This window comes from Lontra canadensis, unplaced genomic scaffold, assembly GCF_010015895.1.
Source record: "Lontra canadensis isolate GAN:19392208 unplaced genomic scaffold, GSC_riverotter_1.0 scaffold43, whole genome shotgun sequence".
Lineage (NCBI taxonomy): Eukaryota > Metazoa > Chordata > Mammalia > Carnivora > Mustelidae > Lontra > Lontra canadensis.
Window position 1 is genome coordinate 12,725,871 of NW_022631037.1, and position 271,632 is coordinate 12,997,502.

Here is a 271,632-nt window from a genome sequence, read left to right on the forward strand (position 1 = left end):
GCTTCCCTTCTTGCCAGGAGCACGAGAACGCGCTATGTTCCCACCAGCGTCTGCACAATCAGGCCAATGTGTACTGAGACGTGCTGTGGCTGGGTTTAATAATGCACTGAATAATGGGAGCCCTTCTCCATCCCTGGACTTAGAGTTCCAAAAACATGTGCCCCAAAGAGCCACAGATGCCCAAACCCGCCCCACCTCCCAGCAGGCTGCAGGGCTCGCCTTGGCTTTGGTTCAGCTCAGGCACGACACGCGGTCAAGTGCAGCCGTGGAGCAAATTATTATTAGTTCACTGGCCTCCCAGTTTTTCAGTCCCGGGCTTGCAGGATTACCAGCCATTGTTTTCCATTATCCCGATCTCCTGCATCCATGGCTTTGAGTCTGCCAGCACCTGGCTTGGGTTCCCTCACCTTTACTAATCCCAGAGCTCTTCAAGCTCCTGCTTTGGTTAGAGTCCTCCCACACCCCAACCAACAATTACACTTAGGAGCTCTATCAACATGGAGAATGTGGTCCAGGAGAGGGAAAGGGGATGATTAATAGGGGCTTAGGGAGCGGTCCTGGGGATGGATCTTAGGGCACCCAGTACCAAAAGGGAGAACAGACAGGGATGCATACTGAGAATTCAAAGGAACAAGGGAGACTATCTCCACTGGGGGATGGGGAGCAGGCTGTAAGTGTCCTCACGTTTGTTTTTTTTTTAAAGATTTAATTTATTTATTTGACAGAGATCACAAGTAGGCAGAGAGGCAGGCAGAGAGAGAGAGGAGGAAGCAGGCTCCCTGCTGAGCACAGAGCACGATGCGGGACTCCATTCCAGGATCCTGAGATCATGACCTGAGGCGAAGGCAGAGGCTTAACCCACTGAGCCACCCAGGCACCCCTCACTTTTTTTTTTTTTAATGTAGGTTCTACACTCAATGTGGGGCTTAAACTCAAGGTCCCCAGAGATCAAGAGTCACATGCTCTACAGACAACCAGCCAGGTGGCCCCTCACTTTTTTTTCTATGTTCGTGTTTTTTTTTTTATTATTCATTCAACTTTAAGTGCCTATTATGTATCAAGCAGGAGAAGTTGGGAACTTCTCAGAAATGACCATCAACATATCATTTCTGAAATTTCTTTTCTTGTCTTTTAGTTTTTATTTTTTATTGAAGTATTTTTTTGATTGTAAGTGTCCTCACTTTTAAATAGCCTGGTTTAGGGGTGCCTGGATGGCTCAGTGGGTTAAAGCCTCTGCCTTCAGCTCAGGTCATGATCCCAGGGTCCTGGGATCAAACCCCACATCGTGCTCTCTGCTCAGCAGGAAGCCTGCTTCCTCCTCTCTCGCTGCCTACTTCTCTGCCTACTTGTGATCTCTGTCTGTCAAATAAATAAAATAAAATCTTTAAAAATAAATAAATAAATAAATAGCCCTGTATCTCAAGGTGCCTGGGTGGCTCAGTTAAGTGTCTGACTTCAGCCCAGGTCATGATCTCAGGGTCCTGGGGTGGGCTCCTTGTTCAGTGGGGAGTCTGCTTGTCCCTTTGTCCCTCCCCCCACCCCATGTGCGTGCGTGCACACGTGCACGCGTGCACGCGTGCATACACACCTACTCTCTCTCTCTCTCTCTCAATCTCAAATAAATAAATAAAATCTTGAAAAAATAAAAATAAAAAAAATTAAAAGCCTGGAATCTCATTTCTGTCTCTCTCTCATCACTAGGGATTCCCTTGAAGCCCTGAGGCTGATATGCTTTGGTCAGTTGCTCCCAGGAACTGGGTGGTGGCAGGGATGGGAAAGGGGAAGGGAGGCAGGACCCCAGGGCACCCCCCTCCACTGTCCTCCTTATCCTTACCTGGGTGCTGTTGAGATCACACAGGTGTGTGTTGGAGTACCAGCCTGGCCCACTGGCACACTGATTGATGTCCACGTTCTGAAGGTCTATGTCCATCTGCACCTGCCCCCTAGGGCAGTGAGTTGGCAGTTAGGGGTGCAGCGAAGGGTGCCAAGGTGGTCATGTGTCCTCAGGCCCCAGACCAGGGAGCATTGCAAGCTTTGCAAACTTTAGCAGAGCAGTTGCAGTGTGCAAGGACAGAGGGCACACCTGCATTCCATTTCTCCAGTGCTATTCATCCTCACTGTTTCTGTGGGCAACAGTCTTCTTCCCTGTAGGTTGTTCCCCGACATCCCTCAGCTTTTCAACATCCTAGCATTTCCTATTTCTATCAGTGGGTAGACGGAGGGGGCATGTCAAGACATGTGGAAGCTGGGGCTCTGATGATCTGTCTGAAGGGGATTTTCACACATCTCTACTGCATGTATGCACACACACACACACACACACACACATACACACACACGCACAGGCCCTGAACTCAGCTATTAACCACCCCCTCACTCTGCCCAAACCAGATCTGAATTGATCACAGCATAGGAACTATGGAATGGAGCTGCCTGCCCCAGAGCTCCCAAACTCTGCTCTGGGCTGAGTGGGGAGAGCTGGCTAGAGGCCAGGACGCTGGCTGGCAGGAGGGAAAGCCTGTTGGGAGCAATGAATAGGGACACAGAGCTGGAAAAACAATTTGATTGTTGCGTGCCTTGCAGTTCTGTGCCCATTTGCTGCCTCCTCCCCACCAGGGTTCCCAATCACCTCTTTATTCCAGTTGAAGGAGGAGGTCAGTCATTTGAAGAGTACCAGTCAGGACAAGCAGGACTGGAACCCACTTGATGTGAGAATATAGCCACTGGGAGTGACCCTGGGGAACTGGCCAACTCCTAGACGGAAGGGCAATGAATGGTTCCCAAGCTTCCCCCCCAAGAACTTTTCTTCCCTTGGAGAAGCCTCCTTTTATAGTTCTAGATTGCTTAAGAGCAGCAGGTAGGACTCTTGGAATGCCCATGAGACTACTCGTGCATGGCCTATCACTGTCATCCACACTAAGCCTGCTCCTGCCTTCTCCCCATTCCCCAGACCTGGGGGCAGACCTGTGCCCAGCTGTACACACACATATGTCTATACCTACGTACAAGTGGGTTGATTCATACGCACTGTGTACACTCACACCTGTATGTGCTAACAGACAGTTACAGATTCCCAGAGTCAACTGCAAATAGCTGAACGCAAATAGGCACATCTGTGCCCCCCCAGATACATATGTGTGTGCCAAATGGCCCACGCACAGCTGGCTGGACTCGGGGCCCCCACCCCCATGTACCCACAAATGTGTCAAAGACTGCGCAAACCCACTTACCTGACCTCTGGGCTGAGGTCTGGCTGGAGACCATAGAAGGTGGCAGAGAGTGTGACAAGCCAGCCAGGACGGAGCCGGCCCTCCTGGCACTCCAGGAAGGGAGGTGAGAGCTTCACATGCCTCATGTCCCCCACATAGCCATCCCCCTGTGGCCACTTGGGGCTGCCGAGGCTCCCAAGGTCATTGGTCAGCACTCGCTTCTGTAGGGCAGAGGTGTCCGGGGCCCTGGTTGGGCTCTCCTCCTGAACTCTGCTCCCAGACAAGTCCTGAAGGAGGGTCTCCTCCCCCATCCGTGTGGCCTGTAGGGCCAGAGGCAGGTGGCTGGCCCCTGGCGGAGGGTCAAAGGTCAGAAAAGCCCGGTACGCCCTTGGGTCCCCCTCGGCCACGCTGCGGACCAGTGCCTGGTACCACTCTACATCTTCCTCCACACTGGACTCGCGGATGTCGTTGGCCTGCAGCAGCATATTGAGGAAATTAGCGGCCTGGGCAAGGGTGCCCGCTGCCCTCCATAGGACTGGGGGGAGCCCTGGGCTGGCTTCTGCACCCTGCGCTTCGTAGCGTTCACTGCAATTAGCCCCCGACAGCTGTCGGGTGTCTCCAGAGTAGAGAAAAGCCAGGGCTGCCTCGGCTCCCTCTCGGGGCACCCACAGGGGCCCAGACCCCGGTTGGAAATGGGAGGACAGAGGTGGCCCAGAGCGGTGGGGCCGTGGACCCCCCAGAGCCCAGCTGCAGAGGAAACAGCAGCCCAGCAGTCCCCACACAGGGTGGAGCATGACCCCTGCTCTGGGGCCCATCCTCAGGGCAGCTCTCCGGTCCCTAGGGGTCCAGGCTGCCTGGGTGATCTAGGGGCTCATGAGAGCCCAGGCTGAGGCTGGCTGGCTCCACGCCTCCTATCCTCGCTTTCTCTCTTCCTCTCTCCCTCTCTCTCTCACACTGTGCGTCTTGCCTGTTTTTCCTTCTCTCTAACGTCATCAGCTGGCTTCTGGATGTAGGCATGAGGGCTCTGCCCCTCCTCTCTCAGTGTGACCCCCCATTGCAAACCCTCTTAATCCTGGCACCACCCCTCTTCCCTCCTCCTCTCATCCAGCATCTAGGCTCCCTTCCCCCACTGGGCACCCCACATCAGCTCCAGAGAGAGATGAACGGGAGGGGAGAGAATGAGACCAGACCAGTCGCACTCTCCCTCCCTCCCTCCCTCTGCCCTTTGCTCCATTAGGAGAGATGGGCAAATCCAGGATGGGGCGCCATAGCAACCGCAGATGAGCTTGTGCCCCTCTCTCCTCCCCTCTGCTCCACTCAGCCTCCTGCAGCAATAGCGACAGCATGATAAAGGGCCAAGCTGCAGCTCCTGGCAGGCAGCTCTGGCTGCCTGTACCCCTCTGACACGGTGCTGCTGAACTTGAATTTGAGATTGGGGGTGGTGAGGGCGGGGAAGAGAGCCTAATATAACCACAGCCAATCTCTGAACAAACTGTGGCAGTTCATCAAGAGCTTCTTGTGTGCTTTATCTCAACGGATCTTCCCCACAAGTATGTATGGGAGGTCAGTATTATCCCCATTTCACAGATGCAAACGCTGAGGCTCAGAGACTCACCTGAGATCACATAGCTCACTTTAAGTTGAGACTCAAGCCCAGAGCCTGACTCCCCACACTGGCCCCCATCAAACTCCCATGACCCTGTTATTCAAGACTAGTTACCAAAGAGTGAATTGAGGCCCAGAGAGTTTAAAAGCTCCCCACCCCCTGCAAGGATCACACTGTCATTCATGACCTCCAGCAGGTCTTCACCTTCCACTCAGGGGAGCCTCTCTTCTCCAGCACCACAGAGGTAACAACCACAGCCAATAGAGTGTATATACGTATGTGTGTTTGCGTGTACACACGGGCACTTGTGTGTAATGAGGACAGGGAGAAAAGAGTGAACAAAGTTTTGCTTCATTTTGTCATCCTAAATCCTGTCTTCCTTTATTGAGTTAGTACTGCCTTGGATCCAGAGGGTGTGGATTCTTTCTTTTTCTTTTTCTTTCTTTCTTTTTTTTTTTTTTTTAAATATTCCATTTATCACTGGAGACAGAGAGAGAGGGAGGTACAAGAGGCAGGTCAGGGCAGAGGCACAGGGAGAAGCAGACTCCCTGCCAAGCAGGGAGCCTGACACAGGGGTCGATCCCAGGACTTGATCCCGGGAACCCAGGATGACAACCCAAGCCGAAGGCAGATGCTTAAGTGACTTAGCCACCCAGGAGCCCCAGAAGGGTATGGATTCATGCAGGTAGCCATAGAACAAAGCTCCAGCCTTCCTCTCCTGCCATCTTCCATCACTCTTGTGCTCTCCACTCTCCCACTCCCAGAGATCTGGCCCCACATACACAAGCTGTCTCTTGGCTTCTTTCTCTCTCGCTCTGCCCACTCCCTTAAACCTTTGATGTCCCAGAGCACTGAGTGTATGCAGGAAGGGATGGGTGATGATTTTAGAAACTCCTTTTCCTTTACTGGTGGGCTCTGCAAACAGTTCTGCATTGGATCCTAAGTGAGAACGTCAGAGCGGGAGGGAGAGGAGGGGCTTGAGGGCAGCCGCCCAGCAGAACGCCTATGATGGCAGAATTGGAAGGGCCTCTAGCCCAGACCTTTTTCCGATAGAGAAGGAAAATGAGACTAAAGCTGCGGGTGGGCATCGTTGACCTTCTCAAAGCCATGAAGCTGCTTGTGAGTGGAGTCAGACCTGTAGGACGCATGCATAGCTCTCTCCTCAGCCTTTGTGATTCCCTGTGCTAAGAGAGAGGGATGGAGGGGAAAAGACACCATTCCAAGCTCTGGGTCTTACTGGTTACTGTTAGTGGAGGGTCACGAACACACTGTATGAAGACATAATAATAATAATCGTTTTGATCCCCCAAGAAGCTTTTCATAACAATAACTACTAACATTTGTGTCGTGTTTTTGCATTTCTGTGTAAGCTTTCATTTAACCCCCACAAAAGCCCCTGGGCTTTTTAAAAAATTTAATTAATTAATTAATTAATTAATTTTATTTATTTTATTTTTATTATTAGTGAACTATTTTTGCCAATAAAACACAGGTTCAAAGATACTAGATTACTTGCTCTTGGTCGTCCATCCAGGAAATGGCGTGAGTAGGACTCAGAGTAGCTGGAGAGCTCTAGAGGGGCAGGGATGGTCCCTGTCTCCCTCATCACTGCAGCCCCGAGACTTGGCCCACCACTGAACGACTAAGTGACCTCAGGAGCAGCTTCAGTTATCTGGGTTTCTCTTCCATAACCTTTGAAACTAGGGTCCTACCACTTCAGGGACCACCTAGATGGGCCTCAGTGGAAGAGAGATGTGTAGACACAAGACCCATTCAACAAATACACACGAATTCAATTCATATAAAGATAACACTTCCTTTGCTTGAAGCTGAATTTTCAATGCTTTTTCCCAGGACCTGGGCTCTAGGCCTGGACATTTAAGGAAGTGGAGAAAGGCAGTATTCCTTGCCCTGCCTTAGAAAGAGCTTGGGGTGCCTGGGTGGCTCAGTCATTAAGCGTCTCCTTCAGTTCAGGTCATGATCCCAGTGTCTTGTCAAACCCTGGGTTGGGCTCCCTGCTCAGCAGGAAGCCTGCTTCTCCCTCTCCTTCTCCCTCTGCTTGTGTTCCCTCTCAGGCTGTCTCTCTGACAAATAAAATAAATAAATAAATGAATAAATGAATGAATGAATGAATAGACATAAATAAACAAACAAACAAACAAACAAATAAATAAATAAATAAAAATGAAGAGCTTGGATGTGTTGCCCTATGTCTCTGTGTGCTCTGGTGCTGGGGTGGTACCCTAGATGGGGACTCACCAGGTGTGGACAGAGCTTCCCTCTCAGGCCAAGAAAGTAGCTGGACAGCAGAGGGCGCTGCAGAGCTACAGACTTTGTATTCATAGGCTAATTAATCTGTTCTGGGGCCAGGGAGGTTTTCCAGAGACAGCCAGGGATCTTGAGTGGTCGTCTTAAGCCTCTGGAGTTCTGTGATCCTATAGCAATTTCTCTTCTTTTCTCCAGAAATCTGAGTGACACCTGCCAGGGAGCTGAAGGAGAGTGGGTGGTTTTGAATTCCACTGTACCTTCTGGAATTGTGTGACCTTAGGTAAATAGCTCTCTGAGCTACAGTTTCTTCATGGGCAAGGAAAAATGGTTTGTTGTGCAGAATTAGACGTGAATTTGTATCAGGAGCCCCTTGCAAAGCATGAGGTTGAACAATTATCCCACGCTTCTATTTCAGTGGTCCACTCTGTGGCAGAAAGCGTCTGTGGCACGGGAAGAGTCCATAATGGGTGAAAAACAGATCTGGCTCCTGCCCTTGCGGAGTTTACAGCCCAGTAGGGAAGACAAGATTTTAATCAAATAGCCCCACGGAGAGATGAAAAATCACAGCTATGTCGGAAGTGTGACAAAGGAACGGTCTGGAAGATGGGTGGGGAGGAAGTAAGGACCCAGGCAGGGAGAGTTCCCTGAGGTAGTGAAGAGTGAGTTCAACCTGGGGGTTTATAGGAGTTTACTAAGCTAAAAGAGAAGGGAAATAAACCTTTCAAGAAAAGGGAATAGCTTATGTAATGGCCATATGTGTATGAGTCTCACACAGGGCTAGCAGAACTGCAGGGGAGAGAGAACAAACTGAAGGCTGGTGGGAGATGAGGCCAGACAGAAGCAGGGGTCAGATCACACAGGACCCCATAGACCTCCTTAAGGAGTTTTCTCTTCAGCCAAAGAACGATGGGAAACTACGGAGGGATATAATCACCGGTTACAGACAAATTTCCATGTTATTTTTTAATGTTAATTTTAGTCTTAAGTAATCTCTACACAGAAGGCGGGGCTTGAACTCACGACCCTGTGATCAAGAGTCACATGCTTGGGGCCCCTGGGTGGTTTAGTGGGTTAAGCCTCTGCCTTTGGCTCGGGTCATGGTCTCAAGAGTCCTGGGATCGAGCCCCACATCAGGCTCTCTTCTCAGCCTGCTTCCCCGCTCTCTCTGCCTGCCTCTCTGCCTACTTGTGATCTCTCTCTGTCAAATAAATAAATAGAATCTTAAAAAAAAAAATTTAAAAAAGAGTCGCATGCTTTTTGGACTGAGCCAGACACGCGCCCTGAAAAATTTCTGTTTTAAAAAGCTCTGTCTGGGGGTGGCTGGGTGGCTCAGTCGGTTAAGCAGCTGTTTTAGGCTCAGGTCATGATCCCAGGGTCCTCGGATCGAGCTCCGCATCGGGCTCCCTGCTCAGCGGAGAGCCCACTTCTCCCTCTCCCTCTGTCTGCTGCTCTGCCTACTTGTGCTCTCTCTCTGTCAAATAAATAAAATCTTAAAAAAAAACAAAAACACAAAACCTCTCTCTGGCTCCGGGATGCATACCCTCTTCACTCCAATGCACCCTCAGGTACAAAGTTGCTAAGTTCTGCTGGCTTATCCTTCCTCCTATCTGTTGCATCCCTCGACATCTCTCTGGGGACAATTTCAATGGTTTCCTAACTGATCTCAGATATAGCAGGCTATCTCCACTCCAGTCGTTTCCCTCCCCTCCAGTCTATGATCCTCTACACAGCAAGCTTTCTCTAATTTGAGCTTTATAGCACGTCTGTAAGTAAGTGAAGCAGCCATCCTGATTCCGATTTTGCAGATGAGAAAACTGAGGTATGAAGGTGTTGTGGAGCTGGTTCATACAGGACTGTGAAATCCAACTGTTAAAATTTCAGGAATTCTGTAAGCCAGTTGTGAAACACAGCCACTATTCAAAATTAAATTATGTACACTTATAATTAAATGATGTTTAAAACATAGGTAATAAAATTTTCAAAACTCATCACTTTCTAATAATTTTACTATTACTATTTACCTATGTTCCTGGGGTTGTTATTCTATCTGCACGATGAAACTATTACATAAGGGTACCCTACTGTTCATCTCTTTCTAACTCTGTGTTCAGTAACTCTGTGTTCTGAAGATTGAAATCAGGCATGGTGGGAGTATTTACACGATGGATATCAGCAAATGCTACAAATCAGGCCCTTGATTTATTGTTTTGTTGATTATCTATATTTTAAAAAGTGATAAAGGAAAAATTAGTAATTCAGATTTAAATTTAATGTGTTCTGCCTGTAGCCATTACACCATGAATAGCACAAAAATTAAGGAAACATTCTTTTTTTTTAAGATTTTATTCATTTATTTGAGAGAGAGAGAGGGAGGGAGGGAGAGAGAGGACCCATGTGGGGGAGGGGGCAGGAGAGGGATAGGGAGAAACAGACTACCTGCCTAGCAAAGAGCCCCAAGGTGGGCTCCCTCCCAGGACCTGGGGATCATCACCTGAGCCGAAAGCAGACGCTTAACCGACTGAGCCACCCAGGCGCCCCCCAAATTAAGGAAAATTTCTTTCAGTATTTGAAAACCGTTTTGATTCAGGAAGCAAGTCACTCCCATAATTGACAGTTAAGACTGTCTTTATTTTTTTCACTTTCCTCTTACACTGACATTGAGGAAAACATCAACCAACATTCATGCTGCAATTCCTGGATTAATTGAAACCTTAGGTTGGCTACCCACACGAGTTTGACCAAAACCAATGAAAGGATTCTTGAGAATCAATTGGTTATATAGGATTTGCAACTGTATACTATTGTTATCATTTGTAAATTGTGTGCTATACATCCAATGTAAACATCAGTAAAATTCATGAAAAACTTATGTACCCATATATATATATATATATATATATATATATATGCATACAATGCCCCCTGCCCCCAGAGAGCCAGCTGTCCAACATTCACCAGCACACCGCTGGCTCTAGAACACACATTATTCATGTGTCATTCCACAGACTTTTACTGGATGCCAGCGGGGATACGGTTAGTCAATGAAGAAATGACTTGGCCAAGGTCACACATCGAAGGCGGCACAGGCGGGACAACATCACAGATACTCCCCCAAGACCAGGCGCTCTCGGCCAGGACCAAACCAGGCTTTTCAGGGCCGCTCCCCACCGCTCCGGGGAGGGGCGGCTTCGGCCTCAGCGCCCGGGAAGTGAAAAGCGAGGGCCGGGGCAGGGGACCAACCGCCAGGCGAGAAGCAGCCCACCGCCAATAGCGGCCCAAGCTGCACTACACGTCACGCTCCGCGGAGGCCAGCGCGAGCACGCCCCGGGGAGGGGGCGTGGTTACGGCCTCCCGGAAGTGACGCCATCCGGGGGCGGTCCTCGGCGGCGGCGGCGGCGGCGGCACGCGCGGCCTGGGCTCGCGCTGGGCTCCGCGCGCCCTCCGCCCCCCTCTATGAGGCAGAGGCCGCGGCGGCCGTTAGCGCTGTCGCTCCGGGGGCCGCGGCGGGCGGGGCTCCGGCGGGGCCCGGCCTAGTCCCCACCCCAGCCCGGCTCCCAGCCGCCCGCCCTCCCCCTCCCTCTCCCCGATGCAGGGGGCCGAGCTCCGGGACGGCGAGGCGGCGGCGGCCGCCGCTTCGTACCGCGTCCTGAGCCGCCTGCTCGGCTATGGAGAGGCGGTCCCCGAGCCAGGCCCGCCGCCGCCGCCCCCGGGCCATGGTCCCCCGCCGCCACCCTTCCTCGCGCGGCCCGGCCCGCGGGGCTCCCGGCCGCCGCAGCTGATGGTGTTCCGCAACGTGGGTCGGCCGCCGGAGGAGGAGGACGCGGAGGCGGCCCCGGAGCCGGGACCCTCGGAACTGCTGTGTCCCCGGCACCGCTGTGCCCTGGACCCCAAGGCCCTGCCGCCGGGGTTGGCGCTCGAGCGGACCTGGGGCCCGGCGGCTGGACTGGAGGCGCAGTTGGCGGCTCTGGGGCTCGGGCAGCCGGCGGGGCCGGGGGTCAAGACGGTCGGTGGGGGTTGCTGCCCGTGCCCGTGCCCGTGTCCCCCGCAGCCGCCCCCTCCGCAGCCCCAGCCGCCTGCTGCCGCCCCGCAGGCCGGGGAGGACCCCACGGAAACGAGCGACGCGCTGTTGGTCCTGGAGGGCTTGGAGTCGGAGGCCGAGAGCCTGGAGACGAACAGCTGCTCGGAAGAGGAGCTCAGCAGCCCGGGCCGCGGAGGAGGGGGTGGCCGGCTTCTGCTGCAGCCCCCGGGTCCCGAATTACCCCCGGTGCCCTTCCCGATGCAGGACTTGGTCCCCCCAGGGCGCTTGGGTAGAGGGGAGCCGCAGCAACCGCCCCCGCCCCCGCCTCCTCCCGGGCCCCTCCGGCCACTGGCGGGCCCTTCTCGGAAGGGCTCCCTCAAAATCCGCCTCAGTCGCCTCTTTCGCACGAAGAGCTGCAACGGCGGCTCCGGCGGCGGGGATGGGGCCGGCAAGAGGCCTTCTGGAGAGCTGGCTGCTTCTGCTGCGAGCCTGACAGACATGGGAGGCTCTGCGGGCCGGGAGCTGGACGCGGGGAGGTGAGACTGGCCGGGGGCGCTGACTGACAGAACTTCCTTTTCTTCTTTCATATCCCTTTTATTCTGCTGCGAACATGATTCTGACAATTCTTAGGATGTGCTTTTCATAAGGATGCATAGAGACGTAGGCCTAAAGGTGGTGACTTCGCCCATTAGGTCAGATCTATTTGGGGGAACAGTTTTCACTCTTAGTTCAGTCCGGTGACATTTCTCAGCTGGTTAGCAGCCCCCTAGTTGGGAGAGGATTTGAAACCATCCTCCCACCCCCACCCTGGTCTGGCTTTTATAAAGTTTTCCAAGGTGTCGGTCTACCATTACTTCTGGTAAGGAGGTTGCAGGAAATGTTTGGTCTTAGGAGCAAAAAGTTGGTCCTGTAACCATTTTGCTTATTATTCTCTGTGTGTTCCCCACCCCTTTCATGCTCATGCCTACAAATTATGTGACACACTTGTGCGGCTGTAGGCTAGCAATTGTTTGGGCATCTCTATTCAAAATGTTAATGTTTTCCTGGTTGGTTTCTTAGATAAACCTGGTATCTCAAGCCTGTGCTGACCACCGACTCTGAGAATAGAAAATAGTTTGCTCTCAAGCCGGTGTGAGTGTTCTAAGTGTGAGGTATAGACATGGGTGCGGGGGTTCTAGGCCAGTTGATGAAAATTCCAAACTTAGAGGTCATTTTTTTTTTTTTTCTCTGCGTTTCTGAAGGGTGGACGGCACTCTGGCATGCAGTGTTAGGTCTGTATACTAGTTTAAAAGCTGTCAACGTTTGTGTCAAGAAGTGAGACTTCCCTTGCGGTAACTGCCTTGGTGGTTTGCACTGCCAAATGGGTTCTAAACAAAGATTGGAATTGGTTTTGGGGCCGCTCATATGATGGATTCTTGAGACACACTGGCAACCACAGCCCAAGGCTGAAGAATGGGTAGACCAATAGATTTGAGAACTTTACTGTGTACCAGAATCACGTGGGGAGCTTTGGGAAGAGATCAGTGTGTCTGAGGGCCCAAGAGTTTGAATTTCTACAAAGCTTCCCACATGACCCAGAAGTGTGACCTCCACGGGGAACCACTCATCCTTGGACTTCTCCTTTCAGGGGAGTTTGCGTGCTCCCAAGAGGAAAAGTATGGAGTCAGTTTTGACTTTGCTGCCCTTTCTGAACAGTTGGGCCAGAATATCATCTTGGGGATCAGACCCAACCCAAATTCCCTGAAGAAGTCAGTAGGTTGCTGTGTGTTGCCCCCTCAAGTAGACCTATGTTTCTGCCTTCGCTTTCCAAGTGAACTTACGCTGGGAGCTCAGGTCTTAAAAACTGTGTGGCTTCCTTTTGTTGTACACTCTGCATTCGATGCTCCACTTCCCAGTATAGAGGAAATGTTCATCAGAGGAGGGGGAGGGCAGGATTGAAGCTGTGGGTAATGACATAGGATAGACTGCTAATTTTCTTGTGGTCCATCTTGCCTTTGTTCCATATTGACCAGGACTTGGTCTAAGATTCCAGAGATGCCAAATATGAGGTGTGGCGTGAAATTAGTTGCTACGTCTAATAGATTAGGAAGAGGAAAAGGCATATAACATTATACGGTTTTTTGCCTTTGGAAGCAGAATTTAATGGTCATTGGCGGCTCTGTTACCAACCCTCACACTAAGCACAATACAGATTTCTGCTGCAGAGCAAATTGGGATGTAGCTCTGCAAAGAAGCTTAGTTCAGGGCACTGGAGAATTACATTTTTTGGTCCAAGGGCTTTCTCTGATGAATTGGAGAAGAGCTAGGTATTTGTGTATGAACGTTTGGTTGGGAGGCAGCATGTTGCACAGAGAACGTGAACACCTAGGTTCTGCTTACAACTCCAGCGTCTGTGGAATGTAGCCAATTTTGTCTTCTTCATGCTTCCTCTTTTTTTTTTTTCCGTCTGTAAAATGGGAGTGATTCTTGTCTTGTTCCTGTCCTTGTAGAAATAGAGTGAAGACAAGAGAAATTGAGATGGAATATTTTGTGTTCTTGGAAGAGAAGTAATAAGATTGAACTGGTATTTCTTTTTTAATGCTTAGGATTTGGTACTGCTAGATTTGCTTGTTAGCTTTTCCACAGCTTACGATGTGCCAGTCTTGTTGGCAGCCTCGCAGCTGTGAGAAACTTGGTAAGTCTGGCCAGGGTAGTTGTGATTTCTATGGATCTGCACCTCCTAAGTGCACCCCGTTGGGAGGAAGGATGAGTTTGGAATTTTAGGTTGTTCTCTTGTTTTGATTGGTAGGGGCCTGGAGGCTGTGAGAAATGTCAGTCTTTTGCCAGAAGGTAGATGCCTCCTGCCTTATTGTTGTTTGGAATTAATTACGGGTCTCTGCAGTCTTCGCTGTGTAATTTGGGGCTTTTCAGTAACCTCTGGGTATGGTTCTCTCTGCCCTTCTCCACATCTACCTTTCCCACAGTTATCACTGGAAAGTACCTCCTGCTGTCATATTATAAGGCTTAATAGTTTCTGTGTTTTAGCATGAAGCAAACCTTTACTTCCTTTCAGATGCTTTAGAGTCTGGGAAATGGACTTGCCTGGATATACCAAGTCTTAAGTCTTGTGTGTGATAGCTTAGAGAACCCTTTCCAAGTGAAGGAAGAAGTGGGCCACCGACTAATCAGGTTTCTCTTCTGGAGAACTGGGCTAGGCCTTGTAACACACATATGTTGGAATTCAAAGAGCTGGGCTTGATGCCTGTGGGCCTCGGTGTGATATAGAATTGCTATTTCAGGAAAACCAGTGAAGTTCCCTTGTCTTTTTAACATATGTTGAGCTGATTGTCTTCCTTTGTGTTTGCTGAGAAATGGCATTTGATCTAACCTTTTAAAATCATCACATAATACACACATGGTCGGAAATGAGCACCTTGTTCATTTCTCAAGGTTTGTTTTTTCAGAGTTAACAGTTGAGATTATTCCTGGCAGTCTTCGTAATTGTGAGGTGGGAAAATGGAGAATAGTTCTGTAGTGGTTTCCTATCTATTTGTTTGGAAAAAAGATAGAATTCTGGAAAGAGGGAGGCTGCCTTGGCATTAGTCTGGGGCCCTGCTGTCATGGACAGACCCGGCAGACATGAGAGAGCCTTTTCTGTTTCCTCGGGTCTTTAGGTCTAAGGGAGTGTTTTTGAGAATAGTCTGACGTGGTGAGAGCAAGATGATTCTATGGTGTGTGCTGAGGAATTTCTGACTGTGGGCTTGGGCTTTGGGTCCATACTCCATGGATCTTTTTAACTCTTATGCCACAGAGTGGTTGTGGTTGGCATCTTTTGGAGTGAGCAACCTAAGTTCAGAAATCTTTGTCCATTGAGCCTGTGTCTTTCACTCCTTCACATTTTTCCTGCTAAAATCATTCCAAGGTTTTAGACCTTGGACCACGTCTCTTGGCTTTTCCCCGGAAGTTCCCACCATAGGTTCTTCAGTTGGTGTATGGTGGAGTTTTGGATCTGACCTTGCTGCACAGATGTCTGTGTATTGGAACTACAAATGAACACATGGTTTTTGTGCCTGCAGCACATGAACAGACACTGGCTCATGACGTGTTGAAATGGCACGGGCTGGCTGACTTGGCACTGTGTGCTGTAGCAGGCGCAGAGGTAAATTGTGGCCATCAAACCTGGCGTTTGGACATCCGAGTTTGGGAATTACTGTAGAAAAGGACATGTTTAAGTCTTAGGACATCAGTAGATGGAGTTTATGGACAAGGGAGAGTGAGGACATCATTATTTCGTGGTTTATATTTTAGGTTTCAAGGAATTTGAAAAGTGGCCAATGGTTTTATCAATGTGTTGACGGCCCGTCTAGTCTAATGCTTGTAACCCATTTTCTCCCACGGATCTGTTGCCGTCCAGTCGGTAATTTGCAGAGTGGAAGTGGACAGAGGCATTCTCTTTGTCATCTGTAGCACAAGCAGTGTGTAGCTGACACAAAGGACTGCTAGCCGCAAAGAAGACCTTTGCCTCAGGTCTTCTGCTGCTCCTGTCCTTTTCTGCCATGTGAGATACAGCCCACCAGATCCTCCCACACCCTACCGCTCAAGTCTTTCTACTGCTAAGATGCAAGTGGCCTACTGGCAGAATTAAAATGACTTAACTCTGCACCCTAATGCTTGTCAGGGTGATCAGGGTGATCTGGGGAGGATAAAATAACATGGGAATGTAGTATGGAAGGGTTATTTAAAAATGTTACTGGAGCTGAATCATTCATGTTGCTTTCCCAAAACAGCCCATCCAGCTTAGATGGGCTTTTATCATTTTAAATGCTTCAGATCTACAAAAGGAGATACATAAAGTGTATGTACTATAATAATAATGAATTGCATACTTGGGTACCCACCACTAAGCTTAGCAAGTAGAATGTTATTAGTATCTTTGAAGACCCCTGTGTGTTGCTTCCTGATTACATCTCTTCCCTCCCCCACGAACCACCATCCTCAATTTTATGTTAATCGTTCCCTTGCTTTGTTTTTTATAGTTGTCTGGATTGGTCTTTTCATGAATGACTGCCATTAGAATGCTCTCAGGATCCTTGAGACAGAAACTGCTTAGGATTTTTAGTTAGCGTCTACCCGAAGAGGGAAGGAAGCACTTGTTTTTATTATTAGCCTATCAGCCCCCTAGACCTTCTACCTCTTCAAGCTTCCCGCCCCAAGGCCCCCTTATTTGCCAAAAAAAGCCATCCCAGGGCTCTCAAATGGCTCTGCCCATGTTCAGATTCTGATGTATTTCTTTCTCCAGATCCTAGAAACTATGATTTTCTTCTGCAAAATGCCGGGGGTGGGGGAGAAGATGAGCCGCAGTGAGAAGGCCCCCGCAAGATGTGTGCATTTGGGTACTGCCGTTCTTCAGTGCTTGGCACTGAAGAGACTCGTCCCCAGCATGGGCAGATGGCAGAGTAATGCAGCTTCCTTTGAAAAGAGGCAAACGGCCAAGTGGCTGAGGTGTGAACCCTTTGAGAGGCCAGTGCTTTGGGTTTCTGCTTGCTGGGTTTCATGTTGTACCCACAAGTTATCAAATAAAAATCAGCTTGGAAGCCCTTCAGTCTTAAAGTTCATGTCCAGCAGAATTAACTTTCCATCCCAGCCCTCTAGAGGGTTGGAACTAGGCTGCAGACTGTCACAGGCAACTTATATAAACAGAGGACTCTGTGGTTGTGTCTTGTTTTGACACGGCCATGTCTCTCCTGTGTGTACCTCGGGTGGGGCAGGCATAGGCGGCGCTATCGTTAGATGAGAAGTCTCAGTGTGGAAGAAGTCGCAGAGGGAGCGTAAGGTAGGAATCCAGCATCTTGGCTGTTTCTGAGTAAGGTCTTCACAATATGGTTTTGAAATTTTGTTTGAAGGGAGTCTTGAGAAGCTTAGACATCTGTGTTAAAACAAATGTGTAAAGATCTTCCAAAGTCAAAATAATGTAAATAGGGTTTCATTTTGGATTTTCTATGCAGCTTCTCTGTTGGTGCATTTGAAGTTTTATTTGGTCCTTGGGTGAGAGTAATTTTGGAAGTTGAGCCGGGTATAAGACCTAGAGTCAGGCACTCAATTCGTGGGGTTTTTTTTCTTTTCTTTTTGTAAGTCTGGTTTGTTGAGGCATAATTTATGACCACCTAAAATTCCCCCTTTTTTTTTTTTAGGTGTCTAGCTCTATTAATTTTGGCAAGCCTATACAGTCATATAAGCTCTGCCATAGTCCAGATATAGCATATTTTTATCACTTCTGCAAATTCTTTACCTTGTAGTCAATTTAGTCATCCTGAGGTAAGGTTTTTGAACTTAGCACATTTCTGGCCAGAAAGTCTTTGTCAGAGTCTTTTGGATTTCTTTCATTTCTCACTGAAAAGCCAGTTGCAATTGGTACAAAGTGAAGTTACCTGTGGTGTATCTTTTCACGGGAGATCTGGGTTTTCCAGCTGGCTCCCTGGAGCAGCATGGGGAGAGCTGTGTGACTGGCCGCTCAGAGAGGGGAAGGGCCATTTTCTTTGGGAGCCAGGCAGAGCCCTTAACCTGAGGGAGTCCCCCAAGTAAGCTGATAGCTTTGCCCTATGGCTCGGGGGCATTTGTATAGAAATCGGGGATCTTAGTGGTTTAACATTGCTTGTGCTTCTTGTGCCATTCTCAAGTCCAGATCTATTCCCTGGTTCCCTTTGGGACCTTCTGCGCCTTGGGGCAGGGCCGTAGGGAAAGCGTTTGCTCCAAAATGGCACCTGCTCAGGTCAAGAGCCATTGTCTTGGCTCCATTATGAAAATCAGCCTTGCATCTGTCTACCTTCCTCTAGAAATGGACTTGCTAATTACCACTCAAGGTGTTTTACTCTTCCATTATGCTGGGTGTGGAGAGATCTAAAGGGATTTCTCATTGCTTTGTAGGCTGAACTTCAGAGCGAAATTTATTTAAGAAATTGCCTGAATTATTTCATTCTCCCCCTTTACATTTTAGGCTTTATTACAGAAGTGTTGTTGACAGTGACTGGGATTTGTTTGGTTTTTCAGTGTATCTAGACTTGAGTGTCGTAGTGACGCATATGTGCTCATCCCCCATCCTCCCTTACATTTTCTGTGTGCTCTCTCACCCCCTAGGAAACCCAGGTTGACAAGAACTCAAAGTGCCTTTTCTCCGGTCTCCTTCAGCCCCCTGTTCACAGGTAAGGGTGACAGCTCTCTTTTTCTTCTGACCTCTGAAAGCGGGAGGGTTCTAAGACCTGTCAGGGGGCGCTTACAGATGCCCCACAGAGCAAGCTTCTGGTGGGCCTGCAGTCACTTCCTTCATTCCATGTCCGCTGGGGTTGGGGAGAGGCTATTTTTATGGTGTGGAATGTGTTCTTGACTTTGGAGGCTTTCTAGTTGGAGGTAGAGACTACTTGCTGGTAATTAGGTGGCATGGCAGGTACGCAGTGCTCCGTTCAGGTTTACCGATATAAATTAAAAGTAGGAATTACAAATTTATAGGCTAATAGTGCATAAAGGACTCTCTAGAAGTCATATAGTTCCTCTTCCTGCTTTCAGGGGAGTTCGTGGATGATCTAATCAACATGATCTGCGATCATCTGGTCTATTTTTAAAGACTCTGGGCAAAGGGTATTACGTGAACTCTTGGCTTACCCATTTGGGGGCCAGGAGTTCTTGCAGCTGTTGAAGTTCTTCGTTGTGTCTAATTTAAGTCTTTCCTCTTGCAGGAGGGAACACAGTTGCTCAAGTAGGGAAAGCAGTCGAATGTACTTTGGGTGACTGCCTTCTCCTTAATGGGGAGCTTGTTCAGATAGGGAGCCTTTTCCTTATGTCAGTCCTATATGGAGCTTCTGCTTGAGTAAGCGCCAGAGGAGGTCTTTAGCACACGGCATCTGGTCTCAGGCACAGAGTACTCCTCATTGTTAGTGGCCCAGCCAAAAAATCAGAACTTCAGACTCCTTTGAAGATTATGTCCCTCGAAAAGATGACTGGAAGGATTATGAGTTAGGAATGGACATATCCAGAAGACGTTCAGCAAGCTTGTGGGACCCCTGTTACCACATGGACTGCCATGAGGTGTCCGAACAACTGAGCTGGTGTCTGTAATAGCACAGGTGGAGAGGGAGGCCTCTGTTCTTACCCGAAGTCCAGAATTAAAGAATCCTGTCCTGTGGCAGCATGTCTTTCTCCTTAATCATTGTTTCCTCTAAAGTAAGGAACGCTCACCCACATTTGTACTTTCGGGTTTGATGTTCCTGTTTCAGACAGCCTTAGCTCTTTTGAATTACATCTTTTTTTTTTTTTTTTTTTGTAATTACATGTTTTATTTGAGTGCTATACCTAGGGGTGCCTGGCTGGCTTAGTTGGTTAAGCGTCTGCCTTCAGCTCATGTCATGATCTCAGGGTCCTGAGTTCAAGCCCTACATTGAGCTCCCTGTGCCGCTGGGAGTCTGTTGCTGCTCCTCCCTCTGCCCCTACTCCCATTCATGCTTTCTCTTGCAAATAAATAAATAAATAAATAAATAAAATCTTAAAAAATAAGTGCTATACCTATTGTCCAGACCTCTGACCCTTCAGGAAACGCACTTGTCTGGGCTCATGGCGTTGCTCTGGGCTGCTAGGCTCTCAGTTACTAAGCTATGTGATGAGTCTGGGTCCAGCTTCCCAGAGCTGCTGATGACTTTTAGCAGAGCTTTTTTTCTCTTTTTCTCTGTTACTCCCTTCTTCCCTGCCTCCCCCACTCTCTCTCTTTTGTTGCTTGTTTGTTTGTTTCTTTTTCTTTCAGTAGGCTCTATGCCCTATGGGGCTTGCACTCATGACCCTGAGATCAAGAGCCACATGCTCTACTGACTAGGCCAGCCAGGGTGCCCCTTGCGGAACTCTTCTGCTTACCTTAATCAGTGCTCCAGACCTTTGTAAAAAACTGTGTATTAGATTCTGAAAGCCCAGCTCTTGGCCTTTTAGAGATACTGGTTACCTCATTTTCTTAACTGGGAAATAATAAAATTCTAGCCAAGGGGCTAATTCAGCCTCCTGAATGAGAAAAAGTTGATGGAAATAACACCTTAAGGGCCAAATTAGAGAAATCTTGAGAGTCTTCTCCCTGTGGGTCAGACCTACCAAAACTTGTCTGTCAACCTTTATTATAAAATACCCTTTACCCTCTGGTGACTGAAGTAGAGAGAGGGTAGATGGGCTTGGATGGCAAGATGGAGGGTATAAGGCAGAGAACGGAACTGCATGATAGGCTCTAAGTAGAAGAAACCATGTGCCATCCCCCATCAGGCTCCTCTGGAGCTTGCCTGATTTGGCTGACTGTGGAAGTGGTTCATTAGTAGGATTGTAAATGCACCTTTGGCCTTTGTAGTCTCAGCTCTTAGGAATTAGTTGATATGCGAAATGGTTGCTTCTCTTGTGAGCGAATATTCTGGAAAATCTAGATGTAGAAAGCCATTGGGGAAGAAGTTGAGGCTCACCTTGAGACCTTTATCTGCATTCAGGTTACCATGCAGTTCTTACATTTTTCTGGCACTTACTTTCCATGTCCATTTGGACTTGCAAGCTGCTTACCTTCCTCCCTAAGGCAGAAATTGGTACACCTGTCTGTAAACATACATGGTGTGGGTTCCATTTGAATAAAGACCTCTTGTGAAGGTTACATAGTGAGTGGCACAACCACAATTAGTTGGCCTTTCCACTGTCAATCCCGTGTTTCTATCCTAAAGAATCTTTGACCTTTAACAGGACCAAGAAATGATAGAATTTAAAACTGACTTTCCCAGGTATTTGGGGGTGACTCCAGCTCTGGGAAGCATTAGGATTTGAGGTTTTTGAGAGCCGGGGGAACCTCTAGCCTCCTTTGCTCGCTTTCCTTTGCTTTTGGCCTCAGCTGCGGGCAAGGTGCTTCCATAACATGCTTGGTCCGTGAATCCCTCAGGTGAAACCGTGTCGCTTGTGGACGTGGACATCTCTCAGCGGGGCCTGACCTCTCCACACCCTCCAACTCCCCCTCCTCCTCCGAGAAGAAGCCTCAGCCTCCTAGGTATAGTCTCTGCCCCTCTCTGCTGGCTTGCCCTAGTGGGAGGGGGTGAGCTATAGGGACCTGTTGTTCTTTTCCAGGAGCCAACAAGCTCCTGGGTTTCTAGTAATGACCCAATTATTCCCTGTTCCTTTCTCAGCACCCTTGTCATCTCCTTAAGCAGTTAAATGGGTCTCTTACCTGCATGCTGTAACATTTACTGTCCATCTGTTGATCAGCGCTGGATCTACAGCTAGTAGACTGCTTTTGGAACATCCCTATGTTTCTGCTTTCAACAAAGGACACCAGATTAAGATGCTTGTTGCCCTCTGTGCAGAAAGACAGGGGGAAGGTCAGGCCATCTTGCTCCAGAGGGCAGCCTGATGATCCTTCTCCCTCGCCTCTGCTTCACCTCACTCACCTGTGCTCATATTTCTGAACCTCTTGCTTCTGTTCTCTCTTCTAGATGATATCAGTGGGACGCTGCCTACATCTGTCCTTGTGGCTCCGATGGGGTCTTCCCTGCAGTCTTTCCCCCTACCTCCGCCTCCTCCACCCCATGCCCCAGGTTAGCTTAGTATAGAGGCAAGCTTTGTAAAGGTTGGGAGTACAAAGTGATAGACTGTTGATGGATGGGAGAGGTCTATTTATGGAAATAATCGGACTTACGAGAACACTTAAATCTTATCCCCTTGGCTGGGCCAGAACTCCTTGGAATTGAGGCCAAGAACTGGTTTTTCTAACCCATTTTCCCTGTGGAGGTGAATCTGACTTTTGTTAGGGATAAAAGACTATTGAATTTTTCACCTCTTTGCTGCTGAGACTGCTTTGCAATCTGAGTAGATACCATTTAGGAGACAGCCTTAATTTCCAAATGGTGAGAACGTTTAAAGTTTTCAAGGTTCTCTGGTGTTTCTAAGCTTTCCGTATTTACTGCAGCCTTGTAAATAAGTACCCAGCATTTAGTAGCCCACACCTGCTTTGCCAGCCTCCAGTACCCAAGGAGTAAAATGAATGAAATCGGCATTCTTTCCTACTTGCCTGGCAAAATCGTGCCCCTTCCTGGGCAAGTAAGCGAGTCACTATTTCCAAGGCTGCTTTACCGGCGCTTCACCTCGAGGTGGGAGAAGCTGGAATCGCTCTAGGCTGGTGAAGCCCCTGACGTAGTCACCTTAGTCAGGTTAGTGAGCAGCTCCCCCACCCCGCTCTTGGGGTCAGACGCCCCCACCCATCTTTCACAGCTTACACGAGCCCACACAGCTTTTTGTTACAGTCCATCCAGCTCTTTCCCACTGCTTTGGCTTCCACCCTTTCCAGCTTAGCTTCTGATGCCTTGCCCCTCTTCAGTTAGCATCTCTGTTTTGGGGGGTAGGGAGGGTCTGCTCGCGGTTGGGAGCCAGGAGGGTGAACACGTGACTGCCCCCCTCTCGCCCAGCAGATGCGTTTCCCCGGACGGCTCCCATCCGAGCAGCTGAATCCCTGCACAGCCAGCCCCCCCAGCATCTCCAGTGTCCCCTCTACCGGCCCGACTCAAGCAGCTTTGCCGCCAGCCTTCGAGAGTTGGAGAAGGTAGGCGGTGCCTGGAGACTGGCAGCTGGCCTCCTCTCCCACTCTACTTCTTCTGTCCTGGGCTCCCCTTTTCTTATTTTTAGAGGAAGAGTAGTTCTCTTGCCTCTGTGTTTACAGTGCCAAAGCAGTATGCTGCGATGATCAATTCCATAAGGGACGTTGGAAAATCGAATCACGGAGAAAAACATTTGAATGTGGTGAAGAACGGTCGTGGAGAACTGTTTACATAGTGGAAGCTGACTTTGACAGATTAACTGACCCAGTTCCCTCTTCTTTTCCTTGTAGGCCTTGGTAATGGGATTGTAGGCTTATTCTTCCGTTACTTTGGAGGGCTAAAAGAATGAGTCTGCTGTTGGTGGCTAATGGTTAAGACACTGTTAGCAGCCCTTACCTAGTGAAATGTTTTGGAAGTGGTGGGAGGGTGGGGATTCTCCTGCAGTAAAATAGATTGTGCTGAAAACATACCCGTTTCCCCCATGCTGTGAAGTACTTGACCACTTCCTGTCTTTGATAGTGTGGTTGGTACTGGGGACCAATGAATTGGGAAGATGCAGAGATGAAGTTGAAAGGGAAGCCAGACGGCTCTTTCCTGGTACGAGACAGCTCTGACCCTCGCTACATCCTGAGCCTCAGTTTCCGGTCACAGGGTATCACCCACCACACAAGAATGGAGCACTACAGAGGTAAGAGGTGCTGCCGTTTGGGGAGAGCCTTCTTCCCCCTTTGCTGGTCACTACTCCTGCTGTCTGGCCTTGTGTGGGAAGGTTTTATGGAAGTGGAACTACGGATTGGGAGGAAAATCTCATCATGCTCCATTGAATGTTGTTATGGGTGCTGGTTTCAGCCCTAGAGTGAATGTTGGCTGGGGTAGGGAGGAAGGTAACGATTCTCTTGGAAAATACTCTGAGCATTTCTCTGCAAAAGAGGAGAGCCTGAACAAGATTGTCAAACAGAGCAAAGCCCGTAGAACTCTCTTGATAGAAGGAAGAAATAACCTAGGACCATTCCACAAATTCTCCCAGCCTCTGTTCATAGTTAGAATTAACGAATGATGTCGCTTCAACTTTCACCTCTATGTAGGTAATTGCTGTAGCTGTAGCTAATAAAGAAAACATAATTAGACTTAACGTCGAGAGAGACTTCTGTTATAATCCTATACACAAAGAGGAGAATTTAGTGTTTACCCTGTGACCGTCCTGTAGTGAATTTCTTTGCCTGAGAGTCACATCAGCTCCTCCTCCCAGACGGCATGGTGATAATTTCTTCAGGTCACCTGTGTGGTCTCTTAGGAAATAGCCATCAAAACTCAGAGACTTTGTGGGATCAACATGCTTTAGACTATCTGCCTTTCTCCCTAGGGGTCTCTCCTCCTCTGTGCTCAGCTGGTGCTGAATGCTGCAGTCACCTCTAGGAGCGGATTTATTCAACCCCGCTGTCTGGATTGACTTTACGTCGTGGCGTTCTGTGTTTGACGTGGGCCAGAAACTCATGCGGTCAGCAGTGGCCGGGCTGGTTCCTACATCCTTTGTCCGAATAACTCCCTGTGTCACAAACTTGAAAAGTGGAGAGAACTTAGGGGAGTTTCAGGGATCAGCCTCCAACAAGCTGTGTTAGCTGCTCTTGCAGGCTTTTCTTGGCCCCCGCTGTGTCTTTTCTGCTCTCCGCCGTGTTGTGCTGTATTTATTTGGTTTGCTTCTCATGTGAGGCAGGAAGTGGCATGTTAGGCCAGCATAGCTCTGTCCATGGTTTCCTCCGTCCCCACCCTTGCCTTAAAGGTGCACGAAGAGAGAGGCCCATCAGTCCACAGATCTGAGAATTAGTTAGATGGCTGTTGCCTGCTCTCCTGCTATTTCCAAAGGCCAAAATCATACCAGCAGAAAAATACCCTGCAAAGTAAAGCATTTCAGAATGAGGTATTTTTATAAGTCTATGAAAATGATGAATGGCTCGGCCATGAGACAGGAAATGCCTGACCTCTAAGGTCCCTGATAGGCGAGAGGCCAGTAAGGAGAGAACCTTCACATGGTGCTCCCGTTACTTTTTGTTCAAAGGGGCTTTTCTTCCTTGAATAAATGGAATTTTTAATGGAAGCCTTGTGGGTCTTTAAGTTGCCAGTTTGCAATGGAGCATTTGTCTTCATCTTTTTAAGTGATACTGTAAGAGTAGCTAGAGAGACTCAGAACTGTAGTTCTCTTGGATTCCGTCCCTTTTGTGGGTGATTCCTTTGCACTTAGTGCTTGAGTTTTGGGTTTGTTTTTAGTCACGGGAGTTCATATTCCCTATTGCTTTTGGGTTTGGGGTGGGATCTTTTCAACATACCAGGGGAGGGGGTAGCTTTGGAAGTTAAAGAAGAAAAGACTAGAATTTGGTGTTTTGTGCCTAACACATGAATGAGATTTGCAAAACTACTCTTCCTTTCTTGGTTGACTATTCTATGAATGCTTGAGCACAGACCTTCCTGAGGGGATGGCATTTCAATCGGCTTTTTCTGTGGCAGTCTTTTTTAATGGTCTGTGATTTAAGGATTAGTATTTATACTAATGTCTTATTAAAGAGGATTTCTTTCTTTCCATTCATTGTGGAGCAGAGGGGAACAGGTGGCTTCAGGGACCTGTGTCTGACTGCTTGCCCACAAATGACCCTCCCAGAATTGCAAATTGTTAAAATGTTCAAGTAAGCTTCCCAGATGCTTTAAAAGTAAGTTTTTACATCTTTATCTCTCCCTAATTTTCCATGGCAGGAACTTTCAGTCTGTGGTGTCACCCCAAGTTTGAGGATCGTTGTCAGTCGGTGGTGGAATTCATCAAGAGAGCCATCATGCACTCCAAGAATGGGAAGTTCCTCTATTTCCTGAGATCCAGGGTTCCAGGTGAGGCTAGAGTTACATTATGTAGCTTCCTTGGGCATCATGCAGTGTCGTATCAACATGTGTCCCCCTGCCTCCCGGAAAGAGCTACACTTCCTTGATGTTGTTTTTCCTGGCTCTTATGGCAGCCGCTCTTCCTGGAGTCCAGTGTTTAAGTCCCTGCTCCTGAGCATTAATCCTTTGACATACTGAGAAGGAATCTGCTTCTCAGACCACACGGATGAGAATATTTAACATGTGAATATTTAACATTCAGAGGTGTCCCCTGTCCCTGATCTAGGCATCTCACGCTTCCATGTGAAGCAGAGAGGCGAGAACTTGCTCAGGCTGTTTCTACGGGAACAGGGCAGGTAAAAGAGTATATTCACTAGAAAGGCCATGGTGAGTGGCAGAGAGGCTGAATTCAGTGGCCGTCTACTGTGGATTTTGTCTGTTCGTACGACACTCGTTATTAAAGACTAGGTAGTTCTTGTGTCTTTTATCTCTGCCAGCGACAAATATAAAGACATCTCTCCATTTGGGAGCATTGGGTAGTTCCCATCCCCCGTCCTTATTGGTGTGGTTATATAGCCTTTCTGCCCACAAAGTAGGGAGCTGTCTGTATCATCTCTACGGAGGGTAGAGAAGGGGTGGTTTGGAGGAGTCTGTCTGCTTTTCTAAGGTTGGGGAAAAGCAAAATGACAAGCATATTAATTGAGGGATTTGTAAGATACAAACAGAACTTAAAATGAGAACTTCATGCATTCCCAGTGAATCAAATTAAGATTCTTAAACAAACTGTGTGCCAAGAAATTGCTCTAAAAAGAAGTTCCAGGGGAGCCCCAGGCAGAACATCAGTAACAGAATTGAGCCAGGTTACAGGAATGTGTTTTATAATCTTGGTGATTTAAATAAAGCATGACAGGGTGAGAACTGTATTAATTCTCACTTCATTTCGTATTTGCCTCAGTGCCGTCAACATAGTTGGATCTTGTGCAGTTGACTTGGTTAAAGGGAAAAATTAGAATCCTTTCTTACAGGAATTGACTAGTAATTTTTAAAATTTGTGGGTTTTGGAGGTTATTTATTTAAGAAACACTTATTCTGTAACTCAGTATCAAAAATAAGCCACATTTCTACCTTTAGAGATCTCATAGCCTCAAAGAGAGCACAGGTAGGAAGAAAAAGGCAAGAGCACATGTAGAACTCAGTAAAAGGCATGGCGGTTGGTGGTGGATGATTGACAAGGTCTGGGGAAGCAGCTCTGTTTATGGGTGAACCAGGGAGATCGTCTCAGAGGATTCTGGAATCTGGAGCATGTAACTACCTGTAGAGTATTTGAGAGACTTTGCAGAGTCCTAGACACTGCTGTAGCTCATTTCATTCTACAGATGTGCCCTGTTTGCAGAAATTTTAACCAAGATTCTTAACATTGGTAAGGGCTCGAAATTGTAGCGGTTGCTACTATTGATTGACTGTGTATCCTGTGCCAGTTACTTTGTCAGGTTCTAACAGCTCGCATTTCTTACAACAACCCAAAGTTAGCTAATAGATTGGTCTGTTGATAGATAAGACCGTTTTCATCTGCCAGTGAAGAAACTGAGGCTGAGAGGCTCCAACGGGAGGTCCCTTAGCCGATCAGGGCTCAAGTCAGAGTTCCAACCCAGGCTCAACGGACTCCAAAGCCTGTGCTTTATCTGCTGCCAGTCTGTTACTGGGGAAAACTAACAGCAAGCAAATTGAAACCTGAGTTCGCGGAGATTTGTGGAGACTGCATAAGGAAGTCAGCAGTGTGTTTATTAGTGGAGGATGTCTTTTGAGGACCTGTGAGGAATGCTCCAGAGAGGATATCTGTTTGCACTTAAAACTGTAATCAAGCTGAGAAGGCAAAGCAGAGTTCGTATTTGCTCCCACACCATAAGTGACCTCTCTTTGAAGGATTGAGGCAAAAGCAAAGCCAGTATTCTCCTTTACCATTGTTTGTTGTCCTCTGCTTGTCGTAAAAGTCGAGGCATTCTGGGAGGTTGATTCTGTGAGGGACTTGGCGTGAAGAAGAGGTAGTGATTAGCATTTGGGTTGAGCGTTCTCAGCCTGCACCAGTCAGTGGATTCTAAAAGGAGCCTGTTTGTTGAGACTTCGGGATGATGATAACCCAATGCCTACAAGGGCAGGTGTTAGTTCATTTAACCCTTACAAAATCCTTTAAAGGGATACTACAGTCTCTCTTCTTTTCTTTCCTTTCTTTCTTTCTTTCTTTTTTTTGATACAGATTAAGAAACTGAGGTACAGTGGGGGTACCGGGGTGGCTCAGTCGCTTAAATGTCCTTCTCTTGATCTCAGCTCAGATCTTGATCTCAGGGTTGTGAGTTCAGGTCTCACACTGGGTTCCATGCTGGGCCTGAAACCTGCTTAAAACACACACACACCAACACCAGCAACAGCAGCAACTGAGGTACAGGGAGTTGCAGAGGCAGGGTTCAAAGTCAGGTTTTCTTTCCGGCTCAGCACTAGGGCGGGGTGCACTAACAGGGCCTGCAGGCTGGTGTTAAAAGAGATGCCAGGGATCATGGGAATCATAAAACTAGGACTAACAGAAAAGTTCTGGATGGTGGCGAATCAGAAGCAGAAGGAAGGAAATGAATTGAAATAAATGGAGTAAGTGGCATCAAGGGAGGGACCCTTAGTAAAAATAAAAATGATGGCCCCTAATCTTGGTTTCTGCTTTATCTCTTTTTAATAGAGGAGCATGGTCGAAACAAAACTGAGGTCACTGTCTGCATCTCAGTCTGGTCCACCAGGCAGCAGTCTCAGAAAGAGACTGTGATTGGATTAGCACAGAACCCTTGATGCTGTTTGAGCCAAAATTCAAAAGTGAATCTGTCTCTCTTAGTTGGGAGGACCTTTATCATCTGTGAAGTGCATAAAGAGAAAAAACTTTTTTTTAAGCTTTCATTTTATTTTATGTTTTATTTTATTAATTTATTCGACAAAGAGAGAGATCACAAGCAGACAGAGCAGCGGGCAGAGAGGGGGAAGCAGGCTCCCCGCCGAGCAGAGAGCCCGATGCAGGGCTCGGTTGCAGGACCGTAAGATCATGACCTGAGCTGAAGACAGAGGCTCAACCCACTGAGCCACCCAGGTGCCCTAAGATTTTATTTTTAAGTAAGCTCTACATTCAACATGGGGCTCAAACTCACAACCCTGAGATTAGGAGTTGCACGCTAATCTGAGCCAGCCAGGCACCCCAATACCTTTTGTTTTTTCATCGCACTTTGAATTGCACAACATTAAGGAAATTGGTCTCTCTCATAACCATCATTAATCTGATAATTATTTGTTCAGTGACAGGTTTTCCCTGTGTCCCAGGGTTTCTTAATTCTGCACTATTGACATTTTGGCCCGGAAAATTCTGGTCTTCAGGGAACAGTTTGGTTTGGCAGAATGACCTGTGTGTGGGAATGCTCAGACTTGGGAAGAGATTTGTCACCCCTAACCTGGTGTTTGTTGGGGAGAGAAAAAACAGTGAAGTGGCCAGAAACTGGATTGGTGCCCAGGAACCCTGGTATGAACGACCAGAGGAAGGTTCCTGGTGGTCACGGTCCACCTCACCCTTTCCCTTTCTGCTGTCCTGGTGTGTGTCTCACATTTATTTCCATTTCTAACCTCTTCTGCTAACATGCTCTGGATGTGAGAGCTCCAGCTGTTTGCTTCGTTTGGGGCAAACAGTAAGTGGTCAGGCTGACCCCAGGGAATATCAGAGAATTAACAGGTTTCAAATTGCTATTTGTGAACCCAAGGCTAAAAATAACACAATTAAATAGGCAAGTATATATGGTCATTAAAATTCAAGTAGGCAAACAATCAGATAATTTTATGCTACTTATTATCCTGATCTCTTTAAGCACAGGTCTGATAGTACTGTGTCTTTGGGAATAAATAATTAGATACATAAATTACCTTTGTTTTTGAAACATCATGTTGAATTTAGCATTATTACAACCCGCCCCGCAAATGCTTTCTGTTTGTCATAGTTTAGTTACTCAAGTTTAATTTACTAAAAAATATTTTTTAAACATAGGAGAGAGAGGGTAAATTCAGAGGCCTTTGAACCCAATACCATTTTAAAACCACTTGAGTTTAAATATATTGAAGAGAGAAATCCATGTGTGATGTATGTGTGTGTGTATGTGAGCAGAGAGGACCATTCATGAGGGTGGAAGAGGGCTACAGTGCTTCAAAGGATAAGCCCCAGAATTGAAGGGATAGGAGCAAGGAGAGGCCTGAGAGAGACTGGTCATGAATCAAAGTGCTGGAGCTGTCATGGACAGCGCCCTCGTCAGACAGCAGAGGGGCAGATGCTCTGGGGAGACGCCTGAAGAACCCTCCTTTGAGGTTCTGTGGGCTCAGCTCTTCCTCAGACAGAGCGGATGCTCATGGCAGGCCGGCTTTGTGGGTTCTGTGCTGCGATCAAGTTCTTTGAGTCCAGTAGGCCTCAGTTTCTTCATATGTGAAATGGGGATAATTGTGATACCTGCCTCAAAGTATAGTTCTGAAGACTGAATGACTTAAATGTGTTAAAGTCAATCCTACTTGCTTAGTAACAGTGTAATACGTATTTTGACTTTTTTCTTTTTTAGAAAGTCTGTTATCAGTGACCATGCCAAGGCTCTGGGAGACAACCTGCAAGCTTTAATTTTTTTTCTTCTCACCCCTTCAAACAAAATTTTAAAATGTTTGAAATTAAACTCCTGAAACAGTAGATATGTTATTTTCCAACAAGTTGTGTCCTCAGAATTTCTTTTGATAGGACAGCGGCCGAGAAGAGAACTCTTTCAGAGATTTTGCAGCTCAGATTCTTTCTGAGAGCAGTTTGCTTATTTACCTTCTGTAGCCCCTTTGTTTATTGAAACCAGAATATTCTTTGTTCCCCTGGACCAGTTTCAGTGTCCCTGCCATTGTGGATGTCTCCGTTCTGTGGCACTGACCCCTGGGTGGGGCTGGAATTTCGCAGCACCGAGCCTGCTGATGCTGATGAAAGCAGGGGGTGGGGCTCCCGTCGGGCCTGGTTGGCATCAGGCAGCGGGCACTTTGGCACTGAGTGGTACTAATTCCAGCTTCCCCAAGCTACCATCGTTGGTTTTCTTTTAAAAGCATCATCTTTTTTTTTTTTTTTTTTTTTTCCCTGTTCCTGGATCCAGCCCAAAATTTCAGGAGCACAAGGGGCGGGAGGAGGCGAATGGGGGGTTGAAGTAAATGGCAGGAGTGATGGGCTTGTAGCCTTGATCCCAGCCATTGCCTTCTGCTTAGCAGCCTCTTAGTTGGAATTGGCTGGGGACCCCTCTGAGAAGCGTTTCTGAGTTCTTCCTCAGGATGCTGTTAGATGTTCCATCGAAGTATCCCCCCTTCCCAGCAGGGGTACGTTGATTCCTGCTCTTGACGGAGAGCCTCAGGCCTGGGATTGGCCACGTGGCTCCAAGTAAAGTCTTTAGCTTGGCGGTTTTCACTGGGCTGTTCTGAAGAGCGAGACTCTCAGCTGTGAAGAGTGATGCTGGGGGGCCCTTGGCAGAAGAAGATTGAGTCCCTTGAGTGAAATACAGGGGTAATGCTTCAGCAAATGGAAATCAGTTCTTTGTGGAAGGGAGCTTTTGCACCCTACAGAACGCACATGAGAACTATAAAGAAGCCTATTTTCCCTTCCCTGGATTTGCTTCATAAGCGGATTGTAGTTAGCAGCGTTGTTCCTTCTGAATATGTCTTGGTTTTCATTCTTGAAGGACTACCACCAACTCCAGTCCAGCTGCTCTACCCTGTGTCTAGATTCAGCAATGTCAAATCCCTCCAGCACCTTTGCAGATTCCGAATCCGACAGCTCGTCCGGATAGATCACATCCCAGATCTCCCACTGCCTAAGTACAACGGGGTCTTGTGGGTCGGGGCAGGGATGGAGGTGTAGTTAGAAATGTGAATGAGGCCTGCCCGCTGATGGCACAGGCAGAGCCTGGTGCCCTTCACAGGCATCCTCCTCTCACTTCTCTTGTGTCTTAGCACCTAACTCTAGAAGCGTCACATGGCAGCTAGAAGGGAGGAAGGGGTGTGTGTGTGTGAGCCTCCCTTCTGCAGTCTCTACAAAGAGTGGAATGGAGGTGGTAAGAGGGAGGGAGACAGACCTATAACAAGTGAGAATGTGGCACGTTTCTTAGGTCGGCCGAGGTTTTTTCGTGTATTCCCGGCCATATAGGGGTTGAAGAAGAAGGAGGGCTTGAACAGAGGGGGTCTTTTGCTTATGGTCTTTGCAAATAACACTTCATGTGTATTCCTCTTTTGTTTTTCATAGACCTCTGATCTCTTATATCCGAAAGTTCTACTACTATGATCCTCAGGAAGAGGTGTACCTGTCTCTAAAGGAAGCGCAGCTCATTTCCAAACAGAAGCAAGAGGTCGAACCCTCCACGTAGCAAGGGGCCCCCTGCTGATGGCCACCAAGGGTATGAGCTCACTGCCTCACTGTCCAGCCGAGTCTCTTCCCGGCCAGTTACTGTCGTGCACTGGGCCTCACCTCCCTCCCCCACACCCCGTGCATATACTCCTGATCCAGGCATCTGCCCAGAAAGTCACAAAGTCTGATAATGGGGGTCCCCCAGGAGGCACATACATCAAATGGGAGAAGAGCAGATAGACACGAGGGACTTAAAATGTATTTGCCAAGCAACGTGCAAGCTAACCACCAAATATAAACAAGGAGGAGGACACAGAAATGTAGCTAAGTGTGCAGCCTTCTCTCATACTTTATCTACCTGCTGTTGCACAAATGACATGGAAAACAGGAAACCAAAGGGAAGGATAATGTCATCAAAGAGAACACAAACGTGCCTTTCATCGCAACAGCATGCACTTCAGTGAGAACTTCCAGGTCCAGTGGTTTGGAATGTGAGGGTGAGGAAAACAAGCTGTCTTTTCTAGTGAGGGTTCCACCTGGACCACTGAAGAGTAAACGATCAAAAAGATTAAGTGAATTATCTAAGGGATCCATTTATCGAAGAGGCTCTTCTCCCGTCACTACTTTAACTGAATTCTACTCATTAATTTCCCCATAAAATATCTTGGAATACTGGTTTGTGCAGATTGATTCTAATTAGTCTTTTAAACTGCCTTCGTGGAGGCACTGAAAGGTAGAGGTGAGTAGGGAACAAAATTGCCAGAGAGTCATGAGTTTGGTGCTTTGGGTTACCTGTGAGATCTCACATTCTCATGACCCGCCAGGGGCGGTGACCCCATCTACTCTTCGTGTAGGCTGTCCTCCTTGCGCACTGAGTACGTCTGCTTCCTCTCCAACCTTCTTTGTTCCCCAGCGCCATCTCCCACACGAAACAAACTAGGGGAGAAACCCACAGTGAGACGGTCTGAGGATGAAGGGAATCTTCATCTCCCTACGCTCTCTGCTCTCTTCGTAACTGGAGAGCGTGATAACTGGCATTTATGCCCCCATGGGTTTTCCTGGGCCGTGGCTAAGGTGAACCCAGCTGTGTGCCTCCCCTCTTAGCTCTAGAAGTCCCTGATTCTATTCTATGTGGGGGAAAGCGCTCGAGATGGGCTAACAAAGATTAACAAGGAGAGAAAGAATGAAAGAAGAGAGATCAAGAAATCCTAACTCTGGGACACTGCAGAGCTTTAACTTAGAGCATCCTGGACTGGGTGTATGTCTTGTCATATCTTCGATTATATGCAAGTTGTATCCCCTCGGAAGCAACTCCTAAAACATCCAAATGTTCTGACGGCTGGGGGTTTTCTCTGTTTGGCAGCTTGGCTGCAGTTAGGATGGGAAGGTAGGAAGGAGCTAGGGAGGCGCGCTGACACACACCGCTGTGGAGGGATCAGGACCCACTAGTTAGAGCCCCGCTGTGGGTGTTGTGCCTCAAGAGGACCCCTCCCCAGTAGCACTGTCAGAGGTGGGCTCGGCGCAGGGGTTGGGGGGCGGCGCTCCCAGCTTCAGCAGGTAAGGAGTAAATGACTAACACGGAGCCGAGACGTTTCGGGGTGAGAGGGGCTTGCTAGCTGAAAGAAGTGTGAAGCGGGGGTGGTTAGACTTAGCCTGTGTGGCTCTGGGGGTAGGACAAGGGCCATGATGGATGTAAGGTGTAAGGAGTTCGACTTTAGTCCCACTTCAGAAGAACTGTTTTGCCAGACAGGTCCAAAAGCGGAGTGGGTTTCCACAGGCCTTGGTGAGCTCCCTACGGGGCTCTGCCTTCAGCTCTGTGTACTTGTTAAGTCCCCAGTGTGGACTGGGAAGAGCGTGCTGGGCGAGGTGGTCTATGGCCCTGACCTCGCGGAGCTGCCGTTCTCATGAGGAGAGACAGACAGGAAGCATGTAAAGAAGTGAACAGGCTAATTGCAGTTGACCGTCTGTTACGAGGAATAAAACCTGGTGGAATTTAGTGATTAGTGGTGGGATAGTGGTACTCAAGTTTGGGTGATGAGGGTAGGCCCCTGTGAGGAGATGTCATTTCTGAAAATCTCAGCTGATCATCTGAATATCAAGGCAGAGCGTTCTGGGCAAGGGGGTCCAGTGAGTATAAAGGCCCTGAGATGGGAAGGGATTTGATCCGATGAGGGATAGGCCAGGGGTAGCCAACTGTCTTGAGTGTGGGGGAGGGGCGGTCATGTATTGGCAAAGGGTTGAACTGAATGAACTCTCAGGTTGTCTTTGGTGTGTGTGACACCAGGATTGTTGTCTGTGGCAAAGAATAAGCATCTTGCTGTCCTCACTCCTCATGTAGACTTTAGGGCCCCTTGAAAAAAAGGGAAGTGACGCTCATGAAGGGAGAATCTTTTATGTTGTAGAATTTGGCCCTTATGACTTCCTGTCGGCCAGGCTGATGTTAATTTGGGAATTCTGAGTGGGCCACTTGGTCTGTGCGTGCTCTTACCTGGGGAGTTTCATGTTGGAGGGCTTGGAGTCTGCAGACAGAGCGGTAGGTGGGACGATGCCCTTCTTAAATCAGAAACCACATTGGCCTTTGTGACTGTGTCAGTCCTCTTCAGTAGCCGGAAGCAGCAGAGACCTGTGGCTGTTCCCAGCTGGGCTCACCAGGGGTTACTCCAGTTTTGTTCAAGATTTTATTTAGGGGCAGCTTGGGGTCTCAGACAATTACTGTCTGCCTTCAGCTCAGGTCACGATCCCAGAGTCCTGGGATCCAGCCCTATCCCACGTCAGGCTCCGTACTCAGCAGGAAGTCTGCCTCTCTCTCTCCTTCTGCCCACCCCCTACTTGTGCTCCCTCTCTCTCAAATAAATAAAATCTAAAAAAAAAAAAAAAAAAGATTTTATTAGAGAGAGAGCGAGCGGGGGAGGGGGAGGGGAGAGAATCTTAAGCTGACTCTGCGCTCAGTTCAGTCTCTCCAGCCTCAGACTATGATCCGAGCTCAAGTCGAGTCAGACGCTCGGGCACCTGGGTGACTCAGCTGATTGGGTGTCTCCCTTCAGCTCGGTCATGATCTTGGAGTCCCAGGATCGAGCCGGTGTCCGGCTCCCTGCTCAGTGGGGGGCCTGCTGCCCCCCACCTCTCACTCTTGCTCTCTCTCAAATAAAATCTTAAAAAGAAAAAGAAAAGAGATGCTCAACCAATTGAGCTACCCAGGCACCTCTTTTTTCTTTCTTTTTTAGTCCCTGGAGCAGGTGAGCCTCAGGAAAAGAGTAGGGGGAAAAAGTGGGTGGAACATTAAGGGGCAAGGAAAATAGAAGTGAGGCGATAGGACAGAATACATTTGTCAGTTATTTTAGGACCTTTTTTTGGCGTCCAAGTCATGGGCTATTCAGGTCCCCCAGCAAGTGCTGTTGTTACATCCTGAGCCCTCCCCACGGTTTGTGGAAGCCTTTGGCTATCCAGAGTTCTCCTTTGGGGCTGTACTTTTCCACCTCCCGAGGCTGGGCTCTTCTTCATTTGCTTCCACTCCATTGAGCCGCTCTCATTTTTTTCCTTTTTTCACCTAGGCATTTGGTTGCCAAGCTCCAGTTTTGAAGAACCAAATGAAGCTACTGTGGAAGGGGGAGTGAGGAGAAACGAGGGAGTTGGAAGGGCTGAGATCCTCCGTGCGAAGACTTTGGTCCCCCTCGCAGCCCTGGGGCTTGGAAGAAGCACACGACCACACTCTGTGCGCGGGGCTCCACCTCGTCACGCCCAGCCCCTGCGCTACCCTGGAGCTGGACGAGCTCCTCGGAAAACTGGAAGAAGTCTCAACACTGTTCCTTTTTTAGATGTTTTGTTTTGGATATTTGCATTTCTCGGTATGGAAAACTTCCTTTAAAGGCAGCTGGGGTCTGTGCCCATTGGACTGGAAGTGGTGCCAAGGGTGAGCCAGGTCCGAGGGAGGGGAGGGGAGGGAGGGGATTGCCAGTGACGGTCATTCAGCCAGTGCCAAAGGCGGAGTGTGAGTGTTCACCGTTGACCTTGAAGAAGGGAAGAGAAGGAGTCAGAAGTGCAAATCGAGTTGGGAGTTTCTGAGGGATGAGGATCCTCTTCTGTTTGAGCATGGGTAGCTTCAGTGGGAGCAGGGAAGAAGCGAGGGTGGGTAGTCTCGAATAGAAGATTGCTGAAGAAGAACTGGCAGAGGGCCTCTGGGGGGAAAGCAGGGATGCCTCACATCCTTTTCCTTTAAAGTTTAGGAACCTGGTTTCAGAGTCACCTCTCATAGAAGCTGTGTTAGTTTTGTCATACTGAATTCCTCAGTTTTGTGACCTCAAGTCAGTCCCGTTCTTCCTCCACCCTCCTCCCCTCCCCTTGAGATAACTGTACATTTCACTCTGATCATGGTAGCATCATTCCTGTTGCTTCTGCCAGCTGCCAAGGCAATAGAGCAATCGACTTCCTCATCACCTGAGCGGTTGAGAGCCCTAATCATGAGCTGCTAAAGTTAATGGAGCATGCTTCCAGATTCTTAATGGCAGACTGTACCCATGACTTAGGAGTCAGTGTTACTTACCTCCATATGTCTCTCAGCGAGTGAGAGGGAATATGGAGAATGGGGAGAAACGAAGCTCTCGTGCTAGCGCTCTTCCGAGAAGCTCTCCAGTGTCTCAGCCTTAATGGAGTGTCTTTGGATCAGAGAGGAGGAGAGCATTGGATCTCGTGTTTTTAGGTTTATCCCTGTTGTCCCACTTCTGGGATGGGAGGTAGCAAGGGCTTTTTTATTTTCCTGTTTTTTCTAGCAACCTAAACATTTTCCCGAGTCTGATCCTGTTTGCCTCCCCCTTCATTGGGAAGTCTGTCTGGTGCTGATTTGGGAGTTGTCCACCTTCCAGACAGAAATGGAGGAGTGGAGTGGGGGGGTGAAGCTCCGCTGTGTTTCATGGTTGTTGAGTTTTTCTGAAGTGGGCCGTTGTCAAGTCATACGATATTATGAGTTTGCTTTTCTGTAGAGTTACTCTGGGGAGAGGTTTGCTGTTAAGATGTGAAGATTGAGCTGTTTGCGTGTTTACTGCTCTTTTTCGTACATGTTCCATTAGCCTGCCTGGTTCCCCTGGGTTTATATCTGCCTCGTTTCATGAGATAAATGATATCTTCAGGTTTGTGGTTTCCTGATGGTTTGGGGTGAGGCCCCAGTGTCTTGGTAATTTATAGGACTGCCTCATCTGGAAGCGCTGGCCTTCTGCCTTATGTCTTGCATAGAATGACCAGTCTTCCTCCTTATAGTGGGACAGGAAGGAAATGTGCATTGTTTTCTGTCTGGAAAGAGGGGGTCACAAAATGAGCTTCGTGGCATAAACATAGCCCACCTCTGATTTGTCATGAGGCACCTCTTTTCTGCTTGGGTCCAGTGGGAGTGTCACCAACCAGTGAAGACAGTGGTCCCGGAAATTGGCTGAACCTGTGAGTCTTGCTTCTTGAGGGTGCGGATGAACTTGCCGTCTTGCAGAAAGTGCCCCCCAACTCGAGAGCCCGCAGTCTGCGATCCATCGGGATCCTTGAGTAGCTGACGTGCTGCTCTTTGGGTTTTTTGGGGCTTTTTTCTTTTAGACATTTCAGCCACCCATACTTTAAAAAAGATTCTTTTTTTATAGTGTGTTTTAATGCATTTCCCTGGCTCTGGGTTAGATACTGTGGGAAACACAAGAGGGGAAAGACACCATATCTGGCCTAAGGGAGCTTTTAAGTGACTGCCCCACGTGCAGCAGCTGCAGAATGACTCTGTGTGGCAGCAAGAACCAAGGGCTATCTTTAAAGAAATTCAGCTGGGTAAGATCAGGACAGACCATATGGTCTGGGAGAGCTCTGTGGCAGTGAGGCCTTCGGGTCCTAGGCGAGGGTAAGACAGACAGGAAAAACACACAACAGAAACATGGAAACAGCAATCTGCAGGGTGTTCTGAACAGGACACAGCCCCAGCTTAGGCGACAGTGTCAGTCACTCCTTTCTCAGGGCCTGTGGTTTCGATGGAAACTTCTAGTCATCAGGCAAGTCTCAGTGCTGAGGGCTTGTGATGGTGAAGTGGAATCCAAAGCCAGAAGTTGGCTGGTTCCTGCCCGTGGCCAGGGGCCTCACTGCTCTCAGTGTAGTCCAGGGAGGGAGGCAGAGCCCTTGTACCCCTTGTGGTACCAGGGGTTTCCACTGGACAATTCCTGCAATCAGGTCCAGAACCAAACCAGCTGAGGAGGCATGATCCAAGCTCACCACCATCCTTCTTTCTCCTTCTGGGAGAGCGTAGTATGCACATGTGTCCGTGATTTGTGTGTGTGCTAGTCATGGCCCAGGCTATAGCCTAGACCTTCCTCAGTAGATCAAGACAGTTACACAGGGAGAGATAGGCTGCATTGGGAGGTGAGGGGAGGAAGAGGCGGGAGTGGGGCAGCTGGCTATGCGGCCTGCCTGGTCAGAGAGGGAACAGGAGTGGCTGCTCTGTCGCCAGCACTCCCCTTCATCTTTCCAGGCTGGGCCCACTCCTCCTTTGCCAGTTCTGTGTCGTGCTAATCAAAATGCAGTCCACAACTCGTTCCTTTTTGCTTGTTGTATTTTAAAGTCACAAACTGGAAAAGGTTCTCACCTCCAGGGACCCATCATCGATTTCACAACCCACAATTAATGGGTCCTTGCCTGTGTGACCCTTACTTGTTCGTGATTGATCTACTGTAACCTTCCTCAGGACAGGTGTGAACCACTGTGAGCTAAGTGACAACTACTGCTACAATTTGCTGTTGCTTGAAATTCAAGTGCTATGGCAGGAGCACAGAATAAGGAGGGTGGGGCTTTGCTCTGAGGACTGGGTAAGTGGGTAACTGCTGGGAGTTTGGGACCGTTGGCGATGGCTTTGGCCCGGTGGCAAGCCTGTGCCTAGATTAGTGAATGTGAGCCACGGCCCACAGCATGCAGGCTTCTGAGAGGAGAGGCTCGGTGGGGAGCTCGCCATTAGGGTTTCTACTCCTCTCCTCCCTCTCCCCAGGGGCTGATGGTGTCAGCCTCCCTAAGGTTGGGAGTGCCGCAGAGATGGCTGCAAACCCGCCTACAGTGCACAATCCAGGAAGAACTGGGGAGCCGGGAGGGGGCTGAGTGCTCACATGTCCGGGTATGAGAGCCAAAAGTAGAGCTGGATGCCCCGGGGTGCCTGCCTTTTTTGCCCTCACCCTAGGCCCCCAAAAGGGCAAGACTGCTTGAAGCCCTCAGGTCCCAGCAGGAAACGGGGCTAGGTGAGACTTTTCCCTTAGGTTAGACCCTTTCCCTGCCCTGCTTCCTTTGCCTTGGCTTTGAGCCCTGGAAATGGAGGGCGAGGTGCTGGGATCTAGCTCTCTGGCTGCAGGAAGGAGCTCTGAAAGTCAGTGTGTGTGCGTGTGTGTGTGTGTGTGTCCGCATGTGTGTCTTCATTTGCAGGGGTCTTGCTACCAGTTGGGGTGTTGAAAGCCTCTCCATTGTGGGGAGACCTGCCATTTGTTTTCCACTTTAAAGAGAATGACATGCCCCCTGTCCCTAAGGGAGGAGCTTTTGAGTTAGACATTTTCCCTATGGGAATCCTCTTGGTTTGGTTTGTTGTGGGGGGGGTGGGGGTGGATAACTGATTTTTAGCTCTAATTGTCAACACAGCTGTTCTTACACTGAATTTGTGCTATTGCATACATGTAGCCATCTTTCTTTTCACTGCAGCAGTGTTTATCAGTAGTTCAAAATGATTTATTTGCTCCTGGGGAGTAAAATCTTTTTTATTAAAAAAGAAAAAGAAAAAAAAAAGGAGAAAGAAAGCAAAGTGTGGCTCCCTCCCCCCATGATAGCTGGAGGATTAGTGAGCCTCAATGCTCAAGAAGGCAAAGTTGAGTCTGCCAGTCCCTGTGACTTATCCTGTTTTGACATCGGAGCCTTCGTGCTCAGCACAAAAGGACAGGAGGCCTTGAGAAGATGGAGAGCAAAGCCTTGGAAGGAGTGAGGTGGGGTTTGGACCATAGAGATGGAGGCACTGGGGGACTCAGGTGCTGCAGTTATAGAAAAACAGAGTAAGGAATTGTATTTAAGATACTGATTCTCTAATCTGCCAGGGAAAGACCTTTCTTTGCATACAGATTCCATACTGTCATTGTCGTTTTCATCGCTTCTTGACCTTCCTGGTAGGTGCCAGCCCAGTTTCTTCCTGCTTCCCATGCTGTCCTCTGTCCTCCCATCCTTTCCCACTCCCATCTACCTCTAGGAAGCCAGTCCTGCACACTGAGTCTGTGACTTGCCTTCACGCTCATTTCATCTCGGTTAGAGGGTCCCTGGAACTGCTCCCTGCCTCCCGCCTCCCCCGCCCGCCCCCGAAGTGCCAAGAGGTGCGAAGGGGCAGGTAAAAAGCAGCCAGCCGTGGTGGGAGGACGTGAATGTCTGGTTGCAGCCGGACTGCAATCTTTGCTCCTGGAGAGAGGGTGTGAAGAGAACCAAGGACTCTGTTGATCAGAACCCAGGAGCTCATCCATTGCCCCGCCCGGCTCAGGTGGGGCGGGCAGGCTGGTCTGGCTCCTCCATCCCTAGTGCTCCCTTGAACGGGAACCTGCCCTCTCACCGTTCCGCCCAGCACCTTTTCCAAGGGACAAGCATGATCCCGGCACCGCTCCGTGGGCAGGCCGGTTATTGGGATGCCCAGACTGGTACTGCCTGTGGCACGGCCACTGCTGTACATTTTTTGGTTGTTTTTAAGAAACTCTGTGAAGAGGGGTGTCGTTCTGGGCTCAGGGTGGCTGCCAGCCCTTCACCAGAAGGGGAGCCGCACCCCTGCAACCACTTCTGTCCTCATGCGCCGCCCCATCCCGCCCTCCTCCAAGCCAAAGCGTGGCCTGGCTTTTGTCTTCCCGTTTCGTTTTCCTCCTCTCTTCCCCCTTTTTGTGCTTAATTTATTAAAATAGTTGCTGTATAATTTATTTTCATAAACTATAAAAAATTACTAAATGGTTAAAATAGACTTGCAGGCCAATCTTAAATGGGGTGGGAGGGTCTGCGGGTGGGGTGGGAGAAGGGAAAGATGTTTTGATATAAACAAAACAAATGCACTTTGGGTGTGTTTTGGTATTTTTCTGGGGATAGATGGGTGGGTGTTGGGCTGTCCCTGTAGATTAGTTCCAGAACCGGGTGTTTGTATATACTGTATTAATAGGCATGTGTGACTCTTAAAAAGGGACGTTAGTAGCTGCTGCAGGTCCTGTTTGGAAACCCCTTGTACAACTCCCAGTTTTTTGTAAGTGTCAGTGCGGGAGACATTGGACTCTTGTGTTTGTATCTCCTTTTTATGATTGCTGTACTGACCCATGTCTTTTTGGGGAGGGGTGAAAAGAGATTTGAAATAAAAATGTTTAGAAATTACTTCAGGTGGTTTGGGTTCATGTTTGTCAGTCCTTCTCTCGTCTCCTTGACTCCTCACATCACCACCAGCCCCGTAGAGTCAGAGGACCCACCCCTGGCGACTGGGGCATCTCTGTGATGGGAACCAAGCCGGGTGCCTCCAGAACTGGTCTTGTCAGAATTAGAGATGTTGGAAAGTTCCCCAGGCCCATGGCCATTGCTCAATGCTGCTTTCTCCTTCCCCGGGAAGTGCAGGAGAATTCCAGTGCCCGTGGCACTTTTTGGGTTGGTGAGCCACGGGGTGGGGCTGTGGCTAGGCAGAGTGCACGTGTCCCTGCAGCAGTCAGTCCCCACGTTTCCCTGGACCAGCAGGCAAGGTTTCTCATGAGTTTAACCGGCATCTTTCCTGTCTTGCTAAGCCCAGTCCCTCTTGAACCATCCTCTTTGGAGAGAAAAGGAACAGAGTGTTTCTCTGACAACCGTGTGTACTCGGAGCCACTGGAAACTCCCTTCTTCACTTCCCCACCTAAGCCTCTCCAAGTCCCCTACTTAGGGGGCCACTGTACCACCTTGGCACATTGCGGGGCATTTCCTGCAATTTCTCTGCATCCTCAGAGCAGCAAGCATGCTCCGTGAGCTAAAACCCAGTTTGAGGGAGTTGTGTTTTCATAGGACTGGTGGAAAGAGCTGCCCCAGGGGAGTCTAGGAAGCCCCACTTGCCTGAGTCACGAGTCCCTGGCCCTTGTTAGGGTGAGACAGTGTGTCAGTTCTGTAACAGGGTGAATTTCTTTTTTTTTTTTTTCTTTTAAGATTTTATTTGACAGACAGAAATCACAAGTAGGCAGAGAGGCAGGCAGAGAGAGAGGAAGGGAAGCAGGCTCCCTGCTGAGCAGAGAGTCCGATGAGAGGCTCGATCCCAGAACCCTGGGATCATGACCTGAGCAGAAGACAGAAGCTTTAACCCACTGAGCTACCCAGGTGCCCCGACAGGGTGAATTTCTGATGGAAGTTTTCTTCCCTTTTCGAAGGGAAGTTGGGCCAAGCTACGGAGGGTGAACAACACTACGAGGGAAAATGCTTAACCCAGAACCAGCAGTTCAAACGCCCTCGTGGCCACCATCTGCACACAGTTGTCAGTCGTAAGGACCCTAAGGACCCTCGGCTCACACCATCAGTCAATAGTGTTAGTGCGTGGGGTACCTGGGTGGCTCAGTGGGTTAAGCCTCTGCATTCGGCTCAGGTCATGATCCCAGGGTCCTGGGATGGAGCCTCGCATCGGACTCTCTGCTCAGCAGGGAGCCTGCTTCCCTTCCTCTCTCTCTGCCTGCCTCTCTGCCTACTTGTGATCTCCCCCTCTCTGTCAAATAAATAAAATCTTTTTTAAAAAATTAATTAATTAAAACAAAGTGTTAGTGTGCATTGCTTCAAAGCAGAGGTGCAGATTTTCGTAATTTCAGATGATCATCGAGCGTCGTTCATAGTTGAGATGACTTAACTTGTGAGGCTCGTTAGGAAAGACCGCTACGGGAGCCTCTGACTTGGGTGATTGAGCTCAGAGAACGAGAGGCATTCTTTTGGTAACAGTAAACCCCAAATAAGTAAATCGAACGGCCCCCTGCCCTCCTCTTTGCCCCCAACACCTGACGCCACCTACGTCACCCACTGTGTTCCTCAGCCATTCTCTTCAGCCATTACTTTGATTCTGTCCCCAAACCTGTTCCCTGTCACATAGCAGGTGGTGCCCCTCCCCCCTCCGTCCTGGCGTGTGTCCCCAAGGGTGAGGATGAGCGTGAGGGTGAGCAGGGAGAAGGGAGTTTTCAGTCTCTCTGGGTTCCCTCCCGCCTCGCCTCTACCGTGAGCGTCCTGTGTCTCATGGTTCGAGGGTCTGTCGGTGCCACTTGGATTCTGGAGAACAACCCTTTCATCTGGCGCTCAGCCAAAGGCTCGGGCTTTGACTCCAGCTCTGAAGAGGCATGAGCTAAGTCACTGCTGGCCTCTCGTGGAGCCCTGTCCGAGAAATTTTTTCAGGAGGAGTTTTGACCAGGCTAATCCTATGCACTGATCCCTGTTCACGCTTTGACTTCGTCTGGCCTCCGTTGCCATGTCCTAATTTAGACGTCCCCCTTTTCACACCTGGGCAATTCCAGCAACTTCCCAGTTGGTCTTTTTGCATCTTGTCTCCTCTCTCCAGTCCTTCTAAAAAGTCCTTCCCAAGAAAAGATGTGCTCAAGTCCCTTCCTTAGTTGATGACTCATCCTAGAGCAGAAAATCTTCCCTTCTCAACTTGGCACCCAACTGTTTCTCCTTCGCCTGCCACACAGACTGCACTCTGGTCGTGACACACGCAGTGTCCCCCGAGGACAGCATCCCTTCTCCTGCCACTCCGCCTTCCCTCATGCTGGGGGACCCTTACCTGTCACTCTTTCCACCTGGAAACTACTCCTTCAAGGGTTTGCTCCGGGACCATCTCTGGAATTGTCACCAGCCACTTGTGGCCCAAACCAATCCTCCCTCCTTGGCCATCTGTTTGTTGATGCATCTGCCTGCTTGCTCATCCCAACCTCTGGTCTGGGAGGGACAGAGCCCAGGTCCTGCTCCGTTCTCTCCCTGCCCCTGGGGCTGGCCCAGTTGAGCACACTCACCAAGGTGGTGGTGGTGGTGGTTGAGGAAAGGGGACATCAGCCGCCCTCCCGGGAGTGCTGCTTGCTCTCCCAGCCCAGCCAGCCTTGAGCCTGGATTTTCACCTTTCACACAAGGCAGCTTCCGTAGGGGGTTCTTAACTACTAAATGTCAGTTCTCTTCAGAATTTCTCAAGGAATTGGAGTTTGAGTGGTTGAAGTAAGAGTGTGAATGATGTAACATGATTGTAACGCAAGGTAGCCCAAAGGTGGGGTGTAGACCGCTTCCTCCTGCAACCAACAGTGTCACAGCACCAGGGCTGTTCTCTGGTGGAACGTGCTCCCCATGTAGGGTCAGCAGGCTTCGTCCAGCCACCCGGAGTTACATGGAACCATCTACCGTCCCTGGTGAATTCTCCCCCAACAGAAAATCTGCATTTATTTATTTTTTAAAAGATTTTATTTATTTATTTGACAGACAGAGATCACAAGCAGGCAGAGAGGCAGGCAGAGAGAGAGGGGGAAGCAGGATCCCTGCTGAGCAGAGAGCCCGATGCGATGCGGGGCTCCATCCCAGGACCCTGGGATCATGACCTGAGCCGAAGGCAGAAGCTTTAACCCACTGAGCCACCCAGGCGCCCCGAAAGTATGCCTTTAAAAAGCTCAGCTCAGGGGCGCCTGGGTGGCTCAGTGGGTTAAAGCCTCTGCCTTTGGCTCAGGTCATGATCTCAGGGTCCTGGGATGGAGCCCCGCATCGGGCTCTGCTCTGCGGGGAGCCTGCTTCCCTCTCTCTCTGCCTGCCGCTCTGCCTACTTGTGATCTCTCTCTGTCAAAGAAATAAATAAAATCTTTAAAAAAAAAAATCTTTAAAAAAAAATAAAAATAAAAAATAAAAAGCTCAGCTCAGGGGTGCCTGGGTGGCTCGGTTGGTTAAGCTTCTGCCTTCAGCTCAGATCATGATCCCAGGGTCCTGGGATTGCCTGCTTCTCCCTCTTACTCTGCCCCCCTGCTCCCCCTCTCTGTGTCAAGTAAATAAAATCTTTAAAAAAGAAAGATAAAGGCTCAGGCACCCTTCTTCCTATCCTGGGCTTTGGGTCTCATCCCGCATGGTGTCACAGCCTGGCTTCCCCCACCCACCCCGCCCACTTCTGAGAACTTGGTTTTTGTTTCTGGGCCTTCATTCTGCAAATCCATGGGTGATGAGACAGGTGGAGAACAGGCGAGCAAGGATACCTAGCTTTTTACGGGGAGGGAAAACTAAGCGTGGGCAGGTCACCGCTGAGCCTGGGCGCAGTTTGGAAGGTTTGAAATGGGACGGGACAGTCTGGCTGCAGCCATCCTGTGTGGGAGATTGGTAGTTAAAATTTCCTGAAGTTTCTCTGCATGTTGGGTGTCATCCCCTGGCGCCCCTTCCCTGCAGCAGCCACCCTCCGCCATGCCCTTGTGTCAGTGATGAATAGGGCCATAGGGATCCATCTCCTTTTGTTCTGGATGGAGGGCTCTTTCCCTGAATGGACACCATATGCAGAAGGCTGTACAAGCCCAGCTTTAGACATGAGCTCTTATTGCTTGTGGGCAGTGGGTTCTGTGTCTTGTTCATCTGCTCTGTCCCCCGCCCCCAACCCCCGGGGCTGTGCCAGCCCACTGACAGGTGCCCCCTGGATGTTGGCAAAGGCAGCCAGGCCAGCCCTGGAGGCAGCCCTGGGGTTAGGTCCTTTGAGCTGGAATCACCTTCGCTGCTGAATGGGGGTGACTGGGACTGGGGGGTGGACTCGACACCGGGATGGAGATTCACATGGGAAGCAATGTGGGCAGGGAGCGAACCCAGAATGCCTTGTTCAGTCTGTGGAAGAGGCGCCAGGGGAGTGTGCGGGGGCTCTCAGCCAGAGCAAGTGTTGGTGAGCCTGACTCACTCAGGCAAAGTGTTGGTGTTTGTTTTTTTTTTTTTTAAGATTTATTTATTCATTTTAGAGGGAGGGAGAGAGAGAGAGAGCAGGAAGGAGGAGCAGAAGGAGAGGGAGAGAGAGTCCCAAGCTAACTCCAAGCTAAGCTAAGCGCTGAGCCCGTCGTGGGGCTCGATCTGATGACCCAGAGATCACAACTTGAGCAGAAACTAAAAGTAGGTCGCTTCACAGACTGAGCCACCCAGGGGGCCCAGGCAAACTTTTTTAAACTCACCCTGAGACTAGGACACGCTTCTGGAATCTCAAGGGGCCAGGTTTGGGGGGTGGTGGGGATTGGGTAAGAAGCGGGGATGGAAGGTCTCAAATGCATTTGACGGGTCCTTTGTCCCCTCTCCATGCCGACACCCCCTTGTTCCCACGCTCCGGGAGGACCCCGCCCAGCCCTTGTAGACCTGTCGGAACACCAGCTCCCCCACTTGCGAGTCGTGTGATCTCGGACCATCTATTTATGCTTTCTTAGTGTGTCTCCTCTTGTGAAGAGGGAGAGTATTTTTACTTACCCCATGAGTGAGTAAATGAGATAATGCATGTAAAATGCCTGGTACTTCTTCAGCACTCAATAAATAGCCACAGGCACTAATTATTATCATTATTAGTGGCATTTTGAAGAGAGGGACTGAGAGCTTTTTGCCTTCTCTAAAGCAAAAGGAAAAATGGAAAGATTTCAGGGCTGTCACCAGAGGTTGCAGCGAGGGGTGGGCTGCAGGGAGGAGGGGGGACGGTTTCGGGAGGATAAGGCTGGGCAGGCAGGTGGAGGGGGGGCCGTGGGTGATGGGAACAGGTGGCACCGGGTGCGTTCTTAGGCTTTTCCTGCCACCTAGCGGCGCCTCTGGGCTATGCCACCCAGCTGTCCCCTCGGGTCTGGCTGGGCGGCAGTGGGGCGAGGCTGGGTTTAACATCCCAGAGCGCAGAACCTCCAGTCCTCTTCTGCTGCCTCCATTTAGTGCCCTGTCCCCTCGGAGACCCTGGCCTGGGCACATCCTCCACATGGTCCTAGCTTGTGGAACAAGACTCCTTTCTCCAAGTGCAGGGATGGGGGAAGGCTTTGTTCTCTTGGCTCCCGGGCAGAATGAGGAGCTGGGGCAGACACCCCAGGAGCTGGCAGAGACCTCCCCCAGGCTCCACCCTGTTCCCCGCTGGCTTGATGGCCAGCCCAGGGGAACGCCAGGCCTCCTCCAGACCCATCTTGGTGTCTGTGTCGGGTTTTATTGAATTCTCTAAAGATGTGCAACCCTGAGCAGAGCCTGGGTCAGGGTTCTCCTGAGCTTTCCCATCCCACCTTCTCCAGAGAATTTTGCCTTTGTCTCTGGGATGAGAGGAGGGGGACAGAGAGCTGCAGCCTGAGCACCCCTCCACCCCCACGTGAAGGACCGGGTGGGGGGGCCTCTGAGCCAGCTCCGCCTCTGGGGCTTGTCATCTCCCTCCCCTAGGGGAGGCGCCAGCCCCTCCAAGGAGGCTGCCTGGAATGATATCCTCCTTGCATCATGTCTAGCTCCTGCTTCAAAGGCAGCTGTGCCTGTTTGGTGAGGGGTCTGACCTTGGTGAGGGGTTTTAGGAGGAGTCCGGGAGCTACATGCTGGGCTGGGGATCTGGAGCCGCGCTTCCATAGGCCCCCTGCATCTGCCACCCCCCACACCCTCCATGCCCACTTTTCCTCTCAGGGCCTGGTTAGAGCCTCAGCTGCAACGGGGCCAGAATTGCATCATTCTTGGCTTTGTTCACAGAGCAGCAGGTGGAGGAGCGGCTCGCAGTCCATGCCCCCCCCTTCCTGCTCATCTCCTTCCACTCCCTCCTGGGTAACCCTTCTCCTTCCTCCCTTCTCAGACTCACGACACCCCCACCCTAGGAGTAGCCTGCCTTAACCGTGGCTCTCAGATCCCTTTCCCCCTTCTCCTGCTCCCCAGGGAGCCCATGAGGCTCCAAGGGGAAGGGAAGGAGGCTAGGGAGGGGTGGCTGGGGGGGGTAGGGGGCGGAGCAGAAATCAGCATCACAGGGAAACTGCCCTCCTCATTTCTGTTCCCCACCCAGTGGGAGGCAGATGCCACCCCCAAAGAAACATCTGGTTGTAGCCAGGGTATGGTCTCCCAGAATTTGGGAACAAGGTTAAAAACTGTCACCTGATACACGAAACCTAATAAATAATCAACATAAGGTGAATGAACTCAGCTCTTTGTAGAAAGCACTCAAATTTCATTGATGGTTTATGTGTCTGTCAGTGGGCCCAGAATGTTATACTCCCACCCCAATCTCCCACCAACCCTGTGAGGTGGTGCTGTTATCACTCTTGGCTTATGGATGAGGAAGCTCGGAGCTCAGACGTGAATGCACCACCCAGCTACGGAATGGCAAACATGGGACTTGAATCTTGGCCAGTCTCCTCCCGGTGGGGCTCAAAGCTTCTCAAAGAGATGGTTGGAAAGTTTGGTGCTGACCAGGCTGGGACTTCCCCCCGCCCCCTCCCCGCCCAAAAGGAGATTTTTGCCCAAGACACTTTTTTTTTTTTTTAAAGATTTTATTTATTTATTTGATAGAGAGAGACGCAGAGAGGGAATACAAGCAGTGGGAGAGGGAGAAGCAGGCTTCCCACTGAGCAGGGAGCCTGATACGGGGCTTGATCCCAGGACCCTCGGGTCATGACCTGAGCCAAAGGCAGATGCTTAACAATGGAGCCACCTGGGTGCCCCTGCCCAAGACACTTATTAAGAGACAAGACAAATGTCCTTTTAATCTTATGAAGGAGATTCAATAAGATATATGTCAAGTGACCTGGGCTGGGCCCTGCCCCCCTCTACTGCTGCCCCTCTACGGTAAGGCTGTGGCTGAAGGTTCTGGGCCACATGGGGAGGAGCAATAAGAAATAAAGAGCCAGGGGCGCCTGGGTGGCTCAGTGGGTTAAGCCGCTGCCTTCTGCTCAGGTCATGATCTCAGGGTCCTGGGATCGAGCCCCGCATTGGGCTCTCTGCTCAGCAGGGAGCCTGTTTCCTCCTCTCTCTCTGCCTGCCTCTCTGCCTGCCTGTGATCTCTCTCTCTGTCAAATAAATAAATAAAATCTTAAAAAAAAAAAAAAAAAGGGAAAACTTAAAAAAAAAAAAAAAAAGAAAGAAAGAAAGAGCCAGAGCCTGTCGAGGCCCTGGGCAGCCAGGGAAAAGGGAGGACTGGGAGGCTGCACACGTGGATCTTGCAGTCCTCACAGGGACCCTCTGCTTATGGGGCTTCCTGAATAACTTCTGGGTTTAGCATTCTAGCCACTGTGACTTTGGCTAGTAGGAGTCTATTTGTTAGGGCCCGCTCAGCATCTCTGGGGACAGGCAGTTCTCAGCCTTGCAAAGCCCAAGCCCAGACTTTAGGTCTAGCCAGGCAGCAGCTGTTCCAGAAGCCCATCGTGGGTGGCTGCTGCCGCCACAGCCGCCACCTCCTCCTTGTTTTCACTTCCCAGTGGCTGCTTCATTCCTGAAAGAAAATCAGTGGGAAACAACTAGGAAGAATGGAGCTTGCCTTCACAGCCTAGGGCCCAGCTCCACCAGGACCTGGGAGAGGTGGGGTCATGGTCTGGGGTACATGCATGCTGGCCATTAGCACTCTTACCAGTCTCTTGTCTCTTTAGCCCAGGACAGGCTCCCTCTGAAGAGACAAAGGGCCCCATTGACCCCCTAGCCTTGTGACCTCACCCAAATCTGTCCCTCCCCTCCCCAGGCAGCCAGCAGGGCGCTCACTCATTTGGGTAGCAGACAGCGGCCACAAGGCCGCTGAGAGGGCATGGCAGGGGAGCCAAGAGAGGGGGCAGCCAGCAGGGCAGGGAAGACTGGGAGTGTGTGGTGAGTCCCCGCCAGACCCCTGAAGAGATGGGTGGCCCAGGATGACGGGCTGCCAGGACTCCTGGCTGTAGTTCCAGGAGCAAACAGCAAATACCCCACAGGGCCAAAGCGTGGGAGGACTAGGGGAGTCCAACCTCAGCCCTAAGCCAGGCTGCCCCTGAGCTCAGGGCCTCCCCGGCCTGCATTCCTGCCTCCCTCCCCCCAGTATGTCCCCCACACCCAGCCTATAAAGCCCCCTTTGTCTGGGCCCACTGAGGATCTTAACTCACCCCATCTGAGCTTCCCGCCCTCTGCCCCCTCACCCTCTGGTGCCCAACAAAGAGTCCAGGGTGCAGTGGGAGTGGGTAAACCCCCCTTCATGCCAGCCTGGGGACTGGCCGGGGGGGGGGGTAGGGAGTTGAGGCAGCCAGCCCCTGCCCACCAACGCTCTCACCCTGCTTCCAGCCTCAGGGCAGGTTAGTGCCCAGCCCTGTCTGCTCTGGACTCCTCACTCCTGGGCAGCACGCCGGCCTCTCACATGCCTGCTCATGTGACATCGCCCTCAGTGCGGCCCTATCCAGTCAGGGGCAGGACAGAGGGGCAGTGGGCCATCAGGAGCCACCTCTGATGGGGGGGGGGGGTGTCAGTGGGGGAAGTGGTCTCTTTGACACCTCTTTGGTCTTTTCCAGAGTGGGTGGCTGCCCTGCCACCAGTCAGGTGCCTGGCTGGCATTGGGGGCTTCAGAGGACCCTTCTGTGGCAGTGAGCCCGAGTTCAGCCCCTCCTCCCGCTTGGCATATGCCTGGGGCAGGGCACCCAGTAGGCGACAGGAATCTCTGTCTCTGGTCCCCACACCCAGCCGAGGACTTCAGAACACATTTGAATAGAGGCTGGATCCTGACAGGAGGGATGAGGCCTCCCCACCATCTCCTGTCCTCACAAGGTCACAGGATCCAGACCCCTGCTCACCGGCAGTGGGGGGCGGGGGGTAGTGGAGGGGGCAGTGCCGTGTCCGCCTGTGTCCCAGACTCTGTGGGTGTCTCTGATCTGCTCTCAGGAACCCCGGAGGAGGGGCATCAGCCTGGGAGACAGTGGTCTGGGCCACAGGGTCAGCTCTGTCACCAGGCTGCCGGGTGACCTCCGGCAAACCCTTCTGTGGCCCCTGTAACATGAGGGGTGGGGCCCTTCTAAGTCCTAAATCTCGGACATGAAGTGAGGGGCTTCCCTGGGAGAGTGTCCTCTCTGGAAGAACGACGTCCCCGGGACAGGGAGAACCAGGTGTGCTGGCAGGGATGAGCCCCTGGATGTGAGCGGGGGTGGGGTGGGGGTGGGGGTGGTGTGTGTGTGTGTGTGTGTGTGTGTGTGTGTGTGTGTGTGTGTGTGTCCAAATGCGCGCGGGGGCGCGCGCGCCGGTGTGAGCGCGGCGCCTCCACCCGCGGGTGGGAGGGGGCGGGGCGGGGCGGGGGCGGGGCCTGCGGGGCGGGGCGGGGGTCTGGGCGGCTGACAACCCGCGCTCCTCGCGCTGGGCGGTCGCCCGGCTGCAGCACCGACAGGGCGCATGGAAGGGCCGCCGCCCCCCGCGCCCCCCGGGGCCGGCGCGGCGAGGACGGCGTAGCGGGCATTAGCATGGAGCAGGTCAGCCGGTGCGGGGCGCGGGGGCGCGTCTGGGAGGGCAGGGCGGGGGCCGTAAGCACCGGGTGAGGGTGGGCGCGCCGCGGGGGAGGGGGGCTGGGGCGCTAAGGCTCCGAGTCCGGCGGGAGCTTGGGACGAGGGATGAGGCTAGTGTGACACTGAGCTGGTGGGTACACACACGCACGCACACACAGGGAGGCGCGCACAGAGGGCGCGCACGCTGCTTCTCTCCCCACCCAGGAAAGCACCCTCATTTAGAAGCCCCCCTCCGCACGCGGGAAGGTCTCAGCCCTTGCTAGGATCCTAGGCTTGAGGGGGCTGCAGGCCCTGCGGAATGGAGTGACAGGAGACGGAGGGAGCTCTCCCACGCCAACTACCGCCGACCCCCTAGCGAGACCTCACAGCGACAGGACACAACCGTCTCCCTCCCCCATCTACACATGGAGGGTCTTCTCCCAGCCAGGCACCCCCCCACCCGGTTACAGCAGCTGCAGCAGCTGCTGCCACCATTTCATGGCAGTGAAAAGATGGGGTGGGCTGGGCAGCTTCTCCATATGCCCCCCAAAGGCAGACCTGCAGCCCCAGCCAGGCCCCGGGGTCTTTCATTTACACAATCGCCATCAGAAAGGGGCAGGGGTGAAGCCTCCCTAGGGCTAGAGAAGCCTCACCCCCTCCAGGGTGTGCAGCAAATGGAGAAGGGGGGTCAGTCCCCTTAGGTGAGTGAGGGGGGCCTCTACTTGGACGGGCAGTTGGGCTCCTGCTCTAAGAGAGGCAGCAGCCTGGGCGGGAGTGAGGGCGCTGCTCTTGAGATTGTCTTACTCCCTTCATAATCCTGACTTGGTAGGAGGTCTTGGGGTGGGGTCTGGAGTGGTGGGATTTTCTGTTCTTGGGTGTGCCTTTAAGTGCTGGGCTTATCCGCACTCCTGGGCTCTTTGGGGCTGCTCTGCCTGAAGCAGTGGCCTGGGGCCCTGGGCTCTGAGACCTCTCCCCTTCAGACTGAGTGCAGACCCCCTACCTTTGGCAGAGGGGTTCTTGGGTTGTCTGTGGTGGTGATGAGGAGGGGCGGGAGGCTGGGTAGGGGTAAGGAGTCAGGGGTGGGGGTGAGCCTAAGTTCTGGGGAGGCGAGAATGCTCTGGACATCTTCCCCTGGGGGCTGCGTGGGCTGTGTGGGGAGGATCTGTGGGCTGGTCTAGTCTCTAGGCCTGTTTGGGATCTTCACTGTTAATTTAAATGGCCAGTGGCAGAACCAGGCCTGGCAGGGAGAAGGGGACTCCATTCGTCATTATCTGCTGTTGCTGTCCTCCACTCTGAGTATCAACAAGTGGGGGCTGGGGGAACAGTCCTAAATGCCACTGAATTGCTTACATTAAAACAGTGCATTTTACGTTATGCGAATTTCACCTCAATAAACAAAAAAAGGGGGGGTTGGGCTAGGGACCATTGCTACTTTCTGCCTAGGAAGTAGCTCACTGGGAGGGCAGCTCAGCCTGAATTGCTCCTAAAAGCAGCCCTCTGTTGCCCCCCCATCAGCCTTCTAGACCTCTTCTAGGGGTCAGCTGTTTCCCCTTTCCCAGAGGACAGACTCTGGCTCCCCTGTGCCCTGGCATTGCGGAGGGGAGGAAAGAGAGGAGAGAGTAGGACATTGGGCGGCACCCATCAAAGGGACACTGGGAAGTCTTGGATATCTGTCCTCTCTCTGGGCCGCTATGAAATCCCTGCTAGTGGTGTTGAACGGCGGCTGTTGCGGTCCTTTCTAGGTGTCCCAGGACATCTCTGCCAAGCAGCACAGCAGTCAGCCTGTCCGCTGGACTGTGAGTCACGCCCCCCCCAATCCCCAGATGGGGATGCTGATGTTAATGTCTGAAGGCAGCCCCAGCCCTGCCGGCTCCGTGGGTGTCACCGGCTTTCTGGAGGAGCCGGAAGCATGGTGTGTATGGGGCGCTTCTGAAATCGGAGCTTCTTTCACCACACCAGGGGAAGCTCCTATTTTAAGTTTCCCATGTGCCGAGCCCTCTTGTAAAGCGAAGGATCCTTTTATAGTACGAGAACCGCCCCAATGTGTCTGTGTGGTATGCGTGGATTTTGGCATGTAGGGTCTCTTAAAAGGGAGCATGCCTGGAATCTCACAGGGGGGGAGTGCCCAGATGGAGGGGCTTGCCCCCTGTGGTCAGTGCCCTGCCCCTCTTTTCTTCCCATCTAACTCCCCTCTCCCTCCTAGGCCTGGCTCAGAGCCAGACAGAGGAGAGGGAGCAGCTGCTGGGGATTTCCAGAGCTTCCAGGGGGAGGTGGGAGCTACCCCTCCCCTTCCCCTCCCCACTCCTCCCCTTCTCTTCCTTCCCTCCATGTTTCCCTCCTCTCTCTTTTCCTCCTCTCCTCTGCCCCTCCACGTCTCCTTGAAGGACACAATGGAGACAGAGAGGAGAGTGGGTCATGGCCCGCCTGTGTGCAAGTCTTCCGTAGAGCTGGGCAGGCTCTGGGGGCCTGTGGCAAAAGCAGGACTGCAGGCCAGCTGCTGGAAGAATTTAAATGCCCTCACATAGAACCTCAGAATTTAGCCTCCTGGATCTGGGAAGACACTACCGGGCCTAGCTACTCCTAGAGATCCTGCTTCATAGAGCGGAGGCTTGGCATCAGACTTGACCAAGTTACTGAAATTTCGGACCTTGTTTCCTCGTTTATACAGTGGGGCTAATAATAACACCTACCCTACAGGGTGGTCATTGGGTGTAGACAAAATCGTGTCTGTAAAAAGCCTGGCACACAGTAGGCACTCAACTCATTTGAACACATCTTGGCGATGGGTCAGGTGACATCATGGTCCTTGGAAGTCATCTGCTAGCCTTCTACACACAGTCCAGGCCACGGGACTGGTGTCACGCCCCAGTGTCACACAGCTGGGAGCCTGCAAGGGCGGGGACCCCAGCCCAAGGCCTCTTCCTTGTCCCCGCATCGCGACAAACACGGTTCCTCTAAGGGGTCGCTGGTGGAGAATGGCAGGACTGGGCATCTCTTACCCATTCCCTGCCCTGACACCAGGGTTTTACTGGGTGTGGCTTGTTTGCCCGGCTGCCAGCCCGGAGAAGCCACAGCCCCTTGCTTCCACCCCTGAGCCAGCTGTCCAGAGGTTGCTGGCCTGGGTTCCCAGCTGTTTGGTCGGTTACCAATGGCCCTTGGCCCCAGCCAGGCTAGAGGCTCTGTAGGTTCCCTGCCTGAGGGGTGTTTGGGTGGGATTCCTGAGGGACCTGGTGGCAGGGAGGAGGGTGGGGATTGGCGTCTTCTTGAGTGGCCTGTTGCCCTACCCTTACACCATTAAAGATGCTCAGCGAGGTCTGCTCTGTGGGATATCCAGGGCTTCTGCCAGAACCTGGGCACACCCCCCTGCACCTCCTACCCCCCAGCTCTCAGCTTTGGGCCTCCTTCCTCTGCCACTTGCCCTGTGACAGCCTTCAAGGTCTTGGCCACACACCCAGCCTCCCGGGACCCCTGCCTTCTGCCCTCATTATGGGAGGCCCTCTTGTTTTCCTCAGTGCACTGCTTGTACCACACTGCAGCCCTGACCTAGCCATCCTCTGCTGTTTCTTGCTCTCCCTGGAATCTGAGCCCAAAGAAGGCAGGCCCATTGACGGTCCCCACCACCAGACACGGCAGTTTGCATGTAATCAGGGCTTAATAAATATCTTTTGCCTTGAATGAATTGGGCCCGCACCTGCTTTAGAGGTGAGCATTTAGGTGGGGGTGGGTTGCTTTCAGGGGACAAGCAGAGGACAAGCTGGGGGCGGGAAAGCCAGAGTCACAGGAACAAGCCTCTCCTCTGCGATCCCCTCTAGTCCTGCCCTCCCGCCCTTCTCCACCAGGGGGTGCTCCTCCCCCTTCGGTGGAAGGACGGATGCTGTTGTCCAGGGTCACCACCCAGGCCCACAGTTCCAATAACCCCCTTCCACCCACTGTTTCTCCTTTTCAGCTCCTGGGGTGCTTTGAATCCATGATCAAGTGTGAGCCCCCAGTGGGGAGGCAGGCAGAGAGGGTCTTACTGTTCTCATATTACAGAGGATGAAACAGGAGCAGAGCATGTCCTTTTCTTCAAAGACATACAATGACTAGGTGGACAGGAGGGGAAACTGACCCCAGGCCTTTGGACTCTGGAGTCAGTGCTCCTTGATGACACCATGCAACTCCTAGCTGGGTCCTGGGCCAGGCCTGATCCTGGCTGTGGACGGCTCTGGTCGGAGGACCCCTCCCTGACTGCCCCCCAACTCTTGCCCTAGCTGGAGTTGGGGAACACAGAGCCTAGAGCTTTGCAGCTTCTTCCTTCGCTCAACTCATCACCCCTCCATCTCTCTCATGCCCAAGTCTCTCCCAGGGCTCCCCTGTGCTGCTAACTTCCTTTTTTTTTTTTTTTTTTAAAGATTTTATTTATTTGTCAGAGAGAGAGAGCGTGAGAGAGCACAGGCAGAGTGACAGTCAGAGGGAGAAGTAGGCTCCCTGGTGAGCAAGGAGCCCGATGCAGGACTCAACCCCAGGACGCTGGGATCATGACCTGAGCTGAAGGCAGCCGCTTAACCAACTGAGCCACCCAGGTGTCCCTGCTGCTAACTCTTAACAGGCCTGCCTCTACTCCCTCATCCCCTTGCTCTTCCTCACTGTGAAATCTGGCCTCTGCCTCCACCGGTCCTCTCTTTGCCCAAGGTGCCCTCTCTGCCCAACACAGTGCCACTTCCTCGGTTCAGGAACGCCCTGGGTCTACTGATGACTTCCAAAGCTGTATCTCTAGTTTAGGCCTCTCTTCGGAGAGACAGACCCAGAGTTTAAGGTGCTGGTCACTTTTCCACTTGGCAACACAGCCTGTGGGTTAAGTGTGTGGACTCCGGAGCCCAAATGCCCAGATTCAAATTCTGGGTGGACTTGGGTGAGGTACTCAAGCTCTCTGGGCCTCAGTTTCCTTATCCATAAAATGAGGATTATAATATCTATTTCAAAGCTCCTTTGTGAGGCTGAATTGGAATAACACATACAAAGGATGCACAGTGCCTGGCATGCCCCCTCTCCCTGAGAACACTCCAGATTTTTCCATCTCCTTCCCGCAACACCCAGCTGGTCACCAAGTCGTGCGGGCCTCTGATGTTTCTTGCCCCTGTCCTCATTCAGGGTCTCCCCCGACCATCTCCCCGCCAGCCACATCTCCTTGCTGCCCCCACCCCCCTGTCTTTCCTGCTATGTGGCCCATCTCTTCTTAAATCCCTGGCCCCAGCCAGGCTGGAATCTAAGTGCCTCAGGCCCAGTCACTCCATCGGCATATCCCCCGCCCACATTTCCTTCCTCATCCCTCCATGCTTCCTGCCCACATATGTACCCTCCTTACCCTCTTCTTGGCTCCAGCCACATCACTAGAATCTGTTTTCTCCCGCCTTTGCCTATGATAGTCCTTTTCCCTGGAGTGCTTTTAACCCCCATTCCTCATCCCCCCCACCTCACCATGAAGCCCAAAAAGCTCAAGGCCCCCTCATCCTGGAAGCTTTCCTCTGCTCCTTTTTGGAGATCTCACTACAGAGTCAGGATTGGTAAGACCAGGACTCCCACAAGGGAAGGAGCTAGGTCTTATCTCCGTATCCCCAGGGGCAACCTTCAGTCCCCCAACCCCTCATATATATTAAGATTCCCAATAAGCATTTGTGAACGGAGAGGAAGGTGACTGGGCTGGGGGAGGAGCTTAGAAAGAGGAGAAGTATAAGGAGGGTCCTCAGTGAGGGACCCCCCCCCACCCATGCTGGCCTCTACTTCCAGGAACCCCAGAGAAAGCGTGTGCCAGGCATGGAGTGGATTTGGGGGTGGGTGGTGGGACCTGGGAGTGGGACCCATTGAGCCTGAGGGAAAGGACAGGAGGAAGAACGGCTGGAGAAGATCGATGGGAGAGGGCCAGGACAGAATGGGGGTGCAGGTCAAGGTGCAGGAAGAGGTGGGAAGGGCAGCTGGGTGGGGGAAGAGCGCACTTTCTGGGAAGTGGGAGAGGGTGGGGGAGGTGAGCGCGGTGCATTGTGGAGGGAGGAATTCATCTGCGGGCGGGTGTGAGCTCATTTCCTCTCACTGCCTCCCGCTGTGTCTGAGGGCATCAGGCTCTGGAAAAAGTGAGCCAGGGGCACCCCAGTGGTCACCACCCTCCTCCGCTCCCCCCACAGCCACAGTTCAGTCTGGACCCCAGGTGCCACTGCTTCCCCCTTACAGAGACAGCCCGTTTGTTCTGAGAGGGGAGGACCCCTGAGCCAGCATGGCAGCATCGGACCCCTGGAGCTACAGGACAGAGGGAGGGAGAAACAGGAACCTTCTTGAAAACCAAGCAAGACAATACAGGCAGTATGATGCGTTACAGTTAGATAGCAGGAAGGACTTCTTAGAAGGGCCAGGGGCAGGGGGTAGGGTGTGGGGTGGGGACAATTCCATCTGCACGCGACCTTGATGAGGAGAGGTGGGGAAGGAAGAGGAGTCATAAAGGGCCCTTCCATCATTATGAGAGCATCCCTTTTCCAAGGACTGCCAGGGAACTGAGAAGAAATTAAATAAAACATAAGATTTAAAAACAAGTTGGTATGTTCTTCCTCCGGCTCACAGGATTAGGGACGGCCTAGTGGGTGTCTGGGCCCCTCTTAGCCGCTCCAAGACCTGAGTCCTGGCCCTGGGGAGACTTGGAGCTGGCGAGGTAGGCAGGCTTTATGAGGTCTCCTTGCCCAGAGGACGTGGGTGATTCCCATGGGCAGAGTCAGCCTTCCACTTTCGTTGCCTGCTTTATCCCATTCCCATTTGTATCTACCTGTGGCCTCTGCCTTCTTTTCTTCATAATCTGAGTGAAGGAATATGGGAGACCTTTAAATCTGCAAGAAGGCATGGGAAAGAGGTAAGCTGAGGCTGTAGGAAATACAGGAAGTAAGAAGGATGTCAGACAGCAGAAGGGACTTTTCGGCAGAAATGAGGGACTGAGGGACCAACTCTTCCCAGAACATCAGGTAATGGCCTGGAGGGGTCCTGCTTAGGGGCAAGGAAATAAAGAACTGGCTCAGAACCCCAGGGGCTCTTGGGGCCCACCTTGGAATGAAGCCCCAAAGGAAGGTTGTGGGGAGCTTGTGACTGTGAGGCCTGGGGCCATCTCTGCCCTCACTGTTGTCCATGGCAGAGCAGATCTATGGGCTGGTCCAGAAGCCTGAATCCCAGGCTGGCTGGCTGGGTGTCTGAAGGGCTGGGGGACCCACCAGCCTCTTTCTTCCAGTCTCCATTTCTCTGCCTCCTTGGGGTCCTGGACTGAGACTCTTGCCTGGGAAGAAGGCCCTAGATAGAGGGGTTAGAGCCCCTGAAGCTCCCACCTGCCCCCACCCTTGTCTGTCCTTATCTCCATGAGTCTCTGGACAGAAGGCTCCCTAAGCCTTTTTTCTGTCTCTCCCTCTCTTCAATCCTGGGTCTCTATCTTTGTCTCTGACTTTCTTCTCCTGCACTCTGCACTGTCTCTATCTTGTCTCTGCCTCTGTGATGCTTTCTGTGTCTCTCAGCCTTTGTTTCTGACCACTTCTGTCTGATTGTGTTTCTCTCTGCTTCCCTCTCCCTTCCTTCCTCCATCCCTCTCTCTCCCTGTGCTAGCTCTGGGTTTGGTGCCCTTGTCCTCTTTCCTCCCCAAGCCAGGATCACCATCCATTTGGGCCGGTTCCCGGGAAGCCAGCCCAAATTTTCTCCCTGAGACTACCTCTCTTCCCCAGGCTGCTCTGTCTTCTAGCTCCGCTGCCGGCGCAAAGCCCTGCCTGAGCCCCCTTTATCTGTCAGCTGCTCTGGGGAGAGGCGGCGGGTGCGCCCCGTCGGGAGCGCAGGGGGCGGAGCGAAGGGGCTGGCCCCCGGGGGGGACACTCCGCGCTCGGCCCCGCCCCCTCCGGCCCCGCCCCTCCCGGGTCCCGGCCTGCGCCCCCAGCAGTGCCCCGGCAGCAGAGCCGCCGCTGCCGCCCGATGAATGGAGTCGCCTTCTGCCTGGTCGGGATCCCGCCCCGCCCGGAGCCCCGGCCCCCTCAGGTGAGGTCGCTGGGCCAGGGGAGGGGGGCGGATCCCGGCGCTTCAGGGGAGCTGCCGCCGCAGGGTCAGGGTCGCGGCTCCCCCGCTCGGCGGGCACGACCTGGGGCGCACGCCGCTGGCACCGCGGGCACGGCTGCAGGGAACCTGGGCTGGTGGCGGGCCGTGGGAGGGGGCCGGAGCGAGAAGTGCCCCGGGTAGGGGGGTGGGAAGGGGGAAGGCAGGCAGAGGACCGGGACGCGTACGGGGCTGCCAGGGCAGAGGGCACCGACCAGGGCGGCGGTGCCAGGCCCCCCGCGGCCGGGTAGCGGGGGCGGGAGGCCCGCGCCTTTTGTCCGGCTTTTTCAGGCGGGGCGTCTGCCGCCGTTTCCTCTGCCCGAGTTTTCGTTTTCCGTTGGCGAGGCCCCGGCACAGCTGGAGGGAGAGGGAGTGGGGGAGGGGGTTCCCGGAGCGGGATGTCCTTGGCCACTGCGGCCGGACACCCCCCTCCCCGCGCCACACTCGCCCCCTGCCGGGCCTGACGGCACGATGAGCTTCAGGGAGCGGGTCTGCTGCTCCACTGGCTCCTGGGAGAAGACAAACGGGCCCTGGGACCCCATGGTCCCGAAGGCTCAGCTGCGCTCCCTTCCGCCCCCTCGGGCTGGCTGTGGGTGGGTCTGGGTGCGGGGTGCCAGGGGCATTACTCAGCGCTGGGCTGCTTTGCTTGGGTTCTTTCATCTGCCAGCTGTTGAAGCTGGGGAGGGGCCAGTAAGGACCTCGGGGCCCCTTTGGAGCCAGCCCCCTACCTCCAAGCCTGGTTGACCGGTGCTGGAGTACCCCAACACTGCACCACCCTCCTTCCAAGTTCAAGGGTTGGACGCTGTCTGGCCAGTCCTTTCCCAGGTTGGAAAAGAAGTTGCCTCGGGGTCCAGGTTGCGGTCAAGGTCTGGGCTGAGGCCTCTTCCTCTTCTGACAAGGCTGGAGGACTTAGTGATGCTCTTCCTCAGCTGCCTCCCCCTCTCCCTCCATCCCATGCTGGAGCTGGGGTCTGGTGCTCTGCAAACTCTTTGAGACTGGTGTGTTTCTCAGAAGCTGGACGTATGCTCAGTTCTCCCTCAGCCTGGAGCATTCTCTCTTCCCAGAGTCTCCCTGCGCCTTTCAGCCAAAGTGTTTCCTAATTACAAACTTGAAATTCAGGATGGACAGGGGGTGGGGGTGGAGGTCATTAAGCCTGAGTCCCATGGATTCACAACCCCCCCCAACCACACATACTTCATCTCCACCCCCCCACCTTATCCACTCCCACCCCAGGCCCAGCTGGGGGTGGATAGGGTTTGATTCCATGGGGTTCAACCCCCTCTGCCAGGTCAATAGCCTTATTCCCAAAAGTGGCTGCTCTTGCTGAGATGTGCTCATTGGCCTGCGATTTGACTCTCCATTACATAACCAGTCATTTCGCCTCCAAACACAACCCAAAGGCCCCCAGCCCCAGCCTCGTCCACTTGCTCCCAAGGTGGTTGGGTCCACCCCTATGTGGCTGGAAACTCCTGTTCCAGCATGAGGCCTTGCCTTCCCCTTGGGAATGATAAGAGCAATAAATCTCTTTTACCTTCAGTGCTGGATTTCAGGACCTCAAAAGCCCTGTGGGTGGGCAGGGTGGGTATTTGGGTCTGAGACCACACAGCAATATTGCCAGGGATGGAACCTGGGTATCCTGATGAGATCTGGGCATAAGGCGAAGCTTTGGGGAAGGGGATGCTGTTAGGAAGGTGGCTTTGGGACACCATGGGCAGTGGGGCAGGCTTTCAAGGATCCCAGCCCAAGCAGAGAAGGACTGGACCCAGGGAGCAGGCCTTGTGCTGCGCTGCCTGCATAGGGACCTCTCTGCCCCCTTATCAGACTTGCCCTGAGCCCGTGGGGAAGGGATGCAGGAGGCCCCTCTGGTCGCCCAGTGGTGCAGCGGTTTGCTGGGGATGGGAGTGGGATGAGGGATGGTGCTGGTTGCAGAACAGGGCAGGAGTGGGCAGGCGCATGCGTCCTTCATCCTTCATTGTAGGGATACTTAGAGGGGCTGCCTGGTATGTAAGGTTAAAAGAGACTATAAAGCAGGAGAATGGACTAAGTGATAGTAGGAGGGACTGTAGTTATCAGTAGGGAGAGGCTTTTGAGCGGCAGCATCCCAGCCTGGCCGGGAACATTCCACAAGGAAGTTCTCTCCAGGATAGTAGGGTAGGTAGATCCCCGTGACACCAGATTCCAAGCAGAGGAATCTGGAGAGATTCATAAGGGATGCAAATATATTCAAATAGATGCATACATTAGTGCCTGGAAAAAATATATATGTGTTTTTAAGGAGGTGGGAATTGCTTTACTAATACACCTGATAGTTAAGATGTAGGTAGCAATGACTCTGGGCCAGGATTTATAAAAAAGTACTTCCTTTAGGGGCACCTGGGTGGCTCAGTGGGTTAAAGCCTCTGCCTTCAGCTCAGGTCATGATCTCAGGGTCCTGGGATCAAGCCCCGAATCAGGCTCTCTGCTCAGCAGGGAGCCTGCTTCCTCCTCTCTCTGCCTGCTTCTCTGCCTACTTGTGATCTCCGCCTGTCAAATAAATAAATAAAATCTTTTAAAAAAATTACTTCCTTTAATCCTCACACCACCACTGTGATGTGGTGCTGTTACTGTCCCCATGTAAATGTTGAGACCACCAAGGCGTGGAGAGCTAATAGCTTGGCTCGAATCATATCACTAACAAGTGGCAGAATCTAGGAAGGAAGGTGGCACTCTGGCTAGAGACTCCAAGCTCTTATCCTTCCATCCTGTTTTTTGAGCTTTCCCTGGTCCCATTGTCACTCCTGCCTTGATCAGGGTCCATCTCACAGCTACAGCTCAAGAGCAAGTGAATCTCTTGCTGGCCTGGAGCCTGGCTGCTTGTAGTCAGGCTGGGGCAGGGCAGAGGGCTGGAGACCTCAGGCGGCCATCCGGTGTTGGTGGAACCAGCTCACTGACTCCCCCAGCATGCCCACCCCACCCCACCCCAGGCCTGCCCATAGCCCTTGGACTATGGCTCAGTTCATTGGTGTTTCCCTCCCAAAGGGGCATCAGCCCTGCTCTGTTGACTACAGGGGTTCAAAGGTGAGATATTGGCTTGGTCAGGGATTTGGACAAAGCCCGGTTTTAATGATCCTGCTCTCCCTCCCTCCCCAGAGACAGCCATGAATAGGGCCTGTGGGAGCTGGCTCTGCCTTTCCCCAGCACCCCCACCCCCTTCAAACAACCCGCCTTTAGATCCAGGCCCCCCTATTTCATGCGATGTGCCAGCTCTTCAGCTGGGCTGTGCCAGTCAGTACCAGGAGAGCATCTCTTCCCCCCTGCCTCAGTGGGACAGCAGGCTGATATGCCCTACGGACCACACTTAGGGCGAGTTGGAAGCTTGGTGAGAGTGGGATTGTTACCTGTCAGAATGCGTCAGGACTGGAGGGGTCATCATGTTGAACTCCTTCATGCTATAATGGGGAAACTGAGGCCAGGCAGTACCTAAGGTCAGGTGGCCCATGAATGGAGGACATGAACCCGGGTGTCCTGATTTCCAGGCTCCCAGGTCTTGCTTTTCTCCACATGGTTCTGTCCATGATGCGCCCCGCCCCCTGCCACCACCACCACCCAGCCCCCCGCCCGGTGCCGGGTTCTGGGACTGGGCCTTGGGACAGAGGGGAGGAGCAGGGATGAGAGGACAATGTGCCCCGTTCTTCTCTGTGTCCCCAGTGGCCAGCACAGCGCCTGGCACAGGGCGGTTCTCCATAAATGTTTGTGGAGGCCGGGGAGCAGCCCTGCCCCTGGCCTCCCAGAGTGCCCTGTGCCCGGCTCTCCCCCTGGCATTGTGACAGTTAGTCTGCACATTAGTCCCCTCCATCATCTTGGAGTTATTTGAGGATAAGGAAAGTAATAAAAGGAGCTACTTCCGTAGTGCTTCCCACTAGGTAGGAAGTTACCATATCATGGTCCCATTTCACTGATGAAGAAACTGACACAAAGAGATTCTGTGGCTTCGTAAGGTCACACAGCGAGTTGTAAGTGGCAGAGCTGAGGGATGGACTGGGCCCTTCACCTCATTCCCAGCAGCCCCAAAGGTGTGGTGTTTGTCTTGGTGTCCACAAGGCCAGCCATGCAGCCAGTACTCAGAGAACGTTTGTTGACTGGCTGGTTGACAGAATATGGAGAAACCACAGATTCCTGTAATCTAACCCTTTGGAAGCAGCTGGAGTTGGAGTCTTGGGAAGGCAGCCTAGAGGCACAGCATTTTGTTATCTGTTGCGGGAGTGCCTGATCTAAACCCAGACAGGAAAGGGAAGCTCACACCCTCCTTGTTGCCCCAGAATTTTAAGGATATGGTGCTGAGCAATGGGCACATGGGAAAAGACTACAGGCAGGATTAATGAGTCTTGTTACTTTTTCATCTCTCTGGCCCTGAGATCTTCAGCCCAATGCATCACCTTGGATTGGTGGAAGGATCTGCCACCTTCAGCTAGAGGGTAGACAGTGTCGGGTTCAAGGCAGAGCTTGTCGTGGCCACCCAGGCACCTTTCCTCCATGGGATGTTGTGGAATTTCTGGCCACCTCCAGTCCTAAACCGTAGGCCCAGGGTCATCTCCTCCACCCTCCTCCAACCCATGTGCCCCTGGACAGGGGACCTGTTTCCCTCTGACTACCCCTCTGCTCCCCACTTGCTGGTCTGAAATCACATCAGTTATCTGCCATGGCTAGGCCACATGTTATCTGCAGACAAAGGCTGGCGGGGAGCTCTCTAAGGAGAAAGAAGACTCAGTGTGGAGGAGTCCTTCTAATACACAGGCAGCCGTGACAGGTGAGAGGCCTGGGCCTGGCGTGGCCTGTTGGCACGTTGGGGGGCAGGTTGGTTGGGCCCTTGCCCTCAGCCTGCTGCAGTCCACATTTCAGCTCCTCGCCTTTCTCACTGTGTGATGTGGCCTTCCTGACCAAGTTCTTTGTTTTTAGCCTCCGTTTTCTTACCCCTGAAATAATCTCATTGGGAGGATGAAACAAGGTGATAGAGGAAAAGTGGCTGACATCTGGTATTCTCCACTGTTAGTAGCAACAATTGTTAAACAGATGAGAGTCAATGGATGGAAATGAGAATGACCTTCTTAGGGCACAATAAGAAGTCAGAGCCAATGAGCTGCTCCTGGAGATAATGAGGCTCCTTATCAGTGGAGGTGAATAGGCACAAGCTGGGGTAGAAAGAATTCAGGCATTGGGTGAAGGGTTGAAATAGAAACTTTAAGCTCCCTGCTTTGGGATCAGTACTCTGTGGTAGGAAGTTAGGGGAGCAGGTGAGAGCTGGTTCTTGTTGCAGGGTACTGGGGAGTGGGGGGGCAGAGCCCCAGCCTCCTGGGAACACGAGAGGTAAACTGCTGTGACTGGAGGGTGCTGGGAGGCTCCTCTAAGGAGAGGGAGTCCTGGGAGGCTGCCTGGAGGAGGTGTGCAAGGGTAGCTGTGGTTCTGAAGGGTGGGAGAAGAAGGCCGCCATTGTAGGCCTGGGCAGGCTTGGTGTTTGAGGTCAGGGAGGCCCCTAGGCTGCCAGTCCTGAAGTCCGCTCCAAAGCTCCTGGCTACCCAATGGGGTATGGTGGTGGCGGAGGGGGACCTGCTGGCTCCCTGTCCTCCCACGTCTAAGCTTCTTCTTGAGGGGCCAGGCCTGCTCCTAGTGGCAAAGAACTGTGGCTTGTAAAGAGCGGAACTGGGGAAAGAAAGACTTCTTATGTCCAGTGCCTTTGGGGGCGTCTGGGGGTCGAGGGAACAGTGGGGCCTTTGTGCCCAGCCTCCGGGAATCTGGCCGAGGAGGAGCCGTCCCTGGGTCTGGCTGGGCCCTCAGCAGGCTGGTCCTCTTTGAAGTGACCCTTTCAAAGCTCAGCCTGAATCCCTGGGAGGGGAGACCGCTCAGGGCGGGGCTTAGGGATGACCAAGACCGTCAAGCCAAGCATGGAAAGGACCCAGTGCCTGCCTCTTTGAGAAGGCAGGCTGGCAGGAGGGGTGTGGGCTGGAGGAATGTGGCCAGGCTGCGGCGGGGCGGGGGCATGTGGGAGCCATTTAGGAGGACAGCACTCCAGGGGTCTTGGACCCCAAGTGTGGGTTAATATAGGGAAGGACAGAGTTCACCTTGGCATTGTGCCTGCTTTCTGTCAGTCCCCAGATTGATTACTGTCTGATTCTGGGCTCCTAAGTCCACAGCTGTGTCTTCCTTTTTAACTTCCTCAGGGAGCATGAGAACACCCCTTGGAAAGAATCTGTTGCCAGCACAGGACTTAGAGCCCCTGGGAGGAGGGACAGGGGCAGTCTGGCCTATTGGAGATTTTCCTGCTCCTGAGAACCCCCCAGAAGGCTGGAGTGGAGACCCCCACCCTCTACCAGTTTCCTTCATTCTCAATGTGGAGGAAACTCTGTATTGTTCTCTAAGAGAAAGGGAGGGAGGGAGAGGGGGCATCTTGGAAAATTTCAACTGGAGGGATCTTAAAGCCCCCCCCCACCACCAACCTGGCCACCTGGCCCCTGCCTCCACATTTGACTCATGGCAGAGCTGAGGCCTAGAGAAAGGCCAAGGCCAAAGTGAGGAGGCAGAGGGGGAGGGACAGTCTGAAGTGGGAGGAAGATGGAGGATGGAAGCCAGGTGGGAACAGGGTTCAGGCGGCTGAGTTGTATGTAATCCCAGGGTAATGGAGAAGTTCCCAGAGTCTCTTCAGCTCGGCTCTGCTGTGATTCCGTGAAAGGAGGCTGTTGGTGAAATTTTTTGGGCTGAGCAGTGGACAGTGGCACCTTGACAGCCCAAGGTGAGAGCCCTACCCCACCCTGAGGTTCTTTTCCAGTTCATGGCCCCACGCCCTGATCTCTGGGCATCATGGCACCCTCTGTACTCGAGAAGATTCTTCTAAATCTCCTTTTCCTCTTCTGAGGGTGTGGCCCCTGGTTCCTCCCCAAGAGAGGGGGGAGGAGGGAGCTGAGCACCCCAGGCCCTGATGGGGGGCTGTGGGCGGTTCTGGTACTCTCCTGTATCTTGCACTGGCATCTGCAGAGCTGAGCCTTCATTAACTCTAATGAATCCTTGGCACCATGCCCTCCCTCTGGCCTGAAGCTTCTGGTAGGGGTGAGGGGACAGCTGGATTGAACCTAGAGCCCAGGAGGTGGAGGGGTGTCTGCAAGAGGGGAATGGGAGGCAGGAAATGGGGGCCAAGCAGCAAGGCTGAGACTGCTGTGGGGAAGAAAAAACAGCCCCCCTTCCTTCCCCTCTGGGACCTTTTCCTCCCAGATGCTTAGGTCCCCACCATGCTGGCTGAAGGGTTAGCTTCGAGACTGGGTGTGGCCTGGGACAGTGAGGATATTCCCAGGCTTGGCCTATACATAGAGTGTCTCTCCGCTCCCTAATGTCATGGGGGTGGGGCAGGAGAAGGACCTGACTCCAGGAATTGGAAAATCAGGCAGCGGCCAGATCTTAATGCAAACCGACCTTCTTTCATCTGGTGGCCATTTCCTATGTAGGGTCTGCGTTCGCAGCTCTCTCTGTGGGTCTTGGGATCCGGATGAGTATATGACACAGCCCTGCCCTCAAGGGGTTCATTGTCTGCTTTTCCTGCCACCCGAAAGTTTCACGAAGATTTCATAACCGTGTTATGTTTGTTTTTATACTGTCTGCAAGTCCAGAACATTCTTTGCTGCCCCTCGCCCAAATTATTAACATAAACGTGGCCTGGCCTAACTGGGGAGTCAGACAGAAGCAGGCACAGGGGAATGTCTTCACTGCGACATCATCTGAGTGTGAATGTGGTCACAAAGGTAGGAAGAAGGGTTTCATGATGAAAAGAGTGTTGGAGGGTAGAATTCCCACAGGGGTTTGTAAAAAACCAGTTGGTGATAAGATTAATTGCCTTTATCTCATCTCCTGTTTCCAAACCTATTGTTAGGTTGAAGATTCTTTTAGGAAATTCCTTTTGATCATTTTCAAGCGCCATCATGCGGAGTTTGTATATTTACAGATCCTAGAGCTGAGACTCCGAGAGGGGTAGACAACTTCGCCGAAGGCCAGCTATCATCTGCATTTAAATCTGCAACTTTCTGAATCCTAAGCCTGGCTTGCGGCTTGAGATCTCTGCTACATTCCTCCACAAGAAAAAGCCTGGAGGATACCCATCCCACTCTGGGAAGGTGGACCCTTCCCCTTGCCCCGCCTTGAAATCCAAGGAGGGGTTGATAGATATGGGCAAATCCTGCTGCCTCTTCTATAGATGCTCCAGCTCTGAGGGAAGAAGGCTCCACTGAGGCTTGCCAAGGCCTGATAGGATGTCTGGGGGGTGCGGGTTGTGGGGGAGAGAGAGTGGCATTCCAGACAGAAAGATCCAGCATGAGTAAAGGCAAGAAGGTGTGAAATAGCCTGGCCTCTTTTGGCATCAATGAGTGCAAGACCGAGAGTAGAGATGAGATTGTCAAGGCCAAGGAACTGCGAATTCTACCCCTCCCTGCTACCATCATGGCAGACCCCTCATGCCATACGAATGAGCTTGACTTGCTGCCATAAATACTTTGGAGGTGTGGAAGGGTGTCAGGCAGTGGAGGCAGCAGACCAAGTGAGAGATGATGAGGGCTGAAACTGAAGGTAGGGGGAGAGGACAGGATAGGAGTGGGACTTACCACCCTCTTCCCCTTTCTAGAAACTTGACATACCATCTCTTCTCCTTGTCTGATAAACCCTTCCCTGCCTTCTCTGTTTTTTAAACTCCTATTCATCCTTCAATGCCCAGCTCGGATATTCTCTGTAAGCCCCCAACCCTAACCCCATTTCCTCAAATATATGGGAACTTCCTCCTCTGGGCAGTGGATCTTAAGCCTCACGAGCATGGGGGCTTAGTGTTGTTCCCTGCTTTATCTGCAGCTTCTAGACCAGGACTTGCTGATTGGATGTGCTGACTGATGAGCAAACATTCCCGTAGCACTTGGTATCCATTGTGAGAACAATATAATAACAGGAATGTTGGTGACAACTAACATTTATTTTTTTAAAGATTTTATTTGTTTATTTGAGAGAGAGAGAGAGAGAACACGAGCAGGGGTAGGGAGAGGGAGAAGCAGACTCCCCACTGAGCAGGGAGCCCAACTCAGGGCTTCATCCCACGATGCCAGGATCATGATCTGAGTTGAAGGCAGATACTTAACCTACTGAGCCACCCAGGGGTCCCACAACTAACATTTATTGAGCATTTTGGTGACAGACACTGCTGTGCCAAGCATTTTGCATACACTATCTCTTTAATTTGGCACAACCCCATAGGAATAGATTATTTCTGTTTTATAATTGTAGAAATCTCAGGTTAGTAACTAGTCCAAGGACACACAGCTAAGAGGTGGACAAGTTGGGGGTTCAAACCCAGATTCCTGGGGCTCCTGGGTGGCTCAGTGGGTTGAGCCACTGCCTTCGGCTCAGGTCATGATCTGAGGGTCCTGGGATCAAGCCCTGCATCGGGTTCTCTGCTCATCGGAGAGCCTGCTTCCCCCATCCCCCTCTGCCTGCCTCTCTGCCTACTTGTGATCTCTGTCAAATAAATAAAAATTTTAAAAATATTTAAAAAAAAATCCAACCCAGATTCCTCTGAATCCTATTTGGGAATGTTTATTTATTTATTTATTTGAGAGAGAGAGCACAGAGGGGGAGTGAGAGGGATAAGCCGATTCCCTGCTGAGCAGAGAGCCCATGGAGGGCTCGATCCCAGGACCCTGAGACCACAGCCCGAGCAGAAGGCAGACACCCAACTGCCTGAGCCACCCAGGTGCCCCTGTTTAGGAAGGTTTAGACACTATACTTTACAACCACTTTGTTGCATGCCTGTCTCTTCATAAAATCAGGGATTGTTTCATTAATTTAAAACAATCCTTTGTGGACTACTGAGCTCAGATTTGTTCAGCAATTCAGATGTGTCAAGCACTCAACAAGTCCTCTCAGGGGCCCCATTGACAACTGAGAAGGCAGAGGCTTGGAGAGGGAAGCCACCTGACTGGGGTCACAGAGCTGGGAGCTGATCTGAGTTCTCTTTGACTCCTCACTCTTGGTGACACCTACTCACTCAGTAGTTCCAGAATGGGACTGGGGGCTGGGCTCTGAGGTTGACTGACTCCTTCGGGGACACACAAGGGGCAGGGCTAGGCCAGGGACGTAGTCTCCTGCCCCGAGGCCAGTGTGCTCCCTCACTGAGGAGCAGAGGGAGTCCCGAGGCAGGCCTGAGGGCCTTGTAATTTCCCAAGTGCCAGACATCTGTCAGACAGGTGAGCTCCAACGGGGCGGAGCTGGCCTGGCGCTGGGGTGGGAGGGTCGGTGTCTTAAGGCGGCAGAGTCTTACAGGGCCTTGACGGAAGAGGGTGAGAGGCCTCCACTGGGGTCAGGGCATCAGTGGGATATCAGCCATAGGGTGACCCTAAAGACCTCCAGCCGCCGGGGTGGGAGCCGGTGTGAGCCGGGACCGGGCTTCGGCGCTGGTTCCCAGACCTGCCGAGACCAGCCAATCGGATAAGCGTGCTGCGCTCTGTTTGCATTGCTATTTGCATGACCACGCCCCTTCGCCCCCCGCCGCTTGGCTTCAGCTCCCCTGAGCGCCTCCCAGGCCCCCGCCGTGTTTCTGGCCCCTGATGCAGGGCTGGCGTGGGCGGGCTGGGGTTGGGGCTGGGGGCTGCGGGGCTGGCTGGGCCGACCTGGGCTGCCAGCCTGGCCGCACTATTCATAGCTCCGGCTGGAGTAGTTCGCATACTTGGCGTTTCTCACGTCTGGGTGGCCTGAGGCTGCCGCCTTTCCGCACTCCTCCCTCCCTGCTCTCCTCTCCTTACCTCCTCACCCCCTCCTTTCCCGGCCTCTTCCCCGGCTCCTGCCCCTTCGACCTCTCTGTCAGTCTTCAGAAATCTAGAGGTGGCCCAGCCCACAGAAAGAAACTGAGGCCCAGAGAGTGGGCGTGTCTTTCGACGTGGCCTCCAGGGAGAAACTGGTAGTAATGAGGCGTGTAATGAGGTGGCTAAGAGCCTGGGCTCTGCCCTCAGACGGACCTGGGCTTGAGTCAGAGCTGCCACTAGCTGCGGGACCCTGGCAAGTTCTTGAGCTTGTGGTCGGGGGAAGTTTTTCAGAAACAGTCAAGCTGAGATCTGGAGAAGATCTTGGGTTAAGAGAAGATAGGGGTGGGAGAGAGGGATCTGTGGATGTGGAGGGCCAGCCCTGCCTGGGTGGACAAGGGCCTGGCCAGCTGGGTTTGGGGGACAGAGGACACTGAAAGAGGATTGGAGCAGCTTCCCTCTTTTCCCCACCTCTTACTCCCTTATTCCAGTACCCCCACTTTCAGGATCCCGTTCCCACTGAGGAAGGTGTGGGGTACAAAAAGATGGCCAAAGATCTGAAGCAGCCGCTGCCCCAGATAGTCTCCTCCTGGAGACAGTGTTCTGGCCAATGTGGACTCTCTCTGAAGAGAGGCTCATTTATCCCTTCCCATTCGGAAACATTGCCATGCACAGTCATAAATATATACACACTAACTCAAGAGTGATACAGGAATCTGACCTAGTCTGGGGTCCAGGGGAGGTGTCTCTGGGGAAGTGACTTTTTTGCTGAGAACTACAGGGTGGATAGGAATTAATTAGGGTGTGGTTTGGTGAGGCAGGGAGGGAGCTTGGCAAGAGAGAACAGCATTCCAGAAAGAGCATGTGCAAAGGGCCTGAAGCTGGAACCTAAAGGCACTGGAAGTAGACCAGGGTAGCAGAATACAGAGGGAGGGGGTGTAGTGTACATGGAACTTGGAGACCCATCCCACAGGGCCTGGTGGTCACAACTTTAAAACAATGAGTCTGAACCAGAGGAATGGTGGCAGCTTGGAAGAGAGTGGTGAACATGGTTAACTGGTGAAGGAGACATTTTGGAAGCAAGGTCCTCTGATGGGTAGGATGTGGGGCTTTCTAGGCCATAAAACCTCCCACTTGTTGATTCCCAGAATGCTTTCCCAGTAACTTTGTCAGGCCAGTATCCCTGAAGAAGTAAGAAAGCCTAGGGACCTAGAGGCAGAAAAGGGCTAGGACCAGTACCAATGGCAAGTGTGATATTCTCTCCATAGCAGCCTTCATGCTGGGACATGATCTCTCTCTCACTAGCCCCATGTCTCCCATCGCTCAGTGCCCTGGCTCCAATCATTCCCTACCTAGTACCAGATAGGATGGGGGCTCTGAGCGGCCGGGGTGGCAAGTGGGTGTGTGTCACACTTGTCCCAAGAGGCTGCTCTGCTGTTCAATGAGGGAAGGCATGCGTAGAGTGCCTGGCATATAGTAAAGGTTCGATCTTAATTACTGCTGTGACATTTACCATGTCCCAGATTCAGGGCCAGGCAAGCAGGGGAGGGGTAGGATCTGGGGTTGGGGGACCAAAGCGATGCCATCTGTCTTCTGACCGCGGAGTCCAGCCCCAAAACCATCACGGCTGCCTTGAGGACAGGAGCCAAGTGAGGTGGTTTGTCCCTGCAGAGCTACCATCCCCTGCACCCTTCCAGCTGCCTCTGAGGCATCCTGGGCTGGATTAGGGAGAGGTTCAGCTCCAAGACTGGGTGAAGGGATGACCTGGACGGGTTAGGCAGGGCCTGGGGTGAGGGGGTGGGTGGTTTCAGGGGTGGGGCTGAGAGCCTCTCCCTGCCAGGGAGCCCCAAGTACCCTGGGGGAGACTTTCGGAATCTGCCGAGACCTGCCCTGGGAGGGGATGTGGTCTCAGCTTGACTAGGACGAGCTCTCCCCTGAAAGAAACCAGTGGGTGCACCTGTTGTCTCTGCCCAGGTGCTTGGACAATGGGAAGAACTTCCGGAGAGGATTGTGTGGGGCCAAAGGGAGAGTCAGTCCCAGAGCTCTCCTCCAGTGTAGGTCCAGTGTGGAGGAGCAGAACGGATAGCATTTTGGAGCAGAGTCTTTGCCTTCTGCCTTCAGGAATGACTGCCCTGAATATGACCCAGTCTGCAAAGGGGCTCTGGCCTCTCTCCAGTACCCCTTGACCAAAGGAAACCCTCCCTAAGGTCTCACGGTCACTCTGTCCTTCTGCAGGGAGCCCTGCTCTTCTGTACGAGACCGGGAGGGGTGATCCCAGGGCGTGGCAGGGGGCTGAGGGCCATGGAGAAGGCAGTGGGGAGAGGTGGGTGGAGGGATGAGGGCACCCCGCCCACTCGGGGCTGTGAAGGAAGATAAGTGTGCCGGACCTGGGCCAGCAGGGGGCTCTGCTGCATGTGGGACCTGCCTGCATCTCTGACAAGAACACGCACCCTTCAGTGGGTAGGGATGTTTTTCTTGGAGTGTTTGCAAGAGAAAGCATTTGAGAATAGGGACATATCTCGGTGTTACACCCTTGCGCACGCACACGTGTGTGTGTGTGTGTGTGTGTGTGTTATAGGTGGTGTGTAAGCTGGGAACAGACGTGTGTGCTGAGGCGGGGAGGCCTCAGGGGGCGGGAACCCCACAGTCCTCACAGCTTTTGCTAGGGAAACTCTTCCAAGGTTGTGACGCCTTAAGGTGATGTGACATCCCGAGAGTTGGGGTATCCATGGGTCCATCCATGCCAAGGACTTACTGGGTGCAAGGGTCAGACTCCCCTGGCATCCCAAGAGCTCCTATTCGGGAAGTACTAGGGCCCCAAAGGTGACAATAGGGACTCTGAGAAGGCATAACGGAGAGGGTTGGGAGGGCAAGGTCGTCCGGACAGGAGGTTGCCAGCTATCCTGGGCAAACTCTGTGGGCAGGGCCTGCTCTTTGGCCCCCCAGGGAGACCTGTTCATTTGTCCCACCTTCTTTCAACATCCTTCAGATGGGAGTTTCAATAGGACTTCGTCCTTTCTTTTTATTGTGGTAAAACACACGTACTATGCAATTGACCATTTCCAGTGGACAGTTCAGGGGCATTAAGCACATTCCCATTGTTGCGCAACCCTCACCCTCACCGCCGTCCATCTCTCGAACTTTGCCATCTTCTGAAACCGAAACTCTGTGCCCATTAAACAGTCCCTAACTTTCCCCTTTCCCTTGGCAGCCCCCGTTCTGTCTTCTGCCTCCTGGCATCCAGGTAGCTCGTCTAAGCAGAATCATGTAACGTCTGTCCTTCTGTTCCCACCTTATTTCACTAAACGTAACGTCTTCCAGGTTCATCCATGTTGTGATTTCCTTCCTTTTTAGGACCAAATAAATTGTCTCGTATGGATTTACCGCGTCCTGTTTACCCGTTCACGCACCAGTGGGTGTTTGGATGGTTTCCACCTTTTGGCTGTTGCAGATATTGCCGTCATGGATGTGGGTGTACGCATACTGCTTTGAGTCCCCGTTGCCGCTTCTTTTGGAGACATAGCCAGAATTGCTCCGTCTATGGTAATTCTGTGTAATTTTAGGAGGACCAAGCCATACTGTTTTCCCACAGCAATGGCACCATTTTGCATTCCACCAGCAAAGCATATGCAGGTTCCAATTTCTCCACATCCTCCCCAGGAAAAACTCATTTTTGAGAGCCTGTGGTGTACGAAGCATTCTAGTAGTATGAATCCACTTCTGAGAAGTTGTCCTTAGGAAGCTCTCAGGCTAATGAGGGAGACTTGGGACATACCCTTGAGCAGCCTCCAATCTGAGGGGAAAGACCCAGGCTGTGACCTCTGGGAGACCCTGGACAGATATGGGATGAAAACACAAAACACAACAATGAAACCCTGTCTGTTCTCAGGGAGCTCCCAGTCTGATGGAGGAGGCATAGCTTCTTCCCTCTGGGGAGTCCCACGTGGGCCCAGACACCAGAATGGATACATGGAGGGTGAGCCCTGAGACAGTCAAGGGCCGCTGAGTGGAGTAAATCAGGGGGTGGAGAGGGCTTGCGGTGGGCCCTGTCCCACGCCAGCCTGTGGTTGCCTGGGCAATGGCCCTCCTGTTTACTTTGTGGCTGATTCCAGACTCACCCTTTTCTGCAAGTGCTCATTTCCCACCAGAAGGAAAGATGCTCTTTAGTCTCCCCTCTCTCTGCTGTCCCTGAGGAGGGGACTGGTTCTCCTGCTGGGTGGAGGCCCTGCCAGCCTGGCACCTTGGCCGTGTCCCTTGCCTGCCGGGGTCGCATGTTGCCTCCTTCCCCACTCCCAAAGGGCCGAAGTTCTGCTAGGGCAGTGGGGCCTTCTGCTGATGCCTCCCTGCCTGGGGGGCGCTGGGGCATGTGGGAGCCTGTAAGGGGCTGGCAGTGGGAGGGGGAGAGGAAGCCCAGGTGAAGGGGTTCACCCGGGTCTGTGCAGACCTCCCTGAGTGTCTGCACATGTCGCTGGGCCCTTGCGTACACGTGGCTGGGTTGTCTGCCTGTCTGACTGTGAGTGTGGCTGGTGCGAGTGTGAATATCCAAAAGACAATCAAAACAGTTTGCACTGCCTTGGAGGGCATTACGCTAAGTGAAGCTAGTTAAACAGAGAGAGACACGTATTGTCTGGTCTCACTTATATGTGGAGTCTAAAAACAAAGACAACAAAAACCAAACTCAAAGATACAGAGAGCAGATTGTTGGTTACTAGAGGCAGGGGCTTGAGGTGGGCAAAATGGGTGAAGGGTGTCCAAAGGTACAAATTTGGGGTGCCAGGGTGGCTCAGTGGGTTAAGCCTCTGCCTTCAGCTCAGGTCATGATCCCAGAGTCCTGGGATCAGGTTCCAGGATGGGAATCCCTGCTCAGCGGGGAGTCTGCTTCTCCCTCTGCCCCTCCGCCTCCCGCCTTTCTCGTGCTCTCTCTTGAAAAAAAAACAAATAAATAAATATCTTAAAAAAAAAAAGTACAGGGGCGCCTGGGTGGCTCAGTGGGTTAAGCCTCTGCCTTCAGCTCAGGTCATGATCTCAGGGTCCTGGGATCGAGCCCCACATTTGGCTCTCTGCTCAGCAGGGAGCCTGCTTCCTCCTCTCTCTCTCTCTGCCTGCCTCTCTGCCTACTTGTAATCTCTGTCTGTGAAATAAATAAATAAAAATCTTAAAAAATAAATAAATTGTTATTTTAAAAAAAGTACAAACTTCCAGTTATAAAATAAATAAGTCACAGGGATATAATATAGGGCATGATGACTCTAGTTAATAATGCGGAATTGCATATTTGGAAGTTGCTAAGAGAGTAAGATCTTCAAAGTTCTTAACCAACTGATCCACCCAGGTGCCCTAAGATCTTAAAAGTTCTTATCACAAGAAAGAAACTTCTATTACTATGTGCGGTGATGGGTGTTAAGTAGACTTACTGTGGTGATCATTTTGCTATATATACAAATAGTGAATCATTAGTTTGCACACCTGAAACTAATATGTGTCTCAATTATACCTCAATAAAGAAAATGTTTAAAAGGAAAAAAAAAACACAGCCCAAACCAGCTTGCATTTCTTGAACCCCTACTATGTGCTTAGACCTGTGCTAAGGACTTTCTTTAAATTACTTTGTTTTCCCAACAACCTATGAGGTTGGCAAGGAGTGTCATTCCCATTTTACCGGTGAGGATCAGAGGCTCAAAGAAGTGAAATAACTTGCCCAAGGTCTCACAGCCAGGGAGCGGTAGAGATCCGACTCAGACCTGGAGGTCCAGGACTCCAGAAGTCTCCAGAGCCTGTATGCTGGTCCCTGAGCCTCTGGAATAACTGGGGATTCTGGCTGCTGGGGTCGTGTCCATCCCTCCTTGAGATGGCAGTGGGACTTCTGGGAGGGCAAGGGCTTCCTCCTCCTTTTCCTCCTCCCGCCTTCCTCGGCTCTGGCCCAGTTTGAGGGTAGGAGAGGAGCGTATAGCAAATACCCCAACTCAGGGCAAGCCTGGCTCTGGATGGGGAGAGCATGGGGTCTGGAGAGACCCTTTGGACCACCCTCTGCCCCATAGGCTGGACCGAGTGAGGTCCCCAGGCTCTCAGTGACGCAGGGTTATGGCACACCGAGCTTGCTGAAGACGCAGGCTTGCTGGGCCGGCTCATCAGCTTGGCCTGTTAGGGCATGCCAGGACTGCTTACAAGCAGTGCTGGGAACCAGGCCTCTGAATGGGGCAAAGGGGTGGAGGAGGACAGGGGGAGGCTGCCTTTGAGCAGGGAGACTGGGGCAGGGGTCAGAGGCCCAGGCGTGGGCTGGGCTGGCATGCCTTGGGTATCACATTGCCGGCATGCCTGGGATGGACGGGGACTGGCGGTGGATTTGCTCTGTCTCTGTGTGAGACTGTGGGGTGGTTATAGAGGTGAATATATGGGACCTGTCAGAGAGTCATAAATGGGGGAGATTCTCTCCAGGTAGGGGCACTGTTTGTCCTGCGTTTTGGGGATCTACATCTGAGAGGAGGCACTAATAAGGCGAGAAAGAAAAGCAGGCAAAGTGACCCTGATCCCCTCTCTCTCACTTCCTGAACCACAGGCCTTTAGTGCTATGCTTCTCTCTCTTTTCTTTTTTTTTTTTTAACATCCAATGTGAAGCCTAACAAACCTACAACCTACGACCTTGAGATCAAGACCTGAGCTGAGATCAAGAGTCAGACACCTAACCAACTGAGCCACGCAGGCACCCCTATTTCTCCTCTTCTTACATGCCTTGACCCTTGGGCCCCAGAATGCTCTCCTCTTTCCCAGTTCCTGCTTGTCAGGCTGGCCTTACAGTCTTCTTCTGTAGCACAGGCCACCTCTTCTTGGTGGTCTAACCCTGAAGGCCCCTGACCTTGCCCTCAAGCAAACCGCCCCCTCATAGAGAGATGCAGCTCTGACACAAGGACTCTCTTGGTATTTGGGGGTCTCCCTTGGTGGGGATGACGACAGCTGACTCGGGCCCGGATCTGGAACTTGGGGGCTCCTAAAGGTTTCAGGGGCTGGGATGCCAGTAGAACTATGAGCACCCTGCAATCAAGGTGTGTACTTATTCTCCAAGGTGTCCCAGCCCTTGGCCAGGCTCCTGGCCCACAGCAGGCACTCAAGACATGTTTGTCGAATGGATAAACAAGAGGGGGAGTAGGAAGAGATCTGAGTTAGTCTGGGATCAGGGTTCAGCTTAGTAAAAGTGACATCTTGAGCCAGGCACTTGCCCTCTTTGAGCCTCAGTTTCTGCATCTGAAGAATGGTGGAACACAATCCCTGAATAGCCAATTTCGGGACGCTGCATGAAATCCAGTGAAAGAGCCTTCAAACAGTAAAGAATGATGATCTCATTTGGAGAGAAGACTGGACGCCCTCCCCTTGGAGGCGCAGCCCCCGAGAGCCCTATCCCAGGGACCCTCAGCAAGGTGAAGTTGAATGGATTTTGCAAGCTGGTCAAACTAGAGGATGATGGGAGGGACTGCTCAGCGGGGTAATTCCTGATTTGGGGGGAGGAAGCTGGGGAGGGTGCAGGGGAGGAGGACTCACACCAGGCAGGAAGGCTTGGAATAGAATCTCAGCACCGCCTGGTATTTCCCAGCCCTGGGCCCCATCCCCCCCCACTCTGGGACCCACCCCACATTCCTTTCCCAGAGGAAATGGGGGAGGGGGCTGAGAGGCTCCCCAGACCTGTAGAATCATCTATTCAAGCTCTGTACAACCTTCCAGGCCCTACTGTGTGCACCCCCTTCCTGACACGCCTGCGGAGGCAGCTGGGCAGAGGGGGCAGGGTGGGGAAAGGGCACGTTTGGGTTGGAAGAGACGGGGACCCCCTTGCTGCCCAGCCAGGTTAGAGGGCAGGAAGTGGACATCATATATGGTTTATAATTTCCTAGGTCTCTGAACACAGGAACCCTGTGCTGCTCTGCCTCGCCCCTCCCTGGAGCCCTCAGAAACCTCAGCAGTTTCGAGGGAAGTGGATTCCTGATAGACCCACAGCAGCACCTGTTGGCCGTGAGAGGCTCCATGGGGCATGAGGGGGGAGAGTAACCCCATTTCCTCAGAATCAGGGACTGGGCTTGAGGCAAGAAGAGAGGAAGTCAGGCAGCTGGAAGGACCTACTGGCTGCTTACTGGGAGAGCAGGCCGGACTCTGAAGGAGGACATCCCTGAGACTCTTGCCCTCAATTGGGGCCACAGTGTGTGTGACAGGGCTAAGGACAGCGTGTGGTGGGGCTCCCAGCTGGTCTCTGAAGGCCTGACCTTGGTGGGGGAGCAGACAGGGAGGCACAGGACTGACAAGGGCAGGAGTGGTCCTGACCCAGTATCCTTGGTTTTCCAGTGATGGTGGGGGGGGGGGGCAGGGAGGCTGCTAATGGAAATGCCAGGTCAATGCTCCCCCTGACTGCGGTTCTTTCCCACTCTGCCCCTAAGCCCTCCTGACTCAGCGCCCGTGGCAGCCTTGCTCTTCCCGTCTGGCTTCCGCCAGGGTGGGGGTGGGGGTCCAGCTCCTGCACAGGGGGCCCAGCAAGCGGCAAACAGGAAACAGGAGAACAAAACCCGCTCCCTGGCCCCCACTCGCCTGCCTCACCCTCACCCTTCCTCCTCCCTTCCTCCTCCCTCCCTCGCTCCTGCCCAGCCCAGCAGTCCTCTAGTTTGCCTCCCTCCTCTCCTGCTCCTCCATCTCCCTCCCCACCCCCTCCCACCCCATCCACCGTGATCCACCACCATGGCTGTCCAGCAGAGGACACAGGTGTTGGGATGGGGACGGGCAGGGGGAGGTACCCCTTCTGCGGGGCCCTCCCTTTGGTGGTTGCCACTCAAGGGCCCAGCCCTTTGGCTCTTCCTCCCAGAACTCCTAGATAAGGGAGCAGGGTTGGGCTGGAGGTGCTCTCCTACCGCCACTGCCCTTCCCTGGCTGCCGGCTAGAATTTAGGTGTAAGATCCAAAGTTGGAGTGAGGGGCCCTGGGCTTGGAGTTCCTCGCTTGCCATAACAAGCTAAGTGCTCTTGGGCCTCCATTGCTTTCCCGGAATACGGGGTCATAGCCCGGGGCCTGGGCCACAGTGAGTGGCTATGGTGAAAAGCACCCTGGGAACCATCCAGTAAGACAGACATAGTGGCAAATATGCACCTACTAGCCAAGGCCTCTGCTGGCCCCACCCGGGAAGGGGCCTGGGGAGAGAGAGCCAGGAAGGGGAGGCAAGCAGGGTCTGCCATCAACATGGGCTTCCTGTCTGACTCACAAGCTGGGGTGGGGGGTTGGCGAGCTAGGCGCCCATTGTCAACCTGGCCGTGGCCCCTCTGGGTGGAACTAATGGGCAGGGGGTCCTGGGGAAGAGGGTTGCTCGCAATCCCCTACCAGCAGTCGTGGGGACCCCACCCGCAGCTTTAGGGGCTATCCTAAGTCTGGTGTGGGGTGTTAGGAGAGTCAGTCTGCTCTCAGTGCTGGGCACTGTGTGTGTGTGTATGTGTGTGTGTGTGTGATCAGAGGGGTACAGCATCTATGCATGGAATGTGTGTCACTGGGTGATGTGTGCATGTCATCTAGCTGCTTTCATGGGGGTCTCGTGGGGTGTGTGGCGAGTGTATGGGTGGGTATGGGGGTGGGGAGGCATCTGGTGTGCTTTTAGGAACACAGTGGGTATGTTTGCAAATGTGTGTGGGGGGGTATGGGGGGCATATTTGCATGGGAAGGTGTCCCCCCACAATACATATGTGAGGGGAACAGTGTGTTTATGTGGGGTCTGTGGATGGAGGGAGAGTGAGAGTATGTGTGTGGATGGGAGAGTAGCGGCTGTATAGGTGTGTGTGTGTGTGTTGTGTGGGTCTGTACGGGGTGGGTAGGTGTGCGTGTACATGTGTGCCCCAGTGAAGGTGTTTCTTGGGCACGTGAAGTTGGATGCGCGCGTGTCCTGCTGAGTACAACTCTGCGTGCGTGTGGGCCGGGGCACCGTGTGAGCTTCCGTCGTGCGGGAGGGTGAGGGTGTGTGTGTACGTGTGTGCCCGTGGCCGGGGTGTGCGGCTGCGCGGGGGCGCTGTGTAGTGCCTCCCGCGTGTGTGTGGGTGTGTGTGAGTGTGTGGCATCGGGGCGGCCGCGCACAGGGGCCGCCCCGGAGGGGGAGGCGTCTGCCGGGCGCGACTCGCCGGCGTGTCCGGACTCAGGCGCCTTCTGCGGCCCGGGGAGGCGCGGGAGGCGCGGAGCTGTGCAGCCGTCCTGCCGCCGTCCGCGCGGGCCGCCCATCCCCTCGGGGCCCCTGGGTCTCGGACCCGCGGCTCCGGGGGGCGGGCGGGGACCCCCGGGGCCCGCCCGCCACCCGGGGGGCCGAGGACGCCGCCGGCCGGGCGCCGTGGAGCCCCCAGGGTCCCCCGCGCTGCGCGCCCGGCTCCGGAAGCCCGGCCCGCGGCGCCGGCGCCGTGGGGCCGGGGCGGCGGCCGGGCCCTAGGGCCCCCGCCGGCTGCCGCGCTCGTGGGCAGCGCCGTGTGGCGCGTGGAGCGGGCGGGGGCCCGGGGCTGGCGCTGGGAGCGAGCCGTCGGCGTGGACTGCAGCGCCCCGGAGCCGCGCTGTCTCTGGTTGCCCTGCCTCGCCCACAGCGATCTCCCCGCGCGGGGGCCGCGCAGTGCCAGGGTGAGCGCCACGGGGCTGCGGGACGAGGGGGGCAGAGAGTTGGACTGGGGCCTCGTCCCGGTGGGTGGGGGGTGCAATCGGGCCACCAGCTTCTTGGGCTCTTTGACCTGACCGGCATTCTGGGACGGAGGCCCCGGAGTGGGGAGGGAGTGAGGAGCTGGAGAGATGTGGGCGAGCGTGGCAGGTTGTGGCTGGGAGCTTCTCCGGGGGTGCTGGATGTGCACCTCCCAGTCTGGGGGGCGGCCTCCAGTGGCTCAAGCTTCTGGGTTTACACGCAGTGGAAGGATGGAAGGGACCAGGGTTGTTGGAAGAGATGCTGGGGCACAGAGTCCTGAGGAGTTTGCTGGGCAGGAACCCTGAGTCAGAGGCAGGCAACGGTGTTAGTAAGTGGAGTAGAGGGCATCGTTTGGCCATCTCCCCGTTAGGGGCGGTGGGCACAGGGCACAGGAGGGCTTCCTAGTGGGCAGAGGAGTAATGAGTGATCTCAGGGAGAGGACTGACAGGCATGGAGATAGGGGGTGGGGACAGTGTGTCTACTGTCCGGGATCAACCAGGCTGGTAGGGCGTGAGTCACAGTGGGCATCGTGCCCAGCATGAAGGCTGTGCTCCCGCAATGACCTCTTTATGCTACTAGCGGGGAGGAGCAGGACTCCTGGGTTCTGGTTCCTGGTGTTGCTAACCTACCATGTGTCCTCTGTCTCACTTGTGGCCCTGGGGCCATCTGCCCTCTTCCCACCATCAGCTGGCATTTCTGGATGTCTCTATCTGGACCAGGAGAGTGGTAACCAGTGATGTCCCCGTGTCCCCCCGAGTCTCTCTCTCTCCACATCCCCTTGTCTCTGTGCCTCCCCCAGAGAGGCAGAAGTAGGGATGTGTGTGAGCTGAACCCCTTCCCCATCTAGTCGCCTTTCTATTCCCAATGTTGACTCCTTCTCTGTTTCTGTGTCTACCCCCTCACTCCCTGTCAAGATGGGAGCCAGACCCGGTGTTGTCCCAGGTCAGAGGGGAGGAGAGGAAATGTGTGCATCATAGCATGAAGGATTGAGGTTAAATCCAAGGAAGAACTTCCCACAGGGGCACCTCCAGATCTAGCTGTTGATGGGAGTTGTGTGCTCTTCAGGCAGGGGTGTAGTGGCTATGATGGGGGGATTCCCACATGGACATTCTCAGGAGCTGGGTGGAAGGGATGGGGGAAGGGAGACTGGGAGGAAGGAAAAGAGGAAAGGGAGAGGCAGAGACAAGGGAGGGGGTGCCAATGGGGCTTGGGCCAAGAAGGGACCTGAGAGGAGAAGGCCTGCCCCCTGATCTGGGTTACAGCAAGGCTCCCAGAGAGGGGCACCCCCAGGCCACTGGCTGCTCAGGGCAGGATGTGTGCTGGAGGAGGGGTGGGGGGCGTGCGGGGACCTGTCCCAGCCAGTTCTCGTCACTGGGGCAGCTGGTGGCTTAAACCTTAATCCAGGACACCGGCAAAACAATGGGCCCTGCAAACAGCCTCATCTCTGAGCCTGGGGGGAGAGGTGTGCAGGGTAGGTAGCTAACACTGGGGAGGAGCAGGGGCTTCTGGTAGGAACAGGCAGGGAGGGTCCCCCAGGCCCTCTTCTCTCCCCCATCAGTTCCTTGCCAAGTCAGCAGAGATAGGAAATCCTGGGGATTTCAGACCTCAGCAGAATTCCCAGAGAATTTTCTCTTCTGGACTCTTCAGACCCCCCCATGGGGGGTGTGGGGCTTGGTGGAACTTGGGCGGGGGGGGGCTCTAGCTACAAGTGGAAGGAGCCAAGGGTCCATCTCCAGGCCTCCTGCCCCATGCCGGAATCCATGGAATGCCACCGCTGCCCGGACTGGGGAGCACCGCCGGGACTGGGGAGTTCTTTTGCTTGGACCTCTCAGGGGAATGAGTGCTCACAACCTCATCTGACAAGCTTTGTAAATGGATATGATTGGAATGATTGCCCTGGCCTGGAGTCTCGCTCAGGCCCCCGTACCTTCCACCTGGCCATGTTCTCTGGGACTACGTGAAGCAAGCCTCCCACCTCTGTCATGTTTTTCTTTCATCTTCTGAGACCTGACAATCCACCCGCTCTCCCAAGCCTGTGTAACTGCGGTCCCACTTTCCACCCCGCACAGAAGTCCCTAGTGAGAATGTCTGAGTGGCTCAGTTGGTTAAGCGTCTGCCTTCCGCTCTGGTTGTGATCCCAGAGTCTTGGGATCGAGTCCCACATTGGGAGAGCCTGGTTCTCTGTCTCCCATTCCCCATTCTCATACTCTCTCTCTCTCTCTCAAACAAACTCTGAAAGAAAAAAAGAAAGAAGGAAAGGAAGGAAGGAAGGAAGGAAGGAAGGAAAAAAGAAGTCCCTAGCAAAAGGGCTGGGCCCATCTGCTTTCCACCAGAAGTGTGAACAGGCTGGGGCAGGGATACATGAAGGAGTGTCTTAGTATCCGTTCATTGGAGTAGCAAATTTGAACTTTCTTTAGCTGTTATACTGGGGTGGGGGGTAGAGAAAGGGACTTACTGGGGAGCGGGGGAGGGAAGTTCTCACCCACTAAGCCCACGGGCTCTTTCCCTCTCCACCCAGTTGCCTTTGTTCCCCTGAGGACTCCTGCCTGGTGCTGGTGCTGGGAGGAGTTGGGGGTTGAGGACTGTTGAGGGTGGGGGTAAAAGGGTTTCTTGCCCTCTGAGGTTTGGATGAGGGCCCTCAGATAGGTTAGGATGCCTGCAGTTGGGGGTTAAAAGCCCCAAGGGAGGCATCCTGGCTTTTCACCGTCTTCTCCACCTTGCCGTCCACCGCCCTGGTCACATGTCTGTCTGACACCCTTCTGTCACCCACCTTCCCTCTCTGCGTCTGAGCAGAGAATCTGAAGAGAGAGCCCTCTCTCAGGGGGTGTCTGTGCTCTTGTCCCTTCTGCTCCAGAAGCAGACCTGTGTGCCCCCAAACCGTGGTCTTCAGACACCCTCTGCCAGGTCATCTTGGGGAATCCCAAGGATTGCATCTGGTCAGCCAGAGGGCAGTGGAGGGCCTCCCCCACCCCCAACCTGGTTCCCCTCTTCGATCCCATGAATAGCCAGGCCTCTGGCTGAGCTCCAGAGCCTCAGGAAGTCCCTTTGGTTGTCTGGGGTCTGGGCTGCTCCCTCGTGGCTCTAGTCCCCCACCTGCTGTCGCTGCTGCTCCTGAAGGATACATGTTTGCGCTCCCTTCTGTCCGCACACGTGCGTGTCTGTGTGTCTGCAGCATATGCCGGGGGCCTCTGTCTGTATGTATGTGCTGTGCAAGACCCTGATTGTGTGCGACTGGGTGTGCACATGTTTGTCTAATGTAAGTGTGTGTGTGTGTGTCTGCTCCTCTGTGTGTCCGTCCTTGTGCACCTTTGCACAAGAGTGTGCTTCTCTGGGTGTGTGCTGTTCTCACTGCAGGAGTGCGTGCTGACGTGTGTGTGCATGTGTGCATGTGTGTAAGATGGCGCAGCAGGCAGCAGTGAGCGTGGACGGCAGCAGGCACTTCCCCAGCAAGCAGTCTGTGTGTGCACTTCCTGGAGCATAGTAGGTGCTCAGTAAACATTTGCCAAACTGACCTGAATGAGAATGTGTTTGGCTGGGGAGACTTGTTTCCCTGGAGGCAAAGGCAACCTGTGGGGATGGAGGGGAGAGAAAGAAAGAAGCAGCTTTGGGCTGGGGAGGGTGGGAGAGGAAAGAAGGGAGTAAGGAGGAGGGGGAGGAGGGGAGCAGGGGAGGGGGCCTGGAACCCTCCAGGGCCCACGCCCCCCTACCAGCTGTCCCCCATCCCTCCTCCTGGCTGCGGGAGGCAGTGTGCAGACTCAGGGACGTGGGCCGCATGGCCACTCAACCCTGTCTCCCTATGCTCCCACAGCTGCCACTGGGCCCGAGAGATGGGTGCTCCCTGGGGCACCCCCTCCCCTGGCAGGGGCCGCGGACACTGCTGCTGCACAAAAGTCTCCAGGATGGCTTTGGCTTCACCCTCCGCCACTTCATCGTGTACCCACCCGAGTCAGCCGTGCACTGCAGCCTGAAGGTACCCCCACCTGGTCCCGCCACCTGGCCCCACCTGAGGAAGCCTTAATGGGGGGAGGGGAGATCCCTTTGCCCTGCCCCCTCCATGGCCCTTCTTCTGTGGCCTGGAGGGAAGGAGGGTCCCCCCCCAGAGAGGCAGGGACAGCCCTGGCTGGGTCATTTGCATTGTGGGAGTGTGGACCAGCTCCCTAACTGCTCTGGGTTTGGTCTTCCCAAGAGAAGGGGCTGGTGGATGGTTCTGGGCGAGCCAGGATGCTCATGCCCACCACCAGACTCTTGGCCCTTGGAAGGTGAACAACCTTCTATCTTCTCTGAAAGATGGAGTTCCAGGGACTCTGTGTTCTCTTTGGCTGCTTCTGAGCTGGGTTCATGGTCCCCCTCCCTGGCCCAAGCTCTTGGGGAGTCTGTCTCCACACACCTCTGGCACTCCTGGAGTGTCCCCGTCCGCTCTGGTCTGGGCTCTGTGCTCTGGAGAGTAGCAGGCTGCGCAGAGGGTGCCCTGGGTTCTAATCCCGCTGCAGCTCCTACCTCACTGTGGACCTTGAGAGGGTCTCCCTCTCCTCCGGGCTCCATTTCTCCTCCCACTTGACCCCCAAGAGCCATTCTGGCCCTCATCTAAATGTCAGGTTCTCTGAGTCCAGGAACTGGGGCTGCAGCATGGGCTGAGCGGGGGAGGGCCTCCCTGCCTGGGAAGCAGGCGCTCAGGGGAGGCAGGTGAGGGGGCCCCAGGCAGGAACCAGGGCTCCCCAGGAAGGCCCTGCTCCCTCTCCAACCTGTCTCCCAGCAGGGGAGGAAACAGATTTATTTTGGAGTCAGTGAACCCTATTCTCCTCTTCCCTCTGGGCTGGGACCAGCTGTTGGGGACTGTCCCTTGGGGAGCTCAGTCTCACCTGCCTGAGAGCCAAGGCCTTGCCTGTGTCTGTGAACTTTCATGACTTGGTGTGTACAGCCGGGTGCACATCTGTTGGTCGTGCGCATGTGCGTTTGTTCGTCTGTATCCACGGATATCTGTAAATATGCATCTCGTGTACACGGCCCCGTGTGCCCTCATCTGTGTGTGAATCTGGAAGCCCCTGCCTAAAAGATTCCCACTGGCTGCAGCTGTGCTTAAGAGTGTAAGCCGAGGGTGATAGTATATAAGAGGGAGGGGCACAGGCCTCCTTGATGCCCAAGGGCCCCAGCCTCAAAGGTTCCTAGGACCTCCAGTCTTTCCTTTCCTTCTTCCCTAGCATGTCCCCCTGCCACCTTCTCTTGGGAGACCCAGCTGAGGGGTGAGTGGGACAGATGCAGCCTGAGTGGTCGAGACTGGGTGGTAGGCCTGTGTCAGAGAGACCTCGCGCATGTGGGGTGCTGGAAGACCGCAGGCAGGGCCAGCCAGGGACAGGCTCCATCCAATTTCCAGATCTGCCCAGGGCTGGGAGCCCTCAGGGAGCTCAGCGGTCCAAATGCATCTGTCTGCCCCTGCCACCAGCTCACAGTGCTGTCAGCTCACATCAGCAGGCAGGCACGCTCCATGTGGGGAGCGGCAGGGCCCAGTCACCTTCGTGTCCCTGCTGGGGTGCCGGAGAGTCCTGGGTTTCAGCCCTGCTTCTGCTACAGCCTCTGAGTGACCCTGGACAACTCATGCCCTGTCATCTGCGTGGATGGATGGATGGTCTGTGGAGAGTGGTAGATCCGATGACGCCCAGCATCTCATCCAGCTCTAGTGTGCTGTCCGGTGGCCCTGTCCTGTCTCCCTGGCCTTCTCTCCTTCCCTCATTTCTGTTTCCTCCCCAAATCCATTCTCTCCCTCTCGCTACTAGGCTGATCCCAGGGGCCTCCCTCGTGGGTCTCCTGGACTCCATTTCTTAGCCCCGCTAGATGCTAGAATCTTCTTCCCTAACTGGTATTTCACATCCACTCTCTCCCACCCAGGAACCTTCACTGGCTCCCTCTTTCTCTCCTTTCAACCCCGAACACTTTTGTCTGACTTCTGGCACTTGCTGGTGTCGCTTTCTTCCTCCCTCAGCTCAGCTGATCCAGTCCCACAAATGCTTGCTTCTTTCTGCGGCCCAGCACCTGCCTGCATGGGCTCCTCCACTCCCCACAGTGCTCTCTCCCCTCCCTCCTCAGACTTGCCTTAAAATCCCTTCCCCTAGAGGGGTGCTAATCAGGCCTTCCCTTCCATTCTCTAAGAGCTGATAGCCACCGTTTGCACTTGTCCTCCCTGCTTATCTGTGCGGGCCTGGATCCTCTCTGTGGGTTGTTAGCCTGTTTGGAACTGCCTCCATTGGGCTTTGAGCTCCCCAGGGGTAGGGGTCATGGGTCCCCCATTGGATTGGGGGCTTTCAGATGGCTGAGATACAAGGCTGTGGGATCAGCAGTCACAAGAGAGGGTTTGTGTTACTGGGGAACATTCCCTGGGACTTGATGTCCCTACTGACACCCCCCCTCCCGGGGGTGCTGGGCTAGTTGCGGGAAGATAAGAGGGAGGCTGCGGGTGGGGGAGCTTGAGGGTCCCGCCCAGGCGGAGCCGCTGAGGGCTGGATGGAGGGCCCACACCCACCTCTCTGTCCCCTGCAGGAGGAAGAGAATGGAGGACGAGGAGGAGGAGGAGGAGGAGGAGGAGGAGGTAAGGAGTGGTGGGGGCAGTGGTGGGGGCAGGTCCTAGGGCTGGGGCTGTGGCCTGTCCTCCAGCTTCTGTTTCTCCGCTCTCTACCCAAAGTCAGCCAGAATTTTGCTGTCCACCTGCCCCCCCCACAAATGTTGTTCCAGTCTTTGCTCTTTCCTGTGTCCACTCTGGATATCTTCTCTCTCTCTCTCTCTCTCTCTCTCTCTATCCTTCTTTTCTTCTCTCGATTTCTCTCCCTCTGGGCCTGCATTCCACACTGGGAGTTGGGGGTGCTCTGGGGAGCCAGTGGCTTTCTAAGACCTGGCCCTTGGCCCCTGGCCCCTGGGAGTTACTCTCAGGCTAGAATGAGGCACAGACAAGGGCTGTAGAGCCCAGGAGCCGGCGGTAGGTGCAGCTGACCAATGGCTGTCCTCAGGGGTAAAGACACTGGGCTTCTGGTGGGTGTAAGGGGACCCCTAAGGTCTTTATCTTTTCCCATGTGGGCCTGACTCCCCTAGCTGTCACCCTTGCTAGCCACAAGGTCCCCGTTCCGCCACCCAAGGTATTCAAGACGGGCATCCTTCTTTCTCTGCCACTGGGGCTTCTGTGGGGCAGCCATGGTGACAAAGTCTCCCTGAGTCCCCATCGCGGAGGCCCGTAGGGATGAGGGCAAGAGCCAGCTGACCTAGAACAGACCCATTCCTCTGATGGAGACAGCAGCAGAGGATAATTGCTGGGGTGTAATGTGTTGTCCAGAGGGGGTGAGCGTCCTTCTCGGGAGCTGGAGGGCTCTGCTTAGAGCGCTTCCCTGGGGAAGGGGTACAAGGGAGGTGTGGGCATCGCGTGTCTGAGCTACAGGGCTGTTCTGCGGCTGTCCATGGGTCTGTGGGTGTGGACGTTCTGCCCCGCTGGCCAGGGAGCTCCAGGAGGGCAAGGCCCACGTCTGTCTGTCCATCTGTCCGTCCTTATTAGTCTGCTTTCTGGCACAGTGCTGGGGCGCGAGGGGCATTTAAGGAATGACCCTGTGTGTCTGTGTAGGTTTTCCTCCATGTGGGTTTTTGTTCTTCCAGAGGTGTGTCCTCTGGTCTCCCCCCACCACCCACCCATGCATCTCCATCTCTGTGAACGTACAGGTCCACATCTGTGTCCGTGTGGGTGTGATCCTTCTGAATGTGTGTCCCCTGTGTGTGTAGCTGCGCATGGGTGTGACCTGCAGCAGCTCCCCCCCCCCAGCTAACCTGGCTGATGCCCACCAGGACCCTCCTCCCGGCACCACCGCCTGGAGCCCATGGATACCATCTTTGTCAAGAATGTGAAGGATGACGGCCCTGCCCACAGAGCAGGCCTGCGCACAGGTGAGCTGTCTGGATTTCCCAGTTTCTTATACATCCCTGGGCCTCTTCTCCCTACCCTCCAGTCAGGATGGGATTCTCAGATCCAGGCCCCCCCTTGGCCTGCTCACACTGCGACCGTGCCCCTCTTCTCCAGGAGACCGGCTGGTGAAGGTGAACGGGGAGAGCGTCATTGGGAAGACCTACTCCCAGGTCATAGCTCTGATCCAGAATAGGTGAGCGCCCCCTGCCTCCCTTCTCCTGTAATAGCTCCCAGCCCGCTACGGGAGTCCCTGCATCCCATCGCCTTGACCCCCTGCCAGGGGGTGGGGGGGGTGTCCTGGCGACCAGGATCCCTGTTCTCCCAGACCCTGTTGCCTCCGCCTGGCCTGACTCCCTGCCCTGTCTCTGTAGCGATGATACTCTGGAGCTCTCCATCATGCCCAAGGACGAGGACATCCTCCAGCTGGTGAGTCCAGTCCTGCTGTCTGAGGTGGAGGGCCCCTGGGGCCTGGGGGCACAATACGTCCCTTCTCTTTGGGCCTCCCTTGTACATTGGACCTTTTGGGAGGCAGATTACAGTTTCGGGGGCAGCCCCAGCCTGGCATTGCCCAATCAGGGCTGCCAGGCCCATCCCGGGGCTGGGACTGGTTGTTGCTTCATTCAGGGCTGCTGTCTGTGCTGGGGGAGGGGGGAGGCGCTGGCCTTGGCAGGCCAGATTCCTGCCAGGGTATCTGAAAGGAGGGTGGCCCAGCAGGCCCTGCCAGACTGGCACGTTCTCATCGGCTCCCAGGAGCCTGTTCTCCACACCGCTTCCCTGCCTGGCCCCGTGTGAACTTGTCTCCTATAGCTGTGTCCCCACACACATGCACACACACACACACACACACACACACACACCCCACTCCACCTTTGAGTGCTGCTGTTCGCACAACACACCACACACCACTCACTGCACACACACAATACGCTAGATACACAGCCACACAACACAAACACCACGGTGCCCACCCTTCATCCCGCTCCCCATGCGCACTCACACACTGCCCCAGGCCCGTGCGGCACCACACCCACGGCCACAACCGCACACCTCCTCAAGCCTCCCAGGACACAAACGTCACACCAGCACAACACACTTCGGGGTGTCACAGCATGTGTACCCCAACTTACCACCACATGAACACTCTCTGACATCACAGAGGCTTGCCATGGTCACAGCATGTGTGCTCACAGACACCACAGCCTGTTCAAGCCTGGTTTGCCAGCCCCGTCACCCAAACTGACACTCTTGGGGTGCACAGGCCAAGTGCCCTCCCCCTGAGCACTTCAGCAACACCCAGAACCCTGCCCTGGGCTGCCACACACAGAGCAGACGCCCAGACTGCATGCAGGGTACCCTGCACTAATGTGTGTCCCTGTCTGCACACATACACACACACACACACACACACACACACACACACACACACACACAGGCCGTCTCTCTGGGCACCCTGACCCCAGTCCTGGCCCAGAGCCCAGGCCAGTCCTCTCTGCCCAGTGTCCAGTTTCCTGATCTCATGGGCCTAAGCCAGATGCCAGCTTGCTTGCCCCCAAGGTCACTGACCCCTAGGGGAAGGCCGAGGGCCAAACCCAGAAGGCCCTGGGAGCCGCCAGGCTGGCCTCGGCCCTGGATGTGCTCGCATAATCCCTGTAATCACAGTGCCATACTTGGCACCATGCCCCTCTGGGAACCTCTACCCTCTGACCTGGATTGCCCCCTGTCCTTCCTGGGTAGGGGGAGGTAAGTCTGGAAGCCCAGAGAGGTGGATGGCTCCCCACAAGTCTCAAAGGCCCTGCGGGTACACTTGCCCCAGGCTGAGCCCTGCGGGAGTGACAGGGAAGGATCTAGGGCTCCCCAGGATCTCTCCCTGCCAGGGCAGAGGAGGGCTGGGGTGGGGAGAGGGGCCGCCTTGAGCTGTGTTAGCGAGAAGTTCGAGTTCAGGCGGGCAGGCAGCCCCAGATGTCAGCATCTGGGGCCCTCTGCCGGCCCCCCACCCCATCCTAGGCCAGCCAGAGGGTGGGGCCCAGGCATTCCTGTGGTTGGGAGCCAAGGCTGGAGGCCAATGGGGCCGCGGCAGCTGCTGACGCCACCGCCGACGCAGCGCGGCCCCTCCACACCCATCTTCCCCTCCCTCCTCCTCCTCCCGCCGGCCGGAGAGGGAGAGAGAGAGAGAGAGAGCCAGTGGGGGCTGAGGGTGGCCGCAGGGAGGGCAGACTGGGGGGGGGGGGGAACGGAGGCTGGGCTAACGCCCAGGTCGGTGGGGGTTAGCCCCAGCAGTGGGGAGGGCGGAGGCTGGCCGAGATGCTGCCGCCACCGCCCTGATGCGGGGAGCCCGGGGAGCCGGCAGGATGGCAGGAGGGAGAGGTACGTGAGTGTCCCTGGCTGGTGTGTGGGTCTGAAGGGGGCTGAGTGTGTGTGGGGGGGTGTGGTCTAACTTGTCCTCATCACATGATGTGTGTGCCTGGGACCGGAGATAGAGTTATTTGTTGTGTCTATGTCTCATTGTGTTTCGCTCTGTGTGTGTGTCGTTGGGTGTGTATTTTCCGGTATCTCCTTGTGGTGTGGCACACGCATGCGGGCGCCCGTGTGTGTGTCTGTGTGTTTCACGCTCCCAGCCTTTGATACTTCACGCCGCGATAGCCCCCTCCACATCGCCCCCCCCGCCCCTGCCCCCCGCACCCATCAAGGGCCAGGCTAGGCCAGGGCCACAAGGCCGCTGTCCCTTTGGGCTGCCTCCTTTTTTGGCTGGGCCTGGGCGCGGGCCCTGTCCCTCCTCAGCAATGCAGCGTCAGCCTCAGCTCCCAGTGCCAGATTCCAGGCCTGGGGTGGCAGAAGGTGGCCCAAGGCCCCTTCGGCAGTCTGGCCCCTCCCCCAAGCCTGGCCCAGAGTGAGCAAGAGGTGGGCAAGTTTCTCCTCACTCTGCTGGCCCAGGAGCCAGGCCCCAGCTCCCTGTCCAGGTGATGGAGGGACAGCCGGGCTTTCCCAGCCCCCGACCATCCCCAGCCCACCCCACTGTGGACACACCCCTTAGTCGGTTTCCCTCTTGTCTCCGGCCACCTTGGCTGGTCTCTGATGGGGTTTTCCAGCTCTGCCACAGAGGGACCGTGGGCACTGTTGGATGTAAGGAAGCAGGGAGGTGGCTGAGGCCAGCATGGGGGGAGGACCCCAGAAAACAGATGTTGGAATGTTTGTGGCTAAAGGCAGTCCTTGTCATAAGTCTTAGAGAAATCCTGGCTATTTCTCCAGTGAGAGAGAGAGAGAGACTCTGTGTGTGTGTATGTGTGTGAGAGACTCTCAAAGGCCTCTAATTTCTTTGTTCTCTCCCTCCCTTCCCCCCGACTGTCTTTGGAGCATGCCCTCCCTCTCCCACCCACTCAGGGCTTCGTCCTTTCCCTCAGCCCCCTTCTCTGGGGTCCTGACCTCTCAGGGCTACTATAGTTCTGCCCTGTGGGACTCATCCCACCCTGTTCACTTGCCTCTGTGTCCCCTGCCAGGCCTACTCCCAGGATGCCTACCTGAAGGGGAACGAGCCGTATTCCGGAGAGGCCCGGAGCATCCCAGAGCCGCCCCCCATCTGCTACCATCGCAAGACTTACGCCCCGCCAGCCCGGGTCGCCGCCTGGGCCACTATGGTGCCTGAGCCCCTCTCAGCGCCGCCTAGTGACCCCCGGAGTCCTGCTGCCTGGAGTGACCCGGGGCCCCGTGTCCCTTCTGCCACCCGCACCCATCTGGACAACCCTTCCTTGGGGATGAGCCAGCCCCGCCCCAGCCCTGGTGCCTTCCCCCGCCTCCCCTCGGAGCCCCGGACGCCCCGTGCCTTCCCCGAGCCTGGCGGCCGGGTGCCCCCCAGCAGACTGGAATGCCAGCAGGCCTTGTCACACTGGCTGTCAAACCAGGTACCCCGCAGGGCGGGGGAGAGACGGTGCCCTGCCATGCCCCCCCGGGCCCGCAGTGCCTCCCAGGACCGGTTGGAGGACGTGACTGCCCACCGCCCATGGCCCTGCTCCACCTCCCAGGGTGCCTTGAGCCAGCTGGGTCAGGAAGGCTGGCACCGGGCTCGCTCTGATGACTACCTGAGCCGGGCCACCCGCTCCGCCGAGGCACTAGGGCCAGGAGCACTGGTGTCACCCCGTTTTGAGCGCTGTGGCTGGGCGTCCCAGCGTCCATCGGCCCGCACCTCTGCCTGCTCCTCCAGGGACCTTCCCGCGCCCCAGGCCCAGCCTCCTCCTGGCCTCCAAGGCCTGGACGACATCGGGTACATTGGATACCGGAGCTACAGTCCATCATTCCAGCGCCGGACTGGCCTCCTACACGCACTGTCTTTCCGGGACTCACCCTTTGGGGGGCTGCCCACCTTCAGCTTGGCTCAGTCCCCAGCATCGTTCCCACCAGAGGCCTCCGAACCGCCCAGGGTTGTCCGCCCAGAACCCAGCACCCGGGCCCTGGAGCCTCCCACCGAGGATCGTCGTGACGAGGTGATCCTGAGGCAGAAGCCTCCCACAGGCCGCAAGGTCCAGCTGCCCCCTGCAAGACAGATGAACCTTGGGTTTGGTGAAGAGTCCCCAGAGCCAGAGACCAGTGGGCGAGTAGAACGCCTGGGCAGGAAGGTGGCCCCTTTGGCCACCACTGAAGATTCTCTGGCTTCCATTCCCTTCATTGGTGAGTGATGGTGCAGGTGGCTGTCTTGGGAGACTTGGTTGTCTGTGCCGGGCTGTACCCCACCCACCTGTCATCATGGGCAGAACTCTGGGTTGAGTGCTGATGGGACCAGTCTGTTTCTCTGTCTGTCCATCCATCCATCCATCCATCCATCCATCCTTCTGTGCTCTCTTGAATCCTTCTGTCATCCTTTCTTCTGTTCATTTGTCCTCCAGCCATCTTTCCTCCCTCCCTCCCATTCTTCCTTCCCGCCCCCTTCTCTTTAGCTCTCTGTTTTTACTTCCTCCTGTCTTTCCTTCCTTCTCTCTCTCCCTCCCTTTTGTCTGCCCACCTACCCACCCACCAGCTCGCCCACCCATTCATCAGTTTGCTTCTTTCCTGCTCCCTTTCTCCTCCCTCCCTTTGTTTGTTCATTCATTTCTCCCTTCCATCCCTCCATCCTTTCTTTATTCTACCCTTCCTTTGTTCCTTTCACTCTTCATTCCTTCCATCCACCCTCCATCCAACAAATACTTCTGTCAGGTACCGTGCGAGGTTCTGTGCTTTCCTGGAGTGTGTGGTCCCACGGCAGGGACAGGTGATCAGATGATGGGACAAGAACAAACCCATGGTGTGTGTGTGTGTGTGTGTGTGTGTGTGTGTGTGTGTGTGTGTGTGTGTGATGGGAGTATAGCAAGCTCTAGGAGACAGAGAAGAGCGCCATGGCCTAGATTGGGGCGTGGTCGCCAAGGAGAGAATCTTGGAGAAAGGAGATTAAGGCTGAGACTTGAAGGATGAGAAGGAGTTAGTCAGGGGGGAACGTTCTGGGCGAGAATAGACTGTGCCAAGATCCTGAAGTGAGAGAGGCCAGGTGCCCTTCCAGGTCATCAGAACAGGGCCAGAAGGGTCATGTCAGTCCCTGGGGAATTTGGACTTTATCCTTAGAGCAGAGGGGACGCTGAAGGTTTGCTGCCTGGGGAACAGATGTTGGATAAGGGAGAGGCAAGAGTGGAGAGGCCAGCTGATTCCCAGGTTTCTGGCCTCACTAGAGGGTTGTGCCTCACCTCCATATCGGGAATGAAAGTGGGGCTGGAACCACTCTATTGTCCAGGAGGATGCAGGATGGGTTGGATCTAGGGGCTTGAGAGAAAGACCAGACGCAAGATCATGAGACTGGGAGCCAGGAGCTGAGAGATGGTCCCTGGAGCTGAGAGTGCTGAGCTCATGCTGTGTGAGCTCACAGGAGTGAGGGAGAAGAGGGAGAGGAGACCTAGCCCTAGCTGGCCTTTGGTCTGAGCAGGCAGACACAGCCTTAGTAAAGTTCCTGGTCTGGGGCAAGAGGTAAAGCCTTTATTTTCAAACTACTCCCAGTCTGAGGGAGAAACATAGCACCTGTCTTCAAGGAGCCTCCAACTGATGAAGGGAGACCATGTTTATCCTTAAGAGACTCCTAGTCTAGGAGCCCAGTCTAGGGAGGGTGGCTCAGTCTCCGGCCTGGGTCACAGCTCAGTGTAAAGAACCACCCCACCTGGGAGGCAGGGGCTGAGCTCACAGTCTGAGGGTGTGGGGGGAGCCCTTGGCCACGGGCATATTGCTAGCAGGGCCTTGGAGGGCTTGAGCACTGGGGATGTGGGCTGGGCCTGGAGGTGAAGCTGGGGATGGGGCGGGCAGGTTCAGCTTTGAGCCACCTTTACCCACCACTCCCTCTGCTTGCAGATGAACCCACCAGCCCCAGCATTGACCTCCAAGCCAAGCATGTTCCCGCCTCCGCCGTGGTCTCCAGCGCCATGAATTCAGCCCCTGTCCTGGGCACCAGCCCCTCCTCCCCAACCTTCACCTTTGCCCTTGGCCGCCATTACTCCCAGGACTGCAGTGAGTGCTCCCTGAACCCCAGCCCTGTCCTCTCCCTCGCTGTCTGGTCCTTGGGGCGGGTGGGGGTGGTCTCTGCTAGGCTACCGCTACCTCATGTCTGGCATCTTCCTGCTGGCTTCTGCTACCCCCGGGGTCCCCTGGGCAGAGTCGCCTCCTGGCCCAGCCCAGACGGGAGGGCTACGGGAGCCCCCCACCCCACCATCCTGCTGACCCTGTGGCCCACCGTGGGCGGCTTTGCAGGCAGCATCAAGGCCGGCCGCCGCACCTCCTACCTGCTCGCCATCACCACAGAGCGCTCCAAGTCCTGCGACGACGGGCTCAACACCTTCCGGGAGGAGAGCAGGGCTCTGAGGTGAGGACGGGCCGCGGCCATCCCACCTGGGAGTCAGCACCGCCACCCCCTCTGGGGGTCCCCTACACACCAGGGCGATGAGCTTCCTCCCTGGAAGGCTCCAGAGCCTTTGGATTTAGGGGGGAAAGTCCTAGCTGTGCCCCCCACATCCCTCACACTCTGTTCTCACACGCAGGCGCCTGCCAAACCGAGTCCCCAGCCTGCGGATGCTGCGAAGCTTCTTCACTGATGGGGTGAGTGGTGAGGGCACGCGCAGGCGACAGTGCTGGGGTGCTGGGGAGTGACAGCTGCCTCAGCCGCAGAGCCCAGTGACCAGACATGGTCTCCTCCAGCTCCCGTCTCCCCTTCCCCATCTGGGCCTGATGCCCCTGATATGGCGTCCGTCATCACTTAGAGACACCCACGCCCTCCCACGTGAGGCTGTGGCCCTTGCAACTCCCCCGTCTGGAACACCCTTTCCACACACTCCCCTCCATAGCCCCGTGACTCACTTGGTTACTTTCTTCAGGTTTTTCCGAGCTTTTCTGAGAGTTTAGCCTTCATCCCTGTCATGTCATGCCTCCCTCCAGCTCCTAGGTTTTTCTCCTCAGCGGTCCTCCGGTGACACGGTTTATGCATCCGTCCCCTTTCTTGCCTGGGTCCCAGCTAGAATGTAAGCTCCGCGAGGACAGGGATCTCACTTGGCCTCCTTGCTCCCTGTGGGGACCTAAAGCTGCCTGTACCAGGTGGCATCAGGCATTATGTGTGTGGCATCTTCAGGGGACAGGGGACATGGGCAAGGAGGGGGACCCAGGATTGAGAGCAAAGGGCAGGCTGGAGTTCCCAGGCTCCGCACCTGGGGATGAGCGGGGGCTCAGTTCTGAGATGGCCCTCCCTCTTTGTGATTAGGGACAGACTGGAAGAACCATTTGATTTCAAACCCTCGGGATCTGGGATCTTCCGTTCATTTGACACCTTGAGGCCATTGTCACCTGGTTTACTCCTTATCACTTCCTCTGCTTACTTAACTCTCCCTTGACCTGTCACTTCTGTTGCTGGAGTCATGTTGACACTATCACTTCCTCTGTTTAACTCCTTGTGGACATGACTACCTGCTCCGTGAACTCAGCCTCTGTTGATGTTTCTACTTCCTGTTTATTTAACTCCATGTCGACACAATCACTTCCTCTGTTTCCTTAGTTTCTTCGAGTCTATAAAATGATGGGAGGCTCCAGATTGGCTTTTCTAGCGTGGGGAGGCATGGGGTCGGCAGGTCATGGCGTTTCCTCCTTTCTGGCTTCCTCAGCGCATGTGTCCCATGACCTCAGTGCAGTGGACCAGAGAGGGCAAGCAGGGCCCCTGAGGCCACACAGCACGGCAGCCTGCAGGGCTGCGCCAGGCCCATGGGGCTCCTGGCATGCTGGCACCGTGGGAGCCCCCCTAAGTTGCCTTCCGTTGTCTCGCTGCAGTCCTTGGATAGCTGGGGCACTTCAGAAGACGCAGATGCTCCTTCCAAGCGCCACTCGACCTCTGACCTCTCGGACGTCACCTTCAGCGACATCAGGAGAGAAGGCTGGTTGTATTATAAGCAGGTCCTCACCAAGAAGGGGAAGGTAAGGTGCTTGCTGGGATGAGATGGAGGTGGACTGAAGCTGTCTCCGGCAGAACTCTCCAGCTTCTGCACCCACCCCACAGCCTCTGGAGCCAGAGAGGGCCAGTCAAGTCTGTAGTGTGAGGGGTGGAGATTAGAGGTCAGGACGAACTTCCTGGGGGACCTAAAGAACTCATGAACAGGAGGTTAATCAGAGAGATGGGCTCTGTGGTGCAAGGGGTCTGGTCAGCATGCCTGAAATTCGGACAGAACCATGCCACAGTGAGCCTTGGTTAGCGGACCACCCCAAAGATGGACACGGGGGCTCAGGGAAAGGAAGGGAGCAAGGCCAGGGCGATTCTCTTAGGGGAGCTGAGGCCCCCAAAGAAGGCAGAAGTCAGCCTTTGCAGGGGTCTTGCAGGACAAGGAGCGATTTTAGTCTCTATCCTGAGGGCCACTGAAAGCTCCGGGGCCCCTTTGATTTGGCTTCCTGGGGAGGGTAATGAATTAGAGAGGGGCCGAGCCGAGGCAAGAAGACCATGTAAGAGCCACTGCAGCAATCCAGGTGAGCGATGAACATGGCTGGGCCCGAGGGTGGCAGGGGGAGACAAACAGGATCCTGATGGGAGAGGGCGGGGCCCCGGGGTCCCTGGGGTGGGAAGGCCATTCCAGGCCGGGTTGTGGCAGAGGAGGAAGGAGGAGACGCAGCCCAGGCAGAAGTGAGCAGAGTGATTAGCATAAAGCTGGGCTTGGCCCTTGACAGCATCATGCCTTGCTGGGGGCAGCTGGGATGACTCAGCTGTCTATGACTCAGTTTCCTCATCTGTAAATAGAGCTAAAAACAACCCTAGCACACACACCCCCATTGCCGAGGATTAAACGAGTTAACCTGAGCAAAAGTGTACCCAGGCCCTGGCCCAGGGAGCTCGTTTTCTGCTGTGGTTGGAATTTTCCATCCTGCCTTCTAGGGGTCTTGTACCTGGGGAAGTCATACAGACTTGGAGTTCCTGCCCGGCCACTCATGGCCAGCATCAGGCTTTGGGCAGCCCCTGTAACCTCTGTGCCTCACTTTTCCAATCTGTAAGATAGGGACATTCTGGGTTATTCTGCACCCTGGGCTGGTGTGAGGGGAAGTGAGCCGGGTAGGCCAGGAGGGGCAGGCATTCAGCACTGCCCTTGTCCAGTCCGTGGTAATGACGGAGTTCGCAGTAAGCTCCTGATTTGCGGTCAAGGTTCTGGGTATTTCATGGAGAGGGGGCCAGGCCGGTCCTGCCCTGCTGGGGCTGAGGATGAGCCAAGAAAGCACATGGTGCATAATAGTTGCCAGTGTTTGACTGTTAGAGGGGAGGAGTGGAGCGGAGTGGCGTGTAGGAGGTGACCCCAGTCTTGGAGGGCTGCAGGAAGGTGTCCAGGAGGCTGTGACGTGAAGGGTATGTGAGAATCCACAAAGCAGGGAGGGAGGGGAGTGCTTGGACAGTGGAGACACTCTCCTGGATGGTCGGTGGCAGGGGAGCAGAGCGGAGGGTGTGCTAGGTGGCTGCGAGCCAGGCTGAGAGGGGGAAGTCGAGGTGGGGAGTCTGGCGCCTGCTTGCAGGACCTCACCCCCGCCATGGCAAGCCTTTGCAGGGGTTCCAATGGGGGTGGGAGGTATGTGAGCCTAGGAGGCAAGGGTCATGCCCGCGACAGGAGAAGACAATGGCTTTGCTGTTGTCCAGGTGAGCGAGAGTGGGGGCCCTGACCAAGGTCCTGGCATGGGGCTGACGGGGAGGGACAATTTGGAGAGGTTGCAGAAGGGATGGCCTGGGCTTGCTGATGGCCAAGAGGAGAGAGAGGATAGAGGAGGCAGCTGATGGCTATGGGGGTGATGGGGCCTTCTCCTGAGCCCCAGGGCCCTAGAGGGGCGGGTTTGGTGAGGGGTTGCCTAGGAGGGAAGCAGGGACCAGCTGTGTGGGCTGACGAAGGGGAGCCAGGGTGGACAAACCCTTCCAGCCCAAAGTTGGAGCCCCTTGGAGGGCCTGGGGAGAACGACTGACTCCTGGCCGCTAGGTAGCCTGGCCCCCAGCTCTGGATGGCCCCTGGCAGGCCCGGCACAGTGTCTCCCGGGCAGGGAGGGGAGTGGGCCCCTTCCTGCTCACTGATCAGTTCTAGAGGACAGGGCCTTCCACTCCTGGCTCGGCCATGACCTGTTTCCCTTGTCCCCTTGCTGCTGTGACCTGGGAGTTAGGGGAGGGGTCTTCAAGTCTGCTGCAGGCCATTTGTCTGGGGTACCGATGGCCAGCTGGCTGTTGTCTGCTCTAGCAAATCCAGCATCTTTTGGGTGACCTCCATCCAGCCCCCAGCCTCTTTCAGAGGCCATTCTGTGGGGCCAGGGGGAACGGGTGTCACCAGTCCCTGCAGACACAGACCTAGCACATGAGCTGGACATAACCTTGGAGATCCGCTAGTACACTTTTCATTTTACCAATAGGGAACCCTGATGCCAAGAGAGGGGACTTGACTTGTCCAAGGTCACCCAGCTTGTTTGGTCTCAAAGGGGCCCCTTGCCACCACCTCACTCTGATATAAAAAAAAAAAAAAAAAATCCCCTGGAGGGCCATGCCTCTCCTGCTCTGATGATCCTGTCTGGGACCAGCAGCTCTGTGGTGGTGGGCAGGGCTCGTGGCCAGATGGGGCTGTGTTACTGCCATGGAAACTCCTCACCTGGTTTGTTCAGAGGGCAGAGGCCCGTGGTGGGTGAAGAGGAGTGGGTAGACCAGCAGCCCAAGGAAGGGAGGAGCCCTCGGTCCAATGGGGGGAGATGGAGCCCCTGCCTTCAGCGTGCTCCGAGGACGATTAATTCATTTATTCAGTGAATTTTGGGGAGCTCTTACCCTGCGCCTGTGGGCGCTCTAGGCTCTTGGATGTGGATGCGAGAGGAGAGACAACAAGCTCCCCGCCCCCAGGAGCTTACCGCTTATTGGAGAGATCCACATCCGGCGTAATGGGAAGTTGTAGTAAGCACCCCGGGAAAATGAACTGGGTCAGGTGATGGCCTTTATGTTTGCAGGTAACAGGGAGCAGCCTTTAGAAAAACAGGGTCTGTGAACGCCTCTCGGAGGAGGTGATATGCATGACATTTGAGTTCAGACCTAATGGGCAAGAGGGAGGCCACACAGAGAATCGAGAAAAGAGGCTCCAGGCAGAAGGAACAGCGTGATCAAGGGCCCCTAGAAAGGAAGCGTTTGGCCTGTTCACTAGAGAAGGCCCCTGTGTCCTGACACAGTGGGAAAGAAGCCGGTGGAGAAGTCAAGTTCGGAGAGGGAGGGACACATCACGGAAATTCTTAGATTTGATTGCAGTGGGTGGCAGGAGCCCAGGATAGGGTGCTGAGCAGGGGAGAGGGATCTCATTCGCATTTCCGAATGGTGGCTGCAGGGACGCCTGGGGGCCTCCTTTGGTTAAGCATCTATCTGCCTTTGGCTCAGGTCATGATCTTGGGGTCCTAGGATGGAGCCCCGTGTTGGGCTCCCTGCTCAGTGGGGAGTCTGCTTCTCCCTCCAACCATCCCCGCTCTCATGTTCTCTCATTCTCTATCTCAAATAAGTAAATAAAATCTTAAAACAAAAAAATGACAGCTGCAGGGGCGCCTGTCTGGCTCAGGTAGTCAAGTGTGTAACTCTTGGTCTGAGGGTCATGGGTTCAAGCCCCATGTTGGCTGGAGAGTGGATTATAGGAGGCAAGGGTGGGGACTAGGAAGGTTTGTGTAGTTGTGCAGGTAAGAGGGGTTGGTGGTGTGGACAAGGTGGTATAGGTAGCAGGGAAGATGGAGACAGGTGGTATTTCGGAAGCAGAGCATCTGTGCCCTTCTGATAGATTGGATGTCAAGGGTGAGGAAAAGGGAGGGGTCAAGGGCAACTCCCAGGTTTCTGGGCATCTGGGTGGATTTACTGAGTTGGAGAAGTTGGGGGAGGTGTGCTGTGGAGAGTAAGTTTGATGACAAAAAGCAAGTGGCCCATGGGGAGCAGGTAGTATGCAGAGCACCTAGGGGACAGCAAGTGGGGACACTGAGCAGGGAGGTGCAAGGCTGTGGCAGGGGGAGGAGGGATGCCAGACCAGGGATACATTTGGGGATTTGGGAATCACCATCAGCAGACAGACAGGATTTAAAGCCACAGGCATGGATGACATCATGGGAAAGGCGTGCAGGGGCAGGGGAACCCAAGAGAAAGTTCTGGAGACCCCCCTCTTTAGGGCAGCTTCTCAGCCTCAACTCTGGTGACATGGGGGTCGGATGATTCTTAGTTGTGGAGGGCTATCTTGGACATCGGGGGGGGGGGGGTGATCAGCAGTGTCCTTGGCTTCTCACCACTGGATGTCATAGGACTTCCCCAGGTGTGACAACTGAAAATGTCTCCAGACAGATGTCCCCTGGGCACCATTTGCCCCTGTCAAGAACTGTTGGTGAGAGGATGTTGGGGGGAAGGAAACCAGTGGAGGAGACTGAGAAGGAGTCATTGAAATTGGGAGGAAAAACTGGGACCCTGGGCGAAGCAGAGGCAGGGGCTGGGGATGAGACCTGAGTTGGCTGGCAGTGGGCACTGATGGGGTCCCGGATGACAAGAGAGGGTTTAGAGAAGGAAGGAGCAGCAGGCCAGGCCACATGTCTCAGAGGGGTTAAGGAAAGGGCGGGGGAGGACAGAGAAGCTGCCACTGGCTTCAGCAACACGGGGGGCCCAGGCAGCCAGGATACTGAGTAGAGCCTTGAGCCAGAGGCGGAAGAGCTGGGAGAGCAGGTGCCCATGGATGACTCTTGACCTGTTTGGCTGTGCAGGGGCAGTGTGTGGACTAGGAAAGGTTTACAAGGATTTTACCTAAGGTGGACCCCGCTGTGCGGCAGGCTTCTGTGGGGCACTGTGGGGGCCCCGATGCCCCTGATGCTACTGTTGAAAGATGCTAGTATTGAAAGGAAGGTTGGGGACCCTCTGGAGGTGGGGGTTGCATTGAAAATGATGGGTGGGGCTGTCCAGGCAGGGAAGGGGCTGGGCAGGAGGGGGGTGTGCTGGGGGCTGGGACACCACCTCTGTGGCTGCCGGCAGCTCTCCTCTGGGACCCTCTTCCTGGCCCCTCCTCCTTGGGCTTTGCGGGGGGGGGGGGGGGGGGCTGACCGGGCCTCTCACACCCTCCCCCCTTCCGTCTCTCCCCCTCCCCCTCTCCCTGTCTCTCCCTGCAGAAAGCGGGCGGCGGCCTGCGCCAGTGGAAGCGGGTGTACGCCGCGCTGCGGGCGCGCTCCCTCTCGCTGAGCAAGGAGCGGCGGGAGCCCGGGCCGGCGGCGGCGGGGGCGGCGGCGGCCGTCGCAGGTGAGGACGAGGCGGCGCCCGTCTGCATCGGCTCCTGCCTGGTGGACATCTCCTACAGCGAGACCAAGAGGAGGCACGTGTTCCGGCTGACCACCGCTGACTTCTGTGAATATCTCTTTCAGGCTGAGGACCGGGATGACATGCTGGGCTGGATCAGAGCGATCCGAGAGAACAGCAGGGCCGAGGGCGAGGTGAGAGCCCGGCCGCCCATCCTAGGCCAGGGATGGCAAGAAGGGGGGGCGCCCAGGGCCGCCCCTCACCTGCCAGTGTACCTTGTTAAACTCTCTGAGCCTCAGTTCCCTAGTCCATGAAGTGGGCTAACAGGAGCACACCTGGCAGCTCCACCCCCCGCCCAGGCTTTGGTGTGAACAGAACATGCAGACCGCGGCTCCCAGAGCACCTGGCATCCTCCGGGTTCCCTGGCTGGCAGGAACCATAATAACTGGAGGACTGACACTAATTATTATTATTATTATTATCATTATTAATTATTATTACCGCCTTGGGCGGGCTCTGGCACAGAGAGGTCAGCTCCAGGCCAACCTCTGGTGGGGGTTCAGGAGGCAGGGGTTTCTTCTGGAGGATATTACAGAAGGAGGTGCCCCTGGGCCAGCGGCTGGCACTGCTGACAGGGCTAGCCTGTCAGCAGGGCATGAACACATTGACCTTGGGAGGAGGCCAAGGGGATTGGCCTTTGGCAGCAGGCTGCACTGGTTGAGCCAAATGGCTTTGGCCTGCATTTCAGGGTAATTTTAAAATGGCGCCCCCTCCTGGGCGGCTGCGGCCACACACTAGGAGCCTGGGCCTGGGTGTCGGCGCCCCCTCGCCCTCTTGGCCAGGTGCCCACACCCCGGTGCCCCAGCACACTGGCACAAAGTGATATGGGGGGTCTGAGCTCAGGCTGCTCATTGCCTGAGGATGGAGGGCCTGGGCCCTGGGCCATGTGTGCTCCTGCTGGGGCCATGGGGAGAGACGCCCTAGTACAGAGCCCCTGGCCCACAGACCTGCTCTCCCTGAGGGGAGACCTGTCTTTTTGCTGAACCAGGCTCTGCTCTCCTCAGAACATTACCTTTCCTCACTGTAGGGAGGCAAGTCCTTGGAACTTATGGCCCCTGCTCGGGGGAGCCTGGCTGGGCTGTCCCCCAGCAGGACCTAGTCAAGGGGTCCCAAGTGACCTTCCTTATTGCAGTAGCTCCTGTCATGGCGCACCTTCTCTGTGCCTTGCCAGGAATGCTATCAGTGCCACCTGCATTATTTTGTACCCCAGCCCTGAGGTTTCCCTATTATCTCTTCCGCTGCTATGAAAGAGACTGAGGCTCAGAGAGGCTAGTGGGTTACTCTAGGTCACACAGCTGGTGAGGGGGTGCTCGGGAGTCCAGCTCTGCTCTTTCTCGCTCTAGGGTGTGAGCCCTCCAGCTGGCAGGTGGAGGAGAGAGGGGAGGCGAAGTGGAGGCAGGGGGCCAGGGATGAGACCGGAGTCGGCCGGCTGTGGACACTGATGGGGTCTACTTTTTCTTTGCTCTCCTCCAGGACCCCGGCTGTGCCAACCAAGCTCTGATCAGCAAGAAGCTTAATGATTATCGCAAAGTAAGGTGAGGCCCGGCTCTCCTAGGCAGTACTGGCTGGGGGCAGGGGCACTTGGGACAGAGGCCATCCTCCCAGCCTACCACTAGGCCCGAGGGCAGCCCTCGAGTCCCCCTTTGCTGGGGGCACACAAGATGCTGGGGGCCTTGAGGCCATTGTTTCAGGGCTGGGGAGGGGGTCTGGAGCAGCAGGAGGCCAGGGCACGTGGCATGTCAGGGCACCCCAGATGAAGACTTCTCCTCTCCCCCTTTTCCTACACAGCCATAGCTCTGGGCCCAAAGCTGATTCCTCCCCCAAAATCTCTCGTGGCCTGGGGGGCCTCAAGTCTGAGTTCCTCAAACAGAGTACTGCACGTGGCCTCAGGACTCAGGACCAGCCTGCAGGGAGCAAGGGTAGGAAGGTGGCTGCTGAGGGCGTGATGTGTGTGCGTGCATGTGAGACAGTGGGGGTCAGCCCTGCGTGTGTGTGGGAGCTGTGGGCTTGTGTGTGTGTGTGTGTGTGTGTGTGTGTTGGGTTATGTGCGTGCCTGTGGGTATGTGCCTGGGAGGGTCTGGGGGCTTTCAGAGTCTCAGGGTTGGAAGGGCCTGGAACCTGATTTCCTTCCATGACATCCCAGCTGGGTAGCCTCCAAGTGTCTGCTTGTGTCCCTTCAGGAGCAGGAGGCCCATCTTCTCTGGAAGCATCCTTTTCCATCTTTATACACTTTAGGCTGTGAGGAAGTTCTTTCTTTGGCTGTACCAGAATCTATGGCTCCTACCTTGTTGTTTTAACCCTGGAGACCACATAGAAATCCTTACAGTACTCTGAGACCTGTGTCCTCAGGAAAACACACCCTCATCTCTTGGGCTTTCTCTCAGGATATAATTTCCCATCAGCCCTCAGCATTCCAGTTGCTTCTCTAATGGAGCCCCCCTATGTCCAAACATGGGTGAGTGTGTGTGACCATGTGTGGTTTCTGCCCCTCCCCAGACCCCCAGCTCACCCTGGCTTTGTCTGCCTTCCCCCACCCCAGATGACAGTGCCGCCCCTCCCAAAACCCCCTGGGGCATCAACATTATCAAGAAGAACAAGAAGGCAGCCCCTAGGGCATTTGGGGTCCGGCTAGAGGAATGCCAGCCGGCCATAGAGAACCAGGTGAGTCTCCACCACACTCTAGAGTGAGCAGCGAATGGGGGAGCCCAGGGTACCTAGGACCAGAGCTGAGGGAGGTGCAAACCAGCTCTCCATCTCACAGACACAGCGGTTGGAAGGCTGGGGAAGTGCCCAGGGAGGAGACAGCAGAGCTAAGGCAGAGCCCAGAATCCCCAGGCCCGCAGCTGGTGCTCCTCGTCACACCTCGGCGAGGCTCTGGTGTTCTGTTTAACCCCTAGACTGGAGAGGACTGGAGGCTGTGAGGGCCTATGTCGCCCCACTCTCCTACCCTGCACAAGGCTCTCAGCAGCAGCTCTGGCCTTGCTCTGCTCCCGCCTTGGCCTTCCCACCTCTTCCAGCCCACTGGTGGGGAGTTCTACCCTTGGCCTTCTTAACATGCTTGCCCTGCCTGTGTCTCCAGCGGGTCCCCCTGATCGTGGCCGCATGCTGTCGCATTGTGGAGGCACGGGGACTGGAGTCCACAGGCATTTACCGGGTGCCAGGCAACAATGCGGTGGTGTCCAGCTTGCAGGAGCAGCTCAACCGTGGGCCTGGCGACATCAACCTGCAGGATGAGGTGGGCACCAGAGGAGGGGGGCAAGGCGGTGTGTGTGTGTCTCTCTGGTGTTTGTTGGACCCTGTGATGTGCCTGGCAGTAGGCCAGGGCCCCGAGACAGGCGAGGCGGGACCTGTCCTGGCAAGCTAGTCCTGGGGATGGGCATCACCCTGGCCAAAGCTGGATAGATGGACCCAGTCACGGACAGGAAGCCCTTGACGGCAATCTTTTCTGGGACTTTAAGGATGAATAGCGATCACTAAATGCCAGTGAAAGCCGGGTAGGGCCATCCCAGGCTGGGGGAATGGCTGGGGCAAAGGCGTGGGCTCTGAGAGGTCGCCAGCAGCCAACTCACCTTCTCTGCAAAGGGCCAGGTGGCAAATGCTCTAGGTGTTGGTTACCACTTGGTCTCTTCCTCCTCCTCCTTCTCTTTCTTCACAGCCCTTTAAACATGGAAAAGCCCTTCTTAGCTTCAGGGCCATACAAACCAGGCCACAGGCTGGACTGGAGCCCTGGGCTGTGGTCTGCAGACCCCTGGCGGAGAGGGGGAGCATGTGGTATTTTCTGGAGCAGCCAGCACTTCGGGGAGGTGGAGGGCTGGTCAGGGGAGACAGAGGCAGCAGGGGAAGGAATCTTACAGCCTGACTTAAGGGCTCCCTATAAGTTATATGTCAGTTACAGCTCAGTGAAGCTGGAAAAAAGCCAGAAATGTATTCCAATGTGAACAAGAAAAATAACAAAAGTATTTGCAGCAGGGCCAGTGTTTCTCAAATTGTGTTCCCCAGAGGAGCTGTGGGGGGCATGGAGCAGGTCAGGAGCCCCCATCCTGGCTTGAACTAGAGTAATCTGCTTTGTTCTGTCTTTTTCTTAATGTCCGTTATTTTCATATTGGATTTTCATGTTTGACAAAAGGGGCTCTGCTGAGATAGATGTTTGGGAAGACCACGGATCTGGGCAGTGAAGTCCCGTGAGTCCCATATTGTGAAGTTTTTGTGATACGGGACAGTCTTCCTGCCCTTGGGGAGGAAATGGGGAGACATGCCATGTGGGATAGGAGGCAAAAGAAAAGGCTGATCTCACCAGGGATCAGATTGTGTGATGAGGAAGGAGAAGACGCTGAGGGCTGGAGCAGGCAGGAAACTTGAGTGTTGGAATCTTTAAAGGATGAAAGTGAAGGGGGCAGGTGGACCAGAAGGCCATCCCGGCTGGGAATGATGACATTTTCCAAAACCCCAGAGAAGGGCCTGGGTGTTGGGAGAGAATGGACCCACCTCTTTCCTCCTTCCTGGACTTGGCAGGGGGGAGGGGAGGCGCAGGACAGGAGGCAGAGGGCTTTTGATGGCTCCAGTGAATCCTTTGTCCTTGATTCGGTGGACAACAGGGAGCCAAAAGTGGGGTCTGCTCTAGCTTATGCCTGATGGATATGAATGAGGGAGGCCCAGAGCAGGGCGTCTGCAGGAGAAGTTGCTGATATGTGCGAAGTGCCAGGGGCCAGGAGGACACGGTGGTCCCAGGGGAATAGGGAGGATGGGAGCAGCTCTAGGAACTGGCCACATGGGAGGGAGGAAGGGGGCGCTGGGAAGAGCCAACATTCGCGCTGGGGGCTGATGTATGTCTCTGGCAGAAACTGGGGAGTAGGGTCGGAGAAGGAGGAGGAGTCAGGGTGGGGTCCCCCAGATTTGGGGTGATGGCCAAGAGTTGGCTGGACAATGGGTGTGGTTGGGGCGCAAAGCTGGATGGTGGAGGGAGCTGCCGGATGGGCAGAGGTGGGCGGTAGGAGGGAAGGGCTAGGCTCCACATGGTTCAGAGGAGAGGGTGTCAGCGAGGCCGGGGCTGAGGGGTGGATACATGCACGTTGGAGGGGTCCCGAAGCCGTGGGTTTGGCAGCTGGTAGATGAGAAGAGCCCTGCCTCAGGGATAGAAGGTGACAGGGCAGGTAGGCAGAAGCCGTACCGGGTAGGGGCGTGTATGCACTGAAGCACATTTGCTGGGCCTTAGCCGGCGAGAGGCATGGCCAGAGCTGGCGGGCAGCCGGCCCAAGGCAGGGCCCAGAGTGTGTTGGGTGGGTGGTTTTGTCTCAGACATCAGTCTTGTCCTTTGTTGTCAGACTGCTGAAAGTTAAGTGTTTGATTTTGTTTTTTAAATTTTTAAAAAAGACCTTATTTATTTATTAGAGAGAGAGAGAGAGAAAGGGAAGGCATGAACAGAGGAGAGGGGTTGAGGGAGCAACAGACTCCCTGCTGAGCAAGGAGCCTGATGTGGGGCTCAATCCTAGGACCCTGGGATCATGACCTGAGCTGAAGGCAGATGCTTAACGACTAAGCCACCCAGGTGCTCTGGAGGGGAAGTGTTATGGTCAGGGTACCTGTAACTCCTCCTGAGCCTGAGGGGAGGTACTGTTTGTGGGATGGTGTGGCATTAAGCTGTGGACCCATTGTACAGAGCGTGCATATTGTGGAGCTGGGTGTCTTTGTGGAGAGCCTCACCTTGTTTTCTGGGCCAGAGTTACTCTGAGTAGTTCCTGGCAAGGCTGGTACCCTTGACTTACGCAGGGCAGTGGTGCCCCCTGGTGGTCGAAGGCCCAAAGACCCAGCCATGCTTCTTTATTTCTTGCATTTGACAACCTATTTCTTTAGAACAGGGTTTCTCAATCTTGACACTTCCGGCAGAATAGTTTTTGGTCGTGGGACGTTGTCGTGGGCATCACAGAAAGTTTAAGAGCACCCCAGACTCTATCCGCTGGATGCCAGTGGCAACCCCTCTCCCCCACTCGCTGAAACCAAAGTGATTCTAGAGTATCACCAAATGTCCCGGGGGCGTGATTTCTGCTGCTGGGGAGAACTACTGTCTTAGACCATTGAAGTGCTTGGGCTGATTGAGCTCACCGCGTGGCAGGAGCACAGTGGGGGATAGGACAGACAGGATCCCTGCTCCTCATGACGCTGCAGTCCCATCAGGCAGATAGGCAGGGACAAAGAGACGAATGCATACGACAGTGACAAAGTGTAGGAAGTGTCATGGAGGAAACAAAGGGCTGCTGCACAAGTGACAGGGTGGTGGCAGTGGTGGCTGTGTTAGCTGGCACTGTCAGGGAAGGCCTTCCAGAGGCGGTGACATTTGGGCAGGGTGAGGAGCCAGGACTGTGAAGGCAGGGAGGAAAGTTCTAGTGGAAGGAATCGTCAAGTACAAAAGGCGATTTTGTACTTGACGAGGGCAGGCGAGGGCAACTGCTATGTTATGGATAAGGGGGTGGGGTGTCCAAGGATGACTTTCTGCTAAATGGGGAGCCCTGGGAGGCAGGAGGGTATGCTAGTAGGCCCAAAGAGGTCCAATCACCAAGGAGGTTTTGCTCACTTCTGTCCCACAGTGGTGGCACCAAAGAAGGTAGCTGGTACTTTCTACGGGTAGGCAAATGTTGGAGCCTGCTGGGCTTGCTGGAGCAGGGAGGGGCTGGGGCGGTCGGTCAAGGGGCCAGGACCCAGCTGGGGACTGTTCTGCCACCACCCCCCCAATGAGTCTTCTTAGCCCGAGATCTCTGGTCTGGGTGGAGCTGCAAGTGTACCCCAGGGATGGCCTGGGCTGGGGCTGGGCTGGGCTGGACTGGACTCTGGGGCTGGACTAGCATGGAGGCATGGGCACCCCACTGGGCCTGCCTGGGGCCTGACGTCTTTGCCCTCTCCCCAGCGCTGGCAAGACCTCAATGTGATCAGCAGCCTGCTCAAGTCCTTCTTCCGGAAGCTGCCCGAGCCTCTTTTCACCGACGGTGAGTAGCAGGTGGCGTTTGAGGATGGAAGGAGGAGGGACGCCTATCCGTGCTGCACTCCAATCACTTTTTCAGTTGGATTTGTTGGTTTCACTCTTCGGGTTTTTGTTTTCATGCAAGAGAAACACATGCTTGTCACAGTCTTGGTATAGATACAAGTAAAGAAAGCGCCAAGGGCCCTGTCCTCAGAGGTTATTTTCTAGCACTTTCTGAGGACTGGCTACATGCCAAGCCCAGCTCCTTCCAACAACTCCACCAGGTACCATTATCTCCACTGGACAGATGAGGAAACGAAGAGGAAGAGATTTGCCCAAGGTCACACAGGTTGTACATGTCAGAGCCAGCATCCGGCCCCAGGCACACTCCAGAGCCCAGGCTCTCAACCATTTGCTGAGCTGCTTATTGATGGTCTGTCAGGTCTGTCGTGTTTCCTCCCAGACTGTCTTACACACACGACGGAGACATACATGCAGTGATAGGGTTGGGAACTGGGTGAGTTCGCTGGTGCATTGACAAATATGGAACACCTGGCTCTCCAGGGGAAAAAGCCTTGATTCTTAGTGTTTTTTCAGTCACCAGAGTACAAATCTTCCCACCATGGCTTATTTTAAGTTCCTGATAGGCTGCTGTCCTTAACAAAAGGAGGCTTCAGGGGTGCCTGGGTGGCTCAGTGGGTTAAGCCTCTGCCTTTGGCTCAGGTCATGGTCTCAGGTTCCTGGGATCGAGCCCCATATCAGGCTCTCTGCTTGGCAGGCAGCCTGCTTCCCTCTCTCTCTCTGCCTGCCTCTCTGACTACTTGTGATCTTTCTCTGTCAAATAAATAAATAAAATCTTTTTAAAAAAATCCCAAAACAAAAGGAGGCTTCTAATTTTGCGATTCATTCTTGCCTGTACAAAGACCTCTACCTCATTCTTCTTTTAAATCAACCACATAGTTGTTCATAGTCTGAATAGATTATAATTTGCCTAATCACTTCCCTAGGGATGGATATTTAGGTTGCATTCAGATTTTTGCTCTTACAAAAATGGTTGCAAAGACTTTCCTGAAATGTGTCCCTGCACACCTGGATCGGTGTCCTCAAGGTAGATTCCTAGACATAGGATTTCTAGGTCAAAGTCCTGGTTGGCATTTTTGGAAGCTAATGTCAAGTTGCTCTCTGAGAAGAAAGCCCTACTTCACACTCTTGCCAACAGCTTAGGAGAGAATTTGCCTCCATGCAACCCCATCAACCCTGGATGTTATCAATAGTTTACAATTTTTGTTAATTGGAAGAGAAATGTCATCTCATTACTGTTTTCATTTTCGTTTCTTTCATTACTAGAGAAATCCACTATCTTTTCATTAGTTTATTGGACTTTTCTGTTTCTTCTCATTTCCTGTTCAGACCGTGCGCCCATTTTCCTGTTGGGTTGTCTTTTTCTGGTACTGATTTGTAGGACACAAGCTCTGTATTAACCCTTTGTTAGGCTTTGCAGATGTTTGCTCCTGGTCTGTCATTTGCCTATTAACTTTGCATTGTAAGGAATTGGAAACAATTATTTTAAGTGTAGTCAAAGCTGTTGGTCTTTAACAGATTCTACATCTCATGTTTAGGAAGGCTTCACAATTGTGGAGACATTTTCTAGTTTTTTCTCAATATTTTAATGACTTTTACATTTGGCTCTGAATGCAGTTAAATTTGTTTGCATACTATGTGAGCTGGAAGTTGATTTTTGTTCCTCCAACAAGATAACTCATTGTCCTAGGGATGTTTATTGATACCTCCCTTCTTCCTCCACTGATTTGAAATACTGCTTTTGTCACGTAGTAAACATCCACGAGGCCTCTTCTCCTCCTCTCTGTGTCCTCATCCTTGGTCAGCTCTCCCTGTGAGTCCCACACAGCTCTAAGCAGTGCTGGGTTTTAAGTACGTTTCAGTATCTCAGAGGGTACGTCCCCCCTCGTCATTTTTCCTTTACAAGTTGTCCTCAGCTATCCTTATGCATTTACTCATCAGATGGATTTTAGAATAAACTTACCATGTTCCATTTTTTTAAAGCTCCCCTTGGTCTTCTTCTGGGGACCTCTTGACCCAGGTGGGGTGGGCGTCTGGAGGCTAAAAGGGCCCTCCCTCTTTCTAGGTAACCTTTTCTTCTGACCTTGTGGTGTCTTTGTCCCAGACGCTGGGGCAAGGACCCCTCTTCCAGTATCAACATGCAGCTCGGGTCTTACTGCTTCCCAAACACACACACCTGGGCTAGCCCAGGTCAGGTACACGCCTGAGTGTCGCTGTCGTGGATTTGGTTACGTGGACATGAGGCCACGGAGCTCCCCCCGAACTGAAACAGTCTGGGCCTCCTCAGCTTCGAAGCAGCACCCCCTGAGAGTTGGAAAAGGGACTGCCTCCTGCCTCTCTAAATAGTCTTCACTGTGTTCTAGACAAATACAACGACTTCATCGAGGCCAATCGCATCGAAGACTCAAGAGAGCGGCTGAAGAGGCTCCGGAAGCTGGTAAGAGGGCAGGGACACCCTTAGGCAACGGGCAGACTAGGCTGGGGGAGCACCACTGCCCTGCGAGGCCCGGAGTCCAGTGCCGCCAGTTCCTTCTGTGATCTTGGAGAGGCCCTTCTCCCCTCTGGGCCTCAGTTTCTCCATCTCTCCAACAGGGGTGGTTAGAGGGTGGTTTCTAAACCCCCGAGATACAGCAGTGGGAACCCTTGTGGGGTATGATGGAAGATGGGGAGGGTCTCACAGCCCCGTGTCCCTTCTTGCTCTCACCCAGATCCGGGATCTCCCAGGACACTACTATGAAACACTCAAATTCCTCGTGGGGCATCTGAAGACCATTGCTGACCACTCGGAGAAAAACAAGGTGGGGGGACGCTGGCACGAAATGTGGGGGAAGGAAACATAGAGGGTCCTCTCAGCATACTCTAAGCTCCTCCAGGTCAGATAATCCCAAAGCCCTCTGGGCATGCCCTCCTCCTTAAAGGGCATTTTGTCCCCACCCAACTCCTCTGGGGTTCTCCCCGGGAGAACAATCTCCTGAGTTTCTGAGGGTCTCCCAGAGGCAGAGAGCCACAGTCCCACTGTGTCTGATGGAAATCAGTCCTTGGATCTAGCTCGAATCCCTTGCATTGCATTTTCCATGCATTGCATTGCATTTTCCTTTTCTTTCTTTCTTTTTTTTTTTTTTAAAGACTTTATTTTAAGTAATCTCTACACCCAATGTGGGGCTCGAGCTCACAACCCCGGGATCATGAGTCACACGCTCTACAGACTGAGCCAGCCAGGCGCCCCGCATTGCATCTTTATAATCAAGCCTCTATATCTTCTGGTTCTGCAGCAGGGAGAATGAATGGAACTATAGGAACTCTCCCAGTTTTAAAATACCCTTAGAACCTCCAGCAGGCCCTTATTCCGGGATCTCTCACTGTTAGCACAGTGTGGGTGAACAGGTTGGGCACTGCCCTTGGCTGCCAGGCCTAGGGATGAGTAAGGCTGAAATCTGGCCTGTGCTCTACTTACCAGGCATCTCCATGCCCAACAAGGAGGAGTCTATCCCCTAAGCCAGGCATAGCCCAGGATGTGTTTGGGCCTTGGGAGTGAGGGGCCCACAGTGAGGGATGCCTGGGGGACTGGAGGTCAGAGCTCAGGGGGGTGTGAACGTGGACCTGCTCTCCTCCCCTGCCCAGATGGAGCCCAGGAACCTGGCCCTGGTCTTCGGACCAACGCTGGTGAGGACGTCTGAGGACAACATGGCGGACATGGTGACCCACATGCCGGACCGCTATAAGATCGTGGAGACGCTGATCCAGCACGTAAGCAGCCATCTTGATCCCGCGCGCCTTGTGGGTAGGACGGGCAGCATAAGCAAGTGCTTCTGGAATGGCAAATGCCCTTCAGAAGCGATGGGCTGCGTTTCCAGACCAAACAGGAATGGAGCCTAGAATCCTTCTTTCAAGGATGTTTCGTCCCTGAGCTTCCAAGATACATGTGAGGGTCAGAGGGCAGAGGAAGGTCAGGGAAGATGCTGCTGGGTTGGAGAGCCACTGGGTGAGTGCAGGGGCACCTTTGGAAGATGGCCTTCAGGAGAACTGTCCTGGCAGAAACAGGCAGACAGGTGGACAGGTGTAGGGGGTGGGGGCAGAGCTCTGCTTTGCCGGCCCCACTGCAGCTTCGGGGAGCAAAGGGTGATGCCCAGCAGAAGGGAGGGGAATGGGGCAGGGCAGAGCAAGGGGTGAGGCCAGATCCTGCGCTTGTGCTCCCCTATGTTTTGGGCTGGTCTCCTCCTTTCTCATGGCTGCCTGGAGGCACCCCAGCCCCCATCTCTAAGGATTCTGGTTAACGGTCTTTGATGGGACGAGAACCTAGAACAGCCAGCAGGGGGCGCAGGAGGCCTTGGTCCTCCAGAGCCAAACCCAGAACAGCACCGCCCCCTTCTGGGGCATTCAGGGATTTTTTTTTTTTTAATCAATTATAGATTTTGCATTTTTAAATTTCCCTACTTCCCGTAGATGGAGCAGACCCCCTCCTACCAGGAGAAATAAGATTGGCAGCTGGCCAGGGCAACGGGGTCCTTGGCCTTTGCAATGTCACAGATGCTTTAGGGAAGGGAAACCAGGTCATGCTACTTCCATCTTACAGATGAGGAAGCTGGTGCTCAGAGAGGCAAAATGACTTGCTCAAAGCCACACAGCTAATAAATGACAGCCCCAGGATTGTAGGCCAGCTTTGTGTGACCAAGGTTTGTGCTTCCCTCTGCCCCTACTGGGGGGTCAGACTCCTGGGTTCATACTAGAGCTGACTTGGCTGGCCAAATGAGGTGGGGCGGTAGACCTTGGTCCTGCTGACTGGCCCTGCCTGCTTATTTCCTTTCTTTACTGGGTGGTCAGGGCTCTGAGCCTCAGGAGGGAACATGGAAGCCTGTTCTCAGGCTAACACTGGGACACCAGTCCGGGAGCCCGCTCCAGAGCTGTGAGGGAAGCCAGGGCCGAGGGGCGGGGCAGGGATCCTCATGTGGCCTCGGTCTGGGATGGCTTATCTCCCTTGGAAAAGTTCAGCTCCCCAGCCCAACAGGTAGCCCCTGGAGCCCCCGTGAGTGTGTGCTTTGGGCCAGGGCCAGTGCGGAAGAGAGGGAGACTGGCCCCACGGTTCCTAGGGAAGCCCCCGGAAGCCCAAGGCCTGTGGTCAGCTGGTGCCAGGAATAGCACTCCCTGGGAGAAAGGAGTCCCAAAGTGTGTCCATTTACCTCCCCTACACCCCCAAGAGGGGGTCCCCCAGTCAATGGTAGCCCCTCCTTTGGGCAGGGTTGCCAGAGGAGGAACACATCTATCTCCTTCGCAGTCATCTTCCCAGCGTTCAGCCTCATGCCTGGCAACATAGTAAACACTCAGGGTTTGTTGAGCGAATGAATGAATGGGTTGCTTTTGAGGTCCTACCCTTCTGGACTTTCGCACTCAGGGATTCGTTCCCGGGCCCTCCTGGAACTGGGGCCTCTCCGTTCTCTGCCTCCTTGGCACTTGGACATAATCAGCCTGGACAGTTGTCAAGGGAATGAGCTCCCCTCCCCAACCCCGAGTACCCTGGAGTCTACCCAGCCAAGTTTTCCAGTGTCTCTCTGGTCCAGAGCCAGCGTAGTTATGAGTGCAGGCCGGATGGGACTTTCGGCAGGGAGCACTCCAGCTCTGGCCCTGAGCCTGTGGCCAGTCAGTGGGTGGTTGAATGTCGCGGGAGACATGACCTCCTGCTGGGTTTCAGGCCGCAGCCGTCACCTGCCCTCCCTACTGGGGGCTCCTGTCCCCCGTGAAACTCTTGGACAGCAGCACTGGAAGGGGCCGGAAGGCACCGAGCCCCATCCTTGTGTGGCACAGCGGGCAGAAATGGGTGCAGAGAGAGGCACCGACATGCCCGGGGTCACACAGCATGATCGTGGTGGAGTGGTGGTGCACAGACCCAGGGGGTCACCTTCCCAGTGGCAAGTCACCAGCCAACCCATGGCATTGTTCACGAAGCCACCTGAAACCCAAACAAAGACAATGTTGAAGCATTTGTTCCTTGATTCACCCAAAAAATGTGATGATCCCTCCTGCACACTAGCTCCCACCTCCGCACTAATGACCTTGGGAACCAGATCATTCTTTGTGGGGGGCTGTCCTTTGCATTGGAGGATGGTTAGCAACATCTCTGGCTAGATGCCAGGAGCACCTGTCTGGTTGTGACAAATGCAAATGTCTGTGTTTGCCACATGTCCCCCGGGGGGCCAGGGGCCCAACTCACCCTGGCTGAGAGGCAGGGCCGGAGGGCTCTGGTTCTGGGGCCAGCCGGCCGAGTTCGCCTCTGCCTCTGCTCCTTGCCTGCTGTGCGACCTTGAACGAGTGACTGACTCTCTCGTCTGCAGAGCAGAGAGAGCGGTCGTGCTTACCTCACGAAGTAGTCAGGAGGCTTCTATGAGTTAATAGCTGTAAAGACCCCGGATGCCCCCTAGCAGCTAGGACTCGGTGTGTGGGTTCAAGATCGCCATGCTTGACCTCACGGGTATTACTCCACGCCTGAGCCCCGCACACCTGCTGGGACCAAGGGGATGGAATCCAGGCCCTGCTCCGAAGGAGCGTTGCCCAGGGAAGATGATATTCGTTTTCTGGGCTATGGCCAGGGAAGCCCCATGGGAGGACCGGACCCTGCCCCAGGTATGGGGCTGGGACCATGGTGGGGTCGCCCTGCAGTGTCTTCAATGGCCTCAAGGAATTTAGCCAGGCAGGGACAGGAGAACGCATGGCAGGCAGAGGGAACTGGGTGTGCACCAGCTGGCGGGCATTCTTCCAGAGAACTCTGGGCTGCCTGGAAGCCTCCTTCATACCTCTGGGTTCCCACGGCACTTTCGGGCACCCACAAATGCTGGCTTCTCAGGGCTCCTTCTACTCAGCCCATCCCTGGGGACCGCACCTTTTTGTAATTTCAGCTAATGTCTATTATACACTAATAGTATGTTGTACTGAGCGCTTTACGTACAGTGTTTCATTATTTTTAAAAAATTTGAATGGGGGACTGCCTGGGTGGCTCAGTCAGTTAAGCGTCTGCCTACGGCTCAGGTCATGATCTCAGCGAGAAATCTGTTTCTCCCTCTCCCTCTTGTGCTTCTCCCCCTGCTTGTGTGCTCTCTCTCTCTCTGTCAAATAAATAAATACAATCTTAAAAAATTAAATGGACAGGGTTGCTTGGGTGAATGTCCAACTCTTGATTTCGGCTCAGGTCATGATCTCAGGGTCATGATGGAGCATGATGTTGGGCTGCACACTGGGTGTGGAATCTGCTTGACATTCTCTCCCTCCCTGTCCCTCTGCCCGGCCCCTCTCCTCCTCACAACCCGTGTGCGCACATGCTCTCTCTCTCTCTCTCTCAAGACATTTATTTTTAATGGAGTTATAATTGACATGTGCTATTATATTAGCTTCAGGCGTACAACATAATAATTCGACATTTGTATATATTGTGAAATGATCAGCACTGTTAAGTCTAGTTACCACCCATCACCATGCGTAGTTACAGTTGTTTTTCCTGTGATGAGAATTTTTTTTAAAGATTTATTTATTTATTTATTTTAGAGGGAGAAAGTGAGAGAGAGCGGGGGGCGGGGCAGAGGGAGAGGGAGAGAGAATCTCAAGCAGATTCCCCGCTGAGCACAGGGCCTGACATGGGGCTCGATTCCAGGACACCGGGCTCATGACCTGAGCAGAAATCAAGAGTCAGACACTTCACAGACTGAGCCACCCAGGCATCCCTTGTGATGAGAACATCTAAGATTTATTCCCTTAGTAACTTCCAAATAGACAAGACGGTGATATCAACTATAGTCATCATGCTCTGTTACATCCTTATGACTTATCTATTTTGTAATTGGAAGTTTGTACCTTCTGACCCCCTTCACCTCCTTGGTCCTCCCCCTGCCAACTCCTGGCAACCACCTACCTGTTCTATCTGCCTCTGAGCTTGGATTTTGTGTGTCTGTTTGTTTTAGATTCCATGTATAAGTGAGAGCATATGGTGTTTGACTTTCTCGGTCTGACTTACTTAATTTAGTGTAGTGCCCTTGAGGTCTGCCCCGTGGTCACAAAGGGCAAGATTTCCTTCCTTTTATGGCTGAGGAGTATTCCATTTTATAGGCATACCACATTTTCTTTATCCATTTTTCCACCCATAGACACTTAGGTCAATTCCATATCTTGGCTATTGTAATAATGAGCTGCAGTGAACATCAGGGTGCAGGTATCTTTTCTTGTTGGTGTTTTGTTTTTTTTCCCCTTCAGATAAATACCCAGAAGTGGAATCCTTGGATCATAGGGCAGTTCTATTTTTAACTTTTTGAGGAGCCTCCATACTGGTTTCCAGAGTGGCTGCACCATTTTACATTCCCACCAAGAGAGTGTGAGGGTTCCCTCCCTGACCACGTCCTTGCCAACAGTTGGTATTTCTAGTTTTGTTTTTTTTTTTTATAGTAGGCATGTGGGATTTCATGTTAATTCTCACCACAATTGTAGAAGTAGATAGTCCTATTATGCCCATTTTGCAGATAAGGAAATAGACTCAGAGAGGTCATTTACCTGAGGTGAACTTGAGCCTGAGACAACTGATTTTAGATTTTGTGTTATTCTTTTTAAAGATTTTATTGATTTATTTATTTGAGAGACAGAGAACATGTTTGTGTGCGCACATGTGTGAGGGGGAGGGGCAGAGGGAGAGAGAGAAGCAGACTCTCCATTGAGGAGGGAGCCCAATGCAGGGCTTGATCCTAGGACCTGAGCTGAAGGCAGGTTAATGCTTAACAGACTGAGCTACTCATGCTCCCCTAGATCTTGCCTGATTTCTTATTTTCTCTTCTCTTTCTTATTTCTCTTCTGTGCCACTTATTTGGGTTAATAATATGCCTGATTTCGATGAATAACTGAGGTCCATGGCACACAGTCATTATCAACCTGCAAGTCTCCTTGTTCTGCCCTTCATTCCTACCCACTCTGCTGCCCCATAGTGACCCACTCTAATAGGTTAATATGTGTCCTTCCAAACCACTTCTTTATGTTTATTTTATTTATTTTTAAACCAACAGTATTTTTAAAAAGACTTTATTTATTTATTTGATAGTAAGAGAGACAGTGAAAGAAGGAATACAAGCAGGGGTAGTGGGAGAGGGAGAAGCAGGCTTCTTGCTGAGCAGGGAGCCCAATGCAGAGCTCCATCCCAGGACCCTGAGATCATGACCTGAACCCAAGGCAGAGGCTTAACCTACTGAGTCACTCAGACTCCCTAAACAGTATTTTTTTTTTAAGTAATCTCTCTGCCCAACATGGGGCTTGAACTCACAACCCCAAGATCAAGAGTTGCACGCTCTACCAACTGAGCCAGCCAGGAACCCCAAATATTCTGCGTGTTTTAATTTCCAACCAGTGAGTTTAGCTCCTTTGCTTGATTCTAATCTCTGTTACTGTTAGGGCTTAGCTCAGCTATCTTAAGTGTCATTTTCTGTTTACCCCATTTTCATTTTATTTCTCTTCAGTCTGTCCTACCTTGCTTTGGATGAATTGATTTTTATTTTCCTGATGGGAAAATTATGCAATTTATAAAGCCCGTCCTGTGTTTGATCACACAATTATAACAGCCCATACTTATGTTTCCTTTTCACTGACCCATTTCTAAAGCTCATGAATATCCATTGTCTTCCTTCCACCACATCTAAAAGCCAAGTACCTTTGTGTACTCTCCCCTGTCACTGGTTTCTCCCTCTGTGTCCAAAATCCATCGCATCCTGGAGATACTTTGTTTGTATATGTGCATGAGTGTCCTTTCTTGGATCGACAATGGGCTTTTCTATGCTACTATCCATCCTTCTCAGAGCTTGTTGCTCCAACCTGGAGTCATTTCTTTACGTGCTCATGTACACAATTAAGAGAGTCTTTGTGTGGTAATCATTTTGATGTCTTAGAATAGCTGTAGTTCATGCTCAAAGTGAGAGTTTAGCAGGGTATAAAAATCTAGGTTCCAAATTCCTACATTCATAGTCCAGCGATACAGCGAAAATATTATCTTCTTGGGTCTGCTGCAGCCAAAAGTTCTAGTTTACAGCTGACACTTGCTCATTTGCAAGCAGTCTATTTTTGTTTTTCAGAAAACTTTTAAGGTTTCATCTTCAAGATTCTCAAATTTCACAAAATATATATTTAAGAGTGGGATTTTTAGTTTATTGTCTATGTTGTTTGGCATTTATGCAAAAACACTTGCCTGCCTGCCCCTCAGGGAACCTCCTAACATGTCCCTCCAGACAATTCTCTTTCCTGGTGGGAGGAGGGGATGCGGCCCCTGGGCAGTGTGGTGCACAGGGTTGGGGAGAGGTACACAGCCCTGGCAGCCATGACTGACCTTCTCCCTGCAGTGGCCCCAGCTGGCACTAGATGGCGCCTCTGCCCCCCACTGTACTTGGGAGCCAGCCGCAGGGATGTGCCCTGCACAGTGTCTAGTGACAGCTGGCCCCAAATCTCTCCCTGAGCCGGCCCTCTATCAATCTCAACCCCCCTCCCAGTCCAGGCTGCGTTTCCCTCCCACACTGGGGTCCAGCCTTTTCTCTCCCCCAGGGTTTCTCATAGTCTGTGGAGTTGGGTCCTGGGGTTCATCACTCTCCCTTGAGAACTTCTAGTAACCAGGCAAGAATTAGGTTGTTGAAAAGAGGAGAGACCCTCACCTTGGTGCCCTCTCTCGCCCTGCTCCCTCTGACATCTCAGTGGGGTCCTCTGGACTGTGCAGTTTGGGGACCCACGTCTCTGTCTTCCCTCAACACCTTTCCACATTGAGTTCACTTCCTTTTGTCTCCTCTGCAGTCAGACTGGTTCTTCAGCGATGATGAGGACAAGGGAGAGAGAGTAAGTGATGCGGGGGGAGGGGTGGGTCTGGTCTGAGGTGGGCCCTCATCCCAGGCTGGGGGCCAGGAGAGGGCAGACAGCAAGACTCAAGCAGGTCAAGGTCCCTGTCCTTGGGGCTTCCCAGTCTGGTGGAGGAAACATTGACCCTCTCTTCAGGAGCCTCTAATCTAATGGGAGACACAGTCCCTGCTTTCATGAGCCCCGGGTCTGAGGGGGGAGATATAAGCCTTACCCTAAGGAAACTGAGTCCAATAGCAAAGGTAAACCCTACCTTTCCATCTTACGTGGAAGATACAGGTCTTAGGAAGGTCCAGTCTGACGGGAGAGACACAGCTCCTGCCTTCAGCTGAGAGAGCAGCACCAGCCTTTGGGGGTTCAATCAAGGTGTTGGAGAAGGCACAAAATAGCCTAGTGGGGGACATGTAGGACCTGCCCTCAAGAGTGCCTGGCAGATGAGAGAGATACCTGCTGCCCTGGTGAGCCCCAGTCTGATGGAGGAGTCACTGTCCCGCCTTCAAGTTACCCCAGGTTGCAGGACCACAGTCCAGCCATATGAGGGCATGCTGGCTGACCCTTCTCCTGTTTGCAGACTCCTGTGGATGACAAGGAGCCTCAGTCAGTGCCCAACATTGAGTACCTCCTGCCTAACATTGGCAGGACAGTGCCCCCTGGAGACCCAGGTTCAGGTGAGTGCAGGGGCTCGGGGAGGAGGGGCCGGGGGTGGACTCTGCATTCTCCAGGGTCCCAGATGCCTAGCTTCCCTGCTCTGCCCTAGCAGGGCCCTTTCCTGCCCCCGTCCCCTGGAGACTGGGCTGTGGCAGGGCCATCTACGCTCCAGGGAGGTGCGGCTTGCCTGTGCGCCCGCCTCCATGTCTGCTCAGCTGCCCCCGGGGCTGGGTAGGGGCTTTGTTTGCCCTCCTTCACTGGTTTCCTTCCTGAGCTTTTTATTTCTCTGGGGCTGTGTCCTTCCGGGCATGTTCCTCTTTTTAATTTTTCTTCCTTTTCTCCTTGCACCCCTCCACCCTCCTCTCTCTTCTCCCTGTGCTCTCCTCCCGCCCCTGGACCCTGCCCCCCCTTCTCTCCTTCCCCTCCTCCAGCGGACCTGTTGGAGATTTAAAGGGTACAGTGTGGCATTGCGGCCTCGGTCACTAACAGTGGCGGGTGATTATAAGAAGGCTGGGCAGGCCCGAGGGGCAGGCAGAAAGGTCCCAGACTGTGAACACATCGACGTGACATACCAGCTCCCCACGCTTGTTAACAGCTTACCCCCGCCCTAACCCTCCCGGCTGAAGGCCCCTTCTCAGGAGGAAGGAGGCGTTTGTTGGAGGCAGATCCTATCCCCTTGCGGGGAAGTCTGAGCACCACAGGTTGCCCCCCACATTCCCCAGGCTCTGGCCTTCTCTCTGTGCCGAGCCTGGCTACCTCGGGTTGTCCAGAGGGGGAGTCTTAGCTGGAAAGGGGACCCAGCCTGTCTAGACACAGGGGATGTCGCCCCCCGAGAAGCCCCTCTATAGCCACAGCTCCTGCCTCAGTTGCCTCCCAGGGCTGGCTCTTCCTGTGTCTAAAACCAGAACCCCTGGTCACTCAGCCCCTATGTCCTGTTTCTGGGCGCTGAGCCTTGTAGCAGAGCAGCCCCACGCAGTCCCTCCTTGGCTTAAGGCACTAACTTGTCCCGCCCCATGGGTGGGTCCCCCTTCGTATTTTGACGGCTCCTGGCTCTGACAGAGGCATTGCACAGCACCCCTAGTTCCCAGAGGCAGGCTGAGGAGGGAGCCAGAGGACAAGGTGGGTGGGGGTGGCAGAGAGGAGCCCCCCGTTTCTTCTAATCACCTGCTGCCGCACCCCTGCCCTGTGTGTCTCACTGTGTGGTCGGTCGTCTGCTCTTCTCACTGTGTGCAGGGGAGGGCTGGGGAGGAGGGCTCACTTGCTTGCCAGAGAGTGTGGATTAACCGTGCCTGCCCACTGCCCCATCAGACCCCGGGAGGTCCTTAGATCAGCCTGGAGAAGACCCTGCCAGGACTGGTTTCTGGTTCCTTCTCTACCCCAGTGATATTAAGGGAGGGGGACCCAAGACCCATGGATGTAACAGTTTCACTCTTCTTCGTAGCTCTGATAATTAACAGGGGCCTTGCCCCATCAGAGCAGCCTGAGATGGAGCCTGGAGCTGGAACCCAGCAAGGCCCTAAGCACCAGCCCACTCTAGCTCCTGTGTCCCGCCCCCCTGCTGCCTGCCCCTGTACCCCATCCCACACGGGGTCCGCCGTCTTCCTCCTGTCCTGGAGTCGGGGTGGGTGGAGGTGGATGTAGGTCCCACCTGTCTGTGCACTGTGTGGTCTCCATTTCTCCAGAGCATCTGTGACTTGCCGTGTTTCATTGTGGTTTCTGTGGATTGCGTCTGGTATTTGGTATTTTCTCTCCAATGCTTCAGAGTAACAGGGACAGGAGGGGCGGGGAGAAGAACTAGGCCCAACGAAAAGTCCCCCCTCCCACCCCTTGCCCCTGACCCTGGCCAGTGAGAGTCTGGGGACTGGCAGCCTGATGTCACTTCCTGCCTCAAAGGGAAGTGGTGATTGACATCATTAGCCGCTCCATACCTGTCCCCACAGGAAATGACATCAGAAGCCCATCACACTCCCAGGACCCGGGGAGATCTCAGGTGTCTGAACTCCCCGGTTTCTGAAGCCTCTGAGGAGAGGGAGTTGTGTTCACGAGACAGCCTCCTCCTGCCCCAATTTAACTTTCATTTTTCTTTCTCGCTCTCCCCAATAGATTCCACCACCTGCAGTTCAGCCAAGTCCAAGGTGAGTGCCAAGGCCATTCCGAAGGCTCTATCCCTGTCCAGGCCAGCCCGCTCTTTGCTTCTGGTCGAGGGAAGGGGGAGAAGTGCTTATGGCCCCTGAGGAATGTTGCTGGTCCCTGGGAAGGCAGGTGGGAAGGACTGTGTGTACGAGGTCAGTGGAGAAGCTGCCGACCTTGGCAGTGCTGCGGGAGGTGTCTGGGGGAAGAGAAGGCTCTGGCTTGGGAGTTAGGCGGCCGGGGGTGGGGCGGGGGCAGGCAGTGCGCCCAGGGGTCAGAAGCACAGCAGTCCTGGGTCTGAGTCCTGGCTCCAGCGTTCCGTAGCTTCGGGACATCAGGCAAGTTGCTTAACTTCTTTGTGACCCTCACTTCCTCACCTATAAATGAGGCCTGGTATTTATCCCCATAAATGGGGATATGGGAACCAGCAGATATGTCTGCTACAAGTAACTAGGTTTTTTGGAGAGCCCAAAGCAAGCAGAAGGAAGGAAATAATAAAGACAAGAGCATCAATCAATGAAATTGGAAACAGTTGAGAAAAATTGATGAACCCAAAGCTGATTCTCCGAACCAGTCCTCACAGTCAGCTAGTCCTGCCTACTCCAGAGCCCGGCCTCTGACACAGAGCCCGTGAGGCCAGCACGGCTGTCCAGCTGTTAGAGTAGAGCTGGATAGCCAAGGGGGTTGTCTTAGCGTGGGCTGCCGTGACAAATGCCACATATGGGGTGGCTTATAAAACAGACATCTCTTTTGTCACAGTTCTTAAGGCTAGATGTCTAAGATCAAGGTGTCAGCATGGTCAGTTTCTGCTGCAAGCTCTCTTCCTGTCTTGTGGTTGGCCGCTTTCTCACTGTGTCCTCACAGAGCAGAGAGAAAGCAATCGCACATGCTCCGTGGCGTCTCTTTGTGTCACAGTACTAATGCTGCCATCAGGGTGTGACTGCCTTCCCTCCCAAAGGCCCTGTCTCCAAATACACTAGGGGTCGGGGCTCACTTCGGCAGATGGAGTCAGGGAGAGGGACACAATTCTGTCCGCAGTAGTGGGTGAAATCACTAAACTTTGGTGATCAAACCAGACTCATTTTGGTCTGGGTCTCTAAGCACTGGCCAGGTCCCAGTGAGCCCAGTGTGCCCGACACCAAGCAGGTGCTCATTACATATCAGATGAATGTACTAGGTTGCGGGGGAGCCTGGGGGGCCCAGTTGGTTAAGCGTCCAACTCTTGATTTCGGCTCAGGGAAATTCTTGATTTCGTGATCTCGGGGTCATAAGATAGAGCCACATGGTGGGCTCTGCGCTGGGCATAGAACCCGTTTGGGGGTCTCTCTCCCTCTGCCCTGCTTGCATGCTCTCTCGCTCTCTCAAACAAACAAAAAAGAAAGAAAGAGAAAAAGAAGAATGGGGCGCCTGGGTGGCTCAGTGGGTTAAAGCCTCTGCCTTCAGCTCAGGTCATGATCTCAGGGTCCTGGGATCGAGGCCCGCATCGGGCTCTCTGCTCAGCAGGGAGCCTGCTTCCCCCCTCTCTCTCTGCCTGCCTCTCTGCCTGCTTGTGATCTCTCTGTCAAATAAATAAATAAAATCTTTAAAAAAAAAAAAAAAAAAAAAAAGAAGAATGTCCTGGACAGAAAGAAAGAAGGCTGCTTTAGTCTAGGACAGAGGTCCCTGCAGCCTCTCCACAGAACTTCTGACTGCACACCTGTGGGGCACTCACCCCGTCAGAAAACTGTGTAATGGGGAGCAAGTTCATTACCGTGACCCGAACCCAGCTCCATGTTACTTCCACCCATTTGCTCCTGCTCGCCTCCTGGCTTCCCAGGGCTGACCTCTTGACCTTTCTGTACGTGTCCTGACCTCTGCCTTCCTGGAAGGGACCATTGCGACCTCACTGCTTCTACAGCTAGCAGGGAGAGAGGATATTTGATCGGGTGGTCCTAGTGGCCTCTCAAGTCACTCTGAGAGCATCGGCCAGTCGAAGTGGCACTGACCACCCTGTGCCTCGGGGTGATCACATCGTGCTGCCCCAAGGCCCAGCTCCAGGGATTGCCTTCGGGAGCCCTGTTGATGGCCACGGCCAGGGAGCCCCGTGCCTCTGAATCCTGACTGCCTGGCACGTTTTGGCTTTCTCAGAACCAGCTGATGTGAGAGAGAGCACGTAGGTGGCGGGGGGGGGGGGGCGCCACGCAAGGCATCTCTGGGTCTCCATTCAGTATTACGCTGTGGCTGAAGTGGGCGGTGGCTTTGGAGGAGGGAGTCACCGAGCAGGCCATTCCAGCCCAGCAGGGGGAGCAATTCCAGCCTCTGCGTCCGCAGGGCCACCTGTGTCAAAGGGACTGCCTTCATCCCTTTGTCCCTTCACTTGACATTTACTGAACGCCTGCTATGGGCCAGGCATGGCGCTAGGGGTCAGGGATGCAAACAGAAATACGCCACAGACCTTGCTCTCAAGGAACTCAGAGTTTGATGCAGATGATGTGGAAACAGGTCCATCCTGATGGGAGAAGAGCAGGTGCAGCTGTGTTTTCAAAGGACAAGGCGAGGGCTGCGAGGTGGCCGCATGGAGGACTTAGAGCTCACCCGGCAAGTAGGGGGGGCTGGGGGGCAGCGGCTAAGGGCTGCCAGTGTTAAAATGCAGGGGGGTCTGGCAGGTGGGCATCGCCCAAGTGAAGGCTGTGTTGGGGTTGGGGTTGGGTTAGGGAAGGCCCTAGGCTGGGAAAGTTGGGACCAGATTGTGAAGGGCCTTGTGTCTGGGCTTCATTCTGGTGGGGGTGAAGGGGCCCTGCAGAGTGTGGTGGTGACCAGACTCCCACCTAGTCTTAGAAGGGCTGATTGCTCTAGAGGATGAGGGACAGGGGTAAGGGAAGGGTAGAGGCGGGGAGTCCTATAAGGAGAGGGCAGAAAGGTCCAGAGAAGGCAGAGTGAGGGCCTGGAAAGAGGATGGTGAGGATGGGCTGGCTTTGGGAGTCACTTTGGGAGGATCGAGAAGAAGCAGGGGAGAGGCAGGAGGCAGAGAATCCCCTCAAGGTGGGGAACATGAATGCAGGTGGCTTGGGGTCGGGGGTAGGGAGCATAGTTCAGTTGGGGAGAGGAGAGTTTCGGGTGCCTGCAGACACTTTGCTGGAGACGAATTTGCCGTTGGAAGAAGAGTTCTGGGGTTCAAGGGATAGTTGGGTGTTGGCCAGTGACGGGCAGCATGGGATCTGCTGGGGCACCACGGAAGGCTAGGACCAGAAAACACCCACAGGACTTAGCGAGAACGGGCAGGAAGTTGCCCAGTGTGGGGTTGGGAATCACTGTTTTGGAGCAAATTCGTGTGGCCACTCCTGGCAGCAGAGCTGGTGGTTGGATTGATGTGGGGCTGCGGGTTGTGGGTGGCACACTGATGGACTGGCTGAAATGCCAGCCCGTGGGCTGCCGTTGGGAAAGGGAAGTGAACTTAGGTGCATTGCCCTGGAGAGGCCCGTACATACAGAGTAGGTGCAAAGGCAGGTTTCCCAAGTGGGAGTGAGTGGCGGTGGAGGGGGTGGAAGCTGCGGTCAGAGGGAGGTGCCCGCCAGGGTCTGGGGATGATCACCCAGGACAGTCTCTGTGAAATGGGTTCAAACTGTCAAGTGTATTCCCTCTCGAGAGGCTATTATCACCAGAGCCGCGTCCACAAGGATTTCTCTAGCGCTGGGCATGGGGAACAGAGTGGAAGGTGGGCGGAGGTGAGGGACCGGCTCCCAGCTCACAGGAAAGAGCGGAGAGTCTGGACTGAAGCCAGAGCGGGTGCCGAGGGTTGGCCGGCTCCCGAGTGGGTAGTGACGCTGCTGCCGGCACTGCCGTCTGGGGAGAACGGTCCCGAGGCCGCCGAGGGAGGGAGCGCGGGGCCGGACCCCGGTGCGGGGGCGCCTCCTGCATTCTGACCTGTCTCCCGCGCAGGGCTCGTGGGCCCCCAAGAAGGAGCCGTACGCCCGGGAGATGCTGGCGATCTCCTTCATCTCGGCAGTCAACCGCAAGCGGAAGAAACGGCGGGAGGCGCGGGGGCTGGGCAGCAGCACCGACGACGACTCGGAGCAGGAAGTGCACAAGCCCGAGGCGCCGGCGCCGGGGCCGCGGGACCAGCGGGAGGGACCGCTGCCGGGCGCCGCCGACGCCGCCGCCGCCCCCGAGGCCCCCGGCCGCCTCAGCCCCCCCGCGGCGCCGGACGAGCGGCCGGCCGCGGACACGCGCTCCATCGTCTCGGGCTACTCCACCCTGTCCACCATGGACCGCAGCGTGTGCTCGGGCGCCGGGGGCCGGCGGCCGGGCGCGGGGGACGAGGCGGACGATGAGCGCAGCGAGCTGAGCCACGTGGAGACGGACACGGAGGCCGGCGCGGGGCCCGGGGGGCGCCCGGCGCGCCGGCCGTCCTTCAGCTCGCACCGCCTCATGCCCTGCGACACGCTGGCGCGCCGCCGCCTGGCCCGAGGCCGCCCGGATGGCGAGGGCGCGGGCGGGGACGCGAGCGCGGGGCGCGGCGGGGTGCGCGCCGCGGAGCCGCCGGGCTCGGCCTCGTCCAGCAGCCAGGAGTCGCTGCGCCCCCCGGCGGCCGCGGCGATGGCGGCGCTGAGCTCGCGGCCGTCGCGCATCGAGGCGCTTCGGCTGCGCCTCCGCGGCACTGCCGACGACATGCTGGCCGTGCGGTTGAGGCGACCGCTGTCGCCCGAGACGCGGCGGCGCCGGAGCAGCTGGCGGCGCCACACGGTGGTGGTGCAGAGCCCGCTGACCGACCTCAACTTCAACGAGTGGAAGGAACTGGGCGGCGGCGGCGGTCCCTCGGAGCCCGCTGGCCCTCGGGCACACAACGACAACAAGGACTCAGGCCTCAGCAGCCTGGAGTCCACCAAGGCGCGGGCCCCGTCGTCCGCGGCCTCGCTGCCGCCCGGGGACCCGGGGGCCCTGCAGAGCCAGCCCTCGCGCCGCTCGGCCGCCTCGCGCCTCCATCAGTGTCTGTGACCAGCCCCCCCCCCCCGCTCGGTTCCCCTCCCCCAGTCTTCTCTGGCTTGCGCCTCTTCTTTCGTCCCCCCACCCCACCCCGCTGCGTCTGGCGCTGCAGGCCGCGTCTGTCTAGTTTGTGTGCGGGGATCGGTAGGAGGTGGGCCGGCTAGAAGGCCTGGCCGAGCGAGGCGGGGGCGGGAGGGGACACTGGAGGGGACAGGCTGCTGGGGGCTCGGTGACAGAGTGGGCTCTTCTGGGCCCTTCTGTGTCTGCACCTAGAGACCCCTGTTGGCCATGGGATGCGGATAGGGAACCGCCAAGTCTCAGACTAAAGGAAAGACGCGGGGTGATGCTGGCTCTCGGCTCCTTTCCTCTGCCCCTGCCGTTAGCTCCTAGCTCCTTGCTGAGGGAAGGGAGTGTATATCTGTCCGGGGAGAGGAGATGGAGGGTGTCCACGGGGGAGGGAGAGCCTGTGTGGCAGTGCGCTAGTCACCGTCAGAAGGTGTTTTGGTAGCAACTTCTGCCACTCCTTCGTTCCCCCACCGGCCACACCACACGCATCACAGCGGGGCTCCCTACCTTTGCTGCCTCGGGGATCCTGCCCTCTGCTGTTTGTCAGAGCCGAGGAAGGAAGTCAGGGCCACTCCACAGAGGCAGGACTGAGACTCTTCCCAGGCTTACTCCCCTTACCAACTTTTTGCCAACCTGGAAACCACCCTCACTAAGTGTGTTGACCATGGGGAGCTAGCTGCCAGTGCCCCCCCCCCAACCTCCCTTGCCTGCCTTGTCCTTCTTCCAGATGTGCCTGCTTCTTCCACAACTCAGGCACACAGACCCCACCTTCTTCCCTGGAGGGGGCGTAGGAAACATCCCTGGTGTCTCATTCCCTCTCTTTCTCTCATTCTCCTTCCCTCCCTTTTTCTCACACACCACACACACATACACACCACACACACACACTGATTTATGGGATCTGAGCTGGGCTGTTCCTTCAGGATGGGCGGGACCCAGCCCCCTCTTCTCCCCACACTCTGTAAATAGACCTCAGACCACCAGGCCTCCCCACACATGCCCTCACTTATTCCAGGGAGCCCGGGCGGGGTTGTGAACCCCATTGCCACGTCTGTCGGTCCTCTTGTTTTATGCAAAGATTTGCTGTAAAGTAGATTTCTCTCTCCTCCCTCCCTCATCCTTTTATTGTAAATATTGTCTCTAAATGTGTAACATATTATAAAGAATTTATAAGGATTTTTAAAGATGTTTTGCTCATTTAAAAAAGTGTTGTAACAGTGTTGGATAAGCCTCTGCCCCCACGTACGCATGTCTCCTTTCACTGTGTCCTTGACACACCTCTCTAGGCGACAACTAAGATTTCCTGCTTCTGAAAAGTCCTGTCTTAAAAGTATAGTCTCTATCTTGGAAATAAATGGCCTTCCTTGAGGCACGAATCAGCTGTGTGGCTTGTTTCGGAAAGGAAGGGGGACGGAGGGAAGGGCAGGAGTGGGGCTGTGTTGGGGAAGGGGGATGGGGCTGGAATGGGGGCACCTATGCCTCCTGCTGGCTCTGTGGGTATCCTTGGGGACTCGTATGAGCAATGACATGGGAGCAAAATACAAGCCCGAAGGGTGGCTGACGGTCATTGCTGCAAGAGGTTTCCATGTGCTTTCTGGATTCCTCCAAAGGCAGGGTAGATGCCCACCATCCTCTTTCTCAAGACCTTCAGAATGGTCCAGAGCTACTGCCCAGCAGACAGGAAGCTTGGGCAAGACCCAGGGCACTGATAGGCCCATCCTGACCCCGGGCATCACTCCAGGCCCAGGCAATATCCAAGGAGAACAAGAGTGGGTTTTACCCATTGCCTTACCCCACACGTGTAAGTTTACAACATGGGATGGGCTTCCTTCAATGTCGTGGTGCTAGAGGTGCCTCTGCCAACTTCCAGGCTGCCTCTGATGAGCGTAGTATCCTGTAGGAAGAGCAGGTGACTTTCATTCAGGAGAATCTAGGGGAGAGCCCTGAAGCTGGGTAGAGCAGAGCTCAGGCACTGAATCCTCCTTCCTTTCTCTACCCTCCCCCACCTCCAGGTTGTTTTTGTTTGGCAAATGAGCTCCACACACTGTTATCTCCATTTTATGTAGCAGGAAACTGAGGCACAGAGAAGTGACTGGACCTGTGCAAGTTCACACAGCTAATAAGCTGGTGGAGCCAGGATAAGTCTAAGCCCCCCATTGGGCCACCTTCGCCGGGCTCTAGTGGGCTTTGGTAGTAGGTTTTGCTCTCCAAAAACAAAGAGAAATGAAGACATCTCCAGGAAAGAAAAACAGTTTGTCATTAGCAGGCTTGCCCCAGGAGAAATACTCTCGGGGTCTTGAGGTCAAGCGTCACATTGGGCATGGAGCCTACTTTAAAATAAAATGAAATTTCAAGCCCATACTTTAAAAAAAAAAAGGCAACTGCATAAAGCAATGTTTATAAAACTGTGTCGACAGGCTTACAACCTGTACAGATGAGATCTGTATGACAGTTAATTGTATGAAGGTGCGGGGAGGAAATGGAGCTAGACTGAAGCAAAATTTTTATACACTATTAAAATTAACTCAGTATTGTTTATTTTTTTAAGTTTATTTATTTATTTATCTTAGTAATCACTCTACCCAATGTGTGACTCGAACCCATGACCCTGAGATCAAGAGTCGCACATTCTTCAGGTTCTGAATGAACCACCCAGGCAAACTCCAAACTATAAAACTACATCGTGTTAAGTGAAGATGCTGCTAATTGTAATGCCCAGGGGAAACCCAAGAAGATAATTCAAAAAAAACACTGTAAACGAAACAGGGAACCAAAAAGATGCACTAGGGGCACCTGGGTGGCTCAGTCAGTTTAACAGCTGCCTTCAGCTTAGGTCATGATTTCAGGGTTCTGGGATCGAGTCCCGCGTGAGGCTTCCTGCTCAGCAGGAAGCCTGCTTCTCCCTCTCCCTCTGTGCTCTCTCGCGCTCTCTCTCAAGTAAATAAATAAAATATTAAAAAAAAAAAAAAAAGAGGGGCGCCTGGGTGGCTCAGTGGGTTAAGACTCTGCCTTCAGCTCACTCAGGTCATGATCCCAGGGTCCTGGGATCGAGCCCCGCATAGGGCTCTCTGCTCAGCAGGGAGCCTGATTCCCTTCCTCTCTCTGTGCCTGCCTCTCCCTACTTGTGATCTCTGTCAAATAAAATAAATAAAATCTTAATAAATAAATAAATAAATAAACTTAAAAAAATTAGTACAGAAGAAATGTTTGGAAGTTCATAAATATGTAGAAATAGAAAACTTCCCTCCTAAATAATCGGTGGGTCAAAGAAGAAACCACAGGGGAAATTAGAAATATCTTAAAATGAACAAAAGCCAAAACACAACATGTGTAAGTACATGGGATGTAGCCAAAACTGCGTTTCAAGGGAAACTTATAGCTCTCAATGTCTGTATTAGAAAAGAAGAAAGATTTCAAGTCAGTAACCTAAACTTTCATCCTAAGATACTAGAAAGAGAAGAGCGAACTAAACGCAAAGCAAGCCGAAAGAAAGACATCATAAAGATAAGCGTGGAAATAAATGAAATAGAAAATAGGAAAAAATGGAGAAAATCAATAAGACTACAAGCTGATGCTTAGAAAAGGTCATCAAAATTGACAAATATCTAGCTAGACTGGCCAAGAAGAAAAGAGACAGCTAAATCTTTTCCAAGAAGCAACTTCTGGTTTTATTAATTTTATAATTTTTAAATTAATCTCCTTCATTTTTCTATTTTTGTGTCTCATTAAGGAAATGCAAATTATAGCCACAGTGAGATACCACTTCACACCCACTAGGAAAGCTTAAGTCAAGAGAATAGAACGCAGCATGTGTTGGTAAGGACGTGGAGAAATAGGGACGCTGGTGAGAATGTAAACTAGCACAGTTGCTGTAGAAGATAGTTCATCAGTTCTTCGGAATATTAAACCTAGAATTACCATAGGACCTGGCAATGCCATGCCTGGGTATATCCCCAAGAGAAACGAAAAAATACATCCACAGGGAAACTGGAACATGAATGTCTATAGCAGTATTATTCAAAATAACCAAAAGGTAGAAACAAGACAATTGTCCATCAATAGATAAAGAGATAAATAAATCATGTCCATAAATAGATAAAGAGATAAATAAAATCAAGAGATAAATAAATCATGATAAAGAGATAAATAAAGAGATAAATCAATGGATAAAGAGAGAAATAAATCAAATATATACTATGAAATGCTGTACTGTTTGTTCCATGAAAGGAACAAAGTACTGGTACATGTTACAACTTAGATAACTTGAAAAAATTATACTAAGAGAAGAAAGGTCACAATTCCACAATTTCTTTTGTATGATATATATCCAGAGTGAACAAACCCATAGGGACAGATTAGAGGTTACTAGGGAATGGGGAATGGTGGGGAATGGGAGAGACTGCTTAATGGCTATGGAGTGTTTTATGGGGTGATTAAAAAAGTTTGGAAACGAGAGAGCTGGTGGTTGGACAACATTGTGGATATGCTAAAGACCACTGAATCGTACATTTAAAAAAGTTAATTGTATGTGATGTGAATTTAGTCTCTTTTAAATTTAAGTTAAGGATACTCATAAATATGATTGTATTAGAAATCGAGGTAAATACTAAATTTGGAATAATTTTGGAAGATTTTTTAAAAAGACTTATTTATCTATTGAGAGAAAGAGTGCGAGCGGTGGGGCAGGGGCAAAGGGAGAGAAAGACAAGCGGACATCCCAGAGTGGGGAGCCTGATCCTAGGACCCTGAAATCATGACCTGAGCCAAAATCAAGAGTTGGACACTTAAGCATCTGACTGAGCCACCCAGGTACCCCAGATTTTTTGTTTATCTTAAGAAAAGAAAATCTTGGTGGGAATGTAAGCTGGTGCAGTTACAATGGAAAACAGTAGGGATGTTTCTCAAAGAATTTGAAATAGAAATACCATATGACCCAGTAATTCCACTTCTGGGTATTTATCCCAAGGAAATGAAAACACCGACTTGGAAAATTACATGCACCCAATGCCTATCGCAACAATTCCAATCTCAAAGAATATGTGGTGTTATGTATACAATGGAATATTATTCGACAATGGAAAGGAATGAAATCTTGCCATTTGCAACAACATGGATGGATGTCCAGGGCGTTAAGTGAAATAAGTGAGACAGAGAAAGACAAATATCATATGACTGCACTTATATGTGGAATCTCAACCACAAAAAAAACCCGGCCAAACAAACAAAAAATAAGCTCATAGATATAGAGCACAGATTGGTGGTTGCCAAAGGTGGGGGATCGGGGGTGGGTAAAATGGGTAGAGGGGTCAAAAGTTACAAAATTTCAATTACAAAATAAATAAGTCATCGGGATCACGCAGGGCATGATAACCATAGTTAATAATATTGTGTTGCATCTTTGAAAGTTGCTAAGAGTAGATCCTGTAAAGCTATAATCCTATGAAAACGATTCTGTGACTACGTATTGTGAAAGATGTTAACTAGTGACAGATGTTAATTACTGTGGCAACCATTTCACCACGGACACAAGTGTGGACTCGTGTTGCCCATCTGAGACTAAAACAATGGATGTCAATTACACCTCAATCAAAAAAAAAAAAAAAGAAAAGAATCCTATTTATAATAGCATCAAAATTAAGGAAACACCTAGGAATAAACAACAAAAGTGTCAAGCTTGTAGACAGAGAACTATAAAACATTGCTGAAAGAGATTAAAGATCTAAATAAATGGAAAGATAACCATGTTTCAGAGGACCTAACGTTTTTAAGATGACAATATTTCTTAACTTGAACTAACTACAGATTCAGCACAATTCCTTTTAAAATCTGATTTTTTGTCTTTTTGGAAAAAACTGACAGCTTATCAAAAAATTCCTGTGGAAACACAAGGAACCTGGAACAGCCAAACAGTTTTGAAGAAGGAAACAGAATTGCAAGCTTGCATTTTTCAAACCTACGACCAGTCAAAACAGAGCAGTGCTGGTATAAGGACAGACACTTATTTCATACGAAACGTTTCTCTCTTTTTTTAAAGATTTTATTTCCTTTTTTTTTTTTAAGATTTTTTAAATTTATTTGTTTGACAGGGAGAGATCACAAGTAGGCAGAGAGGCAGGCAGGCAGAGAGAGGGGAAAGCAGACTCCCTGCTGAGCAGAGAGCCAGATGTGAGGTTTGATCCCAGGACCCTGAGATCATGACCTGAGCTGAAGGCAGAGTCTTTAACCCACTGAGCCACCCAGGTGCCCTAAGATTTTATTTGTAAGTAATCTCTACACTCAATGTGGGGCTCGAGCTTTACAACCCCGAGATCAAGAGTCCCATGCTCCACCCACAGCCAGATGAGAGCCCCACATGAGAAACGTTTCTTTGGGAAAACTCCTAATCTCTTTGAGTCAAACTAAGAGGAATGGGGATATTTCCTTGCCGTTCTGGCATGGGCAGGTAGAAGGACCATGAGAGTGGCCTGAGCTAAGGCAGAGAATCTGGGGATTTTCAGTTAAATTTCTGGGACGGTGACCAGGGGTAGGGGATGGAGCTTTCCACCAGGTGTCATTATGGGTAGTGTCCATCATTCAGTCCACGTCAGTGAGTGTCAAGGGAGCCTGTCATCTGCTAATGGGCACAATGGCCCGAGCCCAAGGTCCTGCACCAAGGATTGGAAACTCTGGAATTCTTAAGTCGCTCCGAGACCCAAGAAGAAAATGCCGAGGACTCAACAGATGTGCAGACAGCCAGGGAGAAGATGAGGGCTTCCCAGGTTTCTGTCGGTAAAGCATTCTCTTTTCTCTTCCCAATGAGGATCAGACTCAGAGGCCAGCCGGTCAGGTCCCTGTTTGCCCAGTCAGCCTTGCCCATCCGTCAAATGGAGCTATGATCCCCACAGGCCACGCTGTCAGGGGTAAAGAGACACTTAGTGGAAGTGAGCGGTATCATGAAGCATTAAGGAAGCACAGCTACGGGAAGGGTTAAGTCTTGGGTTTGAATTCTGACTCCATCACATCATACCTACAAAGGCGCTGAGACTCAGTTTCCCCTCCCTCGGCCAGAGGATTGTTAGCTAGAGTAAGCCAGGGAGGCATCGCTGCCCCTGTCCATGACTGATGGCTCTGCGCTCACTCGTCCCCCTCGCCCCCCATCTTTTCTCCGCAGCGCAGTCAGAGGGAACTTCTGGAATAGTGTCCGGACACATCACTCTCTTACTTGAAACTCTCCAATCGCCTTCCACGGCTCTGGGGGAAATTCCATCTTGTCTACCACATCCCGCAAGATGGGGCTCCTAGGACGGGGTTTCTGCCCACCACTCTGGCCTCATGGCCTGCACCCCTTCCCCTCCTTGCTCTATGTGGGTTTCATCCATCTTCCAGGACGCACCTCAGGGCATTCTGCCTGCGCCCCTCAGCCATTAGCTGCCATGCAGCCACTCGAATGTGACCTCGGGGCTGGTCACCCTGAGTGGTCCACATGACTATCACAGCCTGCTTCCCTGGGTGCTGTTCGCTGTCGGTCACGATTCTGCTGAGGTATCCGGGTCATGTGTTGGCTGGCTGCCCCTCAAAAATGCTAAGACTCAGGCCCAGGGAGATCAAGTGGACATTTTGTCGGCAAGCAGACAGTCGGTCGACATTTGAAGGGTGTGCCAAGGGCCTGGCGTGATTCCTGGCATGCACTTGATCGTCTCATTTGTTACTTGATCTTGAACTGTCAGTGAATGGGGTGATTCTAGGAGATGAAGGGGGTTTTGGCCACTTTCCCAGCTTTCTGGGAATAGGATACAAGAGAGAAGGCAAGACCTGCCCAACTTTTAAAAAGGACATAAGGGATGAAGTCTGGCTGTTGGACCGTCTGAAGGGCTCCTCAGCAGGGAGGGGGATTGAGCTGCCCATGGAGTTCCCATTCCTCCCACACGGTGAGCCGTCCTCAACCTCTAGTCTCCAAAGAGGCTACTGGCCTTTAGGGGAAGACAGTGACGGGGACTTCTGTGGGTTCTGGAATAGTGTTGCTCTAGGACAGTGTCATCACCTCATGGTTAGGGTAAATCTCCTGTCAGGGGTCTTCCAGTTTTGGAGGACACCATGGGGTGAGAGGGGCTGGCAGGCCTTTGAGGAGAAAGCAGAAATGCAGCATGATTAGGACTGAAACTACATCTGTGGACAAGCATTTTTCAGACTGTGGGTTTTGACACATTAGAAGGTCAAGAAGTCAATTTAGTGGGTTGCGACCAAAGTGTTTAGAATTCAGCAGGAAATAGCAGAGAGTATTGTATATAGTAAGCGCCCTTTCACTAAATGTGTATTTCTTACATATCTGTGTGAGTGAATGTAAGACTTTATTTATTTGACAGAGATCACAAGTAGATAGAGAGGTGGGGGAAGCAGTCTCCCTGCTGAGCAGAAAGCCCGATGCGGGTCTCAATCCCAAGACCCTAAGATCATGACCTGAGGAGAAGGCAGAGGCTTAACCCACTGAGCCACCCAGGCGCCCGTGTGTGAATTTTTTTTTTTTTTTGAAAAATTGGAAAGCTGCTGCTCTTGAAGAATGGGTGACATCATGAAGGGTCATCCCTCTGGAAGGGCAGGAGGCCAAGACCCAACCCAGGGAGGTAATCAGACTCTCCTTGGTTCTGGGGGTTAAAGCACTGGGTTTGGGTTCAGGCAGAGCTGGATTCAAGTCCTGACTCTGCATCTTAGTAATTGTAGGACACTGGACCTGTGAGCAACGCTGGCAGCTACCTCACTGATGCCAGCCGTCACTGGGGTTGGGGGGGGCACGGCGGGGAGTTGGCATCCCACAGTTAGCGGTGTTTCTCTCCAGGGTCTGGGATGATGTGGCTTCTCTTAGGTCCTTGGGGTAGCAGCAGCCAGATGGGCTCCTGTTCCCACCCCTCCTCTCTCAGGCCCTGCCCAGGAAGCTGCCTGCGGGTTACAAGCCTGAGATTCGCATCTCCGCCCCATCCATCCCCGCCCCTTCCATGGTGCCGGTGAGAAATAACGAGACAGCAGCCTGTAGAAAGGAGATCCAGGAGAGGAAAAAGAAAGAAGTTTTATTTAAGCCCCAAACACTCGGCTAGAAAAACTGGAAAGGAAAGAGAGTGGAGAAGTGAGAAGAAAAAGGACATTAAAAAAGAGAGACAGAAAACACAGCAACCCTTTTCCATTTAGAAATTGTCAAGTTACACTGACAGAGGTCACAGAATATCCACAGAAGCCATCACTGCTACACCAACACAGGCCCTACGGGGTGGACGGGGCGGGGAGCGGAGGCGGGGCTCAGCCCCAGGGGGACCCCACCAGGGCCCCCTCTCAGAGCCTTGGGCCCGGAGGCTCCTGGGGAAACAGCATATTGTGGAAGGGGCGGGAGAGGAACCCCCCATGCGAGTAACACAGCACAGTGGGCAAGGGCGGGGGGACCAGGTACAGGGATCCCCCCGACGTCTTAGTTTTCTCTTGGTCAAGCACACACTGATGGACGGAGCAGCGAGGCGCATGCAGCTGGGGGGGGGGGGGGGGGGGGCGGGGGGGGGGGGGGGGGGGGCGGAGGCAGTGACGTGCTGCGGGCTTTGCGAGGGCCGGGGGCTTGGGAGGGGCGCCAAAGCGAGGGTTGCAGGGTTGATGGAACACACACGCAGGCACTCCCACACGCCTGGGTCTACACAACTGTGCACACGCACACGCCCACACATACAGATCGCATGCACCTCCACGTACAGTCCTCTGTCGGCGCATATGTGGCCCGCACGCATACAAGCCACGCGCAGCCACGCATGTCTGCACACACACACACGCACACTACACACCTTCTCATGCACCAGCATGCAGGTGGGCGCGTGCTGAAGCCCCAGCAGGGAACATGCACCGAATGCGCACGCCTCCCCGCACACACGTGTCTTAGGTCACACCTGTGCACACACACGCTTCCCTGTGTGCACGGGCAAGTGAGCGCGCGCGCACACACACACACACACACACACACGCTGCGCGCGGCTGCACACAAACGCCTCTCAGCCCAGAAATGGGCAGAAACCAAAGGGAAAGAAAGATGCAAGTCCCACTGGGCGCTCCGTGAGCAGGTGGAGTGGGGCCCACGGCTCCCTCCGTCTGCCCCTCGTGGACGGACACCTCCTCCTCCCCCCACAAAGGGACATTCAACTCAGGACAAAGACGGTGGGGCACACATTCAGGTCACAGGGGCTCCGGGTGGGGGCAAGCGAAAAGTAGCAAGCAAAGAGTAATGGAGTGGAGGAAGGAGGGGGCACCACTCCCCCCGCCCCTCCCAGTCGGGGGGTCTCTGTACAGCCAAATCAAACCAAACCATTTCACTGGACCACGGAAGCCAGGCCGATGTGCCCATCCTCCAGCCCCCCTCCCCCGCCAAAACAGCGGCCAGGGAGGGAGCGCCGCGGTTTTCTTTTTTTTTTTCTTTTTTAAATATTTATATATATTTATATTACGTATATTATATATATATATAATATGTAAATATATTTTTAAAACAATATAAAATGTTAAGACACTTCACTTAAATGTAAAGAGTTGCCTGCAATTAAAAGTAATTGCATCATTGATGAGGTCCTTTTTTTTTTTTTTTCCTATTTTCCAAGGGTTTGTTTTTTTTTTTTTTTCCAGGAGGGAATTTTTTTTTCCTCTTCTTTTGTTATTTTTCAAAAAGGCCTGCTTGCCTTTGTACAAAAATGATCCAAAGCTAGAAAACAAGGATGAACCAACGAAAATGAAACAAAACAAAAAGAAAATGAAGAAACACAACCCCAGTCTCCCTTCCCTCCCCAGCCCTCAATGGCTCCCCAGGCTCTCCCCAGACGCTGACCTTCCAGCCAGGCCCCAGGGACTAGGAGGGTCTGCCCCTTCAATGGCTCCTTCTTTCTGTGCTTATGCAGGGAGATTACTCCCCAGCCCTCCCCTGTGCTTACCCAGCTTTGTGCTCCAAATAGGAATCCTGCTCCCCAGGGGCCCTGCTCTATCTGCCACCTCATCCCCCACCCACATAACCCCCCTCCCCACCTGCTGGCCCCTCATTGTGCCCTCTTGGGGGCCTGGGTTTGAGAATCAAAATTTGTTCTTCATCCCCTTCTCAGGACCTTCTCAAAAGCCTCAGCCTCTGCAAGGCAGTTTTCCACAGGCCAGGTCTAGGGTAGCTGGCTGCCTGGTCAGGCCTCAGGGACCGTCAGGGATCTCACTGGGGGTCACCAGTACCCCATTTAAAATTCATCTCACCCCCTTACCTGAATACCCTCAAATTTCAAAGAGGATGGTTAAAGGTCAAGTTGCGTGACCTTTGGGTCAGAGCTGCCCTCACTGCCCCCCCCATCAGCCCCTCTCTATCCCCCCCACTTCCCTTACCACCAGACCCTTCCCACCCTCCAGGCCCCCAAATCTAGTTTTCTAGGCCCTTCATTCTTGCCCACCCTACCCCCATTAAATAAGTTAATGTCATTTAAAGTGCTAAATTAGGAAACCAAAAGTACCAAATAGCCCTCCTCGGGGCTGCCCTCTTTTAGGGCAGTGACCCCAGGGTCAGGCTGGCCGCCCAACCCGCCGCCGTCCACAACCCACCATCCAGAAGGGCCCGCTCCTTGCTCGGCACAGGCCTGGCGGCTCCTCACCACAAGAAGGGAGTCCCAGGAAGCCAACTCCTTTCCAGGACACACAGATTCAAAGGCCTCACGCCTGCCCCCAGCCGCCCCCCTCTCCAAACCCTGGCCTCCTTCCGCAGCCCATCCATCTTGACTCCAGGCCCACAGAGGCATGAGCAGCAGGGAGCAGAGCAACAGAGTTCAGTCACGGCGAGGTTGGGCCGCTCCAGGCCCAGAGTCTCCCTGCCAGGCCGATAGCGAGGTTGTTCCAACGTCCAGAGTTTTCTCCAGGAAGGTTTCCGAGGAAGGGGAGGGGGTGTCTCACCGCTCCAAGTCTCCGTGGCTCAGAGTTTGTTCGGAGTGCTCTCAGGAAAGAACCTTAGGGTTCAGGGGCCTTAGGATGGATGTGGGAGGAAGCATGGGTGAAGAGAAAAGGGAAGGAGGATGACAGGAGATGGACCATTTTGGAACAGGAAAACAAGGGAAGGTGGTGTGTTTTGGTTTTTAGTTTTACTGTTTTGCTTTAAAAAAAAATAATTAAAAGTGAATCATTTAAAAAAACCAAAAACACCAACAAGAGATGGGTGTAGAGAGCTGAGGAGGGCCACACCTGTGGCAAACCCTTCAGAGGACCCAGAGAATAGGGTAGGGGTAGGGTAGAGATGAAGGGAAGAAGAGCAGGGAGAGAAATGGCAGGGGTTGGGGGGGGCAGGCTGAGGTGGAGGTGGGAGGGGGCTTCTAGAAGGAGATGGAAGAATTCCTCGCCCCAAAGGAAGTCAATACAGGGATAGAGGTTCTGGAAGCCGAGGGCTTTTCTGAGACTGGGCTTGAGGTCTCATTTGACCCGCTCATCTCTTTAGACGGTTTAGTGGCCTGGAACAAAAACAGGGGTCAGGGGTCAGAGAGAGGCTGGGAGATTCTTCATGCTGGCCCCTGGCTAAAGTTTTAATGAAAAACCTCCACAAACCCAAGAGAAAATTAACTGCAAAAGGAAGAGGCCACAGGGGCATCTGGAGAGAGGTATCCCCTGAGATGGGGAGGAGGAGGCCACAGTGGGGGGGTGCAGAATGGGGTGGGGGGAGGGTATTGGGTTGGACCCAAAGGCTTAGGGACAGGGCTTACTGACAGGAAAGAGAGCAGGTGGAGGAAAGAGACCAGAGAAGCACAGGGAAGGCCACACCCAGGAAAAGTGGACAGGGAGATGGGAGTGGGGAGGATGAGGGAGGAAGAAGTGAGAGGTTAGCTGCCTCAGGGGTGCGGGGCGTAGAGTGGTCCCAGCTGGGAACAGGTGGGCTCTTAGTCTCAATTGGCCAGAAGCCCAGCCAGGGCCTCTTCTGACCTCTACAGGAGGCTGATCCTAAGCAGGAGGTCTTATAGGGACAATGTGGGGCAAGTTGGTGTTCCCAGGGGAGCACTTCTCTAAAGAACGCCCCCAACCCCATTCCACCCCCAAGCTGGAGGAAAAGGCACTCACTGCATCCAGCCTTTGGCCCAAGGCAGGAAGCCCAACTGCATCCCCTACAAGGGTTCTCCCAGCTTTCAGCTGCTCCTTGTGGGTTGTGGGTAATGGTGGGTAATGAGGGAGGTCACTCCATGATGCACCCCGCCCTCTCCCAGCAGCTCTGCTAGTTAGAAATTAAGCCTCGCCTCCTCCCACCCCTAGCTGACTCTCTGTGGCTAGACAGGTTCTGGATGTCTCCATGGGTCCAGAGTGACCTGCATCACCTTGAGAGGAGGGGATATCACAAATGCAGATTCCAGGGCCCTGCTTCCGAATCTCTCTCTGGCTCAGGCTCCGGAATCTGCATTTCGGGCAGGCACCCTAGGTGACCTTGCTGCACCCTTCACTTTGAGTGCCACTGGGATGGGGCTACACAGATGGGGTTTCTCTCTGTCCTATTCACTGTTCCCCCCTCCTCCCCTCCCCACCTTGCATAGCTACTAGTGGGATAACCAACGGATGGGTCTTGATAAAGAAAAGAAAGGAAGGAAGGGGGAGGGCTGGAAACTGCCCTGATGCCCATCTCGCCACCTCCCGCAGCAGCTTTGGTCTGGGCAGGGTAGCCCCACATCCCACCACCCAGTTAGCCCCCCGCTGCTGGGTGGGCTCTATCACAGTGGGGAAGGCACATGGTGCCTCCTCCAGCAGCCAGCAAGGCAACAAGGAGACCTCAGGCAGCCTGACCAGCTGACCATGAACTCGCCCTTGCTGTTGATGGCCCCCATGCCGTCTTCCACGCGGACAGTAATTCATCTGGGTTGCACTCCTCACGCCTTCAGTGCAGTCTACCTTTTCCCTTTATGAAAATTAAGGCAAGAATTTCCCCGTTTGGGTCTTGTAACCCTTTCCCTTTCCTGTAGCTGTTTATTTAGACTCACAGAGGCTCCAGGGCCACACCCACAAGATCCTAGGATTCACTGGGTCCTTTCCCCAAGGGGCCTGTGCCAGGCCTGGCTCCTGGTCTCGGGGGGTTCCAGTACTGGGACCCAGGGACAGCCTCACGCCTTCTTTCTCCCACTTCCGGTCACTAGGTCACTAGCCCTGAGCTCGGGGCCTGCCCCTCCTCTCCCAGCCTTTCCCATTCAGAGTTCTTGATCCCAAAGGCAGGCGGGGAGGCCCCTGCTTGTCTCCTCACATCTCACAGCGTCCCAAGCTGATTCCCTCCTGGCCGTCCTCTTTGTTCTTGACCCATCTCTCTAGTTAAAAGCTTTTTCTCTTCCTCCCTTTTAGCTTTTGTCAAGAGGCCTGGTCTATTCTGAGCTTTGGTCTTTGGAACGCCTGCCTTCCAGCCTGTGCCACCACCTGACTCCTGCATTCGCTTGGGTGACACGTCCTCACCCAGGCGATGGCCCCTTTCTCCCCCAGCCAGCGCAAGGCCTTTCCACAGGAGCCGCGGCAGTGGTCAGTGGCCTGCGCAGACACGCACCCCTGCTCCTTCACGGAGACCTGGAAGGCTTGGGGCTGCTCTGCGAGCACCTGTTTGCCCTCTCAGCTGCCTTCCCTCCCCGGAGACCAGCCGAGGTGACACAGAAGGCACCCCTCCGGAAGCGGAGGGAGCACATGCCCGTCGCACCCCGTGCCCTGTCCCTGGCTGCGGAGGTTCTCTGGTAACACAGCTCCTGTCACTTCACCTCACCCACCAGCCCTGTCCCGCCACTCCCAACTACATCTGGAGAAGCAGGATGCTGTCACCTGCAACTTCCAGCCAGGGGAGACTGGGAAGGTTAGCGGGACCTAGCTGGCTGAGCCCCGCCCCCCTTCCCTTCCTGCAGGTCAGCGTCTGGTAGGTGCTCGGCGCCCCTCCACGCTGTAACACAGATCTCCACACAGGCACAGGTCACCTTGTTGAGGCAGACCCTGCTGGCGCCTATTCCAGGCCATTCCCAGTGCCGCTTCCTCCGCTGCCCGCAAGCCCTCCTTCCAGAGGAAATCCTGCCTGAATTAAGCCCTGGTCTATCAGGAGCGGTCGGCCTTTCCCCAGCCCAAGGAGGGTAGGTCCCGAGCAATTCACCCAATTCGAGCAATTCCGTTCTTGCCAGTGACCGATTCAGGAACGGCAATGGGAAGACAGGGAAGGGATTAGAGATTTCTGGGAAAGGTTCTCCTGCTCGTGACCCGGTTTGTGGGCCTGGGACCCCCCAGGGGAATGAAGGCAGCCATGCCGGGGGGCGGGCAGGATGACGGGACAGCAGGACCCTCTGAGGAAATGCCCCAGGGGTGCAACAGATTTGCTAGCCACAGTAGAAGAGGAGGGATCCATGGTTTCCCATCTGTAGGCCCTGATGCTGGCCCCCCTGGGAATCTGGCCACTATCCTTCCCCTGGATCTCAAGCATGACCTCCATGGGCTTTCTCAATGATTTCCCCTGATGTCTCTGTAGTATACAGCACTGTTGCAGCCGCATCTCGGAACCCTCCCCCCCACCACCGCCCCCATTTTTGGTGTCTCTGGTCCCGGCACTTTTATTCTCCTTCCCCTAGTCCTGGTCAAAGGCAGCTCTGAGCCCCAAGTATTAGAACCCCGTGGTGAGAGAACGGCCTCTGCCCAGCCCTCAGCTCTGACAAGTGTACAAACGGACAATGACGGGGACTGTCCTTCATAAGGCCCTTGGGGGCTTTCCCAGTTCCTTCCCACACCTGGTATGATGTGACCTCAGAAACCTGCTGCTGGGGGGCCTGGGTGGCTCAGTGGGTTAAAGCCTCTGCCTTCGGCTCAGGTCCTGATCCCAGGGTCCTGGGATGGAGCCCTGCATCAGGCTCTCTGCTCGGCGGGGAGCCTGCTTCCCCCTCTCTGCCTGCCTCTCTGCCTACTTGTGATCTCTCTCTGTCAAATAAATAAATAAAATCTTAAAAAAAAAAAAGAAAAAGAAAAAAAGAAACCTGCTGCTGTGTTCTTGTCTCCATTTTATAGATGAGGGAAGAGCCAGCAGAAGGCAGAGGACTTCGACCAAGTTCACAGCCTGAGCTAATAGGGAGCATGGTCCAGGCCCGGAGGACAGAGGGCCAGGTGTCCCAGAGTGGCTGGAGCAAACTGAGAGTGTGGGGCACCAGGAGAACCAGGATGAAGGAACCCAGGATGGTCACGGAAGTGCCCTGGGAAGCAGGGGTAGGATTTCTGATTTTCTCAGCTGGCAGGGAGCAGTGGGCCTGGGTTCGAAGTTGGGGGAATGACATCATCAAAATCTGCAATTTACACACACCTGTCCCCAGCCCCCAGGTCTGGGAAAATACATTAGAGGTGACAGAAGTGACAGGGAGACCCTAGAAGGACATGCATTTAGGTAATGAGGCCTAGGATGATTTTTATCCCGGCTTCTTTAAGAAATGTCCATGGGGAACATCTATTACTTTGTTGGGGAGAAGGTGCTTGGTAATGAAAGACTAACAGAAAGGGAAAGCGAGAGGCAAGGACAGGCCTGTGGCCCTGGGGGTGAGACAGCTGAGTACCTACAGTAGGTGGTGAGGGAGACTCCCCAGTGTGGGAGGATGCCCCGGGGGGGTGGGTGACATTTTCTCAGGGGCAGGCTTGCACTCAGAACAGAGCCCCGGGCAGGGACAGATGGCACCTGGTGCCCCAGGAGAGGAGTGTGTGGTACGAAAAGCAAAGAGGCCCAAGAGGAAGCAGGGCCCAGCGAGGCAAGGAGGTGTGCAGAGGACAGACACCCAGCGAGGAGTCAGGGGGTCAGGGTGAGGGCTGGCCACGGAGGAGAGGAATGGAGGGCCTACACAGCACCCCTGTGAACATGTGTGTGTGCAAGTGTGTGTGGGAGGGCAGCTGCGAGGGGCGGGGAGGGCTAGCCCGATACCGGGAGGGAAGAGGGAAGGCCGAGTGGGCTGGGGACTGAAAAGAGGGGAGGGCATGGAGGCCACAGAGGTGACAGAGGTGACAGAAGAGCCGGAGAGAGGCTCTGGGTGCCCCAGGCTGGGGAGTCCAGGGGGAGAGATGGCAGAGCAGTTACAGCTAGGGAGGCCGAAGGCAAGGTGTGTGTGTGTTGTGGGGGATCAGGTAGTATGGACGCCAATCCTGCTGCATGACCATAGCTAAAGCCTCAGTTTCCCCCTCTACTGTGTGGGGATCAGAAGGACCTTCCTCAGAGTGGTGTGGAGAACGGGGAACGTATGTGTCTGCTCAGGGAGCACCCCACGCGCAGCAGCTGCTGTTCTGGACACGAAGGACGGACACAGGACGAGGGGAACTCAGGCACTGTGCAGGCAGGATGAGGAGCTGGGGGTGCAATTTGCACGGTGTTTCTGGGGACCCATGAGGAAATTGGTGGGCCAGCAGGGAGCTGGGGAGGAGAGCTGGTCAGGGGTGGGTGGGGCCAGGATGGCCCATCTCCACTGGTCCCTCCAGGGAACCAGCAGCCCAGGGCTGTCACAGGGCCATGGGGTGGGAAGGGCTTTGTGATTCCCCCGGTCCTGTCCTGGTTCTGATGCCACCTTGCTGTGTGCCCTCGGGAAGCCCCTTTCCTTCTCTGAGCTGTCCCCTCATCTGTAAAGAAAGGAGCCTGACTTGCCATCACTAATCTCCTGCCTTGGAGCCTAGAACCTTCTTCAGGTCACAGCATCTGGACATTTCACGGTACCCACTCCCACCCCAGCACCCACGACAGGCCTGGCACGTAGGAGCTGCTAAGAAACACTTACTGAAGCAAATGAGTGCACGAAGTTCTCTCTTGGTATCTAGGCCCAGGGACCACCCCGGACTTTCTGACCAGGCCACACAGTGGATCACAGGACAGAATCACTCAAGGGTGAGGTTGTCCATTCTACACTTGCCCCAAGCCGGTTGACTACATCTGACAGAGGGCACAGAACCCCTGCCTCCCCACCGGGGGGCCATGGTACTTCTCCCTCTCCCTGTTGAGAACAGTGGAAGCCACCAAAGCCCAAACACTGAAAAGCAGATGCAAAATTGGTTTCTCCCTCAGGTGGGAGATAGCCTGAGAGCCAAGAGGGAGGACTGAAGATAGTAGGGTGCCCTCGCCCCCCGCCACAGTTCCCCTTCCACCCCATGGCAGGGACCTGAGAGCCAGGGAGAGGAAGCAGAGCAGAGGCAGGAAGACAAAGGGACATCGAAGCCTCCTCCCATACCCCAGGCCAGGGTGGGACGAGTCTGCTGCCTCCCCCTCTTCCAGGAGCGGCTGGGGAGAGGGCCTTCTCCACCAGGTGAGGGTCTCCCAAAAGGGGAGTGGCCTGATTGAAAATATATATTCTAAACAAGATGCAGGGTGCTGAGGGTTAGCAGGAGGAGGGAAAAGATGGCCCAGGGCTCCAGTGGGGCCGTCCCAGCAGGGAGGAGGTCTCTGGGCAGCTGGCATGGGGGTGGACACAGGAGTGCCGACAAGGAGCCGCTGGGCCACAGCCCACACAGCCGGAGCACACCATCCCACAGGGGAAGGGGAGGGGCCAGGAGGGGCCGAGCCCCGCCCGCCCCCACGGGGCCATGCCTACCTGCTGCTGAGCCTGGATCCTCATGTACTCCGCCCTCTGCTTGCCGTGCTTGCCCTTGTCCGGGCTGCCCGCCTGGCCCTGCACTGCCTTCAGCCGAGAGGCCCCCGGAGTCACCACCTTCATGGGCGGCACGCTGCCACCACCGCTCTGCAGGAAAAGGAACAGGGTGGGGGTTGGACGTGGGATCACACAGGAATCCTAGGCCCTGGGTGGGGGTATCTGGGGCTTGGACCGCCTGGGTGGGTCCTTTGAGACCTGGAGACCCTCAGACCTCCCTGCCTCCATATCCCTGGCCAGGACGCAGGTCCACTCTCTGAGGCCAGGGTTCAGGCCTCCCTGCAGAAGAGGGGGCAGGGACCCCCAGCCACGTTCCCAGCAGCTCCCCAGCCAGAGCTCTTTGGTGGTTTCCTTGAGCAGCCCAGGGCAGCAGACACCCTCCTGAGGGAGCCACTTCTGAAGTGAGAGTCACTGCCATCACTCCTCTTCCTGGCAAGGGACCCTTTTCTGGGTGTCCCAGAGCAAGACTGAGATTTGCAGGGGGATCTCTGTGATGGCAGACGGGGTGGGACCCACATCTTCCTCTGAAAGGGAGGATGGGGGGGGAAGTCTCACTAGAGATGGACAAGTCCAGCAACTCTGAACCATCCCAGGTACCACCCTACCCAGGATGACGCTGGGGGTTCAGAGGCGCAGACAGAGAAACAACAGAGGCACAGAGAGTCTGACAGGAGAGGGGGAAGGGAACGTGGGGATGGAAAAGGAGGAGAGAACTTTATTTGTTGGTTTATAGATACAGAGCAGAGGGGAGAGGACCTGGTCCCTGCCAGGGTTGCTTGGGCCGATCCTTGGGTAGGCCGGCTTCCCAGCCTCCCGGGGCTCTGCCTGCAAATCCCACCTGGCGCAGGGCTCCCAGGAGGCTGGCGGGAACTGAGAAAAGGCCAGTGGGAGGAGGGGGCTGGCGTGATGCTCCTGCAGCCCCCCACTCCCTCCAGCTCTGAGGATCAAGAGATCAGAGCATGAAGGCAGGAGGAGAGGCTAGGGGAGGAGGCAGCCACCTGGGGACTGGGTGGCAGGGGTGGGGGGCTGCCGGGGGGCCCCACGGCGAGGGCAGTGCCCATCTGGCTCAGGGCGGCTTCTAGCTCCCGGAGAGTCTCCTCCAGGCTGTCCATCCGCTGGGTGGGGGCGCCTCTCACTGTGCAGCCTAGACCTGCAGCAGGCTGGCCCCTGGGCTCCCCACTGCCGGCTTGGGCATCCTGTCTGGTGTCCTTGGGGGTCTTCTCAGGCTGGGTGTCAGCAGTAGAGAGCTCCTGAGTCCCGTCAAGGGCTGGTCCCCAAGGGCAGGGAGCCCCAGCTCCTCCTTCCACTGGGCTGCAGCTCTCTATCCCCCATCTCTTCAGAGCTGTCCCTTCCTTCTCATGTGGCAAGGGGCTCCTGGGCTGGGAAGCCTTGGCCACAACCTCTGGCAGGGCCCGGGCACCATTGCAGCCTCTCCCGCTGCCAGCCAGGGTCCGGGGGCGCGGGGTGGGAGTTGTCCTGGGACCAGCTTCCTCAGGCCTGGCCTCTGGTGGGGAGGGAGGGTTGGGGGTACACTCTGTCAAGATGATCCGGGGGACACAAAAGGCCCTGGGGCTTGGGGCAGCCTGCGGGGAGAAGAGAGATGAGGGAGAGTCTGATTCCTGCAGACCGAACGCCCTGAGCTGGGATGGGAAGTTAGACGCGGGTGAGCCCAGCCCCTTCCTGCACCAATGGAGAAACCGAGGCAAGGGAGGGCGGTGACTGAGTTTACTCAGCAAATCAGAGACAAAGCTGGGACTAGAACTCAGGGCTCTTCCTACCCCACACACCGGGCCCCCACTTTCTGGCAGAGACGCTGGTTTCCCCAGAAGCACAGACACCGGTCTGCCTCTCACTGCCCGTGTTAAACTCTGGGAGCAGGCCCACGGGCACTGCCAGGAGTCTGGCCACCTGTGCAAGGAGGTGACAATAGCGTGGAGGTGGTGGAGAACTCAGTGTGCTCACGTGTGCGTGGGCTTAGAACAGCGCCCGGCCCATTGTGAGCACGCGACCGATATTAGCTCTTTGTCAAATGGACCTGAGCAGTCTCTGGCCTCAGAGGCTGGGGCTGTTGTGCTCTTCTCAGGCCAGAGAGATCCAGCCCCTCAGCCCCTACTTCTGGAGCTTTCCCAAGGACTTCACAGCCACAAGGGGCAGGGCTTATGTCCCTCGGCTGCACACACACTGTGCAAAGCCAGAGGACTGCTTCTGTGTGAGCAAACCCTGCTCCGGCTTTGGGGAGGTGGGGGGCCACTCACTACCCCCCAACTTGAGTGAATTCTGGTCTCATTCAGACCAGCAGAGCCCTGTGCCAGGCACCATCATATCTGTCTTCATCTTGAGTCCTTACTATAACCCACGACACGGCAAGCGCTCCTATAGTCTCCACTTGACAGATGAGGAGATCAAGGGTGGGTGTCACGTGATTCTCCCAAGGTCACTTACCCACAACTAGCTAGTGGCAGAGCCAGGATTTGAACCCAGGCAGTCTGACTCCAAGCCCAGTGCTCTTTCCACTAGAAGAGCCATGAGGGGATATTCTGGGGGGGCAGCAGGACCTCCAGCCCCCCCTCCCAAGGCACCCCACCCAGCCCTACCACCTGCTTACCTGGATGGAAGTGGAGGGTGCAGACTGGGAAAGCAGAGAGGCGACCCACGCCTGCCCGGCTCCACGGCCCGATGGCATCTCAGGATGTAGAGGGTAAGCTGACCCAAAAGGCTGGCAGAGGGGCTCTGCCCACTGGACCCCCTCAGGACTGGCTCCCAGAGGCCAGACAGAGGCAGGGGCTCGGTGCAGTGGGCCAAACTGCCAAGGGCACAGCCAGTCCAGGGGGCACCCCCTGCGCACCACTCATCCCCAGACGGCTCCTTAGACTGCTCTATGCCCATCCTTCGCCCAGCAAACGGTGCTGTCCACCTATCTGCTCCCCCAGCCAAGGAGTCAAAGCACTACAAGCCTCAAGCCAGACCAGAAATGAGGTGGCAGCCAGCACAGAGCTCACAGTGGGCTAAAGAGAACCAGCCAAGGTGGTGAGCACGCGTATGGTGGAGGCTGCCCTCCTCAGAGCAGAGGCTCTCCTGTCCCAAACTGCATGGGAAGAGGGAGAGATTTCCAGACCACCACCCCCAGATCCCCCTCCCTGAGTGCAGTCCCCTCAGGGTGCAGACAGCAGGTCCAACCCAACATTCCCAAGAAGAGATAAGGAGAAAATAAGTGCAGCAGGACAGCAGCAAGGACTGAAGTTAAAGAGAAGGAAGAACTTCCCAACACTGAAAGAAAGAACCAGCAGCCAAGGAAGGGCATGACTTTCTTCTACTCCAAGTTCCCTGACCATTGGGGCCATGGGAGAGAAGAGGGCTGTAAATTAGACTTTGGGGTGTCCTGGCCCCCAGCGCAAGGCATACGTTCTAGCAGGAGAGCCCCACCAGGCCCTGGGGGTGGAGGAGGGCGTTGGGGAGAGCAGGGACTAGACAAGGGCTCAGGACGAAGTCAGATTTTGAGTTGGACCTAAAGTCATGTAGTGAGCAGGATCCAAGCTCCAATTTTGGACCAAGACAAAACCCAGGCTCTGGGTCAGACGTAAACTCTGGCTGCAGCTTCGAACAAAATACCCAACTTAGAATCGAGCCTGTAAGAAAAATGCAGCCGGGGCAGGTGGGGGGGGGATGGTTGCTGCTGGGTATCAGACTGCTAGATCTGTGGAGAGGGCAGGAAAGTTCTGCATCTGTCCTTGGAGCTGGGGAGGGGTGAGTCCAGGCAGGGGAGGCTGTGGCGGTGGCAGGACTCGGGGAGGTGACTGGCGTGTTAGCAGGTTAGCATGAGAGGTGAGGAGAGGAAGGTGTGGAGGCACAGGCAGAAGAGAGCCGTGAGAGGTGGGGGGCAGCCCGTTACCTTCCATGTGGGGCCCTGGGCTGAGCCCCCAGGGGGCCCCAGGTCCTGGGGTGCCAGCAAGGTGGGGATCGGCTGGCGGCGGGGCGTGGGGGGAAGGGAAGACACTGAGCTTCTCTCAAACACCTGGGGAGCAGAAGGTGGGGGCAGGTTTGGAGAAGGGGGCACAGGGAGGACAGGGCTGCTGGCCCATGGCCCGCAGGGAGGGATCGCAGCCTTACTCCTTGGCCCCTCACCGTGCTCACTGGCCACTCTCCCCTCCGTCTTGTCTCCTCCTCCGGAGGCCTAGGTGGTCAGGATCTCCAGCCCCTTGGGGAGGGGGGCTGAGAACACTTGAGTATGGGTGACTTACAGCACGGGGCGGGGGGCTCAAGGGACTTGGGGATCAGGGTGTTAAAGCACTCTGTTCTCAGAACATTCAGGGATGGGTGTGCCAGAGCCTAGGAGGTCTCAGGGCTGTTGTGGGGGTCTCGGAGACTGCAATAAAAAACACTCAACCCTGCAGAGAGGGACTTTAGACCCCTCCCCCCATTTTACAGTGGCAGAGAAATCGAGGCAAGGACAGGTTCCTGCACAGGCCAGCCCTCAGCAGGAGCCCAGGAGCCCAGTCATCCCCTCCCCACACCCTCCCCGGGGTCAGCTTGGTGGAGAAAGGGACGGGCCTGGCTGAGGACTGGGGGACCAGGCAAGCCCCTGACCCACCTCTAGCTCCGCGATGATACGGTCCTCATCGTCCTCATCTTTGATGGCAGAGGCCATGATGGGCGGCGTGGAGGCGGGGCGGGCCACCTCGGACACGGTTCGGCGCAGCTTCACCTGGGGCTTCTGCACCTCCAGCTCCTCGGACTCCGCCTTCTGCAAGACCCAGGCCTTCCCGTCAAGGCAAGGCTCCGCCCCCCTCCAGCACCAGCTCACCTCCTAGGCCCCATCAGGGCCAGACCACTTCCTGCCCCAGCTCCTCATTGGCCCTCCCAGGTGGCCCCCTTTCCAGGGCGAAGCCCAAGCTGGAGGCAGAGTCGCCCTTGACCGCCAGCCCCCTTCTTTCCTTCCGTCCCAGAGGGTCTTCACAGGTCACCACGGGTATCCCACCGCTCAAGGTGAGGTCGGTACCTTGATGAAGGCTGAGTCCTTTTTGCTGGTGACCACCACCTCTCCCGTGCGGGTGGTGGTGAGGCCGTGGGAGGAAGGGAAGCTCCGGCGGGGCGGGGGCGGCGGGGGCGACTTGGAGGGCTTCTCCGTGCGGTACCGAGGCACTGTCAGCTCATCTGTGGGCAGCCAAGGGGCTGGGCATCAGGGGACCCTTAATCTTGGAGTCCGGGCACCCAGGGGGGGAACCCTGCTTCCTCCTCCAGGCAGGAAGGGAGGGGAAGTCTCGGGAAGAAGACACGGGCCCCTCCTCCTTCTCTCTCACCTCCCCACAGGCCGGGCACCCCTCTTAGTGTACTCAAAGTGCGGTCCACCGGGCCACGGATGAGCTGACCAGCAGCCCCAGCAGCACCTGGGAGCTTATTAGAAATGCAGAAGCTCAGGCCTCCCCATGGCTGCAGAACCAGAATCCACATTCTGACGGATCTTTGGTGATTTCATGCACACATCCACGTTTGAGAAGCGTGCCCAAATACATCCCTTTCTCCCCTGCCCTTCAGCTGCGGCTCCGCACCTGTCTTCCTCTCTTCTCCAGCAAGAGATGGGAGGTTACACTTGTGAGGGTCTGACGCCACCCAACCAGGCTCTCCCTGCCCGTTTCCTTGGGTGAGGGGGGGGGTGCAGTTTCCAGGGCAACCTACAGAAAAGTCACTCAAACCCCACACTCCTCTGCCTTAGAGACCCCATGGCTCCCCATGACCTCAAACCATGTCCATGCTCTTTGGCCCAGCACCTTCCACGACTGCCAACCTTTCAGTCTCTGCTTGCTCCTTCCTGGCCGGAACCCCGCTCAGCAACACTGGACTCACCCCTCCAGGCATTCACACACACCCTTCCCTCTCCCTGAAATGCCTTCTCTCACTGGCCAGGGAAAGGCCTACTTGTTTTCAAGACGCCCAGGGGAAGTGCCGTGCAGTGGGAAGCCCTCCCTGCCCTCCCGGGGCATCCTGTGCCCGACTCCTGCAGTTAGCACCTGAATCCTGTGTCTGGTTCACACGCTGAGTGGGGCCCAGGACAGATTCCTTGACTACGCTGAGCCCTAAGTGTCCTCATCTGTGAAATGGGAATAATTACTGTAGCCGCCCCTGGGGCTGCTGCAGAAGTATCAGGATTACTATATAGAAAGCATCTGGGGGCGCCTGCGTGGCTCAGTGGGTTAAAGCCTCTGCCTTCAGCTCAGGTCATGATCTCAGGGTCCTGGGATCAAGCCCCACATCGGGCTCTCTGCTCGGTGGGGAGCTTGCTCCCACCCCCGCCCCGCCTCCGCCTGCTTGTGATGTCTGTCTGTCAAATAAATAAATAAATAAATTTAAAAAAAGAAAGAAAGCAAGCATCGGGGATGGTTCCTGTCACATAATACATGCTTGATAAGCAAAAATGCTAGTAGTACACCCCTTCTAAATTTTAAGCTCCTTGAAAACAAGCAGTGTCTTTTCTCCTTATTGCCAGCACCCAGTAGGTGCTTGACAAATACAGAGAACAGGAATAAATAAATAAAGGAATGATGACTGTTATTTCTGGTCAGATTTCTGCCTCCCCTGTGTGCTCACAGCTTGGGGTTGGGGTGGGGCGGGGCACAAAATCCACGTCTACGAGGACCAGCACCACTCTGGTCTCCGTGCCGCCTGGGTCAGAGAACACGCTTGGTCACAACGTGCAGGCGGTGACTCTAGGCCCAGATTCGCTCCTCCTCCCTGTGTGGGCCTCTCAGCCACAGTCAGGGTGGTGAGAAGATCCCCAGATGGAGTCCAGCTCCGCCCTGTCCTCTGGGTCTCCCTACAGTGGCTAAGGGTCAGATGGCTGAGGTCCCAGCACCTCCCCTCTCTGGTCGTCTGACTCCAGAGATTCTCACACCTGGGTGCCTCCCCCAACAACCTGAGAGTTCCTGAAGATGGGGCTCCCCTCCCCTGAGCTCTTCACCAGTCCCCTACCCACCCCCATACCTGAGCCCCTCCTTCCACTGGGCTCTGTCCGAGGGGCTGCCTTTTGGCCGTGGGGGACCTTCGGGGGCTTGTGGTCAGGGGTGGGGGCCAGGCCTGGGTGGGCCTTGCTCGCACAGTCCAGGTCAGGGATGGCCTTCAGCAGCTCTGCCTGGGTCTCCTCCAGCAGCCGGTTGATGTCCTTGGCGCTGTACTGGGTCAGGGCGGCCCGTTTCTCCTCCCAGTCCCGCTCGGCAGCCTGGAGAGGAGAAGCGGGAGTCAGCCCTGAAGCAGGGGCTCCAGTCCCTTCCCCCAGCCACACACGCCAGGAAGGGAGAAGGAAGTTTGGTCCAGCCCCCAGGGGACACTCAGACTTCTTGAGCATCCTATGCTTTCCCTGTCAGTCCGAATGCCACCACCATTATATACTACTCTCTTGATAATACTTAGCCCTGTTTTGGAACATTGTATTCTGTTTCATTGACCACATAGTCTATTCTTAGACCTACACCACACTGCCTTGATTGTTATCATTTTATAAAATGTTTTTCTGTCTGGCAGAACTCACGCCATCATCAATGTGTCTCTCAGACTTCCTCCTCCCCCAGGAAAGAGTACCCACTTGTTGGCACCTCCATCTCGGACGGCGGGAAGAATGTGTGGGCCGAGCTCATGCACCCCACCCCGGTCCCGGCCCTCACACCTCAACAGACACGGCCTTGTCCACACTTCTCTTGCCAGCAGCATCCAGGCTTTTGGTGGGGTTGCCCCCCTTGGGCGTAGGAGGGGCTCCCTCGGCTGGCCCACTCAGCTCATGGAGGTTCAGTGGAGGACTGGGGGGTGGCATTTCGAAGTCCAAGCTCTTGTTGAAGTCTGCCTCAGCGGTCACCTTCTTGGGGGACTGATTCAGGAGACTGTTGGGGGGTGGCCACACACCCTCGTCCACTTGCCTGGGGTAGGGAGAGTTGGGAGTCGCTGTGAGGCCCGCGGCTGGTGGCCCCATGCAAGGGAAGCCTGGCCTGGGGGAGGCAGGGTGTGAGGAGGGCCCTGGGATCTCGCAGGCCCACTGAAGGGGCCTGGGGAGGAGTGAGCACATCCAGCATAAGGGAGAGCTGAGCCTACACCATGCCAGGGTCGCAGGTCAGAGTGGAGGTACAGATCCATTGGTAAGTCAGTGACCTCTAGAGGAGTCAGGGTAAGGGGTTGGGCTGATCTAGCGAACTGCGCCCGGGCGTGTGACCTCCTGAGAAATGGAAAGTCGGAGATAGGTCAGAGAGGGAAAGACCTGCGGATCTGGGCCAGCATATCCGTGACCCCACGACAGCGCTTGAGAAGCCCGTCCAGGCGCTGTGGCTCCTCCTTCAGGAATTTCACGGCCTCCACCTCCACACGCAGCACCACCCGCATCTTGCTCTGCAGGCCTGGGAAGTGAGCTGGGGGGACCAGAAGGAGTGAGCTGGGGAGAGAGCAGCTCCAAGGACAGGGAGGAGGGGCCGCAGGGAGGGCAGGCCTGGGAGTGGGGGTGGGGTGGCAGCAGGGACTCCTGTCCGGGACCACAGGCGGCACTCTCATGTCCTCGCCTCTGGGCTCACCCTTGAGCTCGGTCAGCGTCTCCCCGAGCTGCTTCAGCACCAGTGCCTTCTCCTCCAGCTCTGGGCCCGGCACCAGCCGGTGGTTGTGGGATACATCCCGCTGGATCTTCTCCACTGATTTCTCCAGGTCACTGCAACCAGAGAGAGACCCTCTGAGCCCCTCTGGCCCCAGCCCAGCACCCTGAAATTGACCAAATGGCAAGAAAGCAGGCCACCAGCCAGATCAAAATTCAAAGCCATCCACCAGGCTACGTGCCCAAACAAAATCAGAAATGCCAAACCCCAAAGATGAGACTTCAGATGAGTTCCCGAATACGTGTCCTGGGTACACCCCCCCCCCTGCTCCCTTTCCCCCCCCCCCCCCCCCCGCTCCCTCAGCACCGTTCAAGTTCTGGTCTTTAGCAACTTTCTCTCCCAATAACTTGAATCCTCTGGTTCTCATTCTGCCAAGGAAGCAGCAGCGACCCTAGCGGCCTTTCTGAGAACTGCAGGCATCTGCACGTGCTATGAGCTCTCCTCTTGAAGCGGGGCATGGACGGGTCCGGCTACCTTCTCTCAAATATCCAGACACTCAGCTTCTTTCCTTGAGGACAAAACTGCTTTCAACTGTCAGAGGGTTTATGCTGAGCTTGTGCCGTTTTAAACTCCACGTCTTTCTAAAATGTAAGTCACACCAAGTCATTCCCCATTGTTGAACCCTATGTAGATCCCCTCATCCTGAGGCTAAACTCCAAGCAAAGAAGGGCATGAGGGGAGTAGGTGAAAAGTAGGCTCTCCAGTTAGACAGATCCAAATTCCAATATCAGCTCTGCCCCTCCCAGAAGAGAGATCTTGAACAATTTACATACTATGTCCGGACTGCAACCTCCTTGTGCAAAAAATGGAGATGGAAGAGTTATCACCTCTAGGGGCAATTGTGAAGATTAAATGAGCTAATGCTGGGGCACCTGGGTGGCTCAGGTGGTTAAGCAGTTAAGCATCTGCCTTTGGCTCAGGTCATGGTCCCAGGCATCAGGCTCCCTACTCAGCAGGGAGCCTGCTTCTCCCTCTCCTTCTGCCCCTGCTCATGCTCTCTCTCTCACACACACACAAATAAATAAACAAAATCCTTAAAAATTAAATAAATGAGCCAATGAAGATGAGAAAAGGGTGGCAAAGGGCCAATCCCTGGGGGCTTCTCTTAATTTCCCTCCAGCCATATCCCCTGTCCTCATCCAGCTTGCTTCTGTTTAGAACCGTCCACAACTTCTCCAAGGTCCTTGTATGTGCTGCCCTCTCTGGGCCTTTATAATGCCATTTCCTCTGCCTAGAACACTCCATTCAAACACACACACTCACACACAGGCACACATACATGCACACGTGTGACTAAGACCCACTCCTCCCTCCGGTCTCAATGGGAACTGCTCCCCCACTCCCTACACTTGAGGTTGGGGGTCTGCTTCCTGCCTCACAAACCCTCAGAGCTCTTGCAAGCTGGGCTGTGTAGCTCCTGGCAGGCAGGGACCGTGTCTTCTGGATTCATCTCCAAGCGCCAGCCTCTGGCCTGGTGCCTGGAGCAGAGTAAATGTCTGGTAAATAATTCTGGAATGAATGGGTAAGTGAAAGAAGGAACTGCTGCCCAGGTAGGTCATCTCAGTTCTGTGACGTGAGTCACTGACATTTCTGACCCACATGCAAGACTTTACACACATCCTTGTCACATCCCATCTGCTGGATTTCAGCTCAACAACCCAGGTGGGAACAACTTTTGAATCATAGTTCTACCACCCGACAGATTTGCTCCCCCTCAAAGCGCTGTGTCACTAGCAAATCTTATCAGCATGCCTATACATCTTCATCCAATTAGTGGATGAAAAGACAGACCACACTGGAGCAAGGACAAGATCCCGTGACTCAGCACTGCCAGCTGAAGCACTCTCTTGTGCTGAGTGCTTACTGTATGCCAGGTGCCATGGGCAGCCTTCCACCTTCATTACGTTATTTAATCCTCACCAAAAATCCTGGGCATGGAAGACATTATTACCTCCGGTTTACACACAGACAGGAGTTCAAACACCAGACTACATTTCCCAGCCTCCCTGCACTTAGAAAAGGCCATGGCTCAGGTCCAGCCAATGAGATGGGAGTTGAAGGGGGACATGCTGCCTCCAGGCTGTCCCATAAAAGCTTCCCACATAAGCTCCTCCATGCTCCTTTCCCCTTCCTATGGGGTGAAAGGCAATGACCCTGTGAACGATCTCGGAAGGCCCATATTGAAGACGGCCAAACCTCTGGGTCCCTGAAGGACTCCATGGAAGAGGTCATTCCACTAACCCACCCAGTAGTGGTCCATGAGAAAAAAAAGATGTGTCCATTACTTTTGAACCATTATAGAATTTTTTATAGCAGTTACCCTAACACAATTATCTTTTGTATTTAAAAAAAAGGGGGGGCTCAGGGAGATGAAGTGGGTTGTTGAAGGTTATACAACTATTTTGTGGCAAAGCAGAATCTTACTCATGTTGACTTATGCCATTGGATCATGCCATACCCATTCCTGTCCCTGCTCCGCCAGGCGGGAAAGAACCACTGATCTTCCCTGCTGTGTGTGTGGGACGGGCTGGCTCAGGGTGTGCCTGTTTTGTAAAATGGTCACTCCCTAACATTGCTCTGTGGGGGAAGAGACCCTCATTTAAAGGAGGACTCAGGTAAGCTATCAGGAGGACACAACACTGCAACTCCCGGGCAGAAGTTGCGAGGTCCTCCTCAGGCTCAATTAGCACTTCGATTTTCTGATCATGAAACCTGCCAAAGTTTTGGGAGGGCTGATTTGGACAAGTTCTACAAATGAGCCCCAGACTGGTCTACGTCTAGACACCATTAGCAGAAAGTGGCTGGGCTTTCCCTGCCCCAGGTTCAGTCCTGGAGGGGTGGAGAGCACCAGGTCAGGACAGAACCAGCTCTATAATTCCTGGGGCTTAATAAAAAATGAATTTTGCCCCTAGTTAAAAAGTTATTAAGAATTTCAAGATGACAACAGTAGAGGATGGGGCCATGAGGAGTGTGGGGCCCTGTGTAGCTGTGCAGTTAGCGGGCCGACAAAGCCCATGCTGGCTTAGTCCAAGTTAGGCTCCAGAGGCCAGAAGGTCTCAAGTCAGCAGAGGGTACCCCTCAGGGTAATGTCTAGACAGAGCTCAAGTGCTTGGCTACAAAAACAGGTTAGAGAGCCACATTGAATGAAGCACGGAATTGGCCCTACCTTCCAGCAAGATGCCGGGGCAAGAGGAAGGAACGGTGCAAAGCAGAGTAAGCACAATCCTGTAGGCGCTACAGCTAGAGTAAGGGTAAGGACAGGTCTGCTGGTCAACCTAGTGTCCAGGGATGCTATAGGAGCTGGCAGGGAGGGCTCTCATAGCCAAGCCAGAGCCACCTCAGGGCTGATGTCCCCCGAAAAAGGCAAGAAGCCCCTTCAAAGTTCACGGAGAATCCTTCCCGAAGCAATGGATCAGCCCCCAAGCTCTCACAAGTGAGCAGCTTGAACAAGGGATTTGATAACAGGACAGAGGGTAGGGAGTCTGTGTGCTCCCAGAGAACTGAGGCCCACAAGAGGCAGCGGACTAGACGCTCCAATGACAGAAGCTTAAATCTGTCCTTTCATCTTTTCTGCCTCTGTACTTTTATATTTTCTTTTATTTTCCTTTAATGTCTCAGTAAAGTTCCCTTTAAAAATCTCAACCCAGGGGTGCCTGGGTGGCTCAGTGGGTTAAGCCGCTGCCTTCGGCTCAGGTCATGATCTTAGGGTCCTGGGATCGAGCCCCGCATCGGGCTCTCTGCTCAGTAGGGAGCCTGCTTCCCTTCCTCTCTCTTTGCCTGCCTCTCTGCCTACTTGTGATCTCTCTGTCAGATAAATAAAATCTTAAAAAAAAAAAAAAATCTCAACCCAGCTCCCCTGTGCCAAAGGAAAAGCATAGGCAAGGAGAGGACAGAAAAGTTGGGTAAATGGAATTCTCTGGGTGGGGTGGAGGGTGAGAGCTGCCAGTCTACTTGGAGATCTGACTGAGGTTGTCACTAAGCTTTCACACCTGAAATGATGGGATGGCTGCCGCCAGCTTATTTCCAAATGAGACTGGCCCTGACTTCATCTCAGCCACAAGGGGTCATGGGAACCTCAAAGTACACAGGCTGTGTGGGCTCAAGACTGAGAAGTAGGGACCCTTCTCTAGGAGCCCCTTGCAAGCCGGGCTCCTCTGAGAAGCCTCTCCTGGCTCCCCAAGTCACTGGCCGGTAGAACCCAAGCAAGTTCTTTCCCTGGAAAGAACCGCAAAAATCTCAATACTGGGGACAGATAAGGGAGCTGAGACGCAGAGGAGGGCAGAAACTGCCCATATAACATGGTCTCTCGATGCTGGAGCTAGATCTCGGGTCCCTTTGTGCCCTGGGCCACCAAGAGTGAGGCCAGAGAAAGGAGCAGATCCCAGTGACTGACAAGAGAAGGCTGCTGTGGGGTGGGGGGTGCTCACTCAGTGGATGGACAGCAAAAGGCAGCTTCTCCCTTCCACAGTGCCAGACAATGGGATCTTGGCCAGACAGCCATTTGCTAAATTTGGATCAGAGGACTGTCTCCTGTTAACCCTTCCAAGTCTAAGCATTTGGGAGCTGGGTGTTCTCCATTCCTCACTCTCTCTGAAAAAGCAAGAGCCTTGTTTCAGCAGCACCAGGACGGAAGAAAGGTTTCCCTTGGCAATGCCTGGTCTCAGAGATCAGGGAACTGGAGTAGTGGCAGTCGCGGCTACCCAAGGGTCACTCTGTACAGGTCATAGGGCAGAAGGAAAGCAGAGAGAGGACAGAGTGGAATCCTGCAGCTGCCACATGAAAGTAAGGTCTCAGGTCAGGGAGAAGCCAGACTGTGGACAGTGAGGAAGCAAAAACATAGCAAAAGCAGGGCATCAAGCCAGGAAAAAAAAAAAAAAAGAAAGAAAAAAAGAAAGAAAGCGAAGAAATCAGGAATTGTGCCAGATGGTCAAAGGTTTGTGGGTCACAGAGAAATCAAGCCAGAGGAGAAGGAAATCAGGCTTCAGACCAAACCAACGTCACCTGTGATTCAGAAGAAGGGAGCTGCGCCTCCCAGGGAAACCAGGTTGCCGCCCAGGCCGCACCCCCAGCCCTCCCCCCTCCCCAAGCCTCACTTGAGCTGCTGGGTAATGAGCTCCTCGTCGTTGAGATAGCGCAGCCGCTCCTCCTCCACCAGGGTGCGCTGCCGCTGCAGCGGGTCCTCCTGCCGCCGCGCCGCCTCCGACACGCGCATGCTCAGCTCCGCCTCCGTGCCCTTCAGCAGCGCGCGCAGCGACTCCAGGTTTTGTAGCTGCGGGACGCAGAGGGACCGATGGACAGGGGTGGGAGGGGATGGAAGTGCTCAGCAGGGGAAGAGCTGGGGGAGGCGGGCAGAGGAGAGCCCGATGCTGGGCGGGCTCCACAGAAAAAGTGGCCGCTGCGCCGTGGCCGTGAGCAGCAGTGAAAGGGCGGGACGGGGGAAGCAGAGGCCCAGGGCTAAATTCCGGGGAAGAATAGAGGCAGAAAGAGGGCGGCACGGGGACAGTGGAGGGAGAAGTGCTAGCTACACTGGGGCATGCAGAACGTGCGGCTGCGTGGCTGTGGCCGTGAGCAGCAGCGAAGGGCTGTGGTGGAAGGGGGCGGAGGACAAGGTTGCGGGCTGGGGAAATACAGAGGCAGGAGAACCGGGTGGGCATGTTTGGGGGCAGGAGGTAGCCGAATGGAGGGCCGTGCTGACCGTGCGGCTGCATGGCTGTGGCTTCATCAAAGACTCGAGCTCTGGGATTTGATAGAGCTTCCGTGGCTGGCCAAGATTAACTTAACGCTCGAACCCAGTTCTAAGGTCGAGTTGGGGCAATGACGCGGGTGGGTGAGATCTTACCCGCTGCCCAGATGGCAACTCTCTGCCCCCTCTCCAGCCTGTCTCTGCTCATTAGTCTCACCTGACGGGCCCCAAGGCCCACTCGAGGAGCGGGCACAGCGATGCCAGGCTCCTGACTGGTGGGACCATCTGCCAGGCGGGGCAGAGCGGGGAAGACTGTGCGGACTGGGGAAGGGGTAGCGGAGGGGATCTACGCGGAGGGCTTCCGCCAGAGAGGGGAGGGGAGAAAGAATGCTGGGCAGGAAGGAATTGGGACTGCCCTGAGGGATACTGACAGGTGGAGGGGGCTCAGTGGGGTGGACTGGGGCTCCAGGAGAACGTGATTATTCAGGGAAGGGGAAGGAGAGAGCAGTGAGGGGAACTAGGGCGAGCGGTGATTCAGCGAGCGAGCGGGAGCTCAAGGCAGGGTAATGGGAGAAAGGGTTCGCAGAAGGCCTTGGTGAACCGCAAGGGATTCCGATGAGGGCGTAGGGGATGGGACGAGACTTGTGGAGAGGGCGTTCGGCGCGAGTGGGTGGGGTCTATCGGGGAGGGGCTTGAAGGGATTGGGCATGGGGACGAGGCGCCAGTACCTGGAGCTTTCGCAATTGCTGAAGTTGGCTACGCAGGTCACTGGTGCTGTTCTGCAGGCCACGCAAGTGCAGCTGCATCTGCAAACGGCTGATGGCCGTGGGCTGCCCCGCAGGAGTGCTGCCGGCTGAGGGCGGGGGAGCGCCGGACACTGGGGTGGCCCCGCTGCTCCGGCTGCCGGACCCGCAGGCTGCAGACAGGGACCACGAGGATGGGAGAAAGGCAACAAACCTTGAGCCTGCAAGGGGCCAGGACAAGGTCCTTCCCACCCGTGATCCTCACAGTAGCCAGAGAAGCACGTGGCTCTGACTCCCTGCCCCAGTTTGTGGGTCAGCCCTTCTGTGGGGAGCAAAGCACCAGGGCAAAGCCATCTTGGGCTAAGGTCACTGCTCATTGATCCACTGAAGCCCAGGGATGTAGCTGATGGTTTAATTCCCACTTTGCTGATTAGGAATCTGAAGCTCAGAGAGGGCAAGTACCTGTGGGGGAGGGGCAAGGGGCCACTCACGTGCTGAGGGGGTGCCTGCTCCATTGGAGCCTTCAATCTTCTCACTGTGGCACAGGGAAAAGATGGCCATCAGAGGGTCCAGGCTGACCCCAGACCGTCAAAGCTGAGTGAGACTTTAATGTAATCTCCTCCAGTCCCCTGATGTCAGGATGGAGTCCCAGAGAAGGAAAAGGGCTCACCCAGAGTCACACACTGAGACATTGGCAGAGCTGGGCTCAGCACTGCTGCTGCTGCCTACTTTCCCTTCCTCTTGCTCCAGCCATAAGCCCTGGCAATGGTGCTGAAAGAAGAACCTTACCTAGGGGTCTCAGGCTCCGAGCCTCGTAGTAGGGCGCTCTGTACCAGGCCTGTGAGGCTGGCAATCTGCTTCTCCATGGCCTCCATGCGCTCCCTGGGGAGGATGGTGGCTTTGAGCAACTCCTTCTCTGGGCTTGGGGTCCCTCTTGCCCAGCCCCTCATTCTTAAGATTGATAATTAGAGGAAATACTATTCCCTCCCCAGCCACCAGCATACAGACAATTCAAAGGGCCCCCACCCAACATTGTTAAGGCCCCTTACCATCTGACTGTCACGCCTCCTCTTGCCAGCCCCATCTCTCATTACTGGCTCCCTAATGGGCCCCACCCAGGCCTCTCTGTGCCTCTGCACATGTTCCCCCTTCCTGGGCATGCCCTCCTCCTGACCTCTTCCTGAAGCCATTCCAGAGCCCCAGCAGCTTTAAAGAGTCCCTCCTCCCACACCACCTATACACCCTCCCAAGGGAAGTGCAAGTATTTTTTAGTGTGTCACCCCCACCAGACAAGGCAGGAACCAGGTTTGCCCAATTCAGCATCCACAGTGCCCAGTGCCGTGCCTGGCACACAGCCACAAGACAGCTGTGTGAATGTGAATTGCTTCTGCTCATCTCTCAGCAGCACTGCCTGAGGACAGAAGGGATAGGTCAATGCTCTGGGTACCCCCTCCAGCCCTGCACCCTTAGGATGGAGCTGAATAATGCGTAAGGGTTCCCCAGCTTGGAGGCTACCTAAGGGAATGTGCCTCTCTCCCCGTCCCTATTTCTTAGCAGCATCCCCTCCCCAGTGGACTTCAGCCAACAGTGTGCTGGACAGCTCTTATGGCTGCAAACTAAGCAGGAAAAGCACTAGAAAGCTGTTTAGCCTCAATTTTAGTTGGGGAAACTGAGGTTCAGGGAACAGATGCAAACCCAGGTTTCCAGAGACCTTGTCTGGGGCCCTTTTATCTAACCCCCAGGTCTTGCAGAAGGAAGGAAAATGGCCTGTTCATCTCTCCAGTACCTTCCCGGCCACATCCAAATTATTCCAAGACTCCTCTGGGTCTACAAAGGACTCTGGGGCCTCACAGTCCAGGACACAATCCTGCCACAGACTCTGCTGTGTCCCTTCTCTCCATCCCACCCCCCAAGAGCCCTGAGGCCTCCTGAGCGTCCCTCACCTGGTCTCCGTGTCCTTGGCTGGCACGGGCGGCCCAAACCCAACCAGCGGGCGCTCCCCAGGCCCAGGGAAGAGCTCTGGAGGGGGAGCTCCGGCTGTCGAGGAGCCCCCGGTGCTGCGTGTCTTGCCTCCTGGGCTCTCTGCGAAGACCGACGAGGAGCCCGAGTCTTTGCGGAAAGACTGGCGCACTGGCGAGCCGCGGCTGGGCGGCCCGGAGTAGGGGCTGTGTGGAGGCTGGGGGCCTCCGGGGGGTGCCGCCACATCGGCCAGCTTCTGTGGCGACGAGGGCGGCAGGCGAAAGCCATAGCCGTCTCCGTAGAGCGGACCACCGCCCGCCGCCTTGTACAGCGAGTCCTCCAGGTCGGACTGCAGCGCGGCGGCCGAATAGGTGCTGAGCGAGCGCACCGAGCCGCGCTTGTAGAGTCCGCTGGCCCCCGGGTAGGCGAACGGGTCACCGGCAGCCGCGGCCAGGCTCAGACGGCCCTCGTGGAGCAACCCGTAGGGGTCGGCGTAGAGGCCCTCGCCCTTCACCAGCACCATGCCGCCCGCCTTGCCTGCCAGGTCCTCGTCTGGCTTCACATCGCGCCGCTCCAGGATGGCGCTGGGGCTGGGGCTGACGCCCTGGGAGGCTGGGGCACCCCCCAGCCGCTCGGCCGCGTGGTGCACCGGACTCCCAGCGTAGGAGGGCGGGCGCCCCCCGGCGTAGGAGAGGCGCGAGCGCGACGGCGAGCCCGACTGCAGCCCTGAGGGGAGTCCGGACGGGAGCCCCGACGGCAGCCCCGACGGCAGCCCCGACGGCAGGCCCGGGGGCGGAGAGCTGGACGCCAGGTGCGGCGCCGGCGACAGGTTGTTGAGACGCCGTGTGGGCGATGACTCCCTTGAAGCATACACCATCTCTCTCTGTGCAGAAGACAGTCCCAGAACCCCACGGGGCTGGTCACAAAGGGGATCCCTTGCACCTTGCTTTTGGAGACAGCATCTTTCCCCCTGACGCTTAAGAAGTTCCTTCTGTTCTCTGCCCTCCTTTGTTCCTGCTGTATTGGGGCCCCCTTCCCATCAGGGCTCCCAGCATAGAGGAAGAAGTGGCAGATGGAGAGGAACTAGAGGAGCAACCTGCGGCCCACCCTCTGGTGAGGGTTGGGGAAGCAAGAAGGGAAACACTGGTTCCTGACAGAGGCCCCTACAATACCTAGAGGCCTCTTGGAAAAATCCCGAATGGAGAGGATGGAGCTTGGCTGATGAGGGGAAGGACCCTCATGTCCACAATTAGTGGAAGCCACCCTCTGCCTCAGCCTCTATGTTCCCTTCTCCAAAAATTGGCCCTGGTCTCTATTGACAAGTAACTAGACTCTGTACTCCTGGACCCCATCTGCCCAGCTTCCCCAGTGCCCTGGGGTTCCCCAGCCATACCCGGAGGTCCCCGTTGGTAAGGTGTGAGCCAGGGAAAGCGGCGTAAAGAGGCTCCTTCCTATAGATCTTGATAATACTTCGGTCCTGGATGTCCCTGGGGGGAGATGCAATGGGTCACCATCCCTCAGCCCCGCGATAAAGAGGGGTATCTTCTACAGGAAGAGGGTTGGCAAGAGGGGCCAAGAGCCCCAACCTCTTCCTAACTTCTTGCTCAGTGCCTCGGACTGCCTGCCACCAACACACACTCCACAGCCTCCACCCCGTCCATGTCCTCTGCCTCGTGCGCCCTTGGCAGGTTAGCTTAAGCCAAAAATGAGCCAGCAGGGGTAGATGATTTCGAGGGGAGGGAGTGGGATGACGGAGGAGGAAGGAGAGGAGAAGGGCTGAGACAGGGGAGGGAGAGACCCACGGAGTTGAGCGCCGCCCCCCAGAGGAGGAGCCTGGAGAAGCCCACCCCTCCCCCGGGGCCACGCCCACCGGACGTCCTCCAGCTCGTAGAAGACGTTGCGAGCCTCGTCTTTGATGAGGATGGCGGTGTTGGGCGACTTGAGCATGCCCATGGTGAGCTTCTGCGGGAACATGTGCGCGATGAGCGCGTGCAGCGTGTCCAGGCTGCTGACCTCGTGCGTGATGTGCACGCGCCGAGTCTCCTCCCCGAACTGCAGGAACAGCACCCCTGCGAAGGACATGCCACCTTCGCTGTTAGAGCCGCCGCCACCACGCCGGCTGGGAGAGCGAGGGGGGCCTTCGGGAGCCGCGCTGCTCCTGCAGAGGCAGGGTCTCAGGCCCGACGCGGGCCCAGAGTGCAGGTGCACCCATGCACTCCTCATGCTGCCGTCCCCGCAAGGCGCCTCCTCAACCCCAGGCAGGTGGGAGCCTGGCCGAGGGAATGGAACTGGGAGCAGAAGCAGGTACGGCAGAAAGGAGGGAGCCCTTGATTAGAAGGATGAAGGAAAGGGGGGCTGTTGAAAGGGGTGAGGGAGAGAGGAGGCTGGGAGAGAAAAGGACAGGGCAGGGGCTGCTGAGGGAGGGAAGGGGTGGGAGAGAAGCTGAGGAGGGAGAGGCCCCAAGGAGCGGAGACTGCCGAGGGGCAGGGAGGTGGGAATGCGGCGCAGGGAGCCAGGGGGTTTGGTTAAGGAGAGCTGGAGTAGTGAAGGGGGTGAAGAGGGTTCTAGGGTGAGCAGAGCATAGGGAGGAGCCAGTGGCTGGGAGGAGGGTGGGCGGGGCTAGCGGTACCTGGCGAGCGCAGCTTGGTCTGGCTGGCGGAGCGGGAGAGGGGCAGGCTCTGTCGGAAGCGGTTCATCCTACTGAAGCCCAGGGGCAGCTCCGCCTCCGACATGGTCTCCAGCGACTCAGCCGAGGCGTATGACAGCTTGGCTGCCTGGTCTGCCAGCCCGGGCTGGGCTCCCTGAGTGTGGCGCGAGCTGCGGGTCTGCAGGGGCAGGGGTCAAACATGAGCCCCTTTGCTCTGCCATTTCCCCCATCCAGGCCCAGGAAGCCCCTGCCAGCCAGTGACACACACAAGGGTCTCCTGCATTCCAGACTCGCTGTGTGGCTACAGGAGAGTTCCCCAACCCCTTAGGGCCTTGGCCTCCCTGGGACACCCAGCAGGTAACGAGTGGGCAAAGGGCTCAGGCACCCTGGGAAGTCAGACAAGAAACCATCTGAGCGGGAGCCAGGGCACGCCTGCTATTTTAAGCTTCCAGAGAACAACACCACCACAAATTTGTCACTGAGGTGAGCAGCAGAATCGTTGAGCAAATTGGGGCATTAGTTCCAGACATTAATTAAGCGGCGGGTGTGTGAGCGGCGGATTTATCCTTCGTGGAGTTCAGAGGGTTGGGTGGGGGCAGGAAGCAGGGCCCAGGGAGGAAGCAAAGAGAACTAGGGGCCCCAGGATCCCAGCTCTGGGAGGTATGGGCCCTCAGAGAGGAGCACGGTGTCCTTGACTTAGGATGCCTGGGAGAATCATCCCAAAGCAGTTTCAAACAGACTCTGCCTACTACATGCAATGCACATGCTAAGCCTGATATGATCCACATAAACACAGAGCATATGTGCCTGACCTCAGCCCCTCCCTGCAAGGCACATGCTGCCACCCAGCCAACCATCCTGTCTTGTCTTCTAGAAAGGCCTCCCCCCGCCCCGTACCCAGCATGGCAGCCCCTTCATGTGGCCCTGAAGCTACAGCTGAGGGTGGTATCCGGCTGGGGCTAGGGAAGGGTATCACCCAGTGACTGTCCCCTGTCCCAGGGACACCCTGATCACTCTCTCCTTGAGGGAGGGGTCGCTATGATTTTGGTTACACTTTATGAACTACTTTTGGCTGAAGACTGGGGCTGTCACCCAGGGCCATGGTTCCTGCCATTCTGCCCCAGCCCCTTCCCTTAATCCCAGGTACTGTCAGCAACTCTTTTACTCAAGGGAGAAGATAATAAGTCAGATCTGTGTTATGGAAATTCCATGTTATGTACGACAGATACATGTATGGATTATATATAAATATGTTATCAAGAAAAAAAAATCCTGTCGCCCAGCCATACTTTTCTATAAAATAAGTTGCCTGTTTTTAACAACAAATCACTCAAAACTATTAACCTTGGTTAAGTTGGGGGTTGAGACAGCGTTTTCTGTTTTATACATTTCTCTGCTGGGTGAATTTTGCACAATCAGCATATGTCACTTTTATAGTTAAAAAAATAAAAAGTATCTCTATAAAGGAGTCATTTGTTCTCCTCTGCTCCCTCATTCCCCAAATCCTGATTAGCCCCTAATTAATCTCCATCTTCATTCTAACTCAATTTAATGTTCCAATTGGGTTAGCACTCTGGAAAAGAGAGAGCGTCTTCCGCTGATGGGCAATGTGCCCAGCTGTCCCCAGTGTGGTCTCAAAGGCTTGGGGATGCAGAAGGTCAGGTTTGGAGGCCTCAGGGGGTGTCCAGTCTCAAGTACAATGCCTTGACCAGTGAGGGGGTTTGGGTCTGGGGAGGAAGGAGGCAGTGTAGGAATGAGGCCCACATGGGGGTGCCTGTGCCCAGACTTTGGACCCTGGAGCTCAACTCTAGGCTGATCACCAGTGCCAGCCTCTGTCACCTTCAGCCCTGGAGCAGTGTGGGGAACCAGGTCTGGTGTGGTGGTCAATGAGGTTGCCAGGCAACCGGAAGGCCAGCGGTTGCCAGGCTGATGTGGATGAAGAGCTACAGAATTCTGGCAGAATGAGGCAGCTAGCCAGGAACGAAGATGGTGGCCACGGTGCCAGGGGACACAAGTGAGGTGCCAGGAAGAAGATGGAACAGGGACCAGAAGGGTGTGGGGGCAGGGAGCCTTGGGGCTGCTGACTGCAGAGAAGGTAAGACCCTGTCCAGGCCACCCCAGAGAGAAGAGATGCCCACATTCCCTGTCCCCTGCTTGTTCCACTCTCCATCCTGGCCCTCTGCGCACCTTGCCATTCTCACAGCCTTTGTAGAAAACCCTCTTGAGAAGAAAGAAAGCCCATTAGCACTTCTCTTCAGTGCTGGGCTGAGTCAACAGAGAAAAGTGAGACACCTAGGACTTCTGTCTACGAGCAAGATGGCAAGAGAATAAAACAGTAATTCAAGCAGAGCTCTCCAAAGCTAGGAAGAAGCTGCTGGGGAGGCAGGGCGCACCTGGCATGGGAGGAATTCCAGCAAGGAGCCTACGACTCCCGCCAGAGATCAGGCAGAGGGAACTTTGAGTGGGGACAGTCAGGGGAGGATCTGAGGTCCCCAAAGGCTGTCTGTAGAATGGGACAGAATCACTTGGGAGCTTTTGAAAAACATTCTTTTCAGGGCCCCACACTCACTGAATCCAAATCTCTGGGGATTGGGGCCTGGGGTTCAAGATTTCTGACAATTTCCCAAGGTGATTCTGATTTGGGAATCAAGTCAGTGTCTGTGATTCTAACACAGTCTGAAGGAGACTGCGGGGTAAGGCTTGCCATGAGCCCGGTGCTGTATTTAGGACGTGCAGTATCTCATCTCTTCTATGTTTACAACAACTCTGTGAGGCAGACATTGTTGTTCCATTTTACAGAGAAGAAACTGAGGCCCAGGGGATCATGCCATTTACCCCAGATCCCCCAGCGAGTTAGCAGCAGATTTGGAATTAATTCACCACCAGGCTCTTGGGCCCATGCACTGAACTGTTACATCCTATTGCTTCCTCCAAAAATGTTGTGTGCCTGACATCCTGAGTCTATGATTCCTTAATTTCTCTGATGCAAGGACTTCTCTCTGGGCACATGCTCGCAGATAAGATGCTTGGAGCAGGATGAGACCTTGGGAGCTGGGAATGGATGCCTCCCACCCCCATCACAAAGCCTGGGAGTTGGAGGGCCAGAGACTCTGGGACACAAGCGGGAGCCTAATTTGGTTCTGTTCTGGGCCTGGGTGCCAGAGACGGCGGAGGAGGCATTTGAGGGTGCTTCCCCAGGACTCAGCTGGATGTCCTTGGACGGGGCAGAGAGCTCCGCAGCTGTGGATTGTCCAAACTGTCCTGGGAAGTCAGGCAGGCACTCATCCTTGAGCTTAGCCCTCCACTTGGGCAGAGGGTTTGGAGTTCAGGGCTGTGAGTCTCTTGCCTGGCACTGACTGGCTCCCCGCAGTGCCAAGTAGGAAAGGGATGAGGGGCCGAGCAGAGTCATAAGACCTCCCTGGAAGATGAAGGCTGAATCCAGAGAAGAGGCCCTCAACCAGATCATGGGGATCAGGTCCCTGTCTCAGAGCCAGCAGCCTCTCGGCATTGTGGGGGGTGTAATTGTCAGGCAGCCTCCCTCATTCCCAAATGCACCCCCCGCCCCGCAGTGTGGGAAAGGCTCACTAAGTACTCCCAGCCCAGATCCCCAGCAGGGGTGGCCCAAACTCCCACTCTGGATCCCACGAACCCCTGGCAGGCGAGCTCAGACTCTCAAAGCAGCAGCCACAGCCTGCAGCCCCAAAGCCCGCCGCCCCCACTGGAAGGTCCCGTGCAGACGCACACCCCTGGGCAAAGCGTGTGCAGGGAGGGCCCAGGGCAGGAGAGCACATGCACTTGTCACGGAAGCAGAGGCACACGCACTGACCTTGAAACTCCAGTAGTTTGGCTGCTGATGGAAATAAGAGAAGACATGGTTATGCGGGGGGCTGTGCGGGGAGAGCAGGGGCGAAGGTGGATTAGAGACCCTCTGAGCTCAGCCTTGGGACCACGGCCCTCTGCCCTCCCAGGAACAGGAAAGAAGCAGTGCCTCGTACACCCCGTTCTCTACCGAGTCCCGGGCCAGCCCTGGGCAGGCTCCAGACTTGCTGGCAGGGACAAGGGAGAGCCCTTCCAGATGTCCACAAGCCACGCATCCTAGTCACGTAACTCAGAGAATCACAGGTAGGAAAGGTGCCGAAGACCATGACATAGGGAACTCAGGAGACACCAGCAGAGATGAACTGGAGCTGTGGGGTCAGAGAAGGGGCATCTGGTGGTGACGGGCCAGGGGAAACTTCCCGGAAGAGGTGACATTTGAGCTGGGTCCTGAAAAATGAGCTGCTAGAGATTGGGAAGAAAGGCATGTTGAGCAGAGGGATGGTATGGGCAAATGCCCTGGGGCAAGTGGGTAGAGAGTGTGTTGAGGGAATAGTCACTGGTCCAATCTGGCTAGGGTACAGGGTCTGGGAAAATAGCAGAGTGGGCCACAAAGAGGGGCTGGGGGCAGCTGGGTGGGCTGCAGGGGACAGGCAGAAAGCATCTGAGTGAAGCACAGTGGGGTCAGATCTGGAGTCCAGGGGGTGCTGGTAGGGCAGGGAGTGGAAGAGGGAGGCTGGCGGCCAAGGCCAGGACAGGAGGTCTGTGTACCGCAATGGCCCAGCATTACAGAGCAAAGGGGACAGGTACCAGTCACTTCACAGTGCTGGGCAATGAATGGGGAGCCAGCATAAGCAAGAGGAGCTGTAGGGACTAGGAGTGTGGGAAATGTCCTAGAGCCAGCTAGAGAGAGAGGAAGACTTCCTGTCGTCCTAGAGTAGGTGACGTTAGGTGCCTCCTCGTTCACCATAACCTAGAGTTACCCTGTCTTCCCTAGAGGCCAGAAGGCCCTTGCAGATGGCTAAGGACAAGGAAGGGAGCCCAGAGGCTGGGCTGGTTCTTGGCAAAGCTGTAGGCACCCTGCTGACCGGTGCCAGTCTCAGCAGGAAGACAGAGGCTGCAGATGGCCTGGCACTGGGGTGCCTGGCACAAGCAGACAGAATGCCCAGGCTTCAGAGCCACTGGCAGAGAAGAGGGATCCTGAGGGTCCCTGACAGGGGAAGGACATCACAGAGGGGTGTCCTGGGCCACTTGAATGCTTTTGTGGCAGAGAGGAGTTGGACAGGGGTGGAGTCGAGGGGCCCTGCTGGGATGGAGGGTTTACCTGAGTTAGACCTGTAGGGTGGGGGTGATGCCAGGCTTGGGGTGGGGTGGAGAGGTTCACTTACCAGCACCATCCCCATCTGAGCCTCAATTCCCACCTCTCCCCCACCCCCCTGCACTAGCATTGGCTTCAAGAGACACAAAAGATAGTCACATGCCAGGCAAGGGAAGGGGGCAGCAACATCTGTGCCCCGACCAGTGCCTAGAACCATCTCTGGATACATGCCACCCCCATGGGTGTCAGGGGATGCCCACGGGGGCTGAGGGGAGGGCAGGCAAGAGGCTGGAGTCGCAGGCTCTCGCCACAGCTGCCTGTGGCCTTGGGAAGGGGAGGGGTAGCAGAGGGAGTGGACACACCTGGGGCAGACAGAGCCAGGCAGAGGGCACAGAAGGTTTATGCTGACAGTCCTGTCGGCAGGCCCGGCAGTGATGGACGGCTCTGCAGAGAAGGCCGCTGTCCCTTACCTACTATCACCATTATACCGTGTACACACTGCCCCCCCCCAACCAGTGCCCGGGGAACACACAGGCCCCACGCCAAGCCGAGCACAGACTCTCAGACATCCTCAGATAAGGACACGGCCGGAGGTACTGCCCAGAGCAACCAAGACACACTCACAAAGGGACACAAGCACTTGGGAGAGAAGCCCTCCATGGTCAGAAACCACCCCGGAAGCTCAGAGATGAGATTTTCATACAGTGAGCTGCCCTGCTCGTGCACAAACATGCACCGTCCCCGGCCCCTGACTTGTTCACATACACTCCAACTCCGCTCACAGAAACACGGGTACCATTCACACCCCTGCCAGCCTCCCCCAGAGTCACAGAAATGCAGAGACGTGGATACCATTCACACATATGTACACACACACACACACACACACACACATCCAGCTGCAGGAACACACAAAACAGTACCCACACAGTATACACACAGAGAGAAAGTCTCATCCCTCCTCCCCTCCACTAGCCGGGTCACAGTGCCTCTGGCCATCTCAGCGACAGCGACTGTCCAATGCCAATGATACCCCAGACATCAGGCGTTAGGTAGGTTCACTCCTGATTCAAGAGGCAGAAGATCCCCCACCCACACCCAGCCCCCAGGATCAACACATAGGACTCAGCATATGCGGACGGCTGAAGCCACCTTGGGCCTCTTGGGGCCTGGTCACAGTCACACTAGCTGTGCCCTGAGCCTGGGCCTGCCTCAGACTCCTGATGCTGGGCGGTCAGCCCAGGACAGGACGAGTCACTAGCTGGAGACAGGGGAGAGGACTGGGTAGCCTCAGGGCCACAGGAAAGCCAGGCACCCTCCCCTAGAGGGTAACAGTGGGAGAGTCGTGGCATTTGTGCTTGGCAAAGTGGGGTGAACCTGAGATCAGACTTCGGAGACTTTGGGCTCAGGCCCATAGAGCACACTGAGTAGATCCTAGCACCCTCTGCCTCTCTGGAAAGCGGGAGGAAAGATTCCCACCAGGAATGAGACACATAGTCTCCTGGCAACTCAGTGTCCTTGTGAGGGAGGCACGGGGGGTGGGGGAGACAGTGGGGAGAAGTCATTAGGAATATCGTCCAGCCTCTGTCTCTGTCTCTTTCCAGGGGACAGCCTGGGCTCACTGAGAGCAGAGGGCTCCTCCCGGTTTGCTAAGATGAGATTGTCCCCATCCAACCTCCTCACCCTTGACCCCGTGGTCTGTTCCTCCTGTGTACCTACCGCAACGCCTGGGTATGTAGTAGGCCCTCAACAAATATTTGATCGTGAACCGATGTGAAGGACATAGGACCAGCCCACAGGAGGAGGGGGTTTGTCTCTAAATACTTTTGTCTGGATCCGGTCCTGCCATCTCCTGGCACCCAGCACTGCTCAGCCTTCTGGGCCTTTTCCCTGGGAGTTTCCCAGCACCAGGAACCCCCTGGAAGGAGGGGAAAGGGCAAGAAGGGCCCAAGAGAGGTTTGGCCCCTGACTCCCTGCCCCAAACACCTCCAGTACCTCCCCATACTCAAAGAGGGGTCTCCCCTTCCCAGAGGACTGTGGGAAGGTAGAAAAAAAGGTTTGAATGGGAGAGCCCTTGCCAAGGGTAATCACTTGTAGGAAAGAGTCTTCCAGGAGCAGAGGGCAAAATGAGGTGTTCTAAAGGATTTGATGTGGAAGCCAACCATTCACTCTCTAGGGGCCAGGCTTTCAGAAATGAGGGAGGGGGAGCTTCTCGGGAGACCCAAGAAAGCAAGGCCAGGGAGTCCTCAAACTCCCTGGTGAGAAAAGGAAATAGCTTCTTGCCTCCTCGGGCTGAGGAGTTAACCCCCGCCCTTCCCCACCCTAAGTGCCCTTAGTGGGGTTCTCCCCGCCCCCTGCAGCTGATCCTTTTCTCCCAGGGGCGAGCCCTGGGAGGGGCGGGGCCGTGCCCCCCCCCCCCCCCGGGAATCGCAGCGCAGTCCACCGAGTCTCTCCCCTCCTTCGGGCAGACGTCCCCAGTAGGCTAGGTGAATGGCGTGACCCCTCCTTGACCCCGAGCCCCGACGACGCATCCTCCAGGGAGGGAGGACAACCGAATGGGTCGCCCCTCCGGGTCCTGAAGCCCCTAGCTCCGCATGCACGGGCGCACACACCCACCTCTCAACTCCTGTGAACACACGTCCACGTAAACAGCCGCCCCCTAGGCTGGGGCTACCTAACGTGCCCCCGCGTGGACCGCCTCCCACCTCGACGCACACGCGTGACCCTCCCCCCGGGGGTGTCCAGCAACACCCTCCCCTCCTACCCTTCCCCAATGCAGAGAGTGTAGTGGGAAGGGGGGCTCTGTGGGATCCGCGCGGCCCCGGGGGCAAGGGCGCACCCCAGGAAGGTCATGACTTTCCGAGATTGGGGGAGGGGGCGCCCGCCGCATTGAGGGGGGGCAGCCCACGCGGAAGGCGGCGAACGCGGTGGGGGAGGGGAGGGGGCGTTTCTCGGGGACTGGGAACCGCAACGGCCTGCACGCCTCCCACCCCCGGACCGCCCCCCGGAGCCGCGGAGCTGGCCCCGTCTCTGTGCCCCGCGGGCCGCGGAACCCCAGGCGGCAGCCCCGGCCCCCGCAGCCGCTCCTCCTTACCTGCGGCCACAGGTGTATGCGCGGGGCCCCCAGCCCCGGGTCCCGAGTCGGGCGGGGGAGGGAGGGCGGCCCCCTACTCCCACCCGCCCGGGCTCTCCCCTCCCCCGGCCGCCTCCGCAGCCGCCGCTGCCGGTGCCCTTTACTGCAATGCGAGAGCCGCCGCCGCCGCCGAGCCGGCCCGGGCCCCGGTCGCCCCGGTAACCGCGACTCCACCTGGAGCTGCGCGGCGCGCCGCCGAGCACATCCTCTCTCCGGCCCCCTCCCCCGGCGCGGCCCCGTCGGCGCGGCCCCGCCGCGGATCGGCGAGGCTGGTGGCTGCGTCGCCGCGGTCACCCGATACGCCGGCCCGCCGCCCGGGACTCGGGTTGCAGAAGGAGGGAGGGAGGTTAGGCAGCCTGGTGGAAGCGGGGGAGGGGCTGCGGCTTGGAGTCTAGCCTCTGATCCTCTCCCAGGGTCCTCTTCAGCCTCCCACTCCCAGAGGTCTGGCCTAGGGTTGGGGGGAGGAAAATGGCTTGTCTCCCGACCTGTGACCCTCCGAGATCATAGCCTCTCCCCATCAGGGTCTCAGGGGGCACCGCTGCCCTACTCAGCTCTCCTGTGACTCAATTCCCAGCCAAGTCTGGGAGGCCTAGGACGCCTGAGCTTCCCTGGTAGCCTCTGATCCTGCTCTGCTGTGCAACTCTGACATTTGCTGACCCTCTCTGATCCTGCGCTTTACATAAAGGAGCCTCAGACTCAGCCATGGAGAAGTGTGATAAGCACCAAGCAGCAAGTGATGACAAGAGCCTATGAATGGCCACTTTCCTCTGAATCACAAAGCCCTGGGGTCAGGGTCTCCTCAAACCTGTATGGAATTTCCTCCATCAGAGCAAATCCCGGATGCAGACAGGCCTAGAGCCCCATGACCTGGGACAACTGAGCTCACCAAGCTCATCCTCCCTTTTATCCGTCACCCTAACTATGTCTAGTGCCAAGACAGGTCATCTGGAGAGAGCCTCCGTCTGCCCCAGGCACACCACACCTGCTGCCCCGTCACCATCCCTGTCCCAGACCCCTTTTGGTTTCCACATGCACTTGGCCACTCAAGACAAGTCTGTCCCATTTGCCATCCAGCCCTGGGGGGCAGACACATCTTTGCTCCCCAAGGTGCCGTCAAGATGGAGCTGAAAGCCAGGAAGGGAAGTGGGCGGAATGCCCTGTGGGTGATGCCAAGCATGCCAGTCTGCTGCCAGACTCGAGTTACACTCCACTAAAACATCCGTGCTCTGGAGCCTTGTCCTCTCCTAGGGTGTCATGTCTTTCCTTCTAAATCTTAAAAAAGTCTGTCCTTGCCGCCTGTCCCCACGGGCAGCAGGGTGTATGAGGCAGTGAAGCTGGTACCCATGCCACCCCTTGGGTTCCCCATTTCTCCCATCTCCTCTGCCTCCTACAGCTGAGCACCCTCAAGCCAAGGCCACCCTCAGGGTGCCCCCCCCCGCCACCGGCTGCAATCATACTCTCTGGTCCTTCCTCCCTGTTGGGGCCCCCGATGCCTTTTTTTCTCCCATGACAATGTCCAGGCCTGAGCTGTGAGTCCAAGCCTTGCCTAAGTGTGCCCCTCTCTCAGCTGAGATCTGTCTTCCCACTAGTGGAAACTGAGGCTTGGTGAGGAATCAGGGAACAAATTCAGAACAAATGGCTAGATGCCAAAGTCCTCTTAAAAACTGGAAACTAATTGGGGCACCTGGGCAGCTCAGTGGGTTAAACCCTCTGCCTTCAGCTCAGGTCATGATCTCAGGGTCCTGGGATCGAGCCCCGCATCCATCGGGGCTCTCTGCTCAGCAGGGAGCCTGCTTCCTCCTCTTTCTGCCTACTTGTGATCTCTGTCTCTGTCAAATAAATAAAATCTTAAAAAAAAAAATTGGAAACTGAGCCTTGAACCTACCAAGAAGGGTGACAGACATTGTGAAGAACTTCCTGATGGTAAGACCTGAGGGGAAGGCTGGGTCTCTCAGAGATGGAAAGGTAGTGGGGGGGGCGGAATATGGGAGTGAAGTGGTCTGTGGCAGGGGGCAGGTGGGAACAGAGTACAGAGCATAAGAGTCTCCTGAAAACCGATGGGATGAGGGGTGGAAGAGGTACTCCAGTTTAAAGGAGAAAAGAAAAAAAAAAGGAGAAAAGAATCCAAAAAAATTTTTTTCAAAACCTGAGTATTCCCCCTCAAAAAAATCCCTTCCCCAAAGCCAAACCTTTGGGGAGGTAGTGGTGGGAATTAGACAATCAAGGGAGAGTACAAGTCATAGGAGTCTCCTGAAATGGGGGGCTCCTGTATAAGAGAAAGGGATGCAAAATTAAAATCCTAGATATCCCCCCTCCAAAAAAAAAGTCTTCCTCAAAGCCAAACTCCGCCAGGGGTTTGGGGGGCATGGGGGCAGTGGGTGACTCACCTGGGCCGGCTGGCCAGCCCCGGAGGGGGCGGAGTCGCCATGGAGGTGGGAGCAGAGGGAGCTGAGGAGGCACACGGGGTCCACGGTCCAGCCGCCAACCTGTGTGTGCGAAGGGGGGGACACCCCATTAGGGGGAGCGGGCAGGAGCCGCTGGGAGACTGTGATGGGGAGAGGAGGGACATTCCTGGGGCAAGCTTTGGCACAGAGCTCACACCCAGAGGGACCTTGCAACACTGGCTAGTCCCTTCCCGAGCCTGGATCTCTTAACTAGAGCCCGTGATCTGTTTCTGAATGTTCCTCTTCTGTCCGACTGGGGCTCCCTGAGCCCCGGAAAAGGCCCCCTTCCATCAGATCCTCCTGAATTCCTTTTCTTCACTTCTTGACTGCCTCTCTATACACTCGGCCAGGGAGCCAATCTTCGCCTGTCTGCTCCTCCGACTCCTTATTACCTCCACACCGAAGAGTCACCGCCTACTTCACAGAGATGGGGAACCATTCCGCAGGGGTCCTCATCCCCACGGGCCTCTGTTCTGACAGCACCTCGTTCTTTCCTGCCATCTCCCACCCCAGGGCCACACCACACCTAAGGCTTGAAACCCATCACCTTCTGATTTTCCCCATGGCCCTCTCCCGACTCAACATCCCCAAATTCATTCATCTTCATTCATTCCACAGCCATTCACCCCGCCGGCCCTACCCTTAGGTGCCCAGTCCTCCCCGGTCAGGGAACCGGCTGTAGGTCCTACCCACTCACACTCTACCGGAGGGAATGAATGAGTCAATGAACAAAGGAATGAATTTGTGAGCGAGTTGCTGTTCTCATACTCATCTAGGTACTTGCTGAGTGCCTATCTGTGCCAGCGACCATGCCGGACACGTCTGAGACCCTCCAATGCACCCACACCTTCCCTCTCAGGCCCACTGCCCCTGGAGGCCATCACACCTGCTGTCTTCACCTTTTTATGGCCAAACATCCCAGGCCGATCTGAGCCCCAGGTCGTGCTCATTCGCCACCTCCAGTCTCCTCAACCCCTGAAACCAGCCATTACCTTGCCATACCATGAGAGATGAGGGGTGCCTTCTGGACCCACAGATCCCAGACAGTCCCAATGGCTGTTTCTCTCTCTCTCCCCCCTCACTCCCCTCCCCACCAACTTCGGAAGTGCAAGTGGTCCTCCTCCTGGGCCTTTCTCCTCTTCCTCATGATGGAGAGAATGTTCCTGGCTCCTCTTTGCCACTGTTGTAGCCCTCTCCCCTCTCAGACTCCATTCCGCCCTGGCAGCCACACTTATGCCCTGGGTCCCACTGCCATTCTGCCACAATCCGCATGCTCAGTCTCCTCCTGACCCTGTTGTTGTCCCTTCAGAGTCCTGGGCTATACACATGGCATGCCTAATGGACATCCCAGCGAACATTCTCCCTGCTCTGCAAACTCCCCTCCCATATTCCTGTGTCCCATCCTCCAAATGTTTCCTCCCCACCCCCTATTTCTCCCCAAGACACCGATATCTCCCTGCTGCCCAGGTTTTCTTTGGCTCCTCGGTCCAGGCAGCAAACAAGCCTTGCTCAGTCTTCCCTCCAATCTCCAATCCCTTTCCCTTTGTCCTCCCTAACCCACTCTCTTATCCCTCTCCTCCCCTGCCTCCAGCCCCCCATTGCTCCCTCCTATTCACCATCCAGAAACAACCACAGCCCTCCTAGCTGCCACCATCTGACCCCACTTTTCCAGTCTGTCCCCACATCTCCCAATACCTCCCACCCTGAGCCTTCAGCACCAGCCAGGTGGGCCTCTGTACCCAGCCCCAAACCGACTCGGGGTCACCTGGGTCACATGAGTCTCAGTGTCACCAACTCATGCTCACCTCCCATCTTCCCAGCTTCTAAAACAGCATTCTCTTCCTTGATGCCTGTTCAGACCCTTTTCATCCTTCTAAGCCTGGTTTAGGTTCCTCTTCCTCCAGGAAGCTTTCCCTGACCAGGCTTGCCTACCTGGTCTCCCCCTCTCTAAACCTTCTCCCAACTGACTGTGCCCCTCCTACTTAAGCGTAACCATTCTTTCACGGGCTCCAGATCACAAATGCCCCTGCTCCCTCCTCCCAAGCCAGAGCACAGAGAGGGAACCCACGGAGAGGGGCTTCCTGAGGGTGAGGGCCATATGTCCATCTACAACTCTCCCTTATTCCAATCAGAACTCTGCTCCCAGGAGGACTCAGAAGCTGGGAAAAGGCAAAAGCAAGACAGAACTGGAGGTGACATGGGGCAGGGAGGTGCACCAATGTGTCCTTGTTCCCTGTTGTGACAATGGGAGTTGGGACACTCTTCCCCTTTCCCAGCCACATCCAGCAGCACCTGGAAAGGGGTATGGAGCAAGACAAGTGTGGGACACCCCCAGGCCCGACTGAAATAGTGTGGATGGGATGTACCACCCTCCCCTCCTCCGCTTCTCCTGGAGAGAGCAAGGCCTGGGTCTCCGCAGCCATCAAGGCATCTGCCAATGTGGGACTGTAGGCAGAAGGCTTGTCCCAAGAAAGAACTTTCCTACAGACAAAGTCATACATGGATAGAGAGGTGCATCCAGGAACCCAAGGATCTGGGAGAGGTTTACAAGGGAAGCTTCCCACCCCAGATAGGAGGAGGCAGGCCCAGGTCCAGAAGCAGGCACCCTGACTCCTCTATAGCCTTTCTGATGGCAGAAGAGAAACCAAGGCAGCCTCTAGCTCAAAGTCACACAGTGAGTCTTGGGGATAAGGGAGGAGGAGACATGGAGGGAGGAGACAAGGCAAAAGGCCCCAGGAGTTCTGGGCTCTGTTTTTACAGCGGCTGGGGGCACAGCAGATCCAGCCTACTGAGGCTCCCAAGGTGGCCAGTCACAGAGGTGTCCCCCCCGGGGTGGTCTCAACTCCAGGCGGGATGGATTTTCAGGCTCCGAAGAGCCAGTCCCCAGGACTGTCCCCTCCCCCTCCCCACCACTTCTTTGGCCGCCGAGACAAACTTCCCACGCCTCAGCCCAGTCCCACGCCCCTCTGCCTCTCTGCTCCAGCCAGTGCTCCCAACTGCGGGACTGCACACAGAGGTCTGCAGGCTGAACCCCCATCCGCTTCCTCCCCAGGCTCCAGAAAAGGCCCTCCACCCTCTTTCCCGCTCTCTCCTCTGATGCCGCACCGAATCAGAGCCCCGGGGGCAGGGGAGCACGGGGCCAGACCCCTCCCCGGCCCACAGCGGGCCCCCCACTCACCTGCTCGCGCATCCTGTCGGGCTGACCCCGCAGGGCCAGGGCGTGCTGGGGGTACTTGTTCTTCAGGTGGTCCATGAAGGCATCGCGCTTGCGGTCGGCATCCGCCTTCTGGAGGCCGCTGAGCGCCTCCAGGCTCTGGGCTGCGATCACCGTGTGCCGCCGCTCCGACGTGTGCACCAGCCCCACGTTGGAGAAGCGCCGGCCCCCGCCGCCCGCGCCGCTCCCGCCCCCCAGGGTCCGGTACTCCCGCGGGTACTCGGCATCGTCCGCAGACAGCATGGGGGGGCTGCTCCGCTCCGGATCTGCGAGAGGGGATAGGGGGCACGGCGGGGTCACGGGACGCCCGGCGCCTGGGGCTGCCCAGCCCTCACCGGGTTGGGGCCTTGTCACTGCGGGGAGGGGCAGGCCTAAGGCGGGGCAAGAGGCTCGGGGGCTGAGACCAGAACGGGGCTGCTCCCACCCCCTGACTAGGGGACCGAAGGGGGAGGGCTCCAAGGAAGTTGGGGGGCAAGGGCGGGACGGCTTGGGTGCTCTTCTTTGGGTGGGTTTGGAAAGGTAAGGACTGCAGGTGAGCAGCTGTTTTTTGAGGCCAAGGAGAGGCTGGAACCAGGGTTCTTGAACACCTGGAGCCTTTCCTTCATCCCTTTCCTCCTTCCACAGCTGGTGTGAACAGGTTAGGGAAGGGGCGTTTCCTTTAAGTGGTTCCTGAAAGATGTGGGAAGGAGCCTGCCCAGTCTTCCTTTCATGAGCATCCTCTAAGAAGAGGGGTGTGTGTGTGTTGTGGGGCCGGTGGGGGGGGGCGGGGGAGAGACCCTAACTTCCTCCTTCAGACTAGCATGCCCAGGACACACTCGTCCTAAAGGCTGGGGATTGGCTTGGAAAAGGATCAGGACTAGGATACTGGGGGCAGGAGTAATGATGGCAAGAGATGGAGGCCCAGGGTCTGGGGCATGGGACCCTCTCTTTCCCTCCCTCCCCGGAGACAGACAGATAGACAGACAGGGGAGACTGGGCACAGAGAGGACAGGGAGAGAGAGATGGGTTTGGGACAAACTCAAAGGAGAAAGAAAGCAGACAGAACAGCTCAAGCCCTTCCCCTGGAGCCCTCCCCTCCCCTGGCCCTCCCTCCCCTCAGTCTCCCTTCCCAACACACACACACACATGCACACAAGTTCAAGACCTTTAAGGGACGCACAGGGGACAAAGGACAGTACAGAAGCAGAAAAAAAGAGAAGGCCGGGGGTTGAGGTCCCCACACGGAATTCTGAATCCTTTTCCCATATGGCCACCATCCCTGAGCTCCTGGTCCTACCCTGCTCCACTCCTGGCCGAGACTTGCTGTCTCCCACCTTCTAGCCTCGAAGATGACTTTTCATAGCCCAGAAGGGCACAGTGCTTCCAGAATGACACCCGTACCAGGTGCCAAGGGGCTCCCGACTGGGAGGCAAACGCAGTCTCCCAGGAATACCCCAGCCCCATCATCCACCAGTCTCCAGGCCACGCCCCCCACATATAGCCTAGATCCAGGGCTGTCAGGCACTGCTGCAGACACAGGGGCTGACTCTCGGGGCCAGTTGGGGCAAAGAAGAGGAGGCTAGGGATTCCAGGACCCAGCCATGTTCCATCCAGATGCCACGCCCCACTGGCCCCCTTCCTCCACACAGCCACTGCGCACCTCAGGAGGAAAGAAGAGATTCAACCACATTTCAGGAAAAGCCATCCCTCACCCAACACGAACACACATACCCACACTCCTCCCGAGGCTGTGGCTGAGGCATGTAGATCTGGGGGACAGAACCTTTGAGGACCTAACTCCTGCCACCAAAACTAAGGGAAGAAGGGCTTCCACAGACAGAAGCTTCCATGGCTTTCAAAGGCCTGATTGACTGCCATCAACATGGCCATCAACACCCCTTGGGGTGGGGGAGTATCACTGTGGCCCCATTTCAGAGATGGGGCTGCCGAGGTGAGAGAAGTCCGGGGACATGCCCAAAGCCACAGTGAGTGGTAGAGGCTAGATCTGGCTCCCACACCTATTGGCTTGCCCTCATCCCCTCCCACCACACTTTCTCAACAACATCTATTGACAGAACAATGGCAACGCCTCGGGGCACTAGGTGCTCGTCTTTGTTCATCTGCTCCCTCCCCAGCCTGACACTGGGTCTGGGGTCCCTACTGTCCTCCCTCCCTAGGCATCTGTCCCTCTCACTGCAGTCACCCCCTCTGGCACGCTCCTCAAAGTGAGGTCCAGATACACAAGACCTTAGGAGGAACACGGTTTCACAGTTTAATACTTATGCCTTTATTTTCATAAAGATTAGGAAAACCCCACAGACCCAACCCAACCATTGATTTCATGGATCTCATTCCTCGGGACAGTAAAGAGAGAAGCTTTCCTTTTAAGTAAACTTAAAAAGTTTCAAAGAGAGTTAAGGAAAAACATTTTGAGCTAATATGGTGCAGCGAGTCCCTGATCTGGAGGAAATCCTCGGAGATGGCCCTTGCTTGAGTGGGGCTAGAACCCAGGGACAATCTTCATGAAGGCCTAGTCCCTGTCCTTGAGAAGCTTGGCGGCAGTCTGGAGTCCCAGGGAATGTGGCCGGAAAGGAGTTCCCTGAATAATCATCCAGGAGAAGAAGAAGCCGGGATGGGGGTATCTAGGCACTGGAGAAATAGCCCCAACCAGAGTCAGGGGGCTGCCTCCCATGACCCTTAACCTCTCTCTTCCACTTACCCTCAGCTCCTGTGGACATTTGCACTGAGCAGGAGGAAAACTTCCATGGCCATAGCCCTCTCTTTGCCCAGGCAGGGGCAGATTCTGCCCACAGGCCTTGCTGCTGGAACCCCAGGCTTAGAGTCTGGCCCCAGCCCCGCCTGAGCCATAGGGACCTCCCTCATTGTGTGCAACAACCAGACTCACAGTGCCCTCTAAGGGCTCTGGACACACACACGTGCAGAGGACAGGTCTCCGGTTCTTATGTCCCCTCACCCCTGCCCTTCTGCCTTCTGGGACCCAGAAGAGCTGCTCACCCCCATCCTTACCCTCCATGCCTACACCTCACCTCCTTCCCTGGCTCTTAATGGAACATCTCAGCAAGTTTGGGCTGGGGCAAACAGAGACCAGCAGGGACTGAGGGAGGTGCGGGGGTCACACTGGTTAAAGGGGCAAGGCAGAACTGGCAAGGAGGTGTCCCGGCTGCTAGAGCGGGCCGTGCGTGGAGCGGGAGCAGCTGCGGGCTGCAGACACGCTTTCTCAGCCCTGTTTATGACTGCAGTCCCATGAATCTCACTGTGGGCAGTGGCGGGGGGTGGGGGGCTACCAGCATCTTGAATGGAGAGTAGAACCAAGACTGTCCCTGCCTTCTTGAGGTCAGGGCTCAGCCCTCACTGACGGAGGGAGGAGTCAGGGGTGAGGCAGGAGCCAGATTCTGGAGGTGGCAGAGAGAGGGGCAGGCAGGGGCAGGAGAGACAATCTGCTAACTCTGAGGGGCGGTGGGAAGGAAGGGCTTGGATCCGCAAAGCTCTAGCATCTCTTTAAGAACCTTCAAGTTCCTCAGCTTTATTTAACAAAGACAAACTAGCTAGGGGAAGGGGGGCAGGGGAAGAGGGGAGGCTCCTGCTCTGTGCTTGTCTCACTCCTTTCTGTAGGGCCCCAGGGGACTGGGATGACAGACCTGGGCTTCTGGGCTGTGGGGCCTTCCTGTTACCCTTAGGAGAAGGAGGCCCATGGCACTCAGAGGACTCGGGCAAGAGCTTCTCTCATGAGTCACAGGTACTCAAGGTCAAGGAGGAAAAGAACCCCAGGCCAGAGACACCCTGGGTTTCAAGTCAGCTCCTTCCCTGCAGGACCCTGGATTAGGCATTCATTTCATTACTCTTCCCTCTCGGAACCTGAGGGCACTAATCTGTAAAATGGGGATGTCCCCCTCTAAACCCTGCCCCTGTCTTACCCCAAGATGATGGAGGAGAGAGTGTGTTGTTTTGAATTAAAGGCATTCCTGGCACATGGGCTCCTGGATCCCAGCCGAACAGCCTTCCCAGTCTGTGCCTGCTCCTGTTACCACTTAGTCCCCAGAGCAGCCCTGACCCTCCCCAGACTGAGCAGCCCAGTGCAAAGGGCCAGAGATCAATTCCAATCCAGCTAGCAGGAGGTTCTGGGCCCCCCCAGGCACTGAGCAGACCAATGCTTCCCGTTCAGTGGCAGGGGGTGGTGAGGGCTCCGGATGGGCAGGGGTCTTGATGGGGTGGACAGATGGGACAGAGAGGCCTTGAGGGGGTAAGTGGAGTTGGGGGAATTGAAGGACCGTGAGCTGCAAAGGAAGGGCAGGGGTTCTCTGAGGGAAGGGGAAGGGAGGCCTTGAAGGAGGAATCGAGCTGGGGTACACTGGGGAAGGGAGGTTGGAGCTGAAGGCCCCTGGGGGATGGAGGCTGGGGGAGCCAGAAAGAGAAGCTGGGATCAGGGGGGTTGGCACCAGATGTGCGAGGCTGATCATAATTGTTGAGTAGGAGATCCAAACCCCAGAGAAGATGACCGAGACTGGTGCAATCCAGCTCAGAATAAAGGGAAGGGAAAGTGGGGAAGGGGGCGGTCTGCCATCCTCAGCTCAGCCTTTCTAGCTTGGGCCAGGGGGAAGGGACACATACGTGCCTGAGGCTCTGGTGACAGGTGGGGGTGGGCGCCCCCCAGTGGCCGGCCAAGGATAAAAGCGCAGGCGCTTGGGAAACCGCGACATTGTTTGCTCCGCCAGTTCCAAATTCCACCTTTATTTATGAGCCTGATTTATTTTTATCCTCCTCTGCATTCTTTTACATGAGATCACTGGAACTCATGATAAAAATGAAGATCCCCAAGTTTCAGTGACACCATCTCATTAGCCACCAAAGCCCACCCCCACCTCGTGTCTTTACCCCAGATGTCACCACTCTGTCCTCTGGCTGCCACTGGGCAACATTCACACATGACATCATCTTCAGAGGAAGGGAATGTGGAGAAGGGAGAAGAAGAAGAGGGAAGGGAGAGGGAAGAAGTGCAAGGAAGGGGAGGAAGTAGACAGAAGAAGGAAGATACAAGATCTAGAAAAGGTCTCTCTCTGGGGCCCCTGCTGTGAGGACCCCAAGCTCAAGACTCAGAGTTTAGGTCCCTGTCTCCAGGTCTCCAGAGATCAGGAGGCTGGATGTGCCCTGAGAGGGCTCCCAGGTGTGCCCCATCCATCTCCTGGGCAGAGATGGGGGCTGGGCACCAGCTCAGGGATCTCCCAGGTTCCCCGGGGCTAGATGCCAGATGCCGTGGGGCCTGTAGGCAGGGCAAGAGAAGGGGTGCATGGAGATTGCTGGAAGAGTGGAAGGCCTGGCTCAAACCCCAAAGTGCTTTTTACACACACACACACACACACACAGGAGCACATGCAGCTCAAGGCTACCCCAGTTCTCCCCCACCCCCTTATCTGCAGCCTAACAAGAGGAGCCCAAGTCACCCAGAAGGCGCCCGGAGGCGGCTGCCACCGTCAATTGTGCCTGACAGCTCCATCCTCCTGGGAGCCCTTCACAGTCAGGAAGCACACGGTGCTGGGAGGTCAGAGGCTAGAGGACAAAGGTCAAGCTTGGCAGAGGGTCCAGGAACCTGGCACAGGTGAGGTGCTCAAGGCTTGCCCCATCCCCCACTCCTCCCCTTGAAGGAAGCGGCCTCTCTGTCTTTGGGCGCCCCTGGCTCTGTGCTCCTTGCGTGCCGGTGGCCCTCAGCCCCTGCTGTCTGTCTGTGGGTCCCTGGAGCAGAAGCCCATCTGTGTCTGTTTTCTAAAACCATCTTTTCCGCCCCATACCACAGCAACCGAAGTCATTTTCCGGGCAATTGCCTTTCTGTAAACATTCCTGTGTAATATCCCCCCAAATTGCTAATGCCCAGAGCCCTGTTGAGTCTCCTTGTCACTCCAACCAGAACCTCAAGGTGGGGGCGGGCATGGGAGGAAGGGCCATTGGAGGGGAGGAGGGAGATGGACTAAGGATGAGGGACAAGGCTTCATGTCCAGTTCCTGGCCCACAGCAGGGGCCAGGAACCCCACACCTCAGGAGAGCCTCTCTGGGCAGGGAGGGTTGGGGAGGGGAACCCAGGAGAGGGAGGCCAGGGAGGGAAGGGAGCCATCTTGAAAGCATGGGGCAGATGGTTAGACAATAAAGCTGACTTCCTGGTGTCTAGAAGAAGGGGCACTAGGGACGCAAGGGCAAGGCCAGGCAAGCTGTCATCCCTCGGTCCCCGTCCCGGGATGAAGGTCAGCTCTCCTCCCCACCCCTACACCCAGGTGTCAGAGGGAGGACAGAGAAGTGGGAGGAGGCCAGGTGGAGCCCATCCCCTCTAGATGGACCAAGGCTTGGACACTGCAGTAGTCGGGGGATGGTGGGCAGAGCAAGAAGGCGGCAGAGTCAGGGTGGTCCTTGGCTGATGCCTCCTCCCTAGCCCCCAACACTGATCTCCAGAGCTACATAGGGAAGGGCCTGGGGCAGGCTGATTCTCCTTGCAGTACTGTCAGGGAAACTGAGGGTCAGGGAGGTTGAGTGATGTCACAGGAGTCACCATGCGGACTCCCTTCCCCTGGGCCAGGGCGGGGTAGGGGGGCAGGGAAGAGGGAGACGAGGACTGTGGCCCACGCCCGTGCCCACAGAGCCCTTCCATCCCCATGCCCAGGGAGCTCGGCTACCCCAGCCCCCAGGGAAGCTGGGCACGGAGACTCAGGAGGGGTGTGAACAACAGAGCCCCAGAGGGAGCTGGGGAGGCAGGGGAGGGTGCGGGGCACTGCCCATCACAGCGTCATGCAGGCGGAAAAACACAAACCAATTTGTGTAGATTTAAAACCCACCGAAGGCTACTTAGTTGGTAAACGAGTTGGAATCTCAGAATAGAATTAAAGGACCTCCTCGGGGCTGGGGGAAGGAGAGCTCACCTGCCTAGGAGGAGCTGTTGTGGGGAGGCTCGTCCTGGTTGCTCCCAGCAGGGCTTTTAGGACATTCCCCAGGGAGAGAGAATTTGAGAGGAAATGGGTGTTGGGCTCCTTGAAGTTAGGGCGGGCGTTGCCCCAGCCAGATGTTTCCTCTCCAGGATCTCCCTTCTCAGCCCTCCCTCTCTTGAACCTTTCCTGCTGATTCTGCCCACTTCTCAGGCTCAGAGCAGGGCCTGCCCCTCCTCCCCCAGGGGCACGAAGTGTAGAACCCTGTTTACCTCATTAGGCTAGAAGCAGCCTTGGTGCAAGGCCTTTGCCTCCTCCCTCAGACTGGAGTCTTCTTGATGGCAGAGCTACCACTCCATCCAGATGGGATTGGGGAAGACCGTCAGGCCATCTCAGGAGTGGGGTGGGGCCCCAGGGGGGGCCTCACTCAGGTCTCACTCAGGGCCTGTGACTGACTCTGGGCCTTGGCTCTGTGTGGCCGTGGAATCCTCTCCCCACAGCGGACAGGAGTGACCTCTCTAGACTGTTCTGTGTACCCCTGCCTGCATCTTGAAAACCGCTCTCTACTCTTCCTCCAGCCAAATGCCCTTCACAGGAAGGAAACCAAGGCCCACAGAGCGGACCTGATCCAGTCATACCGGAGCTGGAGACAGAGTCAGAAGTGGAACCCAGGCATCCTCGCCCCCAGCGACAAGGATTTTTCCATTCCACCATGCCACTTCCCAGAAAGCAATTGCCAGGGGAGCCCCCCCGACCCAGGCTTCAGGCCCCAGGAGGACACAGACTAACAATCTCCATAGGAGGAATTGGCAGCAAGGTGGAAAACATGGCCCCAGCACCCTGAGCCCCAGAGAGAAGAGCGAGCGGTCATGATGGGCCACACCCCCCAGGCATCCATGCCAGCCCCAGGGGATGCTCACCACAGAGAAATCAGGGGCCCCACATGGCACCCTGACCACACTCCTCAAACAAGACTCTCTCTCCCTGCTGAAGGGCCACAGCTAGCTGCTTGCCCCAAGTCAGATATTCAACCCTCCCTCTTTTCCCTGTACCACCCCATGGTAGGCAAAGCTATAACATTACCAAAAATCACTGAATGGGAGGATGAGAAAGCTCTGTTCAAACCTAGCTCTGCCACTGACTAGTGTGACCTTGAGCAAGTTAGCAGCCTCCCTGAGCCTCAGTCCTCTCATTTGTCTGGAAAAAAAAAAAAAAAAGACAGGAATGCGTGTTGTGCACTGAACAAAGGCTCCAGCCTAGGGGGCAAGTGGGGGACAGTTCCTTCCTGATCTGCTCGATCACCTGATTTCCTTTCATCCCATCGTCAAGAGTTTTATCAGACCCAGCACTGTACGGTTTTGATTTTTAGCTACTAATGAAGATCTGGCTAATTGACTTCCCTAGGAAGGGAGGGGGCATAGCTGCAGAGGGGAGTGCATCACCCTCGGTCTGAAGATGTTGCCAGAAAAGCTGGGACCGGCCCTGGCGTGGGCCCACAAGATGCCCCGTTGTTAGGCTAATTCCTGCGTGGCTTCTCCACCATCACACGCCCCGGGAAGGTGTCCTGTCAGCTCTCCATCTCCTTGGAGAGGCAGCTGAGAGGAAAACAGGCTGAGAGGAAGGGAAGGAGCAAACATGAGGGAGGGAGGGGAGAGAGGCAGGCCCCTGTCCCCCCAGCTCTGCCGCCACTCTGAAGAGGCTACAAGAGCTCCTGCTCTCCCAAGAGGGACTCAAGCCTCGGGGTGCTGTGGCCAGGGCAGCGACCACACCCCTCCAGTTGCCTCCAGCTGAAAGCATGCCAGAGGGGGAACTTCCTGTTCCCAGGAAGAGGGACCCCACTCTGTTGGAGGTGAGAGGCCGAAGCCCCGTCCATCACTCCCATCCTCCCACAGGGAAGTTGTCAGTACCCAGTGTTCAGTGAGGGCCTCACGGATGTTGGCAGGAACCCCAGACTGGCCAGATCCCTCCATCGCCTCCTCAGAGACTCCTTCCTTCTTGGGGTCAGGCTTTTCCTAGGAGGCCCTTCCTCTGCCAGCGCCCAGACATCTCCCTTAGCCACCGGAGCAGCCAGGACCCTGGTGCACACTCAGCTGCTCAGGGACACACTTGTGCTGGCGCACACTTCCAGCCTCACACCTGTGCACCCTGGTGCACGCCCATGGGCCCAGTGCCTGCTCCCCAACATGGGCCTAGTCACAACCTGCCTCACCTGCACCCCCCACAGGCATCCACATGCCAAGAGGCGCACCCAGGCACTGCCAAGACTGGGGTTCCCACACAGACATCACCCCGACTCCACCAGCTTCCAGCTGGGGGTCCTCAGTCCAGACCCCCTTCTTTTCTGGTCACCCGCTGCCCTGAGGGAGAGGCTGACCCTGCCCCCAAGGCATCCCTGAGTCTGTGGGCCAGAGCCTGTTTTGTGCCCCCCAAGTCCCTGAGAGGGCAATCCTGGAGCAGCCCTCCCCCTGGGTGAGGCATAGAGCCCCTTGACACCCCCCCCAAGGGAGGCCTCACTGAGGAAGGTCTAAGGAGGGGTGGGCTCTTCCCCAGGGCAGGACAGGGAGCAGAGCTGCCCCGGAGCCACGGACACCCAGCAGGGCAGGGGTCCCACAGTCCTTAAAGAACCTCCAACCTTCTCACACTTCAGCTGGGTACAGACTCCTCCCAACACTGGCCAAGGGCAACTGGAAACCCTCCCGGCCTCAGAAATGCCATCCAGCCCGGGCTTGGATACCTCCAGGAATGGAGAACTCATTACCTCCTAGTCATCAATCATCGTGTGGGATTCCTCCTTCCCTAAAATGAGCCAGTGTGTATGCCCATGGCCCTCCGAGGGACCCAGGGGCAGGTCATGACCTCTCCGTTCAGAGCAGGATGGGGGTTTGGAACCTGAATCTCCTCTTCTAAGGTCAACACTTTGGGTCCTTCCTTCCATGGCCTGGTTTCGGCCCCCACCCACCAGGCGTCTGCTCTGCCTTCTGCTGGGTGAGCCCCATATTGTCACCACTCTTCCTAGTCGGTGGCCTTCAAAACTCCTAAAATGGTGTGAGGAGGTCTGAGCAGCCCAGACGACCCGTCTCTGCTTCTGCCTTCCCCAGCCCTCCCCCTGTCCCCAGCACATGCGCCAGGAGAACAGGAGTCCAGGACATACCCAGCCCTTGCCTCCTGCTGCCAATCTGAAGCCCCTCCTGACCTTGAACTTTGGGGGCCAACTCGACTCCTCCTGCCTTTGGTGGGTGACTCTTCTAGCAAGGTCAGCTGAACCTGCCCGCTCCTTCCAGGCACTTCCATCTGTCCTCTGGTTCCTGGCCTCGCAAATGTGGGAGTCTGCCCTGGGGCTCACCCCTTCCCACCAACTATATCCCCCACGGCCTCAGCGAGGCAGAGGCAAGGTCTAGGCACCAAAGGGCATACCTGAGAGTCTGCCTGGGAAGCCTGTTCCACCTGTAAGTCTCTGGTCAGCGGCCTGAGGCTATTGATGTCCTGTCCGGCAGCCAGCCAGCTCAGGGGTACACCTAGCCACTTTGAGGACTGGAAAAACCACAGCCCACACAATAATATCTGACGCATATTAACCACACAGTGCTTCCTCCTTTCTATTCTACTTCCTCCTCCTCAGTGCTGACCCGGCCCTACTGCCAGAGGGTCCCAGGCTTGGAAGGAGAGGCTCCCTCACCTCCAGCTGCTTCCCTGCACCGTGCCCCCAAATCCGCATCCCCTGCTCGTGCGCTGGCTAATTCTGGCGTCTCATCAGACAGTAATTACGGGGGAATCAGCAGTGCTGTCATCTCTGCAGCTCGGCACCTGTCACCACGCCACCATCCCCAGGCGGCTGGGATGGGACCGGAAGCCAAGGGAGGAGGACTGTGCTGGGGTGAGGGGCATCTGCTCCTTCTCTGCCTCTGCAGCCCTTGCCCCCTTCAACCCTACCTCCTCACGGGGCATGCAGCACGTGTCGACTCTGTGGCCACCAGCCACCCAGGGCAGGGACCAAACGCATGGGGACGCGTGTCCCCAACCAAACAGAGTGCGATGACAGCAAGCCAAAGCTCAAATATTCCCTAGCCCTTTCACATAGCTGTGACCTTGACCGAGTCATTTTACTCCCTGGCTGTCAGTTTCAGCAATGACCAAGTGGGGAAACAGTGCCTATCTTGGGAAGATGGGAAGAATCAAGCATGTAAAGTATCCAGCCCCGTGATTACGTATCCATTCAACAAACTACACACCTACTCTGTGGGTCACCATGATAAGTGAGTCACAGCTTGGCAAAGATCACCCTGGGGCCACATTGGGGCACAGCTATTTTGTCCGGCTGATGGTGTCCTGTTTTGTTTCTTTGAATTTTCCTGTTTTTAAGGAGCATAAGCACTGTCCCTCGTAGGGGACAGTTCCCACTGTTTCAACTGCCCTTGGCTTTGCACATTTCCTGCCCCTTAAGGCGCTGCCTTTGCTGTCCACCAGAGCAAAAGTGGACTACGAGGTTCCATTGGATCCAGAACCAATGGCCATTAAGAGATCTGACAATACCATGGGAATTCAGAGGGGACAAGCCTGAAGGTGGTCAGGAAGGGGCACCTCAGGGAAGAGCAGAAATGGAGGTGACCAAGGGGGGGTGTCCCGGAAGAGGAGTCACAGAAGCAAAGGTTCACCAAGGAGACAGGCCAGGCGCATTGGGAGCTGCTGGAGACATAAGACATCTAATGAGGTCCTTCCTAATGTTGGATCTCAAGGCTCCAGACATGTCCGCCTCCTCCAGAACGGTTTATTAGGTGGGCCTCACCGGCGAAGCCACAATATAAGACCAGCTTACAACTAAGTAGCATCTGCTGTCACAACCAAGTCACCGAGTCACTATCCTCCCCTCGTGGTCCCACATGGAGAGGAACTCTGACCCAGCCAAAAGGAGGTCTGGAAATGGGAACACCTTAACCTCCAGTCCCCTTCATATACATTCCCCAACTCCAGGGTCCGGAGTCCCCGGGGTGCCCCAGGGGTGGAACCAGGAATGGGGTTGGGGAAGGAAGGTGCCGATGAACCTCAGAGTCAGTTCTCAGTAGCATGGACTCTGGAGGGACCGTGCGCTCAGGACTGCAGAGAGAGGCAGAGGGGAACCGCTCCACGTACAGTGTGAGAGACTGAGGCTAGACCTAAGAGGCTAGAGAGCTTTAGGCGGAAGGGGGAGTAGGGCTGAGGATACCATAATGGATTATCTATGTGACCTTGGGCTTGTTACTTAACCTCTCTGGTCTGTCTCCTTCCCCATAAAACAGAGACCTTAGCATTGAGGACACAGGCCGGTGGGTCGTAAGGATAAAATGAACAGAGCTTAAGCCAGCACATGGTTCATGTATTAATAAGTAAACATTCAGTAAATATTGGTCATTAGTATTTTCATTATTACAGGGGATGATTTTACCCCAAATTCAGCAAGGACTGAATGAACCCCCCCACCCCGCCAGGCCCTCACTCCCTTGCTGAATCGGAGTCCATAAATGGAACCAGGAAGTCTCTTGTAACTGGAACCAGAGTCAGTGTGGGCGCTGACCACATTGTGTCCACCTCGGTGGACAGCCCCCACCCCTAATAACCCTTCACAACACGTTTCCAAGACCCAACCACATCTTAATCTGCTCTGGGAGGCAGGACAGGGTTGTTTCCCCTCTCTACAGATGTCAGAAGTCTTAGAAGGTACTGAGCTCCCTGCCTCTGGGAGTATTCCAGAAAATGGTGGGCAAGAGAGGAGAGCATTCAGGCCCTCCTCTTGGTTCCCTGATGCCCCCCAGTCCACTGGGGTGGCTGAGCCCCAGCCTCTCTGCTATGGGTGCGGGGAAGGGGGGTTGGTGGCCCCTGTGACCAGGACTGGAGTGGGGGACAGCGTTGGGCCGACAGGAAGGGCTGCAGTTTCAAGTGCTGCTGCCTCCTGTCAGCAGCCACAGTGTGGGAGGGAGGGGAGCAGCCTTGTTGCTCTTTTAGGAAAACGGTAATTTTAATTAAGAGGCAGACAAACGAGCACTCTGCAGATTGTCTCAGAGCAAAGTTATTAAAAAGCCATCAAGGCGTCGGCAGCAGCCACAGTGGCAAGGAGGGCTGCCTCCCCCAGCTGCCCGCCCAGATTGGGGCTGAAGCATCCTTCAGAGAGACGGAGGACTGGAGGACGTTGAGTCTGCAGACAGCCAAAACCCAGATCCTGCAGCCCTGCTCCCCTGGTGGGGCAGGGGAGAGGGAGGAACAGAGCAGCAGCCGGACAATACTGGGGGCTCAGGCTGCCCCAGGGGGCGAGAGGGCTCACTGCAGGAAGGGAACAATCAATGGGGCAATCCTTGCTGCAGGCCAGGCTCTGGACCAGCTGCTCCTTTTCCTGTGCTCTTCTCATCTATCCTGCCATTTGTTTTTAACTTACTCTCTCTGTCTCTCTCTTTTTTTTTTTTTTAAGTAAGCTTCACACCCAATGTGGGGCCTGAACTCATGACCCTAAGATCAAGAATCACATGCTCTACTCACTGAGCCACCCAGGAACCTGACAACCCTGCCATTTTCCAGGCAGGAACACTGAGGCTGGGAGAGGACAAGTGGCTTGTCCAGGCCCACAGAGCTAGGTAATTGGATTAAGTGAGGATTTGAACCCAGGTCAGGCTGCCTCTCAAGTACAGGGCCCCAGGCTGCTGATCCTGGGCAGCGAAGTAGGGGGTCAGCTCCCCAAGGCCTCTGAAGAGTCCTTGGCACAGGTCCCACAACGCTGCCCAAGTCCCCAGGGACTTACTGCTTACTCGGTGGGGGCACACTATGTGAGGGGCACCATCAGGTCAAGGGACACTTTACAGGGACATGAAGTAGACAGCAGTTGCCGGCCAGGGAGCAGGGGCAGACAGGGGCGTCAGGGGACATGGAGTCACAGTCCTGGAGTAGGAGCAGGCACTTTACAGTCAGCTGCCCAAGCCAGGGCCCCGGCTCCACAGCCGGTGAACTCAGCCAACTCCTTACCCTCTCTCTGCTCAGAACTCTTATCTGTCTTGGTCACTGTTGGACTCAGACCTTAGCCCAGGGCCTGGCACAGAGAAGGTATTCAATAAATCTTTATTGAATGAATGAACAAACGGACAAATGAATGAATGAACGATTGAATCATTGAATAAATGAAATAAGATCACAGGTTTGCAAGTGCCTATAAACTAAACAGAGCTGTATTGAGGTGGGATGTGGTCCCATGTCCCATCCCCCACCCTCTAGCCTCCGCGGGAACATGGGTTTCCCTCCGTAAGAAGGGCCCCCTGCTCCTGAGGCCCTCTCCCCAGGCCCCCAGGCCCCTGCCTCCTCCCCCGGGCTTCCCAGCCCAAGGAGGTTTTGCGGCCAGCACGCTTATGTACATACATGCACACACACACTAACTCACATGCACACATAGACACGTTCTCCGCCAGGCAAGTTGCCCTCCCCGGAGTCAAGTCTCTGCTGTCCCCTCCCCTGGCAAAGGCCTGGGCCCACCGGGGAGAGCCCCCCTCCCCCGTTTCTGGCCATCTAGGTTGGCAAGAGGCAGTTGGCTAAGGAGCAGTGTGAGGCAGGGCGGTGGGGGGAGGCCTCCCTCCTGGCTTACTAACCTGGAGACTTTAAACAGAGGGAACAGAGTCCTGGAGCCTTCCCTCCCGCTGCACGCTGGAGCCCTGGGTGAGGGACAGGAAAGGAGGAAAGTCGTGAATGAATGCCCAGAGCCAGAGGAGAGGAGATGGAGAGAGCAAGGGGCCCAGGGCGGGGCTCCCAAAGTGGGATGGCTCCCAGATAGGGGCCTTGGGCCATGGGGCTGGAGAGGGGCAGGGACAAGGCAAGGTGGAGCCTTAACAGCCATCCCTTTAGAGGTCACTGGGAGGCTGGGGGTGGGGGCAGGAGGGATAGAGACTGGGTGTTGGAAGAGCAGGGGCTGAAGGGGCAGAGACACTGGTGGGAGACAGACAGGAGGACAGACAGCAGGACGACACAGAAAACATGGGGTCCCTAGAATGAGGTCCCCAGGACAGACAGTCAACAAGCCAGGCCTTATTCTCCTCCCAGAAACAGAGACAGGCCCTTTCCTGGAGCGCCCACATAAGATCCCAAATGATAGCACCTTCGAAGGCCCACCTGTGTTGCCCACCCAAGGTCACCCCATCTTGGAAGGCTGGTAGGGTCAGAGTCAGAGGGGCCTGCCATCACCGCTCTGCTGACAGCCTTCTCCCAGCCCGAGACCCCCATCTGCTCCGTTTACCCCCTAACGCTAAGGATGGTCCCTCTTCCCGCTGTAATGAGGAAACATATTTTGCACTCAACCAGCACTCACACACTCACGCTGTGCAGGACAATGGCACCTGTGCCTCTAACTGCTTGAAGGTCTATACCTCACTCCTGCCTCCACACACCCCCCAACCTTCAGAGTGCGGGGCACAGCCCCCTTTCAGCCTTCATCAGGGCTGTAGGCCTCCCACCCCACAGGGAAGTCCTTCTAACTGTAGCCTTTCCCCCTCCTGTTGCCTTATGGTCTATTGCCTTCCATCCTGGGGCTGGTGGCATGAATCCCCTTCCTGCCCGGAGGGAGACACCGTGGCCGGGACCCTCTCGGGCACAGCCTTCCGGAGGCTGGCTCAGACCCATCCATACCCACATCACGTCTGGCTGCAAGAGTTCTCAGAGCCCCCTGCCAATCTCATGGTTCCAATTTTCCCACCGATTACCCAAGACGCAGGCGTCCCAGGGAGAAGCAGCTGTTGTACCCAGATGTGGGGACATTGACTGAAGGAAGAAACGAAGAACTCTCACTAACGGATCTAGCCCCAGAGGGTTTCCTGGACCAGGCAGTGCAGGTTAGAGTGGGGTGCGGAAGGGGCAGATGGACAGGGGCGCGGAGTCCAGAGAAGTGACGACTCAGGGGGCCTACCTTCCTTCCCACCACCTGCCTTCAGTGGCAGCTCTGGGGACCCAGCCCCAGATAAACTGAGGTGAGGATGTGGATTTCAAAAAACACTAAAGAGGTTTTCTCATGTATGCCCCTTCCTTCAGGAAGACAAAAAGGACTTCGCCCATTCAGTCATTCCTTGGACGTGAGGAGGTCAAAGACAAAGCAATGACTATTTCTTAAAGGTTTCCAGTGAGCTAGGAACTCTACCTAAATTACCGCATTTCATCCTGGTACCCATCCTTCGAGGAAACGCTGTCGTGGGCCCCAATTTACCGAGGAGGAAAATGAGCTTCAGAGGCGAAATGACTTGCCCCAAACCACAAACCTCTGTCTGACTCCAGAACCCAAGCTCTTGACCCCTGAGCTAAGCTGCCTCCCCTCTAGCCTCCTAAGGCCTTGTCTGTCTCCCCTCTTTCCAGCCCAGGCTCCAGGATATATCATTTCTGAAGGACAATAAGTAAAAGAGAAGGCTTGGTTTCTGTCTCCTTCTGCCTCATCCTCGGGGTGGGAGGCAGAAGAGGCTAGGTCTGGGCTGTGGAGGGACCAGGGACCTGGGGAGAGGATGAGCTGTTGGGTTCGGGAGAAGCCCGACCCGGATCTCCTGAGCTTCACCTTTAAGTGCGGTCTGGCCCCTGGGGCAGGGGTAGGGGGTGGGAGGACTGCTTTCCTGCTCTTCCACCTCCTCCAGGAAGCCACTCACAGTCCCTTTCTAGTCCCCTTCTCCTTTTAACTTCCAGAAATCCCTGAGTACCCAGGCTGGGGAGAGTGTTAAAAGTCAGGGGACCAGCAAAGTGAAAATCCAAGTCAGTCCTAAAAGCCCTCACTCTTCCTCAGAGCCTTCTCTCTTAGAAAGTGGCTGGAACAAAAATGGGGACGCATCAGGCCAGCTTAGCCCCCACCCCCACCTCACCCTCCCTCAGTAGGGGTGGACTGGGCAGGAGGCAGCCCAAGAGAGCAGGCAGAAGGGCTGAGTGTTTCTCTGAAAGGGCTTCAGTGAGCCGTGGAATGCCTTCCCAATGAGATGGAATCGTTAATTCTTCCCCAATGAGGCAGATGCCGGTGCCTAGGGTGACGCGACGGATGCCCGCTGTGTCTGCAATTATCACTCGCCCTGGGGGTGTGGGGAGGCGGCAGGACACCCTCCCACAACCACCTCCTAGGCTCCGCAGAAACATCTTGAGCTAGGCCTCTCCAGAGCGGCCCCTGGAGCTGGGCTGCTCTGTGAGGTCTCTGGGTCTGAGGGTTCCCTGCAGGGCCCTGGGTCTGGGGTCTCCAGCAAGCTCTATGGCTGGGGTGGTAAAGAAGCCAGTGTGCTGGGATGGGGAGGTCTGCGGAGACGAGGAAGGCAGGCTTGGGAAAAACCCAGCTCCTTCCCAGTCTTGACAGAACTCCATGCCGGGACATGCAGTCAACTGGGCCAGGTGGCGGAGGCTACCGGGAACCAGAAAAAGGTTGTTGGGGAGAGGAGCCACCCTCGGGCAGTGCCTCCAAGGAGGAAAATAAGGACTGGATTATAGTCCCTGAATGGAATGGAATGTAGAAAAGCCAGTTCTGCCAGGATGGAAAACGTTGAGTTTATGATTCAGACAGCTGAATCCTCTGGCCACTCCCTTATCCAGCCTCCAGGCTGAGAGGGTAGACTTTGGGCACAATGTGTCTTTGCAGGACAAGGGACTGTTTGTAGTGTGTGTGTGTCTGTGTGTGTGTCTGTGTGTGTGTCTGTGTGTATGTGTGTGTGTGTATGTGCGCGCACGTGCCTGCCCTCACACGCATGTGCCAATATTCTCTTGGGCCAGCTCTCCATTTTTCCAGTTTTAGCTGAAGCTTGGAAATATTCTTCCCACCCTCTTTGTGGCAAGGCATGTTTATCTCAGGAGAGAGGAAGGAGGAAGAGCTTGTGACAGCTGGAAGAGACCTTAGAGATTCTCCAGTTCCACCCTCTTTTTTCATACCAAGCACACTGAAGACCAGAGCAGGCAACTAACTTGCCCATGGTCACACAGCAGTAGGGAAGGCAAGCCACCTGATCCTGGTCCCATGCTCACTCTTCCCACTGCATTTCACCTCTTTGCCCTGGGGAATCGAAGAGTGGCTACCTGGTCCCCTTTTCCTCCCCAGCAGGACTGGACCCCTCTCTCTCACGCACCCCTGTACCCTGTACTCAGCCAGCCATAACAGCTACAAGAGTTAAAGTGCATCTACCAAGCACCTCAGGATGGCCCAAAGGTCATCGCAAAGGTCATGCCCACAGGTCCCCTGCCCTTAGGTACAACACCAGCTTACTCATGTTCACATATACCTGTCATCGAGGTCAAAGACCACCGGAGCTCCCCACCTTGGAGGGTCCCCCCCCCACACACACACCCCGGGAGGCTTTCTTTCCTATCTAACCTCTATTCCTCCTACTACAGCGTGGGCCTGTTTCCTTTCAAGCTGTCCTGGGCAAAGATGGGGGGAGGGGAGAAGAATATTTTCTCCCCCCACCCCAAGCCCTTCTGTCTGCCCACCCGCAACAGAGCGGATGAGGGCAGGGTGTCCTCGGGTGGCTGGGCCCTGAGCCCAGTGCGTGCATGAGGCACGAGGAGCACACTGGGGGAGCAGCAGCCTGAGTGTGGGAGAAGCAGCTCTTCTGGGAATTGTCCCTGCAGTTTCTCATCCCCTGCAAAATCCTAAGTCTCAAGGTTAGGGGAGGGTCTTTTCTGGTTTCAGAGACTTTTGTTCTCTCTGCCACACCAGTTACTGGGTGTTTACTATGTATCAAGCCTTGTGCTGGACATTTTCTTCTATGATTACATTTAATCCTCACAGCAATCCTATGGTCACAAACAAATCTGCCCCCTGGGACAGTCCCTTCCTAAGACTAAATCTAACCTTGATCCCTCTTGCTCCATTTCTGCTGGCCCGGTCCTCCTCGGTAGCGGAGGCCATCTCTGCTTCTGTCTTCAGATATTCTCGCCAGGACTCAGTGGCCCCACATTATCTTCTCCAGGCTGGCAACCTTTACTCCGGTCTTGCCCCATGTGATGGGCATTATAGGGGCCAAAGCAACAGAAGCAGGACTGGTGGCTTGGATCCATGACACTGGCCCGTGTCAGACAGAGCTCTGGCCAGGGGGTAGGAGAGGAGGCTCTGGGGGCAGTACCCCCCGGAGGTGGGGACAGAACCGGAGGCAGCAGATTCTCTCTCCCTGATGATGTCTGTGACCCTTGTAGGGAGCATGGGGCTTCACCTTCAGTGTGGCAACTAAGCAGGGCCCAGAGATGCAAAGAGCTAGCTAGCCCTCTCTGTGACCAGCTCTCAGGTCCAAATTGCAACCTACAAGCCCAGGGGACTGCACAGAAGTGGACAGGGCTGCAAGACACACCCTGATCTGCCCTGGGCTGTGGGGAGTGGGGAGCTGACACCCGAGGAGGGACTCTTACACCTGGCTAAGCTCCTTGGCATCTAGAGGGTGCTCAGGCCCTGGGAATGGAGGAGGGAAACCCCCAAGCCAGCCTTGGCAGTGTTTCATACACTCCATGGTAGCCACAGGCAACTTCAGTAAATTCACACAGCACTTGGCTTCCCTATTTGAACCTTCTGTAGCAGGGGTGATGAGGGTAAGGATCCCCTCCATTGGGGCTACCCCCTATCCTGCCTCCAGCATGTCTGGAACCCAAGGGCCAGACCCACCTACCCAGGAAATGCTCAGGCCTCAGCTTCCACCCCCTTAGGAGATTCCAGCAGTGAAAGCATGGGCCAATGGGCAAGGGAAGTCGGAATGGTGGGTGGGACTCTGGTCCCTGTGGGTGGCACCTTCCCCCTTCAAGCAGGCACCATTAATATATGCAAAGCATATGCAAATCACCCAGAAGAGAGACACAACATCCACGGAATGTCAGAAGAGACCTTGGAGATGATCCAGCCCACACCCCCTCATTTCACAGGTGAGAAAAGAGGCCCACATCAGGCAGGGACTTGTTCAAGGTCACTCGGACATTTGGGTGCTGAGGAAGAGTGGGAATGAGCTCCCTTTACTCAGAGTCTAGTGCTCTTTCCACGACAGTCCTGTCTTTTATATGGGAGGTGGACAAGATGGCAAGAGGGCACAGGGCTTGGATGGGGCTCCAGGAAGGCCTCCCAGAGCCCAGGGGTGAGGGGTGGGGCTAGGACCCCTCCCTTCCCACCTCTGAGCCTGGAAACTGCTGGGGTGTGAGGGGAAGAGTGTGGACAGGGCAACAGCGATGCCTGGGACTGTGGGTGACCAGAGGGGTGGAGAGACCAAGGCCAGAGGCGCTGGTTTCTGACAGCCAAGCAGCAGAAGGCAGCAGGAGAACTGGAGTGTCTGAAGCCCAATGTCAGGGCAAGGTGCCCGCTGTGGTGTGGGGAGGGGGATGGTTTCCTTGCTACACACACACACACACCCCTCCAGGGGCTCAGCAGCCCCCTTCCGCTTGGACTCTGATAATTATGGCACCTGACAGACCATAATAGTCAACCCAGCCCCATCTCTTCAGTGGCTGCGGCTGCCCTCCACCCCCCAACTTGGCTTCTCCAACCTTCCAGACAGTCCTAGAAAGCAGGACCAATGCTGGGGGGAGGAAGACAGACAGATGGGAGGAGGGCAGACAGAGTGAGAAAAGGGGAGACAAGGTGGGGGGAGAGAGAAAGAATGAAGTGCAGGGCAGGAGAAACCAAGGGGCAGAGAGAGGGGAGGCCGGAGGAAGAAGTGGGGGAGACACAGGGGCAGGGTGGGGGGAGATGAGAGGGGGAGGGGGAAAGTGGGAGCAGCAGAGCAGAGAGAAAGGACCGCAGGCCTCTGGGACTGAAGCAAAGCCGGAGCCTGGGTATCAGGCATAGGAGCCCCACTGAGGGACTGTCTGGCAGGAGTTGGGGACTAAGCCCCTTTCCCTCTGCCCACCTCCCCAGCAATTCCTGGGCTGCCAGGCAATCAGTCCATCCTCCTCTGCCTCCCTCCCTCCCTCTCTCCCTTGGGGCAGCAGCCAAATCCAAAGCCTTCATCTCTGCTTTTCAGAGCTGGGAATGAAAGAAGGGGAAGCGAGTGCAGCCCTCAAACCCGCTGACGGCCAGATTTTTATTATCTTTGCTCGAATGGGCCCTAGGAAGCCAACAAGGGATTCTTCAAAGAGCATCTGAGTGCCTCATTGAAGCCCGCACCTGCACCAGCCCACCCACGACAGGCAGTCAGGGCTTGGGGGGCACAAGCTGTCCCCCACCTCCCACCAAGCCCAGAGACCAGACTCAAGGCTGCCAGGAGCCTCACCCTCAGCTCTCTGTGCCTAGGCAGGGGCCACTGGCTCAGGCAACCAGGCTCCAAGGCCACACCCAGGCCTGCTGGGCCTCTGAGGCAATCTCTGTCCCTCTCTGGGCCTTGAGGACACAAGCGAAAGAAGAAACTGGATCTCCTTGCCAGGGCTAGAGGAGATAAGTGCTCAGGATTCCTCGAAAGAGAAGCTTTTATGCCTAGGTCTTTCCCCTGAACTCACCGCCTGCACCCCCAGACCGGCCCCCTCTGCTGCCTCCTGACACCCCCTTGCAGGACCCCACCCAACCACAGCTTCCCCTCCATTCCAGAGACCCAGGCCCACCATTCAGTATGATCCTGAACCCCAAACCCCCCTCCCTCCATCCAGACCCTCAGCCCCAGCTCCCTTCTTTCCCTAAGACCTGACCTGGAGTGGGGGTGGGGCTCAAACAGACCGGGTACTTTAAAGAGCCCAGCCCCCTCCCTCCTAAGCTTGGGTCAGAGAAAGCCAAGGTTGGCACTGTGCAGACAGAAACCATGCCACCCCCACCTCCCAGGTCTGACCACACTGTTGAGATCGATGCCCGCAGCCAAAGAAGGAATCAATGGTTCTAATTAAACCCTTTTTCCAGGGTGGGTCCCTGGGAAGAGACAGAGAAAAAGAGAGCGTCTGAGGCTCTGTATCCCAGCACACAACGCTGTACCCAGTACATCTTTAAGAAACCTGGAGCTCAGCAGGAATCAGGCCACAAAGACCCCAGACATCCCCCCCACCCACCCACCTCCGGCCCAGCCGACATTAGACAAGGAGCAAGCAGAAGGCCTGGGGTGGGGGCAGGTGTCCTGATGGCTCATTCCCAGGGATCCTTCCCCTAAGAGAGTTCCCCCAGTTTCCCCTCTCCACTCAGCCCCTGAGGACCACAGTTGCTTCTTCCAGATCCCCAGAGCACACGGGGGACCCACATCTCCATCCCAGCCCTGAGGGTCATCATAGAGAATCGGCCATCATGGTAAGGGCGGAAAGGAATGGGGCGGCCGGTGGGGGGGGGGACACTGGACAAAGACCCTCTTGTCCCCAAGGCACGGTGGCAAGAAGCCAGGGCAAAGCCTTTGCACTCACTGCCAATGGTGCCTGGGTGCCAGGCAATCTGGGTGGAGGGTGAGAGGGATCTTATTCTTGCGACCCCCTCCCCTTAAACCCCAAGCCTTCACCCCCAAGCCTTCCTTCTACACTAGGCCACCAGCTAAGTCTCTGCCCCAACAACTCTTGGCTCGCCTGGAGCCCTCCTTCCGGTGTGAATGCCAGGCCCTGACACTTGCTCACAGTGGCCCCAACACCAGCCAGAACTAGCAAAAGCCCTCCTGCAGAAACCCAAACTGTCCCCCACATACACACACACACACACGCACGCACACGCACAACCGCACGAGAGACACCACCGCGACAGCTGCCACCAAGAATGACAGAGCTTCACATTTTCATAGTGACAGTCTCCATCAAATGCAGCATCAATTCTTGAAAACCAGCAAGAGGGATAGGGAAGGGAATGAGAGAAACTGAGGCATGAAGTTAGACAGCAAAGCAGTTGGCTCAAGGTCACCCAGACCAAGATACCCAGAGTCGGGAAGAAGGTATCCAACCTCCAGCCCCACAAAGTGCTCAAACCCCACACCAAGGAACGTTTGGACCTACAAGTCCCAAGACTGGTCAGCTATGCACCCCCACCATGTCCTCATCTGTTTCCCCTTCCCCCAAAACAACAGTAGCTCCGACATATCCTGAGAAGTCTTCAGCCAGGAGCCCTCTGCCAGCGCCACCGAGGAGGAGGAAAACACTTCCCTTAAAGTTGGGGGCTTCAGGACCTCCTGCTTCCATAGTATTTGGAGAGAGGGAAAAACAGTCCGGGACCTCCTCCTTGCAAAATCCTTGCTCCTGCTCACCTGGCTCCCCTCGGCCCCCGGGGTCCCTCGATCCAGCCTCCTCCCTAGGAGATCGGGCGCTGCCCTCAGCGGTCCTCTCCCACCAGGCCAGGGCAAAGCGCCGGAGGCACTGCCAGGGCTGCATGGGGAGGGGTGGGGCGGGGGGGCTAGCACTAGCAGCCGCACACGCCCCGCCGGGCCCTTACAGCCGAGCTGCGGAGGCACCAGGCCGGCCCCCTCTGCTTCCACCAGCATCCTGCTGCCCCCACCGACAGGACTCGGAGCTGGCCCCGGAGCTTCTGACGTAGCAGGGGGGTGCGTGGGAGGGGAGGGGGGGCTATGGCGCGTCCCCTCCCCAGCCCCGCCCTCTGCCCCTCAGCCTCTGGTGGTCCCTACCTCCTCACTCACCCAGGATGCTCTCCCCAGCTGGGGGCGCCCTCTCCTGCCCTCTGGCCTCCGCAGGGGGAGGGCTTAAGATCAAATAGCCCCTCCCCCAGCCCCTCCCCCTTATGGCCCCTCCCTACCCGCCAGCTGAGCGGGGAGCTGGTCCCCTGTTTCTGCAACTGCTGCCGAGGCTCGGGGTCCCCGGGGCGGGGGCCGGGGGGGGGGGGGGGGGGGGGGGGGGGAAACAGGATCGTATCCTGGCAACACAGCTAACCCCAGAATGCACTCATCCCCTTCCTTCCCTGGGGGGCTGGCGCAAAGCGCCTACCACCACCGTCCAAGCGCGTTCACCCCATTCTGGGACCTGGGGGAAAGAGAGGCCTTTGAGGCTCCCCGCCACCCACTTCTCCAACCCCTTCGCCTACCCACCCCCCACCCCCCGCATCCTCTTCTTCCACCACCACGGATGGACCACTCCCCTCCCCCACTCCTCTCACTATCCATCCCCCTTCTTCTTCTCCCCACCCCTCCTTCCTCCAAACGTACCCCTTTAAATTTTCACCCCTCGGGCCCTCTCCCCCGGGCATCACGAGGCCTCCCCGCTTGGTCTCCAGCCTCGCCAATTCCTGACCCCCTCTGGTCCCAGGACTCCTGTCGCTCGGGTCCTTCTTCCAAGCCAGCACGCCGCGGTCCCCTGTTCCCCCCCCCCGGCCACCTGCGCCCCGAGCATCCCTTGCCCCACCGGCCGCCGCCTCCCCGGTCCGGCCGCCGCCCCCGCCCCCGGCCGAGGGGAAAACACACAAAGAAAACAGAAATACCTTCCACTTAAGCATGGAGGCACATTAGGGAGGAGAGAGACAGGGACATGCCTTGGGACGGAGCGTTCCCCATCGGGCGGGGGCGCGGGGGGCGGGGGCCCCTGGCCGGCCTGCCTGGCGCTCGCCCTCTCGCCGCCTCGCGGACTCCTCGCTCGGCCCCAGCCCCGGGGCGCGGTGCCAGGCGGGCGGGCCGGGGGCGCGGGCCCCGCCGGGGTGGACCAGCTGGGAGGGCGCCGGCGGCCGGGCGTGTGGGTGCGCGCGCGCGCGGGCGTGTCACCGAGTGTGCGAGAGCGAGTGTGTGTGTCTATGTGTGTGTATGTGTGTGTGTATGTGTGCGGGGGGGCGCGCGCGCGGGCCGGCGCGGGTGTGTCACTGCGGGCGGGAGCGCGCGCGGCGCGGGTACCCGCGTGTGGCCGGAACGTACAAAGGGCCGCCGGGGGTGGCGGGGAGCGGAGGAGAGGAGGGGGCGCTGCGCCTTACGCCCTCCAGCTGCACGGCGGGATCCCGCGGCGCGCGGCCGAGCCAGGGGTGAGGGGAGCGCTCAGGCTCCCCTCCACCCCACCTGCTTCTCCCACCCCAAGCCATCCTCGCACCACCACCACCACCGAGACAAATGCCTCAGGCCCGGGACCCGCCTTGGAGGAGAGGGGTGCACTTCGAGGGTGGGGGACTTCTCGGTCTCCGAACCCTGGCTCGCCAGGGGATTAGGAGGCATTCGGGGAGGAACAGGGCAGGGAGGCAAGCGGAGCTGAGGGACCGGGTGGCCACTTTTCAGCCAAGGTGACCTCCGAAGGCCATAGCCTCCCTATGCAGGGAGAGGCTGGACCCTCCTCGGCCTCTGCCGGGGTCGCCCCCCCCCACCCCACTCCTTAGACTCAGCTCAGCTTCAGGGATCCAGTCCCCCGGCGCCCCCTGCTGGGCTGTGTCCTTGCCCCCAGCTCCAGTTGCGGCCCCTCCTGCAGACATCTGCTGGAACTGCAGAGGCCAGTGCTAGGATTGAGGAGGCAGCTCCTCTGTCAAGCAGCATCCCGAAGGAGCGCGCTCCAGCCCCTTCTCACACCTCGCTGGGCTCTGCCACGGCCACCTCCAAGGCAGCATGCGGAGCACTAGCTCTGCCCCCGCCCCCGCTTTATTCCCACCCCTCCCTGTCCCACCTTGGCCTACCTGTGGGCTCAGCAGACCTCCTGCTCTGACCGACACTGACCCTGACCTGCCCTCCGGAGCCGGTTGCTTGCTTCCTCTCTCCCGACCGCTCTGTCGTGTCCCTCCTCTCGCAAACTGCTCTTGGAGAGGAGAAAGTGGACTGAGTCCCCTGGCCCTTTTCTTTACCTTCCCAAAGCCACTTTAGATGGAGCAAGAAAGGGGCACAGGAACTCTCTTCAATATAGGGCTCCAGGCAGGCAGCAAGGCAGGAGAGAAGACCCCACCCCAAGTGGCGCAAATGACAAACCGGTTTCCCCACTTCCTGGTCTACCCAGGTTGCAAGCTTAATCTAGGCTCTCCCATTTTCCTGCCCACTCCCAGGCCTGCCCCTGGACCAGCCACATGCCTGGCTAGGGGCAAGTCCCAGATGCCCCTCGAGATTAATCTCCAGGTGCAGTAGCTTAGCCAGCAGGGCCAGGGCCGGACAGGGAGGGGGCCCTTCCCAGCTCCAGCAGGGCCAGCTCCGGAGGGCAGCCAAGAGCCGTGTCTCAGACACACCGTCTGGGCACACGACCCCAGCAGTCGGCACCCTGACTTCTCCCATTCCGGGCCAGCTGCTCTCCCTCTGCCAACTGGACAGTGCCCATCTTTTGGCCTCAGCGCACAGAGGGCACTCTTCCAGCTCCCTGCCTGGCTGTCTGCCCAGGATGGGCATGGGAGGCAGCGGGCCCTGTGTAGGGGAGGGGGCGGTGTAGGGAGGGATGGCTTTCCCCCCCCGACTGCTCGACTGCTCGGACACCACCTCCCACGCCTCTCAGAGCCTCCAGGCTGGGGACTCAAGCTTCTGCGCCTCCATTCAGAAGTCTGACTCAACTGCACGGACTCCATCCCTTCCTCTCCCTTCAGGTTTCCCCTAAGACGGGGTCTCTTCCCTGCCCCACTTTGTGCACAGCTAAGGAGAAGGGAATCAGCAAGTGCTTTACTCAGATTCTCTCATTTAACCCTCTCAACAATCCTGCAGAATGGGCATCTTTGAACCCATTTCAGAGATAAAGAGTTGAGGCTCAGACAGGAATAGCCACGTGTGCCCACTCTAAGAGTAGCACAGCTGAAATTCAAACCCAGTTCTGCCTGACTTCAAAGCTCTCAGCATCTTTCCCATCACCAGCAGCACCTCCTGTGTGCACTGCCAGAAGCCGGGCCAGCCTCGGTGGATGGAAGAGAGCTGGGCTCAGGAATGTTCAGTTATGTCAAGGTTAAGGAACTGGGCATTAGCCCTGGATGATGACAGGAAAGATGCTTGCCCAGTCCCATGGAGATTTTTCTGCCCTTAGGATAAATGCCAAGAAGCCACTGGTTTGGAGACTGGATGGAGAGGCTCTATGAATCAGCCCCCAGAAACTGGGAAGAGTTCCAAAGGTGTCAGCAGGACAGTGCATCCATCTTTCCCCACCCTGATGTGACCTCCTGCATCAGGAGGGCTCCAGGATCCTGACGTGAGCCCAAGGCGGATGCTTAGCCACTAAGCTAAGGAGCTCCAGGCACACAGGAGCTCACTTCTTAAAGAGGAACACTTAACGTTTTTTTTTTTAGATTTCATTTATTTATTTGACAGACAGAGATCACAAGTAGACAGAGAGCGAGGCAGAGGCAGGCAGAGAGGAGGAAGCAAGCTCCCTGCTGAGCTCGTTGCAGGACTCGATCCCAGGACCCTGAGATCATGACTTGAGCCAAAGGCAGGGGCTTAACCCACTGAGCCACCCAGGCTCCCCGACCCTTAACATTTCTCATCGTCTGCTTAGCCTTGATTTCATTTGACCCCCTATTTCCCTGAACTACTTCACCCACACCCACACAACCCAGGACAGCTGGGTCCCATAGAGGGGTGAGAGGAGATACAGCTTCAGAACCGAAACAAAGGCCCTGAGACCCCACAGTGAGACAGAGGATGGGTGGATGGCATTGACCCTCACCCCCCACCGATCCTCTGGCCCAGCCCCCCAGGGAAGATCTGTTCCCGGCCCCCATCACATCTCCGAAGCACAGTCTCCTGGGTAGGGAAAAGGCTGGGAAGCCATTGCCACTGATCAACAGTAGAGCAACTCGGGTAGTATTTCTCCAGCCCAGAGACGAGAGAATTGCTCCTGGAAGCTGGCTTGGTGCCTGGGCGCAACCCGTGTGCCAGCTGCCTGCACCTGAGATGCCGCAGGTGCCACCCCACCCCCACTCACAGTCCTCAACAGGTAACTTCCCTCTAGCCCTCCTCCCAGCCAGTGTCTCTGGGCATTGCTCTTGGTCGGGAGGGGGCAGCTGGCTCGTATGAGGGATCTACTATGGCCAAGTTTAACGGAACTTCTCACACACTGTCCCCGCCCCATCCCTGGCCTGTTCCTGGGAACCTGTGGGAGGGAGGTTATGGGGGAGCATGTTAGAGGTGAGAATTCTCGGCCACTCCTTCCCCAAGTTACAGTGAGAACAGGGAGCACACCTGGACAAACATCTGGGCAGGAAGAGGGACATGGGACCAGGGGTGGGCAGAGGTACTGGGGCCTCTAGGGAAAGGCACAGGGAAAAGGATGATGTGGAAATGGTGGCTGGCATATGCTGAACTGCTCACTCTGCCATGGTGGGAACCCCCTTCCCCCCCAGATCCTAGAGAAAGCCCCCTGCATTTCATGAGCCCCTTGGACCATCCACCCTCCAACAAGAGTGGCCCGCAGGCAGTGAGGGGACTGCACTATGGCCCTGTACCTGAGAGAAAGTGACCAGGGGGGTGACCTGGCATTTGGAGCAGAAACTGTCAGGGGTGGGGGAGGTGAGGAGGAGGAGGAGGGTTTTAGCTAGCGCCCCAGAGCCCCTTCCAGGTCTCCTCTTGCATTCCTGGCCCTCCCATTCCCCCTCCCACCCTACAGGAGAGGAGTGAAGAGCAGTAAGTTTCAAAGGACCGTCCCTTATTCCCTGCGGCCCTCCCTCTCCAGCTTCTTATTGTAATGAATGCTAACGATGCTCCATAATTGATGCTCTCATTAGCACATCAAACCCACTTTCTGAAGAATGGAGAGAGAAAGTGGGATGGGGGTTTCTCTGGGCTCCTGACTCTAGCCACCTCCAGCCAGAGAAATTCATCCTGATGTTTCTAGCAGAGAGGGACCCCGGGCTAAAGGACTTTCAGCGAGAAGCCTAGATGTCCCTCTGATGGGCAGTTTTCTGAGCCCAAGTCTCTGTCTTCCTGTCAGATGGCAGGCAAGGGTCCTACCTCCACCATCAGACTGGGAGTGCCGAGTCTCCCTCATTAACTAGGGCTCCCCCTCAGGGTCCTGCAATGGTTCTTACACTAGAGTGAGGAACAGAATCACTGGAGGGCCTGTCAAAACAGGAGTTGCTGGGGCCCACTGCTGAACTTGCTGATTTAGTAAGTTTGAAGAAGGGCCTGGGAATTTGCATTTCTAACAAGCTTCCAAATACTGCTGCTGCTCTGGGCCCCACTTTGAGAACCAATGTGGGGCAGAGGGGACTTCTTGTTTTCCCAGTCCGCTGATGCAGCTTGCCTGGCAGCTCGCCACAGGGCCTGACCCAGGGGGAGTGCCCAGGAGAACTTTGTGGCATGGATGATGGCTCTTCCCCTCCCAAAGCACCTCCCTGCCAACGAAGGCCAATTCCTGCCATGTGAGCTCCCCTGGAGACTCCTTTCTTCCCAGGCTTTGACCTTTGATACTGAGGGACAGAGACAACCAGAACTGGATCTCTTGATCCCCAGCTACGGGCCACCATGCTCTGTGCCACTGATGTCAGTGCGTCTCCTGGGAGAAAGAAGGAATAAAGATGAAAAAGAGGCTTCTCAGCACCCCATCTCGCTTTGGGGAGACTTACTAGGGCCTCAATGGGGAGAAGGGTTCATGGATATAGTCCATGAACATGAACGTGCACGCCGCTCCCCACCCCCTTCCTTCCCACTCAGTCCCTGAGGCATAAGAATGGCAGGTTGGGGTGGAGCGGAGTGGACATTAGAGCAGGAATGTAACAATGGAAGAGGAAGGCAGATGGAAGCGGGGTGAAGAGAAAATGATAGACAAAAACAGAGCAGAGGAGGGGCGTGAGCAAAGGGGGAGGTAGAAGAGAGAGAGTGAGGGAGGTGAGAAGCTCCGGAAAGGCAAAGGGAAGAGAGAAGAAAGATGAGGAGGGACCAGAGTAGGGAGAAAGAGGAACAGAGTCTGTATCTATCCCTGAGAGGACATATTTTGAGCCACAGGGTCCAAGTGGACCACAAGCCCAACTCCTGAAAGACCACACCTACCTTGGCTTTGAGGCTTTAGATTTCACCACCTGACCTACATGCCTTGGTGAAAAAGGGAAAGGCAACCTCCCACGCCCACATGCCAGCCAGCAGCCTCCCAGTCCTGCCAAGTAGCCTAGAAGCCTATGGTGGGCAGTAGGGCAAAAGAGCAGGGATCATCCTGACCTATTTTCCCCATGCTAGCTCCTGATAGCCATTGCCTTGCCTTCCCAGGGGACAACAATCACCTGTTGAATAAAGAAAGCAGGTGGAACCCTCTCACACTTTGCTGGTGGGAATGAAAAATGACTCAGCAACTTTGGAAGACAGTTTGGCAATGCCTCAAAAAGCTAAACACGGAAATAGCACGTGACCCAACAGCCTAAATGTCCTTCAGTGGATAAACATGATCTATGCTTATAATGCAACATGATCTGTCCCTAGAAAGGATCCAAGTACTAATACTCGCTCCAACTCGGATGAACCTTGAAACACGTGCTAAGTGAAAGAAGCCAGACACAGAAGGTCACACACTGTACGGCTCCGTGTATGTGACATATTCAGAAGAGGCCAATCTGTCGAGATCTGTCTTGGAGGAGGAGGAAGAAAATGGAGACCAACCCCTTCAGGAGTATGAGGTTTCCTTCCGGGGTGACAATGTGTTTCAGCACTTAGTGGAGGTGGGATTTGCACAACATGGGGAGTGCCGAAATGCTACCGAGTTGTTTATTTTAATTTTATGTTACATGAATCTCACCCCAAAAAAGAAAAAGTAGTCATGAAAGCAGGTGTTTTCTAGGGAGTTCAAGAAATCCATCCAACTGCAGAGCCTACCTGCGTGAGCCCACAGGAGTCACAGCCTTTCTGGGGCCCTGGGGCCCCCGGCTTCTGCTCGAAAGACTCTGAAAATGCTTGTGGGGCCCCCCAGGATGCTGTTTTCTGGCCCCATGCTGCATCCCTGAAGCCTCCCCCCTGACTGGCTTGCACCCCAAGAGAAGCTCCCTTTCCCCTTCTCACTTCCCCAGCAGGCAGCAAGCACAGGATAGCTGGGTTGGGGTCGAGGAGCCCCTTTGAGGGCTCCTGACAAAGGTTCTGCATCCTCTCCCTAGGTAAACGAACATCCATGCCCACCACACACACAAAAAAAACACAAACAAATAAACAAACACAAAAACAAAAACCTGTCGTCCTCCCTGACCTCTGCAGCCCCTCCAAGGACCCCTGGGGCAGGGCTACTCAAAGCACGGTCCCCACACAAGTGTGGCCACTGCTGGTTCATGAGATGAGTACAGAAATAGAGAGGAAGCGTTAGGCAACCTTTCTGGGGATGTGACATTGCCACAGCGTCCAAGCACGTGATCGTTTTTACTATAGTTTTTAAACTTTTTTTTTTTTTTAAGATTTTTATTTATTTATTTGACAGACAGAGATTACAAGTAGGCAGAGAGGCAGAGAGGAGAAAGCAGGCTCCCTGCTGAGCAGAGAGCCCGATGCGGGGCTCGATCCCAGGACTCTGGGATCATGACCTGAGCCGAAGGCAGAGGCTTTAACCCACTGAGCCACCCAGGCGCCCTACTATAGTTTTTAAAAAGTAGGTTCACAGTCAATTGGAAATTTAACAACAACAATAAAAATGTGTCTCACCCGGAGAGTTTGAGAAGTTACGCCCCTAAACATCCATTCACTTCCCATTCATTCTCGTGCCTGAGAATTTCAATACATTTCTTAGCCTGGCATTCAAGGCCCTCCATGATCTATCTGCTAAATCTTTCCTGCCTTATCTCTGGCTACCTCCTGCAGCATCACACACTACACACACGCACACACACACACACACATATGCACACACACACACACCTGCTTGTGTGCATGCGTGCCCTGTATCTTCCTTTCGCACTTCCGCCTTTGTCCATACTGTTTCCCCACCATAGGGATATTCTTTCCTTCTGCCCCTGTTGACACCTGACTCCCAATTCCAGGCGCGGCTCAAATCACATTTCCTCAATATAAAGCCTTCCCAGCGTGGGCAGGGAGGAGCAAACATAAATAAATAAATAAATAAAGCCTTCCCAAACTCTACCCCCGCCCTCTGCACATGCAAATAGTCTAGCTGCAATTCCCTCTCCCCTGGGCTTTCCTAACACCCACTTAGCTTTATTTGTGGCTGTCCGTCTCCCCCTCACAGGGCAGAGCTCTGGTCCCCCTGGTCCTCTCTGTCTTCTCCACCTTCCAGAGTGTCCACGCTGTGTGGATTCTGGGAAGTCTGCTGTCCTGATTCTCCCCGGTCTCTCCCGTGGCTGCTCTCGGCCGTCCACTTGTTCCACGAGCGGCCTTCTGAGCCTCAAGCTCCTTCCCAAGATAGGACCCGGGCCTCCATTCGACTCCCTGCCCCACCCCTGGCTTCACTCTCCTCCCCGCCGAGGTCGGCCCACAGCAATAACCACTTGTATATGACGGGGGCCAAAAATCAGTGACCTCCAAGATTTCCAGGACTGGAAAAAAGTTAATTTGACTTATTTTTTGAATAGGAAATCCTATTTGCAAGTGATACAAAATTCAAAGGGGGCAAAAGGGAAGTACAGTGGAAAGTCAGTTCCTCCACCACTGCCTCTGTCCTGGGCCCCTGGGGTCCAGCACCAGAAGCAAACACCATCCCCAGTTTCTTTGGCCTTTTGGGACTTTTGCCCATGTGCTCACAAGCATCTCCTCTGCGTTCTCTTACCCAAAAGACAGCCTAGGATACACACTCACGATTATAAACTGGACATTACTCTACACCAGCACATATAAAGCTACCCTGTTGGGGCATCTGGCTGGCTCCATCACGTGCACTCTTGACCTCGGGGCTGTGAGTTCAAGCCCTGTGTTGGGTGCAGAGATCATTTAAAAATAAAGTCTTTTAAAAAAATAAAATAAAATAAAGGTGTCCTGTGGATGGCTATTTAGGCCATGTCTAGGGCAAAAGATATCCTGGTAATGACTTCAGTTCACACAATGCAAGCTAATCTGTAGAATAAATTCCTAGAAGTGGAATAGCTAGATAAAGGGAAGGGGTATAATAAGAATTTTAGATACAAACCATTATTTCTTCTTTGGCCCTGATGTATGGATCCATAGCAGCCCATCTTTCCCAATTTGGCCACTTACTTCTCTAGTTGTGTGCCTGCTGGGGAAACTGAAGCAGCCACTCTCCCCCCCCCCACCCCGCCCAACACACACACACACACACCCATACACACCCCCATAGAACCCCAAGTTGGACAAGGACCTGAAAGCAGAAAGAAATCCAGCTTCATCAGAGTTAGGAGATGTCCCAAGGGTCCCGTGCACCTTGAGAAGCAGAGGGAAGAAGGGCGTGTCTTGCCTGAAAAGGGAGAAACTAGATAACGAACACTTTCTGGGTGAAGGAGGAGCTAAGCCAGAACACTGAGGGGGCTCCATGTCAGCAAGAGAGACTGAGATCAGCTCCCAGGGTAAACTTCCCGCCAGTGCAGGAGGGGTGCTGAGGGCCAGACACCAGCAAGAACTGCAGTGACTCCTTCCTCAAGAGAGCCTTATGCCAGGATGAAAAGGGTGGTGGCCCAGCCAGGTCTGCTGGGAGGAAGAGGGCTGGAGCAGGGGATCATTTAAGCTGTTGTGCAAGTGCACGGCCTGGCCAAGGGGAAGAGCGTGGGAACTGGATTAGTACCGCAGGGCCCAGAGCCTGACAGTCTTCACAGCAATCCCATGGTGGGCAAGCAAGTGTGATAAGGGGCCCCCTTTGCTGATGAGACAACCAAAGCCCAGAGAGGTTAAGACACTTGCTCAAGGCTTCACAGCCGCACCAGAACTTAAACCCAAGCCCCCAAGTCCAATGATATGACCTCCACTGCCTTGGCCTCCACTGCCTTCTGGGGCTAGAAGCTTCCCAAGATAGGTCCCAGGTCTCCAACCTCGGTTCCCGCACCAACTTCTCCAGGCCCTTTACACCCTCACTCCTCCCTGCCGCCTCCCCACCAACCCCAACCGAGCAGTGCAGGGGCAGAACAGGGTGGGGACTGCTGGGCCAGGCTGCAAATCCCTCTCCTGTCCAACAACAACAACAATGCAGCAGGAGAGGAAGACAGAGGTGGGAACAGGTCCCAAACTCCCTTCTCACGTGTCCTCACCCATCTCAGTCCCAGACTCTCTCGTGATAGGAAAGTAGGCCAGTTTGGAATATGTCACAGATATTTTCGACATCCCCATCTGTACTATCGCTTTGCATACAGCCAAGTGGGGCAGAGCCAGAATCTCCGTGCTGGATGAGGGGTACGCCTGCTACCTCTGGGGCCCGGAGCCCAACCAGGGGCTACAAATATGCACAGGGGACCCTGAAGGGCACTGGGCACCTGTCCAGCTGCCTGAACAGGGTGGGACAAAAGACTAGCCATATCTGCCTTCTTCCCAGAGGAACAGAAGCAGAACAGCTGTGCAACCTATGGAAAGGATCCCGCTGACTTGTGAGCCTGGGAATAGAGCACTGAGGAGGGAGCAATTAGTCCTGCAGGGAAAGGGGTCTGGGAAAGCTTTAGGGGAGATGTGACTAATACTTGAGCTGGGCCTTGAAAGGGGAGCAGAACTTTGCTGAGTGAAGATGTGGAGGGTTGGGGCACCTGGGTGGCTCCATGGGTTAAGTGTCTGTCTTTGGCTCAGGTCATGATCTCAGCATCCTGGGATCCAGCTCCACATCCAGCCCCGCATCATCGAACCCCTCATCAAGCCTGCTACTCCCTCTCCTTTTGCCCCTCCCCCCATGCTTTCTCTTGCTCTGCAATAAAATAAATAAAATCTTTAAAAAAAAAAAGAAGGCTACCTTAGCACAAATGTTTACCACTCCATCCTCAAAAATCCCTTTAAAATGACAGAGAAAAAAAAATACACTGGAGTTTTAAAGCAGATTAGATTATAATAATGGCAAAACCGAACAGAGAAGAAGAATGCATGATCCCATAAAGGAACTCACTAAAGTGTGAATCTTCCATAAAAGAACCATAGATTTCCTGCTAATGTCAGGAACGAGGCAAGTATATCACTCTCATCATCCTTGTTCAATATTGTGCTGAGGCTCTAACTAGTGTTCTAAGGCAAGGGCCCAAGGGCATCCAGAATTGAAAGGAAGAAGTAAAAATGTCCAAGATGGCATGGATTTCTAAGTGGAAAATCTGGTGGAATCTAAAACATAGCTATTAGAACTAATATGTGTGTTTAGCAAGATTGTAAGTATAAAGTCAACATATAAAATCAATTGTATTTCTATATACTAGTAATGAACAACTGGAAATTGAAATTTAAAAAATAATACCATGTACAATAACATCAAAAAATATTAAGTACTTAGGGAAAAGACTAGTAAAGAATATTCAAGACCTACACACTAGAAACTACAAAACTTTGCTCAGAGACCTCAGTAGATGAGGAGGTATACTATGCTCATGGATCAGAAGACTCATACTGTCAAAATGTCAGTTCTCCCCAAACTGATGTATAAATTCAACACAATCCCAGTCAAATTCATAGCAGCCTTTTTTTGTAGAAATTGAAAAGTTGATTCTAAAATTCTTATGGAGGGGTGCCTGGGGGGCTCAGTGGGTTAAAGTCTCTGCCTTCAGCTTGGGTCATGATCCCGGGGTCCTGGGATGGAGCTCTGTGTCAGGCTTTCTGCACTGCGGGGAGCCTGCTTCCTCTTCTCTCTCTCTCTGCCTGCCTCTCTGCCTACTTGTGATCTCTGTCTGTCAAATAAATTTAAAAAAATTAAAAAAAAATTCGTATGGAAATGCAATGGACTTAGGATAGCCAAAACAATCTTGAAAAAGAAGGTGGGTGGGGGGAGTTGAAGGACACTTTCCCCTGGCTGGTGGCACAGATGCCTCCCATGGCTGGAGTTACTGTAAGAGACCTGAACCTGCAGGAGTTTATCAGAGCTCTGGCAGCCTTCCTCAAAAAGTTTGGGAAGCTGAAGTTTCCTAAATGGGTGGACTCAGTCAAGCTGCCTGAGTGTATAGATCTTGTTCTCTGTGATGAGAACTGGTTCCACAGATGAGCCACTTCCACAGAGCAGTGCCTGTATCTCTCGGGCTGCACCAGGTTGGCTCCATGACCAAGATCTATGGGGGACATCAGAGAAACAGCATCACACCCAGCTTTTCAGTTGACGCTCCAAGAATGTGGCCCATAGGGTCCTCCAAGCCCTGGAGGGGCTGAACGTTACAGACAAGAACCAAGATGGGGGCCACAAACTGACACCTCAGGGACAGAGAGTTGTGGACAGAATCTCTGGGCAGATGGCGACTGCCAACAAGAAGCATTAGAACAAACGCTGGGTGGGGGTGCCTGGGTGGCTCGGTAGTTAAGCGTCTGCCTTTGGCTCTGGTCGTGATCCCAGGGTCTTGGGACTGAGCCCCGCATCCAGCTCCCTGTTCAGCAGGAAGCCTGTTTCTCCCTCTCCCACTCACCCTGCTTGTGTTTCCTCTCTCACTGTCTCTCTCTCCATCAAATAAATAAATAAAACCTTAAAAAAAAACAACAACAGGGGCGCCTGGGTGGCTCAGTGGTTAAGCCTCTGCCTTCAGCTCAGGTCATGATCTCAGGGTCCTGGGATCGAGCCCCGCATCGGGCTCTCTTCTCAGTGGGGAGCCTGCTTCCCCCTCTCTCTGACTGCCTCTCTGCCTACTTGTGATCTCTCTCTGGCAAATAAATAAATAATGAATGAATGAATAGGGGCACTGGGCTGGCTCAGTTGGAAGAACATGACTTTTGATCTAGGTGTCATGAGTTCTAGCCCCAGGTTGGGCATAGCGATTATAGATAGATAGATAGATAGATAGATGAGTTTTATTTTTTTAAGAGAATAAATAAACAAATTAGAACATGTTCATACAAAGGAACAGTACCCAGCAATAAAAAGCAATGAACAATTGAGTCACGTAATAACAGAAAATTCCAAAATGATTATGCTAAGTCAAAGGAGGCAGAGAAAATAGAGTGCATTTATAGCGTTTGATTCCATAGAGATACCGGATCTAGAAAATACAAACTAATTAATCTGTAGTGACAGATAAACACATCAGTGGTTGCCTAGAGATGAGGGGAGAGGGTGGGGAAGGGCAGGAGTAATAGATTAAAAAGGGACAAAGGGAAATTTTGGGGGGTGATGGGTATGTTCATTATCGAGATTTAGTGATGGTTTCACAGGTGTCCTCATATGTGAAAACTTAAACAGTACATTCTAAATCTGCATAGCTTACTGTATTATCAATTGTTCTTCAATAGAGCTACAGAAAGGTAAATAAAAAGAAGCCATAATCGGATAAAACAAAAGAGTTAATCTGGGGGGGGAAAAAAGTGAAATTAGATATAGATTTTGGGAAAAAGCAAAATCATCTCTACATGCAGATTATATTATTATCTACTTAGAAAAGTCAAAGATTCCACTGAAGCCTTATAAATCTTATCAGCAAGTTCAGTAAAATGGCCAGTTAAAAGAAAAATACAGAAAGATCAATAGTTTTCTTTTTAACCATGAAAAACCAATTTTAAAATGTTAAAAAATGATTTTATTCATAACAGCAACTACAACTATGAAATACACAGGAATAAATTTTCCAGGGACATAGTAGAAGACTTGAGTAAAAAGAGAGATGCATGTCATTTTCTCACAACAGAAGAATACTTTGGTAAGGCTATCAATTTCCTCAAAAGTACTCTATACGTCCAATGCAACTTGAGTTTGAAATTCCAATAGAATTTTTTAACTGAAACTAGAAAAGATAATTCTAAAATTCATCTGGAAGGGTAAATGAGTACCAAGAGAAAAAACAATGATAAATAAGGAAAATGGGCTGAGTTGGAATTGCTTGCATTACCACTAATACAAACATACCACAAAATAGTAGGTATTATAGTAAGACTAGGACTTGCCTTCACACAAAGTAGGTGCTTCACAAACATTTGTAAAATGATCAAGTAAATCAATAAGCTAACAGATAACAAATAGCCCAGAAACAGTATCAAAACCCTTTTTCATATAGTGAATGTTGTAATAAAAATGTTTATCATATATCTCTATTAAATATGCCCTTGATGTCCAGGAACTCCTCAAAGTCAACATGCCCTAGACTGACCTAACCCTACTTCCTCCCTCTCCAAGTTCCCCATCCCTATTCCTGCTCCTCCTCCTGCTTCACAGTTCTGCCAAACCGCTCAAACAGAAAAAGTGGTCACCCTGGATCCCCTTCTCCCCCTCACGCTCTCATTCAGTTTTACTTTCTAAGATATCGGTCTCCACCTCCCACCACAGAGGAATTTAGCACACGATAAAAACAGCAAGGAAGGGACACAGTGCTGGAACAAATGGCTATCTATGGAAAAGAAATACTTAAGTTAAATCCATATATAAAAGTGAATTCCAGATGGGTTAAATATCTTGGTACAAAGAGTTAAACTATAAAACACATGAAAGAAAGGGGTGCCTGGTGGTTCAGTTGGTGGAGCCTGAGACTCTGGACCTCAGGGTTGTGAGTTCAAGCTCCACATAGTGTGTAGAGTTTACTTAAAAAGAAAAAGAAAAGGAGCCACTGGCTCAGTCAGTTAAGCGTCTGCCTTCGGCTCGGGTCATGATCCTGGGGTCCTGGGATCAAGCCCCGCATCAGGCTCTCTGCTCAGTGAGGAGCCTGCTTGCCCCTCTCTCCCTCCTCCTGCCACTCTGCCTGCTTGTGATCTCTCTCTCTGTCAAGTAAATTTAAAAAAAAAGAAAAAAAGAAAAGAAACCATTTGAAAGAAATATCCAAGGACGCTCTTTATAATTTAGGGATGGGAAGGACTTTTTATAAGACATGAAAGTCATAAACCACAAAGAAAAAATAGCAACAGATTTGGTTATAGTGAAAGCACCACAGAGTTAAAAACTGAATGCTAGATGGGGAGTATTTGCAAAATTGAAGACATAGCTGAGGTTAATTGCTATCCCCATTATCCGTTATCCTTTCTTCTAGCAACCGTTGTCCCCCAACCCATATCCCCTGGAGAACCACTCTTCACCTACTTCTAGGGCATGTGGTTTGATGGGTCTGGTCTGCCTCCCAGTTCCAGGATGAGGCAAGGACCTAAGCTTGACTAGTCAGGGTATTCTATCCTCCCTCAAGCAAACGGATTTGTTTAAGGCAGCGTGTGTGATCTAAATGAGGGTCAAATTAGAGACCACACTGTGACTTTTCCAGTCCCTAGGAAGAGAAGAGCTTGTTGAGAGTGTCTGGAATTGCTATGGCTATCTTGACTTCACATGGAGGAGCTGATCTGAGAATAAAGCCCAAACAAAGGAAATCAAAGTCATGTACTGGTGAAAGATTTAGGAAGACAAAGTCTGGGCACCGGGACCTAGCTAGGCCTAAGGTCAGCTGCCCCTAGGAATTTAGTTATGTGAGCCAATAAAGACGTCCGGCCTTTTTTCTTCACTAAAGCTGGTTTCAGTTTTATTTCTGTCCTTTGCAAACCAGAGCAATTGTAATATTTAATCTATCCTTAAAAATATTTACTCAACTGTTGTTGAAGTGAAAAAATTTTCAGAACTATATATAAATTTTAGTCTGTTTTGTTTTGTTTTTAATTTTAAGTAGGCCCAATGTGGGTTTTGAACTCACGACCCTGAGATTAAGAGTCATATGTTCTACCAACTGAATCAGCCAGGTGTCCCTTTTCTGTTTTGAATTTAAAAATATATGTCTCCCCTAGGGAGACATATATTTTATCTGTGGGGCATATATTTTATACGCCCGGGTGGTTCAGTGGGTTAAAGCCTCTGCCTTCAGCTCAGGTCATGATCCCAGGTGCTGGGATCGAGCCCCACATGGGGTTCTGTGCTCAGCAGGGAGCCTGCTTCCCTTCCTCTCTCTCTGCCCTTCTCTGCCTACTTGTGATCTCTGTCTGTCAAATAAATAAATAAAAATCTTAAAAAAAAAAAATATATGTCTATGCACGTAAAAAGGTTTGGAAGGACACATATGCACATACTATTAGTCTTAATCCCTAAGGGAGTAACGATGGAGGCCAAGGGAATGCAATTTTAAAATGATTGGTTTTCTTTTTTTTTTTTTAAGATTTTATTTATTTATTTGACAGAGAGAGAGTGAGAACAGGCAGGGGGAGCGGCAGAGGGAGAGAGAAAAGCAGGCCTCGCTCTGAACAAGGAGCCGGACATGGGGCTCCATCCCAAGACTCTGAGATCATGACTTGAACCGAAGACAGATGCTTAACGACTGAGCCACCCAGGGGCCCTGGGAATGCAATTTTTACCCTACACATGAGCTTTATGATTTGAATTTTTCCAAAGAGCATTGAATCATTCAATCAACAAATATTTATTAAGTTCCTATTCTGACTAATCACTGTTCTAGGCTGGGGGCATAGCATTAAATAAAACAAAATGAAACCTTTGCTTTTGTGGTGAGGAGAGGTATTGTTATATTTTTTAAGATTTCATTTATTTATTTGACACAAAAAGAGCACAATCAGAGGGAGCAGCAGAGGGAGAGAGAGAAATAGGGTCCCTGCTGAGCAGGGAGATTGGTGTTGGACTCAATCCCAGGACCCTTGGATCATGACCTGAGCAGATGCTTAACTGACTGAGTCACCCAGGCACCCAAGGCATAATTATTTTTTAAATAATATCTTAAAAATTAATTAATCCAGGAGTGCCTGGGTGGTTCAGTTGGTTAAGCATCTGCCTTTCAGTTCAAGTCCTGATCTCAGGGTCCTGGGATGGAGCCCCTCTTAGAGCTCCTGCTCATCAGGGAGTCTATTTCTCTCTCTCCCTCTGCTCATCCCCCTGTTCATCCTCTTTCTCTCTACCTCTCAAATAAATAAATAAATAAAATCTTTTTAAAAATTAATTAATCCAACTCTGCTTTCAGTGTGCCTGCATCCAGGCTTCTAAGTATCACTAGACAGAAGCACACAACTGAGAAGATAAGGACCAAAGAAATAGAAAACAAATGTTCAATAAAATCTACAAAGCCAAAAATTGGTTCTTTGCAAAGACCACTAAAATTGATAAAAAATGTAGCAAGAAAGATGAGAGAGAGAAAACATATAACTACTATTAGGAATACAAATGGAAGCATTACTACAGATCCTATAGATGCTAAAAAGGTAATAAGAGGATATTACAAACAACTTCATGTCAACATTTGGAGATTTAGATAACATGAGGAATTCCTTTAAAAAACACAACTCACCAAAAATGTCACAGGAATATCCAAAAATGCCATAAAAATATTCTGATTTTTGAGATCACAATAGTTTTACATATCTGTTAAAAGAAATTGAATCTTTAAAATCTTTTACAAAGAAAACTCCAGGCCCAGATGGCTTCACTGGGGAATTCTTCCAAACGCTTAAAGAAGAAATAATACCATCTTACACAAATTCAGCAAATAGAGAAAAAAAAAGAACATTTCCCAACTCATTTTATGAGACTTGACTAACCTTGATACCAAAACCTGGCAAGGATATCACAAGAAAGGAGAATTACAGCCAATAGCTCTCATGAACATAGATGCAAAATCTAACACAAAAATGCCAAATCACATTTAGTAATTTTTTAAAAGGCAATTCATAGTAAAGACCAGATGCAGTTTTGTCCAGCAATGAAGGTTGACTTAATGTTCCAAAATCAACCAATGTAACTATGCACATTAACAAAATTAAGTAGACAAACTATCTGACCATTTTAATAGATACAGGAAAAGCTTTTGATAAAATTAAATACCCATTCATGATTTTTAAGACAAAAAACTAGAATAAAAAGGAATTTCCTCAATTTGATAAAGGACCTCTCAAAAAAACTTTACAGTTGGGATGCCTGGATGGTTCAGTTGGTTAAGCGTCAGACTCTTGATTTCAGCTCAGGTCATGATTTCAGGGTCATGAGATCCAGTCCCACATTGGGCTCCATACTGGGCATGGATTCTCTCTCCCTCTCCCTCTGCCCCTTCCCCCCATCTCTCTCTCTTAAAAAATAAAAACTTGTAAGTTGACCTCATATTTAGCACTGCAATATCAAGTGTTTTTCCCCTATATTAGGCACAAATATCCTTACAGCCTTGGGGTAGGCAAAAATATCTTAGGACAAAAAAAGTAATAGCCATAAAAGAAAAAAAAATTATAAAGTGGGCTTAATTAAAATAAAAAATTTCTGCATATCAAATAATACCCTTACAAAATGAAAAAGTAAACTACCAAGTGAGAGAAAATAATCATAATACATGTACCTGATACAGAACTTATATAAAGAATAAGTAAATAACTTTTATAATCCAGTAATAGAACCACAAGCAATCCAATTTTTTTAAAAGGCAAAAGACTTGAAGAGACACAAAAGATATGGGAATGAAGGGGCCCCTGGGTGGCTCTGTGGGTTAAGCCTCTGCCCCGCATTCCATCCAGCTCTCTGCTCCGCGGGGAGCCTGCCTCTCCCTCTGCCTGCTGCTCCCCCGTGTTTGTGTGCACTTGCTCTTACTCTCTCACAAATAAACAAAATCTTAAAAAAAAAAAAGAGAGAGAGAGAGAATATCTTGGCTCTTATCTCAAACATACCTCCAAAATTCATTTGAGATGGATCGTAGACTTAAGTGGGAAAAGTAAAAATAATAAAGCTTACAGAAAAAAAAAATCATGGGTATTTTCATGGCCTTGGAGTAGACAAAGATGTCTTAATCAGGACACAGTAAGCGCGAAACATAAAGGATTAATGTATCTGACTTCTCAAAATTATGAAACTCTTGTTCATCCATAGACACTATAAAGTTGATAAAGGGGCACCTGGGTGGTTCAGTGGGTTAATCCTCTGGCTCCGGCTCGGGTCATGATCTCAGGGTCCTGGGATTGAGCCCTGTATCAGGGTGTCTGCTTGGCAGGAAACCTGCTTCCCCCTCCTCTCTCTCTCTGCTGCTCTGCCTACTTGTGATCTCTCTCTCTCTGTCCAATAAATAAATAAAATCTTTAGAAAAATGGAGAAGCCTAAAAAAAGAGAAACAAAACTATAGAGAACAAACTGAAGGTTACCGGAGGGGAGAGGAATGGGGGATGATAAAACAGGAGATGAGGATTAAGGAATACATTTGTCACGATGAGTATGGGTGGTGTATGGAAGTGTGGAATCACTCACTGTATTGCACACCTGAAGCTAATATAACACTGTGCATTAACTAACTAGAATTAAAAATTTTAAAGTTAACTAAAAAAGGAAAGTTGAAAAAGCAAACCACAGAATACATTAAAAAGCTCCTACTTATTAATAAAAAAAATCATGCAACCCAAGTTTTTTAAAATAAGCAAAACATTGGAAACGACTTCCCAAAAGAGGATTCCAAACATCCAGCAATTACAAATGGGTGAATACAAAGGAATACACTTATGAGAAAGTGTTTGAATCACTAAGCATCAGGACGATGCAAATTATAACCACAAAGAGATACCACGGCGCATCTACAAGTATGGTTTGCATTTTAAAACCTGAGAATTTATGATGGGTGTAAATCGGCATAATCGCTCTGGAGAACTATTCGGCAGTGTCTATGCAAGATAGACAGTCTATCTTATGATCTAGCAACTCCACTCTTAGGTACCTAGACGAGAAATATGAATGTTTATTTTCAGCCAAAAAAAAAAAAAAAAAGTACAGCCAAAAATGGGAACAACCATCAATAGTGGAAGAGCTAAATTGTGTTAGAGTCATACAATGGCATTCTATGCATAAAAATGAATGAATTACTGCTACTATGACAATGTGGTTGCATCTCAAGAGATAACGTTGAGTGAAACCAAACCCAAAAGAGTATGGACCAGGGGCACCTGGCTGGCTCAGTGAGAAAAGCATGCAATTCTTGATCTCAGGGTTGTGGGTTCGAGCCCCACGTTGGGTATAGAGATTACCAAAACACCACGACTACCACCACCGCTATCACCACCACCAACACCACCTACTGACCATATAATTCCATTAATATGAAGTTCAATAATAGGCCCCCCAAAAGAGACAAATCTATAGTAATAAAAATCAGAAACATGATTGGGGCGTCTGGGTGGCTCAGTGGGTTAAAAGCCTCTGCCTTCGGCTCCAGTCATGATCCCAGAGTCCTGGGATCGAGCCCCGCATCAGGCTCGCTGCTCAGCAGGGAACTTGCTTTCTCCTCTCTCTCTGCCTATCTCTCTGTCTATTTGAGATCTCTGTCTGTCCAATAAATAAATAAATAAATCTTTTTTAAAAAATCAGAAACATGGCTACACGTGAAGAGGGCCCTCTGGGGATTTGAAATGTTCTGTATCTGGGTATGGGAGTGGTTACACCACATACCTATGGAAAAAAAACATCAGTTACTGATTAAATTACTGTCTCCACTTCACTTTGTGCGTGTTATACCTCCATTTAAAAGTTTTTAGGGACACCTGGGTGGCTCAGCCCATTAAGGTTAAGCATCTGCCTTTGGCTCAGGTCATGATCCTGGGGTCCTGAGTTTGAGCCCCACATGGGGCTCCTTGCTCAGCAGGGAGCCTGCTTCTCCTTCTGCCTGCCGCTCCCCCTGGTGTGCTATCTCTCTCTCTGTGTCAAATAAATTTTTAAAAATCCTTAAAAAGAATTTTTAAATAAAAGTTTTTATTTTTATTTTTTAAAAGATTTTATTTATTTATTTGACAGAGAGACACAGCAAGAGAGGGAACACAAGCAGGGGGAGTGGGAGAGGGAGAAGCAGGCTTCCTGCTGAGTGGGGAGCTCAATAAGGGCTTGATCCCAGGACCCCAGGATCATGACCTGAGCCGAAGGCAGAAGCCCAAGCAACTGAGCCACCCAAGCTCCCCTAAATAAAAGTTTCTGAAAGATAATAGTAAGGGCTCTCTCTCTCTTAAATCAATAAATAAAATCTTTTAAAAAAGTAATAGTAAAATGTTATTAATTATTATATGCTACTAATTTTGAAAATTTAGAAGTGGGAAAATTCTTTAAAAAGCACAGCTTATGAAAACTGAAACAAGAATAAATAAAAAAATCCGACTAGTCCCATACCCATTAAGAAAATTTAATCAGTAATTGAAAGCCTAGTCACAAATTAAGCTGCAGGCCCAGATGGCTTCGCCAGCGAATTCTTCTAAATGTTTAAGGAAGCGAAATAAAACTTACAACCACAAACTCTTCCACGATTAGAAAGAGAAGAAGAACTTCCCAATTCACCTACAAGGACACTGTAACCTTGACTTTGTTTTCTTTTTTTTTTTTTTAATTTTAAATATTTTATTTATTTGACAGCACAAGCAGAGGGAGAAGCAGGCAGAGGGAGAGGGAGAAGCAGACTTCCCTTTGAGCAAGGGAGCCTAATGTGGGGTTCGATCCCAGGACCCCAGGACCATGACCTGAGCTAAAGGCAGACACCTAACGACTGAGCCACCCAGGTGCCCCTGTAACCTTGACTTTGACATGTCATAGGGAGGGGTACCTGGTGGCTCAGTCGTTAAGCATCTGCCTTCAGCTCGGGTCATGATCCCAGGGTCCTTTGATCAAGCCCTGCATCAGGCTCCCTGCTCAGTGGGAAGCCTGCTTCTCCCTCTCCCACTGCCCCTGCTTGTGTTCCCTCTCTTGCTGAGTCTCTCTCTGTCAAATAAATAAATAAAATACTTAAAAAAAAAAAAAAAAGAAATGTCAGAGATATTACAAACAAAAGAAAATTATAGGTCCGTCTTTCTCATGAGCAGAAATGAGAAAAAATCTAAACAAAATATTAGCACATCTAATACAGTAAAATATAAAAAGAATAATACATAACTACCAATTGGGTTTATTCTAGGAATGCAAGATTGATTTATTATTAGAAACCAATGTTGTTCATCTTCTTACCAGAATAACATGCAAAACCCATATGATTATCTCAACAGAGGCAGAAGAAGAATTTGAAAAAATTCAACACCCAGTCATGATTTTTTTAAAAAAGAAAACTCTTAGCAAAGTAAGAGGAGAAGAAAATTTCCTTAACCTGATAAATGCCAAAATATCAGAATCGTTCCTCTGAGATAGGAAACAAGACAAGGATGTCTCTATCCCCCTTTCGTAACACTGTACTAGAAAATTCTACAAGAATTAAAAAGGAAGGTATAATCATTATTATTCACACAATATACCAATATATGTGGAAAAATACATATAATACAAATATGAATTCTAAATCAGTTAATAGTACTGGTGAAATCTTCTATATTCTTACTGATTTTCTGTCTGCTTATTTTATCAGTTATTGGGGGGGGCATTAAAATCTCTGACTATACTTGAGAAAATGTCTTTTTCTCCTTACAGTTTCATCAGTTCTACGTAGTTTGAAGCTTTGTTGCTAGATGATAAACCTTTAGAATTGTGGCCTCTTGTGGCAATGACCCTCTTATCATGAAATGGCCCTCTTCATCCTTTGGTTACAATCGTCTCTCTATCACCAATTTTGTCAGATATTATCATAGATTTTACTTACTGTTTTTCAAAGATTTTATTTATTCAAGAGAGACAGCACGAGTGGGAGGGAGGGGCAGAGGGAGAAGGAGAGGGAGGAGCAGGCTCCCTGCTGAGCACAGAGCCCCTTGCTGTGCTGGATCCCAGGACTCCGAGATCATGACCTGAGCTAAAAGCAGACACTTAACCCACTGAGCCACCCGGGTAGGCGCGCCCCAATATGGACTTTTCTATTAGCGTCCGTGGGGCATATCTTACATTAATGTAGCCACTCCAGCTTCCTTTTGATTAGTGTTAGCACAGTGTATTTTTTACTTTTCACCTACTTGTGTCTTTGTTCTTGAAGTGGGTTCCCAGGTGGGCGGGGGATGGGCATCAAGGAGGGCACGTGATATGGTGAGCACTGGATGTTATGGGCAACTGATAAATTATTGAGCACTACATCTGAAACTAAGTATGCACTATACGTTGGCTAATTGCGTTTAAATTAAATAAATAAGTAAATAATAAACTGGGCTTCCTGTAGACAGTATAGAGTTGGGTCATCCTTTTTTATCTGCCTTTTTTTTTTTTCAAGATTATTTATTTATTTAATTGACAAAGAGAGATCACAAGTAGGCAGAGAGGCAGGCAGAGAGGGGGGAAGCAGGCTCCTTGCTGAGCAGAGAGCCCGATGCGGGTCCTGGCTCGATCCCAGGACCCTGAGATCATGACCTGAGCTGAAGGCAGAGGCTTAATCCACTGATCAGGCCACCTAGGCACCCCTTTATCTGCCTTTTAATTGAGTTGTCTAGACCATGTATGTGGATTGTGATTATTGATGGCGTTGGGTTTAAGTCTACCATCTTGGTTGTACAACTGTATAAATTCCCTAAAACTCCAGTAGAACACCAGACTCTGCTGAATTATAGCTCCTTGTACAATGGCCTGGAAATTCTTTCCAGGCAGTAGGCGGGGACAACTGTAGAATTTTCAGCTGTGCTTCTCTTCTCTCAGGGATCGCAGTCCTTGGCAGCCTGATTGCCGAAGTCCAAACCTCACTGTTGCCTGTTTGGTTTGTGAGTTGTCTCAGGTGGGAGGGTAAATCCATTCCCCATTACCCCATCTTGGGCCGAAGTTCAGATAATTTATTTAGGAGATGCGTGCTCCTCAACCCAGTAAAATTTCTTGTATTAATTTTTTGTCAATTTTCTGTCCTCTTCGTTACTGTCTTGTCTTTCTGGAGCTCCTTTTAGTCAAATGTTGTGCCTCCCAGACTGGTCCACCCACATATTTCTCTTCTTGGGAAACCCTTAAGAGCGAGGGCTTTGTCAATGTTGTCTGCAGCTTTTCATCAGAATTAGAACAACGTATAATCGGTGCTCAACAAATTTCATCTTTTCATCTTTTTGTGCTACTCTCTGAATGACTATTTTTGTTTTACCTTTCCAACCCTCTACTATATATTTAATTTCCAAGAAGACTTTCTTATTTTCTATGGCTTTTTTTTTTTTTACTGCATTCTATTCTTTTTTTTAAATTTTATTTATTTATTTGACACAGAGACAGAAACTGCAAGAGAAGGAAGACAAGCAGAGGGAGTGGGAGAGGGAGAAGCAGGCTTCCCTGCCGAGCAAGGGAGCCTGATGTGGGGCTTAATCCCAGGACCCTGGGATCATGACTAGAGCCAAAGGCAGACGCTTAACGACTGAGCCACCCAGGCGTCTCCTATTCTTTTTTTTAATAACTACTAGAAGATATTAATTATTGGGGGGCATTTTTAAACTGGTTTGGGTTTTCTTTTAAGTGTTTTTTTAAACTTACTTAAGTAATCTCTATACCCAATGTAGGGCTTGAACTCACGACCCTAAGATCAAGAGTCACATGCTCTTCTCACTGAGCCAGCCAGGCGCCCCTTGGTTGGTTGGTTGGTTGGTTTCATTTTTTTCTTTCTTCAGCTTTCCTTTTTCTTTTTTCACTTTGTCTTTCTCTTTCATGGCGGAGAGGAGCACCATGGAAACACACCCCACTGCTCTCACTCCAAGGGAGCATCTGCGACGAGGAGTGCTGTCAACTGACGAACTTTGGCTGCGACAACTTCAGGATGAAATTCAGCATTGAACTGAAGTGAGGACCCACTTTCCTCAGGCAACTCCAGCTAATTACTGAGCACGATGCGGGACGAGCCCTGAGGGGCTTCTGCCGAGCAGGCTCCTCCAGTGGGCAGTCTCCGTTCTGAAGCTCTGGCTGGGACTCCCTCGAACCAGGTCCTGAAACCTCCTCTCCCCAGTCCTCCTTCCTTCCCTCTCTTCTTTCTGAATGCCAGTCCCGCATGGCGGTCTGAGAACTTTCCCTGTTGACTCCTGCTCCCTCTTCTCTGTGTTCTCTACAGACACTGTGTCCGGAAAATCTGGGGAAATCTCATGCACTTTTTAACCACTTGGTGTCTGCTTCCCCGGAGGAGTTTTCTTCATTTGCCAGATGACCCTTGCTCAGCCATGTGTATTTAAGGCAAAGAGCACTAAAAAGCAAACTGGACACTGCATTGGCACGAGTGAGACCCTTTTTTTTTTTTAAACTGGTGATTTTGCTTTTTAGCGATTGGGCAAAGAACCAGCTGTTTCCCCGGGAACACTCCAAATGTTAGTATAGGGAATTTTTCTTTGAAGCCTACTGTTTCTCCAGATAAGAAACTTCTGGTGTTCTGTCTGGATGTGGGAACTTTGTTTCTGCCTTTCTGTGCAGGGCAGAGGTGGAGGGCGCCAACGGTTCTTCCATCTCTGCCCTTCTGTGCAACCTGGGGCCTCCGGATTCCCTTTCCCCTCTCATCTTCTGTCTCCTTCTGTCCTGGTCGCTGCATCTGTGACTCTTCCTCAACCCTTTTCAAAGCAACCGTGACTTTGCTGAAATTCTCTGTTGGCTAAGATATCATTTACCCTGTCCTTGTGGATTTATGCCTTCCCTCCTTCTTCACTACTGTTTGAGTGAGCCCTTAAAAGGGAAAGGGGAGACAATTCGTCCCCCTTAACAAGGGACCTGCACATCTGACTTACATTGTCCCACTGCCCACCTGGCTGCTTTGCAGAGAAGGCATTGTGGATGGGCCGGGAGCAAGAACGTCAGTCAGGAGGCCATTGCCACAGCAGAGGTGGGCGATGAGTGTGAGTAGGCCTGGGATGGGGGCCTGTGGAGATGAAGAGAAGTAGATAATTCAAGACATATTTAGATGGTGGTTTTAAAAGACATCCATAAATTCTTGGGCTGGCCTTAGTGACTCATTCTAACAAAGAGACTACAGCAGAATTAACAGTGTGTGACTTTGGACACAAGATCAGAAAAGACGTTGTGGCTTCCTCTTTGCTCTCTTTCTCTCAGATCACTCACTCCAGAGGAAGCCAGCCGCCATGTTATAAGGACACTCAGGAGCTCTATAACATCCACATGACAAGGAACGTGGGCTTCCTGCCAACCACAGCCTTGTGAATGAGCCCCTCTGGAAGCAGATCTTCTAGCCCAGGCAAGCCTTCTAAATGTCTACACCCCCACCTGCATCTTGACGGCAGCCTCATGAGAGACTCGGAAGCCCTGCTAAGTCACTTCCGGATCCCTGGCCCCAAAAAAGCATATATTGTGTGAGATAATTAAATGCTTATTATTTTAAGCCTCTACATTTTGGGAAGTCATCTGTTACACAGCAGTACATAACTAACTAACACAGGGGTTGAGGGAGGGAGAAATCAAAGTCTTATTCTGGGTTTGGGGTTTGAGCAACTGGGTAGAGGACAATACCATTGACTGAAAGTAGGGAAGCCTGGGAGAGGAAAAGGACAAGAAATCACGATGTGGATCTTGAAATGCCTTTTAGACATTGGGAGGTATCAGGTAGATGTTGACTATTAGTCTCCAGGCTAAAGAGATCACTGAGGGTCCCTGGCGTGGGGCTTATGGGTAAAACCAGTGACACTCAGGGAGAAAAGATGAGGGGTCCTGGACCAGGCCCTGGGGCCCTCCGAACTTTAGAGGTAGGACGGAGGAGAAGGAATCAGACAAAGGAGAGGCCAACAGGGTGGAAATCTGGAAGCCAGTGGCAACTCAAAGCCAAGAGAAGAGAGAGTTGCAAGAAGGCAAGAGAGATCAGAGAAGGGACTGGCTGCAGAGCCAGAAGTTCAGAGGAGAAACTTCTCCTTGATGACAGCGACTTCAAAGAAACCAGACGTTAACGGCCTGGCACTTTGATGGGTTTTCTTGTTGAATCGTTACCATGAATCTATGAGGTGAATATTATTGCCCCCATTTCACAGATGGAGGGACGGAGGGGCAGAGAGATTAAATAATCTTGCTCAAGATCCCACAGTTTGTGAAACTGCAGAGGCCAGGTTGAAACCCAAGCACGTGGGACACCAAAGGCCACAACCTTGACAATGTCGGGGCAGAATGCAAGGGGCCTGACCTTTTTTTTTTTTTGGCATCTCACATTGCAAATTTCCTAAGTTTTTTGTGCTGGGCCCCAGAGGGAACCTAAGCAAATGTGAGCCCAACAGGTAGGTGTTCCCCAGACAGTGTGCAAAGAAAGTGAGGCCGGGCAGACAGAGGCCTCTGCGAAGCTGGAAAGGCAGGACAGGGTGGGAGATCTGTGCCTTTTTGACTTTAAAGGAGCAGCATGCAAATGATATTCAAAGCGATATGCAAATGATATGCAAATTGCATTTTCGAATGAGCATCTGTTCTTTTTGAGTCAACAGCTCAAGCACTTTTGGGTGAGCCCTCCCCAGCTTTCTCCCAGGGTTGCCCAGGGTCAGGATCCCTTGCAGGGTCTATGAACTAAACTGAAGAAGTAGCAGGCACCTTCCCCAGGACAAACAGGGCTCTGGACTCAAAGGATAAGGCTGCCCACCCCGTCCAGGTGAGCTGTTCATTCATGCATTCATCTGACAAACACCTGTAAAGTACCTACTGGGTGCAGAGGCAGATGCTGTAGGCATGTAGAAGACTCATTATTTCTAACTTACGGGAACATATTCTAGTGGGGAAATGAATAGACACAGCAAAGACCTCGGCATCAACTAACATCTAGACCAAGACTTCTCAACGCAGTATCTGGACATTTGGGGCTGGGCTTCCTTGTTGAAGGGGATTTTCCTGTGCCTCCCAAAATGTTCAGCAGCATTCCAGGTCACTCTCAATCCGTTAGAAGCCAGAACCACCACCCCCCCAGTTGACAATCAAAAGTGTCTCCAGACATTGCCAAATGTCCCCTGGGTTGGGTGGGGGTGACCAAAATCACCCCAGCAGCTGAGAACCACTGCTCAAAACCCTGAGGTCTTGCACCCCTTGGGTGAGTTTACGCATTCAAGGGAGCTTAGAGTTCACCTTCCAGGCCCCAGCTTGTTCCATGTTTTTGTACTTGAACCATCATAGAGGGCAGTCTTTCCCCAATTTTGCATCTCATTCCTTTCCACCAAACATGACCCTCCTTTGACACCCCAAGCCCCCACGCTGAGCCAGTGCTGTTATTCAGTCCAGCTCCCTGAGATTCTTGAGGAGCATTCAAGGACACCCCCAAACTAAATGGCCCTGGTCTTGAGCCCTTCAGGTTTGCATGTCTGCTTTTTAGCATTATTCTGCCTCTTCTCCCCTTGTCATCGAGTTGTCACCTGTGGGACTGTCACACTCCTATCTCTGCCGGCCCCCATGCCTTTTGATTGGCAGCTTCCAAGAGTTAAGCAAAGAGATTTTGCAGATGAGTGTTTTTCTAGCTGTGCTCTGCCAAGCACTGGGAGTCCTGCGGGGCCTTTCAGAAGCCCCTAGGGGGCGGCGGGAGGGGCAGGAGAAGCTTCCAAGAGGTAGGAGGTGCAGAGCAGACAGGCCTCCCCAGCTCCCCATGGGTGGTTCCATCACAGCTGTCGGACTCTCCCTGGTTTTGTTTCTCTCTGCTTCTGCATGATACGCTTTGGACAAAAAGTCCCCAGATATAAAGGGCCCTTGCAAACCACTGACCTGGATTGGGGGCACTGTGAGGAGCAGAGCGCCCCCCAGCATGTACTATGTCTGCGCTTTGATGCATGGCTTGGTAGAGTCCGTTGTGGCTGTTTGGAGGCCCTGAAAGCTTGTCTCCAGCTCCTTCCTCTCAGGTGGATGGTGGGGTATCACTTGGCAGAGAGGCCAAGCCCTCTACGTGTGTGTGTGGGCAGAGCAATGAACCAGAGAAGCAGACCAGGCTTCCAGGCTTCCGTATCAAACCATGATGCCTTTTCTTGGGTGGAGGATGCAGCAAACCCCAGGACACGAGGGGCCCTCATCTCCCAAAGGGGCAGAACAGAGAGTCTTTGCACTGAAGTGGCAACAGAAGGAACTGAGGCAAGACACCCAGAAGAACTTCCCAGTTTGGTACCTGGGGGCAGAGTAACGGCAACAGTGTGGGGCAGGCAGCTCGGGGGCAGGAGGGCAGCCCAGGGGTAGGCTGAGAGCTCATCACACACACACACCCTCCCCCTCCCACCCCTTCCTGGCCCTTACCAGGGCTAAGTCCTTCCTGCACTGATAAACCTCCAGGGCTGGGACAGAGGAGGGGGATGGTGAGCAGAGCCAGGGCCAGACCCCATCCTGCCCTCTCTAAGAAGGCGTTTCTGTAGGAGCCTTGCCAGACTACAGCAGAATGTGTGGGGATCTTGTTCCCAAGGGTTGGGGGATAAAACAGGTTCTCCCTTCTCCTCCCGACCTCCAGGCCCCACAGAACCTCTGGACACAGGCACAATCAGGCATTTCATGCCTCTCAAGGGTCAGAATGAAAGGCCTGTGTCTGTCTGCCCTCCCCTCCCCCCTGCCTTCCATCTTCAGATTTTTCCATCTGCCCCTGGGGCACAGCCTCATCTTTCCCTGCCTTTCCCCCTCCTGCCCTCTAAATTCTTTACGAATATCTGGGAACAGAAAAGATTGCCCTCAATACCCTCTACTGCTTTCCACTAACTCAGGTCTCTGGCATGCCCGAGAGCGAGTGAAGATGCTGACGGGCTTCCCCTGTCACTCACAGGAGCCCAGAGAGCTCAATGACACCAGAAGGTCACACAGCACTGGCCGGACTCACTGGTCTCCTGCCTGTCTCCTCCCACCCTCTCTGTCCACCTCCACGGTTAGCCCTGGCTCTGGGCTGACTCGCCACTTCTCCATGGAACCAAACGGCTTCTTCCCACTGGAAAATCCCCAGACGCTGAAATGACCTGGATGAGGCTGTGGAACCTAAAACAGCAAGTTCACATCGGAGTTCACCCTTCCAATGGCCAGCTGAGTGCCCCAAGGAAGGGAGGCTCCTGGTGCAGGTGGAGAGGGGGCGCTGATCTCTGAGATGTTCTCCCCACCCCCACCCCCATGCCAAAGCCAGACAAGCAGCCAGGAACTGGCGTCACCATTCTCTAGTCCCCCAGACACTCGTCCCACCGCCACCACCCGTGAGCCATCATCGTTCTGGGGCCTGACATTCTGTCGGCTTCACACCACCTCCCAGGGCCCCAGCCAGGAGCGCTTCCTGGATAAAATATTAAACATGCAAATCTGAGACAGTGCCTTAACGAGCGACAGACTGCACGACCACAGCCTGGCAAACGAGACACACGCCGTCCGGGGGTGGGGGAGTGAGAAGTATATATAGATAGAGACTTTAGATCTATCTGTGCAACGTGTGTATGAGGCAGAGAACAGCAGGCGTGGAAAACTACCACAGCAGCCTCCAGCTGGGGTGGCCTGAGGTCGGCAGGAGGCGGCTGGTGGGGAGGGAGGGTCAGGAGGGGACCCAAAGCCAAGCTCAGAGTGGGGATGACAAAAGCCCTTTGTGCTTGGGCTCCCGTGGTGCTGAGGGGACCAGAGATGCATGCAGGGCAGGGGAGCAGGCATTTCGTTTTGGAGAAGGGAATTGGTTCGAGGTGAGGCCTCGGGAAGGAAGAAGAGGAAGGTGGGAGACACAGGAGGCAGAAGTTTCTGGAGTCCCAGGAAGAGCACTTCAATCCTCAGGGGGCCCTGGGGGCTCTTAAATATGGCCCCCATATTGGTTTGGGCGTCACAGAGCTCCCATGACATTGGGTCAGTGTGATTCCGCCTTGATCTAAACCAGCCAGAGGCTGACGGTGCTGCCGGTCAGCACGGGCTCTGCAAATCCTACTGGTCCGGTGATACCCAAAGCTTCCCCGTCAGAAGGTCTGGGTGGGACCTGAGATGCTGCATTTCCAGCAAGTTCCAGGTGATGCCAAGCCTGCTGGCCCTCAAACTTCCATTGAGCAGCAAGGATCTGCAAGGAATTAGAACAGCATGAAGGTCACTTGGCTGAGGACACAGGACCTGCAGGGGTCCCTAGGGGTCCGGGCTGCCGATGGAGATGGTGTCTATCCATGGTGTCCAGCCATATGCACGGAATTGCAACCATACAGGGCTGACCTGGACCTAAGCCGACATGGGTCTCCCAGCCCAGAGTGTCAGGTTGCCCACGGCAGGCCACACTGAGAAGGACTCCACCGGGCCGAGGGGGACACAACATCTATAGGGGCTTGAACTAATGAATAGAGCCCACATGGCTTTGGAGTATCCCGGAGCCCCGTGAGGAACTAGACTGAAGTGGAGCCCCCCATGGCTACCGGGGTCTGGACCTACTTAGAGCCCACAAAGGACGAAGCTGACACCCGCATGGGCGCAGGGTGACCCGGAGCGCCTAAGGGTTTGGACTGGTGGGGTGCCTGAAACAGAGTCCCTGACTTAAAGGGCCTCAGTGTGGGCCGCAGACATGGCAGGGGCTCTTGGTGGACTCCTGGGATGCGGAAGCCAGAAAGGGAGCCAGAGGGATGCTGTGGAGGGGAGGGGAGGGAAAGGGAGGGAAGGGGAGCGGAGAGGAGGGGGAGGAGCCGAGGAGCCAGCTCTGGTGCTGCTGTGAGCCTGCTGGCCTCGGGCTGAGTGGTACTTGGCTGGGCCCCAGGGGGAAGGTGTTGAGAGAGAAGGTGCTGCTGCCGCCCCAACAGCTCAGATGGAGGAGGAAGCAGGAAGAAGCAGGAAGGTGGAGGCAGGGCCCAGGCGGTGGCAGGGGACCCTGGGAAGGGGAGAACATGTCCTAATGAGAAAGACTCGGGCATTGGGGAGGGCCCCTGCTCTATCTGGGGCCCCTGTCATTCTGATTCCCCACTCCCAGTACACACGGGGACATGCAGGGTTGTGGAGTGAGGGCTTAGGGATGTGGGTTGAAGGGTGTCCAGCACTGAGGGGGAGAGACAAACTCCCTGTCTCCCTGGTTGGGGGACTTAGGGCCCAGAGGAGCAAGGATTCTCACTCGCTGGGATAGGAGACACTCCCCCTGCATCAGGGTTCCTGGGCAGAGGGCCCTGACCCTGTTGTACCCTCCCCCAGGGACAAGAAAAAAAAAATAATAGAGATTTTTGCTAGATCCCTAGCAAAGACCCCCCCATCAGTATCTGGACACAGACGCTCTCCATCTTTTTCTTAGTTAAATCTAGCCCTCACTCCCCCCATCTGACCAGACAGCCCCCCAACCTCTTCCCCACCCAGGCAAGACGCTATTTGAGGCCTACTTGCAGCTTCTCTTCGCCCCCAGGTGAAGGAAGAGAAGGGAGGGCTGTCGCCATGGAGTCTCGCTGTGGAAGGTCTGGTGGTATCAGGCAAGAGGGACACCAGCCTTTTTACCAAGGGATAAAGAGACATTTTTCTTGACCAAAGCCCCAGACGTCTGGCTCTCCCACCCCACAAGCCCCAGGCCAGGACACCCGCAACATGTCGGCTTCTGCCTTTCTCCACCCATTCCCAGTCCCTGTGTGGTAAGGCTCTCCCTTACTTCCACTCCTTCCTTCACACCCCACGCCCAGTGCAGCTGTCAGGAAAAGGCTGCAGGCTCCCAGGATCCCAAGGATAGCTTTCCCTGTGCCCTCTCCCTCCTCCCCCCTGCCATCTTTCCCCATTCAGCCTGTTACTGCTGGAGAATCGATCCCTAACTTCCCTCCCGCCCACACGCTGACCTAGTTTCTGCCTCCATGCGGAGCGGACACATCCTCACACGCTCCTCGACACAGAGCCCTGCACAGCCAAAGGACAGATGCACACTCAGCGCTCTTGGGACCAACAGATGCAGGCGTGCCTCCCCAGACACACTCGGGCTCGTGCACACGTGTGTGCAGGGCGGGAATCACCTCTCCAATTCAGGAACATGCCAGGAACCACTTCACGGACACATTCACAAGACTCCCTTGGTCACAGGATCAAGGGACACAAGTGGACAGACTTACAGGCCCTCACAAGCCACAGACACAACTCCCCACAGGGCCCCCCCCGATCCCTCTCCAGCTCCAGCTTATAGATCCTCTTCCTCTAGGCCAGGAAAACACCAAAGGAGGCACATGGCTCCACACACTGACCCTGTTGCCGTGCTGCCACAGCCACGGGATCAGGAATCACCCCAAACCCAGAAGTGGATCCCCAGGATCCCCTCTTCCCTGCAGGTCCCTTACTTCCCCATGACAAGTCCCTGTACATCCATGAAAGGGGTCAAGGGTCAGGGATACTTCCCTTCCTTTTCTATGGCAACAAAATCAAGGTCAAGAGACCTGGTGTACAGGCATCACAGGATGTGATGTGGGGTAAAGCAAGGAGATAGATCCTTGAGCATCTGAATCCCTCAGTTGTTCCTCTGCTAAAACAAAAACTAGATTGCATAGATAGGGGAAGTGAAAGCCTTTGTAAATTGCTAAGATTTGCCACAGAAACGTGAGAGATCATTATTTATTCTGCCTGTCAGTGTCTGTGTGGGGGCAGAGGGGATCTCCCTCATCAGCCTCCCAACAGCCCTGTCCTGTGCTACAGGAAGTCACTCAGCCCAGGAGGAAATGGGGACTGAGGCCCAGGGAAGACAGGCTAGGTGCAGAGGAAAGGTTCCTGCCACCATCTGCCCCGCCCACACCCCACTCTGGCTCTTAACTCCCAGCATGCCTCTCCAGCCCAAGTCCTGCTGTCATCCAGCGTGGCCTTGGCGGGGCCTCTGCAAAGCTGGAAAAGTAAGCAGCCTCTACTAGCCAACCCCCTTACCCCCATTCCAGGCCCCCCTCCCTCCACGCAGTGGTCTGCATCCTCCCCGACACCTTCTGTGCTTCTCCATTTTCTGCTGAATTCTTTACCCCCTCCCCTGGCTCCACTTCCTTTCCTGTCCAGCCCCTGGATCCATTCCTTCAGACTCTCATTCCCATGCCTATAATGGGAAAAATTCCCACCCTGAGCCTGCTGCACCACCTAGACACCAGAGGCTAAGGTCAGCTGGAAACAGCCCCCAGCCCCCCAAAATTCGGTGACTCTACCAGCTCTGGGTTTCCAACTGTCTCTGCCTTGTTAGTAGATTCCTTCTCTCAACTGAGCTCTGCCCAAGTCTCTCCCCTCCCCCACAGCACCCCTCAACCTAATCTCCTACTTCTCATAGAAAATGAAAGCTCTCTAGAAAGTTCTTTTGCCTCCCTGCTCCCACAGCTGTCAACTTGCCAGTTTTCACGCTCATCTGCTCTTCTGTCTCTTGCGTGTGCCTGTGTGTCTGTGTGCATATGTGCATGAGTCAGAACTCGTCTGGAAGCACACATTTCCCTCCCATCCACCTGAGCTCATGGTCTCAGCCCCTGCCCCTCCAGAAAGGCCTCACTCCTGAGTGAGCTCATTCTTTTTCCAGAGTCTTCAATCCCCCAAACTCCCCCGGATCCTCTGTAACCATGCTTGATATGAGTCCCCTTCTAGAACCTTCTCCATCTCTTGCCTTCACATCCAAGTTCCTCAAAGAGTTGGCTGCACTTGCTGTATCTACTTCTTTACCTTCCATTTCACCCCAGCATGCCCCTGAAAGGGCTCAAAGGGCTCACTAGTCATCAGTGACTTCCTCATTGCCAAGGCCAGTGGACCTTCCTCATTCCTTATTATCTGATCTTTGTGCAACATTCAACACTGTTCCCCTCTTTTTCTTGATGCACTGTCCTCCCTTGGTTCTTGTATTAAGATAAGTTATGGTGTATTAACAGCCTACCACAATATAAAATTAAAATGAAATAAAATATGGGATGCCTGGGTGGTTCAATTGGTTAAGCATCTCCCTTTGGCTCAGATCATGATCCCAGGGTCCTGGGATCACATCTGGCATCAGGCTCCTTGCTCAATGGGGAGCCTGCTTCTCCCTCTGCCTGCCTTTGCTCCCCCTGCTTGTACTCTCATGTTCTTTCTCTCTGGCAAATAAATAAAATCTTTTAAAAAATAAAATAAGGGGCGCCTGGGTGGCTCAGTGGATTAAGCCACTGCCTTCGGCTCAGGTCATGATCTCAGTGTCCTGGGATCGAGCCCCGCATCGGGCTCTCTGCTCAGCAGGGAGCCTGCTTCCCCCTCTCTCTCCGCCTGACTCTCTACCTACTTGTGATCTCTCTCTCTGTCAAATAAATAAATAAAATCTTTAAAAAATAATAATAATAAATAAAATAGGGGCGCCTGGGTGGCTCAGTGGGTTAAAGCCTCTGCCTTCGGCTCAGGTCATGATCCCAGGGTCCTGGGATCGAGCCCCGCATTGGGGTCTCTGCTCCGCGGGGAACCTGCTTCCTCCTCTCTCTCTGCCTGCCTCTCTGCCTACTAGTGATCTCTGTCTGTCAAATAAATAAATAAAATCTTAAAAAATAAATAAATAAAATAAAATAAATTGCAATATAATAAAACAGTAGCCTAGCTAATTTTTTATTAGGCTAATTAATGGTATTAATTGGGTTATGCTAAATTGTATTAGCTTGGTTAGGCTAAGTCGTATTAGTTCAGCTAAACTCCTATAACAAAGAGAACCCAAAAAGACAGTGGCTTAGGGGCGCCTGGGTGGCTCAGTTAAGGCTCTGCCTTCCACTCAGGTCATGATCCGAGAGTCCTGGGTTCGAGCCCCGTATCAGGTTCCCTGCTCGGCGAGAAGCCTGCTTCTCCTTCTCCTGTTCCCTCTGCTTGTGTTGCCTCTCTTGCTGTGTTTCTGTCAAATAAATAAAATCTTAAAAAAAAAAACAACAGTGGCTTAAAAGTGTAAAGTTTCTTCCTTCTCATGTTCAGAGGGAACATCCCAGGGCAGTGGGGAACCGCTGGGGTGGGGGGGGGGCATTCTAAAACCCAGGCTCCTTCTGTGGTGTTGCTGCACTGCCCCCTAGGGTGTCATCGTCATCATCGGTGACTCAAGACTGGAGCGGGGTGGCCACCATGCTGGCCTCCCGGGGCAGGAAGGGGAAGGGAGTATAGAAAAGCTATATCCAGGGTCTTCAAGCCCAGGTGGGGAAGCGCCCACACCACCTCCCCCTGGCACCCCACTGGAGGGAATGAAATCACATGGCCAAGGTCCACATGGCAGACCTTGAGGGAAGCTGGGAGGCGAGTCAGCTGGGCAGTCATTGAGCACAGATTCTGGTGGCCAACCAATCGTAATCCCAGAGCCTCCTTGGCCTCTGTCCTACCTCCCCATTATCCTTCTCACCTTCGTTCATGTCCCTCAGGGTTCTCTTCTCGGAGCCCTCTTCTCTTGACACACAGTGCCTGGTCCTTCTTGATTCCCAATCATACGCAGACAACTCCAGATATTTCCATCTCCGGTCCATGTTTCCCTCTTGAGCAGCAGACACCCCTGGGCACCAAGGCCAAAATCTGGGACCCAACCCAGACTCCCACACTCCTCCCTCTCCCTCACTGCACACTCAGTGCTGGCAATTCTACTCTATAAAGGCCTCTCCACGAGGACTCTGCTCTCCTCCTCCAGCGTTTCTCACAGCTTCCAAGCTGGTCTCCCTGCCTGCACCCGCTCCCCCCATACTTCACACCATCCTCCAGTGAAACGTGGGCATTTGTCAAGGCCCTAAGCCCTCTTTTCGTCTCCCTTTTCAGTCCTTCCCTGAGCCCCACATCCAGTCTACCTCCATTCCCACGGACACACATGAGTGTATCTCTAGCCCTCCCCTCTTCCCTGAGCATCAGACCCAAACACCCGCTTGGATGTCTCAAAGGCATCTCAGACTCCACGTGTTCAAACCTGAGCTCAGGATGTTTCCCCAGCCCCCACTCCAGCGCAGTGTCCCGTCTCATTGTCAACCCAGTGTCTAAGGCCGGAGTCCTGAGACTTGCTATTGTCACTGCTGTCTCCCCCTCTCCCCCATCCCCCACCTGACCCACCCCACATTTGGTCAATGGTCTGTTCATCTGCTCTGCTCCATGCCTGCATCCCCACCCCTGCCACCCACCCTGCCCTTGCCTGGTCTGAGACAGCAGTATCCTCATCAACCTGCCACATTTACCTCTGCTGCCATCGTCTGCTCTGAGGATGTGGTGATCCTCTCCAAACACAAAGTTGATTGCCAAAGCCCTGCTTAGACCCATCTCTGGCTCCCCAGAGCTCTGAGAACAAGCCAAAATCCTTACCTCAGCCCACAAGGCCCTGCAAGATCTGGCCCTACCCCTTCACAGAGAGGCCTCTGTGCAGCCTCTTCCCCTACTCTAGACCCTGGCCACGCTCCGTTCTTGGATGCACTTAGCTCACCTAGATCTTGATCCAGCTGTCCCAGCCGCCTGGAGCACTTCCCTCCCCTCTCCCTGCCATGAACTCCTAGTCATCTTTCCAAGTTCATCAGGAGCTCTGCTTCCCCGGAGAAGTCTCTGCTCTCCCTGACTAGGTCGCAGCCCGCAGAACCCACGCACATGTTTTTCCCAGCAATTGTCTCAGCTGTGTGATTGTTGACTACGGTCTGTCTGTCTGCCACTTGCCAAGCTCCAGAAACCCAGGACCTGGCCTGTTTTGCTCACACTGTCTCTCAATGCCTGGCACAATGCCCCACACATAGTAGGAGCTTGATTACTATCTGTGGAACAAAAAAGTAAAGGAGAGTTTATGGCCACCACAGTCTGACTGGGCCATCCTTTAGGGGCTCTTTGTTGCCTTCAGAATAAACTCCTCGCCCTGAGACACAAGACCTTTTGTGATCTGACCTCTGTCTACTTCATCTCCTGTCACTTGCATCCCGTTCTGCGGGTAATATGATCTGTTTTTAGAGTCCCATTCATTCAGGCTACCCAGTCTGTGCTCTAACCTCAGCACTTCCCTGGGCTTCCTCACTTCACGAATTCCTATCTACCTTTGAGACACAACTCAGATTTCTCCTCCTCCGGGTAGTCCTCCCTGAACCCCCAGGGGTCCTACAAGTTCCATTGTTCCTTCAGCCTCACTAATCTCTATCTTGTCCTGCTGCACTGTGGCCCTTTGCTCCCTTGGCTCTCTCCCTTACTAAGCTGCATGCTTTGGGGAAAGAAGTACAGGGTTTTAGATATTTCACCCTTAGCCCATTGTCCAGTTAAGGCTTGAGTTGGTGTTAGTGCCCTTCGCTTCTTTGACGCCCTGCCGAATTCCTTTAAAATTGGGCCACACAGCTTTACACATAAAGCTGAAAACTGGAAATGACCCAAAGACCCATGAACAGAATACAGAAATGGTAGACTATTCACACAATAAAAATACTACATGGCAATGAAAAGAATAAATGACTACCACATGAAACAGCACGATGAATCCCTAACGTTATATAAAAGAAGCCAGGACCAAAACCTTTCACTTAGATGAAGGTTAAAACCATTCCCAGTGAATCTGATAGAGGCCACCAAGGGAGTCATGTCCAGGTCAGGGTAGTGACTGGGAGTGAGCCCAACAGAGTGTCCCAGAGGGCAAGACTAAAAATGGGTGGTGACCATATAAACGTTCATCAGGCTGGATTTTCATGCATTTTAAAGGAGATAACGGTCCCTCTCCTTTTTTTAAAGTGCTATAATTTTGTAATCAATCATGATGGCTAACAAGCCTCCCGTGTCTGAGTCACTTCTCACTGCAGAGTCCCCAGTTGTAGGTGGTGATATGACACACCCCGCTCCTGCAGCCCAGAAAGGGTAAACCCTCAGCTAGAGTAGACAGCATGTGTGTGGAGAGCCCACACCCCAAGGAGGAAGCTGCATGTCCTCCTTTCTCCATGCAACTTTAGGCTCCTCAGGGTCAAGTTCTGTGTCTTTGCGTCTCTGGCACGGAGCTCTGTAACTTCCAGATATTGGTGGGAGGCGACCTCTGGTCTGTAGCTGGTTGCAGCCGAGGCGGTGAAACCTGGTGGCAGTGTGGTCTTTAAGAGCACAAACTCGGGGGCGCCTGGGTGGCTCAGTCAGTTAAGCGTCCAGCTCTTGTTTTCGGCTCAGGTCATGGTCTTGGGGTAGTGAGATCAGGCTCTGCATTGGGCTCCCAGCTCAGTGTGGAGTCTGCTTGAGATTCTCTCACCCTTCTTATGCCCCTCCCCTCACTCACGTGTGCACTCTCTCTCTCTCTCTAAATAAAAATAAATAAAATCTTTAAAAAAAAAAAAAAAGAGCACAGGCGTGCCTGGGTGGCTCAGTCAGTTAAACGTCTGCCTTCAGCTGAGGTTGTGATCCCAGAGTCATGGGATCAAAGCCCCCCATTGGATTCCCTGCTCCACGGGGAACCTACTTCTCCCTCTGCCTCTGCCTCTCTTTCTCTCTTTGTCTCTCATGAATAAATAAATAAAACATTTTTAAAAATAAATAAATAAAATTTAAAGAAAAAAGAGCACAAATTCTAATGGCACAATTTTGTGTCAGCTGAACTGCTCTATACTTCAGTTTCCCCAGCTGCAAAATGGGTATAATAATAGTACATACCTGTTAGTGTTGTTCTGCAGATTAGAGGAGTGACTAGGCATAAGGCACTTAGAACAGTGCCTGGCTCCAAGCAAGTGCCATGTAAGTGTTTGCTATGACAATTGCCATTAGGGGAAAACCCAGTCAGACGAGAACTGAACAGTTCCTCCACCGGCTGTGTGATCACAGGAAAATTAATTAACCTCTCTGAGCCTCCATTTCCTCACCCACTAAACAGAGAAAATAATACCCATCTATTGTTATGAAAGCAAGATAATGTATGCAAAGCAACTGACTTAGTCCCATGTATGCAGAGACCATGTATAACACATCCCTCTCCCCAGGCCCCAGCCCTGGGAGGCGCTCAGTTGCATGGAAAACTTATTTCCTTCCCCCACCCACCTTTCTCCAGCCTGGCATCATCCTCTGGCGCGAGCAGACAGCAGCATCTAGTGGACGGCTCTAGAACTGCATCCTTGCCAAGTGCCACTCCCCACGCTGCGGTACAGTCCTTATTTAAATAAGCCCTTTAAAATACACACTCTGGGGGCGCCTGGGTGGCTCAGTGGGTTAAAGCCTCTGCCTTCGGCTCAGGTCATGATCCCAGAGTCCTGGGATCGAGCCCCGCATCGGGCTCTCTGCTCAGCGGGAAGCCTGCTTCCTCCTCTCTCTCTCTCTCTGCCTACTTGTAATCTCTGCCTGTCAAATAAATAAATAATCTTTAAAAAAAATAAAAAATAAAAAAAATAAAATACACATTCTGCATTGGGCAAGAACTCATTAGGTGCCTGGAATACAGGACACAGATCCAGGACCTAAAGAAAATGAAGCGAAAGATACAAGATGACTATAGCAAGATGAAGGAAAAAAATCACAACTACAACCTTATCATCAATAACCTCAATTTTTAATCCTTAATTAAAGAAAATCCTTGGCACGCTGGAGAGTGTCTTCTTGGGAAGTTTCTACGATTACAGGAGTGATTTTGAAGTGTCCGTTTCATGTTCATAACTCAGTTAAGGTCAAAGCAACAAAATGAAAGCTTAAGTCAGAAAGGTGATTCCCCCCTCCCCCCGGTGGCCTGACTTAGCTTTCCAGCCTCTCCGTGGAGAGGGGGAGCAGGAGTGTTTGGCTCCAAAGCCCCTATTCTTCCACCCCACTCCACTACCCCTGCCCCAGACGTAAAAGAGTAAAGAGGCTCTAAAAGTGGCATGGATGACATCCAGTGGGAGGGATCAAAAAAGGCTTTGTGGAGGAGACACCATTTCAAATGGGCTTTGGAGAAGGAAGGTCAAGAAAGAGGTGGGTGGCTGGGGAAGGAAGGCAATCCAATATGATGGGCCACATGGTGTATAAAGTGAAGAAACAGGGCCATGAGAGTTAGGGTCAAATCCTAGAAGGCCCCAAATGATAAGTCGAGGAGGCTGCATTTAATAAAATCAGGGGACCTGCTGAATAAGGAGGTAATTGGATGTAAGGGGATCAGAGGAAAACCAGGGATACAGAAACTAGTTAGGTGGCTACCACAACAGCCAGACTTGACATTGGGCCCGCTGCACCCTGATGGAGAGGAGAGAAGAGGTACTGCAGAAGCCAGTGGGAGGCGGAGGTTCAGAAATAGACAGCAGTGAGTCAAATGAGAGGACCCGGTGAGGATTCAAGGGGCTGAGGCTTGGGGAGAAAGGCAGAGCTGTATCCAGAACGTGGGCTTGACCGGGGGGGCTGATGTGGGCCGGGGGTGGAGGCACTGAGCTGGGTTTTCAATAAGGAAAGTATGAGTTGCCAGCAAGCACTCTGAGATCAGCTCAGGAAAGGGGCTGAGCTGGAGGGAGAGGAGGCTGGGACAGTAATTTTGACTCACTTAGATGTGCAAGTGCCAGATGAAGGCTTGAGAGGGAGAGATGAAGGGAATCACATGGGGAGATGCGGGGGCGGAGGGTGGACACCACCCGGACACATCACGGGGCTCTCTGTATCTCAAAGCTTCCTGAGGTCAGGGGAAGAAGAGAAGGCACGGAAGACAGAGCAGGGACTTGTTACGGGAGGGAACTGGGAGACCCTGGCAAACATGCAGCCGAGGTCATGGAGGATCCAGAGGTCAGGATGGCCAGGAGGCAACCACTGGATTTGTGGTTGGGGGTCGCCATGAGTGACCCTGGAAAAAGCCATTTCAGGGAGCAGAAGTCAAGCTGCAAAGATTTAAGAGGCAAGAAGCAGAGGGTATGGGGGTGGCTCCCAGGAGGAAAGAGGTGATTGTGAGCAGGGCTGGCCTAGGGTGAGGCAGGCATCTGGGGAACAAAATTTAAGGAGGCCCTCACTCTCAGGGTCCTGCAGGCGGTCCTGATGAGGAAGGGCAGACGACCAGCCCCAGAGCTGTGGGGAGGTAGGGGCCCACAGAGACCAAAGGAAAAGAGAAAACCCAGTAAAAGAGACCCAGGCAGAAGTTAAGAAAACTCCCCGTCTTGCCAGAGGGTGCCCACTGGGAGAGTCTCAGAGGACGTGAAGTCTGAGTAGGGAGAGGTACAAGGAAGGACACAAGGGACAATCTGGGAGCAGAGACACCTGAGGAGGCTGAAGGGCAGGCCCGAAGGGTGAGGAAACAGGACAGGGAGGAAGGGAGAGCCTTCCCTGTGGGGGGCTGAATGGCGGCATCCAAGATCTGTCTATGTCCTAACTCCCCTCCCTCTGGAAACTGTGAATGTGACCTTCTTTGGAACAAGGGTCTTTGCAGGTTTAACTACACTACACTAAGGTTGTCAGGAGGAAATCTTGCTGGATTATCTGAGTGGGCCCTAAATCCTGTAAGTATCCTTATAAGACACAGAAGAGGGGAGGGCCACCTGGAGACATGCAGATGGGAGTGATATGACCACACCCAAGAGGGGCAGAGGCAGGGAAGGGAGTCTCTCCTAGGGCCTTCTGAGAGAGCCTGGCGCTCCTGACACCTTAGTTTTGGACTTCTGGCCTCCAGGAGGGTGAGAGGAAAGATTTCCGTTGTTTTCCGGTGCCAAGTGTGTGGCAAATTGTTAGGGCAGCCGCAAGAAAACGAATACAGTCCCCTGTTGTGCAGGATGACTGGAAAGCTTCTAGAGAAGCTTCCAGCCTTGAGTTTCTCCAAATTTAAACCATTCAGCAAGCAAGGGCAGTTGCAGGTCTGGCCAAAAGGTGTGTTTTTTAACTCACCGCCCAGACTCCTTCCAGACTCAGGTTTAATGCTTCATGCTTTCCTTTCAAGGAGGAAGGAGGGAGGACAAGCGAATGGCATCACATCCCACTGCTCCCAGAAGTAGAGTCTGCCAAGGGTGTTCTGCGACCCACCTTCCTCCTCCTTCCAGAGCTCGCACCATCCCGCCCAGGCTGGTCCAAAGAGCCAAAGCTGACCCGCACCACATTACGAAAAGCAGGGAGCTTTTTAAAAACAGGAGCCTGCCTTTCCGAATTTTTCCTTGCAAACAAGACCCCCTTTTCACAGCAAGTCTCTTCCCACCCCTCACATCATCCTTCTTCCTCTGCCTTCCCCATTCTTGTGGGGGCGGGGGTGGGCAAAATAAGATAGATACCCCTGAAGCACGGGAGTAGGAGGCACTCTCCCCGCCCTCCCTCCTCCTCCCCTCAACACAGCTGGAGGGGGGAGGGGAGGTCAGCAGGGTTCATAAAGGCCAGATGTTGAGGAGAAAGAGAGCAAAGCCCAACCCACACCGGCCCACCCTGCCCCCACCCTTGCCCCCCTCGAAGAAAAAAAATAAAAGAGACGGTTTTTTAAAACAAACAAAACTTTTGTGGCGCAAAACAGTTTTTCTCAAGAATCTGCTCTATGCAAACAATAACAACTTTTTACAAAGCATTTTCACAGAAAAGGAGACAAGTCCTTCCCCAGTATCGTACGTGGGAATTGTTCCTCCCTCACCCCGTTTGCGGGGAGGATGGGGGTGCTATTCACTGGTGTGGGCAGAGGGGCTCCCTGGGTCCTTCACTTGTCGGGCAGACCTACCACCTCCCAGGTTCCCCTCACACCTCAGCTTGGAGTCTCTCTCAGAGCTAACCTCCCCTGACCTCACCTGGGTGGAGGGGAAAGCGATTCCACCCCTCTCTGACTCTAGGGTATCCTCCCAGCTGCCGGGTGTAGTCCAGGCCTACCTCTTCCCCCACCCCCCCCCCCCAGAAAACAGAACCTCTGACCTCAAAACTAATCCCCTGGCCCTGCCCCCATCGGATCCATCAGGTCCCTGACAACTCCCGAAATGCCTGAAGTTAGGGGAGGAAGCTGAAGATGCCACAGCCCAGCTTCCATTCAAACCCAAACTTAGCCCCTTCAAGCCCCACCGGGCCCTGGAGGTTGGGGCAAGAACCCTTTCATTGACCGCTCTATAAGGAGCAGCTAGCCTCGTCTCTAGCCTTTGAGGGGGCTGTTTGGGTGTCCAAAGAATGGACCCAGGCCTGCCCTCTACCTCCACCCGCTCCCATCCATAAATCGGTGGAGAGGACCTCGAAAGGCAACTTGTTTGGTCTGATTTTATTGATTTCTTCCACCTTCCATTACTTTCCCTGGGACAGTCTCTGGCCCTTTCCCCAGGCAAAGGCTGCGCTTTGGGAGGGGAGGAGGTCCTCCAGCCCCTCCCCTCCTATAGGAGAAGCAAGCTGGGGAGGGGGCTGATGGATCCAGGGGGGAGGTCCTCTTTCACCCGTCAGACCTTATAAACTGAAAGCAAACAGGAAAAACTGAAGAGAGAAACTCCAAAAGTGGACAAAAGGGAAAGGCTGGTGGCTGAGGCTGAAGATCTGGCCAATTAGGGGTCACCTGCCTTGGTCAGGGGAGAGGGCTTAGGAAAAGAACGGGGAGGGGGTGATCGCCTCCTGGCCCAAGCTGCCCTCTCCCCCACGAAGGCTCCCTTGGGGCTTGGAGTGCTGGGGAAGGCCTGAGGGGAATGAAGGGTTAAAGGCCTGGATGGTGGGGGTGGGGGATGCCCCCAGGGAGCTGCCAATCACCTCCCCACCCCCACCACAGCCCCCTCATCCCCAGGCTCCCCCACAGAAACAACCGGTTTGTCCATCACCAAGGTCTCTCTCCCTCTTTTTTTTTTTCCTTGTCTTTGAGCGGTAGCCTCCTTTGCTCCCCGTGGGGTGAAGGCCCTGCCCCCAGAGATCCGAGATGGAAGAAGGGAGGGATTGGAATCTATGTCATTAAGCCTTTTTCCGTTAAGCCTTCTCCTGACTCCAGCCCTTGGTTCGTCTCCAAAGGATGAGGGGGAGGGGGTGTCACCCCAACCGGTTAGGTGCTTGAAGATCACTGTCATTTGAGGTCCCTCTGACCGCAGTCCCTAAAAGGGAATAGGCAAATGTGAGAAAGGAGGCCCCGTCCTCGAGCCCAAAGTTTGGCCGCGGCCCCAACCTTTCCCCTTTGGCAGAAGAGGTCTCAGGCTCAAAGTTCCTCCAAGTTGATCCCCCAGGATTTGAGGCCTGGGGGCTCAGGGACAGCAGGACCCCCTATCTGCCACCTCCACAGCGGGTGGGCGGGCGGGGGCTTAGAGTCTCCCTGCAGGCGAAGCGAGGATGCCGGCCCTAAGTCTCCGTCCTCCCCCACCACCAGGGCCGGGGGGCAGGGGAAGGAGTCGAGCAGGCTGAAGGTGCTCGTGGTAGGGAGCGTCGGTGCCGGGCGGCGGGGCTGTGCGCTGCGATGGGGGGGCGGCGGCCGCCGGCGTTTCTTGGCGGTTCCCCGGGCGGGCGCTTTGGCAGGCGGCCGCTCTGGCCCCCGGCGCAAACTCGGAGTGTCGAGAGCGAAGCCCTTCGCATAACACCAAAGTTTCGACCGGCGGATCAGACGATCGAAATGTTCCTGGCGGAGATCGCCGGGAGCGGCCGGAGCTCCGCTGGCCGTCGAGGGGCTAGCGGCTGGTGCCTCGGGGGCGGCCTGCGGGGGGCTTCCATCGCCTGCGGCCGTCTGGCCCGGCGCGGGCGGCTCGGGTGCGGCCCCGGGACCCGCGGGCTCGGTGGAAAGGCCCGCAGGTGGCGGCGGAGGCCGGGAACCGGGCTCCTGATGGGGGCTGGCGGCGGGGCCGGGCTGGAAGTCGAGACCCGAGGCGGGCCGAGGCGGAGCCGAGGCGGAGCTGGTCGGAGATTCCCGAGGGCGCAGGGGCGCTGGGCAGCGGCCGGGAGGTAAGCCGGAGCGAGAGCCGAAGTGCGAGCCGAAGTGCGGGAAACTGCCTCCGCCCTCTTCCTCCTCGCCGCGGCCCCGGCACACTGCGGCGTCCGCATCCTGACCGGCGGGGGAGTTCGGATCGCTGGACCGCCCAGCTGGGCCCGCGAGGTGCTTCAGGCCATCCGCGGCCCAGCCGCCGGTGCACAGGGGGGCGCGAGGGCCCAGCAGCACCGGGGGCCGCGGCGCCAGCTCCCCAGGCCCCAGGCCCAGAGAGGACGCCCGAGGTTTGGCAAGGGCGCAGAAGGCAAGGGCACGCAGGCACAGCGGAGAGAACTCTTGGGTCCCCCGACGCGGCTTCCGGGGTGTCGGGGAGCAGGGCGACCCTCGCGGGGACGCCGGCACTGCGAGGCGGGGAGCGGGGCACAGAGTTTCCATGGAACCGTCCGGGGGGGTGTCCACTGCGGGGGCCCTGGTCCCAGCGGCGGTGTGCCCTGGCTGCCCGAAGAGCCCACGGGCGAGGGGAACATCGCCCCCCCTCGACGGGGAGGTCTCTGCTCACGGGCGCCCCCGGCCCGCAACCCCGGGCCGCGGAGCTCCGGCTCCCTCCTCGATCTCGTCACGCGGCCCTCCCGGCGGCCGGACTCCTGGGTCCCTGCGAGTCCCGGCGCGGTCGGCCGCCCTTCCTGCCGCTGCGTTCCCTGCGCAGCCCCGGCGGGAGCCCCTCTCGAGTAGCCCAGGGCGAAGAGGCTGGGGAAACAAAGCGGCCGCCGGCCGCGGGAGGCGGGAAGGACCCCGGGCCCGGCACCCGGTGCCCGGGCCCAGGCGGCGGGGAGGGCGCCTTCCGCCCGCTCGGCTTCTTTCTTCCCCGCTGGCTCCCGGAGACCGCGTTATAGAGAACTGCCCCCTCGCTGCCCCAATACCAGCGCCGGGGCCGCGAGCCCGCCGCTGATTGGGCGGCACTGCCTGTGACGTTGGCCCGGACCCCACCCCTCCGGCGGCACCGCCCCCGTCCCCATTCCGCACACAGACACACACACGTGGACCCGGCGCTGCGGCGGCTGGGAGGGAGCGAAAGAGGGAGCGTGTGCAGGTGGGATCGCGAGAGGCAAAACGCGCCGCTGCACGTGGTCTGGTGGCGTCCGGCTATGCAGTTGTCGAAAAACAATTCGTTTTTCCCTTCGCAGTCACGGTTTTCACATCTGTAAAATGGGAATGTTCCTATCTACCCTCTTGGGGTTGCGCGAATGAACAGATGAATCACAAAAACGGTGTGGAGGGAAAAGATGACTTGAGGCAATGGTTGTTGCAAGCTTGGCACAGCAGGGATTCCTGCGGGCGGAGAATGTTTCCTACCTCTCCGTTCTGGTGCCCTAGAACAGTTCTTGGCACACACGGGGCTCAAAAAAATGTTGAAAAGTAGTTAGGAATTCAGTGTGTGCGAGATAAACAAAGGAAAAAATAAATTCGGAGCGGCGGGGGGGTGATATTATTACACCCACGGAAGACGATGTTAAGTAAACTTGTTTCTATTTCTCTAATGAGCTTCTAATAACCCCTTGACCAAATACCGAGGGGCTGGCTTTTCGGCCCCCCCTAAATACCAAGACGCTGCCCTCTGAAGCTGAGCGACCAAAATGCGCTGAGGAATCCAGAGGAGGGGACCCCCAGACCCTCTTATCTCTCCCAAGGAAAGTAAAGCAAAGAAAAATTGAACCCCCCCAAAAATCCTGATTATGAAAGACCACCTCTCCACAGCACATGCTATCCCCCTTAACTTTCTTTAGTTTCTGCATAGCTTACTGCTATATGAAAGTCTGTGAATGTAGTTATTCTTTATTGTCTGTTTCTGATTAGTCTGGAAATGAGCCCATGAGAACTTTGTCTTAATCACAGCTGCATCCCCATGGCCTAAAACAGTACCCAGACATAATAGGTGCTCCATAAATATTTGTGAGTGAATGAATGAATCCCTGGAATCTTTTTCTCTTGATAAAAATCAGGTTATTGGAATATGGCTGCTTCCTATCCCCAGAGATATAAAGAGATTGGTATGATAGCTTGGAGTAAGAATGTGGAAGTTGGGGAAGAGTGTCAGAGAGAGAATATCTCTTTCTGGAGCTGGGGTAAAACAGGGTTTCTGGAAGGGGGCAAATGATGTAGCTTGCATCCCTGCCCTCCTGGCAGTGATAACAGATGAATTGTTTTTTTTTTCCTCATCATCAAATCACATTTGGGAGGAAAGGGATTTAGGAAGGTCTGCCTCCCCATCTCCCTCTTGCAGAGGCCCCAGACAAAGGCCCTGGGGTGGAACCAGGATTTGAGGAACTAGAGGGCACGGTGTTCTATTGCTCCAAATACTCACGCCTTAGCATCTTCTGTAGAAGTCTTCAAGGCAGTTGTCATGAAGGGAGATCCTGGGGTCCTGCCAGGTCTACACCCCAGGGTTCCTGAGTGCTCCAAAAGCCTCAGCTCCCCTCCCCACCTTCTGCAACCTCCTTCCCCTGCCACACACAGGAGGAAAGTTCTGGAAGGATGATAGCCCACCTTCTGCAACCACCTCCCCCCACAACGCCACAAAACACCTACATGAGGAAAGTTCTGGAAGGATGATGATCTGCGCAGCTGTCTCTTCTGGGAGTCAATGCTGAGAACTCTCAGACTGAGATAGCAGTGACAGATTTCTTTGGCTTGAGGGGCAGAGGGCTTTTGCTTCAACCCCATTGTACTCCAGCCTCTTTGCCACTTAGATGCCTGGGGAGGGAGCTTGGGCCCCACCTATGGGAACCTAAAATGGGAAACTCCTCTTTATCTCCCATGGTCTCATTCATATTTGCATTCCTGTGCCTAGCACAGTGTTGACATAAGGAGAGAACACTCGAGATCCTCTTCAGTATGACTGCCTGACCGAATCTTACCCAGCTATGCAGATCAATGGCCTCCTCCTTCTCCCACTCCAAAAGCCTTCAGTCCTTCAGATCTGAGTTTAGGGGCTTTATTGGGGATCATTACCATTGGGAGTCCTTCCCTGGAGAAGGAATTCCCTCCACCTCCACTTTCCCTTCTCCCCATTCCTTGAATCAGGCACCCCAGAATACAGCCCAGGTGGGAACCCCTCCGTTGTGGGCATGGGAATACTTTACCAACAGTAGGGGTTAGTGTGACTATCTCCAGCTGAAAGGACCTGTAGTCATCAAGCCTCCTTTTTTCAGAGGGCTGGGACTGGGGGTTCCTGCTGTACATCCCAGGGCAGTCTCCGAGGTACTCTGAATCTCAGTGTCCTTCCCAGTGAAAAGGGAACAACAGTTGCTTCCTCACAACAGGAGGGTGGAAACACGATGTGAGCGGCTTGCCCAACTGTTGCAATTCCCACTGCCTACGGTAGAGGACACTCGACCCCGTCCTCAGGGGGCGAGATGAGGCGACACCGTTCTCTGGAACCCCTCTTCTCCAAAAGGAGAAAAGGAGGGACCAGGCTGGATGCCGGGTCCCATCTGACACCTCCGCAATAAGGGATAGGAAGGGCCTAGAGAGACCTGGAAGCCAGCCCTCCCCGCTCTGTGGTCCATCTGGGTCTCACCCAAAGGCCCCTGTTCAAGGATTTGGGAGCAGCTCCTGCTCAGTTGTCCTTTTCCCTGGAAAGAGGCACTGCCTGGAAGTAGCCCCAGAGTTCCAGCCCAGTACCGTAACTTCTAGAGCACTGACTGCATTCCAGTCTCTGTCTAGGAACTTTATGTTACGTAATCCCCATAACAATTCTAGGAGATAGGCACTATTTTTTTTTTTTAATTTTACATACCATACATAACCCGTTTTAAGTATCCAAGTCAATGATTGTTATTAAATTTACAGGGTTACACAACCATCACCAGAAGCCAATTTTAGAACATTTCCTAAGAAATCCCTCATCTCCAATTGCTGGTAACTCCCCAATCCCACCCCCGGCCCTGGGTGACTAATCTGCTTTCTGTCCGTATAGATCTGCCTTTTCCGGACATTTCATAGAAACAGAATCATAGCATATGTGGTCTTTGCGTCTGACTGCTTCACAAAAGCATAATGTTTTGGAGATTTGTCCATACTGTCCCTTGTACTAGTGAGTCTGTTTCCTTTTTCTCACTGAGTAGTATCCCGGTATGGACAAAACGTATTTTGTGTAGCCAATCGCATTTGGGTTTCCACCTTTCCGTTTTCATGAATAGTATGTTACAGACCCCGGCACACAAGTCTTTGTGTGGACATAGGTTTTCATGTTTTCATGAGTGGAATTGCCAGGACATATGGTAAACTTATACTTTAAAAAAAAAAGATTTTTATTTATTTATTTCACAGAGAGAGAGATCACAAGTAGGCAGAGAGGCAGGCGCGGGGGCGGGGGAGCAGACTCCCTGCTGAGCAGAGAGCCCCATGCGGGGCTCAATCCCAGAACCTAAGACCATGACCTGAGCCCAAGGCAGAGGCTTAACCCACTGAGCCACCCAGGCACCCCTATACTAACTTTTTAAGAAACTGCCAAACTGTTTTCCCCACTGGCCACAGCACTTTACACTGCTGTTAATATCCATGTTATAAGTAAGGAAAGTAAGGGACAGAGACTTTAGGTGACTTTCCCAAGATCACACTACTAGCAGGTGTCAGAGCCATGACTCAAAGCCAGGCAGAGAGGTCCCAAGACCACACTCTTAACCACAAGTCTACTCCCAGGACAACGAACCTAAAAGGGGACCCATTTCTTGGCCCACTGCAATGTGGCCACCACCATTTATGCCCATCTTACTTCCAGAATTCCCCAAGTCAGGCTCTGTTCCCACCCAGCAGTGCCGCATCCCCCCCATAGCACAAGCACACTTTACTCTACCCCCTCTGGAAATGTGTACCCATGATTAATAGCTGAAATTCTGGACTCAGATGGTCTGTTCCTATTCCTGACTCATCATCTTACCAGCTGTGTAGTTTGGGGGGCAAGTTACTTAACCTCTGCTTTCGTTTCTTCATCTGTAAAATAGAAATAGCATCTTCCTTCGTGCAATTCTTTAAAAATGCTTTTATTATGGAAATTTTCAAACCCCTACAAAATAAACAGAGGGGTACAATAAACCTCCATGTACCCAGCATCCAGCTTCAACACTTATCAACCCATAGCCCATCTTGTTTCATCCTTACCCCTACCCGCTTCCTCCCCTACTCCCATTTTAAAAAAATCAACTTTACTGAGGTATGATTTATATAAATTAATGCACATTTTAAGTACATACTTCAAAGAGTTTTCATGAATGAATGTAACCACCACAATTAAGGTATAGAACATACTCTGTATTATCCTGAAGCGAATCCCGGACATCATACAGTTTCTTTCCTAAGTATTTCAATACATATTTCTACAACATAAGGACTCTTTAATTTTTTAAAAAGATTTTGTTTATTTAGAAGAGAGAGAGAGTACAAGCAGGGGGAATGAAAGAGGGAGAGGGAGGGGCGCCTGGGTGGCTCAGTGGGTTAAAGCCTCTGCCTTCAGCTCCGGTCATGATCCCAGGGTCCTGGGATCGACCCCACATCGGGCTCTCTGATCAGCGGTGAGCCTGCTTCCCTCCTCCCCCCAACCTGCTGCCTGCCTCTCTGGCTACTTGTGATCTCTGTCAAATAAGTAAATAAAATCATAAAAAAAAAAGAAAGAAAGAAAGAAAGAAAGAAAGAGGGAGAGGGAGAAGCAGGCTCCCCACGGAACAAGGAATCCCACATGGGACTTGATCCCAGGACCCTGGTATCATGATGCCAGCCAAAGGCAGATGCTTAACCAACTGGGCCACACAGACATCCCCAGACTCTTTAGAAATAAACATAACCCCAGTGCTACTTGATAATAGTGACCTAAAAAGAATTAATGCTCACTCTTTAACATCCTCGAATAGCCAGCCAGCGTTCAAATTTCTGATTATCTTATACTATTTGTTCCTTTATAATTTGGCTTATTTGAATTAGGATCCAAAGATGGATTTTGAGGGGTGATATGTCTCTTACGTCTCTTTTAATCTAGAAATTCCTCCTTTAACTAATGCTTGTCCTCATCGGTATAGTTGTCAGTGTCCCCGCCTATCTTTTAACTCATTTTATTTTCTCTTTATAGTTTATTCATTGAGATACTAGCTTTTCATCCAGAATTCCCACGATCTGGAATTTACTGATTGCATCCCCATTCTGTCATTCAATCAAGCAACGTTTATTCAGCAATATTTACTAAGCATCTGCTACATACAGGATTGCCAAATATAGCACAAAAAAATACAGAACATACTTAAGACTAGAAAAATTATTGCTTCTCAATAATTCTAATTTAACTGGACATCTGTGTGCCTGTTATCTGTGTGCCTGTCTAGGGTTGGAGGCACAGCGGTGAGCAAGGGAGACAACCCCGCCCTCAGAGAGTTTACATTCTAATAAACCAGGGGAAGCCAGGGAACATACGAGGAGACAGTACTTCTCCTGGAGATTCTGTGAGGGTTAAATGAGAAACACTTAACTTTCCTGCCTGGTCCATTGGAAGCCCTTGATAAATGTGAGTGTTCCTGTAACAGTCTAGCCTTCCCCCGTCTGTTTCTTCCCTTTTCCCACCCCTGCTCCACATCCCCCTGGGAATTATTCCAGGATTGCCCTCCTCCTGCTCTACTTCCTCCATGTGTCTAATGTTAGTTCATTCTTCTCTTCACCCCACAGTCACTGGGCAACCCCCCCACCCTTGAAGCAAGCCCCAGACCAGGCCCTGGGTATTCAGAGATGATGGGGACATAGCTGATGGGGGAGACGGACATTCTAAGCTAATTTGAGAAGGAGCAACAGAGGGATGACCATGGTGCTTGGAACATTAAAGTCAGGGTAACCATACGGAAAGGAAGTCTTTTCAGAGAAGGTGATCTCCCACTTAGTTTCTAAAGGATGAGCAGGAATACCAAAGGAAGCATGAGAGAAGAATTCCAACTGAGGAAACAGTATGAGCAAGGAACAGAAGCAAGCAAGGGCCTGTCCCATGTGGTGCCAGCTAGCAGCCATCAACATCTCTTTCTCCCTGTTAAGTAGAGGGGGCACCCTGGCGTTGGTCACGACACATCCGCCCTCTGAGTCATCCCTTATCTGTCTCAGGCAGCCCACTCCAGCAGTGTGTCCCTCCCATTTAAAAGCCCCATCTTCCCTTGACCCCATAGGCTCTAGCCCCCATCCCTCTCTCCTCCCCTCTGCAGCCAAACTTCCCCCAAGAGCTGTCTACACACTGTCTTCCGTTTCTCACTTCCCACTTGCTCCTCAACCCACTTCCATCTGCTTCCACCCCCACCCGCCACCGAAATAGCTGTTGCTGAAGTCCCGGGGCGTCCATCTCATCGAAACTGGCAGGCTCTTGTCAGTCCTCTCGTCTTGACCTCTCCACAGCATCCCACATGATTGGCCACTTCCTCTTTCTAGGAACCATCTATAGTCCTTCACCTCCTGGGCACCGCTTTCCCGGTGCCCTCCCTTCTCCCTGACTTCTCCCTCGTTCTCCCTGCCTCAGCCCAGACGTCATGGGGTCCTTAAGGCTCTGTCAAGAATTTCTCTCCTCTTTCTATAGACGTTCTTCTTCAGTGCCCACTCCACGATTAGCATCCATCCACCAGGGCAGGGGGAGCTCAGAAGACACCGCTCCTCTCAGCTCTGACCAAGACACTCCACTGCCCTCTCAGCCTCTAGCTCAGGAGTTCCAGAAGTTCAGCAAAATCATCCTGTCCCAGGCCATCAGCAGCTCACCTCCTCTGCCACACGTCCCACTTCCAGGGAATCGTAGCCCAGTGGAGGGCTCCTCTCGCCACCCATTTTAACAGCCAGAAACCCAGGGCTCATCCTGGCACCTCCAAGGCAACATTTCAGCAAGTCACGTGGCCATGTCTATTTCTGCCCACCCCAGCGGTCTCCCCACACCCCGCCGTGCCCTCTGCATTGCCACCAGCTATCCTTCTAAGGCACAAACTGAATTGGGTTACTCTTTGCTCCAAACCTTTTAACAACTTCCCACTGCTTTCCGGATGCAGAGTGAAATCATTCATTTGGCTCACAAGCAGGGTTACCTGGGTCTGACAAGCCTACCCGCAGGTCCTCCTGGGGAGAGGGGATGAGTTCCCTCACCTTCCACCCCCATGTACCCTGTGCCATTGTCTCTCCCTTCAGCTACCCAGGACTCCCTTAGTGCCTAAAGCAACAAGATCCCCCCTCTCCCTCCCTTAGCATATACTGTTCTTCCAACTGCACACTTTTCCCCCACCTCCCTTCATCTGTACCAGGCCAATACCCAGTCCTCTTCAGAGCCCCCACTGAATCATTCCTTCGTCAGAGGACACCTTTCCCACTCTTCCAGATTCTAACCAGGTCATCTTCCATCTTTATCCCCTCCCCCAAAATCTACGTATCTTCCTTCAAAGCATTTTCATCTGTTTGTCACTATTTAATCATTAGTGTGATGAACTGATTATTCACCTCTCCCCGCCACACTCTAGTTCATGTGGACAAGAAGTATGTTAGATTTTGCCTTAGCCCAGTGCTTAGCACATTGTTGGCACACAAATACATTTTAAAAGTCTTTTCTATCAGGCACATCTGTAACCTAGAGAGAAGCAGAGAATAGTAAAATAAACCCTACATACCCATTACCTAGATGGGTAATTATGTTAATAATTATTTTTTAAAAGATTTTATTTATTTATTTGACAGAGAGAAAGAGAGCGATCACAAGTTGGCAGAGAGGCAGGCAGAGAGAGAAGAGGAAGCAGTTTCCCTGCTGAGCAGGGAGCCTGATGCGGGGCTTGATCCCAGGACCCTGAGACCATGACCTGAGCCGAAGGCAGAGGCTTAACCCACTGAGCCACCCAGGCACCCCTATGTTAATAATTATTAGCATTTTTGTGTATTTATCATTTTTGCTTAAATATTTTCAAGGAACTTAAGAGTTTGCATGACTGTTCACCCCTGAATAGGAAATTTTCTTAATATACGTTATGACTGGGGCACCTGGATGGCTCAGTTGGTTAAGCATCTGACTCTTGGTGTCTGCTCAGGTGAGAGTCTGAGACAGAGTCCTTCATCAGGCTCCACACTCAGCTTAGGGTCTGCTTGGGATTCTCTCCCTCTCCCTCCCCCTCTGCTCTTCCCCTGCTCTCTCTCTCAAGTATATAAATTAAATCTCTTAAAAAATACCATATTATGGGGGCGCCTAGGTGGCTCAGTGGGTTAAGCCTCTACCTTTAGCTCGGGTCGTGATCTCAGGGTCCTGGGATCGAGCCCCACATCAGGCTCTCTGCACAGCAGGGAGCCTGCTTCCCCCTCTCTCTCTGCCTGCTTCTCTGCCTACTTGTGATCTCTCTCTTTAAAAAAAAGAAAAAAAATATTATGATCACACCTTACAAAATTAACAATAATTCCTTGAGGGGCACCTGGGTGGCTCAGTAGGTTAAGCATCTGCCTTCAGCTCAGGTCATGATCCCAGGGTCTTGGGATCAAGTCCCACATCAGGGTCCCTGCTCAGGGGGGAGTCTGCTTCTCCCTCTCCCTGCTACTCCCTTTCTCTGTTCCACTCTCTCTCTGTCAAATAAATAAATAAAATCTTTAAAAAAAACAATAATTCCTTAATATTGTCCAATACCCAGCCCATATTCAAATTTCCCTGTCCCCCCAAAATGTTTTACATTTGGTTTGTTCCATCAAAGATCTAAATCAGGTCCACACATTGCAATTGGTTATGTCTCTTAAGTCCCATTTAAATCTAGAATAACTTTTTCCCCCATGCCATTGAGTTGTTGAATTGCTGAAGTATTTTAAGTAAATTACAGACATCATGTCCCACCTTCTAGATTTCTCTGATTGCTTCCTTGTGGTGTTGTTTATCCTGTATTTCCTGCAAACTGGAAATTAGATCTACAGGCTTGATTAGATTTTGGTTGACTAGACTAGCAAAAACACCTCATGAAGAATCCTTCCCTCATATCACACTACGTCTGGTATCCTCAGTGTCTGAGTTCCAGCCTCAGTGAGGGACCACTGACTGGCAGGTCTGCATTGGTGAGAGCAGACTTCTTTATTGAGAAGTTGCGTTTTCTTCCTTTAGGGCCAGCAAGTAATCTGTGGGATGATATTTTGGAATGACCGCGATTTTGTTTATTTATTTTTATTTATTTTTTTAAAGTAAGCTCTGGGGGTGCCTGGGTGGCTCAGTGGGTTGAGCCTCTGCCTTCAGCTCAGGTTATAGTCTCAGGATCCTGGGATCGAGCCCCGAATCGGGCTCTCTGCTGAGCAGGAAGCCTGCTTCCTCCTCTCTCTGCCTGCCTCTCTACCTACTTGTGATCTCTCTCTGTGTCAAATAAATAAATAAAATCTTAAAAAAAAAAAAAGTAAGCTCTGTACCCAACATGAAGCTCAAATTCATGACCCCAAGATCAAGAGTTGCATGCTGTGCCAACTGAGTCAGCCGGGCACATCATGAATGACTGTGTTTTTATTTTTTGTTTTTATTTTTTTTAAACATTTTATTTATTTATTTGACAGAAAGAGATCACAAGTTGGCAGAGAGGCAGGCAGAGAGAGAGGAGGAAGCAGGCTCTCCACTGAGCAGAGAGCCCAATGCGGGGCTCGATCCCAGGACCCTGCGATCATGACCTGAGCTGAAGGCAGAGGCCTTAACCCACTGAGCCACCCAGGCGCCCCATGACTGTGTTTTTAATAAGTGAATGAAGTAGGTCAGTGTGGCTGAACAGTGGTAAGGACCACAGGCAGGAACTCAAAGGGCTGAATGCCTTGATAAGAAATTCGGATTTTAGGGGTGCCTGGGTGGCTCAATCAGTTGGGTGACTGACTCTTGACTTCACCTCCGGTTGTGATCTTAGGGTCTCCAGATCAAACCCAGCATGGAGTCGGTTTGAGATTTTTACTCTCCCTCTCCCCAACGTTCACACTGTCTCTAAATAAATAAATAAAATCTTTTTTAAAAAGATTTATTTATTTATTTGTCAGAGAGAGAGAGCGAGCGAGCAGAGGCAGACAGAGTGGTAGGCAGAGGGAGAAGCAGGCTCCCTGCTGAGCAAGGAGCCCGATGTGGGACTCGATCCCAGGATGCTGGGATCATGACCTGAGCCGAAGGCAGCTGCTTAAACAACTCAGCCACCCATGCGTCCCTAAATAAATAAAATCTTTAAAAAATAAAACAGATTTGGATTTTATCCTATAGGATTGGGAAATTAAGGACATTTTTTTTTTTAATTTGACACACAGAAAGAGAGATCACAAGTAGGCAGAGGCAGGCAGAGAGACTGGGGGAAGAAGGCTCCCACTGAGCAGAGAGCCCGGACTCAGTGCTTGATCCCAGAACCCTGAGATCATGACCTGAGCCGAAGGGCAGAGGCTTCACCCACTGAGCCACCCAGGCACCCCAAGGACCACTTTTAAGCAAAAGAAATCATGTGGTCCGACTTGGCAAGGGAAAGGGTACGGAAGCATGAAGGGAATAGAGAACTAGCATTTCCTGAATGTTCAGCATGAACCCAACTCCATGCCCTGCATCTGGCATACTTGATTAAAGTGAAACCTTCACTGTGTTTAAAACAAAAATCCTATTTTGCAGATGAGGAAAGCAGAGGCATCACTCTCTGTCACTCACCCACGGTTCCTGCAAGAGATGGTGAAGACCGGATGGGAGTCAGAGACCACAAGCATGGGTATTTGAGGGAGAATGAGCGACTGGCCATGGGGAGGAGGGAAGGCTGAGGCTTCCCGCACATCATGGGTGGGATGCAGGAGGAGACAGAGCAGGTTGGAGGGGAAGATAATGAGCTCAGGCTTCCAGCTGCCCAGATGTCTCCAAGCCGCTCTCTTGAGAAATGGTGTTTATAACATGACAATGCCTATAATTTGGCTTCCGGCATGACTCGATAATTAGCTTAAGTTATCCTTCATTGGCATTTCATTCAAAGCATGGACACTCTTCCATTCATTCTGATGAGACCTGTTTTCTGTGAGTGGTACAGTGGTGAATGTGAACCCAGAGCCATCCAGTCTCTCTCTTGGCTCAGCTGGGTCAGAGACTGAAGTTGGGGCATGGGCTGTCTTTTCTCTTGGCTAGTGCCATCTGTCTTGGGAGCTTAGGGGTGTGGGTGCCCCCTGGGATAGGGAGCTGTCTGAGGGTGAGATTCTGGAACCTGAACATTCAGAGCCCAGCAGAAGCATAGCCCAGAGACTGGTTCCAAGAGCCACGTGGAGGGTGCGGTGAGGAGGACGATGGTTAAGAGAAGTCAGCTGGGAGGCACCTGCTGACGTTGGCCACAGGGTTGCTTAGGACTGAAAGAGGGCCATGTTTTGGGAAAGTTCGATTTAAGAGGTGTTGACAAGGCAGGTTTTATGAGACTGGCTGGCTGATTCAGAGGAGGAGGGAGAGAGAGAGAAAGAATTAAGGACCCTCACGTTTCTTTCTCAGGAGAGAGAGGCTATTAACCGAAGTAGGACAAGAGGAGGGGCGGGTCCAGGGACAAGCTGTCAGTTCAGTTTTGGTCTCAGTTCCCAGACACAAATACAAGTGGGCATGGCCTGAGGAGCCGGGGGAAGGCCTGGGACTGGAAACTATCAGGACTAAGTCATGGGCGCCCAGGTCAGGGTAGAAACCACAGGGGTGGCTATGCTCTTCCTGGGAGAGGTTAAGCTGGACCACGATTGAGGAGCTGCTGGCCTTAGTGATCCTGAGATGAACCAGCCAAGGGTCTGGAAAACTGATTCTGGCTTCTTAGGAAAAACAGAGGAATAGAAAGGACCACCTAGAGTTGGAGTCCTGGGGGCCAAGAAGGGAAAAATACAGCTGTCTCTCAGCAGGAATAGGCCCCGGACCCAGTCCCCCCGCCCCCGGGGCACTCTGGGCAAAGCCATCAAGAGGGACCCCCACCAGCCTCTGTTCTGGTCACTTGGCTCCTCAGAGCAGATCACGAAGGCATCAGATGGGTGAGGCTTGGTTCCTGGGCCTGCATCTAGTGCCCAGGGCACAAAGACAGATGCTCAGAATTCCTTCCTTCTGTTCTTTCAGTAAATATTCATCAAATACCAAAGGTGTGCCGGGCACAGTTCTAGTTCTAGTTCCTTGAGAAGGAACTTTCCTGCAAGTTCCTTGCAGCCAAATCCGAAAAAGGTCCTTGTCTTTGTGGCACTTCCATCGGAGGGGAAACACTGACCACCACCCACAGATAGAAACATACGAATGAGACGGTCAAGGACAAAGGAAAAGGGTAAGGGAGGTTGGAGTGGAGCAGAAAGGGCACAGGTGGTGGGTGTAAGTAAGGGGGCCCATGAGAGCCTAACTGAGAAGGCAGGGGCGTGCCCACGGTGCACGGGGGAACAAGGAAGCCGGTGTGGCCACAGAACAGAAACGAGGGAAACAGTGCAGATGAAGCCAGAGGGATTGGGGCAGCGGGCTCTACAAGACTTACAGGACCCTGTTAGGAGTTGGGCTTCCCTCAGAGTACAGTGGGAGCTCTCTGGAGCCCAGGGGCAACATGATCATCTTACAGTTTCATTGGACCACTCTGGCCACTGTGTAGGGAAGCGATGTCAGGGGGGAGGGGGGAGGCGGAGAGAGCAGTTAGGAGACCACCACAGTCACCCACAGGAGAGGACAATGGTGCAGATGGTGGGAAGTCATCAGATTCTGTGTGTGTCATGAAGGTGGAGCTGGCAGGATCTGCTGACAGAGCAGAGGCGGGAGCAAAATCAGAAATTCAGGTGTGGGGCCCGAACAGCTAGAAAAATCAAGCTTCGAGCATTGGAGATGGAGAAGGCCGTGGGTGAAGCAGTTGGTGCTGTTGGGGGGTGGGGAGGTTAAGGTAGATAGAGAGTTCTAGGGTAGATCACCCAGTGTGATGTTCCCCTGAAACAGGATGGGGGCACGGGACAGATGACAACCTCCAGAAAACACCTGTGACATATGGTGACTGCTGACCACTGACAGAGCAATTCCATCCGGGCAAGGGGGGGCCAGAGAGTCAACTCGGGCTATGTAAAGCAGAGCAGGGGTGGGACACAGAGAGACCAAGAGACAAGTAAAGCGAGGTGGCCTTCTGGTTGGAGCCTATCTGGAGGGTGAGAGGAAAGAGGCAGATATGGGAGAGGTAGGTCAAGATAAAGAGACACCCCCCCAAGAGGGAGGATAGGCAGGTCCCAAGAGAGGCTTAGCCCAGACAAACAGAGGCTTAAGCTCAAGGCGCTGAGGGTCAAGGAACAAAGAGAAGGATTCCAGAGACATTTCTTTTTTTTTTTTTTTTAAGATTTTATTTATTTATTCTTCAGAGAAAGGGTAGGGGTGGAGCACAAGCAGGCAGAGGCAGAGAGAGAAGCAGGCTTCCCACTGAGCAAGGAGCCCAATGTGGGACTCGATCCCAGGACCCTGGGATTATGACCTGAGCCGAAGGCAGCAGCTTAACCAACTGAGCCACCCAGGTGTCCCCAGAGACATTTCAACAGAAGAAGTGGCCAGGCCAGTGGTAGAGAGTGGGAAGTCAGGCGTGACTACAGGATTTTCAGTCCCAACTCCACCATCCAGCTTGAAGGCCTTCAGTGTCTGCTTCTGATTCCGGGCCTCAGTCATGCCAGTGAGCCCCGGGGCCTCACCCTGCCCCTGCCACGAGGGAGGTAAATTGTACCCGAAATGCTTCGCACTCCGAGCACACACTCAAACCTGAACCCACACCCACATGGCTGCTTTCTCTGCTTCTGCAGCAGGCCACACTTGGGGAACACTGCTCACTGGAGGTCCCTCGGCCCCCAGGGGCTCCCTCTCCTGTTCTCCATCTGAGCCCCCTAGCCAGCAATGGCTTCATGTCCTGTTTCAGAGAAAAAAAAAAATAGTGCCAGGTAAGAGAAGCCAAACACAAAAGAGTACGTATGGTAAGATTCCACTCTGAGGAAGTTCTAGAGCCAGCAAAATGAATCCACCATGACCCACCGTGACAGAGATCGCATCAGTGTTTGCCTGCGGCTAGAGGATAGGAAGGGACGGGATAGGAAGGAACTTTCTGGGGAAATGGAAACGTTCTCTATCTTTATCAGCATGGTGGCTACTTTGCCAAAAGTCATCACTTACACTTAAGATGTGTGCATTTTATTACATGGGAATTATTCCATAAAAAGTTGATTTCAGGAAACAGAGCATGGTGGATGTTAACTAAGCTTATTACAGTGATCATTTCACAATATCTACAGATGTCAAATCATGTTGTACACCTGAAAGTAATACACAGTGAGCAATTATATCTTGATAAAACTGGGGACAAACCGAGAACTAAAAAATGTTCTACAAAGAGTAGAGGCTAACAAGCAGAAGTGTCTTATACAGGCATTCACCAGTCTCCTCCTTCACTTCCTCCCCCCAAGAATGGGGAAACAGGGTGCCCTCTGGTCCACCCAAGCCCTGTGTGGGAGACTGTCCCGGAAAACTGTGGGCCACACGTCCCTGACCTTGAATTTTCCTCCCCTGCTGTCATGTCTCCTGTCAGCTCACAGCCCAGCCCCTAGGAAGGTTGTCTAAATTCACACTATGCCCCCTTCTCATGCAATCCACTGCCACCCCCTCCACCCCGCGGGCCAGCTGCCCCACTCTGAGACACCTACACCGCACAGGCCCCTCTTACCATCCCTCCTCCCCCCTTTCCATGACACCATTTTCTCTGGGGTCCTCCTCCATCTCTGGTCACTTTGCATGCTCTTTGCCTGGCTTCTCTCGCTCTGCCCCTTCTTAAATGCCTCTGGTCTCAGCCTTCTGCTCTCTGCACCTGCACAGCCTCCCACGGTGATCTCACGCACACCAGAGCTTTGGTTACCGTCTATTGCTGACAATGCTCAAAGACGTCTCTGATATTTTTTCACAGTATCAAGGATATGGCAGAAGAGGTTGACAGAATATTACGTAGGCTTCCAAAGCACTTTATATTCTTTAAAGTGACATACATATCCAACCTTTCTCTGGGACAGACCACCAGACCCCCAGTTCAAGAAGCCCCCATCTGATTTCGTCAACTCTCCCAATTCTGCTCCTCCTTCTCTCTTCCTCAGGAGCTCTGCTGTTTAAAACAGAAACTTGGGAGTCACCTTCCCAGTCCATGACTACCAACTGTCCCTCACCCCCTTCTCTCTACTTCACCCTCTACACATCCTGTTTCTCAGTGCCCACACTCCAGTACACAGCCTCTTCCTTACTCCCAGTGATGGTCAACCATTCATCCATTCACTCATTCATTCATTCATTCATTCAGCAAATATTAACTGAGCACCCATTATGTGTCAGACACTGATCTACGGGCTGGGGATACATCAGCAAACACAACACATAAAAATCACTGTTCTGTGGAGCTGACACTCCAGCACTTGTGATCATTTCAGAAGTCACTCCGTCTTCTGCCTTCACCCTCAGACCTCCGACTCGCTACAGCCATTGGACTTCGCAACACCTGCGTCTGCTCGGCATCTTCCATGGGATCTCTTGCTCTGGGGAGGGGTCAGGTGAGGTGCCTTCTGCCTCACTGGTCCCATCTGCCCTCATGTCCCCTTTCGGCCCACCACCAGCCCCACTTTCCACTCCTCCTTCACTGAACACACGCCCCCCCGCCCAGAACACAGCGGTGCTGTCATGCTAGCATGGACACCTGCTAGTCCTCACCTTCACTGCTCCCCTCACCTGGTGACCCAGCAAACTCCTGGTCACCTTCAAGTCATAGCTCCGACCCTGTCTCTTCCAAAGAGCCTTGCCCGACTTCCTTGGGCAGACACTGGAGCTCCTTCTCTGGGGCTCTCTGCAGAGCGGTCCAGCCCCCCCACCTCCGATAACACGTCACACTGTATGGTGCAGTTTGCCTGCCCACCAGCCAGCCCTTCCTCTCCACCTTGAATGCCTGCAGGGCTGCAACCTGTTTCAATCCTTTCTGCGTCACCGAAGCCTGGCCCATTATCTCACACATAGTTGCAGCCGTCAACAAATGCTGGTGGGTTAAACAAATGACAGTGAATTAGTGTCCCAGATAGGGAGAGATTTGGGGAGAAGGGGATATAAGTTCTGAACTAGTTCCAGAACAGTCCTCTTACTGATCATTTGGACCCACCCCACGGTTAAAAGCGGGGTTCAGGTCCTGCTTCTGCACCTGCTGGCTGTGCTCTCTGAGCTCTAAGCTCATTCCCTTCCCTATAAAACGGGAACGAGAACAGAACCTACCTCAGTGGTGTTGCAAGGAGCACATTAGAAATTTGGCACAGTGCCTGGCACACCAGCTCCATCGAAAACAAGCCATCGTTATCATCATACTCACCATAGGTGTCTATCCTTGTCTCCTGACCCTCCCGTCCCCCTAGCACATTCTCCACTAACCCCTCCCTTCTCGCCTTCCAATCCATGCTTGACCCACACCCACCAGTGCCAGGAATTTTCCAGGCTGAGGTCACCAGGGACCTCCTCCTTGCAGAACCCTTTCCTCTCTGGACCTCTCAATGGCATGTGACCCTGGCATCACTTCCTCCTTCTTAAAAGTCCCTCTCCGAATTCCATGAACGCTCCAGCTTCTCTGAACAGCCTTTTGATCCTCTCACTCCGGGTCCCTCCAGCTCAGACTCTGCTGATACAGACAGAAACCATCCACTGCCTACTGAGCATCTCGTGTGTGCCAAAAACACGCAATGCCAGGGTGTCCAAAGTGGCTCCTTACCAGCTCCACCCCCCGCCCTCACTCCTGGGGTCTGTCAGCAAGTGGACAGAAAAGTCCCATCGACCAAATCCCCAAGCTGCCCCTCTGGGAGTTATTCCCCGGGGTTTTGCCCTACTCAGCAGTCGCAGTCCTGGTCTTAACATCCCACCTTCTTGACATCCTCATCCCCAGTGCTCCACTCATCCCCTCCGCTCTGCTGGAGTCAGACCATCTTCTCTCCGCAGGGCCCTTACAAGTCTGCTACCACTTGCTGTTCAAGTGTGCTCTTTGGATCAACAATACAGCATCACCTGGGAGTTTGTGAAAAATGATGGATCTCAGACCCCCACCTCAGACCTACTGAATCAGAATCTGCATTTTAACAAGACCCCCCAGGGATTCCCATGAATTTTAAAGGTTGAGGATTGCTATCCTAACCAATCTCCCAACCTCCAGCCTCCCCCCAATCCTAACCAACTCCAGACTTGACAAGCCATGTTTGCACCTCTTAAAAGCCCTTAGTGACTCCCCACTGCCTTTGGGATTAAGTCCAAAGTCCTTAGCAAATATGCAAGGTCCCCTTAATCTAGCGTTTGTCTTAAGGCTACCCCTCTAAGCCTCCCTACTGTTTTCCTGCCACACCTACCACCCCGTGGCTGGCACAAGACAAACTTCAGTACACACTTTGCTGGTTCCTACCTCTGTGCCTTTGAACATGCTGTCCACCCCGCCTGGAATGTTCTTCTGTCTCTTATCTGCCTGTACCCACTTGGTCCCAGCTGAGACCTTCTCTGACTCCCTAAACACAGTTACTTCTTTGCTGCCCGTGTTAGCACTGTTCCTGAGCACCAGCATGGCTCTTTTATCCCTGAAGTTATTTCTCTGTATGTCTGTCACTCACACCATCCTTGGTGTTATCTGTGTCTCTCCTGTGGCCCATCCGTGAAGACTCAATGAAGTGTTTGCTAAAAGACTGAAGAATACAACGTTTTCAACTTGTTATGACAGCAACTATAACAGGAGGAATGGAGATTAGACTTCAGGAGGAACTGGAGGGAAAGGGGAACATAGCAGGGCAAATATGCTATTCATCTGTCATCTCTCAGCCTGGAAACTTCCCAGGAGCAAAGTCATCAACCACAAAATGTTAACTGCAAGGAGATTTTCAAGATCCGGTCACCCAACCAAATGCCAGAGAGGACAAGTGCTTTGCCCAAGGGCAGGGCTGGGACTAGATTCCGGGTAGCTCTGAGAAAAGACGAACCTCTTCCTTTCCTATCCATCTTAGCTCCCTAACGGAAGTTCCCTTACAACCTAATGTAATCAAAGGGACCATCTGGGCTCACTCACAGCTCTTAAAGCATCCTTTGGGATCTTGGCTGGCTGGAGCTGCCAAAGCCCCCACGATTGGATAGGGCATCCAACTATCCCCATGTTCCAGATTGGCAAACTGAGGTAGCCACACTGTGTGTCACACTGCCAGCTAATGGCAGAGGCGGGATTTGACACTAAGTACTGTGCTGTTCCCGTAGAAAGATTTGAAAAGCCAAAAATCCCACCACGCAGAGTCACTATTTACAATAATCATGACGGCTGGCCGCCTAATGCCTGGGGAATCCCCTAACTCCCACCAGTTCCCCTTTAAATCGGCTTCTTTCCCTCTTGCACAGGATGTCTGACTTAGGAAAGAACCTGTACACCCGCCCTCGCACCCCAGGCAGGCCTGCTGGAGAGACCACCGCAGGGACATAACCTTTGACGGGGAAAACACCCTTCCCTATGCCCCACACTTGACAGTGTCGCTGTTGACATCAGCCCTAAGGTTGGAAGTAGCGATCACATTCTGAGATGGGGTATTGAGGGTCGCGGAGTAGTAATTACTAACCGATGGTCAAAGCCAGTAAGTGGCTAGGCTGAGTCTTGAACCCACGTCTCTCTGGCCCCAGCCTTTCTCCTTCTATTCGGCCTCGCCAGGCTCTCCTACCCGGCAGGAAACCACCTGAAGCCTCTTACAGACTGGGTTACATCGAGAAAGTAACTTAACCTCTCTGAACGCCCCAAGGTCAGAAGCTTTGCTTTCAGGAGGGAAAGCGAGACGCAAACCCAACGCAAACCCGCGGGCGCCGGCGCAGTTCCTTCCCGGAGCCCGGGGCTTTCTAATCCGGAGGGCGCGCCCCCAGCCCCCGGGACCCGCGAAACCAAGCGCCGGGCCGGCTAGCAGAAGCGAAACCTCAACACTCTTCAGCCTCCCCCGCTCGGTTCTGGGAACCAGAGAGCCAGGCTTCGTGGAAACGCGCGCGGCGGCAGCCGCCTCGGGCCCCGGGACCGCCCCAACCACAGCCCGCAGTCCCGGGCCGGGAGGTGCGGGGGCCGGCGCGGTCGGGCCCGAGCAGCAGCGCGACGCGCGCTTCCGCCCCGCTCGGCTCCGGCGGCGGCCGCGGCGGCCCCACAATCCCCTTCTGGCTCCGGGGACGGGCGGGGCGGGGCGGGGCGGGGCGGGCCGAGCGGGCGGAAATAATTTTCTGTTTGGTCCTCTCTGCCCCAGTCCCTTAGCCGCGGGACGCGCGAGTCGGGCGAGGATGCCGGAGGCGGGAAGCGGGAGCGGGAACGCGCTGCCCTGGCACGCATAGAGGGGCGGGCGGAGAGCGAGAGAGCAGGGATTGAGTGCCTACTGTGTGCCTTAGCGCTTTCCAAAAGGATTTTCGTTAGATTTTCACTATGACACTTGACAGAGGGAGTTAACGTCCCATATAAGAAGGACAAGCTGAGCCTGAGAGGTGAAGTCAGTCGCTGAAAACTGCACAGCCCAGATCAGCGTGACAGCCCCCAAATCAGTGCGCGGTTACGCCAAGGAGAGCAAGACGGACTTGAACCACTTGTTGGCTGAGTCCTGCTCTTGCTTTTTTGGGGGGTGGGGTGGGAGTGGATAAGCACATAGTAGGTTCTCAGGGAAATACTGGAAGACCGGGAATAAGCTTTACAGTTCAGCCCTCAGAGTACCCGCCGCGAATCCAGCCCAACCCGCGCGGAACCGGGTTTCTCCAGACCTCGGAAGGGAGCGTTTGTGATGGGCGGACATCAACACAGGCATTTGACCAATGCGTGGTGGTGGAACGCGAGCCCTAGCGGAGGACAGAGTGGGTTCAAGTCTCTGCTCTGCCGTTTTCAGGCTGTGTGACTTAGGGCAGGTCACTTCATCCGCCAGAACCTCAGCTAATTTGTTTGTAAAACGGAATATTAACACTCATCCCAAAGGGTTATGGGAAGGATTAAACGAAACAGTTCCTAAAAGACTTAATAAACGCACAAGTATCATCGCGCGTTCACCTCACAATCTTCGGGCGGTCACCCGCATGGTATGAGAACCGGAGACAAAGCCTCGGCCGCACCACGTCGCCCACCCCTGGATGCAGGGACCGATGGGCCTTCAAGTGACCCTCATCTTGCGAAACCCGAAACTTCGGCCACTTCGGCCGCGGTCGGTCCCGAAAGCAAATATTCAAATATTCCGAAACTGGTGCATGGTTAGGGCTGACATTTTTTGCGTTTGATTTTCTTGAAGTTTTGTTCTTGTCAGGAAAAGTAATTCGTTAGAAACTCCTAAGTGACACTTCTCTTCTGTTTCTTAACTTTTCGTATGAGCGAAGTTCACAAAGCCGACCAAGATACCGGCACTTGGCAGTCCTCGCAGGGATCGCGGTCCTCTGGCCCGCTCCGACAAATCTCTAGCTCTCGGCTCCCTCCCCCCGTCACGGAAGCCGCGGAGACAGGCCTCCTCCCCGCCGCGCCCGTTTAGACAGAGCTTCAACGTCCTGGCAGCCCTCCGGGATTCTCTGGTCCCTTACAGGAATGAGGGGAGGTGGAGGGCTGCAGTCCGGAGTTTAGCTTCCCGGACCTCCCCAAACGCCAGTGTCGCTGGGATTAGGGAGTAAATCCCTGACGCCAAAGACCAGGTCAAGGACAAGTTCTCCCCCGTCCTACTCCCCCCACTCCTGGGCGGGGATTCACCCCCCCCCCTTCCCGGATGAAAGGTACTAAATAGACGCGAAGGGAGGGGTGGCGGCGGGTCCCGGCCCCTTGATGTTCCGGTTGAACAGGTGCTGGTGAAAAGGAGGCGGTCCCGGCGGAAGAGTCGGCCAGGGGGGCAGCGCGCAGAAGGCGGGGGCAGCCTCCTCCCACCCTCAAGTCCCCTTGCGGGTCTTCCCCTCTCCTCTCCCTGGGCCCCTCCCCCGCAGGAAGCGTTCCCTTGCGCGAGGTCTTTGAAGTGTCGCTGAAGCCCTCAGGGCTGTCTTCTCCCCTCCGCCACCCCACCTCCCGCTGAGGGAGTGTGACCTTTGGTCCCTGAGGGCGTCCGCCCCCCTTCAGGAAGGAGGGGTCAGATTGCGTCCCCCTGGCCCGCTCCGGTCTTGGGATAAAGCCATCGGGCTGACGCCCCTCACTTCTTCCCAGACCCAATTTCAGGGGCTCTAGTCCTTTCGGGGAGCTGTGTGTGAGTGTATGTTCTGTGGTTATGTAC

General features: G+C 53.8%; 5 protein-coding genes and 1 pseudogene across 28 annotated transcripts in view; 3 read left to right on the plus strand and 3 right to left on the minus strand.

Moving 5' to 3' along the window:
* The window catches only part of GPR179 (G protein-coupled receptor 179), a 16,345-nt gene extending 12,321 nt beyond the window's left edge, over positions 1-4,024 (minus strand). Inside the window, exons 1-2 of the mRNA XM_032871419.1 lie at positions 3,231-4,024; positions 1,835-1,943 (exon numbers count right to left, since the gene is read on the minus strand). Of these exons, the coding sequence (XP_032727310.1) occupies positions 1,835-1,943; positions 3,231-4,024 (903 nt within the window). The remainder of the gene's footprint in view (positions 1-1,834; positions 1,944-3,230) is intronic.
* A 6,475-nt stretch (positions 4,025-10,499) lies between these two features.
* SOCS7 (suppressor of cytokine signaling 7) lies at positions 10,500-38,310 on the plus strand. Of its 3 annotated transcripts, XM_032871420.1 has the most exons (10): positions 10,503-11,637; positions 18,215-18,279; positions 21,021-21,125; positions 21,568-21,669; positions 22,540-22,670; positions 23,185-23,353; positions 25,411-25,539; positions 31,290-31,425; positions 31,850-32,000; positions 35,503-38,310. In XM_032871420.1, exons 1-9 carry the CDS (start codon positions 10,670-10,672, stop codon positions 31,968-31,970), a joined length of 1,926 nt encoding a protein of 641 aa, XP_032727311.1. In that variant the 5' UTR covers positions 10,503-10,669; the 3' UTR covers positions 31,971-32,000; positions 35,503-38,310. The 3 variants fall into 3 exon arrangements, with proteins under 3 accessions (XP_032727313.1, XP_032727311.1, XP_032727312.1); XM_032871421.1 differs by lacking the exon at positions 21,568-21,669 and having other exon boundaries at positions 10,504-11,637; XM_032871422.1 differs by lacking the exons at positions 21,021-21,125; positions 21,568-21,669 and having other exon boundaries at positions 10,500-11,637.
* Positions 38,311-51,182: 12,872 nt separating this feature from the next.
* On the plus strand, positions 51,183-128,442 carry ARHGAP23 (Rho GTPase activating protein 23). 5 transcript variants are annotated; one of them, XM_032871425.1, is made up of 24 exons: positions 51,183-51,309; positions 84,667-84,828; positions 87,390-87,438; positions 88,674-88,772; positions 88,906-88,984; positions 89,163-89,217; positions 92,286-93,450; positions 95,146-95,301; positions 95,542-95,653; positions 95,829-95,886; positions 97,102-97,245; positions 102,433-102,750; positions 104,090-104,151; positions 104,405-104,535; positions 105,156-105,277; positions 105,696-105,851; positions 109,515-109,593; positions 112,013-112,086; positions 112,358-112,447; positions 113,271-113,396; positions 120,441-120,482; positions 121,072-121,168; positions 123,252-123,283; positions 127,197-128,442. In XM_032871425.1, exons 1-24 carry the CDS (start codon positions 51,301-51,303, stop codon positions 128,250-128,252), a joined length of 4,473 nt encoding a protein of 1,490 aa, XP_032727316.1. In that variant the 5' UTR covers positions 51,183-51,300; the 3' UTR covers positions 128,253-128,442. The 5 variants fall into 5 exon arrangements, with proteins under 5 accessions (XP_032727316.1, XP_032727314.1, XP_032727315.1 ...); XM_032871423.1 differs by lacking the exon at positions 51,183-51,309 and adding an exon at positions 59,241-59,346; XM_032871424.1 differs by lacking the exon at positions 51,183-51,309 and adding an exon at positions 59,241-59,346 and having other exon boundaries at positions 87,390-87,426.
* An 11,565-nt stretch (positions 128,443-140,007) lies between these two features.
* On the minus strand, positions 140,008-204,987 carry SRCIN1 (SRC kinase signaling inhibitor 1). Of its 18 annotated transcripts, none has more exons than XM_032871442.1 (22): positions 203,495-203,733; positions 194,981-195,043; positions 180,445-180,746; positions 177,210-177,308; positions 170,382-170,405; positions 166,538-166,733; positions 165,779-165,977; positions 165,302-165,395; positions 163,893-164,791; positions 162,739-162,831; positions 162,441-162,484; positions 161,935-162,122; positions 160,617-160,792; positions 155,449-155,579; positions 155,142-155,289; positions 154,560-154,806; positions 153,881-154,115; positions 151,902-152,056; positions 151,494-151,646; positions 150,795-150,917; positions 146,849-146,995; positions 140,008-140,767 (listed from the first exon to the last, which is right to left on the minus strand). In XM_032871442.1, exons 1-22 carry the CDS (start codon positions 203,616-203,618, stop codon positions 140,633-140,635), a joined length of 3,975 nt encoding a protein of 1,324 aa, XP_032727333.1. In that variant the 5' UTR covers positions 203,619-203,733; the 3' UTR covers positions 140,008-140,632. The 18 variants fall into 18 exon arrangements, with proteins under 18 accessions (XP_032727333.1, XP_032727334.1, XP_032727335.1 ...); XM_032871437.1 differs by lacking the exons at positions 140,008-140,767; positions 146,849-146,995; positions 203,495-203,733 and adding exons at positions 147,438-148,488; positions 149,511-149,708; positions 204,676-204,987; XM_032871430.1 differs by lacking the exons at positions 140,008-140,767; positions 146,849-146,995 and adding exons at positions 147,438-148,488; positions 149,511-149,708 and having other exon boundaries at positions 170,382-170,402.
* A 10,997-nt stretch (positions 204,988-215,984) lies between these two features.
* Positions 215,985-216,420, plus strand: LOC116875763 (annotated as a pseudogene).
* Positions 216,421-248,343: 31,923 nt separating this feature from the next.
* On the minus strand, positions 248,344-250,311 carry EPOP (elongin BC and polycomb repressive complex 2 associated protein). The gene has a single exon (XM_032871450.1). It carries the CDS (start codon positions 249,841-249,843, stop codon positions 248,692-248,694), a length of 1,152 nt encoding a protein of 383 aa, XP_032727341.1. The 5' UTR covers positions 249,844-250,311; the 3' UTR covers positions 248,344-248,691.
* Positions 250,312-271,632: the final 21,321 nt, after the last annotated feature.

Excerpts from the sequence above, each read along its gene's own strand:
- SRCIN1 (XM_032871429.1), bottom strand. The coding sequence starts at position 203,618 with ATGCAGCCCTGGCAGTGCCTCCGGCGCTTTGCCCTGGCCTGGTGGGAG. Across the intron at positions 164,792-165,301 it reads TTACCAACGGGGACCTCCGG|AGAGAGATGGTGTATGCTTC; the intron begins GTATGGCTGGGG and ends TCTTCTGCACAG. Across the intron at positions 149,709-150,794 it reads CCCAGGGCCCCACATGGAAG|TTTGGCCCACTGCACCGAGC; the intron begins GTAACGGGCTGC and ends TGCCCTTGGCAG.
- SOCS7 (XM_032871420.1), top strand. The coding sequence starts at position 10,670 with ATGCAGGGGGCCGAGCTCCGGGACGGCGAGGCGGCGGCGGCCGCCGCT. Across the intron at positions 18,280-21,020 it reads CTTCAGCCCCCTGTTCACAG|GTGAAACCGTGTCGCTTGTG; the intron begins GTAAGGGTGACA and ends TGAATCCCTCAG. Across the intron at positions 21,126-21,567 it reads AAGAAGCCTCAGCCTCCTAG|ATGATATCAGTGGGACGCTG; the intron begins GTATAGTCTCTG and ends TCTCTCTTCTAG.
- EPOP (XM_032871450.1), bottom strand. The coding sequence starts at position 249,843 with ATGGAAACTCTGTGCCCCGCTCCCCGCCTCGCAGTGCCGGCGTCCCCG.
- ARHGAP23 (XM_032871423.1), top strand. The coding sequence starts at position 59,284 with ATGAATGGAGTCGCCTTCTGCCTGGTCGGGATCCCGCCCCGCCCGGAG. Across the intron at positions 93,451-95,145 it reads GGCTTCCATTCCCTTCATTG|ATGAACCCACCAGCCCCAGC; the intron begins GTGAGTGATGGT and ends CTCTGCTTGCAG. Across the intron at positions 109,594-112,012 it reads CGAGCCTCTTTTCACCGACG|ACAAATACAACGACTTCATC; the intron begins GTGAGTAGCAGG and ends ACTGTGTTCTAG.